The 288358-nt window shown below is 42.8% G+C and overlaps 1 protein-coding gene and 1 long non-coding RNA gene across 7 annotated transcripts; one reads left to right on the forward strand and one right to left on the reverse strand.

Annotated features, from left to right (window-relative positions):
- Positions 1-6369: 6369 nt before the first annotated feature.
- On the reverse strand, positions 6370-139332 carry UNC5D (unc-5 netrin receptor D). 5 transcript variants are annotated; one of them, XM_061472533.1, is made up of 17 exons: positions 139084-139332; positions 65149-65367; positions 58937-59080; positions 56001-56104; positions 35530-35710; positions 34626-34793; positions 33227-33391; positions 28619-28651; positions 24809-24994; positions 22655-23032; positions 21216-21300; positions 18666-18834; positions 16848-17075; positions 13832-13981; positions 10395-10559; positions 8826-9004; positions 6370-6856 (listed from the first exon to the last, which is right to left on the reverse strand). In XM_061472533.1, exons 1-17 carry the CDS (start codon positions 139154-139156, stop codon positions 6652-6654), a joined length of 2832 nt encoding a protein of 943 aa, XP_061328517.1. In that variant the 5' UTR covers positions 139157-139332; the 3' UTR covers positions 6370-6651. The 5 variants fall into 5 exon arrangements, with proteins under 5 accessions (XP_061328517.1, XP_061328519.1, XP_061328516.1 ...); XM_061472535.1 differs by lacking the exon at positions 139084-139332 and adding an exon at positions 124666-124879 and having other exon boundaries at positions 24890-24994; XM_061472532.1 differs by lacking the exon at positions 139084-139332 and adding an exon at positions 124666-124879.
- An 86932-nt stretch (positions 139333-226264) lies between these two features.
- On the forward strand, positions 226265-245077 carry LOC133279129 (uncharacterized). Of its 2 annotated transcripts, none has more exons than XR_009746783.1 (3): positions 226265-226390; positions 243961-244052; positions 244495-245077. It is a non-coding gene; the product is annotated as an uncharacterized LOC133279129 (long non-coding RNA). The 2 variants fall into 2 exon arrangements; XR_009746782.1 differs by lacking the exon at positions 226265-226390 and adding an exon at positions 233685-233790.
- The last annotated feature ends 43281 nt before the right edge of the window (positions 245078-288358 follow it).

Here is a 288358-nt window from a genome sequence, read left to right on the forward strand (position 1 = left end):
TAGTTGCTTAGGTTGAAGTTCCCCCTTCACCTAAAGGCTGGTCAGAAGTGTTGAAGGCTGCAGTAGCAATTTTGCAGTTAGTCAGCTCTAGTCATGCATATCACTGTTTGAAATCCCACCAACTGACCAGCATCACATCTTACTTCTTCCAAATCAACAAGAGGTGTACCCTTGATGTTCTTGGACCATGTATGAACTGAAATCAGTCATAGTGGGTATGAATGTAGTCAAGAGGAGGCAGCTACATCTCCCAAGTCACCATTCTATGATGTCAGTTGGCTGTTCCCAACCATCTACCAGAAGTATGTATATGCCACATCTCCAGTGAGGCATATATATCTCTGTGTGTGTGTGTGTGTGTTACTGATGGATTGGGGAACTCTGTGAGGTTCAGAAGTGGGATCTGGGGTTTAGACTGAAAGGGGAAAGAAAGAATGCAAAAGTCTACAGCTTCATGTAAAAATATTCCTCCATCCCCCTTCAACTTAACGTCAGTGCACAAATAGAGGGAAACTGAAGGAATTGCTTGGAAAGACATCATCACTGTAAGGTTCATATGCCAAATTTCAGGATGGGAAATACATCTTTTAAACTGCAAAACCAAAGCTTCAGTCAGTTCAAAGTGTGGATTTGTTAGGAAACGTTCCTGTTGCCTGTAGCAGACACTGCTGTTAGATCCATGTCTTCCCCCTCCTGCTGCGTCAGAAAAAACTTCTACCAGGCTTGGTGCAGAACGCCCTTTCACTTCATTTTGTGCTACACATTTCCTTTTGGGATTAGACAATAATATTTATATACAGAGACCAGATAACACAGGGGTTTGACATCATCTTAACTCTGCAGAAGTACATTCTCAACCAAGGTTATCACACCAGGGGCAGACAGACTAAGTAGCTGCTGACAAAACCACGGCTCTACAGTAGGTGAGTGTCTAATCTCATTAGATTACAGTACACTACAGCACAGATCAGGGACGGGTGCCTAATCACCACATCCCTTAGCTAAGTTTTCACAAGTGACTTCAGCTCTAGTTACCCTGTGACAGCAAGGCAAGGAGGCTATCCCCGAACCCCGGCTCGCCTGGATTCCCTCGGAAAGCACAAACCAGTTAGTCAATACAACTGAACAGCTTATTTAAAAGCAGCTTTTGCAATAGCTTGAAAATTACAATACACCCCTACCCCCCCCAAGCCCCAGACAAGAAACACTAGTAGAATCTGTACTATTCACCTCTAATACAAAAAGTATAGCGGCAAATTCCTACACATTTATGTTCTTTCTGGACAGAACAGTGAACATGGACGCTGACAGGTTTAACTTGCGGCAGTAGAACATCGGTTCTGTTTTCTGCATTGCAGACTCTGTCACTATCAAATGTTCCTTCAAGTGATTCTCTAATCTTAGAGTGGTTTATTTCTCTTTGTCCATGTTGGAATGGAGATTTTTGCTACTGTTTATGCTAGTATTGGTGAGGAGAGAAAAGAGCGAGACTGTGTGTTACTAGGAAATGATTCATAACCTTTTGCCAGCATATTGAGTTTTAGTTGTTGCTACAGGTACTGTGTGTTCTAGAGCTAGTACTTTGAGTTACTGTGTTTGCTCAGGCATCCTTTATGCTTTAAGAATTGTAACTAGACAATCATTAGCTATCCAAGGAAGGAGCCACATGCTGTTTCACACGCTGCCTCTTCTGAAGCAGGAATAGTGTCAAGGGAGTGCTTGTACCAGAACATATCCCACAGACCACAGAAAACGTTCTTCACCAGGTTCAACATGAGAGAGGTTCCCAGTGAAGAACATTAACCATGCCCACTGCTGTGGGGAAAGGGGGAGGACTTCCTAGGAATAATTCGGATTAGGAAAAGAAAGGCTGGAAAGAGAAATCATCAGATGATTCCCAGTTGTTAAGGACTTAGAAATAATGTCCTGGTTTCCACCCAGTTATTTACAACTCAAGGAAATAAAATGCAGCCCTTTGCCTTTGTCTGTGTTTTATAGGCAGAAACACATTGGGAGGGGTGCGATAAATTCCAATCACAAACAGAATTCTACAACAGTTCCTCACCTGTTTTAGCTGCACTAGATGCATAAACTGTATTTTTTGTAGTGGAAAATATTCCTTGGAATTGATCAGTTACTGAATGTTTTATTCTCACAAAGTGCTAGCTTTCAGGCGAAAACCACAAATGGACCTTTAGGATGATGTTAGTACCATGGAGTCATAGAATCACAGAAAGGTTTGAGTTGGAAAGGGCCTTAAGATCATCCAGTTCCAACCCCCTGCCATGGGCCAGGATGCCCCACACTAGGCCAAGACTAGTCCAAGACTCTGTCCAGTGACAAACATCCCTGTTGTAGTGATTTACATTGAGTAAGCTTTCCTCTTCGCCTGCTGAAGGCAAACCGTGCACAGGCCTCTGGAGGACGAGAGTAGCTCTTCACAGAGCTGATGATAATCACAAAGATGGGGCTCTATATTTTAAGAGAATTGGGTTGCTATCTGTTCATCTATCACAAGAAGCCCAGTAAAATTTTTGTGGGAGTCCATCTGGGTTTTATAGCTCTTACACTGGTAGATGAAGGTTGAATTTAACTCTGCAAAGCAGGGCTCCTTTCCTGGTGCCTTAAAAGGATCCTACTGTAAACCAGCAAGACTGTGCAAAAGCAATGCGGTGAGACTGTAAATGAGCTTTTAGGATGCTGCAGTCTGGCAGAGCTGTGAAATGCCCCATTTTGGTGACAAAACTGTTAAGTCAGTTTTAAAATGCAACTCTTAGGCTGAATCCCGAATGACTCACACAGGAGTATCTGGGAGAAGTGCTGAGGAAGATGAAACCAGGTTCTAGCTACAGCAGGTTCTTTGGTGATGTGAAATCACAATGGCCATTCCCCCCTATCGCACCCAGGGCAGCAGGATGGAATCTCACTGGGTAACATAACATCACATTTTCTTTATGAAGAGACCTTAAAAATACTTTTCCAGAAGTCACAATGTAGAAACTAGAGGATGGGAATACGTTTTTAGTTCCTGGCCTCTCGCCCTTTTTCAGATGCTCCTTTACTGCTGGGTTTTAGATCGTATCAACACATATATGGGTACAGATTTCCAAAAAACCTTTTTAATACAGATGTTAAAAATGTGCTGCTGGAATTTTGAGATTCCTAATAATTCCTTTATAGCACTGGAACTGAAAATCTGATTTATTCTGTGAAGCAGACTTAGAGCAAGCTTGTGAGGAGCTGGCAAAAGTCGGTCGCTTTCTAGTGTAACAAATGGGAAGCAAACATTTAACACCTTTTACTTGTTTAGCTCTTTGTTAATGGCAACAAAATCCATGTGGCAGCAGAAGCGTTTACCTAAAAAGCATTTTAATTTCTCCATCTCTAAAACTGTGCATAAAAAGAGAGGAGGATTGGCATAACCCTCTGGAAGTGGCGCTATCAGCATCTCCAGTACCATTCATGCCAACCAGCAGAAGGAGCACCTGGAAACAGGCAGGTCTGCCCAGATCCATCAGGTCATCAGCTGGTAACAGAACAGGAAAAACCTGGAGCCTACTTTTACACTCCCTGGTCTCCATTTCTTACTGTCCTACTATCTAGCAATGACAGCAAGGATGTCCAGAGAAGCAGAACAGACAAGTGTGAGTGGGAATGAGGTATGAGAGAAGCCTGTCCAAGGATGTGTGGTATGGACAAGGTGATTCAGCAGTGGTTTATTCAGTACCCTGTTTACGTAGGACAAGGAGAACCTAGTGCAATGGTCAGGCAGCATGTGGTCAGGAAAGGAAGGGTGTTTAAAGAGCACAAGAGAAGGTCGTGGCACTTGTTTCTCCTGGATAGTGCTCATGAAGGCCAAGTGTTTCAGTGGGATCTAAAGGGATCAGTCAGGTTTCTGAAGGACAGTATCAGTGGTTCTTAGACACAGTGGTTCAGATGCAACTCCCTGCTGAGGAATTCCCTTCGTACAGGGCCCATTACTTACACTGTTTCCTGGTTCCTCTTAAGGACACCACACAGGTCTACATGGATTTTCACCTGACAGTATGGCCGTTCTTGTAGGACTCCAGGTGTACAGCTGGATAAGCTCCTGGTAGTGTGGTTTGGTTACTGTTTCAAACCCCATTCCAGTGGGAGGAAGGTAACTCAGTAGTGTTGGCATTTCCAGCCCACTTAAACAGTACAAGAACACCAAAACAAAAACAGGTTAGAGAAAAAGCAAGAGTTCTTGATTCAGAGTCACAAAAATAGGCTCAGTAACACAGCTGCTGCTTTAGCAACAGTGAAAACAGGAATCAAAACCTAAAGGGACAGTAATACTCCACTGAGTGATGTAGAATTGTAATCTTACCTCAGGCCCCAGCCTGAAGGGTTTCTTTTCTGGCATTGTAAGCAACACTGACATCTATTCCTTTTCAGTAGGTTAATGCAGACACTCAACTTGATGGGGGTTTTGCACCTAACTGGGATTTGGTGTAGAACCCAGATCACTTCCATCTGAAGGCCTCTTTAGATGTACTCCGGAGGAGGTCAGCCCGGACAGCTGCTGGTTTCTCTCTCTCTGGGCTTTGCTGAGCATTCCAAACGCAGCCCTGGGTGTCTCTGTACATGGAGGTTTCTCAAAGCTGCCCAAGTCTGGGAAGTGAACACGCTGCATTTCCTGAGATAGAGCTTTTGGGTTGAAGCTCTGTGCTCAGCTCTTTCTGACTCCATGTCTTGTGTGTGGCTCACATTGGGAAAACGAGGGGCAACACGCAGCTCTATGGAATGACGTGGGTGCCTCAGCACCTGCAGGGTGGTGCTTTGCTCTTTGCTGCGGTAGGGAATAGAAGCTAGTCTGAAAATTAAACAGCATCTAAGGAGAAGCTGAGCACAAATTAACTGCCCGAGAGTGCAGTTAAACCTGGAGCTGGTTTCCCAGACAACCACAGCTCAGTAAAGCTCTGCCGCCTTGCTGTGGATGCCATTCCCTATTTTTACTTAATTCCTGACATTTTGTCCAATGAAGAACAGGTTTCTGAGGAGGAGGACTGGAAGTCACTAGAAATATAATTCAAACACAGATAGAACCATGTGCTGCTGAAAACAGTGACAGCTTGCAGCCAAAGAAGCAGGTATTTTTGTCTCTGTCGCAAATATGCTTACAGCCATTATGATTTCCCACTGCAAACAGGAACTCTCTCATGTCAGGCTGCATGAAATACGAAAGTGCAGAAAATGTTGGGGGAAATCTTAAGTATTCATAAGTCTAACACTATTGCAGCCTGCTGAGCAGGGCAAGCAATGAGATTTGCAGTTTTAGAGCAGCGAGAACAAGCCATGGTTTAAAGCAAGGGTGGTTCACCACTCCTTTCATGACTAGAACCTGGGTAAGGAAACAGGTTCGGATTATTACAGGTTGGCACACTACATACCTACTCTGTGGCCTGTCGTGCTGCTCTTGGCCAAACACGGGGAAGAACCCAGAGCGCTCGATTTCCATTTCTTGCACTTCCATAAAGCTCCTGCAATCCCAGTTTTGTTCCTGCTTTGTACTGATAGTGTCCCTCTCACCAAAGCTGACAGCCCACGGCCAGAGCTCCTTGGCTCATTTTAAAGAATACATAAGTAAGAATAAAGGTTAAATTTGGCTCAGCACCAGCTCCACTTGCTCACAGTGACAGCTCTTTTTGGTTCAGTTGAAGTAATAAGTTATTCTTGTATGTAATGGATAAAAACCGAGGAGAATTCTCTTAGCTTTCCATTCTGGGTAAATCTGGTGGTCAATGCCATGTTTGTAACTAAACCACATGGAACAGCACAGCCGAGCTTCACGTCCTGTGAGACTTGCAGGCTGTACAATGGAATGAAGCCCATTTTTGGCAGGAGCCTGTGGGGTTTATTGTTTCAGTCTGAAACGAAACCAAAATCAAGCTGTGCTGCCTGACTTCACTTTGACTTTTGAGTTTAGCCTCAGTACCTAAAGTAAGCACAAAATGTGTAAACTTGCTAAAACAGGGCTGGTGATTTCCCGTGTGATTTTTGGTTATTTAAATCCACCCCCAAAGAAACATTTTTGGACTAAATGAACATTTGCAGACCAAGAAGTTGAGAAAATCTCTCTCAGGCACACACTAATTCCACAGAGGAGGGGTTTGTTCTGTTCCTTTGTTAACAGGATAAGCTCTGCAGCAGCAGTACATTCATTAAGTGATTGAATGTTTAAAAGGAAGTGGTTGGAACACACACAATATCAATTAAAGAGTTACAAGATCCTCTAATTCCTCAAACATCTGAACAGGAGAAGATACAGGAGAAGATCTGTAGCAGATACAAAGGGACAACTGATGCTATTGAATGGCATCTTAAACCCACTCTAAGTGCGACAAAGGGGGCTCCAGGCCCCAAGAAGCCAAAGCTTTAAACCAGGTTTAACCTCTAATGGCTTCAAATATTCCATATCATATTCACTGATTTCCACTAGGCTTTATATCAGTATTACTGTTTTTAATAGGGCTGCTTCTGCTCCTCCAACTGAAAACTGCATTGTGGAACTGAGTGTCTGTCTCCATGCAGACCCTGATGTGCAGAAACCCATATTTCCTCCCTGCCAAAGAGAATCTCTAGTGTCATAGTCAAAGCTGGCCCTCAGTTCTTGAATGGAGAGAGTGACTAAAGTCCGTTTTGCCTGCTGTAGTTGAAGTCGGGCTCCTCAACCTCAGTTTCTGTTATGTCCGAGATTTTGGAGTGTGTCCTTCCTATTTCTTCCAGGGCACAGGCTAGGGAGTCAAGGTCACCATCGTGTTGATGTCGGGCTTCCCAGAGGTCCAGAATGACAGCAGATGGACTGCTTTGTGTAGCGAAATAGGAGAGATTCCTAATAGGAGGGGAGAAAAAGGTGAAACAGAGAGGATGAGGAGCAGTATAGACTGTAGGTACCATGAACGTAAAAGCGCTCTGGGGCCTAGCACTGTCAATGTGCTTAAAACCCAAAAACAGTGAGGGAGAGGAATTATGTCGCTTACTTAAATTGATGCTTGTGATTATGAAGACATGACATCTTTTAATTTGTGAATTTGTATTTGATTAATGTGTAGTTTTTAGGACTTTGCAGGGGTGATATTTGCAAAGAATTTGGTAAAACAAGTATCTTAAACACAGTACCTCCTAACTCCTTTTATTTATGGGCTTTGGACATGATGATCTGAATAAATACATTATCTATTCACAAGCATAAACGTTATTATGCATTTGTATTACATTAAGATACGGATCTATAAATATGGGAAGAAACAGATAAACCTATAGCACAGAAAAGGGAATTTGGACTTCAATGTCTGGCTTTTTAAGCCAGCTCCAAGATAATTAAATATTTATTACTGACTATTTCTGTACTGTTCTCATCAGTCAAAATCAGGCAGAAACCATTTTTTTCCTCGGGCTTCCCTAATTCCCTTCCCTCTGAACATTCATCCCTATTGGAGATTGAAAGGGAACATACAGGGAATAGTGTGTGTATGTGTAGTGCAATTCCAATGTTGAAGAAGTTCCTTATAGCCACGATAGGAATCGTTCCAGTGCATTGCCAGAACAGATTCCTGTCTACCCTGAGGAGCTGAAGCCAGGCTGTTGCTCTTGCCAAGTAACACCTTGACTTCAGCAGAACTACCGCTACAGCAGTGGCCTGTGTTGTGAAATAGATGGGGAAATATTATGGATTACGCTGTACAGCAGATCTGTGGGAATCGATGCGGTCAGGTGTTCATGCCCCACCATCTGGGTTGTTTCAGCTGCTCAACAACTTCCTTTTTCTACCTGTGAATTTGATTTTAGCAAGCTAGATACTGCAAAGACCCTACAGCAGGCGTCCCCACCGCAGAACCAACAGATAACAGGTTATCACCAGTCTGGTCTTACACAGTCACTGTAGCCTCCTCAGTAAGCGGTCTCTCAGCCTCCTGAGGAAGAGAAACCTCCTCCATGAGGAGTGGGAACAAGGGAGATGATAGTGCCTGGCAGTGGTAGTAAACACTGGTAAGTAAAGCAGAACTTTGTGATTCTCTCAGTGCTGCAAGACTACAAATCTCTGTTTTCTTTAGTTCAGATGTGGTTTATTGAGATTCCCAGGCAAAACAAGGCACCACTGAAAAGTTATTTTGCCTGACTGAAGTATTCCTCTGCCCTCTTGGGAACATATTTATGGTGGTTGTGACAGTCACAAAATATTTCTGTGAGTGAACTGCCTCCACCAATTTAATTCCGCTTGGCTAAGTAGTAAATTAGTTTTTACAGCATCCTTCAGTTTTAATAATCATAACATTATTATTCCCAACAGTAGAGCATGACTTTCTTTTTTAAATATGCCTTTTACTAAGGAAAAAAAACCACAACAAAACAAACCCTGAAACCTGCAAAATGAGTAATTCATTTTAGAATACAAAATAGATAGCTAGAAGCCAAGGCAACAGGACAGATGATTTTCCTCAGAGAACATGTACCCTCCTAAGTCCTTTAAAGCACTGCTTTACACAGCAGTGCCAAAGTCCTCTAGTTTGTGCTGTACCAAGACCCCATTCCTGTGGGTCAATGAAGAGGAGGTCTGGTCCACAACAAAGAACCTGACCTTGGAAGCAAACCTCGGGTAGCGTTCAGATAAAGCAGTTCCTGGTTTCAGCAGCTTGTCATATTTAAAAGACTGTATGAACTAGAGCTTATCCTTGAGCCTAAGGACCATAATCGCTGTGTTCACATCTTTAATACCAGCAAGCAAACAAAAAACCCAGAACAGCAGCAGATTATTCCCACTGCACATGTAAACGTTCATCTTCCAAAGTGTCTTTTGTTACCTGTTAATGCTGTTCTTTTGTGCTAACATCTGCCAGTCTTTGCCTTTGGCATTGGGTGTGTCAAACGTTGCACAGATCCGCTGCCTGATGGAGTAGGGGATTTTAAATGCTTTTGGGCCCATCTGTGCGGGAAAGTTGCTGTCATCATGTGCAAAGAAAGTGATGGTTTCTCTTTCATTCTGCGAGGAATACAACAGCAAAACAGTTAGTGAGGGCATCACCCTTCTGTCCACCTTGGTCTGTAGGCAGCTCTCAGGCAAACTACGAAGAGTAACACTAGGAGTTATACCAGAGACTCTTGCTTAGAAATGGGGAACTGAGACAGCCTAAAAGATGGACACAAATATCTCATTTGTGGTCTTTTTTTTTTTTTAAATACCTAAATTCTGTAAGTACCTGTTTTTCCCTATTAGAAATCTCCTGGGAAGCCAGGTCTGGCCCATCCTTCTCCTATGAAACGATAGTCTTGTTTAACGGAGGCACATTTCCATGCGTTACTCATTGCAGTGAAATGCAGCATAAATACTGAACAACAACGATGCTATAGTCTCTTCATACAACATTTATGACACCTCCCCAAAGCCATCCATGCAGAGTAATAGTGCTGTAGATCTATCCCATGGTCTGACTGGTTTAAATTAACTATGCAGAACAGTAGTAAATTTTCATACCCTGCACATATGAGATAAGCTACGGCTACCTGGTTAGTTCAGGGAATTGTAAAGCAAGGAGTAATTCAAGTATTCAGTTGTTATTTCTCTATTTATTCTACAGTCAAATTCTCCTCACTCCTCGAGCACTTTTTGAGATGGGCACGAGAAAGCCTCCATCCAGCAGATCTCTGTGAGAGCAGAGCTGTAGCTCCGGAGACTTAAGGACAGACAGGGAGGAAAAAGTAATGGCAACAGCAACATTGTACTACTGAGATAGCTATAGAATGATGGAAGTATTTTATGAAGTAACAGTAATGAACGTGGCTGTATTCTAAGGATGGTCTCATACAGAAAAAGGTGGTTGAGGGTTTCTTCCTTAGTTGCTGCATTCCCTGCATGGTGCATTTGGCAATGGGCATGCACCTTTAATCCAGAAGTTTTAGTTTGGATTAATCAACAAAAAGGCTCAATAATTTAAAAGAAGGAGCTAAAGTTTTCTTTGCTGTAGGCCACGTCCCCAGCTTGTTTGAGTCTGGTACCTTTCCCCTGTGAGCAAAGCTGCAGTCCAGACAGGCTGTACCCAGCACGCTGTAACAGGGGAACAGGAAGTGGCCAGACAGCACACAACCCATCATTGTCACCTCTGGGTGCTCTGCAAACTCTTCAAAACCTTTTGCAAGAAAACTGTTGTCGCCAATTTGAATATAAATTACTTTTAGAATTGTAGAATCTCCAGTGTAGAGTAGCAGTAGTAGAATTGCAGAATCTCTAGTGCTTTGATTTCTAATGGAAGAATCTGCATGGCTTTATATACATGGGAATAGTTTTGAACGGGAGATAAAGCACACAGGGATAGAAAGGACAAAATGGGGAGGGATGGGGTCTCGCAAGGCAAACAGGAGAGAGGATGCTTTACCTCTAGAATGGAGGTCTGGATCTGCAGGACCTGCTCGTGGCCCTTGACTTGCCGCACGCAGACCTTGCAGGCCAGCTGCGTGGTGGCGGGGCTGTAGCGCTCCAGGGAGAAGGCGCAGTGCAGAGGCTTGGGGCTGCTGCACCACACACGGGAGAACGGCACCTCCTGAGGGAGACGTATCCCATGGGAACGGGGGTGGGGAGAGAGAAGGGGAGACCATCACAACACAGGAACAAAACCCTTCTTTTCTGTGCAGTTGTGTGTTTACTGACACGCTGCAAGCTCAGAGCAGGACAAAGCTATCAAATGGTGATTCAGCTGATAAATACTGGGGGTTACATTTACTCAGAGCTGATATTCCGTTCAGTGACACAGATGATGAGACACTCTCATTTAAAGTGAAACTTAAGATGCACTTACTCCTGGGCAGGGATCAGAACTCTTTCTTACTCTGATTTGTGTCTCCTTGCTATCACCCTGTACTACAGAATCCAAATACAGTATGTTCCCATCAAGAACTGTACCTCCTCTGTAACTCATGCAGCACGGAGCAGGATAGGATGTCTTCTGTATTTATGTTCCATCTGTATTTAAACACACCCACTTGCCTGGGTAGCCACGTGCAGCCCAGTGCACACCAGTGCTCAGTCTGGTTTACTTCTTAGTATCATCCTGTTTTATTCTGTGACTACTTTCAGTGACTCCTCTACTTCAGCCAAGGACACTTTATGGGATGGATGCCCTCATCAAATGCTAGACAGAACTGCAGGAATTAATCATCAGAGATTTCTGGCATCTCTGGTTGCTTTGGGTTCCTAAAAATGTATGGAAATAGGAGAAGTACATAGGGGCAGCTAACTTCTAGGTTATGATCACTTTGTAAATACCAAAGTTCTCTTTCTGGTCTCCTCTCTTTATGCTTTCAAAACACTTAATTTCCAAACTAACACCAGCTATAAACCCACTTTGGTTTTCTACACGTAGTCATGAAGGCATGTAAGTAGCAAAAACAGTTAAATCAAACATCTCTATTAATTCCAAAATACTGAAAAATCCTGCAGAAGTGGCAACCTGGAGACTGATGGAAAAAGGGAGAAAAAGACCGCTACTAGTATTTCATTCTACTGTGTTTTAGCATTCATCCATATGATTACAGGACAGCATCAAACAGCTTCAGTGAGCAACAACTGTAACACGAGAAAGCTAGTTTAAAGAGTTTCACATTCCTTCAGTATTTAACATTGATAGTTACAACTGAGAGACCAACTAGTCACTTGTCACACTCAGCTGGTTAAATCGAGTAAACCATGCACGCAGTCCTTATGATCAGTTTCCATGTGGAAGCTCACCATCCTTGCTTTCCTATAAGCAGTTTTTTCTTGATTTAGGTTACAGTCTTTGTGTCCCTGAAGACATGAGCTGTGCACTGGTGATGTGGGGATAACACAGCTCCACAGACCAGCCTCACCCTCCGCTTCAGAGACAAGATTAAACAAGGGAGGATAGAGTTGTACTGGTAGCTGATCTGCAGTTTACTGCTTCTTCTGTGTGTCTCAGGCTATCTGTAATGACGTGCTAAGCGACAGTGATAAGCTCTGTGGTTAGATCCTGAGCTGGCAGCAGCAGCAAGATACCAACAGTGATAAAGAAAACATTAGCAAAATATTAGAAGTGGAGCAACTGTAATTAGATTTTTCCAGAGTAATCATCTCTGCTTTCATTCAGAGTGGAAGAGTCACTCAGCTGAGAACCACAGGAAATATAACACAGGGTGGGCAAAGCAGGGTGGGATGAGGAATGTTTCAGGTATTCCAGAAATGCTTTCAGTTTTAATCTCCCTTTACAATGATGTTCCTAGCAGAGAGAGGGCACGTAAATCATCTCATAGCTACAGAGAGATGCTGGATCCTCCAAGAGACACAAACCACCAGGAGGACAGCTGCTGCCAGCCCCCAAAGGTGCCCCTTTGGCTTCTTCACATGCTTATCACAGCCTCTTCCTGCTCTAACACTGAGCCAGGTTTTAAGGGTTTCCCCTAGTTAGTTGTGAGCAGGGTGGGAAGGGTGTCAGGCAGGATGCCAGGCACTTGGCATCTGCTCCAACAGGATGGCCAGGACAAACAAAGGCACTTAGTATAGGCTGGAGAAATCCTGACTCCCACCTGCCATTAACTGCTTTTACCAGTTTTATTCATCTGCTCAAGCCCTGCAGCAGGATCTTTACTTATCTGAGAAATCATTAACACACATCTTCCCTCATTGTACCATCTGATCATGGTTTCATTTGGGGGATCCAATAGACAGTTATGGAACAGGCTCTTTTCAGCTGTTCTTGACAACCAGAACAGCCAGCTCCTACATCAAGCTTTAAAAAGAAGTGTGGTATGTAGGAGAGAAAACAAGCATACACGGGAAGAAACTCCACATGGAGAAAAGAGATTCTTCTATATATCAAAAGGCTGGAACCAAATCAGAGCTGTCAAAAGAAATGGGCCACTGCACAGGGAGGGAAATACAAACCAGTGTAAGCAGTTCTGTAGTTTCTGTTAGAAACAACCGTTCTATTTCTCAGCTCTCCCCAGTCACCTGAACTCTACTCAGTTATCACATGTAAATACCTGGCTCCAGTATCAGCCCTGAGTCAGCCTGTGTGTGAGCAGAGGTTTTGCACATGCTGCTTTCAACCCTCAGTGGCTGCTGAGAGAACAGGCCCTGCACTGAGCACAGTCATCTGGGCATCCTCTGCCTGTCCTAGAGCCGTTCTGGAGAACATGGTAGTACATTTAAAACCACTTTTTTGCCAAGACAGTGGATGATATAGAGCTGTCTGTCTCTGTGCTGCTGGGAAAAGGGAGATGAGTCTAACGGAGTTCTGTATTTTAACAGACTAACCCACTTTATGTGCCAGCACATCACTTGTCATTTTCAGGAACCATCTACTTAGAAATTGTTATTTTGTTTTGATTTTTCGTTTCCTGTTTTCAACAGCCTCTTTCATTGATGTAGTACAGAAAAAATATGCTCTCAGTTTTAATTCTTAGCATACATGCGCCGCTCTTTGAACTCACGACATTTAACTGTTCAATTTGAATGTTCCTTTCAGCCATATATTCATAGTTATCTTGAAGTTAGACTGACAACGATATCAAAACCATCCTGAGTGATAAATTTAACAAGAACATAGGCCTTCCATCGGAGGTGATTGAAATGAGAGGAAGTACAAGCTTGCATGTTTGTGAAGTGAGAAACACTTAAAGCATTCTGTTGTACATGAAATCTGTGTTTGTCAAAATCCGAAGGCGATGCTTTCTTGTTGCACACTCAAGAGATTAAACCCACTCCTTGCAAAAGCGGAAGGGAACATCATCTTATTTGGGTCATGTCAAAATTCTGACTCCCTCTGAACTTCAAATGTGAGCAGAGAAAATGGACACGTACCTGACATGCAGTAAATGGTTTAATCCTCCAAAGGAACGGAGGGATATCGAGGACAGATATCTGCAGACTGAAGGTATTCCCTTTGAAATGCAAAAGTTTGGGTTCCTCCAGTAATTGTCCTCCTTGGAGTTTTTCATCTGAAACCACTTCCTGCAATGGCAGAGGAGGAAGGAATTTTTTTTCAGGATTAGGAACAAATACCAAATCTAATGAAAATTCATCTTTATGAAAGGGGCCTCATTCACCTACAGCCATAGGGGTACATGCGGGATTTTCTCTTGGGGCAGCTGATGGACACTGGCATTTCACCACTGGAGTCAGAAGGATGGTCAGCAGTGTCAGTTCTATGTCCCTGTGTGTAATGAAGCACCTGTGACACTGAACTGTCTTGTTGGCTGCCTCGGCATCACTACCCAAGAACGTCATGCTTGGAGAGCAGAACCTGAGAAGGAAACTCGGGTATTGCAGTGCATTGGTAGCTGTTGTCATGTTTAGGGGTTTCAGGCCAAAGTTAGCCAGTTTTTTTATTGAAAGTTACTCATGTTTGACTGTTATTATTTTATTGCATCCCGCAGGATCCCTACTACAAAGGAGAAGTTTGCCAGCAGTTTGTTACCGGAGAGCTCTCTAACATCAACGTGGAAGGGGAAACAAGACTACGACAGCCCATTTCCAGGTAAAGCTGTTTCCCTCCAAAGAGGAAAATGAAAACTGGTTAAACCGTGACAACGCTGTAATTAGTCCATTTTCTATTCTGTCCTTGGTGCTTTAATTAAGCTTTGGGATAAAAAACCCCCACGGGTTTTGTGTAGTGTTCCTTAAACCTGACATAAGAAGCTCAGTAAGGTATTTACTCAATGGGCTAAAAGGAAGCGTGAGAACCTCAGGCATGCCTGGTGAGTGGTCTACTCAGTTACAGATTAAATCAGCAGCAGCTTTGGTGGGACAGTGCTCTCAGGACTTTGGAGAGCACTGAAAGGCCTACAGCAAGTGTACATGAGAGACAAAATGTTCACGTTCGTTTCTCCTTGCTTGGACGTTTTCATAGTAACTGGACAAGACCCTGAGTGATGCTGCAAGGGCTGACTCTGAGCAGGGATTTGCGCTACAGCCCTCTAGAGGTCTGCTCCAACCTCAGCTTTTATAGACCTGTGAATTTAAAACCGAACAGTAAAAAGTCACCCCTGCCTGTACTTGCACCATGTTTATTCCTGTAGTGTTCAGCAAGGACACCAATGAGGGAGGGAAGCTTGCAGACATCTTTACAAATCAGCTAGTGAGCACTCTTCCAAAATGACCAAAATACGGTTTATGCACATAGAGTATACAAAATCTGGGTACATCCATGAGGTTTGGTGCTCCTCAGTAGCAAAGGGACTGTTAGAAGAGCTACTGGAATCACTGCGACCTTCTGAAAATATAATGACTGCTGGAGCTTTGTGAAACTGTAATAATGGATTTCCATTATAGCCCAATTTACAGGCATTCAGCGCGGTTTAACTCCTGGTGGCTGGGTTTATAGGAAGGAAGGAATAAGGAGACTTTAGGTTTTAATTTCCAGCTGCAAAGGGCGTTTATTATTTCATCACTGTTTCTCAGAATTCCCTGAATGTGTTGGAATTCTTTTTTTAATGTCCTGTAGTTCTATAAATACTGCTCCACCTTTACTAATGCATGTGGTCCTGAACTCCATGAGCATCGGCAACAGACAAAGGATTTGGTAAGCCAAGAGGTTACCAACACACTAGGAATTACATAAAGGACAAAGTTGTCTCTTGGAGAAGTGTTCACACAGGGACAAAGTGAAAAATCACCTGGTATTTTAGCCAGACCAAACGTGGTATTCCCAACTTGGATTTTTTAAGCCAAAAGAAATGGGTATTTTCCACATTCACCACTTCCTTCACATTTACACCAGACGAAGTGTTGCTTGTGTTTAAGGGAAGTATAATTTAATAAATACACACTTGTCTCATTATGTACAAACACCCTCTTCTGATTTCTGTGAATGTGGCAATCTGGTAATTATTCTTCTAACAATTTTCTACAGGCTCCTCCAGCAAAACACGAGTAGCCCACGAATTGTGTAAGTGTTACAAAGGGTATAATTACAAAGCTATTGTAAGGCTTTAACAATGCTTTCAGTGGCTTTGCTTTTATTAGAGGCACACAGACATTAGTGCTTGCTTCATTAAGATTCATGTTTCTATTCTGTATGATAGGAAGGGGAAGCAGAAATTCATCTGTCACAACTGTCTTCATTTCAGCTCCCAAAAGAAAACCATTTTGTTAAAGCTTCTGAGTTTCCTAAGGCTGCAAAAGCCAGTGAATGGCATTGTTTTATCCTGGAACACCATGCAGAAATATCTTGTTAGTTTTCATTGCCACTCGGGAATTGTTTTGTGGGGTTTTGTGTTGTGTTTTTGGGCTTTTTTTTAAAGGGGAAACATACAATTGTAATTGAATTTTTGTTTAAAGAGATGGGGGGGGGGAATCTCTTTCTTCTTGCTCAAATTTTAAACAGGAGAGGAAATCCTGTACTGACTAATGAGAGTGTAAAGGTGATAAATACTATACAGGATGTGGTAAAGACTTACAATGTCTTCGTGTAGTGCAGGAGCACTCAGCTTCAGATGCAAGTCAGGTCTGCCTGGGCCACGCAGAGCCAAGGCACTGAGCTCAACCTAACCCTCTGCTTATCAGCTGTAGCTTTGTGCTGTGTTACCCATGGCTACGTGGCTTCTGGTTACTGTGGAATGGGGACAAAGTGGAGTTCCCTCTACCTGCCCAACAACGAAAGGACAGTGTGGCTGTTCTGCAGCTCTTGCAGCATAAATCCACAAGTCAGACAACAGTGCAGAGAAATTAAGGGACTTACTCCAAATCATGCAGCAGTGGCATAAAAAAGTACAGTATTCCCATCCATTTGAGCCCAGGGATTGTCCCCAGGAATCAAGGAATGTTAATACTCTATGGAAGACAAATAAAAGCAAGTTAGTAAAGGGAAACCGTTTACCTGAAACGCACAAGGTGTGTTATCCATGCAATACACTCTCAGATTGTAATCCAGAGAATTGCAAGACAGGCAGCCAAAAACGGCGACTTTCAGCTGTCGAACGGCACAGTCAGAGATCGGTTCTCCAATAAGAGCATAAGTTCCAAAGCTGTTTAAGAGAATGTGACAGGCATAAGGATCCAACAGGCAGTAGCAAGAAGTAGTTTCCTCTTCCACAGACATCACTTCCTGCAAAATGAAATTCAGGTTTAAAAATAAAGTATAATAATAAAACCAATAGGCCTTGACAACAGGAGTCACAACATTATTTAGTTTCACTCAACTAGAACATAAAGCATTTCTGAGGGCCAGTCTGCAAACTCTCTACTCGTGTTAACCTCAGGGAAAGGGAGAAGGTGAGTAAATACTCCCAGCTCAGCCCTGAGTCAGCATGAGGATTTATGGCAACGCTCTGTGCAGAACTCAGTGTGTACAGCAGCTAATAATAATGATGATGTGTAAGCAATTTTAGCATCTTTTTTCAAGTGCTCTTGACTTGCTAGCTAATTTTTCCCCTAATGTCAATAAGCAAACCTTGAATTTGGTTTGCTTACTGGTATTTGGTATTTACTTGTTGGTATTTGACTTCCTTTCAGAGCATGCATTACAGTTATGTTATTTGTATCTAAAAACTACTCTTGATTCTGCATTACGACATCATTAGATGAGCTTTTGCGTGGTTTGCAGCCTGGTGTTCTGCTCCTTATTCATTCCAGGGTGTTTGTAACCAACACAATGGAGCTGACTAAGTACTGAATGCATTTAAAGTAGGAAACCTAAGCTGAACTTGCAGTGGTTTAAATGGGAGCAGCAAACATCATAGTGCTTTATCCTCTTCCTTCTCTGAAGTGAGTTATGGTACCTGGGACTGTGTTAACTACTGTTTTCCCCCTTACACTGCAAAGAACCAGGCAGGTCCATCAGCAGCAGTGCACTAAAATCTGATCAACTATGGATTTGTGTCTCATTACTGAGTTCTGGGGTTCCACTGTGTACAGTGAACACTTCATAGCTGGGAAATTCAGCACCTTTCTGTCCTGTGTGGATTTTTGTAATGGTGAACAACAGTCTGTTTCATGCTTTAGCTGTCCCTTCAGGAATATTATTAGTAGGCTGTCCTTGCAAATGATGCAGGAGGATGCAGCAGTGATGGAGACTGCTGCCCAGCACGCAGTTTCAAAGTATGCAGGTGGACAGACCCAAATGATCAGATGCCCATGTCACAAATGCCCAAAGCTTAATTTCCCAGTAAATCCGGACTAGAAAATACATGTTCAACTAAAAAAGCAAAATATTTCATTGCAAGTACACTAATCCTTCAGAGGTTGTGAGCACAGCGTGGCCACTGAATGCCCATTAAAATGACATGTAGAGAGACAAGATTTTTAACCTTCTAGGTTAAAAAGAAATGACATGTATACAAAGTGTGTATTTTTAACCAGTTCCATAACTTTATGTCATGATAAATTCCTGGATATAATGATCTGTTGTGTCATGAGGCTCTGTGGGAGCTGTGATCTATCAAAACAATAGACTGATTGACTGGCTCCACTGTTAAGTGATCTGAGAAACCAGACTGTCTCCTGTCATACGGGATAGCCCATTAAGTGTTCTGCACACCTGAGTGAAATGGCTGAAACCAGTTTAGCTGCTGCTTAACAATATGCAAAATCTCCCTCTTTTTCAAGTTGTCTGTTTCTGTCACATAATCTGTGCCTGTAGGAGCGACCCTGCGTCCACCATTAGCACCTTTTAAGAGTGAGGGAGGTCTGAACTTACCTCCCATTTTCCTTGCTGTGTGCGTTTCTTCAGGTGAATGTTCCAGTGCTCCGAATTGACCTGTGCGCAGTGCGGTATGGTCAGGGCAAAGGGGGTGCTCACAGCCACCTCTGAGGGCCCGCACGTGACTTCTGGCCCTAGAAGAACATCCGTGCCCTCTGGCTCTAGGCTTGGGGGGGAGAAGGACAATAACGTCTGTCAGGCAATTTTAATAAGGAGAAGTGAACTGAACTGCAAAGTTTAAAGGATTTTAGTTAAACCCCTAAGTCCCTCCCTCGTCTATTACATCTAAGGATAAGAATCCAATTACTGTGCTAATTCTCATGTAGAAGCAGTAGCTGGAGATGAAACAGAACCATTAGGCCACATCTAACTCAGATTGTTGGCTGGTCACTTTAGGATTCTGGTCTTTAAAAATCACATTTCAATTTGCTGAAACCAAATCCACCACTCAAATTGCTGTGTGCAAGTCAGCCCTGCTTTATGCACCAGCTGGTAGTATTACCATCTAATTCTGCCTTCAAAGCCTGTCATCAACAATATTTTCACAGTAGTGAAGATAAAACAAATTATGGTTTAAAAACACAGTCTGATGCATTCTCCCAGATTGAGCGTGATCTCCCTGCTTTGCAAACACATTCCTATCCTGCAGCAAGAACAAGCTCGGTGCAACCTACAGCAGCTGGGAGGGATGGGACTGCTCTGCTGAAACCTTGAGCTCTGGAAGTAGATTTGTGCACACGGGCTCCACCACAGCACATGGAGTGCCCATCACCACGATTAAGTCTGGGGATTCATCTCATCCAACTATAATCACCTGTGGTTGGTCACATTAACTGCTGGCTAAGTTAGAAAGATGAAGTACCCCACAAGAAGCATTTCTTTTCTTTCATTCCAATCTAAATTCAACCCCATCCCACATTAAATGTGTTTCTGTACCCCTTACACTAAATACCTGTGCAGAACCAGTGACAAACTGGGTGACGTGCACGCATTAAACCAAGCAACTGAAGCATCTCGCCCTGTTGGTTTTGGGTTAAAAACGAAGTAAATGGTGTTTCCAAGATAAAAATAAGGACAATAACCTCAACCAAGATATAAATAAGATACAATATTAAAATCAAGCTTGAAATAAGGGAAAAAACCCTCCCTAAAAATCAGGATATAATACCCCTGTCACATCTCAAGCTAACAACAACTTTACCCTTCAGAGCTTTACAATAGCAACAGAGCAACAGCCAAACCCCTCCCCTGCCTGAGCTCTCCGTGGCTATCACATTAAAACCCGGGTGACCCAAACCACCTTGGATAACAGCTCTAAGTGAATGTAGCTCTCATGTAGGCACACTTAGGTGTTGGCCTGCTCTTAAATCAATCAGATTCCAATCCTGCAAATTGACTTTGCACATCTCTCACCTCACCTTGGGATAGCATCCGCACTCTAACTGCAGTAGCAGGAGCTTAGAAGTGCACTTAAGCCCCACCACTCTTGCTGAAGACTTGAAAAGTTCTAACAATCTCAGTGTACTATAGACTACACGTGCAAGTATTTATGAGGTGAAGACTGGAGTGAGAACAAGAGCCACAACAGAGCATCTCGGCAGCAGCCCCACTGCCTTTACAGATGCCCAAGATCTGTTGACCTGATCCCTGAATGAGTACTCAGAGCGAAGAGTTGAAGCAGAATGCTACCTGCTTCTGTTTGTATCTAGGAATAACAAACAGTTTTTCACAACTCCTGCATTGCTAGGGAAACACAGAACCCCATCACTTAACCTCAACCACTGCTACCCTTTACAAATGGTATTTGATTGCCTTAAAATAAACCCCTACAGCAGTTACCCTAAATCACCTCCTTACAGCTTATTTAAGAACTCATCATTTCTTAAATATCAAATACAAAGACAAATGTCTCCAAATTAGAAACCCTCGAGCCAACTTTTATACATCTTTATTTTTCCCTAAGTTCGGGAAAGTGCCAGGGCCGCTCTGTCACCACTGACTCCACAGGCAGCATCAGCAGCAGGGTGTGTGAGTGACCGATGATGGGCCAGGCTGAAAGGAGCGATTTAATCCCTTTAAAGGATCCTTCCCCTTGTAGAACATATTGGACAAACATATGGGAGTTCTGGGAATTATTTAATGCCAAATGAACTGAAATTGGTTAATTAGATGAACTCTCACACTTGTTGCAAGTAGCAAGAGTCATCTCTGTGTAATAAGTGACATGGCATTAAGACTCTCATGCAGTTCTGAGCCATTTATTAGGCAAGGCAGGAAAAGAAAACATTACCAAATGCCAGCATTTAATATACCCAATTCCATGCTGGAATACTGTGAAGGTTAACTGGAGAAGTGAAGAGGAAACTATGACAAGTACCCTCCTTTCTTTTTCTCTGGATGCAGTGAATTTCAGGGAAGAATTTAGTATTTGCCTTTCAGTATTTACTCTCCCAATGGGAGAGTAATCATGAGCATCTGCACCAGAGACCTGATGGTGGAACAAGGGGGTGTGTGTGCATGTGTGTGATATTTTTATGTCCTTCTTACCTGGATTCCTTTTGAGTGATGGCAAGGTAGATTTCCCATGAACTCTCCTCGGGAATTGCTCCATGTGGTATCAGCAAACTGACTCCTACAAAAGAGCAAAGCCAGAGCTTACCTTTGGGAAAGGCTCTGGAGGTAAAGAGCAGTGCACAGCTGGCCTCTGATTTACAACACTTACAAAGGCCAACTGCGGGAGCAGAGGAATGCTCCTCTGAAATAGTGGTTCTGCTACAACATTGTATCAGATGAAAGGAACCACATAGTTATTAATTTAGTTATTAATTTAACTGTTTTAGAGCCTGGAATTATCTAGAATCATATAGACCCTCATGCCTAAAAACTTCTTGCTCCAACAGAGCTCTTAAACAGGTGAATTCCCTTTGTTCTGTGTCCCTGAGTGACACTGGATTCACACTGGATTCGCATTCCCTTTGTTCTGTGTCCCTGAGTGACACCGGCTGTGGCTGAAGGCTGCTCTGCATCCTCAGGTACAGGCAGACATCTTTGTCTACTTCACCACTTAGAAAGGGAATAATCTGTGGAAACAAAAGCTACCATCAGCTGTTTCCTTAAGGCTGAAACAGCTGATGCAAGAGTATCCAACATAAGGAATTTCATTCAGCATAATATGAACATGATGATGTAGTGCAACATACTGCAGGGCCAGGATTTTTAACATCCTTGATCTGATTCTAATTTGGTGCCGTATGTTTTCAGCTAATTTAACAACTTCTTCAGTCTGAAGTTCATCCCACGGAACTCTGAAGTCACAAAACAAACTCTCCTTCTTAATGCAAATTGAGCAGCTCCGCTGCGATGTGTCGGTGCACAGCCCAGTCCTGAACTGCAGCTGACTTCGAAGTGCCCCACCCTGGGAATCTGTCTTGCTCTTAGGCTAAAAGCAAGAGAAACCCAGAAAGCCAGGGGCAAATGCTAACGAAAGGCACGCTGGAGTCCTCTCGGAGAGAGGAAGCCGATCTCCAGGGATGGCTGTTTGTTATATGCTGCAGCCTTCAGTCACATAATGAAGTCTGACAATGTTAACACAGTCAGATGTTGATGCTGTAGGTTCTGCTTTGAATATGACCCCATTATATAAGATGCTGATCCAGTATCGATCTCCTTCCTGGGGAGCCCTTCTTTTGGATCAGGATCCAAGTAAGCAACAGCTTTGATTAATATGACTTTCATGCTGAAAACATCAAGAGAGGCAGTAATTTATAACAGTTCAAATAGGCATAATGCCTCTTTACTACTCATCACAAGCTTTCTTCTGATCAGTCATCTCCTGTGTGGGCAACATGCTCTACTTCCCAAAATTTGCATTAAGAGAGCCCCTTTTTCTTTCCTTTCTTTTATCTACTTATAGAACGCTCCATCAGGCAAAGTAAGTTTGATCTAAAATTATTCTATATGCTTTCAATGAGAAAGGATCTACCCACCTGTGTTTGGAACCACTAGACGGCCTCCCAGGTGTCCAAAAATGGCAGTTGTCTTCAGTTCACTTGTGGTTGAAATAGAAGACAGGTTCTGAATGTACGTAGCCTTGTTTCTAGCCTGTATTGTACCAAAAGCTCTGTTATTCCCATGAGGAAAAGTCCCAGAATGCGCCTTTCCATGGTACTCGGCTCTCTCTGTCACCCCTAAGGACACCATGAATGAACTCTGAACTTTGACTTTGATGTCTGACAGCGGGTTGAACAGTGAAGACTCTGTCATCAGCTCCTTGTCTATGGGGTCCTGCAGGCAGATGGGCCCGCTGTATGTTCTGCTCACCGTCAGGTCGGGCTGCATGGATGAGTTCAAAAGCAGGGAATTACCTGGGAGGAACCAGACCCAGAGTTAGTGTCAAGGTGGTAGAGAGAAATCTCAATCAAAGACTTGCTCTTCCTTCCTGATACCCTCAGAGCTCAAAAAATCACGTAAGCTGATGTTAAAGAACGGATAAAATGGTGCCACAGATCTAACAAGTCCTCTGACCACTGTGTCTGCTGCACTTGAGGCAGCTCCAGAGTGCAGGAATCCAAAAGGAATTCCCCCTTTGTTTGGGATTCAGGTTTGTGTGAATGCCTGTTTGCTCTCTGTCTACCTGCAGACCTTTACTGTGAATGCCAACTTCATGTGTGAGGGGAAGTGGGTTGACGAGGAAGTGGGACAAGAGTAATGTATGAAGAAAACACCAGAGTTACTCATTTAGAAGCACTTTAGCTCAGAAAATCCTCTGAAAAAAAGAGAAGGAAAGGATAGATTTGAGGTCTGAAGTTTTTGGCTGGTTTGGTCCTTTTTTGTTAAGGTTTTTTTGGTGGTTCTTTGGTTTTTAGTAAGGGGCTGCAGGTTGGGTTGCTAACATTAGAAATACATTTCTGCAGAGACTAGAATGTGGATCACACTGGTGTGTTGTCCATATGTCAGGAATGTGCTCCCTTTTCTCAGCAAATCCTGAGAACTGGCCTTTTTCCACCTGAACTGTTTAGTTCACAAATGCTCTTCTTTAAACCTCCCACCAAGACAGAGAGCCCAGAGTACCTGGCACTGAACTAATCACATCCTGGCATATGAGCAACTGCCGCAGTCAGGTATTTTAGAGCATCCAGAACGAATGTCTTTGAAGCATTAAGTCAAACAAACAATTCCCCAGACTCAAAACCAGGCTTTAAAAGGAAAAAGTCACTATTTGAGACAGTCGCTGGGAATTACATGACTAATTAAAGGCTTGAGGTTTTAAATTAGTGAGTAAACATCCTTCAAACATCCTTGTCTCCCTTTATCCAGTCTCTTGCAGTACGTGCCTGGTGGGGAACGTCTCCCAGAAAGTAAAGCAAGTGTAAAGACGACAGACCCCCCCCCAAACTGTGCAACATCTTCCCAAAGAGAGGAGAGACACGGGGATGTTTCACCCCCCAACTAGCATACCCACAGTAAGGCAGGTCTCTGTGATAGAATGTCAGCACAGAATTAAAGAAACACACTCTTTGGAAGTGATCACCACATGTATTCCTCCCCTTCCTTTCTGTCCAAAGGCAATAACATCCCAGAGAACACCTGAGAGCTGCTTTTAGTGAAAATAAGGATTTCTGCCACGTTGCGTTGTGTTGGTGGCTTTCCTGAGTTTGTTTTTCACATCAGTACGTGTTTATTCCCCCCAGAATGTGGACATCTGCATGTTAACAGCAGCTCATAAAATACTTGAAGTTGGGTTTCTTGAATGAACAGTAAAAACTTGTCACTTCTAATAGATTAAAGGAAATAGAAGGTCTGTAATAGAACGGCAAGGAACTGCAGACATGCTTCCTGGGGTTGTTTTGATTTGTTTGGGCTTTTCCTAAGTCACAAATGTCCTCGTAAAAGCTGGTGACAGTATTTCTAAAGCACTTAAGAGCCTGGTCAAGAAAGATTATGCACTTGTCCGTGTTACCATGACAGACAGCAGACAGTAAGAGACAGCTCTAAGCACCAGATCCCGTTCCTTGCACGGCAGCTTTCAGCGCAGCTGCTCAGCAATAAGCCGCCCTCCCACCACCACTCATTGAATATGAGCTTAGTAACTCTTTGCAGTAGGAGCTCTGGAGAGAAGAGAATGAAATCACACCACTAACCTTGTCTGACTGTTTTAAAATTAAATGTCTGGAAGCCTCCTGTCAGTGCAGATGAATCAATCACATCCACGCCGTACTCACTCTGACTCCGCCTGTACAGGGTGACGCCGACCACCAGCACGGCTACAGCGATGACTGCGGCTCCCAGGCCAGAGTACAGGGCGATGTCACTGGCAGTCTCAATGTCTGAAAGGAGAAAAGCAGGTGCCAAGTCAGCAACACACACACGAACGTTCCGCCTGGTGCTGGCTGGAGCGAGCAGAGGGGTGATCTGAGGCTGGGGAGTTGACGCTTGAGACATAGATGTGGAGATCACAGCCCTTAAAGGCCGAGTCTTTCTATCACCGAGTTTGCGTTCTGGAGCTAATCCAGGAGGTCATGAATCCCTTGATAAACCTTTGTGCAGCTTTCTCCTTCCCTCCCCTCTTCCTTTTCCATGTGAGCTTTAGTACAGGAAGGCACAGTCCATTTCTCACTGCTCAGAGGGGCTGAGGAGATCCCACTTAAAGACCTTCAGTCTTTAGAACCCAAACCGTGTCTGTGCTGGCACCCGTGCATTAAGCTCACAACCAAGTTTTCTAAGACTGGAAACTTACAGCAGAGAAAAAGAACTCATTGCTTTGAGTGAATCCAAATGAAACCTGCAATATTATGTAATTGAATTATCCAGTCCCACTATCCGAGATCTTCTGGGATTTGGGACCACGTACCATGAAATTAAATTAGTTGGCATTACTTGTCTTAGATAGTTCCCTTAATGCCAAACTCTGGTTTAGAGGAGGAGAGGAACCTGGATTAACCCTATACATCATCTCTTATCCTGTATGTGGTGCTTCTGCTGTCTAGTGTGAAGCACTTGGTACACAAAGTGCATTTATTAGTAACAGAAGCCAGAGACAAGAAATAACCAGGAAATCCAGACTCCTCAGTATCAGTAAATAAACCACAATGGACAGAAATAATAAATAGCCAACTACTGAACTCACATGGTATTTGGGGGAAGACTTCTGCCAGGTGTAACAGCTCTAACCCACTTAGAACATTACATTTGCCCCGAAGTAAAAGGTTGGAAAAAATCCCAGAGAGGTGGACATTGCAGAAAGGAAGCTGTTAGCTGGCAAGGCAATTGTATGGGACTAACAGTGGGAGATGCCCATATTCCCTTACACCAGACAGGAAAAGGAGATGCAGAAAGACAGGGTCCTAAGGGAGGGCTGGAAATCCCGCACATCAAACCAGGCCAACCTGAATCCCAGTCCAGTGCCAATCACATACTGGTTTACCTCTGGTTTATCCTCTACAATCAGGTGCAGAAAAAAAAGTACAGAAACTGACTGTGTTTCTATTTCTTCCAGTTTTCTATCCCCAAGCTATTTTGTTGTTGCAAACTCTATTGCTGGCTTCATTTTTGTGGGTATTTAGTACAATGAATAAGCCAAGAGAAGGGATGTGATGTGGTGGGAGAGTCTTCTTCCTACAGAACCACTGAGAGCTGGTGGTTATTTTACCGTAAAGCCTCTTTAAGCTCTTCATTTTGATCATTACTTTAAAACAGAAAAGTACTGAAAATTTGAATTGCCTTTTCTACCTTCGTGGGATACTAAATTATAAAGCCTGAAACATGCAGAAATAACCTATCAGTAAAAAATTACTGCCACCATAATGGCAACAGGTAGAAAATTGATCTCTTGCCATCAGAACCAGCATATAAAACACACCTCAAGTTCTCACCTGTGAGTAAGTGCAAGTTATTACTCTAAATCTACATAAATAGCTTGGCTGCTTCTGTTCAATTGATTCAGACGTCAGGCAATTTAAGTTTCATACTTTTATAACCGCACACAGGTTAAAGCTGAGAGCAAGAACAGAACTTTCAACATGAGAACAGTCTTGACTCAAAACCTTTCTGGAGAGAATCTTGCTTTTAGTGAACACTGTGAAGTATCCCTAAGCTTCAGTTCCATAATTTTCTATACAGGATGTTATTATAAAAAAATCTTACAATTATTCTGATTGAATTTTCTTATCTTTAATAAAATGGGCATTGTTCCGTTTCACAGAAGACTCGGAAGAGCTATTCCAAATCTCTTCAACCTTCCTCTCTTATCTAATGGCTAATGCCTTCTGCGGGAGAGCAGACATTAAAGACAAAAGCAAAGCATGGCAAACTGGGGAACGGGCTCATTTTCTGCTTTCATTTGTTCCCAGAAGGGACCAAAGTGAAAACCAAACAAACTAGAAAAGAAAACATTTCTAGTCATCCAATTACTGTGTAATGAAGCGCATCCTCCCGGCCAGCGGCGCAGGGACGCTGCTGGAGCACCGCGAGTTCAGCCACTCCAGTGCCACGATACATGTCGGTGGTAATTGTAGCCTATATTTCACTCCACCTCCTGACACTGTTACACAACATTTATTGAAAGCACATTTGATGGTAATGAAGTTTCTATTAACTATGATTAAGTTTCATAAAGCACCTGAAGATAATTTAAGATGTGCAGGAGCAGAAAATGAAACATTTGGTTTAGTACATTAGGAAACGTAATTGATTAAATTATCTCATTTACAATAAGTGCTTTCAGGAGCTATGCAGGGCATACATCCCCTGTTTGCCATTAGAGTTTGCTATAAGAACAGGAAGGGTTTTCCAGCTTCCCACCCTGCCCTGCTTCCCTGTCCCTCATTGTGGTTCCCGCTCCCTCACACAGTCAGTTCTTGAGAACAAGGAGCAAAAGCCAGAGAGCTGTGCAAGAGGCTACTTAGTAAAACAGTTTGTTTCTCAGTGATCCTCATAATTGACTTTGATTTTGCATCAGTTCATGCACTCTTAAACCAAGGTCCTGTTCTGCTGAACAGCAACAAGCTGTTCTATGGCTCTAACCCCACAGCTACAACCAAACCCGTTAATTCTCCTGGCTTCTTACATGAGAAAATCAATTCCACTGAAGTTACTTCTGTAATAAATCAGAAAATAAAGTGATTGGACTGATACTCTTTCAAGACTCTCTAATTAAATGGGAACTGTGCAGATAAAACCACAGCAATTCCTAAGCTCAGTTCAAACACCTCTTACGCTCCAGGAGCTGGACCCACCTCAGACAATGCAAACAACTGCATGTGTTACTTCTCAGTACAGGTGGATTGTCGATTTAAGACCTTGAAAGGAATGAGGCCAAGAATGTGTTGATAAATCCATTTGCCAGAATTCAGTGATGGTGTTTTTTTCTGGAAATTAAACAGTCAGAAATCCTGCAAACTTTGCCCAGGGTTTATGACAGGACAAAGCACTGTTCTGTGCACAGAGGCTGACTGTGGGTTGGATGAAATCGTATCCTTCAGTCAGTTCACTCCAAGTGTGCTGCTCTGAACTAGAATTCCACTGAAATCAGTCTAAGACTCAGAAACAAAAAGTGCAGGAGAGAAGCCCCAGCAGCATGTAAATGAGAACTGTCTATGGGGCAATGCAGATAAAGTCCCTTCACCAGCTGATAAACGCTGAAAGGGGCTGAACAAGTTCAGAGCCAGTGGTGGAACCAAGAAAGCACAAACCCCTGTATTAATTTCTCATTTTCTAATTACAGACCCGCAAGAGGCCAGCATCAAGCCATGCACAACGCAGAAAGAGCTCCCACTCAGACACAAATGACTATTTTCAGGCTAAAACTACCACCACAAAGTTGCTAAGAAGATGCTGTCAGTAGCTATGAAAGCCTTTCACACAACCTTCAGCTTTATTCAGCTCCTGAGCAAACAGGATGGCAGAGAAGATGAGAAAAATCGTATTTACAAGAGAAAAAAAAAATAACTTACTTTGGGATTTTATTTCATGAAGAGGTTTTTTATCTGAGAGAGAGAGAGAGAGAGAAAGTTGCACTTAATAAATTTACATGGAGCATATCTGTTTCCACTATCGCTTCTGTGTAGCTCTAGACATGAAACATCGTCTCCTTGTTTGCTCACAATGTGAATATTTTATGTTGTCCACAGCTTTCCCTTCATTTCCCACCCCCTTTCTTTTGTTTCTAAATCTCTTTCTTTCAGGCTGTTTCTTTGCAGTTGTTTCTCCCTTGGTTATTTCAACTCTTTGTTAGTTTTACTGGGTGCTTTGATTCGGAATATTATATAGCAGTAAGGAAATTCAATGCTTTGAAGCAGCTCATGTGGCAAAGAACGTTAAGAATTGATTATTTCTTTATGTGTTTGACAGATGGAAAGGTAATGGACAATTAAACAAGTAATTTATAAAATATAAACATGTACAATATATTCACATTTATGTATCTAAAGATGGCAGCTATAATTTAATATATAATAATGGCATCTATATGTGTATATAAAGAACACAGAGATGAATATGCTACCACGCATATGCAATTATATTTGAGTTGTAAGGAAATTCCCTTTGACTGAGTTGTTCCCCGGTTTCTCTTTTGATGGTTTTGGATGAAGGATCGGGGACTGGCTTCCTCAGGGGTGGGTTATCAGCACAACCACCGTTACTGCAATACTGTGCCTTAGTGGAAACCACGCCATGGTCCAGGATGCTCAGTTGAGTGTTTTGCTGGGTGATGATGTAGAATCATAGAGTCATAGAATAGTTAGGGTTGGCAAGGACCTTAAGATCATCCAGTTCCAACCCCCTGCCATGGACAGAGACACCTCACACTAAACCATCTCACCCAAATGTAAAGCAAATGGATTATGAGGCACCTTCTGTTATTTTTACTATCTCAAAACATGATCAGTTTAATAATACTTAACCCAAGAGATTCTTGGATTTGGCTTTGCCAAAGTTTGCTGGGAGGGGGTTTCCCTTCTTAAGGTTGTTTTAATCTTTGCTGGAAATGATGGACATAAACACCAACTGAATTGTGTCACACTGAGCTCTGCAATAGGAACAAACAGTTTGATGCTGCTGACATCACGCTCCCTACAGCAGAGACTGAAATGCATTTCCCAGAAAGCCTGGTGGGACTGCTGGGCCCAGAAGCCTCTTGGCAATACTCAGTATCATGGCTGACTGAGAAATGGAAAACAAAATTACTGGTGATTTATGATGCATTAGTAAAAAACCATGTTTGTACTTCATCTGCTGATGGCCTACTTGTTTGTTTCTTTTGGGGGCACTGGGAAAAGAAATCAATAGGTTTTGAAGTTATAAAACATAACATTAAAGCACACAGATAAAAGTAAATCAAAATGCTCTGTGAAACCCTCTCTTCTATTAAGCAAAGAAAAAGCTTTCACCTCTGCAAGACAGAGAGAAATCCACCATGGAAGAGTGTACTATGGAGAATACTGGTAGGAATCAACAACGAAAGAACAAATATGCAAGAAATGAGTCAGGTATCAGGAATCGTGTGAGTGAAGGGGATTTGGATTGGGTCAGCCTCCAGTTTCCCCCCAGCCCGGCAATCTTTCCTACCTATCAAATCCCCAGCTAATTCTACCTTTCTCCTGCATTTAAGTTTCTATCTATTCAATTGTTACAAGTCCCAGAAGAAATTCCCTGAAAGAAGAGCACTTTCAGCTGCTCCTCAGTTCCAGACTGGACTGCCTGGATTCATCCAGAAAATCAAATGCCAAAGCGAGGAACAGGATGTTCCTGAGGATGGAAGAGCATCACCTCCAGGCTCTGCCCAGCCTCTCCTGTCAGGGACCAAGTACCTGTGAGGAGACCCCAAAGTTATCTCCTCTTCACCAACTGACTCCAAACTTGGAAATCCATGCTAGGGATTAGTGGTTTTTCTGCCAGTTCAATCTGCCCTGTGCTTTCCTGGCATCTTACACTCTCGCCCTTACTTACACTGAAGTTCTTACTTGTTAACCAAAGAAATGTTTCATTTCTATTCTTGCCTCACAAAAGGAACAAAGTTAACAAGTTGTGCCTGATAAATAACCTCCAGGAGATTAGTTTTCTGTAGCGCAGCACTGCATTTCCTTCACAATTCCCCAGGGGATGGAAAGCAGAGCAGAAAAGGCACAGACTGGAAGATGAACAGGAGAAAAGGATTTTTAAAAAACAGGGTAATTGCATCAATTCCTGTTAGCTGAGAAAGCAATTACAGCCCTAAAAATACTCTGACACAAGTAGATACATACAGCTCGACCCATAAAGGAGGGAGAACAGCACAATGCAAGATGAAAGAAACGGGAGACTCTGAACACTTCCTGGTACCCCCACCCCAGCAGAGGAAAGGAGCTGGTGGAACACAGAGAACACACAGCCCCGAGCTGATGGCAGCTCCACTCATTACCCAACAGCAGCAGCTTTCATGTCACTGGGGCTTTAGCTTCCTCTTTCACTCCTCGGAGCTCACTCAGTTCCAGACAAGTGCTGTTACACAAAGGATAATCCTGACAACACGCTCAACTCCAAACTATACCAGAGCAGAAATCCACCCCCCCCCAATACCTGGAGATCAGTTTCTGATCCCACTATTAGGTGCAAAATTGCTGGTGTTTGCAGCAGAGACAGAATCTTGTTTTCTGTTTGTCTCTGAATTCATTGCAGAGTATTGTTGTTAGTTCGGTTTCCCCAAATCCCATCTCACCTTTGCAGGGAAAACTCAGCAGCAGCAGCAGATCCCCCCCACTGATACTCAGCATAAGCTGAGAATTTAGTTGTGTTAATTTTAAATAGCATTGCTTTGATGTCAATACATGCACCCCGAGTAGGCTTAGATTTTAAATGGCTTTCCATTTAAATCATAAAATGTGGGGTTTATTACTTATGCCACTTATCCTTTGTAAAATGATTCTGATAGTTCATTTCAACATCAAAGTTGCGTTTTACAAGCTTTGTGTGCCACAGTGACACAGGTTGATTCCATCTGTGCAAAATTTACTCCCATTTTCAAACAGGCTTTTTGTATCTTTTTACCCATAATGATCCATTTATTTAAAGGCAGCAAGTTCTTTACACACAGCATATTAAGAACATTTTAAGTCAATTAAGAGCACTTTAAGTCCCATTTGTAGAAAAGTGATTTGCAGCTGAAAGAGAAAGACTTTGCTATTCCAGACACTTCTTTTCAGACATGCACCACTGACTTCTGTTTGCACATGGGGGTGCAAACCAGTTACACGTTCTTAAAACTGCATCTATAAAGTGATTCTAAATGCCACAGCAAAGAAGAATTGGAATTCTTGTGCAGAGGCAGTGGTGAATCCTGGGCTGGCTCCATTGATTTCAGCTTGTTGGGGCATTTTTCTTTTTTACTGCAGTGCCATTAGTCAGGTTAGTGGTTCATTAACAATAATCTTTGCACCAGGGGCTGTACAAACATAAAGCAGAGGGACAGGCCCTGATGCAAAGAGCTTGACTTTATACAAAGCATTTGACACACAATGAAAATAGTAATTAATAATTCAGGTAATTATTAAAACTAAGTTAGTTGTCACGTTGTAACTATTCCAACGGACCACCTATCACACCACTTGGTGCCGTGGGCTTGTGTCTAGTGCTTGCTATTGGCGTCCTTAACAGGGAGCTGAAGCAAAGCAGGAGCTTGGAAGCTCTGCTTTGTTGTAATCTATTCAGTGGATAAACAGAGAACTATGTCTCTGGGGTTGTCAGTTTGCCCTCTTTCGTAGGCATCCAATTTAATAACAGCAAAAATAAATACTCCTGCACTATCTGTGCAATCACTGATGGGGCTGTCATGGGATGGATTTGATTTTTATCCTCTTTTCTAAACCCTGCTTTCTGAGGAGGAAGGTGAACTGGCAACTGCCTCCTTACGGCCTGAAGTAGTTCTGCTTTCAACCTCGATGTTCCTCTGCAGCACCTTTCAGAAGGCAGCCTGCTTCATGTCCCACAGCCAACATTACATTGGTATCTGCCAGAAAATGCCAGCCCCAGCCCTGTGTCATACCCCCCTGTGATGAATTGAACCGTTTGGACCAGCTGACATCCCCCTCTGTCTTCCTGCTGAGGAACCCACCTCTCGCTCAAGCTGCAGGCCATGCAGATGTAGATCCTGAACGCCTGAACTCCCCATGGAGGAGATTTGCTTTTATTTATCTTCTGGGTTAAAGGCAACAACTGGAATAAACTTTGACCTTAAACAGCTCTTGCACCAAGAGCATTCGTTGTGGGGCTTTGCTGGCTCACTTGCAAGACAAGGTAGGAGGCCGAGCAGGACACTGAAATGTGCTGCAGCGTGTGATTGTAATTACACATTGCACAAAGCCTTCATTTGGATTTTCAAACTCGTAACTTCAAGGTGAAGTGTGTGCTGTGTGGACGTCCACTTTCACACATGCAGCCCTCTGAAAACCATCTCTTTCACAGCCGGATTTGAGGCACGAGCGCTGCGCTGACACGGGTGTGTGGCACACGCTGCACTCCCTGGCTCACAGCACACATCTCAGGCCATACCTCCCAGTCCCAAGCCAGCACCGACCGTTCCTCACCTTGAATGCAGAGCCCTTCCGTGCAGTTCTCAGACTCCTGGCTCACGCCCTCGCAGTATTTGCCCCCGTTGCGGGGAGGCGGCGCGATGCATTCCCGAACCCGCAGGTGCTCGCACTCGGGGCTGCACACAGACCACTCGCTCCACACCTCCCAGCTTCCATCCACTGAATGGGGAGGAAGGAGAAACAAGTGTCATCACTGTGTTCGGAGCTGGTGTAGTCAAGGTCCTGCCAAGAATACCCGTTTCCTATCTCTCCTCAGGTCACAGCAAGTAAAGTTTCATTCCGAGGAGAAATAAATAGAGTTTGGTCAGATGTGATGTTAAAATCCAGCATTAGGATGCACCTCCCCAAGCGTGCAGCATGGGAGCTTTTAGAATAGCACCAGTGTGTAGCATTCTGCAAACAGAGTCAATTAAAACGGCAGGAGGAAGCATTTCCTCGGCTTCTAAAGTTTCAGCACAAATTCTACCTGAAGCCAGGCTGACGTCGAGGCTGTGCATTTTCCTACCAGAGCAGGGTTGGTGACATCTACAAAAAGACCAGAGCAGACCTGGCCCTGCAGACTTCTGGCTAATGCCCTGGGCAGGAGAGAGGATCAATCTGTTGCTCTGCTGACTGATTTATAGCTGTCTCTGACCCTGTCCGATAATGAGAAGGGTTTCCACAGTTCCCTTTCTCTCTCATGCACAAATCAAACCAAAGAACAGTCAGATGTACAGAGACATGTTTATATCATACGAAGTTTTTAAATCCCAGTTCAGCGCATGTTGTATTTAAAAACTCATAAAAGCCAGGAGAGATTTGTCAGAGTCCAGACAATTTATGATGTGACCACAGACTAACACAGTCTCTTACAACACACATGCACACAGTTCCACTGACTTTCTTTAGCTCTATGTGTGAAACACCAAACCCAGAATCTGACAAGGGAGGCTTCAGGTGAACAAATAAGGAAATGGAGTATCCAGGGGTCCATGCCCCATGTATGGCCCAAGCTCAGCTTCCAAAGGTTAATATATATGGAAAGCAAACTTCTGCCAGCTAAGTTCTCAGTTTAGGTTTCTCCATTTCCCTTTATCATTCCTAATGTCACCTCCCCTTCCCTGTACCACCCCCACTAACATGATTTTCCTACTGAACCAGCTGCTGTTGTTATTTAGTTATCTTCAGTGTAAGTTAAAGCACTGACAAACCTGGCACGTCAGGCCATAGCTGCTTGTGACCTGCTCACACCTACATCAGGCTCTGAGCTGCAGTCTAAACAAGGACGCAAGTGTTTCCCATTTCCTTTTTGACCTCGATGGGTTCGTCTAAGCACAACTGGCATTTGAGGCTGAAACAGCTCTCCCACGAATGTTACCCAGGGTCAGTCCTTAGCAGACTGTATGTATCTCACCAGGGCAGAGAGAAGTGCAGGTGATTTTCTGTACAGACATCCCTTCACAAAAGGCACCTCCATTGAGCGGAGCAGGGTTGGTGCAGGTCCGGGAACGCTTCTGCCAGCCCCGACCGCAGCGAGCGTTGCAGTTGGACCACTCGGTCCAGGATGACCAGCCTCCATTAACTGCAAAACACCAACATGCCGGAGGCTAAGAGCCATCAACCAACACATCTGATCAGATCATGTCATTCAAAGGCAGAAGTTTGTTTTTTTACTCTACAGGCAAATGCCAAGCTGCAGTAGGAACATCGCTGCACATCAGTACACAACCACATCAAGGCCATGGTGTCAGAGAACACAAGCATTTGTTCTGGAAGAGTACTATGCTGTAAGTGCAATGACTGACAGAGCCTGGGAGGCAGGCATTTCAATTCTCATAAAATAAGCTTTGCTCAAATCGTAAACAAGACTTCCTGACTTTAAAAAGGGTGATTCAGGAATGCTCTGCCTTCCTGAGAGAGGAAGGTAATAAAGCCCTGGTTCTGCTCTTCTATCCTTTGCTGAGTAATATCTAGATTCAGTAGATCCAATTAAGGCAGCCCTTTATGTACCTCCCCAGGCTTGTGCTCCAGGCTCTCCTGGTACAGGCGAGGCTTATCTCTGTGGTTTAGTTTATAATTGGATCTTCGTACTATCTGGAGCAAGAACTGCTATTATTGACATAAGTTCTGGGAATCCATCACAAACAAACCCCTCGTAATTCCAATCTCTCTAAGAGCAGGAGGCATCTCAGCCTTGAGCAACAGAACTGAAATTAGCCGTTTGATTCAGAACCAGCTGGATGCTAAAAATACAAAGTACTCCAGCACTAACAGCACACACATCTATGTTCCTCTGTAACGAGCACGTTCGCACTGACCGTACACCACGACCGTGGCAGACATGCTCCTTCTCTTGGCAACGATGTTGGCAGCCATGCAGGTGTAGTTCCCCGAGTCAGAGAGGCGTGCCTGTCGAATGATGAGGTTGTGATCTGCTCTGGTGTCAATGTTCTCATCCAGGTTGGAATCTATGGGCTCCTCGTTCTTCAGCCATTCCACCTGGAGCAGAGAAGAACAGGAAGTAGGAAACGAAAAGATGGAAGCAGGAAATCTGCTAAATTGTATTTCAGTGATTTCATTAGTAAATGTCATTGTGATCTTTATCATAACATTAAAAGTGAAGCTAGGATGGGATTCCCAAGCAGGCAGACATTCACAGACTCAGAAACTATTCCTCTGTTCCTGTCGTGAAGACCCTAGAGCTTATTAACAAAGCACATCAAATTAAATGCTGGGTCATAGCAAAGTAGCAAATAATGAAAGAACAGAAAATGGCAAAGAGCTTGTTCAGAGCTGTATGGGTGTGGATTGTAAGGGAACCGTTACTGTTCTACTGGGCAAAAAGGAAGGAAAGGAGAGGAAGAAGAAGGTAGGAAAAGAGGAGAGCAATTAATCACACTCTCCCTGGTGGGGTAGGTAACGGCCTCCTTCATGTTTAATCTGAGATGTGATGATAAAATTACTGATGTGATTCAATCACTGTCCTGCTTAGGGGATCCTTCTGGCTTCCCTAAGGAAAGGCAAAACAGGGAAATGTCTGGAAACCTGTAAAGCCAAACGCAGGCGCTTGATGCCTTGAGCCAACAACCTCATTGATCTGATTGGGAAGTATCTGCTTTGACTGCAGGAGCAGAGAACCCTGACCAATGCCCATGTGCAATCAGCCAACGACCGCACTGGGCTCCTATCCCGGCACCTCAGAGGAAGGTGCTGTGGGCTGGTAACTTAGAAAGTGACTGATTTTTAGTCAAAGAATATGGAAGAAAATGTCAGAGAAAAAATAAGAACTATTTACAACTACTGCTCTGGATATGCAGTGCTTCCCATGTCAAACAGTTGGACAGTGATCAGCGATCACCCAACCTTTGTAATAGGGTGGGTGACATGTAGTAAGTATTATTAATTCCACTTATTTTGAGCGAGAAACAGAAGGATGGAATCACACAGGGCTGAGTGGTCACAGATTCCCAATTTCCATAAACCCCAGAGAGCATTAGGATTTGTTGTGAAGGTACATAAATACCACGAACTGCTGTGCATAATGTATCTGAGGAGACCCAGGAATTATCTCCAAGGCATTTCTTGACTTGAAACATTACAAAGAAATAGTTAAGGCATGGTAAGCTACTGCTACAGAAGCGAAGCATTAAAAATAGAAACAGAATTAACACGTTCTGTTAAAAGACTAAATATGAGTTATTTTGATAGCTTTTCCAGACCTGAAGGAGGGGTGGCTGCGCCCTGGAGTCAAATCCCCTTCCCATCTCAGTTCAGACGAATAACCTCGTTAGGAACTTGCGGAAGGACCTGGAACTTTGTGGTAATGAGCTTATGGATTTCCTAGCTCCAGGCGTTCATTAGCGCTCTGCTCTGCGCAGATGGTCTGCGATTTGTACACTTCCCAGTTTACAAACAAATCTGCACAAGCTGACCAGCAAAGCCAATTACATTTCATGCCAGACAGCAGCTTCCCCTTCCAGTAGCATCCCTCACTCTGGGTGTGTGACTGACATGCCCCACAGCTTCCTATATCCCAGTCAGCTGAGAACTTACCCTGAAAGGAATCCAGATCTGTGGCACTGGTACCCTGCATGGCGACTATGGATTAAAGGAAGTCATTGGTTTACACATGTCACCAGAGGCATTTCCCGAGTGCGAAGTACATTACACACTGCATACAGAAAGCAGTTAAAAGGTTTTAGATCTGTATGCTCTTCCTTAAGCTGAAGTTAACCAAAAATGGTAACAGAGAGAGAATATCACCATCAAAGCTCACATCCGGCACTGGAGCCAGGCCTGGCTATTTCTGCATTCTTACAAAGCTCTGTCACCACGCTGCTTTGCTTCACTCCTCAAACCTGAACTTTACACCGGGATTACTTTTTTAACTGTCTCCTTCACAGAAGTTTCAAGAGTTTTGGGACCAGAGGCTTTGTGTGCCCCAGTGCACACCACAACAAACATTCCCATGCAGTTTCTAAGTGAGGAGCAGCACCTGACCCAGCCGCGCTTATGTGTGGGAGCCAGAGGAGACCTCCTTTGGCATTGTCAGGGCACGCAATCACCCTTTGGCATGAACCTCACACACACTCAGGTGTCCTCATTTCCACTGCTAGAAGCACTCCAGGCAATCTCCTGGCCAACATTCATCCCTACAACTGACACCTCACCTCTACTGACCACGGGTGGCCAGGCACAGCTCTGGAGCAGCCACCAGCCAGCCCTGCTAAACCCAGTAACACTCAGCTCTTCCCTGAAGAGTGTTTCTTTGAACGCATTACATTCCCCTTGGTCTGAGTGAGAGGAGGAACAATCAAGTAATCCATTCACTATTCAGCTTCCCTCTGCAGTGAACTGTACTACTCATTATCAGAGAGGGTTCCAGCAAAGAAACTAGGAATGCAATTTAAATTATGGAACAGCAGCACAAGCATAAATCAAGTGGCAGAAATTCAATGGTCGCAGTCAGAATTAAACTCACTTTATGTGCAGTGTAATGACAAACACAGTCGTGTCCAAAGAAATGACAAACATGTCTAGTACTACCAGAGCTACCATTGCACAAGGGCAGCTCTGGGGCAGCGGGCTCCGGGTACCCATGGCCGTGACTCTCGTGCTCCAGGGAGTTTTTCCTGTACACAGTTTTCCAGGAGGGAGCTCACACTGACCCCCTGTTTGCTGAGTCTGGGGCTGCCAGGCTTGGTGAATGAAAAACATTTACATTAAAGCAAAGCATTTCAAAGAATGATGATCACAGTGAAAGGAGAGCATTAAACAGATGGAACAGAAACATGAACACGTTGAGAGATGTGCGATCCAAAGAGGATTTGTAAGGGAGGGCAGCATTGCCTTTTGCTTTTTATCTGGAGGCTTGATGACACTGCAAATGCTCATCTCCTATTCCAACTTCCCCCTCCCTTGAAGAAAACTCAGATTTATTCAGACTCCTTCACTGCCATTGCCCCAGCAGTCAGAAATGGAGAACCAATGGATGGCTTTACAGGATAAACTGATAAAGGAGTCATGATGACAAAAGGTTGTGGTAACTTGCAGGGATGCAACCTTTGCAATAATTCAGCACACACACAAATACACAAACACAACCAAGCAAATGAAAGGCAAAGAAGCAGACCGTGTCTCCACACTGAAATGAGGCACGGTGTTCTGAGCTGCCACCCTGCAGGGCCTGAGGAGGAGACTCAAACCTCATCAGCATTTCACTCCTCCAGCTTTCTCATCAGCAGAGGTCACACAGTTACTTGTAACGCAATTAAATACATTTCTTTTAAAGAATTAGGCTGTCTGAAGATCTGAAATGTTTCCATCTTGAACCAGGCTTAGTTCAAAACCTGCTATAATATGCCACAAGTTTATATAAAGACATCTGATTTCCCCCCCCCCGAAATTAAATCTGCTCAGAATTAAAATACCCCCATCAATTTCTACCAAAGGCTAATCACATAATGATGTAGACAAGAAATGCAGGGGCAGGTATGGATTAACTCTGCTGCTACAGACTGGCTGGCAGTAGATGAATTAGCATAATCATAAATTTGTTCCTATTACAGAAAGCAATTATCAAAGCCCAGCATTATCAACGTGAAATCAGTTAAATACACCACAGCCCAGTCAGATTACAATGGGAGTTAGTGAACTCTGGTTTTGCTGTAAAAATAAAACTAATCCTAAATCATCCACATTTCTCTCTGCTGTATCCAATACTGAAAAGGCCCATCAGCTCCCCATGGCAGCAGCACAACTGCTGCTTGAGCTGCTGCAGGTGATGGAGTCTCGCTGTGTTTAGCATGTGTAAAATCAAGAACACACATATGTCAGTCCCTTTTGTGTGTGTGTCCACACAGACACTATAGACAGACACCCTCCATCACCATGCAGGGGATTCAAACACTCTGGGGACTTGTGGCTACCCATGAGAACATTGATGGAGGGAGGGCTGAGTTAGACTATAGGAAAGCTTGGGCAAAGGTTGCTGTGGTTCCCTTAAAGCTCTGCCCATTTTATAGCTTTTGTGGGAAGAGAATGTTAGGCCCCAAAACCTCAACTGCTTTTGAGCCCAGTCACTGAGATTTAACACCCAACAGGAACACCACAACACAGAGGTCTTGTTGGCACACATGATAAATTTGGTGGGTCAGAAGACAGAAGACGTTGGTACTCCTGCTTTTAGATTATACTATACTGCCCCTTAAATACAACATAGAATCATAGAATAGTTAGGGTTGGAAAGGACCCCAAGATCATCCAGTTCCAACCCCCCTGCCATGGGCAGGGACACCTCACACTAAACCATCTCACCCAAGGCCTCGTCCAGCCTGGTCTTGAACACTGCCAGGGATGGAGCATTCACAACCTCCCTGGGCAACCCATTCCAGTGCCTCACCACCCTAACAGGAAAGAATTTCCTCCTTATATCTAACCTCAGCTTCCCCTGTTTAAGTTTGAACCCATCAGCCCTTGTCCTATCACTACAGTCCCTAATGAAGAGTCCCTCCCCAGCATCCCTATAGGCCCCCTTTAGATACTGGAAGGCTGCTATGAGGTCTCCACGCAGCTTCTCTTCTCCAGGCTGAACAGCCCCAACTTTCTCAGCCTAAACATCTGGCTTTCTCATGTGGTCAATAAACAGAGTACATATACATCAAAGACAATAGAGTCAGAATGTCAGCTTCTCTTGAGGAGAGAATCAATTGCTCTCGCAATGCAAGATAAATGCTCCAGGATTTTGAGATGGGAAAGGTCAACACCTGACTTATGGCAGCACAAATGTTTCTATAGCACGGACAACGTACAGGTTTAAATATGCTCTCTTTCAGATGGAGAAAGCAGCAAACACATCCTCAACAATCCTCTGAGCCCACTCCACTGTTCATGATAGCCTCACACATCCCTCATCCTTTCTTTGTTCTCGTTTCCTTCTTCTCACACTTCCCCTCCTCCAGACACCTGCCTGCTGAAGGTGCCCACTGCCTTACAACGGCTACCATTAGCGAGGCTCAGAACCCTCCATCTCCTAATAAATACTATCAAAAAAACTATTTAGTGTGAAGCTGTTAAAAATACCTATATCTGTTTAAGACTGTACCTATATATGTTTAAGGTTGCTGATGTTGATTCCAATGCCATTTCTGTAGTTGCCCATGAAGGTACTAAATTTATTCAATGCAAATAATACAGAAGGCATCTCTACTTGAGCTCTTGGCTCCCAAAGAACAAAACTAACACTTCTATATTCAAAAGAACTGGGCAGTGCTGTATTTTCCCTGACTTTGCATTAAAAAAGGAGAGAACCAGCTGAGAACTTGTAAAACTCAGACATTTCTAGGTGAAAGCTTCCCTCTCCCCCACCCCAACCGGAGCAAGAAATCACGTCTGAAGCTGATTCCTTTCTACAGAGAGTTTCTTTCCATAGAAACTGTTTGCAATAGATTCTCCTCCACACCATGATTAGCAGCAGGTATGTCAGGCTGCTGACACGTTCTCCACTGCCTCTGGAGCAGGCTGAAGGAGGCTGGATCACGATGCTGACGTTTGTTTGTATGAATATTCTCCCCATACTCATCAGCTCAGGCCTCTGGCTAGAAACAGTTCTTTCTACATTGATTTAGGTCCCATATCCCACAGTCTTTAAGAGCCTTATGAAACATGGCTTTTAGTGGAGAAGAGCAAGACACATCCCTTTCAGTTCCTTTCAGATCTGGCAGGAGCCTCCTGTTTCTAAAACTTCAGGTGTGTCTGAGCTGGAGAAACTTTCTTCACTGCTGGAGTTTGGATGATTTGATTACAGCCATGCATTAAGATGGCAGCATGTCTTTGTTACACTTCTGTTTTGCTTTCTACCCTCAGACTCAAACAAAGAAGTAGGAGAAGCCTCCACCAGCATAAATCATTGCGGGAGATTAATAAAAACCAAAGGCCACTTTGCTGGATACAAACCATTCATATCTACCTTTATGATCCCACAGTTATTTTATCAACCCAATCAGAACTCATTAATCTTCCCTGCTCGGAGCCTATCGCTAGCAGCACACCAGAAGCAGGTCAGCTGTACCTGCTGCCTCTGTTTAAATTAATCCACTGAGGGAATACTGGTACCCGATCGTTTAATCACGGCGCTGTCACACCGTTCTGGTAAGCATATTTTTCCTTCATTAGATTGAAGGTATAATCTCATTACATAAATCTGACACACTGACTCACTCATCAGTCAGCCCAGGCTTTTGTTGGTTGTACTGTGGAAAACAGCACAGGAATCTTCCTTTGGAAGAGATGCGCTCAGTTGTTGGATCACCTGAGAGCCCAGGGCTGCTTGCTGCTTATGCTCAGTTTCTCTCCTATTGTTGCACTGTACGTGGTGTGCAGCCAGCGTATTTGCTCCATGAAGCTCCAACAGCAAGGGGAGGCAGGAGGGATGATTCGCACCCATGGCACTCCCTATACCACGGTTCATGCTCTGAGCTACATCCAGTTCAAAGCAAAGTGAATATTTTTGTGTGCTTTAAAAAACACAGCCAAAAATTCCTATTGCTGAAAAATCCAGAGGAGAATCAAGGCTGGCATGGGAGGGGGGGAGTCAAAATGCAATTCAAACATGCTTCTGAATAACTATAATGGGAAAGGTTACAGCCTGTATGTATATCTCAATTTGTAACACTAAAGGTGGGCAAGGACTTGACTCAGACATGCTATTTTAGAACACTGTTATAAAGACACACTGCTAAACGTGCCATTGCTAATGGTACATTGTCTGATTGTTGAAGGTATCATCAGATCCCCCCTGCTATTTCTGGAGGAGTAAGTATCTCACATTAATTGGAATGCTGGTTTTTACCCTGGTGCAAAGATTATGAATGAATCAGCATTAATAAACCCAAAGGTCATTACATGGCTTCCACAGTAGTTTTCCAGTGGGGGAGTGCACACAAAGGACTTCAACGACTGTAGAGTAAGCAGAAATCAATGATCGAGCAGAAACTCAGCTCCTAATCCCTTGACTATAAAGCTCAGCAGCACCAGTGAGCAGATGAGACTCATCCAGAGCTTTTCTTTTTCCCCAAGCAACTCAAATCTAAGTATATTTAGTAATGCACAGAACTTGTTTAAAAGTACGCGTGGCACAGTACATGTTCCTCATTATGGTGAATTAGGATGGTTAGAGAGACACAAACAGCTAAAGGCCCCAGGGATGGTGCTCATGGGGTGGTTGCATTTGTTTTGCAATGCACGGGTGTTTGGAAAGTAATTCTAATTGCCGTTGACACTGAAACCCAACAGTTTTAGATAAGATTATTGGGAATGTTTACAGTGCTTTGCTAACAGGGCTTCTGATAGGCGAGATCACGATTACCCCTAATTCTTAGAGATAAGAAACTCATCCCAGAAAGCTTATGGTAATTTAAAACTAAGAGTACAAATAACGAGCATGAGGAGAAGGTGAAACGTGCTGCAGATCCAGCCTTCAGGAATCAGCAACAGAAACACCAAGCCACAGTTAAGTGACCGCAGCAGTCGGAGCTGCTGCTGGCAGAACAAGAGGCCAGCACTGAGAAAGCCTCCAATTACCTGTTTGCTCTTACCAGCAAAGCTTCCAAATCCTTGTAGGACTCCTTCACGCAATTACTTTCAGTATTTATAATTATAAACATAATGATAAGGTTTTATAACTTCTCCTTTCATGTTCAAGCCTTCAACGGTAAGAACACTTCTGAAAATAGTACCAGAAAAATACATGCCACTGCAAAACTGTGCATCAAAAGAAGAAAAGCTCCAAAGCACGTCTTCATAAAAAGGAATTATCCATGCAGGAGAACTACAAAGTTACCTGTTTTGTTTCCCCTCCTTTTCAGCTGCCTGCATGAAACCCAGCACACACTCATCTGGAGACAACAGCCAAGGGGGTTTTCCAAATATAAGGTCTATGTGCAGGGACTAAGATGCTTCCAATAGCTGCAAAATGTACAAAATCAGCCAAAGAGGCACCTGGAGAGGCGCTGAGAGCTGACCCATGCCCCTGCTTCAAATAATTGGTACAGGTCTAAAAAGGATCAGGTCAAAAAATGAAGTGACGGATTTAACACATTCAGTCAGTGCAGTGGCAGAACAACAGAGAGATCTCACACTGCATGCCAGGAAGGCAAACACAGGGTCAGTGTGTCTCCTCTCTCCGGTGCTGGTCCAAATGGGAATGCAGAGGCTGTGGGGGCTTCTAGCTAAAGGAACAGCTCTCTGCTCGGCCTGGGAGAGTTCTGGGTATTCCTGGTGAAGTACCAGAGTTCAAACCATGCTACATACTTCTGAGCTTGATTTCCAAGAGAAATCATAAAACATGCTCACCTGGAAGTTAATTCTCTTCCCACTTCCCACTAAGTAATAAAGATGTATCAGAGCAGGGTTGGTACTGGTACACTGGGGATTTCTTCTGGCCAGCAGACATCCCAGTGAGGAACAACCACTCCAGTCAAACAGACTACAGCTTAGGCACGGGAGTGAACACTCAATCTAGGTGGCAGCTGTATTATAGAATGAGAACAACTCTTGATGTAACACACAGGGAGTCCAAATAAGTGGGGTTTGTGCAGATCTTACCTGATCTGTGACTCCCTGAGATTGCTCTCATATAATGAGATGCATTTTGTGGATGAGGCTGAGGAGACTGACAGATCTTCTCTGAGGAGCTTCAACAATGGGCAGCAACACTGAACAGTGGAAAATACTCGGGGCATCCCTACAAAAACCCTCTCAGAAACTCCTCTTGACTCAAGTACTCAGAAGGCATTGTTTTAAATGCCCACCTCACTTTGTGAGCACCACACTTTAGAACAATGAGACACTCAACATCTTTAAGCACCTTATGATGTGCAGAGGCTCAGTACCTCCTGCAGCACACCTGGCTGACCCCCTTTGCTCATTCAAGTGTCTTTTCAAAGGGGTGTTTGTTTGCTCCCTAGCTGTCTGTGGTGGAAACAAGGACAAACATTAGGAAAAAAAGAACTGCATTAACAACATGGGCTCTCCACAGCATTTCGGAGTTGCCAGTGACCAAAAAAGAACATCCAAAACACATCCAGCGCAGCGTTAGGCAGCTTAGCAACAGCATTAAAACCAAATGTGATTGTAATGAATAAACAGAAAAAACCCCAAAGCATTAACCTACCTTGTACAACCAGATACTCCAATTTCTGTAACGTGCTGCTCCCTGGAAATACATACAGCTAACCCAGTAAAACATCCATAATGTATTTAAAAGACTACCAGTTCTGTGCAGAGCAATGTCCTCTTTATTCCCCATTTACACAGAATAACTGTGAAATCTAAGCCTTTTTATTTCAGCATATTGAGCAATAGCATTAAAGTGGTTTTTACAAGCACTGATAATCACAAGCCTTTTCTGCCTTTGAAACCTGTCCTTTGTTTGAACCTCTACAGAGTATTACTGCAGGCTCTGTACTGTGTGTATCACAACTCCTGTTGTAATTCCTAATCCACGATCTAGGCTGAGTAAAAAAAATAACCAGAGCATTGAAGATGAAATACCGTAGGAGAAAAGACAGAAAGGTAACACTGAAGCAGAGGTTTCTCTCAAAGACAGTGATGAAGGGCAAGGAGTGAATACCAGATGTGAACAAAGACAAAACAGCATATAAAAGAAAATAAACTCAATCTTGATTCTGGATTTGTGCTGTCCAGGGAGCAGTCACGGGCTTAAACAAAAAGGCTTTAATTGAGCAGATGTTTTATATGTAAGCCCTACATATTATTAGACTATCATGGTCTTAATCTGATCAGTCCATACCAGCACACCCTGTGTTGCCCGCAATACCTGCCCATTTCTCCCTCTTTGCTAGACCTGGAAAAAGCAGTAATGATGTAGATAGCCACAAGAAACCCCTCTTTCCCCAGCTCAGTGAATAATTAGTTATCAGCCTGCAAGTGGTGCTGCAGTTACCAGAACCTTCACTCCCCAAGGACACACTTAGACAATTAAGTCTATGAAAAACCCCTGTTCAAGCACACAGCGCGGCTTGACTCTGGAAATGCTTCTTCCACTCATGTGTGCAGTGACGTCCAAAGCGATATCTGTACTTCATAACTCTTTACTGCCTTATGCCAAAACTGATCTTCTGCACAATTCAACACAGAGAACTCTCCTACGTTAGGTATTTGCGCAACTCTGAACATCCACATAACGTACGTATATATAAACTGTCATGAAAATGTTGCTTTTCTAGAATAAAGGACTCTTTTATACCCCTGAAATCTCAGTATTATAAAGGTCTAATTCAAAAAAAGCAATACTGCACACATACCAATTCAAACAGGACCTTACATCTGTCAGCTGGCTGCCACCTGAATGACCTGAAGGTTACATCTGCCCTGCTGTAAGACAGCAGTCTTCTGTAGTACCTCAGAAGACCTTATTAATCATTGTAATACCTTTATGTCTGATCTGGTAACCATCACAACACGGCCTGGGCTATGTCAAGGTGCCTGTTCGGAGGCATTAGCAGCTACCATAATACTTGGATTTGTAATATGACCAATAGGCTCATTGAGAGCATATTAATATATGTAATATGGCAATATGTAAGATATGGAATATGACAACAGTGCTCATTAAGAGTTTGGAGCAATGCTGCAGTAGCAAGCTGAAGATCTGAATGTTAGACAAGATTCCAGCCCACAGAGACCTCCAACCAACTATGGAGAAAGAGCGAGGGGTTCTGAAATGCCAAACCCTGCTTTTCATCACTAACAGTGAGAGTTAAGAATTGGCATAGTTCCTTCACAGAGCAAAAGGAACTGATTTCACTGTTCCAAATGGAACATCACCTAATTTTATCACGTCGAAGTTAACTGTCAGATTTCTTACAGCTTCCCATAACTTTATGATTTGAAATACGTGAATACTGGCTGCAGCAGTTCAAAGTAAAACCAGTTTATCGGAAGAGCTTCTGTGCAGATAAATAATAATTGAACAGATTGCGCATATCTGAGACCTCAATCTTGAAAGTGAGATGTCTTCAGTGAAAAATGGAACACATTTATTGTATTTGTAACTAACATACCCTAAAAGTAAAGCAAATATTGATATTCCAGGCACAAGACCCAAGATCTATAACTAACCGTATAAAATGCATGCTGTTTGCATTTAGCGATCATACTCTGTTTTCCGTAACTAGAAACAAGACTCATTGAAGTCTATAATTCACCAGCCTTTTTTGTCATAGTATTTTACTACAATACCATTATCCTGCCATATTACATTTACTGTATGTGTACAAGTCCCATAAATACACAAGCCTATGTAAAACAGGCAGCAATGACTCTCACTACTTTTGGAATCCTTGCAGCTTTTGAATTTTATGTGGGTTTCACATTTTGTTGATGTGTTTGCAATGGAATACGTACTGCCCAGAAGAGGAATGATTTTCCATTTCCAGTAAAAGCTATAGTGGTAAACAAACCATCAGAACTCACGCAGATATTCCCTGGAACATCCACAACAGTCCATTAAAATGCCAAAATCTGTGTTGAACATTTGGAAGAGTAGCGCTGGATACAGCGCATTTAGAACTTGACTATAGGCACGTATTAAATGATAAAGATATGTGAGAGTATTGCACAAACCTCTGTAGGGCACTCCACACGAGTTTACACTCGTCAGGAACAGTTTAGCACAACAGCTGCCCTGTTAGTACCAAACCAACCCACCCATAAACAAAAGCAGCAGGAGCAGTGGAAAGAGCTGCAGGTTGCTCCTGAGGCTCGACTATGAGTTAGTCTCATCTAGAGATTTAGTCTCAGAGAGTATTCAGAGATTTAGGATGAATTTTAAGGTCAAGTTCTGCTCGGATTTGCACCTCATGCATCACAACTGACTTCAACTCTGTTACTCATCAAGCGTTTCTGGTTGGGAATTGCTCCCCCTGAGCTAATCCATTCTACAGCATTATCACCCATCTTCAAAATTAAGCCATACTAAGTTCCCATTAAACACAGGTCTCCAGAGGATGATAGAAGCTCCTCCTGATGGTGAATTTCAGAACAGAATACAGAAGCTTACTGTCCAATTAAAGACGCATTTAAAACCTGATTATCAAGTCCACTAATTTAAACAGGGGCAACCTATGACAGCTTGAGACATTTAAAACCCTTTTGTCACTGATGGAGGAGTCAGGAGTAATATGCCTCCACTATACCACACCACCTGTCTAAAAGGATTACTAGGTACAAAAGCAAGCAATTTATTTGCTCCTGTACCAAAAACAATTAATATTTTACTGTCTGAGGCCCTAATAAGATAGAACATGCAGGACAGATTATCCTAAATTTAATTAAATGAATATTGACTGAGTATTTTCCAGGTTACAGTTCAAGACCTGTCTGACAACAGTCACAGAGCACAACACCACGACTACCCAGGACCAGACAGTAAGAAGGAATTACCATCAGTGAACTAGAAAGGATGCTCTAATTTATTCTGTTTGCTGAGCCTCTCACAAGCCACCCGGATCTATCAGTCGCATCGATTCCAAGTGCTTCCCCTAAGCTGGTACAGAGCTGCATGAAATGACAGAATCAAGTTGTCTGCATTCTTCACTGCTTCACTCCAAAAGTAAATGATTGTGTCACCGAGAGGCAGTGACTGCAGTGCTCAGTATGTTCTTGAGAAAGAAAAATACCCTTTGGCAAGAGTACAGGAAAACACTAAGGCATGATGAGGGTTACCAACCTGCCAGCGTTATGGATGCGAAATCTTACCAAAGTTGCTATATATAGTCAAGGTAATAGGTATGAACGGCACTCTATCATGTTAATGGCAGGGCTGTAATACATAGGAAATAGCAGTACAACATGTATTTCTCAAGGATGAGGGCTTAATACCCACTTAGAACTCGCAGCTTGCATCCCCACTGCTTTGCACTTTGTGTATCGATTTAAAGCTGAGATTTGTAAGAAGTGGCTGGTGACAGAGCCTGGCTGGTCTGGGGCCCCAGGTGTCTTTAGCTCCTTTAAACAGCTTTGTGAACCTACACGGAAAGGGTTACAGAGTCTTACATGATTCTGTAGCATCTAAAATGCCTGTAAGCAGACTCTGCATGGCGTCAAGAACAAAGCCAGGCAATCCGGACCATGCAAACACTGTTTCACACGCGCAGGAGCACCAGGAAAGCCAGCTTGATGCTGAACAGAAGAAGGACCTCAAAGACTATGTGCTTTAGAGAAGAATTACTGAAATGCTGAAGGATGCAGAAGAAAGTATTAAAACAGACTGGAGGGGAGCCTGAAAATGCTAACATTCAGCACACACACAAAGAGCAGCAAGCTTGTGAAAGTCAGCAAAAAGGAGGATCTGTTTCTTGTGTCCTCCACCATTACTCCCAAAAAAGAAGAGTTTCCATAAACCAGAGAACGCAGACTAAAGAGAAACTACTTGAAGACTAAAAGGACAGCTGAGAAGCAACGAAAGAACGTCAAGAAATTCACTTGAGATGACCAAGAGAAGAAACAAGAGGTCTTATAAATTGTACTGTAGAAAATGAAGCACCACCTCAAAACCATCGGAATTCCATGAACAGAAAGCAAAATCCATCTATAGCACTTATTGACTGAGCCACACACTGAAGCTCTGAGCTCAGCATATTACTACTGGTCCCAAGACAGACTGCTCAAATGCCTCTTGATAAACCTTTTTCCAGGATTGGGATGAATGAAGAGGAAATGCCAGGGAACTTGAGAGGCAGGGATGGGGAAGTGAACAGAGACTGCTGGACTCTGCTAGGCACTAGGCAGCACGTTCTGCTCTTTAAAATAGGCTAAGCTCTGCCTCACTTGCTCCAGCCAGTCTTCATGCTACATTTTCAAGGCTGAACTGTAGCCATTTATAAGCCAGACATAGAACTTAAGAGCCTGGCTGAATGCAGAGGATGTTTTATGCAAGGCTATAGGTTGAGGTTATGCTCTAAAAATCATCTAAAACCAGTGTAGCACTTGCTCGGTGCGAGATGAAGGAGCGCACCATGAAAACTTCTGTGTCTTCCTAGGAATAGCACAAAGTAATAAACTAAACTTACACACCACCAACAAAGCAGCACGAAACACACAGCACTGTGCACTGGGAAAACCTAATACACGCCAAGTATGAGAAGCATTCCGCCTCAGTAACAGGATGCACTTTGAATAGCAGCTGAGTCATGTGGGGTGGGCTGCTCACCAGGGCAGGAGTCTGCAGATGCATCTGATGTAGTTTTGGAGATGAGCTGATGGGCTACCTATGCTCAGGGAGCCTGGTGTGTAGCCATGCACTAGCCCAATATCCCACAATGGCTGAATGGGCATGTAGTACCTCAGCTGCTCTGTACCAGACCCTGAATTCACTAAAGCTGCAGTAAAGGTTTCCTTCTAGTAACAGATGTTTGCGTGTGAAGGAAGGCTACTGCTGCTCAGGCTGGCAGATCATGCAGCTTGACAAAACGCATCATGTATTATGTCACTGTCAAATACAATGCTTTAAAAATGTCTTTTTAATAGCCAGAAGCCATTCTTCCCTTCACAAATTTCTTCAAACTGTTCCCCAAACAACAGGCTGCACACAGTGAGCAAGGTAGTCTTGTGAAGAGATGCAGATGATCGACAGTAGCGAGGCTGAAGACGTTGCTCTGGCAAACCCGATACTCAACTATGCATTGTCTGAGAGGAGAACTCAGCCCTCCCTTTCCTCTCATTTTCACCATGCAGGAAAGAAGCAGGAATACTTCCTCTGATATCTGTCTCAGCAATACAAGCATCATGCCCGGAGATCCAAGCCCATGGTACCCACCTGGCAGCCTGACGACAACAACAACCAGCAGACGAGGATTGAGCAGAGCTTGGCTGACTCCTACACTACACCACAACTGCCTCCCTGCAAACACTCCAAGCTGAACGAGGCCTCTGTTAACACACAATTAATAAACTTATCTACGAGGAGAATCTGTTGTGGGACTGGAAGCCAGAACTGTCTCTTCCCTAGGCCAGCTCTGCACCAGAGAGAAAGAAATGGCTCCGGTCCCATCAAACCTGTGCCAGCAGAGACTCTGTTATATTTAAATCAGCATTTGCCACAGCAGGGGATTATCAGATGCTCTACTTAAATGCTGGATTTTCTTTTTTATTTTGATGTTTAACTCATAAAATCTGCATTTATTTGGGCTGGGTGCTGATGTCTGCAAGCACAGCTGCTCACCAGCTCTCTTTTGCTTGCCATGTGAATGCATGAGAAGAGGATTTAAAACCTCTTTCCAGTCTGTTTAGTGTCAGCATTTGGGTTTTCTTGCTCTCTTGCTGCTGTGGCAAATGCACCCTGAATGTCCCATACCCTCAGCAACCTCCCAAAGCAGAGATGTGTGGGATCTTCTCACGTTCCTTTCTTCACAGAGGGAAACTGGAGACACGAAACCTGCTAACAAAGGCTGCAGAAACTGAAACACAGGGTGTGCTATGGCGTGACTCAAGACAGCAGACCTGGACCTGCACATAACCTGAAAGGCAGCAGGTCCTGGGAGCTCAGGAGATGGTGTGCGTTATTACCACGTTCAGGGGTAGGTGCCTATCCTGCCCATACACAATTCAGAATGGTTTCATGACCTGCGAAGGCTGTCAGAACTATATGAAAGGGTAAACCAATGGGGTAAACCTCAGCCACTCAATTTTCTACTGCTGTTGCCACATAAGGTTTTATTATTGGTAAAATCAGGCACATTCAATAGTATTTCATGCACACAAAATGGACACTGGCGCCATAAAGAGTGTAATCAAATTCTCAGAAAGAGAATGCAGATTGAGAGAGATGCTCCTTTCTATGTCTTTTACTTAGGACCCAGCTGACACAAGCAACTGAAATTTGCTGCTAAATGAATCAAGACAGTACAGTGCATTTCAAAGCAGCATTAAAATCAGTGCTTGCCTCAGCAGGATTTGGTGCTCCTGAATCATGCTTGTATAACATTAAAGCTGAGTTAGAATATTGCTGTTCTTTATTTGTTATCCTCCCTGATCGTTTGCTTTCGCTAATGTGTTATTCAGTTTAAAGACTATTTACTAAAGCTGAACAATATAAGCACACAAAGCACTGACCATGTCACATGAGCTACCATTATCAGGAAATTAATTTATACAAGCCAAGCACTAAGCCATACACAGTTCAGATGCATTTAAACTACAGCTCCAAACCTTAAATCTATGTTCTCCTAACTTCTTTATATACATATTGTGTGCAGAAATTAACGGGTATATCAAACAATCTGGTGATGAGATACGGAAGCCTTACTCATCCTGGAACAGATGGTGGGAACAGAAATTGCTCCCAACAAAACTAAACTTGATCTAGAGGAATTCTCTTTAGAGAACCTCTCTGTGAGGTTTGCTCTTGGTTGCTGTATGAGCTGTGTCATCCCACCCCAAAAATGCATTGCAAAACCAAAGGACTGGTAACCCAGAGGCCAAAATGCTGACTGAGCACAGCTCAGGAGTTCCCACATGTGGACCCCTGATGCTGCTACTGGGTTAAACACTTTTCCTGCACAAAAGCACAGTAAGGGGTTGCCACTGATGGCACGTAACAGCATAAATATGCCTGGGAATTGATGATTTATTCAGCAACAAGCACCTCTCCCTACCAGGAACTGCCCAGATCCACTCACCCAGTTTTAAACCAGGAAACCAGCAGTGGCTGGAATCACCGAGGTGAAAACATGTGAGGAAAGACTGGAAGTGTGGAAAGGAATAATGGGAAAGACAATCTCTGCTGGTAATTCTGAGGAAACTATGGTATCAGCTCTCACTAACAAATATCCCTGCTTTTCACTTCTTCTAGGCCTAATGACAGGATTTTTCACATTAAACTATGGGGTAGATCAAGAGCATTTAATGCTTCTATCCTCAGATTTAAGAAATCTTCAGCACCTTTAAGCTGCAGAAAAACAATTCCAGAGATGAAGATTTATATTCTTGATAATGGGGCAGGCTCACATAAAGAACTGAGCTCAATTGAAGTTTCATTCCAGTTGTAAAGTGTCTGCCTCTTATTGAACTGCAACGGCAAGATTAGAGCTTTGACTGTATCAGTCATTCATGGCCTTTGTCAGAAATAAATCACTAGATTAACCCGTGGCTATGGGGAGCACAGGAAATGCCTTCCTGTTCCTGAACTTCTGCACTTGATGGAATGATCAGAATCCTCCCCTGGGATTCAGGCAGATATCAGCATGCTAACGTGAAAGGGGCTGGAGTCTCCTATCCATTTTGGTTTTCGTTTGCATTTCCAGGTCCACGCAGAGTACGGATTAAACAAACCAACCCCAACAATGCCACAATTAGCATCTATTTTGCATCTAATGAAACAGAACACAAGCTTCTTTGTCTGCAGTTATTTCCAGCTTTATGTTTTCATCTCGGGCTGCATCCAAACTCTAATGAAATAAATTCCTGGATCAGAACCACAGATCTGGTGCCAGCAATGGTTTTTGAAGCCTTCTACACATCTCAGTACCCACATAACAATTATTGAGCAAGACTTGCTGGCTAGCTCAGTTATTTCTCATCCACATTTAACACGGCAGGTTGACTTTACCTCAAAAACACTGCAAGTGTTTATAACCTCAAGCTTACTGCCGCAGAGCAGAGCTATTACTTAGTGAACCTGGTACCCAGTTTCGAAAGACACTGCATTATTTCCAGTAGACTGTTTACCTGAGCACAGAATCAGCCTTGATTCTGAGCCTTTATGTGAAATTTTATTGTCCAAAGCAGATATGACCTGTTAAGATTTAGAGGCTGTATTAGCAGCAATAACAATTTTACAATCAACATCAGTAAATCTGGGTTTATTGAGAACTCTACAGTCTTTGAGCTGTAGAAAGCAATTAAAATGTCTGTTTCTCACTAACTTTCATACAAGACACACAGCCTGTTTAATTGTTGAGTGTAAAGCAGCGTAGTTCAAATCATTCTAAAATTCTCAGTAAAATTCAAACTGTGATGACTGAGAATCACCATTTTTTTTCCTAAAGTGGCTGAATTCCAATAAAAATCACATTTTTGGCTATTAAACTGTACAGAAACTGGAAAACAGTCAAATGTGTGCTCTCCAGTTCAGCAAACCATATGTGTTGGGTAGAACTGTACCTCTCATCACTGGTTTCTTTTGATCTCCAAGAAAACACATTGATTCTCTATAGTTTTAAATTTGAAAACTCACCTTGAAGTGCTGTGGTTTTGGAATTAGTAACAACATCAAACTGACATACAGGCCTATGAGAGCAGTTAGGGCAGGAAAACGTCCTAACATCTCCTGACAGAGGTACTGGGATCCTCATCACTTTAAAGAACACCCCTTCCGTGAACAGAGCGTAATGAGAGACACAAGGAGTGCTTGAGCCTACAAGGTTTTGAGAGAGTGTGTTATTAGGCAACTGAAGAGAGAAGGAAGTGGTGGGTGAAAGAAGAAGGGAACTAAGGGGGAGACGACCAGGATTTGAAGGCGCTGGACAAGGCAGAATTCCTCAGGAAAACCAGGCTGACACACAGCACCAGGACCACAGGTCAGGTTATTTCCACAGCTAAGATTCTGCAGTCAAGTAGATGCTTCATTTCACTTTGTAACTGCTTGTTTTCAGCCTTTCTCCTACAACTCTGCACTTGATTTGGGGTATTTGATGAAGAAACAGTCACTAATTTTACTGTAGTTTTGTGGCAGGAGGGGAACCAGGGTTAAAGGAATAAGCAAAACGGAAATGTTTACCACAGAGAGAGCACATTTATGCGAGACAGGATGCGCTGGCGCTCTGGAGGGATGTGCACTCACAGAACCTGGGTTAATAGCTCACGTTGTCTGTGAGGAAGAGGTTGCTGAGGTTGCCCACTGGTGGCTTTGGGGGAATCTCTGCAGGCAGCGATTTCCATCCCTTCTGCAGAGCGTGGGCAATGAATCCCACACAGACAAAGGATGGTTTGGCAATTACACCTTTGGAAGTTTGCTTTGTCTATAGAATAGACGTGGTTACCACAATATATATTGGAATGATTTTGACAATTCTCTGCAATGCAGTATCCGTTTTTCTAACACCATTAACATGAGTAAAAGTAAGGCACGGCTGAGGAGAATGTGGCATCAGAAATTGGAATGATAGAGTAAAGCTCATTAGATGCCTGTATACAAATTCATCTATTCACCGTTCTTATTTCTAACCCATCTGTCTTTTGACCTTTGCCACTTCTACATGATTTTCAGTATCTTTTGCACATCAGTTTGCTGCATTTCTCCTCTCTTCTATTTTCATCCGATCAACATGTTTCTCCTTAACTAAAAGGATTCCTGTTCTTTGGAGTTTATTTTCCTTGCTTCTTTTGTTGCTTCAGTTGCAACACACCACAGCAACAGTGGAGATAAAGGGCAAAAATCCCTTCTGAGTGATACTATTTCTCACCCTCATCAAAAGAAGCCAGTGAGCATGCTGCAGCGTGTGATCAGCAGCACAGCACAGCGTTACTGGGGCTTCTCACGGCTCCGGCCCTGCGGCTGCAGCCTCAGCGTGCTCACCACAGCTCACCCAAGGACCCAAGAGATTTAAACACTGCCCTGGGTCCTGCCAGGGCAGCACTGGCTCAGGACTCCCACCACCAGTCAGCTCTTTGCCAGGTAAGAACAAGGAGATGCCGTGCTCACTTCAACCAGCACATCGTCTTTTTGCATGCCTCCCTAGCGGATTTTTAAGCCCAAGCCACTTAAAACATCTTCCTCCAAGAATAACTGGGCTATTATCATTTTAAGGCATCCCCATTACTTTCCTGCTAGGATGCAATTCTCTCAACAAAAAGCATGTTCAAAGCTCAGCATAAAAGAAAAAAAAAAAAAGCCCCAATTCTTATTTGTGGCAGATTTTCTGTCTCCAGCAACAATTTATCATAATATTTTTAGGGTGAATGAGGGTTTTTTATGTTTTATTTTTCAATAAAAAGAGGATTTTTTGATAAAATAAGTAACAATCTGTTTTCAGTCTGTAAGCCTCACACTTGAAAACTACCAAACCCAGGAGTTCTTTTTTTCCAGCAGCATGCCTGAATTCTGATTAAAAGCCATTCCTTTTTAAATCTTATATAATAAACCCCATTGCTATTTAAAGCAGTCTGTGAGAGAAGAACACAGTAACCAACAGCAGACCTTGAAAGCCATGAGGTTTTGCCTTCCTCCTCCCTTCTCCCTCTCCCCTTGCAGCGCTGCACCAAGGCTCACCTCAGCTGCAGGGACTCCCTCGGGTGGGCGGCAGTGGAGGACGATCATCCCTTCGATGGGAACCTCCTTCCCTTGGGGATCTTGCTCAAAGTTCTTCCGTAAATCTGCAGGGTTCAATGCAATGACTCATTACACAAAAGCCATTCCTCCCCACCCAACACCGCTTTGCCATGTGTGTCTGAAGCAATGGGCAACCGAGAGCTACTCATTCTTCCCTAGATGCAGAGGAAGGAAATCCCATCGGTTGTGTTTTCATTCCTCCACCTTTAAGAAACCACTTCTGTGTGACCGCAGAGACAATCTGGTTTCGAACCCACAAACTCCATGGTCCCACTTGGGCACTGTCTCCTGAGCCATTGCCTTTCCAAAACAGGGCACTGAAATGCAAGAACCACAACGTGCCATTGCTGGGGCACTGTTTAAATCAACCCAATGAATCCAAGACTGGGCAAATAATTTCCCCAGTGCACACTACTTGAGATGAGTGCCAGGGTATTTCATCAAATGTCCTAAGCCAGATGATTTGTTTAGCTCGCCTACATACTGCAAGCTGTGGGAAAGGAAGGGAAGGACTGAGAGCAATTCCACGTGTTCCAAACTGGCTGATTACAGGATTGCTTCATTTCAGACACCACGGCCCAGCCAGGAATTCAGCATAAGAAACAGAGTGTACTGTCTCAGAGTCACACTGATGTGGTCACAGCACTTCGAGGGCAAACCAGAACGAAGCAAACCTGCCCCCAGTGACACTGGCCTAACCCAGCCATGCCCATGAATACGTGGAGTTAAGCTACTGTGAGAGGAAAACAAAAAGAAAGGGATGTGACTTGGTACACGTGCTTTGAGAGTTAGGATGCTTCCATTAGACATACTCATTTTCTTCAAACAGTGTCTCAGATTCCACAAGGTGGATTTACGGATTTAATTTCCTCCATTGCTTACACTTCATGAAATACACCCCCTTAAATGCAGAGGCTCTGAGTCAGTTACACTTTAATATATATTCCAAAATACATTAAAACTTATTTTAGCAAGCCGGTCACTAGAGAAAGACGCACGCAGTGCATGTATAATCCTTTTTATGATTCTTTCTTAATGTTGATTTTCTTCCCCCACAGATAACCACTATCTCTTCCAGTACTCTTTAAAAAGTCATTCATTAACAGCTAGGATGCAGTTGAGCCTACAAATGCCTTTATTAGCATGAAAAATGGAGTAGGATCCATCTTCTCATTTTCTCTGCATTCCATGCTATCATAAAGAAATACTTACCTGTTTTTTCAGAGAAATATAAAGTGCTTTAATGCTTTGGTCTTGACTCACAATTCAGAATCTCTAGGCTTCAGTGATCAAAGAAGAAAGGGAAGAAAGAAGTTGACCCCACCACACTACACACCGCAATGACGTGTGCTGTCAATGCTATGGCTCTGTACACTACCACAACCTGCACCTACACATTCCTGTCTCTAGTCCTTTACAGGGTATTTCCCAAGGGAGAAACTTGTTCCCCAAATCAACAGCTGGGGTTGTTCACTGCAGACAGGATGACACAGGTCTGAGAAGGAGTGAGCCCTGGAATCTCATGGGGGTTGGTGACGGGTACCAGTTGGTAACTCTTCATATTCCCTGTCTGGAGTCCTAACAGGTCCCATCATCTCCGCACTCCAGAACTGCTGTTCTTGCCCTTGAAGTCTTGTTTTTGAAATGGAAAGTGGCACAAAAAAGGCCAGTGCAGGAGCACAGCTCTCAGACAAATGTACAGCCACGACCAGTGCAGCACCCTGGGGTGCCTGCCAAGGGTGATGCAGTACCTGCAGTTATGGGAGGCTGCTGGGGATGGGGATTTACACAAGACCTGGTGCCATGGTGATGGGTTTAAAAGTCCCAACACACAGCTCCACCCACTTCTGCCCGTTCTGATTTTCACTCATATTGCCATGTGATGGGTTTGGGAAATCACAGTGCAGAGAAAAGTCGATAAAAATTCAATTCAGATTAACAGTCCTCTGCAGCTTAGCAATACAGGGGAATTATTAGCTCGTTCAGGGTTATGACAGTTAATGCAGTAAAATAAAAACCCAAACGTACGCATATTTACACATTCAAACTAAAGCAGCCAACAAAAAGATCTGGGATCTATAAAATCAAGGAGTTGTTACATTGTCCTACTCCTTATCTCAAGGCTTATTTTAAGGTGTCCTGTTAAAAAGGCATCATTTTAGAAAGATTTATCAGGAATCTGATCAAGTTACCATCCAGTTTCTTGCTTGAACCTTCACATCCTGTTCCTCTGCGCCCTCATCTCCTTCCAAGCAGCATTTCTCCCAGCCTTTTGCAGGTTATTGCCATCACTGCCTGGGACTAGTTCTTTAAAGACCTGAACTGCTAATTTAAAGGACAAGAGTTCACAGCAGACCGGGGGAAAGTAAACTCCACAATTGTCTGCTTGCAGCACTGCTGTAGAAGGATGGTTTCAGGCTCTCACCTGCCAACCAATGATGTGCTTCAAAACTGAAACCCAGATACAAAATACAGAAGATTCTAATGTATTCTTGCCCCTTTTTGTTTTAAAGGAAGCGTAGGATACAGACACTGATGTGGTTTTTTCATGTTTCTTTGACCCCTGTGATCAACTTGGAGGAAAAGGGCACTTCCCAGGGGATCTTCTGTTGGCTTTAACCTTTTTTATTACACAGCACTGTTGTGACACTGTGACCAGAATCTCTGAAACAGATTTGCCGAGTGTAAATGCAGACTGATCAATCCACACTGAAATAAAAGAGAAAAGCCCCATCATGCTTTCTGTGCTAGTCCTACAGCATCTCACAAGGGAGGGCTGGCAAACCAGCAGCACTTATTTACACTGAACCCTACAAGAACAGCGTTGTTTCCATGCCTTACAAAACCTGGAATAGCAGAACGTTTCCTCTACTCACAAGCTATGCGGACAGATGCCTTCCTGCTCTTTGAGGTCCCTAGATGGCTCCATGCCACACACTGACACCAGTAATCCTCTGGGCCATGAAAATCTTCCACCTGCTGTCTCGTCACATTGATGAACACCTCCCGAACCTTCAATCCTAAAGGGAAAGATAGAGGAAATTAGTTAATGACAGCCTCTTGCTTGGGCATAAAGCTAAGGTTAGCCAAACCTTTCCTTTTAATTACACAATTCCATTTTTAATCAAGGCAAAGCTTTAATTCCTTTAACAATAACATATTGCCACTAATTAAATTCTAAAAGCTGAGCAGGTCATAATGCATTGAGTTACAAGAACTACCCACCCACTGTGGTCTTTGCAAGAATACAATGCCTCCCTCAGAAACCTTGGCTCTTGTGCTTTTTCACCCAGAATGTGTATCTGGACTTAGATACTATAATATAAAACTGAATTATCTTCCAAACTAACATCTACATGCCCTTAAAAACCTTTCTGAAGTACCCTGGCAGGCCCCCAGTTGAGTCAGACAGAACTATGCACGTATGACAGGAACTAATCTAATGTCCCATTGAATTCCAGCCTGTTCCAGCCAACACTGCCACAGCTCCATCCAGCAGCCACTTCCTCATGCAGGGGGGAAAAGCTGTGTCACTGCAGCACACAGAAAGGTAAGCTCAAGCCATTACACCCTGAAAGGAGGAGAAAATAAAGGGAAGTGAATGCACTTCACAGCTCACAAATGGAGACGTTCCTCCACTTGGGATGTTCGCCATAGCTGCGTATCTGCACAATAACCTTGGGGAGAGGAAATATAATCCAAACGTGGGTTGAAAGGCATTAGGAATCAGTTGAAAGTGCTGGTCAGGAAGATGTTAATTTGAAACTAGAAAGCATTCATGCCTTCTACTTTCTTCTTTCTCCTCCTGTGCTGTCCCCCAGGATACTTCTTTCCCCTTCACCGGAAGGGAATGAAAACTCAATGTTAAAATATTTCATGCCTGCGAAGTTTATAAAGCAGCAAGAAACTCCTAAACATGAATTCCATAAAAGTTGGCTTCTGCTTAATCTCAGGCACCATTACCAGCTGGGTGCTTCCCTCCTGGAAGGCACTGGGGAGTCACCGTGTTCCTTTGGTGCACAGGAGACTTGAGGCCACTGGGGATGCTCATGAAGAGGGGTGGGGAAGGTCAGACAGGCTTTAAATACTATAAAGCAACACAAAAGCTTTGCTGCTTTTCCAGCAATAGGCAAAGGGGGTTTTTCCTTCTTTCCATTTAGCTTGCCATTTCACCACGGTACTTAACGACACGTACAAACCTGCAGTAGAGTCCTGCCTTGTCTCAATAATCAGCTTAGTCACTCAAATATTTACTCGTGCTGTAATAAGCAAACAGAGGTTTCCAGGTTGCTTTTATTTGCATTGTGCTCTTTCAAACATGGTGATGCAGTTTCCAACAAAACTGTTTACAAAACGTCTCTTCGTTTCCTGACACGGTGAAAACAAGCCCTTCTGAAACACACACAGCCCGTGGAACTCGGCAGCTCTGCATCTAACTCCTCTCTCCCTGCTGACAGACTGCATGATGAAAATGCACCATCCCAATTTAGACATCCAAGCTGCTCTGCCCGTGAGGAATCCCTGGATTCTCAGCCATAAACCATTTGCAGAGTCATCTTTGTAGGTTAAAGATAAGAGCAGCTATGGTTAAGTTCCATTTGTGAGCATCTGAGTCCTGGTGACCTGACACAGCAGGTTTTGACAGCCTGAAGATTCAGCATCCCTCCATGCTGCATGACAGTCACACACTTTCCTGTTACTTACCCTTGGCAAATCAAGCTGTGCAGTCCCTGAATGATATCAATCAAAGCCACAAAGCATCAAAGCTCCAAAGTCTCCATGGCCAACAAGGTTGCCACCCATCTACTTAAAGCCTTCTTCAAGAAGGGTGTAAAATGATTAAGTCCTTGACAAAGAGTGACCTTTCTGAGTGGTCCTCAGTCAGGAATCACTCAGCACTCAATCAGCTGACACACACACGGTGCATCCTGCCTGTGCTGCCTGCAAACAGCACTGCTCTGCATGCAGCTGGGAAGGTACAACCCTTCCCTGCGCATTCTCAGCATCTCCAGCTCTCCTTCCATCCCATGATCAGCTCCTTCCTACTCTGACTGCTAAGGAGTATCTTCACAGGGAGAGAATCCTCCCCATCACCAGCCATTAGCTACAGCCTCGCAGGCAGCCATCAGTCACCCCCCTGGACCTGCCACGATGTGTTCTGAACTCTCACCATTTCTCAGCTACTCAGGAATTTCTGGAAGCAGCAAACAGAAGCAAAGGAAGGGGAGCTGCATATTGTACAGCTTACTGAGGCAGCCATGCTAACACCACCCACAGTCTGCACGGATACCAAACAAGAAGCCATTTCTGGGCTCATTGGTAGTGTAAAATTCCAAGCAGCTGTCAGTGAATAGAGGCATTTACAGCTTCGGATTTATTAAGGTAGAACATTCTCTGGCCCAGCTATTCCTTCCATTGATGCCTGATTTAATTAATCTATATATCAGCCTCTCTTTTCTGAAGCAACATTAAATGGGGTTTGAATGAGGCAAACGACCAGCACGTGAGATTGAGAAAGTGGTGGTTCAGCATTGTAACAACGGGCCAGGGAGGAATTGGGGTCCCTTTAAAGGTCTCCCAGTTTGCCAATAGACAAAATAAATGCAGCCAAAATGGCAGAATCACAGAACTGCTGAGGTTGGAACACCTTGTCTCTGGGGAAGTTAAGTTTTGTTTATGGGGAAAGGACCCCTATTTTCATTGCTTTAGAAACAAGCACACAAAGCAAACCTCTTGGGAAGAGCAGCACGTATTCTTCATTTACCATCACTGTATTTCACCAACAAATACCCTCAGCGACCCTCTGCAGCTCAAGAAATGCCAGAAAAATTGCTCCTAGGAAATGACACAGAACGAAAAACCCATGCAAAGAAAAGCAGGCACGTAATGAACACGAGCAACATTTTACCTGTGACTTGTGTAACTCTAATAAAGCACCGCAAGAGCAACCCTTTAAATTATTGTGCAAATTATAACCATCATCTTTTGTTACACAGCACAGCCTTACAGAATATAAAATTATAGTACTGATATGCTAATCAGCTTTCTGCACTGTTGGATGGTTTAGCTGCAGATAGACTAACACTGGCAGCAGATGAATAATTGCTCTCCATGTACTAAACATAACAGAGCTGCACAGAACTTCAGCATTTGTCAGCGTTATTTGTTTAAATGAGAACAACACTGACAGCAGTTATCGCTGCAATCCTTTTATTTATCAGGCAAGAAAACTCTAGTCACTCTTAGCTGGCCTGATCCTCTGGTGAAACCTGAAGTATTTATAAACTAATTCGGAGGTGCATGCTGCAACCTTCAGGCAAGGAAAATAAAGCAGAAGGCAGTTCATCAAATCGTAATGATTATGTTTTTATCACAGTAGCATCTACTAGCTCGGGCTCTTGCTTTATGGGGTAGAGGACACGAAGCAAAGCTCCGTTCATGGAACAAAGAGAAGAGGGAGGCTATGGATTTACTGCCTTTTCTGCAATTCGGGAAATAAGGCAGGGGAGGATGAAATAGCGGGGTCTCTAATGGAGCGACTGCGTGCGGCAGCGCAGTGATGGGAACCCGTACCCGCTGCAATGGCAGTGTGTGCCTGCACTAATTTGCTGCACAAACAGCAGCAGCTCCACAAGAGCAGAGACTTCAGTGCAAACTCCTCAAGCCAAGGCTTCCACGCTCAAGCAGCTAGTACATGTCACAGCCCATTGCTACAGCAGTTCCAAGGCGACAGAAATCCTTCCCCTCCTGCTGCTCCTCCTCTACAAACGAACAGGGACTCCTGCGGTACTCGAAGATTCTGTTTCTGTCCTATAAAGACAGGATCGTGTGAAATTGGATTCCATGTTCATCACAGCAACAAAATATGCCCATTGTCTACCAACAGCTGTCCCTCCTGTCCTTCTCCATGTTCACAATACAGCACTGTAGGTAAAATCCATCAGGACAGTGTGCCCGCAAGCGCCGCTGCCAACTTCGCCTTGCATATGCCTGGCTAAGAGCTTGCTGGCAGGAATTTATAGAGATGCTAAGACACAGTTCTTGCATTCTGCATTGAATTTCCTCTTGTTTGGGTTTCTTGTTGCTATTTTTCACCACTTTTCTATACATCATCTCAGAATTTTAATCACATAACAAAGAGTGGAAGGATGTAAAAGGACAGCCCCGCTTTCCTGTACTGTACCCTCTCTTAGCGAGCGCGCCAGAATCATCCCCTTTAACCACAGGCACCGTTCTTGGCACGGCTTCCAGTGCAGTCTTCCACAGATGGAGCTCTCACAGCACACAGAACACGGTGCACACTTGGTAACAGACATGTTTATGCCCCAGATTTGACTCCAGAAATGAGGGCGCTGCCAATACGCACATTCATTCTAAATAAAACCCAGTAGTCTGCTGTTTACTGGCAAAGGAAGAGTTCCAAAATACTTTCTGGATCATGGTGAGAGACTATCCATGCCTGTCCTTCAACTTCACACTGTAAACAGGCCTTTACTTCCATTTTTATGTCCTAAGGGCCATTATGGCACTTTGTGGAATGCTCAGCACTGCACTGTCTGCCCCACATTCGTGTTTAGAGAACAACGCTTTCAGGGTTAGCTCTGTTCCTGGGCAAAATTCAAACCTGCAACATTCATATGCCCCATCTCATCTGCACAGCCCATGCCTCCAGGTCTCAAACCTCACTGTTACTTAAAAATCCCACCTAATGCTACTTTATCTTTTTTGGTTATTAATCCAAGGCTCCCAAAACATAACTGCAGCATTCACAAGACAGACACAAGGTTTTCATTAACCATATGGAAGATCAACTTTTAGGGAGAACATTTCTTCCACACTGACTCAGCAATGCCTTTAGAAGTAAAGGTTGTGCCTATTAAGATAATTTCATAAAGGTAACTGTAAAAATTCAAACTCATCCAGATTAGCATTTACCAAAAGCCTTTAGTACTAAATTCCTTCAGAATGCATCACTTAAAAAGGACGCCAAACCGCGCTCTAGGAGATGTAACTTTTGTTTTAAATGGTATTTTTTTCCCCTAGAAAGGAATTGCTTGTGTTGATAGAGAGGATGTTATGCATACACTGCTATTTCCAAGGCATGGGAGTTGCTTAGCAATCTGGGAATTTAGAAAGAGGAGAAAAGCAGTAACAAAGCAGAATTGTGAAATGACTAGAGGGTGCAGCATTAAATTGGTTTGTAATACTTACCAAGGTGCTTCTAAATGAGAAAAGATATAGGGTGTGCTGGGAGCATAATAGAATCTGTTGATCATTTTCAACCTTCTCCCTTCTCTTTCAGATGCTCACAGTGGATTTTCTTACTTAGCTTTATTAGCTACCAAACACCCATCACTGCTTGGGCGTGAAGGCACATTTCAGCCACCACACTGGCAGTTTTTCAGGGCTCATCCTGACAGGAACTGCATAAAGGCATATGTGTCCCTGTTTCTTGTTTCCACTAGAAATTACACCACTGAAATACAGAGGACCGCTATTCCCTCCAGAACTGCTGGTTTCTTTCAGACAGCTCACTGACTATGGTTAGCGTATGACCAGATCTGGTGGTATGTGTCCAGTTTGTTACATCTCTGTGCAATGCCTCCCACATCTACAGTCATTTTAATTCCCTCTGTTTTCCCTATTCATGCTGTGCCTCTCCTGCCGGACCTGTATTCCCCTTCCCTGCCTGTCAGCCCTGTCCTTTTTATACCTTCTCCCATCCATTGGTTTCCCTTTTGTGTTTTGGGAAACTGCCTCTCCTGCTCCGCAGAGCTGTGTCTGCGTGGTCCACACACCAGCAAGCTAACCAAAAGCTGTTGCTGCAGCAGCCCAACACTAAGCTAATGCTGACAGACTGTGCCTTCCCATAGGGGCATCCTCCCTGTGCTCAGGGCAGCACAGCCTCAGCACGAGTCCTTTGAATTAGAGCTGGTTCCGCTCCCTTGAGCTCAGCACAAACCCACAGCTACCTGCTACAGCCCAGGACTCTATCTCTGGATGGGATCTCCCGTTCTCTGCTCTACTTTGCACACTGTGAATAGACCCTGCATCCAGATACGTCTCCCGAAGGACACACTGCCCTTACCTGTAGTCTCATCCATGCTTTCCTCAGACACGTGCTCATTTTGATGGACCCATTCACCATTGCACTTGAAGAAAATCTGCATAGCTGGCATAGCTTTACAGCGTAAGACAATAGGGTTGCTTTTTATAATGTAGGCATCATCTGGTTCTTCCATAAAATGAGGCAGTGTTCCAGGAGCAGATGGGATAGACTCTGGAAGGGCTTCACTGTTATCATTGCCTGAAAGGGAAGGAAAGGAAAATACACATTTTTATGTTGTTGCACCCTTTGTATCCTCTCATTTCATTCATTAAAAAACATTTTGGATTTGATTTAAAAACAAATTTTACTTGGAAAAACACCTGTAGAACTCAAGAGCTGTCAGAATCGTGCCTTGAAGCAATGACACACACACAAATATCAGATCATTTGAGTATAAGAACTGTCAAGAAAACTGACAGAAAAGCATCAGCAAACTGCATCATCACTATTGACAACTTTAGAGCTGGGGCACTGAGGCACAGAGAGCTTAAAGGAGTCACCTAATGTCATACAGAAAGTCTGTGGAAGAAGTAGAAACTAAACCTTATTCTCTTGATTGACAGCCCAGTGCCTTCACTACTGAATCTTCCTTTCTTTCCCCTGAAATTAATTTCCTTTAGACAGTTGCTGCAGATCTAACAGGGATCAGAGTGTTAACCACAGCGAAGTATATTGATATGAACAGCATTACTGTAGCACTCCAATACTGGAATAAGCAAACTGTGATTTCATACGCACTTAGAGGAAATTTTCCATATGCTTTTACACTGTTCCCATTTACTGCAGCCCCTTTAAGGCAACATAAAAGTGGAAAAGTGGCTTCTGTAGGGCCAGAAACTGCAAGACTGTGAGCTTTACAGCTCAGATCACAAACAGTGGGATCCAAGGGCATTTGCTCAGCAATGTATAAGCCTAAGGTGGCTTATTTTCTGAGTTCCTGTGCTCAGACATGAACACACAAGCACTGGAATATAGGCTGCTCCTTTACTACAGCTCTTCTAATTGAGTGAAAAACTAGCTGCTGCTGTCAAACCCAGGAAATTCCCATTGATTTTTAGCAACACTGGGATTTATTTTCAGTAGTTTTGTGAGAAAATCCAGAGAACAGCAACAAAACTAAGTCAGAAGGGATCAATTTATGGAAGCAGATTATAAAGTACTGAATACAGACAGTGTAGCCAAACGGTAACAGAGGAGGACACAGTCTACATGCAGATGATGGGAACACAGTACCTGAGAAAGAGGAATATCTGAGGGCAATAGAGATGTGATTTAACCCAAACCAATGAAATTAAGTTAGATGAAAGTTAAGTTATGGCCATATGAAGTATGTCTCAAATCCTTCTCAGGTCTAGCAGATGATGGAATAACGAGAACATACTTTAAAAATAGGTATCTCTCAGCACAGTGTATCTTGTGTGCAAAGATACACTGTGTATGTGCTGGGAAATCACTATGATTTTCCAATGACTTCAGTGGTTTAAACTACATTCACTGTGTGCTTTATAAAATATTATCCTAATTTTCAGCGTTTCGCTACTGAACATTTATGCCAATTTCCATCCTGTCAATCTTCAGTAATACCGTGTCCCTGTAGGCTTGATTAAATCCAGGCTTTGTAGGAAATAACAAAAACGTCATTAGAAGATTTTGGAGATGCTTGGAAATCCCATGCTCCCATCGGTGCTTTGAGGTAGCAACACACCTGTGTTGAGGAAGAAGAGCTGCAGAACTTAGAAAGCCCCATTGTTATCCCACTAAATTCACTACTTAGGGCGAGACACGAAGGATGAAATCCCAGCCCCACTGAAACTGAGGGCACAATTCTCCTCCCAGGTGGCATCTGGATTTAATGATACGGCTTTACATTCTGGTTAAGGGTTCCTGATGAGCACCTGAGAACACTGATCCTGCACCTCCTCAGGGATTGCTGTGCTTGTGTCCAACAGCCACGCTGAGGGAAACATGAGCTGTTTGATGCTGTCACAAGCAGGGTGGGTTGGTGATGGGGAAGTGCTCACTCCTAAAGAAAACATGTCATAAAAACATAAGCCAAGGGGCATCTTAATCCATCTTTCTTTCATCTATCATCTTTTTTGTACCCTTTGTAACTAAGTAATGCCAGCTGTCTTCCATGTGTACATCCATTTTTACAGGAAGGCCAGAACACATAACTTGCTTACACATGGAACTGTTTCCATAATGAAATTTGAGTCGTTTTTCAGTCAGAAAAGCAACTTAGTGAGATTTGGCTATGTTGTTTTAATCGCATGACCCTGTCCCACATGCAACAACGTGGGGTTTTTGGAAGTCACTCAGATATTGATGGAAATAAGAGATTTTGTTGCCCACACAAAATCCTTTAATGCCTTTGTTATTTCCTCTAGTACGCTCGGATTTACTAAAGCCTACAGGGACACAGTTTTCAGCAAAGATTGACAATACAGGGACAGTGAGAACGGTCAGTAATAGAACATGCATGCTGATGAGCTTCGCTGCATCATTTTCCTTTAAACTCTACACATTGAAGAGGAATAGAATTCCTTTTCAATCAGCACTCCAGAAAGGCACTGCTTTTGAACAAACAAATACCTTTGGAACTAGCAGACATCAAACTAAAGCGTATTTGGGCTGGTTTTCTCTGTGTATTCTACCTGCAGTTTTCAGGCTTGTGAAACACAACCTGAAAATCACAGAAACTCAAATCCAGAATCACCTTCCATGATCAACTTTGCTTTATTGGAAAAACCTGGCTAGCAGCAGAATGAAGATTCCAAGCTGATAAAACTCAGTATTATAGCTAAATTATTTCTACTCAATTTCCAGAACGGATTGAACCTTGTAGCAAAATTCATGGTTTAAGTGTTAAGCACCTAACTCTTGAGGAAAAATGCTCTTTCTGATGGTGTTTTTACACCCGGGAGCAAGGAAGACTACCAACCCCCAGTGCTCTGAATGGTGTCAGAGCATTCGGCAAAGCAGAGAGAAACGTCATGTCTTTGCAAGCCAATAGTTAGAGTGTGGGGGGTGGTTTTTACATTTTTACTGGACATTCACATCTACCTGGGATGGGCAGGAGCATTTCTCCTGCTTTTAAGTTACACAGCTGAGGTAGCTGCTGTTTCCTCCTGATAACTCTCTTAAACCCTGACACCTCACAGGATGGCATCTTATGGAGAAGCTGCAATAGAAGCTGCACTCAATGGACCCTTCTAACTCCTCTTGCTGTGCCGATGAGTTTGCTACACCGACAGGGTCCAGGACCTACCAGTACTGGAGAAACTCTGGAGAGGAAACCCAGTAACTAAGTCAGGCACTAACAGGAAAGCTGCTCCTCTGAAGAAAGGAAGCACTAGTGGGGAATGAAGAACTGCTCAAAACCCCACACTACAACCATGCTTATTTCTTTACTCTACACCCTGGGCTCTCCCAAGTTGTTCAGCACACACTGGAAGTCACAAGTGCTGAATATTCAGTTCAGCAAGCCAACTTTTGCTATCAGTGTATTAGTTTCATCAGACCCTCTTGCTTCCTATGGATATAAAGTATAAACTTCTCACAGCTGTACCATAATCCTTCTCATCAAATATTTGGGCGACAGGTGGAAAATTGTTCTGCCAGCTGAGGAAGACAAAATCCATTCCTCCTGGCAATTTTCTGCAATGAAAACTCCCCAAAATGAATGTGCAATAAGTTGGGGAAATAAATCTAAAATATTATCACACAAAAGCAATGTGCTCAGAATCTTTAGCTGCAAACTAACTCCGCTTATCTGAATTTTAAAGAATCTCATTTCTTCTTCTGTGTGTATAGGACTAGATATTAAGCTGGATGCTCCTACTTGAAACTATTAGCTATAGGCCTGCTTTTCCCCCTTTTTGCTTTGCAATGCACTGTGGTCTCTTTCATTCCTTTCTTTTTTGCACAACAGAACTGGGCAGCACCCATCACCAATTCCATTCGACAGGAGGGTAAGCAGTTGGGCTGAAAATGGACTTTGTGCATAACAGCAAGAAATGAAACAGGAGCCAAATGCCACAGAGCTGTGTCCAGGACTTAATAAACCCATGCTAAGCGGCACACACTATTCCTGTTACTTATAAGGCTTTGGATGACTTTGTCTGCAGCTTATTAGCAGGAAAGGAGAGTGAAAGTCAATATATAATCATGGGAATAAGTTGTCTTAATAGGATTAAAAATCAAGACAACTGTGAAGTATAATGTACTTCAAGTGCCTGTGCTTCTACTCACTGTGACAGTCCCTTCCTACATAACTTACTAATGAACTGTTACAGGTTAAAGGCTTTTTCCACCACAATAAAAGACATGTAAGAGAAAGACACAAGAGACCCCCCACAGCCTCACAAGTGGTGAGTGGGACTGTCTGGGGAATGACAGTGACCTGCCACAGCTGTAAGCAACTGAGTGAGCCTCCTGTAATAATTCACCATTCCTTGGCCAAGAAGCCACGATGCTCACCATGTGCACGCTTCTCCATTCAAACACAAGTCAATGTGCTAGTCAGAACCACCTGTGGTTCTCACTGCCAAGAAGCACACATGGGTCCCTTCAGTGTAACTGAGCAGGAAAGCTGTACATTGCAAAAACATGCCGAGCTCCGGTACTTTTATGAACAAGCCCTTCTTGCCCCCCACTTTCCACCAAACAGCAGCACCATTATTATATTATCCAATGCCTCTTCACACAGTTTCATTTGAGAGAGACCCTATTATGCCAACAAAATCTCACTGTGACAGCATTTTTTAAGACATATATATTAATATATACATGTATAAGCTCTTGTGGGACCTCACCTGGAGCATTGTGTGCAGTTCTGGCGCCCTCAACATAAAAAGGACATGGAACTGTTGGAACAAGTCCAGAGGAGGCCACGAGGATGATCAGGGGCTGGAGCACCTCCCGTATGGAGCCAGGCTGAGAAAGTTGGGGCTGTTCAGCCTGGAGAAGAGAAGCTGCGTGGAGACCTCAGAGCAGCTTCCAGCGTCTGAAGGGGGCCTATAGGGATGCTGGGGAGGGACTCTTCATTAGGGACTGTAGTGACAGGACAAGGGGTAACGGGTTCAAACTGAAACAGGGGAAGTTTAGATTGGATCTAAGGAGGAAATTCTTTCCTGTTAGGGTGGTGAGGCACTGGAATGGGTTGCCCAGGCAGGTTGTGAATGCTCCATCCCTGGTGGTGTTCAAGGCCAGGCTGGACACAGCCTTGGGTGCCATGGTTTAGTGTGAGGTGTCCCTGCCCATGGCAGGGGGGTTGGAACTGGATGATCTTAAGGTCCTTTCCAACCCGAACCATTCTATGATTCTATAAGTACAATTCTTTTAGTGAGCAGGACTTCTTCCATGGAAAGGATTTTTACGCTAATGAGTGAGGCCATTTTCTCAATCCTCATTTATTCATCTTCCTTCCCTTTTAATACCTTATGAGCTTTAGCAGAGGGCTATGTACTTTTCTTAAAGCTCACAGTCCTCATTTAATCTCTCTGCACGTGACAGAAAACACAATTTAATTCTATATATTTTTTAAACATAATAAAGTTTAAAAGCATCACAGCTTCAGCCACGAATTCCAGCCTTAGTTCTTCTATCAAACAACATAAATAAGCAGTACTCCTGCAGCTTTACACAGGGCTACGCTTTCAGATGTTGAAGTGACTAAGACAAAACTGATACAGGTTCTGATCACATCTCCTGCTCAGCACAAAAATGAAAGCTGTCACCTTCCACCAGCTCCACCTACTCTTGACACTGGCCACAAACTCTCAGGTCACTTTATCCTTCAGGTCCCAGCGGGATTATGGAGCAGAGCAACCAAGGCCAGCCCAGGATGTGAGCAGCTCCTGCTGGCACAGCTCCAGTGGGTTCTTGTAACAAGTCAAAAATGGGAAAGGAAAAAAGCCCTTTCCAGCAGCACCCCCTCTAGGATTTACCATTCAGTGACACTGCTGTGGCCTCTCTTCAGTCACTGCACGAGAAACTTGCACTTCAATGTAACTCATACAGTGACTTGCCACAACAGACGTAGTTAATGGCTTGCAGGAGGGTAGGGCATTTATTTTTACCACTGAGGATTAATATGTTCATAAAACATTAGTAGTCTTTTCTATGCCAACAGAGATGAATGTGTTATCCTATTGTAATCTCTTTTGTATTCTAAATCTATTTCTATCTAAGCTATACATATTTATAAAAATGATATATTGCATTTATTAAATATTAAGTGGGTTACAAACTTGAAGAATCTTTCATACATTTATTTAACATCTAGGGGGTTTTTCTTTAAGCAGTATGCAAGCACTATAAATCTTTAAAGGAAAAAAGATTCTCCAGCATTCTAAACAGATGAATCGGTAACAAAATCTTCCAGGATCCGATGTGCAAAGAGTATGAAACTAGGAGAAAAAAATACTTCAAAAATACTGAGAGAAAATACATGGTAAAGCCACACTTTTACACGGAAGAGAAGATGCTCTGCCTGGATTTTGAGTGTATCTCCCACGGATGTGTATTAGCTGTAAATGAAAAGCTTTACATGGAAAGCTATACACATAATTCTTTAGTAGACTGGTCTTTGGCACACAAAGGCAAATATGAACTGTCTTGCTGAACCGAAATTTAAGGTTTGGGGTTTTTAACCACATGACACTCTTAGAACTTTTAAATTCAACTTTTAGTTCACATATAAAAAAGTACCTTTGAACTTCGAGTGCCTGGGCCCCAGAAAGGAAAGGAAGCAGAACCCAACCCCAGCAAGGCTAAAATGCTCATTTTGATCCTCAACAATGAAGGAAAACCAGTGGATTTTTTTCCATCTGTGAGAAAATCAGGGGAAAAAAATAAAACCCTCAACAATTATTTCACTGATGATACTGAGAGTGCAGCAATACGGTATGGAACCGCTTGGATTCGTTTCAAGGACTACAAATAACACACCAACAGAAAGTGAACCATGTTGGGATAAAGTTATTAACATAAAAGTCAAGGGGAAATGATCATCATGTAAACCACTTGTTTTTAAATATCACCGACTCTTTTTCCTTAGGACCCAGCAATCTGCAGAACGTATTTGAGCCCAGATCTAACCAGCTATTCACTAACAGCTTGAATCTGCTGCCCTCCTTCCATATTTCCACCCCCCGAAGACTGAAATCAGCTTTGTAATCATGAGGATGGAATTCTTCAGCTGCTTGAAGGGTCCTCCACCTCGACTGCCAAGACTGATCATCATGTGGATCAGCCACACTCTGCTACACCAAAGAGAGGAACTTCCATGGGAAAAACTAACCTGAAAGTTGAATTTCTCCCAAATAACAAGTGCAAACCAGGATTTTTCCCAAGTTCAATTACTAACTTAATGGATCTACTTAACAAACCCCGGCCAAAACACGGTACCTGCTGATGCGAGTGCTTCCAGCTCAGCAGCAAAGTAATAATAAATATAATGAATTCATAGCAGTTCACAGTTGCACTGTGCCACGATGCTTATTCTTAGCTACAGCATCATTTTATTTACTGAAGGAGCCACAGAGCTCTTTCCTCCAACTTAATTCACAAATCAATTGTCATTATTAAGGCTTAAGGCTTTGATGTGCCCAACTCCTGATTCAGCTGCTGGAGGAGGTGCTTACTGCAGGACTATTCACAGCCTGCTTCAAACTGGACTGCAGACAAGCTTTTGGTTTGCTTGCAAGCGAGTAACAAGGCTGCTGTACAACTGCTGCTTATGGATTAAAAGAGAGGGGGCAAAAATAACCCACACACGCCAAAGCGCTCTCCCCTTGCAACTCCTGCAGCATCAAAGCTGTTCTGCAGGCAAATGTCAGTTTAATTGCTTTTGTAAATGCTGGAGGGACAAAACCCCCACCTTCCTCCACCACCAGATGCCAATGCATCCAACTCTTGACGCCAGACGTGGCATAACGAAGCACATCAATGTCTTCCTTCGCTGCCAGCGCAGGAAAGACAGGCAGTTGCTTACGATCACAGCCAAAACTCTTCCCAGCCTGTCCATTGCAACTCCTCACATCCCTGTGCCCCAATGCTTTCAAGCACTGAGGGCACAGGACTGCACTGGAGCCAAGCAAAGCGAGGAGCATATGCCACCTTTGACACCAAAAGCCACCAAAAACCAGGGATTTACTTGTCCACAGGCTGATGTTTCCATGGATAAAGTAGGGTTTGTCTTCAGCTATAAGATATATCAAGGCAGTTTCTAAACACGCAAATATTAACAGCAACTCTTATTATTTCTAAATTCATAAAACTAATGGTCTTTCACAAAAATGGACAGAGATCCTACTTAAGAATTAGATCCTACTCTAGAATTAGATGTTTTCATAATAGAAGTGTAATATACTGTAATTTAACTCCTATTCCTTTGAGAAAGAGCACAGAAACCTCAGGGTTTGTGCCAAATCAAAGCAAAAAAACCAATTTCTTCCTCTCTACTTAATATTTAGATGAAATGTGTACTAACACAATGAGAAAAGCCTTAAAAAAAGGTGACCTGATTCAATGTTGGTTGCTATGAAGCCAGCTCAGACCTCGTAAGTCAAAAGGCTCGTTCTAGTACTTGTCTGCCTTAAGATTACTTAAGCTGCACCACTGTGGAGGCAATGCCTGGTTTGGCACTCACCAAGACCTTGGTTTGATCCCAAGTAACACAAGGCAACCATCCAAACCCATATGGATTCTGATATACAGGAGTTGTGATAACAAGGGATAAGCCAACAAGGATCCCAACTGGAATGTAGGGCTGTAAGATCATCACCCTTGGGCTGCTCAGAACCAGCTCTTATGCCTCCATGCACTGCATCTGGTATCAGCTCACATGCTCTTCCCATTTGAAAAGTTGTCATTCTGAGGTTATTTTCTTGCATAGTCACCTTGCTGTGAGTCAAACTCAATCATCAGTCACTGTCACAGGGAAATCATAGCATGGAAAAAAGCAAGTACGGGGTTTAAATCTTTAATATTTGAATAGATAATAGCACAATTCCAGATACAAAAGGAACTTCCCCTCCCACCCATTCTCTATTTTAGCCATAGCCAGTTATCAAAGACATGAGTAATGTGGAACAAGCCATGAATCACGGGGCTTCTTTGGGTTTATTTAAAGGTATAGAGTAAATGAAACAGGACCTGACCTGACACAAAACAGATACAGTGACTCTTCTGCCAAGTGGAGTATGTAACAAGGAACAGAAATGAGAGGTCCTATTTCTTTCCCAGCGTGTATAAACAGCTCTCTCCAGCTCCTTCTGAGCTAACAGTCTCTTGCAGACCTCTGCGTCTGAAGTTATACTGATAATGATACTTAAGATGCAGTTACTCCATCTTTTGTTAACATTCTTGTGGTACTCACTCAACGAGCCAATCCGTTACCCTTAAGAACTCTTCCAAACAAAGTAAAAAAGCATTTCTCTTCAGAAGGCATTAAAAATTCCTTAAAACATATTAATAAGCAGAGTCTTCAGTGCACGAAGTGTTTACTAGCAACATTCACCCTTCATTTTCCTACTCATATTGCCATTAAGGAACAAGTATGGTCCTAGTACTGACAAACACAACTTCTAAAAGAACTGGATTAAAAAGAGGGTAAGAATTAACACTTCTGCTGCTAAAAATGTCATGTTCCCCTCATAAAGCGATGTTCACTCTTGCTAGGCTCAAAGAACACAGCAGTGAGAGAAGATCTGGGTTCAGTTCAGCTGAATCACTGGGACAATGATTATGGAAACACTATGAAAGAAACCTAAGCTAAGAGGTTTTTGTCTCCCAGCTGAAGTAAGCAAGCTCTGAACAGATCTGCCCTTTAATGCTTCTAAGAGCACTGCAGTAATGCCTCTATGAGAACACAGTTTAGGTACACCCAGTAGGCAGGAGTTAAGCCATCAGTGTAATTCTCATCAACTGAGTCTTAAATCCCTAATGATCCAATTAAAACTGGACTCAAAAATGCTGCAGTTATTTTTGCTTCTTCAGCTCATACTTCATAAGAAAACAGGCAACATTAAGTATTAATAGACATCATTTAACTATAATATACAGTGCCTGGCTTAGACATGAGTTTAATGAGAATATGCATACTTTACACAAATTAAACAGAGAGATGTATTAAATGTAAAGATGGATCTTGTTATGCTCAAATTCTATTTTATTGTGACTGAGGAAAACAACTTTATCTGCAGCTAAATAACACAGGTTTGGAGACAAAGTTTGTAATGCTTTTTCTTACAAACCCCCCTTGGTATTTCAAATACTCTCCAGCTCATGAAGTATCTCCCATAATGGGATAGATCCAATTAGTGGATGTTTTCTACATATGTAGAGAGATTTAAGCCATCAAGGGTGTTTGGATCTTTCTGTAATTCCACTCAAACCCACAAGTGGCATTTCATTTCCAAGTATTTTAACGTGTGTGTTTGCAGCAACTAAACACCATGTAACAAAGCAGGGGGGAAATCAGTGCCGTGGGCCCTACAGCAATCTTTGTGCTTCCACGTTGAAGGGTAAGTCTGTACTGGCTATTCATTTCCTATCTAGTTGCTTTTCAGGGTATCACTGCTTTATGAACTAAACACAGACCAGGAACAAACACACACTTGCATATTCCTGTGCTCCCTCTCCAACTCAAGGATTGAATTCCCCAAGTTAGCAAAACAGGGGAGGAAAGATCAGACAAGACAAGGTAAAAGAAACAACAGCAGAGCTGCTGGAAGGAACAGTGGACACAGTTATCATTAATGGTTCAAATTAGCACAAGTTATCTCCATCCCACTGGACTCATGCTGCAAGTGAAAAACCACACTACATTCTCAAGCCTAGATTGCCTTTGCCCTACCCACATCTGCTGAACTGCATTTCAACAGCATCTAGCAGTTTCTTCTTACTCACCAAAGGAAATGGAACCCAATTAACCTGTGGTCTTTGCTTTTGTTACTTCCTATTGACCATGCCAACTGAATCTGGAGCTGAGAGCCTGGATCCATTATACACCTTTCCTTGGCTCCTAAGGTTCATAGAACCTTTTCTCTCCAGCCTTCAGATTCACATGCTTCCTAACAAGCAGTAACCAGTTAATAGGTCAAACTGTGGAGGCATTAGATGCCAGGAATAGCTGTGTTTACTCACCTTAATATCCCTATTTTCACAGCATAAACTTAAATCAATCTGGGTTTTACTATTATTCTGCTGAAAAGATCCTGTAGCTTTATTAGTTGGGTTGATTAAGCCAATATATCCACAGTGTCATAGCCCAGAGTAAGCAGATGTGCTCTGCAGATTCATGATGCACTGCAAAGGGTATTTTCCACTTTAATACCTTAATGAATTTCAAAGTATGACTGTGGCAGTTTTCCTACCCAATACACCTTCAAATCTGCAATAGATACCAGTACAAGATCCAGCCTCCTTCCGTTGAACATGCACAATCTATAGACATATATAATTATATAAGGAAAAGCTTATGAAAAATCACATTCATGTAGGATTCCAGAATCTTCACTCTTATATATATATATATAAAAACAGTGGGTATTAAAAAAATCAAACACAAAACCAAACAACATAAAAGCCTCAACAATCTCCCTCCCCCCCCCCAAAAGACATCACAGACAGAATAGATGAGAATGATGCATTTATGAGAACACAGTGTTCGCATCGCCCCTCTTTGTAGAATGAGGTGCTATCCTAACCTCCACGCAGTTAAAATTCAAATAGTAAAACATTCCAGCAGGCTGGAACATTACACACACAGACCTGTGAGGCATTTCAATCTATCTGTACCTATAGTTCTCCTCAGCTGCTTCCTGCACTAGAACATGGCAAGATTTCTGTAGTGCCCTCCAGTTAATTGTTTGAACACAAATATTTTGCGGTTCTTCCATCCTTCTTACAATCAGCTTTTCCTGAAGCCTGGAAGAACGGAAGCAAAGATATTCTACCTGGAATGAGAGAGTAAAATCTGTTCACTTTTCCCAAGTGTGCAATCTTAACCCTTCCTTTAAACAGAAAACCCTAAGAAGTCACTCAACAGCCATCGACACCACGCAGCACAGGCTGGAAGCACCCAGCCCGATAAAGCCGAGTCACTGGAGGGCTGGTAACAGCCCCAGTGCAAACCCTCTCCCTCCTCAGCTCACACAGACCATGCCGCAGTGTGTGCGGGCACCCAGCTGACAAGTCTGAAAGGAGCTGATCCCGCTCCTCAACGGGACACACCGACAGCGAATGGTTCCTCCCGGGTGCCTGAACAGACCCTGGGGCCATCTCACCTTTGTGACTTTGACTAAAGCCAAACCAAAGCCTGAGCAGCTCTGGCAGACACTAAGCCATCCCAGCTCACCGCTCCGGCAGCCAGGTAGCTCAGCATCTCGTACCAATATCAAACTGCTGTCAGAACCTGGCACAGAATCATTTCTCATTCAGTTATTTACCAATTTCTGAAGTCATTCCCTCTCCCCTATATTTCTCTTTACAATGAACCCCAATCCAGGGGCAGTAACAACCCAGTGCGATCCTGAGGGAGCTATCGCTAACCTCACCTCGGTTACCTGTTAACTTCTGCTACCTGGCAGCCACTGTCCTAAGCATGGACTTAAACTGCCTGTTTATTCACCTGCCAGCGGGGGGAAGAAACAAAAGAACCCCCAAACAAAGCAAGACTGAAAACCAACAACAAAACTCCATTTGAAAATAGTCTCTCTGGAGAACCTCCTACACCAACCGCCTCTACAGCTGACAGCTCTGTGCAGCACAAAGATTAATAATTTCCAAAACCTGACATTTCCAATCTGAATTGCATGCTACTTGGTAAAAAAGCTTTCCTATATCCTGCCCCATGCTGCTTTGCCTAGAGAAGGGCATTTTAGCCTTTCACTGCTTTTGTCGTGTTAAAGACCTAAAAGGATTTACAGCTGTTGGCTCTGTGGCATGTTACTCATGCTGCAGAGATGCACTTTTGGGTGAGGCTGGGGTCTGATTTAAACAGATGATCCTGTTATGTGTAAAAGACTCCAGGGAAAGAAGCCCCAGAGCCATGACTTTCCTGCAGTCCTGCTCAGGACTCTGTTTCTTGCAGAGGACAATGCATTCCCATCAGATCCCAATTCACGGCTCAGTTGTTCTAAGCCATACTTCTTGTCCAACAAGGCAAGCCATGACATTCTTCTTCGTAACTTATCCTAAAATTGCCAGTAATTTTTATGTTGAAAAAGCCAGATGAGCAAATGAAGAAAGCCCCCATTGTACTGGGGTGGTCCTACCATTAAAAGCTGCTTCAGCTTTGAAGTGGAGGCTGCTTCATAGTTTCAGAGGTGGTGGTGCTACATGTAATGCAACATACAAACTGAAGTACTAGACTACATCCAAACCAGGTCACAAACACTGGCTCTAGTGCTGAATGCTGTGTATTTTTTTAACACCCATGACAGACATGTAAAACCCATAGCTGGAAAACACACCTCATAACCAACTTGGGTTTTCCTAACGGGAGGGGAAGAGGAGCCAATGGCCACCTTTGTGCACTCCCAACTCAAGAGCTGCCCTCAAAATAAGCAGCAGCAATAACAGTCCAGAACACTTCCTCCCCCCCAACCATATCAAATATTATGGAGCAGGACATTAAAATCCATCCCCTTCAACCTCCGCAAACATGATATTTAAGTTCAATTTCTCAATGTTAAGGGACATAGTGCTTTATTAGCTATAATAAATGTCAACTTCCAGTTGGCAATTTGATGGGTAAGATCCCCATTATGCTGACAGCCCTTCCCACTGAAGCCCAGTACAGCCAGGGCTCTGTCCTGCCTCATCTCTCACTGCACGTGAAGCACCATCCCGGTGAGGAACACAATGAAAACCAGCAGTTCGATTCAACAATATTCCCCTCATTCATTCACTTACTATTTAAAGCAGCAGCACATATTCATACCCTGCAAACACTGTCTGTATTTCTATTCATGCACCACTTATCTGATGGCCTCTAATTACCAGTTTGCCAAAGGAGAAAAGCTGCTCTGCTAGGAAATATCAGCACAACAGGCTTAAAGGGCGGCTGGGTTAGTTTCTTCATCACTATGAGAGCACCAAGTGTCTAGAACCTTCTTCTGATACTGTGTGAACAGCTAAAAATAAATTCCAACCCATGACAGTGAAACAGCATTAAGTTTCCAATTTAGCACAGAACAGCACTCATACTGCTTTTAAAAAGTCAATGAGATTTAAGCACATGCTTGATTTACAACTTGAGTTTAACTCATTTGCCAAGTCTGGTTAATGTGACTGATGCAGTGACCTCCCCACAGCTGTTATCACCTTATGACAGAATATTTAACTCTTCAATAGGATTTTATTTAGATGTATGAATGAGAGCTTGAGTCAACATCATCCCTCTCTATACCCTCTCCCCCTTCCCCTGCAACCTGTCCGTGCTTGATCCCGCTGAGCTATGGCATAGGAAACGAAGTGAAACTCAATGCAGTATGTATACAAACACAATACATAATACACAATACATTCCAAAGGACAAGTACCTATTACAAAAGCATGGCAAATCTATTCTGATGCTTAAAAACCTCAAAGTTTGTCATACACATAGAAGTAGCTCTGCTAAATCAACAAGTACTCACATATTTCATATTGGGAACCGAGAGCAGAGAGAAATTATGCTGATAACCATCTTTTTATCAGTAATGTACAAAGCCTTTCCTCAAACCTTTGTCAGAGACAAAGGCATTTTCAGTCTCTCTTTTAAAAAGCAGAACAAAGTGTAGAGATTTTTATCTTCCCTTCTAAATGCCAAGTGATATCAAAGTCCTGCAGACACTGCTGTTGCCTTCCCTTTAATAGGCAATGGCTGCTCAACAAGAACATATTGCCAAGATTCACTGAACCAAGTCATAAGTGATGGCACTGGTAACTGATCCCCTTCACACTGCTTACATCCACCCATTAATTTACAGTCTCCAGTAACATGGGACTGACCATCTTCCCAAGGAAGGGCTGCACTGAAATTCCCCTAAACCACTTTGTCAGCAGGAAGCAGGTCTCATTAGCAGTAGTACTATCATTAATAGTAATTTTTAAGAAAAGGAAGGCAAATAACCATAATACCCTCTACTCTAATGGCAAGATCTTCAAAAGATACTCATGCAACTACAGGAGAAAGGAATTAACTGAATGCTACGTAGGGGAAAAAACCCACGCAAACAAAAAGGAATAATCCCCGTAATCAGACTTTTTTTGTCCTTAATATCACACAAAGTTTCCCAAGACAGTGCTTCATGTACGAAGCAAAGAGATTAGATTTCAGCTTCCAGTGCTTGCCAAAGAGAAAATGAACATGGGTTTGAGCAAGTACCTTGTTTCTGATCTGGAAAATGACACTTCTCTTCCTTCATTCTCTGTGCTTTTATGTTGCAGTCGCTCCACAGTACAGCTCTCTTGTCAGTACAATGACTTGTACTGCTTAACCCAGCATACTGTAATGTGATTATGGTTGGGAACTACAGCACACCAAATACGAAAGCCATCATAGCAGTAAGGAAGGAAATGAGCACTACAGAGAGAACAAGTAAGAGGTAGCAGCATATACCTGGAAAAGAAGAATTTGCGTGGGGATTTTTAATGTGGTGTTTTAAGTTGGGAATCTGCAGCTTTCTAATCAATGCTTCCATTGGTGCTGCTTGGGAACTACGAGCGTAGATGGGATGGCTGGATCACACAGCTGCCAAAATGCTCAGACTATTTCCTCTAACAGCTTCTGCAAGTATCTAATACCCTCAGGAATAAAAAATGAGAATCCAGTCATAGAAGTATTTTGGGCCTCTTCCCCACACCACTAACAAAAGGAACTGCCATTTCAGTAGGACTTGTGAAACTAAAATTCATGCATACAATACAAGTCCAGAATAGGAGCTGTGAGAGTTCATGACACCATGAGCAATGCAACATCTGAGGCAGGCTGTCCCCCTTCTACAGCCCATGTGGGTCTGTGGTGGAGCAGATATCATCCACCTGCAGCCCATGTGGGTCTGAGGTGGAGCAGGTATCATCCACCTGCAGCCTATGGAGGTCTGTGGTGGAGCAGGTATCATCCACCTGCAGCCCATGTGGGTCTGAGGTGGAGCAGATATCATCCACCTGCAGCCTATGGAGGTCTGTGGTGGAGCAGGTATCATCCACCTGCAGCCCATGTGGGTCTGAGGTGGAGCAGATATCATCCACCTGCAGCCTATGGAGGTCTGTGGTGGAGCAGGTATCATCCACCTGCAGCCTATGGAGGTCTGTGGTGGAGCAGGTATCATCCACCTGCAGCCCATGTGGGTCTGTGGTGGAGCAGGTATCATCCACCTGCAGCCCATGTGGGTCTGAGGTGGAGCAGGTATCATCCACCTGCAGCCCAGGGAGGACCCCACACCAGAGCAGGGGGATGTCTGAAGGACTCTGGGACCCCGTGGGAAGCTCGCAGTGGAGCAGGCTCCTAGCAGGACCTGTGGTCATAGCAGGTTTGATCACAAAGGAGTTTTGCTCCAAGCTCTACCAGCTACTTTCTGTCAGTATCTCCTATGAAAAGCACCAAGAAGAATGTAGTAGCAGTATTCGAGAACTATGTTCAAATGCTCTACAAACAATATTCTTTTCATATCTGCAAGATGATAAAAATCACTTGTTACTTCACTGCTGTTTGAGTCATCCTCTCCCCAAGAAAAGCAGTATTATTAACCTAGTATGTTTATCACCAGCTCTGATTGAAAGCCCTTTTGTTCCAAGACTTGAAGATTTATTTGTCAAGTCTGACAGCTCTGATGTAGCCTTTCAGTGAACATCAGTGCCTGAAGTGTAATTTATAAAATCATGAGCTGTAGGAAATAGCCAAAAACCCTAGCAAAGCATGATATTTGAAACAAGGAGACCAACTAGGTATTTAGATAAAAATCTGCATTTCCATAAAGAAAGGCTCACTGAAAGGATATGAAAGGATTATGGAACACCGAAGTGCTAGTTCTCACATGTGTTCAACACATACTTTATAGATTTTATAGAAGATATACATATCTAAACTCCATCTAGACATCTTTCACGCTAGATCTTGGAAAATCAACATGTACAAATGAGACAGGCATTTCTGTGTAAAAGACTTAATCTCAGAAGATTAAGCTACAGGCTTTGCTCTGGCCCATGGAGTAAAATTAGTGGTGTTACCTTAGGCTGAATTTAAACACATCAGTTTGGAAAACAGGCCCTTGCTATGATTAACCTTCTCACGTTGTCACAGTGCAGTGTTATGACATAGGTTAAATGATTTTCTTCATCAGAAAACCCCATAGTGACTTGTGAGAAATCTGACCTATGGGCACAGCCACACTCAACCAGTCAACTAAGCCAGGATCTAATCAAAAGCAAGTAAAATGACTTCAGTAGATTCACAACAAACAGAAGTCAATGCCGACATCCAAAGAGGAGTGTTAGTTACATGCTGGGTACTCTTAACAGATAAGATTTAGGTAACATATGGTAACTCATTTGTGTACATAACTGTGTATCACATAACAGAGAAGCTATGGGCCAGGTCCCCCTCTGGTGCAACACTGCATAGATTCATTTAAGTCAGGAACTGAATACACAAATCTTTTTATTACCCACAGACTGGCTTATAGATTTATATACATCTATAATTGGCTTTAACACTGGACTTGACAATAAATCTGAAATCTGTCAGAATCTCCATTATGAGACATACACAAGCTTGAGCGTTAATACAGCAGAGAGAGAAGCTGCCAGGACTCTGCGTATCTAGCTGGACTTGGACCCCCTCCAACTACACCAAAAGCTGTTTTGTCAATGCAAGAAGAATAAATCAGAGAAGATGTATTTCACCTTTTCGAAAGCCAAGCAATCAGCTCATCCATCATCTTCCATCAGCGAGGACTTGAGGAAACAGGAGCAGAATAGGAGTCGATAAAATATGCTTAAATACCACCCAGGCCTCTACTCACTGGGCTTTTAATTTGGCAAATCGTTGCCTTCCGCTGGGCACACACCCCAGAGCCTGTGCCCTGACGCAGATTAAGTGCTCTGTTAGCACTGCATTCCCAAATGGATCTCAGAGGTATAGCTAACTATAATGGCCTCGAAACACACGGCCTAAATCTCCCTGCTGCTTCATTCCAAGCATTAAAAGGTGCATGTGGGGGTAAGAAAACTCTGGAGTTAAAAATACAACCTTTCTTAGGGTTTTATTTAATCTGTTAACTACACAAACAAGAAATGTGTGTCTTACAGGCAAGAAGCAAAAGTGCAATAATATCCAAGGAGCTGGTAGAATATATTGTTAATTAAATTGAGTTGAGCCCCAAAAGGCACATTCTGCCTCTTTTTTGAGGCTTAATTAAGAACAATATCAAGGGGAAAAGAATCACCATGAAATCACCATGTATGAATTAAGCAGCACAGGCAAGAAAAGGGGCTTTTCTGCTGCAAGAATTCTTACAGGACTGTGAAGCTATTTCATTCTTGTCGTCTGTTGAACTGAGCTGGTTTTAAATTAAGGCATACTAGCTGGTGAGTATTTCATAAGGTTTTCTTATATTGATACATAATCTAGTACTCTGTCCCTAAACAAAGTCAAGGAGGAAAAAACGATGCACAACGCCTTGATTTTCCAAAGCTCTCAGCATCTCTGCTCATCACTTCATTACAGAAGGACCCCAATAAACAAAGATCCTTTATGCCATTAGCCATGCCATTTCTTCAAGACGGGGCATAAGAGTAGATTAAGCCCCTACTTTCTCCTGGTATTAAACGACACAACTACAACCTACCCCTAGGGTAGAAACAGTTTTACTTGCAAAACTGCATTCTAATTGTCAGAGGGCAGAGGTGGTGATCCATGTGGAGTTTAGCCAATAGGGCTATATATCCATGAGCATTTATAAAGGGCATTTAGCACAGCACACGACAGAATGCCAAAGAAATAGACCAGAGGAGGAAACATCGAGATAGGGATTCATTTAAGGGATCCCTACAGTTGATGAGCATCACCCACCACAATCTGTGCTCTTCCCAGCCTCCTTCCTATCCCACTGCAGCTGCTTCTGGCCCTGCCAAGCAATGAGATGAAAGATTTCTTATTGCTGGCAGATTTGATACATAAATTAGCTGATGTTATGGATGCTTTAAGAGTAACTTCTTTTTATTCCCCACATGCTTTCCTATTATGCTTAGTAATGCACTACACAAAACACATGCATTGTCAAACACCATAGGGAAAAATAATAAAAGTATCAGTAGGGAAGTAGGGAAATGAGAAAAAGCCCTGTTCAGCAATCTCTAATGAGGTCCTTCTGGTCTCCAGCCAAAGCTTCTAAGAGCTAGGCAGGGAAATTTCACAGAATTAGAAGAAAGTATTAAAAATACCCAGCTATAAACTTGTTCCAACCTCAGGGTTTGAAGGTAACAACGCACTGTTTCTTTTGGAAGCAATTCTTATGTCAATGAGTGAGGCAAGTAGGAGACAAACTCACACTGCAAGTTCTTCACACTGCAAGACAGTATCTCACCCCCTGAACTTCTTGCTATGCTGCAGTCGCTGTGGGGCCTTCTGTGCTGCTGCTCTGTAACACATCTCTGAGGGAGCCCTCTGGATGCTGCTGTGAATCCGTGGAAGGCCAGGCAGCTCAGGCCAAACAAAACGGAGCAGATACAGCTATCCAGCATTCCTTGCATTTAAAACAGGATTCCTTGCTTCCTATTACACATAGCCCTTGCACAGCACACAGACTTGACTCAGCAATACAAGCTCAGCATCTGCACATGCAGTTGGATGACAGATTTTCTCCCCATACACACTCCAAGTTCTTTCCCTCCCTCAAAACCTCCTCTCCTGATGCTCCTTTGAGCCATCCCTCCCTGCCTGTTGTTGCATAGAGCCTTCCTCTTTGTTCTTCCATCACCTAAACTGTTGTTATTCTCCCTCTTCCTCATCACACTCCCAGTACTTTTAATCTCTTTTTAAAAGCAACGTAAGCTTTTATCTCTTCCTCTGTAGTGATATAAACAGGAACAGCTAAACATGGATGCTCTTAGAATTCAGATGGCCCGGCCAGTCTGTTTCCCCAGAAGTCACATTTCATGGGAACTATATTATCACTGTGAAATGTAAGCTCCTGGTGGTGGCACAGCAGGTAATAAACCTCCACCTATTGCAGGGATCGAGTTGGGAGCTATTAAGGAACAGGGGAGATAGAAAGGATGGAAGTGCAAGAGAGAAAAAGCATGCAAGAATTTCTGCCTTTTGATATTCATTGGTACAAAATTGGAGGCACGTAAAGGCATTTTTCAGACTTCATAAATACTTCTGAAAACCTATGATCCATCCAGAATTAAATAATGCACAGCACTGTGAACTGCTGCCACAGTAACAGGTACGTCTGTGATGGCACACAAGGGACAGGAGAGCAGAGCAGGGCAGTGCCACACCAAAACCTGAGACTGCTTTTGAATTGACTGATAGAGCCACAGGTTTGATAGCTGCTGCTCGAGGGTCATGAGAATTTCTCACCATTTTAGAGTGGTCTCCTCTCCAGGACAGGAATAGTTACTTGCCTGCAGCACTCAAGAATTTGTCCTAACTGGTTTCCCCATCTTTTTTCCTTATTATATTCCTTTTCTAAATAGCAACGTTGTCAATATTTTCCTACACCTTTTACTAACTCTTTGATTTCATGGGCCAGTTCACATCCCTGACACCTGGTGCAGAAGGAAAGTCCTCCCATATACGCGCAAGGACTCATTCATGAAGAAACCACTTTCCTAGATGTGGAATGGCACCTCCTGTCAGCAGGGACAGAGAGGAGGAACTGGGACCTGACCCTTCTGCTATACTCAATCATCATGGCCCTGCTGAAGTCTCTGGCACACTTTCTCTTCTGCTGATACCACTGTGGGGTGGTAACGTTGAACAGAAGCACAGAGCAGACAGTTTAAGTCTTCCAGAAGGACTTCATCTGTCACGGTTCTGCTGGCAACTGCAAAACATGCACTGCCTGGGAATTGTGGTCTATTTAGCTCAAGCATGTTACCAGCTATATCAGACTACAGATTTATTTTTATCTCAGCATGCTTTTTCTTATTTTGTGTTGCCCTATCACTTGTGACTGGGTAAAAATGTCTTGATTTTTAAGACATCACAATATTAAATGGGGAAGAACCAAGGTCACGAGCTAAGCTCAAGAATCACACCACCAAGTTCCATTCTTGAAGGCTGTCCCTCAGCCACAAGCACCAACCACCTTTTGTTAGCACCAGCTTCATGCTGACCTTGTATCTTACCACCACTGAAAGCTAACAAACCACCTCTATGTATTATCAGTAACACTCCCTAATGCATTACAGTCATTGGGAATTTATTTAAATTGCACTTTTTTTATAGCTGAAGAAAATTAGCATTTTCCTCTGTTTAAAAGAGCCCTGTTCTTTGTACCTTGAAGTCTCGATCACTCAGTATTCTATCCAGCCCCCAAAATCACCACAGTCTTTGCAGTTTCTTAGAACTGGAAAGCATTGATCTTGTTCTATTAAATGTTTATTCAGGCAAAAAATTTGCTCATTTCCCTGCCTTTATCATCAGCCTGGTATTCACGGGAATGAAGTATCTGCAGACAGCAAATTCTGGGGTACTGCATGTTTCACAAGTGTGAATAACAGTCTTCTGCACAGAATATACTCTGCACGCTTCAAGATTTCATTTACTTTTCCTCATCCAGGCCACAGCAATCAATTATATCATTTATTCCACAATTAAGTACAACGCCCCCCCCCCCCCCATTTGTGCTGTGAAAATGGGATCTAAGAATTGTGAAGAGTACAGAAGGACTGAAAATTAGCTCCTAATCCCTCCCATATTTGAAAGCTTGGAAAACAGTGAGTTAAGAGTTGTTGTACGTGTGTGTCCCACTTTGGATTCTCAATTCCTACCAGAGAAAACAAGCAGTAAAGCTTAGCCTAGCAGTGCAACTTGCTAAAATGATAATTAGATGAAACAAAAATCTTACTTGCTCTCAAAGGAACATATGATTCAGCCACATTTACTTGCACTGGGAAATGCACTGAATGGTGCTTTTTCTATTTCCACAACATCCTTGTATCAGGTATCGCACCTTAAGCAGCTCCCAGTTGCTCCAGCTCAGCCTGTGGAGATTCCATGCAGGAGCAGGCTGTGATGAGAGCCCTTCCTCAACCCCCTGAACTACCCAGGGGGATGATGCCTCCAGAGCCAGCAGTGCTCACGTGTATATGCTGTAAGAGGTCATGACTGTGATGGTCCCAGATCTATAAATGCTGCCGAATAACCATCAACAGGATGATAACTGTGTGTTACCAGTTTACAACACCACAAAAAATAGCCATCTTTTGCGAAAGCCAAATGACTCCCTGAATGATTTTGACTAATGGCACTCTAATTCACGGCAACCTCCAAGTTTACCATTTTATTCCAGTCATGTGTTCCCAAATTACACCAGAATTGTGTTGTTTGCACTTCTAATCTTGTAAAAACTCTCTGGCAGCCATAGCCATTCCATGGGGGAGGATTCCTAATTTATGTAAAGCATTACAGAAAATGATCTATACGACAGTTCGGTATAAAATGCTAAATGCAAGTCATTACTCACTGAAGATAATTTGAGAGTATTGTGTCAGGGGAGACATTAGATTACAGAGGATAAAAAGTAGGAATAGGTATTCACATATTTATTCATCTTTGCATAATCAGCTGAAGGAGATAGTGGATGTTCTCTTGGGCCTAACTAGCACACAATGAACTCAACCCCAGTTTGGAAACTGTTATTTTTCACACTATCAATACAATACCTTTTTGATGTTTCTGGAGGTCTTGCAAAGAGAGATGCAGTTCTTATCTCAGAAATAAGTGCACTCCTAGATTCTGCTGTTGCTTGCAACTAGCAAAAGAGATGGTATAAGCTGACTGCTGACGAAGGAGAAGTATGTAGTTCCAGGTCATTTTGGTAGCCTGCACAGCTAAACAGTTTGCTTCTTTACTGCTTCATTCTGAGATTGCAGGATTTACCTCTTATTCTGTCATGGGGAAAGGGCATCCCACATCTCCCTCTTTTCAAGCAATGGAAGTAGAAGAGATGGAAATACAATAAAACCAAATGATACTTATTCCTACATGCCTATCCACGACATTCATGCCTGCTTCTGTACTATGCCACACAACAGGGACTAAAGTGGTTAGTGAACATATCTGAATAGTACGCCTTCACCAGCTGGAAACCTCATTGTCCTCCTCTTCAAGTAGCAGCTATTTGGTTTCCACTTCAGCATGTGATACAGTCATCCCACTGGAAATGACTCCTTCCCCCCCTCCTAGACTGACACCAGCCCAAATGCATTACAAACCAATTATATCCACCAGCTGCATGCCTCGACTTCCACTACTGAACACCAGCGTTTAACCTAGATAGCAGTTAATGAGATATGTGGAAATGGCATCCACACATCAGCAGCTCTGAAGCAATTTCTCCAGAATTAATGGCCTGTCAGAACTTCGGGAACACACAGAAAGCCAATCTCTCCAGTTCTGTTTACCAGCCAAAGAGACCTACATGGCTCCCTGTCCCTCCACTCATTCCTAATGCTAATTATGCTTATTTCAGCTTCCATAGCCTAAAGGTTTTCTCTTCCTGGGAAGTTTGTGTGCTCAGAACTCCTTTGTTTTAATGGCTCTGTCTCCTGTTGTGCCCTCTATTGCAGCATACTGTTTATACAACTCTTTCAAATGTCTTCTAGAAAAGGAGGGCTGCTGGTAGAGCTGATGGCGTTTTATCTTTCTTGGTTCCTCCTGTTTCTGATTATCCCAGCTACACACCAACACCACCTTAGACAGATGAACAGCTCTGTAGTTGCACTGCTCTAATGAGCAGGTTCAGTTGAAGCTGAAATGCTCTCACTGTGGCTCATTGCTGTTCCCTGCATCTCCATTTTCTCCCTAAATTTAGGACTATATTGCTCAAGACATAATTGGGGTAGGGAGGGGTCCAAGGGAGTTGTGTACATCCCTTTGTATTTGTGACAGCAGGATCCCTCTGCAATGCATTAAGAAAGATTTAGAAGGGAGCACTAAATCCTCTGTGCTATTGTAATCGCACTTCACGGCGTACAGGATCACGGAATTGCTTGGGTTGGAAAGGACCTTGAGGTCATCCAGTTCCAACCACCCTGCCATGAGCAGGGACACCTCACACTAGTCCATCTCAACAATCCTACCTCAGACACTTACTTCTTACTGTTTGATAGGACACTCTGTCTGGCACAAAAGGAGCCTGTTCCACTCACACGCTTCTTCCTGGGCAAATACATGATTAAATAATCCAGTGAACTCTGCCATCATAATGCCAGTTGTGGATTTCATAAAAAGTCATGCAGGTCATTTTGTGGATCTAATGGACAGACTGCAACTGCAGAAAAGGAACTGACCTCCTAAGGGGGAAAAATACAGCTCTATTACCCTCCCATGGCTATTTGAATATGGGATTCTAAGTCCGCTTTAAATCCATTTAAGAGGAAATAAGCCTTCCATTTGTAATGTGTAAACTGCTACTCCAACATGAAACGCTCAGGCAAGGATGTCATCGATTTTCCAGAGAAAGAGGATTTTGTTGGGGGAAAAAAAAAAAGCCAAAACCAAAACCCCTATCCACTACTAAAACGTTTCAGAGGAACACCACCAATTGCAGGTTCCTATTCCAAATGTGGTTGGTTCCATGTAACACATCAAGACAAAGTTTAGGGGCAGCTTTTCACTCTAAGGTGCAATTGAATCACTTTTCCACTTCATTTCTAACATAGAATAAATCCTTTTGGTCCAGCTGTTGCTAAGAAATTCATGAGGCAGTTGTACCCCCCAACTGCACGGGTGTCTTACACAACTTAAACACGAACTTTCTTTGCCAAAACCACCTCTCAATATTTTTAGTTGTAATTTAAACAAAACACACCACAGCCAAATACACTCTGATGTGTCAGGCTGGCAAAGTGTGTGTGTGTGTGTATATGCAGACTATTGGCAGCGTGGATCTCACATGTATTTTTAAGTTGCACACCACATGTACAATCTGACCAACATCTTTGTTTCAGCACTTGTCACGCACATGCCAGTCTACAGAGTCACCAGACAGACTTACAAGCTTGTGTTGATGCAGCCTTTGATAATCCAAGTCTGAAGCCTCATGACAGCATTTGCATGTAAAAAGATTCCCTTCTGTAGAACACAGGGCTCTGCTTTCCCCACAACAAACCTCTCTTGTTCGCTCTCAGTCACATAGGAAGTGCTGTAGCTACACTTGCCATCTCTTACTAGTACGCACACCTTTAAGCATCAAACACTATCCCTTATAATAAATGTCATTTGCAGCACTGAATTCATTATGATTTTTAGGATCCCTGTTTCTGGAGGCTGATGTACTGACAGTGTTTGTGTGTTTTATAGTTAGGTCTCACATTTCACACCGGCAAACTTTGGGCCAGGTTATGACCCAGCCTTTGGCCTCGTGAACTGCTGCAATGAGCCTTTCACTTCTTAAAATGAGGAAGTTGCAGAGGGTTCAAAGACAGAAAGTCTTCAGCATCTAAAAAGCCTACAAACACGCAGGTTACCAATGTTTCCTGGGTAGGTGGTTGAGCAGAGTGAGGAAACACAGATGATGTCTAGTGAATAGCGCAAATTCAGATACCGGCGAGCCGAAACAGACACAACCTGAATTACATTTATGGTTTCACTGATCCCATCGAGCTTTTTTGTCTATGAAAAACACTGGGACAGAAATTCTTCAGGTTGTGCTGAGTACCAGGAGTGGCCAGTGAGGGTATCCTGACTCACTGACAGAGAACTAAGAGCTACACAGAAACATTCATGAACTACCAGTCTTCTGCTACATGAAGCCAGTGTTCCAGTGATACAGTTTTAGGTGGCTAATTGGTTAATTCATTTCATTAATGCTACTTACGTTTCAACTTATGCCTTCACGACATCATTTTAATGTAACATCTAATTGTGATTACTCATTTGTAGCTACATACCTTGATCCTTTTAAATGCCTTGTAAAACACCTTCAAAACCAACACGTAACACGGGACTGAAGAGCTACTGCTCAGAGCTTTCTGGAGTTGCACTGTCTGAGATGGCCTAATCTTTCTTGAAGGTGCCATGTCCTTCTCCTGTTTACCTCCATGAATCACTTCACATATTGCCTTACAACAAACAACGAATTCCAGGACAGAGATCCTGGGTTCCACTCAGAAACAGCCATTTGCTTTTGCACTTCGTTAATGGGCATGTAATTATCTGTGTAACTGTTAGATAATGTCTGTACAATTGTTAGATAAGAAGTAAAAAGTGCTTGCTCTGAGCCAGTTGCTGAAATTAGTGATATATATAAACCCTTCACATGCAAAGACATAAAGCAGAGCTTTACCTACAAATAATCGCAGCATTACTCTGAGACATCACAAACATTCTATAAATCGAATTTACATCAGTTTAGACTTATTTTGACCTTCTATGAATTTATAGAAGTATTCAACTGATTCATGGCAGAGCAAAGCAGCACTGTGAGTCTGAGGGCCTCATAGAATCTGCCTTTAGCTTCCCACTCTGAGACCTGTTTACTAACTCCTCCATTATTGTCACCGCATATAAGTGGGAAAAGAGTACGGGAGAGCCATCAAACACTATTTTCCCCAACATATCACAATTACAGCAAACACCTGTGCTGAAGAATAGCAACCAGCAGCAGGCCACTAATACACACACAGAATGCGTTACTACTACAAGTTTAACGCGTCAACATCTCTTGAGCATGGGAGGCAACACACGGAGAGGAACAATCATCAGCACAATGAGAGACTACTTGAAAAGAATTCTTGAATGAATGGCACTTGCTTAAAAAAGGAAAAAAGAAACCAACAAACTAATCCCAGCACAGGATGCCCGCAGGGCATCCACCTTCCTATTGGGAGCTACCACACTTGGCGTGAATCACTCGCACACTGGTAATAACTGATAGGAACAGAAGTTATTTTCAGATGCCTTTCATCTACATGCTTCTCTGTCAATCTCGCCTTGCCCTTTGCCAAACACTGCTTTTTCCACCCCTTACCAGTCTTTTCTATTAAAAAAAGAAAAAGAAGTGCTGCTTGGAATATTTAGGACAAGAGGTAATGGTCATAGGACAAGAGGAAACGGCCTCAAGCTGCACCAGGGGAAGTTTAAGACTGGAGCTGAGGAACAACCGCTTCCCCAGAGGGTGCTCAGGCATTGGAACAGGCTGCCCAGGGCAGGGCTGGAGTCACATCCCTGCAAGTGCTCACACGCCATGGAGTGGAGGTCCTCAGTGCCATGGGTTAGTGGTAGCCTTGGCAGTGCTGGGGAACGTTGGAATTGATGACCGTAAAGCTCTTTTCCAACCTGGTTGATTCTATGATTCTGTATCATAGAGCTTCTTAGCACTCTGCTGATGTGAGCGTTCCTGCCATGCTTGAGAGAATTAGACTTAAGTGCTTCTCTTTCGTTTCCCTTGGAACAGCCACTGGCTGCACACCAGAAGGGCTGCAGACAACCTCAGCAGGGATGACGCTCAGAGCTCCCAAGTCCAGCCACCAGATGGGAGATTAAAGTAATTGCTCAAATCCAGTTTTGTGTCTGGCTTTGGGATACGGCATCAGCTACTTAAGATTTTGGGATTTGACTGAAGAAATCTGCACATCAAACAGTTAAAGAAAAAGCAAGAGCTCTAGTATATTGTTAGTAAAAAACACAGGCAGATCTTGAACAACATCAGTACTGGAGGAGCATTGATTCGTAGGAGTACTTCAGGATAGTTTCTGCCCTTCTACTCTCATGTCTGTTACCTTACATGCGCTGGTGCTGTTGCTGGCTTTGCTTTGGGTTTTTCACATGGGCTGTAGCCATTTGCCTGTTATTTACTGCCAGCCCAATAAAAAGATTATAGAAATGTTTTGGTTTTTTCTTTATACACAACACACTGAACAGCAGCAAATACACATTAAAATTGCAGTGAGATTACTTTCCTTCCTATTCTAACAACTAACATGAACCAGTCAGTATTCAAAGGCAATTTCTAGACAACGTTACTGAGAAGGCATCACATCCTTTAAAGGAACACAAGAGTTAGTTAAATGTTGAATGAAAGATTCATTGTAAATTAAAAATTAAAAAGTATTCAACAGCTCCAGAAAGAGCTGAAACCCATCTGTTACTATAAATTACCTTTTCTTTATCTTAATGTAACCATATGCCAGGGGATAGTAACTGCCAGTTAAGCATTCTCTTCAAACCTCTGTTTAGGACTGGAGCAGACATAGTGATCACTGAGCGTTTTACGTAATAAACACACAGTTTGCATTAACAGGTCTGCGACAGAGGCCTCAGGATGATTTGGTGACAAGAATATAGCTCAGGAAGAGTTCAGCACCTCTGCACAGAGGACACATGGAGTGAGAAACTCAACCTTCAACCCCCCAGCAGCTTACAGCTTTGTATTGCAGGGAAGGAACACCAGGCACCAGAACAACTCTTCCAACCTTCCATAGCTCCAAAGGTTAAACCTTTAAAGACACCTCTGAAACACAACTTCATAAAACCCACATCTTAAGGTCCTTTCCAACCCTAACTATTCTGTGATTCTATGATACTCGGAGCAAAGGGAATCGCAGTCAAAACAGTAATAGAAAAACTCTCATGAACTACCTGCTCTCAGAAAGACACTTCTCCAGCCAAGAGCTTTCCTACAGAAAGATTTTCCGAGTGTGCTCAATCTGTTTCATGTAGTACCATAGAAAAACTATTGCCAAAGCTTGCGTTAAACTACAAAGAAAAAGAAGAGGCAAACTATGCTTAGCCTTGAGCTATCAGACAAAACCCCAAGGTTTTCAGAACAGCTTCCCTCCTCCAATGGTTTAGATTTCTGACATGATTTAAGATCAAAGAAGTCCATTGTGCCACATGACTATGACACTTTGCACTGTTTCAGAAATGACAACAGACAAATAAAACCCACTGTCTTATTTCACAGGAACTCAGATTCTTTGACTGTTTCATTACAATGGAAGTAAAGGCACTGTCACTGCAGCGCTGAGCAGACAACCTTAATGTCTTACATTAGTTTCATATAGTTATCCTCCTTGGTATGTGATAAGGAAAGAATGTATGACTGCTGATGTTCACTGTTATGACATGAGCTGAGAACATAATTTCCATTAATCTGAAATGACTAAAGTTCATTCTGCATCTGTCTGCTGCACACCACAAAGGAACATATAATGTGCCTGATGTTTCTATAACATCCTTTAATAAACCTGCACTCGGCTCATTTTGTTTTACTGGTGCTATAAAAATTCACATGTAGCCACACAATGTTTTCCCAAGTAATGGACATTTAATAGATAAGAATCCCCTTTGGATGAACGTGGGATACAGGCTGCTGCTGTTACAGATGCTGATACACACACAGGACAACCTTCTTGCCTACCGATGACCACAGACAAACAGACACTGTACTAAGCAAGACACATTGTAGACTATGGAAACAGTCAGCATTCCAAAAGCGTGCGAGCAGCAACACCTCCACCGAGGCAGCAATTCCTGCCAAGTACAAAACCAAATACCAGGTCTTCCACCATTTTTCTACTTTAGAATGTATTTGAACCCTAGTAGTGTTACAGCGTGACAACAAAGGATTGATAAGGACAGAAGGGAACATCTTCCTTTATCCAAAACTCCAAACCAATGCTCCTTCCAGCTCACCAAACCCCATGACCCACTGACCCAAACAAACCCTTCCAAAAACCCCCTTTCTTTCTCATCATTCAGCTTGGCAATACCTGGTAACATTTACATTTTAAGCTGACATGCAACTGATAAAGCTGAACAGCCTATATTCTACTTAAGTATGGATGAAAACCAACAAAAGTCATCTCCAAAGAAGTCCCCATCCATTCTTGTTAGCTTAAACAACAGCAACTCTACACCTGCATACTCATGACTTCTTACTTAAAATACTAAATTGAGACTGAATAGTTCTTGCCTGTGAAGATGCATATATGGGACTACAGTGAAAACAGACATGGTGCTGCCTCCTCTGCAAGGCCAGGTCAGATGGAAAAACACCTCTTGCAGGGAAGCGACTTCTACAGCAAGGCCTTTACTGTCCTTCAAAGGCAAGGAGGAGGATTATCTGGAGGCATACGTTTCCATGTTTGTGTACTAATCCATGTTAAGGGTGGTATTAAACACACGGCCTTCAGTGAGCTTCTGTTTACGCTCATCAGAAGTCTTCACAAATACTAAACATACACTTTAAAAATAACCTGCCAGCAATGGGAAGGAAGCAAGCAGACGGGGGAAAGATGACTGGAAGACCTAAATCTTCACGTTGAAGTGTTAATGCAACACATGTATCAGACGCTTACATGCAGCTTGTCTTAGATAAATATGAGGCAGCTTTTACATTACCCAAGCTTTCATGTTTCTACTCACAAGAACGTTGAAATAAGACTTCACAGGGCAGAGCCGACAGCGAGATGTCCAAACAAGGTTTGAAATGGATTCACTGTACTCTTCACACCAACGGAGCAGGCAACTCAAGGTACGAGCAAACAACGCTGTCTCTTTCCAATGGAAAGCAGCAAGTTTTCTTAAAAAGGAAGATTTCAGTTGAATACGAGGAAACAAGTTTCTCGACAGGGAGATCCGAGAACATGGAAGTTTCTCAAGGGAAAAGTGGTGGGAAGATCCCAGAGACATTTGTAACTAGGCTAGATACCTCAGAAAGCATTCTGCAGGGAACAATTCTGCACTGATAGCATGAATTAAGGTAACTTTACAAGTGGGGCCTAAAACTACTACTTTCCTGCTAAAAATGACATGCATGCACACACAATTGCATGTCTTCAGGAAGGATGACCTAAGGCAGACAGGAAATGATGCAGCTTCACAAAATTCATGTCATTCACATTCATTCATTAATAAGAATGACCAATACTGAACCTACTATCCAAAACCATCCAGGTAGGAAAGGCCAGCAATGGAAGTGAATATGCCAGTGCAACTGTGACATTGTTCCTACATTAAGAACACAGTCACAACAGTAAAAGTTGTGTCCACTCTCACATCTGTGTCACTTCCTAGTTCAAAAAAGATCAGTACTGTTAATTTTCTAAAGCTTCTACTATTGAAGTCTAAAATACATTCAAAGCATCAAATGACACCTCCACAAAATATGCTTCTGCAGCCCCAACACAGTTTAAAAATAAACCCTGCATCTGTTAGCATTCTATTTCTGCTTAAAAGAGAGCAGAAAAAAACCCTCAGAATTTTAAAGAAAAAATATTCAATTGAAGATATTGCTATTGTATCCGTGTTAGATAACTATTTACAGAAGCTAAAGATCCAGTGTTGTAAACCCCTTTATGAGACTTTAGTACATCGAAATGAAATCGTAAATGGGGAAGTGCAGATTGCTTTGATTTAGAAAATTGTTGCCATTAAACAGTTCACAAAGAGCCTGGTGTTTCAGCATCATTATCCCCAATGTGTCAAAGTAAGCGGTTTCACAATATTTAAAGCACTCCCAACTTCCTCATAAATATCATTTATATTCCGAAGCTGCTATTCAGTGTATCAAAAAATATCATTTACATTCCTCTGTAGTTACATAGCATGATTACCTGAACAGATATACCTTTACCTGACATAAGTAATGAGAAAACAGAAGGCCGAGGCTGTTTAAAAGGTTTAGTAAGTGAGACAGTATTGCGTGTTGTACTGAAGCTTGCTTATGTTTTGTAAGCACAGAACATCTCAATGTACATGAACTGAAGAACTGTTCAAGTCCTTTCCTTGCTGTGTTTACAACTACCATCTAGTTGCGTGCATATGGGCGTTGCAGACACCTCAAGGGATGGTCACTACCATGTGCTGAATGTTTTCAGCTATGATCTGCTGCATAAGATCTGACACTTCCTTTACTTAATCCTATTATAGCCGAGTGCCATTTGCTACCCTACCTAACATCGAAAGATGCTTTTGGTTTCTGTGCACTAAACCACTGCAACTTCATTTGCCTGGATATGGAGCTTTAGAAAGAGATTTGGATTTATCCGGATTTATCCTTCAAACTTCCCATCCTCCATTTTCCAGTTGTGTATTTTACTCTCTGGACAGCTGCCATTCAGATGGCTGTTGGGTAATCAATAGGCACAGTGACAGATCATCGCAACAGCAGGCTGAAGCACAAGATACACAGCAAATACAAGGTTAAACTCCTGAGAAGGAGAAAGGGACAAGGGCACCATGTCCACAACTATCCCACTGACAAGCAGGAAGCTGAAATCCCTGTTCCAAGACATCAGTGTCTGTAGTAGAAAACATCACTATGCACCGGTGACCCGATGATCCAGGAGAGAGGGAGGGAGACAGACTTCAGTTATATTCCAACGACAGAATGAAGCTGTCTTTAGAGCACACAGGTTACTAGACACTTAAGTCAATGAACCAGACTTCACAAATCCTTTTGTGCAGAGAGCTACCCATTTTGATTTGTTCTCTGCCTCTAGCCTGGACAATTGGCATTGAAGCAAAGGCAGGAGCAGACACAGACAGAAGAGGACTATGCTGGCCATAAATCGAGAGGCACCTTCAAGTAGATGCTCATCTTAATATAAGCAAATGAATACAAGAAGAAAACCAGATGGTTTAAGTGAACTGTTATTGCTAAGGAAGTGGCTGCTTGCTGAGAAAACCTTGACACAGGTGAGACGAATTCCTCCAGAACATATTAGGGAATCTAAATGCATCAAAGGATAGATGATCTGCTATGCAGGTTGTTTTACAGGCCATTTCTCATGAGCTACCTGAATGCTGACCTGGTAATTCACTTTCAAATGGTGACAAAGGGAAAGGAAAAGCACCCTTGCAGACAGCACAGAACAGGAAAGAGAAGGTTGAAAAGCAAAAGTATTAGGGAATGCAGAGAGGCATAATGATAAAAATACAAAGGTAGGAGATGTTTTCCAGAAAACTTCCAGAAAAACAACTAGGGGAGATTGCTGCCTTGAGAAAGCACAAAACTGGCCGCTTCCTTACTAATGATGAAGCTAATGATGTGACATTAACAGAACTCATAGCTCAGGTTGCTGCACTGAGGTGGTTCCCCAAGACAAAGCAACCACAAGGCTTTGGTATCACAAGACGAGACAAAATTTGCCATTGCTCATTAAATCTCTTCATCGTGCTTGTGCTCCTGTGACTGAGAAGCCTCACTCAGCTGTAGCTGATGTGTACGAAGCTCTGTTGTGTGGCTGTACTGTTCAGATTTCTCCTGATTCTAGCAAGTAACATCACAAATGCACTCAAACACAACCAGAAGCACTTCTATCAATAGTCCACTCCCTCAATTATATGTACAATAGCAGACTGCACAGCATCAAACCCATCGAAATCTAAAGCAACACCTACGTCGTAAATACCCAAACGCTGTGTGTGCACAGATGTGGAAGAAAACAGGGTAGAAAGAGACAAACTGCTTTGTTTTTCAGCACTCATTAATTCTTTCCCACACTCTCCTGAGATGAATAATGGCATGGCTCACCCTGGCAGTGTCCAGACTCCTTTTCCTTTCTATTTCTTTGCTACTAATCTGCTTGATTTTGCCAGGAGCAAAACCAACCTGGTGAGAAGCAAGAGAAAACAAAGATATTTATCCCCTTTTATTTCTCTGCAAGACATCCAGAAGAAATCCAGCAAGTTGGTATGTTTGAGGGGAGAAACCCATCCTTCTGCACAGATGTGCACCTTTTGTCATTTGGCAGAGCTGCGGCAATTCAAGTCCTATGATTCTGCAGAGAATCTCAATTGCTGTGACATCCCAAGGCAGTTTCAATTTACAATTAAATTGTGACAATAACAGAGGTTTGTTTCATTGCAGCACTGATGCAAATTGCTGCGCGCTGCTTAGTTGGGGGGGGGGGGGGGGGGTGTTAGCTTTCTACACAATTCTTCCTGTTCTTGCCCATCTGCTGAGCCTGTTTTTCCACCTTATCACACCTGGCACTCTCAGCCCCAAGGGGCTTACACAGGAATTCTTCTCCTATTTCTCTGTATGGCAACAGCTTAGGAAGAGCTTGGTTTGGACCAAGTGCTGTAAGGGAAAAAACTGCATGGCACCTTTATGAAATCAACTGAGATCCTTAAATTCATCCATTAACAGCACAGCAGCCCTAACCTCTGCACAACAGCAGAGCACAGTGTTTTACTTTTACGCATCCCCAGAACACCACATCTTTCTAGCCTCTTCATGTTTACTTGTACAACGGTAACATGGGCTACTGGATCGATACAGGGGGCTTGAATGCCAGAGAACTGACTATGGTCCCACAATGGTACTGGTTTATTTTGTGGTCTTCAACAAATTATGCCCTTTCACTGTGCTTCAGTTTCCCCATTTTAAAGGGGGTCTCGTATTGGCCAATGGGCCATCCATTGGAGTGGTATAAGACCACATAATTTCATCAGTATTAGTAAACCACTGAGGCCTTACAGACGCTGAGAATCTAATTCAGTGATTATTTGATCTTGCACACCCTATTGAAGGTCATGGTCCAACAAGCAGACAAACAGGGAGCTGTCATTCACCAGATGGTAAATACGCAAACCCCAGAAAAGCACATCTGAAAGAACAGAGCATAATGATTGCCTAAATTTACAATAAGAAGTACCCTTTAAGCAACTCTCTTCTTTTACAGTAGACCATATTGCAAAGACAGTATTTCTATCAAAAAATAACATTAGAATCATCCCATTATGTTTTCTTTGATTCCCTATTTATTCACCCTACCTACGCCTCATCTTCAGAGCTCACACTGTGGCTGTGGAATACACAAAGAGGATGATGCTTCATCTAAACCCACGCTGGATTAGAAATGCACACCATCAATGAGTTACATTTTTATCAGCAAATTATGCCACACACTCTGCATTTTTTTTTTTGCTATTTGATCTTTTAATATTAAAAGATGCTTTGTGCTTCAAAGATGTTAAGTCAAGGACTTTGTTTCTCGGCTTCTAACAAACCTTTACTGCCAGAGTGCTGTATCACAGTGCATTTCATACCCGAATGAAATCTCAGTGCTTCAAGAGGGATGTTCTTTTTTTTATGCCACCATCAGTTAATAAAGCTCTAAAATCCAAACTTGTATTAACACTGATTGACTTTTGAGATGTTGTTGATAAAACAACTGGTTCGTGCAACTTATTCTTACAAACACTGTTTCAATTACGAGCTTTTAATGGTAATTTAAATGTTATAAATCAGTAAGAAAAAGAGGTCAATGAGTATTCCAACTGGTTTTAATTTGTGCATACCAAGTATCTTCTCGGAATGACGAGGAAAAAAACAGCGACAGGTACAGAGGTACATTTTCAAGACTAGATGTTAGCAGGTCAAGTTTTCACTGTTCGGATACTGTCCAGATTCAATTTCATCATTTCATCTTGAATTGAGTCATTGGTTCATAAGACAGATGAAACAAAAGGCACATAAAGCACTCCACTTCTAAATGCTCAGTCCCCTTTTCAGTCTTCTGCAAGGAAACCCATTATTTTTTATATTCAGTGCTGTGCTTACCCCTCTCTCTCCACCTCACAGTAAAACACTGTTTTGAACAGGAAGACAGAAACAGCAAAAAACTGACTTCAAGGAAGCAGCAGCTGCAGAAAAGGGGCACTTTGAAGGGCTGGAACAACAAACACCAAGCTACATTCTGCTCCCCCCAGGGTAAATGCTTTTACTGCATGACAGCGTGCTGCATTTATACAATAATTTTTAAACACACTTATCACTGCATCCCCATTTTGTATAACACCATGACAAAAAACCTAGAAAGCTCAAGCATCAGCACATTAAACAGGCCTGTCATGGTTCATATCAAGTTCAATTTCATAGCCTTTCTATTCGAGCCCCCAGCACTATCGCTGTACAGTAATCAGAAAGCTAAACCAATCCTCTCTTCTGTGTACAGTTCCAATCTTCAAAGCCCAGCTTAGAAATCTAGATATATAATTTATTTGTGCCCTTCTCTACACAACATGAGAGCTTGAAAACCATTTCAGATTAGATCTTAATGGAATTATATCACTTTAGTTACTGCTGAAGCCATAAATGCATAATCCTGGGCAGCATCCCTTCACCCACTAGGTGATGTGCAAGTGACCATTTGCATACAGCCTGCTTTAAAAGCCCCAAGGCTCCTTCTGAACAGTTTATGGAGAGCTCTTGAAGGTCTGTGCTACATTTAGATGCTTTCAAGTGCTGTGGATCCACCGCTGGTTGCCATTGTGCTTTCTCTTCTCCTCCTAACTCCTAAATCAGTGACAATGTAATGTATTCTCTTACTGTGGCTGAGGATCAGCTTTTGGTCTGAGGGGTTTTTACCTGAGCTAACATTCATCGCACCTCTACTTAAAAGCAGCTCTGGAGCTCTAATGCTCTTTCTCAGGAAAGAACAGCAGTTCTTGGAACAGGATTCATGACAGCCATTTGTGTAAGTGTGGCCTGGAAACAGAATTTAAATGCCTTTCTAAAGAGAATAGATAATACAACAGTATAGGATAGGTAAGGAAAGAGTTTATTTCCTGGTCATAAATAACTGCTAACACAGAAGCTTTAACCTGCACATCACCATTGGACAGGGACAGTCCTATTTAGGGAGGTTTTATGCATACAATAGTGCTATCAATAATGGAAGATTTTACAGCACAGTTGTCCATAAATCAAGATTCTGGCACAGATCCTATTTTAGCTCTCAAAAACACCTGCCCTTATACAAAATATCCTAAGAAATAAGATTGCCATAAATTGCCAAATCTCCAGCTTTCTGAACATTTTGCTGCCAGAGCTCTCCTGAGAAGCCGACTGCAGAGATTCTTCAGGACAGCTTCCACGAGTTTAACTTAAGCTAAAGAGTAAAAACCAGTGTTACAGGCATTTGCAAGAGCCTGCAAAAAATGCAATGATCACCCTTATCACCCGTAAAACATTTTAACTGAACACTAACTTAAACAAAACCTTTGGCAACAAGCAGCTTTACACCTAACTCGGAGAAACAGTGCTTTTTAAGCCATATTTGTCACTGGGCTGAGTAATGCCAGGACGATTTACCTAGTTCAGGTTAATCAAATCACAGAACTGGAAAGCTTCTTGCCTGAGGTCATTGCTAAAATCTGTAAAAGCAAATCCCATGCTTTAACCAAACAACAATTGTTCCTTCCACATCTATAAGGCAAAACCTACACCTGAAAGTAGCCTTTTTTGCAAAGGTTATTTCTAAGGATTATCTGAATGTGCCACCTGCCATTAAAAATGGGACAAAAAAAAGTTAAAAAGAAAAAAAAAATCTAGCTCTTTTGAGCACAGTGGAAAATGAAGCATTTCTATGGATGTGGCCATGTTTGTGTCCCAAAGCACTTTAAAGCAGCAGTGTTTCACTATCACTGATAAGCCCAGATACACACATCAGTTAAAATAGCAGAGAATCACCATCTACACAAAGCTGCCTGGCAGCTCTTAGCAGCTTCCCCTCAAAGATCATGAACTGTAAAGAACATTTCCTTCACTTTAACGCGCTGCCTTCCACCCAACACCTCTCTTCTATGAACACTAAACCCCGCTTCAGTCACGCTACCAACTCCACACCCTTCCTCTTCAAGGCAGCACTGGTAAGGTAGCAAGAGCAGCACTCTGGACACCACTCTCATTAGGCTGTCTATCAAGAGGGTCGTGTCCACACACTCAGTGGGTGCAAAGGTGTGGAGCTCCTGGAAGTGCTCTATAATGTCAATTCACACCAGCTCAGCAGCTGTATTTCACTTTGAAACACTCCTCCTTAATGCAGGTATTAAGGGAGCAGTCAGGAACAATGAAAAGCACTATTTTAACTAGATACAAATACCAAAGCAATGAGAACCTATTAGAAAGGGGAAACTTTCTGCATTAGCTAGAAGAAGCATTTCAGCTTAACTCTAGGAAGAAAGGCGAAAAAAAGAGAGAAAGAAGGAAGAAAAAAGACACAAAGTCAAGAAACCTCCCTTGTGCTTGTAAGTTTAGCTGCTCCTGCTCATTTGACTAGATTATGGACGAAAGAGTGTCAAAGCCCAGGCAGGGACTTGGGCATTTCTTAACCTGCCGTTTAGAACTCTTTATCTCACAGCAGCATTCCTGCTTTCAAAGACAGCAATCCTCAGAAAACGGAGTTTTGAGAAACAGCACTGGATGGCACAGCTGTCAACGGAGCTCTGCTCTCACACTGTGGCACAGACTTCCACAGCATCCCAGCCAGAGCTATACCTGGGGATGCTGGGAGGTTTGGAAGGGCAATTCCAAAAGACAAAGTGTAGGCATGGGACTGCCTGAGGTGAAAGGGACTGCCTTCCTCTGGATTTACTGCTGCACATACTTGGAGTTTTCTCCCTGTTTGCTTCAGGGCGCACTCTTAGCAGGAGGAATGAAACAGCCAGACTTCGACAGCCCCAAAGGAAGGACCAGGAAGACAGCACAGGAGTTGTGCCATTTTCTTCTGCGGACTTCCCTGAAGGGGTGTAAGCTGGAAGGGCACGTTCATCAAAGCTAAAAAGCGAAGACAACACTTAAAAAACCAAGTGAAAGGAAAACTTTTAGGACAAGGAAACAAGGAAGGAAACACTTCCTGAGTTAGAGACACGGGTAGGTAGAGGGCAGCAGAGGGACAGCAATCCTGAGCTCTGGCTACTCGCCAAAGTATAAACCTTTGGAAAGTCTCCTCATCATTAGCCTATATATAGATTTACCACTACATTCAAAATACCATAGTTGCCATGAAACACTGAAAACTTCAAGCAGATGGACTCTTAGAAGTGAAGCTGTCAAGCAAAGAAGTAGCCAAGTACCAAGCTTAATGCAATCAACTCAGAAAAAAAGAGGGAAAAAAAGTAATAAAAAGGGGAAAAGATAATTATTCCAGGTAGGTTTCCTCTCCTCTGAATTACACCAGCTCTTCCAACCATTCAAAGTGTGGCTCAACACCTGCACGTACCTTCCTGCTCTAGAACCCAGTAACAGAATTTGGCTGTGGAGGTTTGAGTTAGCTGGCAATAAATGGGACACGTTTAGGACATTCTGACTGTTTCATTTCGTCTCTAAGAACTGACAATGTGTTAGCAGCGCACGTTTCCAGTCTGTAAGGGTAAAATCCGCTCCCAAAGACGATTCTGACAGGTCCTTTTTTAACAACAGTGACAGACTTGACCCCAGTAAACAATCTGCTCCTCCAGAACCGACACTGGCAGTTCACGACACACCATTAGGCACACCCATGGAGCAAAATGGAGCAGGGCTGTCGCTTTGTCTGCTGTTAACATGCCATCAGGATTCATATGGATATTGAGAAGCTGGGCAATCACTGCCAACTTCAGAGCATTGAGCAGATTTTTGTTTCTAAGTGCATATTATGACAGGTCCTACCCTGAATTCTTTCAAAAGGATTTTAAAGCCAATTCCACCCATTGATTCAGAGCTCTGTACCTTACTCAGAGGTTTTCTAGATGCTTTCTCAATTCCATAATGATCCCTAATCATCAGAACGCAGGTACTAATACACAAGGCACTGAATTCTTTTCGTTAGGCAAAAAATATACTATGAAGACATAATTAAATGACTGCATAGCCTATAGTAGCAGTTTCTGACATTTCCAAGTGACAGCAAGTGCTACAGGCAGTCAGAGCAGAATTACATATTTGACAATTATGAGCCCATGGTTAAGCAGCTTGGATGTTTTCGCAAGCCTTTGAGAGGAGGTTGCAGAGCAGAGGTCATAGTTTACGGAATTCATCGACAGTAGTAATCCATCTAAAAAACCTTAATTCACATGCAATTAAATCATTCTTTAAATGGGAAAAAGCAAAGCAGAACAATGCTCTTTTGGCAAATGCTTCTGTAATTCACCACTGAGGCCAAGCACACTCATTTTTCCACTTTGCCTGGTCTACAGATGACCTGTAACCATTCTCCCATGGCAGAATCCCAGTTCTGTACCTCAAAGGTCCTTTGCTGAACCTTTCCACTTGCCAATGAGGAGGCGGCTGTCACACTGACTGGACACAGCAGTGATGAGCAGCACCACTAAGATTCTCTTACTTCAAGTCCTGTTTATAGCAGTAAGGGCTGCTTCCATGAATTCAGAGCTTTAAGACAAGAAATAACGATGCCAGAATCTTTGCTCTGCCGTACAAAGCCCACGCCTAACCCCAGTGAGCTAGATGTTACAAACAAAAAACCCCAAACCCTCAAAAGCCAACCAACCAGACCAAAAACCAAAGGCAGTATCAAAGGAAGAACACCCAGTTGCTGCAAGTGACTGTTTCCCTACACAGACATTCCCCAAGCAAGGCAGGGATTTTATTTAATACGTACACTCTATCCTTGACTCACTGTTTTCTGTGCCACTTTCAGACTGTAATTTGTAACCTATGCACGAGTCATCTTAACCTCCATTCAGCCACGCTCACCAGTGCCTGGCCCGGGCAGGCACTGGTTGCGCTGGGTGTGATGGGCCATTGCTTTTGATGAGTCCTTTCCCTCCCAGGGCTCCTGGTGGTCCTGCCTCGCTCAGCCTGACACAGCCAATTTACCAGTGTTAAGGCTTTTCCGCTCCCCAATCCCATGAGGAGGACCTAAAGGCCACGGCTTTGCATTTCTGGAGATGGAGGAAGAAATACAGCAGTGGAGCTTCTCACAAGGTGCCTCCACTGAACCAAATGTATTTCTACAGCTTCCAGAGCAGCCTTCTGCAAATTATTCCAATAAGGTTCTTTTGTTCATGACTGAGCACATCCCATCAGCAGGCTTCGAGGCCCAGCGCTGCAAGACTAATTGCTTTTCACCATGTAGATAATAGGAAAGCTGCTAATATTCTCAGTCATAACTTTAGCAGGATTAAAAAAAAGGAAGTAAATAGGCCTGAGAAGTCACATGCTGCAGATGTAATTTGGGAGAGGCTATTTTTATACTTTAATTTTAATGTAATTTAACATATTAAACTAAAAGTGGTTCCTTTGAGATGCACTGCAACGCTCCAACTTGAACAGCTTCTCGAGTCTGAATGATAACGCATCGAAGCTTAGCTGCGTGCCAATATTTTATTATTTAAAAAGTCATTCTCATTTCGGTTTTGATCCATTTTATGTTCCTTGACACAGATTAAGTTATTACAAAATTAATGAAAATTGTCTGCATGACAGCAGATTTCTTTTTTGGGCCTGCAAATACAATTATCCACCCACAGAAGAGACTGAGAAATGAAGTGAGGGTCTCTATTACTGACAGATACTGCCCTACATTTTTAACACAGGGAAAAGAACTTGCTGTCAAACATGCAAATCATTTCCAAGTAAGCACCTTCCCAAGGGACCATGTTTACAACAGATAAAGTAGTAATTGGGAATGCAGCAACTTTTGTTTTTATATTAGCAGGAAACAAGGCAGCATCAAAGCAAATCTCTGGTGAGGCTACAGCAGGCAAAGTCAAGTCTGGGGCAATTTTCCCTGCCAATCAAAAGGATTTCCTCTGGATTTCACAAGCTTTGTGAGCCAGACCTCCTCATGAGCAGATCAGTGCTCCTCCCTTGAGAAAGGCAAACTAATATCCTCCGGCTTTAGTGTGAGAAGACAAAGAGAACTATGACAAGGACGGACATCGCACGCCATTAATAAAGTACGAGTAGCGTTTATTACAAAAAGAAGAAAAGTCACTTAGCTGACCAGTGACTTTCTGTTGTATTTTAACTGGAAACAGCCAGCTTTACCTCTCAGAAAATGGGATCAACAGTGGCAACTAAGCAGGCACTCAAAAGACATGACTTTGGATCCTGTTAAAGCATACAATCCACGTAAAACCTCACTACGCTGCACTTGACTGGTATCAGTTCACAATCCTTGGTAACAGCCAGAAGCATTTAACAGACGCATTCACTCAGGTATCTCCACCTCATAGACAAAAAAACAAAAACCATAGCCTCAGTCTTGTGTGTTTGGGTATTTAAGGAAAACTGTGACATCCTACAGGACCTGTTTTGGCTTTTAGCAAGTGATATCCACTTACAGGTGCAGAACTGTTTGGTGGTTCAAGGCTGCAAAATCAAACTTTGCCTAAAACTGTTAACAAAAATAAGTGATTTGGACAGCTAATAAACAGCCTGAAACTTTACACATATCATCCTTTCTGGAACACGGCAGACCTAAAGCTTGTTCAGTCATCTGAAAATGGAACTAGTCCACAGAAACACCTACAGAACAAATCAATCACTGCCCGTCATGGCACTGGAAAGCAAACGGACACCTGCTCCCTGCTAGCACCCTCTAATCATATCCATATTCCTCAAGTCCCCATGGCAGCCAACTGATCATCACATGTTTTATTCACAACCTACTCCAAGGCGTATCTAAAGCCACTGTCCAAGAGATGGAATGGTGCCAGGAACAACATTTCAGTGAGTTATATGCTTGCTTTTGTTCCCATCTCACAAACACTGAAAACCTTCCCAAAAGCTTAAGCTGAAAAACAAAGAGCTTGAAACAAGGACACCAGAGGCTCGCTGTGCACAGCTGCAGGAATTACACCCATCAGAAACACACTGATTAGGAATTGAACCCATGCCTCTGGGTTGTACGTTAATGCCTTAACCATAGCCACAACTTGCAGTCTTTAGGACCATTTTCTTTCCATCCAACTCTCCCATTTACTACACTGGATACATCACAGCCCACAGCAGAGAAGATGAGTTTAGCCTTTAATCTAGCTACTTCCAGGCAGAATGCCTACGTGAACACCAATGCCATTTAAAATACCTCAGATGTCTCCAACGTTGGTGAAGTCCATTTGTGATGCTAATACCATTAAACAGTTGTCAAGACAGATTTGAGAGAAGACAGCACTTCCAGGTTCCAGAAAGTGGTTTTCAGCCTTTTGTGAAGAGCTAGGAATCCATAAGACAAAGATATTCTTTTGATGTTTCTTTTCAAAATGCAGACATTGAGACATGACATTCCTATTGCTGATAAGCAATAATTTATTAGTTTGCAGCAGGATTAAGAATTCTCAAACTTTGCCAAAGCCAGCACTGTTCTGTGTTTTTTTATCTCTCATAGCCAGAACGACACAAAGAACTGCCTGCTAGCAATATTCATAGGTGAAAGGCATCTATTTAGGTCATGTATTCTGCTTGCCTTCAAGTGCAAAATCATTTCTGGTAAAATATTATTTATATTAGAGTCCCTGGGGCTAAGATAAGGCAGAAGAGGACAAAAGACATATCGGATATGTTTACCTTGACACTTAGCAACTGTAAGGCGTCTCTCTGGACCAGACACACAAAGTGCTCAGGGACCCTGCAGCGTGGCTCAAGTGGCTCTGGAACTGAAGAACACCTCTTCAGACTCAGAGAATTCCCCCAGTGCTCTCTGAAGGGGAGTGAGCTTCCAGAGAGGATCACAAAGGCTATCCAACAAAAGACACCATGTAGCTGGGAAGCAGGAAGGCCGGAGCAGCCTCCTTCACAGTGAACACATCTTCCTGCACACGGCAGGTGGCTGGGAGTTTCAGCAATTGCTAAGGTTTTGTAAACCTTTTTATACAGGGCAGTTCTAAGGAATAGGTTTTTTGGAAGCTAAAAGTAGTAACTGGGTAGGTATTTATAGATGATGCCTTTCAGAACAGCATAAAATATAAATTATTCTCACCTGCCTACTCAGCACCAGCCTGAATTCCATCTAGAACAGTACCCAGGAAACAACAGGCCCAACAAGCAGCAAACTACACATTCACAACACAAACCAGATGAGGGGACTTGTATTTATGTCTTCTGCATGGTTTATAAATGACCACACACACACACATATACTGCTTTATCACAAATATTTAGGAAGACTCCTCCACAGGGCTGCAGCAGGAAAAAAAAAGTCTTAGCAAGATGTCGATATTGCATCAAAGGAGTAAGAAACTGCCATGCAGCATCCTTAGGAGAGCTCTGGAAGTTATTCTCTGCAAAGCTGTCTGATAAAGGTGAAAACTAGAACAGTTTCTGGAAGAAACACCCTACATAACCACCCAAATTAATGGTAATCATAACAGGCGTTTGGAATTAGCACAAGATTTAGGAAATGCAGCAAAAGCAACCCCATGCTACAAACCTAGAGAAAAGGAAGTAAAAATGCATATGCAAAAAGGCAAAATGAGGTGCAGTAAATCAAAGAAAATATTCTATCTGCATTAGCCTTTCTGGGTTAATGATGGAAAGCAGAGGATGTGAATCTCCCCCCATAGCAACATAGTAAAACAGGGGAATTGCATTCAGAGCTTTCCTTCCCTGCTCCAAAAGTGAAACCAGTACAAAGCATTTGAATAACAAGTGACTAATCGAATTTTGTAATCATTACAGGGCAGCTGATAAGCATTTTGGCATATACAGAAATAAGTTTGCCAAAAATCTAACAGAAAGAGGCTCTCTGAAATTCGGTGACAATGCTGAGGCAGCTCTGTCATCTTGTTTCAGTGGGGTTTTTTTCTAGAGAAACCAGTAGTAAATCTGATCAAAGACCTTGAGGTTTGAATCCCTATTAATAAAGACAAGAAACGCAACTTACCCAACATCATTTACAAACGCTGGGACATTTGAACAGCAGGAAACCTTGCTTTTTTAATAGTCTAGTTATGTAAATACCCCCTGAAATACTAATTCACAGGGCAACTCAACCCCAAAATTTAACGTTAGGAAAAAAACATTATTAACAAGCAGTTATTATGTAGCTGTACATAACAGAAGAGGTATTTGCAAAAAATCATGCCTCAAGGAATCTCAGAGTAATGATGATGAGAAAACCTGCAGATGAAACGTGTTGTAACAGAGGTTGTGCAGCACTCAGGAAATCTCACTGACAGCATAACCCAAGACCTTTGGTAGGGCAGAGCAACTCTGAACTTCATGGAGTAGAGGACAGAGAGGGTATTCTATGATATCAGGCAAGATTATAATCCAGGTCACATGTAAAACCATAAAGAGCCCCCTCTGTCTACAGAATATATTTAAAACCATTGTTGCAGACCTTGCTGATGCACGTTATGAGGTGCTTTATGTCTTGATGACATGCAGCTGAGTATATGAATTTCATCTTTTATTTCCCTGTCAGCTGGATTCCTTCTGCAGCTAATTGGAAGCCTGTGTACAAGCCGGCAGCTCCTGCAGCCTGCCTTCTCTAGAGTTTGTCTGCTGGAAATTTAACAAGGTCATTTTGAAAAGATGCAGATAAATGGAAAGGGAAAAGAAGAGGTGAGACCAGCAAGCAATGAGACAGTCCAGGTTATTAACGAGCAGAAGATGAGAGACAGGAGGTGGTACTCTTCACAGTCCACACCTTTGCTCATTAGTCACTGCTGTGACACACGACTTGAAACAGAATACTGTCAACTGTTTGTTAGTTGGCAAAGTGTGATTCAGGCGATGAACAATTTACAGACGGTAAGAAATTGATGCTTTTTTAATTCTCTTGTGTAGCACAAGTACAGGTCTACAAGAACACAGTGCTGGTTTTCCCCCGTTTCCTGCTTTCAGAATAGATGAGCAATGCGCAGCGTTTTCTTCCACTATAAATAAGTGGCTATTGCTTTGAGACTTGCTTTCCTTTTCCCCTTCAACGTCTAAGGCAAGAACTGACTCCTGAGCCTCCCCTCTGAATGCCATGTGGCCCACACTGCCACAAATGTTTCATAAGGCTCCTTCCAGAAAATAAATGGACATCAAAAACCCGAGAATACAAATGAATACTTGTTGAAATACTGCCCTGCCTTTCAAAGATGTTTCAAACATGTGGTTTGATGATTTCTATAGACACTACACAGAATGATGAAATAATACAGCACAGTGGTGATTTCTGCTGTACCCCAGCTTTTCAAACATGTATGTATTACCCTGCTGAATTGTGCTTAGCGGCACAAGTGTTATACTCCACTGCCTGGAACACAATACTGGAGGTCCTCTCTGTATCAGTGCCTGTGTTCACCCCATGATGAAATGAAAACTTGGTAAAGCCTGAATTTACCCAAGAGGTACTGACCCCGTTTAAGTAATGAAGTTTTCGTATGCATCCACCAAGAAGCTTGTCTATCATTTGAAAACAAACAAGCATGAAGATAAAGAAGACTGCAAGAAACCATACAGTAAATGAAATTACTTTCGGTCTTACTTGCCCCAAATGTCACTGATGAAATCCAAACCATTTTGGAATGATTTTAAAAGTCACACACAGCAAACGAAGAACTGCTGAAATATCCACATCTCCTCCTCTGAGTGCTAAACTGAAGGCAGGAAACATGTAGGCAACTCACACAGCTACCTAACTGCATCACTTTGTGACTGTGAACCTGGTAGGTCTCTAATGTTCTAAGCAGTCTCACAAAACCCATGCACAAACGTGCAAGGATGTGTGTCTGCAGGACCACTAACAACAGGGCTACCTTTCTGAATTAAAGTCTTAAAAGATCCTCGAGATGATAAAAAGACACTTTCAATTGTCACCTTGTCTCCTCTTTATTAAAATAACTCGCCTTGTGTTGTTACTGAGAAATCTGTGGTGCCAAAGCAGTGGAATAGCTTACTACAACAGTAACAGCCACAAGAGATTTGCTGATCTCCAGCAGAAATAGTTTAATGACAACCTAGAGGTCAAAATCTGTTTTCATAAATACAGGACATCAGCTCAGTACTCCCTATAGGAGTCTCTCCATGGAACAGTCTAAATCTTTATTAACGCTTGCAAGCGACAAATCTGTTTTACTGAAAAGCCACCCAAGAGCCAATATAATACTTCCACCAAAATAAAATAAGGCTACAATCCTTTGATCAACCCGTCTGCTTTGCGGTTTTGAGCAAGTTCTTCTAGAGAATGCACAAAGCAAACCAAACAGCCTTGTTTTCAAATGTATCAAACACCACCAGGACGCATCATCTGCGGGCGGCTACATAACCATAAATATTACAAAGTAATCTACACAAAAAGGGTTGCAAAGGTGACTGCTTGTAATCTGCTTAACAAAGTCATAGTGCTGCTCTAATTTCTGAGCCAGAAATCACAGAGATTAGAAAGGGCAGCATCAGAATGCCCAACTGCCCTGATCAAAACCCTACCTGCTCACTAGCATCTTGTGCTTCCTTCACAAACCAGCACAACTATTCTGTACCAAATAGGTATAGCTGGCCAGCTGGGGAACGGCTCAAATACTGCATATAAATTACCCATTGTTTTCTGAATTAAATGAGACAGAATAGGGACAAGGAATTGCAAGAGAACCTTCTTCACTAACATACAAGACAGTACGCTGTACTGCCTCTTTTGAGGCACACATCACTATCAAAAGTAGAAACAACAGCTTTTATTGCTACTATACGTGTGGTATCAAACACTTGATTGAGCAGAATTTCACCACTGTTCTTATTAAACCACTGAGCATTTTAAATAGCTGTGAAGAGGGTTTCTCCTCCTGCTGCCCACAATGCAGGTTTAGAAGTGCAAGAACAACAGCCTGGCCTTAACACAGTTTCTTTGCCTAGGAAGAGAGGTTATTTTATTTCAATAGATCTGATTTCCTCATCCTCATTCCCTATCTAACTGCTGCCTCTCTTCAAACTCAGATTCAACTTAATCCCACAGACGCAAGGGAAAAGAAAAACCTTCAGCCTGAACTGAGAGAAAATCACTAGAAGACCAACAGAAAAGCAGCTAACAAATCATGAAACAACGTTTCCACCTGGAGGTTTCTAGATGTCAACTACATTTTGTTGAAAACACTGGAAATATGAAAGGAAGAGATGCTACCAGGAATGCCGTGAGGTGCATGAACACAACACATGCTGCAACAGCTCATATCTCACAAAGCCTGGATAACTAAGAAACACTCGGCAATCCATGTTGCGGCGTTGTGAACGACAGCAGAACATTGCAATTCATTCATAGCAAAACCACAGCACACTCACTAGCCCAAGCTGGACTTTTTGTCAAGGCTGCCCTTTAGCATTGCTAAGCTAACCGAATGGAAGCACACTGCCCTCTCAGCTGTGACAGACCTCACTGTAACAAACTACTGTTGAAGTTCGTTATTCCACATGCACTGGGACTGCCCCTTATTAAGTGATCCCTTTTTCTTCCAGCATCTTATTAGAACTTCCCATTTTAAGAGAGAAGAGGTTGGTCAGATGTACCAACATGCCAGAACAGTAACCTGCTTGTGTGGCAAAGGGCTTTTTTCTCTCCTCTTTCCCCCTCCAACATAACTGCACAAAAGAATAATCTACTGTGGAAAGACCTGAGCAGTTCAATGGGCATAAAAGAGGCACTGGCAATAAATTAGGATATTGCAGCCTTCTTTATGGGTTTCAGACATTGCTTCTCAGCTGATACCATGCATGAATGTTAAGCAGCCTGCTGGGTCAGGCTCGCTCTTGACTACCAGCCATTACCCTGCAGCAGCAGCAGCCGCCAGGTCTCGGTAGTGAGCATCCCCACAAAGAAATACAGCTTGCTTACAGGAGGCCAAATCACAAGTACCACTCAGTTACTCTAGCAACAGTGGGGCTTTTTGCTCTCCCAAATTTTCAGATGTCTTTTGAGATAGAATGCTTCTTACACAAGTACCTAACCAAAGATTAGCACCCTCTGAAGCCATGAGAAGCCACTCACTGCACAGGATCCCCATAGTTTTAATCAAAGCTTCTTTCTTCATGTTTCATTTGGGGCTGAGTCAAAAGTCATTGCTTCCCTTCCCGTTTTTCTCCTGCGTGACATGGCAGGAAGGCCCCCAGGGCAGAAGGCTGTAGTCCTACGTGTACAAGCCAATGTTCTGGCTGGACAGGACATGTCCTTCTGTGACAGGCCAGCTTAAAAAAAAGCCATCCGCCACCACAACAGCAAGTTGCACCCAGCTGTTTATTTCCAGCTGCACTGTGCCCTGAACAAATGAAGCCATCACTTCCCCACCTCCATAGCAACTACTGGCTTTATGAAGTTCCTCCCTGTCTACCCAGTATGAAAAATAACTTGATCCCCATAAAACATGTTACAGCTTTAATAAGGTATTTTAAATACAGACCTTCTAGTAGGTTTAAGAAACAAGCCAAACCAACTCCTCTGGCTGAGCTGTTAGATTCTGTGGATTTTTGTTGTGTACACTTGCAAAGAAAGCATGGGTTAAAACCAGGAACCAAACCCAGACAAAGTCCTATTCCCCAGTAGCAGCTTTTTCTGCTTGCTCATGTAGAGCTGCTCTAGAGGTTAAGTGTGACAGGCTGGGATGAGGGAATATTTCAAGCTGTGTGACAGTGCAGCGAGCTCAGTATAGCCAAATAGAAGGGACCACAGAGCGGCTGTTATTTGTTTCCACTGTGACAGGTGTATCTTTTGTCCCTACAGGACTGATGTGACTATAACTACAAATGACACTCCAAAAGCACAAAATCTCCCCAGACAGCTCTGCCAGGTTCTTAGTGGCTGTGGTTTCATTCATGGGGGCTGCAGCTGGGCTGTCCATCACCACTGCAGGCAGCAGCAGCGGGACGCTGAATCAGCTCTAGAACATTTAGTCGTGGTTTACCTTTTACATAAGGTAAATCTCTAAGAGAAATAGAAAATAGTCTGCGCAATGCATTTTCAGACAAGTAATAACAACATTTGGTCAGCAGAAAGAAGGTCCTTCACCTTTCGCCTCTGCTACCCCTTCATTCAACCAAAAGATGCTGGAGAACATTTATAGAGAGTATTTCAGTAACAGCACTTTCAAAAACTATAGAGGTAGAGCGTTTTCTGTCCCCCTCCTCCCTTTCACTAACATTGCTCTTGCCCTTTGAAATAATATGAAATCTCTGGAGTGCTTTCATATCTTCGAGGGATGAAAGTGCTAAAGAGCATGGCTGTATTTCAAACACAAACGTACAAATCAGCTCCTGACTGCTGAAGCTGTTTCATGGGAAATGGTACAACCAGCTAGAAACGTCACTTAGCTACAGACACAACTTCCATCAAAGCAACAGGCAATGGGAGCTAAGAATACTGTGGTCACCACTTACGATGCTTTACTCGTCTCTTCCCCTCCCACAGCGGTATGCCATGGCTCGTGGACTTGTGAAGGGGTCTAGGTCTTGCACTCGCCACCTATTCTGCATTTAATGTATTCATCAAAAAAAACCCTGGTGATTAGAAACAGCAAACTAGAGAAAAGCACTAAATAATACTGGAAACTGTAAGTCCTTAAATTATTCACAGAATTCAAACAGTTTTTGAAGCACACCGTGGCATTTCGATAGCCATGTAATTCAGTCTGACATCATGAGCTACAGCACTGCAATGCTAATTTGGGAGATGATTACAGCTGGAAGAGGTTGATGCAGTCTTCATTTGCATGTTTCTTTGGTCCGTCTTCTGAAAGGACTAAGGATGTGCTAAATTCTAAATATAATGGGAGCATCAGTCCACCTGGATGTGGCCAAGTTAGTTTCACTAACCAAACAAGAACAGTGCCTCACTACGACTCACTGGTGGTGAGAATCACTACCACTGTCTTCATTTTCACATACAACTTACTGAAACACCACGTATGCTGCAAAAATCTTCTGGTAGCCTTTTGGTGAAAAGTTCTGCATGGGAATTTAACTGCTGGGACTTGTCTCTCCTTTTACTATAGTACTTTTAATGGCTAAACCTCAAGACCCTTGTGAGGGCACTATTACATTTAGTTAAGTCAAGAGCTATAGCCCAGGCTCAGTCTAAAATTGGGAAGTTTCTCCACCTACTGTGTGCTGTTCTCCCTCCTCCACAGAGTTTGTCTGGGGAGGTGGAATGAAGACACAAGTGTTGCTGCTCTATCTCTTTAAGGCATCAAATGAAGTTATGGATGTCTATCTCAAAAGAGCCACATCACTGTCCACTCCGAAACCTGAGATATGACACAGACGTGACAGCTCAGAGGGTAAGAATTCCAGCTCTCAGGGCCTTTTCCTTATACTAAGCTACATTAAGAGAAGTTCTGCTACTCGTTTTACAGAGGAGGAGGATACCCATCACAGGGGTATTCCCGAGTTTTATTCTGGCTATTCCAACCTCTTACTAATTCCTCAAAAAGGAGGAATGTCATTTGTTAAATTACAGCTCTCAAGCTTGAACTTGAAGTCATGTTTAGTACAACTCAACACACTAAGCAATCTTTGTGAAGAATTAAAGATGCAAGAGTGAGAGCTTGTATTCAAGTGATTGAAGCAAAGTTATCAAGCTTAGCATAAGCCAGGTACCACATTACTAACTCTGTACATTACTAACTCCCAGATTCCATCAAAATAGAGCAGGAACATTTAAATTGTAGTCTAAATTAGATCTGTTACAATCTTCATAGAAATAGGCAAGTCAAGTAGCAAAGTTATCTTTGGAAAAAATCTATTAGCCGTAATGGAATGATAATCCTCTTAGATTCATTGATGCTGACAGATTAAATACTTTAAATTCATCTTTTATTTTGTTAGCTCATTTGACACAAAATAAGTCCTACATTTTTAATATTATAGTGGGAGTAAAAGGAGTTTTGCTGTTACTGTGGCAAATTCGGTATTAATGGAATGCCTCTGGGTATTCAGAAGAGCTATAAACTATGCTACCAGCTGACAACTGCAAAGGCCTAACTTGTTTCCGTTTTTAACATACTACTACTATTTATTAGAAATGAAATTAATTTTACTGAACTTGCTTTCTATTTAGAAAAAGCCTAAAAAGCTGGACTAATAAAAAGAACGTATGTATAAACATGCTTCCCTATAATAAAGTATTTAATATAGGGTTACATATACGTACGCCAACCCTTTGGTCCTAAGAGTCAGGATGCTGGCACATCTCCAGCAACAGAGCAGCCTGAAAGCTCCAAGCAATTCCTCCTCCCTTCTCCTTCCAGGAACCACTGTGCTTCAGCAACAGCAAAACACTTCCCAGCGATGTTTCTCAGGCGCTGATGCAACTGCCAGACAGACTCGAACTTCCTCACAGACCCCTTGTGCTGTGTGGAAGTCCTAACTCTGAGGTTACTGACTTTCCTGATGTTCTATTTACAGAACCTTTCAAAAGGCTACAGTCGTACTTCTGCTGATCAGAATTAGATGGTTACACCTGGAAGCTGTTCATTATACACCATTACTTACTGCACACCCCTTTGCAACGCTGAGATGCTTGCATTTGCTCAGAAATAAATAAATTCTATCTACCAGGCCTAATACCATACATCATTTGTAGGCTTTTATGTTGCCCCCAAAACCCCAACCGAAATCAGCACAGACACAGCAAGCAGAAAAATAGGACAAATCTCCCGCATCTCGCTTCATGTTAACTCCATCTTAGCTTAAGACACACCAAATTGCTCCATTTTGGATGTACAGATTTGACCCACTCATTCTATCAGGGTTCTATTGTTAATAAAGGTAAAGGAGAGGTTTTTGCACTGCTGCATTTAACACTGGAATATTTGTCAGCTATTTTCACTCTTTCATAACAAGGAAATTACGACCATTTGCCTATGAACCACCTAAGGAAGCTCAGTTTCATAAGAATGCAGAGTTATCCAGGAGAGCAAAAAAGTAAAATTCCAGAATTATAAAGCTATTTTAACAAGTCCATGTTTTTTTTTCAGAATTACTCCAAGAATGACATGAGTAACAACATTCAGAACTTTACTTAGAGGGCTTCACTTAGGACACAGTGCTAAAGAGGGTCTCTCAGTGCCCCCACTGCATTCATTACTGGTCTGCATGCACAGCTTTGACAAGCAAAGGGTTGGTAACTGCGACCCAGTATCACTTTTTCATTCAAAAAAGCCCATGCTCTTTACAGTCAAGTTAAAAGATTCAAAACAAAGCTCCAACTGAAAACTAGCATTAAATGCATCAGCAGCAGCACCTCACAATGCGTCATCACCAGCAAATACGTCCTGAATTGGAAGCTGAAATTAATATTTCAAAGGGTAATGGCTTACCACAGGTCTTCAGTGGTTTTCAATGTGGCCTCGACACAGCTAACCTGAAGCATCTGTCACCATAAAAGTCACAAATACCTCTGCTGAACTGCAAATCAGATATGGTTTTATATGAAAGGCTGAATTCGATTAATAGAGCAAATTTGGTCTTCTGTAATGCAATTTATTATTAGGAACGCTGGAAATATAGAAGCAATTTTGTGCTTAACTTCTCAAGTTGTAAGAAATCTCCATGTTTGCTCTTTTTACGTTCACTGTCTGCCAGGATTCACCCAATTCAGTTTCACACACGGAAATGCTCACAAGAAAGGCTTAGTTTCACAGAAGCACTTTCTACTGAAAACAAAACCCAAGCCTATCCAGCCAGAAGGCGAGTAACGTAACGCTTCTTTTAACCACTTCCAGGTGGGATTTCAGCTGCCTGCGCAGTGAGTCAAAGAGCACTAAACAACGCACGCACCCCAGAATCCAAACTGGTTTGTATTATCCGTCCACAGATAAAAGCCTCATCACCAGGAGCAGGTTTTCTTCAAAAAGCTTTTGGACAGTCAACACAAGTTAGATACCAAAGCATGTGAAATGCGACTTCAATTCAACATGCAGCACAAAGGCAAAAAGCAGCTCTCCTGGAAAAGTCAGAGGCAATTTTTAACAAGTTCTCCTACTGTTGTTCCTGTTCCTCATTTAAAACAGGCACGGATACAAAGAACCAAAAGAGCTCTTTACGTTGCTTCCATTCATTTTCATTATACTTTTTATGTTTAGACACATTTAATAAGCTTTATCTGCAGATTAATTACACTCTTTTATTACAGTGTTTCAAGTGCTGAAGCATCCATTGGAGACTCAAAGCAGAGAAGCCGTTTACAGTTACACCCACACCCTTATAGTAGAGGTACTGTAAAGAGGGCAAAAAAAGTCAAGAGTCCCTTTCTGCACGGTTACAGATCAGGTCCAGAGCGGGGATTAAACTGCAGGTACATCCAAGCCCCAGTCAAGCCTGCAACCCCTAAACTCCCTAGTCATAATGATTACAGAACCAGGAATGGAATGGAATTTCACAGCCCATACAGAACAGGAATACTGGCCTGTAGCATTCACAGATAACACTACAGCTTCGTATCATCTTTGCCTTGCAAAGGCTGTTACAGAGCACATATTTGGCAACTAAACTGAGCCACCTCCCAGGCCAGCTCCCCCCCAGATGGCAGCCTAGTGAGAGCAGCTCCAGCTGGATGCAGAGCAGGGAACAAACATGAGGATTTTGAATTGCTTTTCCAGCCCAGGGCTGCTGCTCCTCTCAGATGCCTGCAATGGGTTTGTGGCTTCTAGAAACTCTTCAGAGCATTGTCATAGAATCAGATTCATGAAATAGTTAGGAATTAAGGTCATCGGCTACTTCCATCTTTCTCGTTCCATGACACATCAAGCAGGAGTTTCCAATGAGATGCTCACAGTAGGAATTTCAAACATGAATGTTAACACCTTATTATTTTTTTTAGTACAGAAAGACTAGGATAGATGTATGCTGATATTATGTTTATGTGCACACACGTGATCTCGCATACATACTCTTGCCTGAGAAGCCGCATTAATTTCTCACTGTTCTACCTCAATACACAGTATGGCACAACCCCCCCCATATATGCAAATTAATTAGACACTGCCTATTCATCCTCTTCAATAACCCAAAAGCAACGTAATTACCAAAAATACTTTTAACCTCACTGGAACTAAATGAACGCCGCGCATCAGGGCTTCACTGAGGTCTGCAGCTTCTGAAAATTCCAACAGGAAAGGGGCAAAACCAGACAAGAACACCTACAGCAGCAGTCGGTAGAATATTCATTAGCGAACCTGATGTTTAAGTGTTATTGCCCTCCAACAGCCCCTATACAGACGTTCCTGTAAAGCATTCGGCATTAAACAGTATCGGGCAGGTAACTGGACTCCACCGCCCAGGAGCCTGCAGTAACAACATTTCTGAATGGCATTATGAAAGGCCACAAAAGGGTGGGTGGGGAAGGGAAGGAAGATGGATGAAAACCACAATGAGCACAATTATACAGGTAAATTACAAGGCTCAGATTACTTAAGTTTGCACGCAGAGTTAGCATACTGCGATACCCAACTTGAGAGATGCTCTCAAATGAGGTTTATTGATCTCTAATGAGATCTGATGGAGCATAAAAAATGTTACACTCACAGATACTCATGCTCTAAGGCCACATGATACAACACGACTATTAAAGTTCTTTAAAAGTATACACAGAAAATTAAACATTTCTCTGTTTTACACAAATGAACCTGACCATCTGCTTCACTGCAACAGCAGCAGCGTCTAGAAACAACTGAAACAGCAGCCTCTGGTGTTAAAATTCTGCTCTTTTTCTCAGGCTCCACCTTTCAACAGAAAGCAGGACTAAAAATACAGAAAAGATACATCAAGTGGCCCTGAGGAATCCTTTGCACCAGAAGTAATTTTCCATCTTAGCATATATCATACTATTTGTGTTTGGCTACTGTAATTCACTGTGAAATACCATCAGATTAGCTTCTATTCTGCTCCGGTGAAAATTCATCTTAATACAAAGTCCTCTTACTGGATGAAGATGGAAAATGTTTTTCATAGCGTGGAAAGCTCATTTCACCCATGTACAGCTCAAGCTTTATGCTCTACATCTGAAGAGACAAATTCCACATCTCTCGAGCACGTAGATGAGCAAGCCAAGGAAAACCACTCCCGCAATATACTACCTGAAAGGACAGAATTCTCTTGTCTTTCCAAAAAGGAAAGGTTTTCACAGAGATGCATGCATTAGAAAGCAAGCACACGACAGAGGCTGAGCACACCTCGCTTCCAGGAGAGGATCACATCCAGAGTTCTTCAGGTTTTTGAGCAACACAAGGAAAACTTACTGCCATTCCCATCTGCAGAATCACAGAAATTCCTAGTATGCTCTCTGTGCAACACAGTAAGGTACCTCAGCATCATCAGAGTGCAAATTAAACAACCCTCATAAGGATGAGCGCTCTATATCAGACAAAACTGGAGCATATCCATGTCCAAAGTCAGTCTTATACTCAGAAGACATGCTCAGACTTTCTTAGTCTTTGTCAGAGTTATTTCACAAACTGCAAATGCAGAATAAATGAAGCCACAACTTTGGCATCCTCCACCCAGTTTCAAAACGCTGCTCTTCACAGCCCCCATCTTTCCTGCAGCTTTAGAGAAATGACTGGTTTGAAACTGTAGCTTCTCCACCTATGTAAACACCAGCAATGCTGTAGCACCTGCACACAGGGCCTGTACCACTGTGAAGATGAGGAAAAAGGTGATAAGCTGCTCACTAAACAAACCTACAGGAACAGGACGTTTATTTTCTGAGCAGTTATGAAGTTAATAATATAACCATTGACAGAGAAACTCATATAAAGACATTCCATGCTACATGGGAGTGGAAGGAGGGTTCAAAGCAGAGCACCTGGGTTGTTACTGTAATGAATGCTTTGTCCTAACAGAAGTCAAACCAGAGCATCCTCTCAATGGAGTGATTTGAGCGAAGTCACGCAGAGATTCCCGGAGCAGCCATGTCTTTCCTTAATTTTGGTTTACTCTGTATCACTCGCTAAGAATATTTCAAAGTCTACACCTAGCTGAGATATTAATAACATGCAGGCTTCAAGATCAAATAAATCAATATGCTGACATGGTACGTATTCAGTTGGGGCTGGCACGTCAGAAACATTTCAAACAGTAAACTGCTGAATGTACTTACGAATAATCAAACAGCTTTACTCTCAGCAGGGTATCAGGAACACAGAAAGAGAACTTGAGACAGTCTAATAAAGCCACAGTAACAATATGCTTCCTTTTGGATGTAGAAACCAGGACACGTAAAAAACCTCCTGACTCTGCTAACGCAGTGTAAACTCTGAAGCAGAGCAGCAAATCAACACCATTCCTCACATCAAGCATCAGTGACAGCTCTTACACAGCTCTGCTGCTGACAGTGAAGTACTTTGCAAACACGGCCAGAATTCTCAGACACACGAATGAAATTCCAGCCCACTTAGAACGAAATAAATGGAGGCTCATCTAATTTGCACAAGGCCATTAATAAATGCAAGACAAAAGGTACAAGGAGGACACAAATCACTCGCGATATCAGTCCTGTCTTCACCACGACATTTTTCAGTAGCAATGGAGAAGTAAAAATAGCAAATTCTAAGACAAGCATTATTTCTCCAATAGCTCTGCTGTCCGGAGGCTTGCTTGCCATCTTGGGTCCTAGATGAAGAGTAATACTTTAAATATGCAGCTCTCTGAATTGAACGTTAGCAGTGCTTTTTATGTTGCTAAAAGAAATTAAATACATATATACAAATCTCAAACTCTTCAGACTAAAAGGAGATATTTTCTTCAACAGCTTAGTGTCCACAGCCCCACCTGTATTCCATTAGGTGGTCTACTGGAGCATTTTGTCATCAGAAAACCAGTAGCCATACGCAGTGGCTACCAAGCTCTACAGCAAGTGCCATGCTACTGGAAAAGGAAAACCCTTGAACAATGCTTATTTAGACCAAAATGTACTCAGATCTATAAACACCACCTAACACACAGATTTAGGCTTTAATATCACACAGAGGAATACTAATGCTCATGTTTTATAGACACCTTTATTCAAATACATGCAACCCAAAATTAGTTTCAATGCATCAATGAGATAAATAAATATTACAGACTCCTCTCATTTTCAAATTACCAATGTGCCTATGCATTTTACCCTGTAAAATAAGGGCCCAAAGCTATATATGCATATTCATTTCAACAGATTTAAAGAGCTGTGCGAAGGGTATCTACAGCAATTTGAGTTTTCTTTAACCCCCATTCAGAACAGAATCCTGAACACAATTTGTTTCAGAAACAGCTTTTAAACAACTTCATAAACTAAAACCTTATAGCTCAAGGGGTTATTAACTGAGGTTAACTGCTTATGCCAAAGCTCCAAGTAAACACTATGCAATGTACAACTGACAGACCACAGACACCGAACTGATGAAAACCCACGCTGCTCCTCCTCAGAATCCTGATCAAAACCAAGCCTGCTCCAGCCTGGAAATGTCCAGCGTGGCAGACTTTAACTGAGCAGTTGAAATTAATTCCTTAACAGCAACACAAGAGCTGTGCTGAACTGCAGTGGGGAATATTAGGGGCTTACAGGGCGCGATCCCAACTGCACTTTGCACAGTGCAAGACCTGCCACGGATGTGTGAAACAAAAGGCAATAAGCACCTCACACCACTAACGGAGCCATGCATTCCTCTGCCATCACAGATGGTTCTTGATGAAAGCGTTAAAAACTAACTCAGAAATATCAGCCTTCATTCTACTCTCATCATCTTTCCCTTTTCTATGAACTGGGGTTTAAGAACCAGCTAAAGGCTGTATTCTGTCCCTTATGCAAGAACTCTCCCATTTCCCCTCTGCTGGATCGGTCACCGGGAGCACAGCAGCCGGGATCCCAGGAACGGTGGGACGATGGGATAACCCGCTGGCTACCTGCAGACGAGCTCCTCTATGGACACCAAACCAGTAACGCATCTCTACAAGAAAATGGAAGCACAGGCACAACACGCACGCAAAGAGAGTCAGCCCTCCACAGCGGGGCTAGCGCAGACACAGCGAGAGGAATCTTTCCCTATCTACAAAGCCCCATTACTCCGCGCTGTACAAACAAGCTGTTTGTAATGAACGCACCATTACCGACTCTCGATACGGAATCGGCGTCTTATTGACGGTGCCTTCCAGAAAGGATCACATAACCCCGGGTTCCCCACGTACACAAGCGCTTCCCAAGCCCTCCAAGCACTTTGATAAGTCCAGACAGACCAGCCAAGGCGTCGGATGCCAGACGATGAGGCGCTGCTGGCATCCTCTGGCTATCTGCCTTAAAGACACCGTGCCACTCAAGTGATCCACCAGGTGAAAGTTAAATAACGGGCACCCCGAGCCCCCCAGACATCCACCTTTCACGGACAACGAACAGCAGACAGCCGCGTGTAGCACATCCAACCCCCGCTCCTCGCTCTGCTCCACAGGTACCCCGCTCCTCGCTGCCAGAAGAGGTCACCGCGGATCCCGCACCCACGGCCGCGGGACAGCCGGACTCCCTTCACCCTAACCCCGCAGCCCTGAACCGCGGCTCCCTCCGCTCCCCGCTGCCACGAGCAACCGGTGGGACCCCCCCATCCCCTTCCCTCGGGGTGCGGGCAGGGTAACGGCGCGTCCCGCTCACCTCGCAGCGCCGCCGTCCATCCGCAGAGCCCCAGCAGCAGCAGCAGCAGCCACCGCTCCAGGCGCGGGGGGCAGCGGCTCCTCGCAGCCCCTCGGCCCATGCTGGACCCCGCAACTCCTGCGCCTCTCCCCTGCGGCCGGTGCGGGGAAAAGGAGGGACGCGAAGCTCCCCTCGGTCCCTCCGGGGTCGAGCTCAAGCCAGCGAATTCGCCCCTCTTTTTGGTGTTTTGGGGTGCGTTTACCCCTTCTCCCCCCCCCCCCCTTCTCCTCTCTCTGTCTCCAGGTGTGGAACGGGGCGAGCCCGGGGGGCAGCGGCTCCGCTCCGCTCCTCTCCGCGCTCCGGCCACCTCCGACTACCGAGGCGCGGCGCGCGCCCGCATCCCTAATGAGCCGCCCCTCCCCCGCAGCCACTTCGGCGCGCGCTGGGCGGGATCTGCGGACGGGGGGGGGGATGGGGGGGGGGTGCGGACATCTCCCCCCCCCCTCCCCCCCCAAACATCCCCCGCCCCTCACCCCCAGGGCGCGGGGCTCCCCCCAACTTTGCTGCGTAAAACGCGCGTGAGCCAAGCGCGGCTTTACGCGGGGTGCGCAACTCCCCCCCACCCCGTGTTAAATCCACACCTTCGGGCGCAGCAAGGACTGCTCGTAGCGAGAGGGAAACGCGACAGCGGCCACCCCCCACCCAAAGCAAGCCCGGTTTGCGCGTCTTCATCGAACACCGCATGGTTCGGGGAGCAAAAATGCTTTCTCTTACCAGCGGTGTCACTGTTTCGCTCTCCCTTTCCCCCGCTGCTAATCGCGTGTAAGCTTTATTACACACCTGAGGAGGATGCACGGCTCACCCAAACAAATAAGGCCAAAAAAGGACCAGTTTGGTGCTGTTCTACGATGCACAGATTCAATCAATCAGCACTTGGAAAACACAGGTACCTCTCCAAGAGCAGGTAAATTGCTACAGGAGCAACTTTCAGTCAGGAACACCAGTTCTTCCCCAAGCTATCCTCACACGCATCACCAACACTGCTCTGATTCCTGAAATCGTGTTTCTTTACCACAGGGATCAAGGGTGAGAGGAAAGGAAAAACACCAGAGGGAGATGTGGTGTGTCAGTGGGATAAGAACACTGCAGGAAGGAGCCAGGAAAAGATGCAAAATGAGATTTGAGACCATTGAAGTATCTCACCATGAGATTCCTGGCACACCACAAGGAGAACTGGATCACATTTGGTATCAAGCTGCTCTAAGGTCTGCCCTTAAGGAGCCTTCTCTTCTCCAGGCTGAACCAGCCCAGCTCTCTCAGCCTGGCTCCAGGGCAGAGCTGCTCCAGCCCCCACTGGCCTCCTCTGGGCTCACTTAAGAAAACACCCCTGAAACACTGTATTTGTTCTCCATTTCCCTTGGCAATAAGCTTCATTTTCATCAGGTGCCAAGACCTAGAGTCACCTCATTAGAGTCAGAACACGGGGTTTAGTCCTGTCCACACCTTGTGCAGTTGCACCAAGTTCACTCTACCCCAGCTTCACACACACCTCAAGTTTGAGGGGACTCGGTTACCACTTGCAAAGTGTTTCTAAAACATGCAGCTGGATTGGCTGCATACACTTAAGAGAAAGGCTTATCCATTGGTGCTCCTATAGCCAGCTTTGTGCTGTGTCCAGAAGGAAACAAGGAATTAAAGGAAAAGGAATTTGTAAACTGAGTTTAAAGAGAGAAAAAAAAATCAATATCCAAGACCATCACATCAGAAGCTCTCTTATTCCCCTTCTATCATGCACTTGCCAGACTTCAGCTCACAAAGAAGAGCACGGCTGCAAAGGCAAAGAGCAAATATACAAAGAAATACATTTTCTTCAACAGCCTTTTAAGTCATTCTCCATGTTCAGTGGGTTCCAATAGGAAAAGAAAACCAAACCAAACCAACAAGGACAAGAACTAGGAAGCTACACAGGCAAGTTTTCACATGGCAGAGCACTGAGCATCCTTCCTTTAAAGCCTGACCATGCCAGCCCTGGTTTCTAGCACATATATGCAGCCACTTCTGCTTCAAGCCCAAATGATTATCTATTTTTGCCTACGCCACCGAGTCCATGTTTGGTGCTTCAGCTAAAAATATCAAGTTCTCTGTTTATAACGCAAATATGACAGGGAAGAAGAGAGCAAAAGTAGGAAAAAAGGGCAACAGCTGGTAACTTCAATCAGTGCACTTGAAACACAAATAAGCCAATACGCCACAAAGACAAACTCTCAGGGTGGGGAAGGATGCAGCAGTTTCTGAGCTGGTGGAATGCAGCTAAAGGTGAAGTTCCACCTTCTCTAAGCACTGATGCACACTGATAACGTACAGCACCAAAGCTCTGGACATGCAGTCCAATGTGCTGCTGTATTTGTGGGACTGGAGGCTACTTACAGTGTTTTACCAAGAGGAAAGTCAGGGGGAAAGCAAGAATCTACCTTTGGTAACAGGCTGGAAAAGGATCCAAAGGAGGGTCCAAAGACGATTAATGGAGGAAAATGAATGGAGAAGCTGAAAATGCTGCAAGGGAGATATTTGCTCATCCCTAGCGCTTCAAGGGTTAAATAATTTTTAAATAATATTTCTTTTTCTGACAAAGTCCATATTCCGCATGAGGGAGTCTTCCGCATGAGTATTTCCTAGAATCCAACACCCTGAAGTTTGATACAGCTGCTGAAAAAAGGATGTGGAGCAGAAATCAAATGGGAGAAACAAACAAAACCAAAGCAACTTTCTTGAGCACCTTGATCACAGCAACCACATGCCCAGAGAGCAGGAAAGTGCTTACAGGAGGAACAGAACCTGTAGCCAAAAGCCTCGGCTCTGGCCTTCAGCTCTGCCATCACCTCATCAACAGATGCTTCTAAGAACAGGTTTTTTCTCCATCTCAGGTTCCATCTCATACTGTGTCGCTGAGCTGGTTGCTAAAGAGATTCCTACACTTTTCAACCACATTAACTCATTAAACACACAGCACTTTACAACTCTGAAGGAAATTTTTCTAGCTAGAATACATCAATACCCTAATAATTTTAAATAAGCCATACAGCTACAGCCTGAAGGGTGTGAAGAATAAGAAATAAATCACCTCCTCCACCCTGGAAGCTCAGCAGAATGTTCCAGCTGAGTTTGCAAAGGTGCTTTCAGTCTCCATCTCCAGTGCTACATAAAGATTTGCAGGCAGGTGATTACATTTTGTTTCTTCTTTGATGTATGACCTTGGAGTAACCCACCTGTGATGTGCAATAAATCAGAATGCACATCACCTGAACATGATAACAGGCTGGGGGAGGTCATTGCTTTCAGAAGCAGATGAAGCTGCTTTACTTGCTAGCTTTTGCAAGTAAAAACATACCTGTAATGGCACAGGCATCCAATGGAACATACCATTGCTATGCATAATGAATATAATGATAAAAGGAGAATAAATGCATCTAAACCATTTATGTATATCACAGAGAACACTGGACACACATCAGTTGGCTTTAATGCAAGTATCACGTCTGTACATTAGCTAAGTAATACAGGAACAATCAAGAACACCCAACTGTAACAGCACATAAGTAGACAAATCACGTGAAGCACTTTGAATGGGCTCAGTAGCAGTGACAGAAGCCAATAATAAATGGAAATCCTACTTGCTTTTAACATATTTCCAACATTTATCCTTCCCCTTCTCTCTCCTTCCCTCACAAGAGCACCCTAAACAAAATGGGATCTGAAAAATGATCCAATCTACCTGGAGGAGTTGTGATTGTGAGGATGCTGTGATACCCGTGAGCCCACAATCTGCTCACACACAGAAATAATGCAGGGACAAGCCTTTGACCTCAAAGCACATACCATTCAATTTGGCCTTTTACTTCATAGCATCCAACTAAAGAAGTGGACCCTGTCTGTCATAAGGAAAGAAGAAGGGAAAGTCTGGGCTCAAATAAGTAATCATAACTCCACGGAGCAAAGGTAGAAGTGGATTAAATTCCTCCTGTGGTAGTTTCCAACACCCCCGTGCACTGAGACAGCATTTGTTGGGTCTGAAGACCCGGGTGTGCCTGTGTCAGGAGAAAGAAAAACATCTCGTTTCTCTCTTTACTGCATACACCTAACACAGGACACAAGCAATGTGCTCCTTCTGTCTAAATCTAATCTAAATTAATTGCTGAAGCACCTGAAGGACAGGATTGCTGCTGTAATACACGCTCCCAGCCCAAGGCTGTGCAGGAAGCATGAGATGGTATTACTGTGTTTAAGGATGATACTACTTGCTCGCAGCAGTTACGGCTTCATATTGAGTTTTCAACGTATTTTAACAATGGGGCCTGTATTTGGGTTGCCCAAATGTAAAAGGAGTGCTTGCTGTACCATGCAGATGTGCTCTGTGTCAGTCAGATGAAGACAAAATCCAGCCTGATGTATTTTTAGTTGTGGAGATCTTTATCACAGTCCTGTACATGCATATTTTATGAAGCAATCCCAGAGGGCACGAGAGCAGGGCTCAAAAGGAATTAGCCAACTTCACAGGCAATAAGCACATCAGTGAATATTAAACCTAATATAATGTATAAGCAACCTTCAGAAGAGCCCATTCACCACTGGCTGAAAGAGGAGAGCATGAGAAGAACGCTACACTTGGTTTACCTGAGCATCTAGTGCTCCATTCAGTCTGACCAGCAAAGCCAATCTTACGCACCAAACATACAGAGATAAAGGATGAGTGTTGCATCCACATCGTGAATATGCAGAAACACAGCTGAAATTCAGCCTGTTCTTTTTCCTGTGCCCTCAAGTTTATGATAGTCTATAGCTGCCTCTCTGCCATCCTGAAGAGCTCTGTCCAAACAGAACAGAGAGCTGGATGTGTCAGTGAGAGCTTTGGATCGCCTGACACTTGAAGAACACAGTCCCATATCCCTTTCCCTTTAAAGATGCACTCTGACAGACCCACAATGCAATACAATGCCCAGATATTAGTTATGTCCAATCATTTCTCCATCTCTGCAACAAGGTCTGCCCCAGAAGCCCTTCCAAGGCATGGAATGCCTGTTTGCAACCTGTTTTCACCGTGCACATCATGCAGGCAGCTCTGAGCACTGACACCCTGGGTCTGGATCTATACCTGACTTTGTAAAATCCTGCAAAGCAGTATGACCAACTACCCCAAGTACAACAGAAACCTTCAGCAGCAAGATACAATAGTGGAACCAGCCACATGGTACATAGAAACCACCCCTAACAGACTGAGTCGCCATAGCATCTGCTACACCAGTATCATAACCTACATGTATGATGGCAATTAATAAGCCAGACACAGCCTGCACATAAGCCTTCCACAAACAGTCTCATTCCCAGTTGTTTCACAGCCTCTTCAGCCTCAATTCTTCCAGGAATTGAGAGTACACAGGCTAAAAAGTGCAGAGTCCCAGCTCTGTACTTCCTGTGCACCGCTGCTCACGCTGGCTTTACAGCTCGGCGTTAGGACATCTAGTGGCTGAATAACCGACTGTGTATATACACGCACCTGAATACATTACCTAGATTTCCTGTCAGGAAGCTCATATCTACTTTCCTAAAGCTTAGCAAGACTTATTTGAGAGCATCTCAGGATTCCTGCATCATTCTGCTCTGCAATGCAACCCCAGCTCAGTGCTGACAGAGCCTGGAATGCAGCAAGCACAAGGACAGTCACAGCTACATATGCCGATTTCTGCTTTACCTTTTCTTGGGCTATCACAGCAGCACATTTACCTCTGATCCATAGTGTACTGTTATTCTTTGCAACGTACATAACTCTCCTCAGCTTTAGTTTGCAAAGGTTTTTCCTTATTCTACATTTTAGTAACTTGAAATGAGTGTGGCTCTGAAGTTTTGTGTTACTTTATTTCCGTATGACTAAAACCCCCTTTCATTCCAAAGGATGAACTTCAGCCTCCTCAGAGATGGGGCAAAAATACACCTTCAAGAAGTCTGTGAAGGTTCTTTAAACAACCCCATTCCACTTGCTTTGAAGTCACCATTTCAGCTGTCAGAAGCCATCATTTCCGATGAGTTAAAATCGGTATTATTTGCCAATTGATTAAAGTAAGATGAAATACAATACAACTATTTGCATTCTCCTGTGTTTGTTTACTCATTCCAAAAATCGACAGACACCACAGAGCAAAGTTAATCTGATAAAAAGGGAAGCGCTGAAGTGGCTGGCTGTGCATCCAAATAGGAAATGCGCATTAACATGCCAAGGGGGTGATGAGCATCTGAACTTCACTAATCGATCTGAAGAATCCTAAGACCCAGGCATTTAGAAAATGTCATAATCTTAAAAGCCAATTCAGTGCTTGATTTGTAATTTGGAGAAATCAGCTGCACTTAATTCTACCTGCAGCATTTCCTACAATTGGGCAAAGAATTCCTACTTCAGCATTAATTATTATTTTATTTCCACACCCTTTTAGATTTCTCCACATAAATTAAAACTCTGATCCCACCTACCCTTGTCACACATCCAGGCACTCCTGTTGTGGCAGCAGCTGGGTTACAAAGGGCAGCTGCTCAGTGGGCTCTATCCTCTGCATAAGAGCTCAGCCTGCAAACAGAAAACACATCACTGGTACTCCCCATCCTTTAAAGTCACTCCCTAAGCATCCATTTCAGATTTAGCATCCTGGCTCAGATCTTCCTGGCTGAATTTTCCCTTGGAATGGGAGGTGCACAACAAGAAACAGATGATGCAAGGGCGAGAAATGTGTGTGGATGAGGAAGCGTGCCTTGAGAGCAAAGAAAATCCAAAGCAGCAGGACATTAGACAAGCAGTTCCGTAGCTTAGTTATTTGTAATTTGGGGTTAAAAGGAAAAGGTTACACATTCCAGCAGTAAGAGACTATCTGAGAGATTCTTCAAAACAGCGCAGGCATTGCAGTACAGTTCAGAGCTGGCAGGGATGCTACTGCCTGCGAGCAAGAGTAGAGTTAGAGGGCAAGGGACAAGAAACACTGGGCAAGCCTGTTTCTGTTCTGCCAGCACAGAAAAAAAAGTGAGTGACGTGCCTGGCTATTTCAGTCTCAGCCAGAGGTAGTGTTGCTCTCAAAAGGCTATTACTGAGCAAGTTCAGAACCTTCTCATCAAGCAGGAAGTTATTGCCACGTTTTTTTTCATCCAAACTTACACAGCACAGGAGAGCACAACTCGCTCAGACCTTCCTCTGGCAACTAACCAGCGAGGGCTGAGAGATCCTCAGTGACTGTGCATTATTACAGACCAGGCGTGACATGCGGAGGGACAGAAACACAGGTCCTGAGACAACAGAAACACATAAAGGAACTTTATAATTGGAGAGCAGCCCCCCCCCTTAACTCCTCCCAAAGGAAAAACAATCAACCACCAAAAGCCAAACCCAGCCTGAAAAACTCAGAGAATCCTTGTATGGAACCTGGCAAAGAGAAATCACCAGCTAGCGAGCAAGGGAAGAGGTTAATGCTCCAGACGAGGGTTAATGAGACAAGAGGAGTTTTAGGCTGGATGCTTCCTGTGAAGCCTGGGGTGCTTCAGGAAAGATGCTGAAGGAGGCACCAGTCATCTAAATTGCAAACATGTCTGGCTTGATTAGGGACACTTCACCTCCATTTGATTTGCTAATGCACAGGACTGATCACACACAGCTCCCGTCTCCCCTTTTTGCAAGCCAGCGCACTGAAGCCTCACAGCGAGCCATGAGAAAGGGAGATGATTTTTATCCTAATTAAGAACAATCTTGCCAGGACCGGGAATATGCAGGTGTCGTATCATTAAGTTACCTAATTGTGCCTCTGAAATGACCACATAATGATGAATCCTCAGTAGCAAGAGGAAAAGGGGGAAGTGAACTCTTTGCTTTATTATTTTCATTTTCATCTCCAGTGCAAACACAGAGGGCATCCACCTCGTAACCACAGCTCTGAATTATTCATCGTTAGTCACACATCACGAAATGCAACTGCTTGATGATCTCAGGTGGGAAAGACAACACGTAGTTGAGCAGTTCCTTAACTACTGAAGCATTATTTCAGGGAAACAAGAGTAGCCCACTTCAGTGCAAGCGATAGCATTTCCTGACTAGTGTCAGTTAGTGTGCATCAATCAAGCACCAGCCAGACAAGCTGCTCTCCCCATTTAATGTGATGAGAAGGCAAAGAACCCAGTTACTGACAGCTCCCACCATTCTCATGGAATGTGCTGCTGACCTCCTGCCACTCCCAGAATCCCGTTCTGTCAGACTTGCCTCTGCTGCTAAACTCATGTCCCTTAGGCCCTGCTTCCCAGGCCATGGAAGGGCAGGCGAGCCAGCCCATGGAAAGCTCTGGGACATCAGCAGGAATGTACAAGCCTGGTAAGTCATTCTTTGATGGAGATCACTGCAGGGCCAAATGATCACCCTGCAGCATGTCCAGCCATGGAGGGATCTAGTACAATACGCAGGACTCTTACCAGGATGATTTTGCCCTCTTCCCACTCAACAGTCACATACACAGAGGTGGAGAAGCAAGTTGTGTGAGCTTAGCACGTTACACATCTAGAAAGGTGGCAGATCCCCCGGCCATCCACTCACTTCTGCAATTGTTGAGGTTTTTGAAGGAGAACCAAGTTATCTCTCAGGCAAGTACAATTTAAAAGAGCACATCAAAGGATCTCTGTAACTCCACTGTGAGATGAACAAGCGTTGTGTGGCAGGGATGACAACACTGACAAGAGACTTTACAGAACTTACTACAGCTGAGCAGGTGATGCAGTTGTGCAGAGAGGTGGCAGCTATACAGCCACTGCAACCAGCTCCTGAATTAAGAGGAAATGCCTGTGAGAAAAGCTGTTCAGATATTAGCTATTCCATTTTGCAAGTTGCATTAATGTCCTGATGCAGTTCGCCACATCACACAAGTGCCAGGAGTGGCACAAGGGTGGGAATGACAAGTCTGGGCCAAAAAATCCTGTTTAATTACTGACTAGCAGCAGCTCAGCCTGTGAATGGGCAAAGGTGGTCCTTCAGTACTGCACTTACAAGCTATTCCTAGTTCAGAAGCATGGCACACGATGGTGTCACTGAAAAGTCCTCCAACAAAACAGATTTTGTGACATAAGCTCTCATTTGAAAGCTGTAATTCAGCTTCCTCTGATAAAAGTTCCCACAGAATATAAATAAGAGCTCACAGGTGGATAGTGCCAAACCTTCTGATGGTTTCAGATAGTTTTATAACCACACGATTTCCTGTATTTTGTTAAACTTGTAAGTTTTCCAGCATAATTCCCAACACGACAGATTCAGATAGCCCCACAGGTTTTTAATCCTATTATGTTTTACAGGGTTTTATTCCTATTACTAGTATCAAATAATAAGAGCACACTGCCCTGGTAGTCACATAACATCCACGCACTAGTAGCAGACACAGTAAATTCTGCAGCAAGTGGAAAAAATACATGGTTAATATTGTTCACGTAATGGGATGATGCCCTCTGCCTCAAACCCCACCACATTTATGATATCACTCTTAAGCTAGCCATAACCATGTTTTTCTCCCCACCCTGCAACAGCCTTAGCACCCCATTTGATCTCAGAAGTCAGTTCATTAATGATACTGCTTTATACCTGTGATGGATAACAACTAGCACCATGTTTAGCATGCTTTGCAGCGTCAGAAAACCAACCTCCCGGTAGGGGTGGAGAGAAGAGCCTGTTTGTTCAGCATTTCAACGAGCCCTTTGCCATCAGCCAAAACACTGCTGCTTTTTCAGATGAATTAACCTGTTCCACCTGTCAAGAACTGGCTGTACAAATGCTTCTCTGAGGTTTGAAAGACACGATACAGTGGGAATTGATAAAAGGAGTTGGCAGCATAGAGTTTAGTAGACCTTTCTGCAAGTGGTTTGCAATTAGAGACTGGGCTACATCAGAATGCTGTCAACAAGCACGCTGAGGGACGTGAACCACTGCATCAGCCGAGTCAGACCCTCGGCTGGAGCAACCAGTGTCCGCAGGATCTTTCCTGGCAACTTCCCAGTGGCAGTGGAATCAAAAGGCAACAAAGCACTTTAAGAGACAGCCATGAGAGTTTCACCAGCTTGGACTGAACTGCATCACTGCACTCCACAGGTACACCCTCAAAGCCGTGCCTGTGATCTCCCCTTGACCAGCGGCGCCTCTGCAAGAGACGATTCCTGGACGACAGGCAAGCAGTTCTAGCTCTATGCAGCAGAGGGAAGCAGTAAGCACTGTAACATTGACTAGCCACCCGACTGTCATGCACTAAAGGCTTAATTATGTTCTCAAACAAAATACAATGAACTCTGTCATAAGTAATCACACAAGAGACTGTGAAGTCAGTAGCTCAGTGGAAGTGGCCTCTGTGAAAGATGAAGCACAATTTTCTCTGGCTTTAGGGAAAACTTGCTGAGCCCTGGAAAGAAAGAACTGGAATACAGGCACTTTTTGCTTTACTTATCAAGACCCGACTTCATGTGGTGGTGTTTTACCAGGAAAACTTACTAAAAATAGAGAAATTCCTTCTAATCTGGAAGGTGTCTTAAGGATTTACAAGTACATCTGCTTTAGTGAGTGAAAGTACATCCCCATATCCAGGTGTTGGCAGATAAAGGAGGAAATATTTTACTTACAATATACCTGTAGTATTCAAAGCGTGCCCATTTTATGTTTTACTTGGGTGCAGTTTCCCCTTCCACAGGAACTAATCATCACTGCATAAAACTCACCTTTGATGTGGATCCTTTTCTCCCATAGTTGAGGCATTTGTCATTGCAAAAGACATTTGCAGAATTGAATGCATTTCATCACACACAATGCTTTCACTTTCATAGCAGGCAACAGAGCCTACAGAACTATTTCTTTACAAGTGATTACAACTCCCAAACAGGTAACAAAGACAATTATGACACTGAAAATTGCACTGCTATTGTGGACGAAAGAAAATGTAAGCTCTGCTGCTGAATGCTTCAAGGTCAAACACTCCCTCAGAATTCATATCTAAGTTATCCAAGGTCATCACTGGTGTATGTTTTGTACTCCTTGGTATAACACATTAAAGGGAGAAGGAGCACTAGGACAGTAGTTCAGGCTGCAGGAAACCACTAACCTGGACGAAGCCTTCAGGGCAAGTCAATTCCCTCCTCCTGGTTACATCTCCCCTCTCATTTTTGAGGCTCTGTTACATATTCTTCACTTCTCTCCTATCAAACAAGGCTCTAACTTTTGCTTGGAGAATCTGACTGGGACTACTGTAAGTCCAGAGAATGGGATCATTAGATCATACCAATTCACATGATTTTTTTACTGCAAAAGACCTAAGACACCAAAGCCCAGCACATAAGGAAGCACATCACTTTTAGAACTACAGTGCTTAACAGCCTCCAGCCACACTTCATGCTCCGAGTCTTCTTTATGCCTCCATGCACAAGCAGCTGAAGTAGACAATTCCTTGCTCATTCTATAAAGAAGATTTGTGAGGAAGGGAGGCAGAAGACAGGCCAGGTAACAATAATTATTAAGTTATTAGAAGCACACCTCATATGATAAAAACTTCAAAGTAAATTGCTTTGAAATACAGATTTTTAACATTCCCCAATGCTTAAGATGAAATAATATTAAATAACTGCTGCCTGAAGTTAGAACTAGAGGTTAAAGGAGAGTAATTACTGATTATTTAAAGGGTAGTTGTAATGAACTAAGATAAAAAGAGATGTCACATTTCCAAGCCAGATCCTGTATTTTAAGCTGGGAATGTGACTCTAGCCAAGTACTACCAGGAGAATGCACTTCCATAGAAGAAAGCTGTGACTTGCAATAAAGTTCCTACAGTAACAGAAAGTCTCCAGTGGTTCAGGTCATAGCACTATTTCTGCTCTCTGGATCAGAACACAGATGGGCTTTAACAGGAAGTTTGTGTTTCACATGCAGTTCAACACACACACGTGTATTTTAATTCATCCAGGAGTTTTGCAGACTAAGACATAAACCCAATTGTTCCAGTGCTGTGTAATGAAACCTGCACTACAAGTGACATGACCTTGATATGAAGAAAAATTAAACCCTATCAAATTACTGTGTATTACATTCTCTCACCAAGGCAGAACATCACATCAAGCTTTTAGAACATGATATTCAGCAGGGAAATAAACCTAATAAATTCAGGAAAAGAACTACATTGAGTGATTTTCTTTCTTTAACCTTTGATTTCAAAGCCAATAATCACAGGATATAAAGCACTTTCATTTAGCTTTTAACAGCTACAAAATACATACACAGGAGTAAAACAAAGCACAAAAAAGCACAGGTTAAGAAGAAAAAAATCCTTCTTTTCACTCCATTCTATGTTTCTATGAGGCAATTCATGATTCAAAAATATTAACTTCAGCCTTGCTGATTCAAAGTAACTGTTTTCCCTTAAGTCAGCTGATTTATGGTGCCTTTTCATGCATCATCATCTCTCCTTATTTAGGACATCTCATGAGCAGCCTTGACTGCATTCGGGTGGTAAGAGAATGAAATGCCAATTTAGAAGATGCTTAGTACTTGAAAACCTTCAGGGTGCCAACCTGCGTAGAGGTAGATGCCCGCTTTGATGTGTTGCTGTGTCACAGTTGCACCTTCAAGGACTGAAAACTTCCAGAAGTAGGAGATGAGGGCACCTAGTTAGCAGCTTGTCAAATTAGGTTTAACATCCCAGTCCTGCTCAAGCACACTGACTCTCCCCTTGCTCATCAGAATGATGGGGTTACAATGAATCTGTAATCCAATGATTATGGGGAGAATTGAGGAGAATTTTCCTCTTTCATCAGCCACCAACATAATCGCTATCTCAGTAAGTTCTGTAACCACCAGACCAGTACAACACGGTCTCCTGTTTGATCTCTGATGGAGAGGATGAGACTGCTGTCAATATGACACTGAACTGGAGAGCAGGAACAAGGACTGCAGAGTTCCTGAGACAGCTGATGGTTAGAGGTGAGGCTCTTCATGCGTCAAACGCTTTGATAGCCAGCCTTTTGCTGCAGATAAGGCAGGACTCACTATCCCCTGCCCGATGCCTCTAGAAGCAAGGATTAACTAGCACAAAGATAAGGAGCCTTTGCCTGGCTGGGGGTTACTATTGATTTGTGAATTCTGAGATGTGAACTTTAAACAACTTGGAGCTTTGACTCCACATGGGGCGTACAAGAGTGCCTTCAGAGCTGTCAAAAGCTTCTCATCTACCTAAGCACTCAATATCAGCGCACATCTGATGGAAGGCACTGAAGAACTAGTCAAGTTACACATTTCCTTGTGCAGCATGTGCTGGATAACACACAGGATGTGCCTGTCTCCCCGTTTGCTTTTTCAGAGCCAGGCAAAGTTAGTCCTTGTTAATTTCTGAATTCCCAGGTTGATGAACTGTGAGTAGAAGATATTGCCTGTGTTTTCCAAACCAGCCCACTACCTTAGAAATGCTGCTTACAACGCTCATTCCTTTAGTGATGTCATGCCCAGCCTCCAATCAAATCGCCTATTATGCAGGCCAAACGGAAGATATTGTACCCCCACTAAGAAACAGCCATAGTCTTGCAGGAACTCCAACAATCTTGTATTCCACACCAAAAGACCCGAGGTTCCATCACTAATGACTGAAAAGAAAGGTGTAAACCCTTCTATCTCAGTTTTAGCCCATTTAGACATCCATCAGCAGAGTCTATAGTTACCATATGCCTCCACAGACAGCTTACCTTAGGACTTTCAAGAGCAGCAACTCCAGGCAACAGATGATTAATATGTCAGCAAAATAGTTCTCTACCTTCTCTCTCATAGGAGATGAAAGACATTTATTACCCTGTCCCTTTCCAGTCTGATGTTACAGAGATGCCAGACTGGAGAATCTAACCTCAGCTGTCCCATATTGTCATTTTAATTAAAGCCATATCCTGTAAAACACTATATGCTCCTGAAGCCCTGATAAGATCCCATTATCAGAAAGGAGCAAATTTGTGATGCTATCTGGGCCAGCCCATGATTATCTGCCAGAACAAAAGGAATGTTATTAAACAAACCCGGTTAGATCACTGTCAGTGAATAGAATGAAAACCACGCTCCGGTGAAACCCCTTCTCTCTCTGGGGTCACACCTGCAGCACGTAGTCACTGCTCTGTGCTGAAAGCTAAAGCTGAGAAAGAGAAGAATTGCTGGTTTCTGTTTCACTGTGGAAAGTTTTGTTCCTTTCCTGCAATTCGTTAGAAGGAGCAACACCAACTTTAATAACAATTAACTCCTGGGAGATGACAGGTCCTTAAGTACATTTTCAAAAGCCTCATTAAAACCCCAAAGTGACTGTATTTGTTATTCTAAATACAGCCATTACTTTATAGGACACAAGGAAGAAAGGGTTACAACGTCTCTCTTACCTTTCAGCTTTAATGATCTCCTGTGGAACAAAAGCAGTGGGAGGGAATTAACCACACTGCCTTTCTGTACCATTCTTTCACTTCTCTGACTCAGGCAAATAACGTGTCAGCCTCTTGGGGAGGATCCTGGTCTTTGTGCAGCCAGAGCAAACACTCAGCAGCTCCAGGGGAGGCAGAGAGCTGTCACAGCCCTGCATTCCCTCCGGTTTCTTGATGCTACAGACACCAAAACCAACCTCCTGTTTTCCAGTCCACACATGCACAAGGCCATATTTCTGTTCTTCCAAGCAAGCACACAGCTAATGCCGGTGCGTGTGTCCCATTCCAAAAAGCCTCATTTAGCTCCTCTGATTTCACAGCTACTAATAGGCAGGTTCTGAATCAGAAAAACCCCAAAGTACAGCCTGTCTTTCCTTCTGATTTTCAATCCCTCTGCTTGTTATTACATGAGTAGCAAGAACAGCTCCACCACACTATGCAGCTAATAAACCATCCTCCCCAGCCGAGGAACCTAAACAAAGAGCCTAAACTACTTTGGGAATGATGTTATCTGGGGTCTGCACAGATGATCACAAGCAGCTGAAGCTTCATTAGTTACCATTCATCATCTGAGCTGTATTAACTCCGCGCTCTCCCCCCACCAGGATGCAGCATTCCAACCCCATCAGGTGGCTCAATGCACGCAGCTGCCTCCTCTTCACTAGTGCAGAGGGTGCAAGAGCACTTGTGGACCCTTCACACAGCTCAGCTGGAGACCAGCAGCTCCCTGTGTTGTGGGATGACAGCGTCTCCTGCCTCTGCTATCCCAAGATAAACACCACCCTCTTCGGGGAATGCAGCCCTTCCTAACCCACATAAGGAACTATAGGACTAGCAACAGCAGTTCAATGAGTAATAAAAGGCTGCTAAGAGGAATGACTTCAGGCCCCAAATAAGTTTCAAACCGAAGTTGTAAGACGGAATACACTGTCCTGGTCAAACAGCAGATTCACGCATTTAGCTTCTCTAAAATGTATTGTTTTATCTCAAAATAAATCATGAAAGAAAAGTCAGTAAAGGCAGCTGGCTGCTGATAAAAATGATATTTGCAATGAACTAAAGGACACGAGCTGGTGTATTATATAAATTCATGACCAGTTAATAAACTGGTCTTTAAAAAGAGAGTTTTATCTTCCTCATCCATATGTATTTCGATAGGATAACAAATACAGATACAATTTTAAAGGGTTGCTATTTCTATTTGAAGTGTTTTCATATCTCATTCTAATTGCAGCAAAAGCCTTTAGTCGAGCAGGGTCTTCCATGACTGACTTCCCACTGATTTGTACTGCAGCAGCTCCACTTATTGAGGGACAGGAAGGAGATTTACAAAGATGCCTTCAGCGCCAGGACCAAGGTCTTGAGTGTCTCAGAACTGAGGTCCTAGGGGTTTCTTTCTAGAATAGGTACTGTTAGAAAGGACCTTAAGATCATCTCCTTCCAACCCCATAGAGCCTGGCTTTGACATCACCTGCACATGAGTGAAAAGGGGAATCCTCACTTCTGTGCCTTCTGGATCAGTGCTGGATCTCCTGCTCAGCCCATGATGTTTTCCTGATGCTTTTTGAAGCTTGTGGAAATAGGAAACAGCTTCAAACTAACAAACCCTGAAAACTGCTGCTGTCTTGCAGTCAACCTTGCCAATCCCCATGGCTGGGACAGCAGGAGGTCCCTTCTGAACCCACAGAGTTTGGATTGTGGGACGTATTCCAAAGAAGTTTTCTTGAGTGCCTGATAGAAGAACATTAGCATTTGCCTCCTGGAGGTTCCATGATGAATGGGAAAGGCTGCTTTTGAATTTAATCCAGGAATATTTGTACACAGTAGTTGTTGGTAGCATTTGTTCTCTAGACCGTATCTAGGAAGCAAAGATCTATTACAATGGCCCAATTCTGGCTGCAGAGATGTGGTCATTACTAAAATAAGCTTGCAAGGTGCTGTAGAAGCCTTCCAGTTCTATTTTACTTAAATTGTTTGCCATTCTTCTTGAAATTGATTTTGATCTAAATAGATATTTTGTTCAGAGAGTCTTGGCTCTGGTATCTTTTCATTCACTGAAATACGATGTTATTTGACCAATTTAACGTTTACTTCTACGGGATCTAAACAGCACATGCTTTCCAGTACCTGTCTTCCAGCCATAAACATTATCCTTCCATTTGTGTATTTTCCCTACAACGTTTGACTTCAAGTCCTATATGCACACTTCCAGTTCGTTTAGCATCCTAGTTCCTATCACTAGTACATCACATTTTGTGCTTAGTGATCAGGTAGGGAAAAGTAGGGGGAAAAAAAGAAGATGGAAACAAAAATATCTTAAGATTAGCTTGCAATGCTTGTATTTTGCAGACACTCTTAGTTTCCAAATCGTCACAAAGTATGTGTAACGCAATTTGCAAGCCAGGGCACCTGAGTTCACAGCCAGCCAGAAGCTGCATACATGCCTGGAAAGAACCTCCTTGATAGCACTGGTTGACTGCAGCCACTATGAGCTGCAGCAGCGAAAAGGGTGAATGGTCCAGGTTCCATTCCAACTTTATGTGTGAATTGTTGGCTCCAGTGGTTTCTTACATTAATGCTTTATTTCTTTTGCCCTTGCTCCTAGGTTTGTACTGTAGAGAAAACTTAAACAAGCCAAAGAAAGTGTATTTTGTTATTTCCTCAGAGGCTGCCCCTAAATAATAATCCATTTTATTGAACACAAATATTGAAATGGAATTTCCAATAGAGAAACACTTCTAGATTTCAACCAGCTTTAACCACATGCTCTTTGTCAAAATCTTCAACAAATGCTTGATATCTACCCAAGCATCAAGCATTTCTGCATATTAAACTTCAACTGCTAGGGAAAGGTGGGAATTCTGCTTGTGTACGGCTCTGAAGACACAAGTCACCTTGGATCTAGACGTTTATACAAAATACACAGCTTCCTCAAGCAAAGGAAAAGGGAAACACAGCTAAAATTCACCCCACACAGGACCATCAACCAGGATATTCAGAATAATATCTCCTCTCCCAAACAGTACCAGGGGACCTCAGCAACCTGCACCATCTGCTTTTGCAGTTGCAGTTGGCATGTGTGCACCTGGCTCCGAAAGCCAAGACAGACAAGGATTTACATGTATATCAGTAACACCACCTGCAGAGAATTGTAGAAGATGGAAATAAAGAGTTAACAGAGAGAAAAACCAGCATGGTGCTTCCTTCCTCTACCTCTTCAACTGACTGCCTCCAGGAGAGATTTGTGTGCAGGCAGTTACTTGCTCCAGGCAGGATCTCATCCTGTTGCAAGAACTGATGCTCTCATTGGATGGCTCATCCATGAAGCTGACATTTCCGAACCGTGGAACATTGTGTCACTAGCACAAGGCAGCAGTAAAATAAGCAGCTCAGCAACAACAACAATCTGCCAGCTCTGCCTGCTCTCAAAAGATCAAGGCTCTATCCCTTCCTCCTCTGTTGAAGCTGGCAAAGCCTCTCTCGGCTCCTAGCACGGGTTTCCCCAGTGAGATGCAGCTGGATGGAGCACATGGGAGGTACCAGCAGCACGCGAGGGCCAGCAGCAGTGCAGATAACTCAAACCCACTTAGCAATTCCACTATCAAAAATAAATAAATAAAGCATAAGCTCCTCCAATTCATTACTGTTTATTCATCCTCTGAGTGCACTACACACAGCTGGTAAATGGCCAATAAATCCTGCCCACCGCAGCGAGCAGGGCTCACTCGGCAGGACTGCCTTGGCAACTTTTTTGGCAACACCTCACGTCAAGCTGGTTTTGCACAGAGGAACAGAGGAGCCGCTGCTCTGGGCTGAGCTCGTGACACAATTGTTCACGATACAATTCATGCCATTTCCTTGTTGCAGGAAAGGTGTGTACCAGATGTTTTACAGCATCCTGGGGAGCTGCTATGGAGGAACTCGGAAAGAAGGGCAACTTCTTGTTGCCTTGATAGTTGTTTATGCCGAGAAATGTGAAGGCCCATAGGCCTTTTAGTATGGTTTTATGTGATTTAAGTGCTCTAGTTTAAATATAATGCCTTCAATATTAAGTATCAGGATCATTTTAATGAGCATATCCGACATGTTCAGTGTGAGACTGGTTATTGACACAAAGCATTATCTGAATGCTATTTTAAGGATGTATTTTGGCACTTGAAGTCCAGCTGTCATCCAGCTGCATGCTTCAGAAAAGTCACGGAGGATGCCAAGCTGAAGAGCCAATGTCCATATGTGAAGTCAGCCAACCCCAATATGGGATGAAGAAAGGATCAAATCAAATTCCAGCATTACTTGTCTTCTACTTATCCACCACCAGGCAACATTAGGTGTCAACTTAAACACTGCAGAATGAGGGTGAAATTTTCCTATTATTTCTCATAAAGCTCAGATGCAATTTAGTGTCAAAAAAATACCCTTTTAAATGTAGCTTCTGAATTCTTTTAAATATAAAACTCCTCAAACTATCTCTGAGAAGGCTTTCAGGAAGATAAGAACTTGATGTGAGGCAAAGCACATCAAGTGCTCAAGTCATGATTAAAAGACAACTATGGAGTAGAAATAGATGGCACGGAGTAGAAATAAGAGGTCAATTTTCATCATGACCAAGTATTAGAAGTTAGACACCATGCCTGGAGAAGAGAAAGCTGAGTGGTGACCTCATGGCAGCCTTCCAACATCTGAAGTGGGCTGGATGAGGATGCTGCAGAGGGGCTCTTCATCAGGGACTGGAGTGACAGGACAAGGGGTGATGGGTTCAGACTGAAACAGGAAAAGTTTGGGTTAGATATAAAGAAGAAGCTCTACCCTGTGAGGGTGCTGAGGCGCTGGCACAGGATGCCCGGAGAAGTGGTAAATGCTCCATCCCTGGCAGTGCTCAAGGCCAGGCTAGACAGAACCTTGGGTGACATGGTCTAGCATAAGGCATCTCTGCCCATGGTAGGGGGTTTGAACTAGATGATCTTAAGGCCCTTTCCAACCCAAACCATTCAATCATTCTATGATTCTGTAAGTGCACATTTTGCTTAATGCATTTATAAATGAATGTTTTGGCACTTACTCAGAAGAGATGCTGCACATCAGTCATTGGAGGCTTCTAATCCAGTTCTTCCCATGCTTTTTGTTTACTTAGCCATAGACATGGGCTGGTTTTTAATTGCCTTTGGTCTGTCAAGATTTAATGAACTTTAGAAGCTCACCACAGCACCAAGCCTGGAGCTTACCAGAACAACTGACACAGCTGCTTACAAAAGAGCTGCATAAACAAAGTCTAATTATGTCTAAAAAAGCCAAGTCCATAATATGGAGAAGAAGAGCAGAGAGACCGATTAACAATGCAAAACAGTATCAATAGCCAAGATTCAGAAAAGAGGGGTGAGAGAAACCTGGATGCTTGCACTTGGTACTATTACCTCTGTGATGGAGAGTCGAGAAGCAGGAACAGATGTTCTGAAAAAGTATCAATTTTATCCACTAATTTAAATGAAACCCTCTCTGGAGAGAAATTCACCAAGTCACTCGGGCTCCCGGCACCAGTTGGCTATTTAGTGAAGGAGATGACATCCAATTTTCATGAAATCCATCTTGTAACTGCTTAATAGGAGCAGATGAAAAGGGTGTGACAGTTTTAAAGCTGAAACAGAGACCCTTATCCTCAGCAATACAATAAATAATGCAAAACCCCTGGACTCCTTTCTGTCAGGGATCGCATTAATTCTTGCTGTTACCTCATCCCAAAATAGCCCAGCATTCTGGCACTCTCACAACACAGGAGATAAAGCATGCCCTGCTCATTCACACTCCCAGCAAGTGCCATGTGTTTCATTTAAAACTCTTAAATGAAACAGTAAAAGCCCATCACTAAACGTAGTTATTCTGGTAAGTTAAGAGAGCACAGATACTAAGCAGGGTTAAACAGAGCCATGTGGTGAGCACAGTACCGGCGTCAGTAAGAATCAGAGGAGGCTCCACTGATTTCTATGGAACTAAAGTCTCATTTCTTATCTCAGTGCAAAACTAACAAACCAAAATATCAACAAATTCAGGCAATGGGAAAACGTCATCAAAGTTCAGTTAATACAAGGCAGGAGTAACTGCTGTGATCCTCATCAATTCAGCTTTCCAAAACATTACATTTCAGGTAGCATTAGTAGCAATTTTCTTTCCAGCTGACTCACAGATGCAAGGAACCGGGTGATGTTATGTCAGTATAAAAGTTGAGATTAAGTCAGATCACATCTTGAGTTCATTACAGCTCATGTTCTTCCAGGATAAATATTGCTGCATTTGCTGTTAGAACCAATGCAGACAGTTTATCTTTTTAGGCACAAATGCAAACACCTAAACCCCAGTGATCATTCCAGCATAAGTAGTACAAGCCACCTGCCACTGTGTCTGTTACTAGTGCATGGAAGACACATGAATTATTGTTTTACTGGTCTCTTAAGCCACACATTTCTACTGCCTCTCAAAGGAAAAGAAGTAGCAGTTAGCCACTTCTAAGTCAAGACAGAACCCTGAGATCACCCTGTAAGTAGTCCGTAACAGTGAGCGGGCTGCTCTTTGATTGCTCAGCATCTCATGTTAATAAAGCGCAATCACAAGATTATAATCATGAGTGAGAATGGATGCTAATTCTTCACCTACCATCAAACTACTTTTCTTCTATGAGAAAGAGATGAATTGCAAAAAGCCAAGTGTTTCCAGGGTTTGAAAACCACAATTCCCTGAGAAAATCAAACTTCAGAATAAGAATCCATTTAGCTAGAGTTGAAGGGTAAGACAAAGTGAAACAGTTGAACGACATGAAGGAGAGGGACAGGATCTTACCAGCCAGGAGGTCTAGCCAGCCAGAATTCCAGCTTTTAGGATCTGCATATACATTAAATGTATAATGTAACATGTATAGAGCAAAATCTTTAATCTTGATGTATCAGCACTCAGTGTTTGCTCATCTGGTACTGCCTTTTGCACCGGAGCATTTTGTGCAAGTTTCATCTTCCGTTGAATGCAGGTGTGATGCTATATGAAGTGATAATGAAAAGAGAGGCATAAAACCACAGGAGCAAGACCTGTTCACTCTGTACATGACCTTATACCCACCCTTTAATCCTCTTTCTCCCCAAAAGATTTGATTTCTACCTGTTCCATTCCACTGCAATGAAAACAAAAGAATTAAAACTAACCCTATGCACTGGCACATCACCTTGTAGAAATAATCCCATTAAACTTTGATGAGAACAGCTTGTTGACAGCCACTTGGAGCATCAAGGCTATGCTTTGGAGTGAAGATGGGCATTTGGGGTCATTCTTGCACTGTTTTTTCCCTGTTCCACATGAATGCATATAACCCTTTCGGGAATGTCAAACCCTGTCAAAACAAAGGCATGTAGATTTTGGAGAAAAGTTATGTGAGCAAGTAGGACAAAACTGCTAAAGAGTAAGGATAAGAAAAGGAAATTCAGTTTGTGTTATAAAATGGAGTCGGAAAGAAGACATGGATTTTGTAAGGTGTATTTATACATACACATGCATAGTCACTCGTTTCCTATTCATGGTAACTTATGTCTGGGTGCACTCCCAGGAACTGAAGTCATAATTCTCACTATGATTACTGTAATGCTGTTGCAAAAAAGCCAGCAGCAGAAGATAATTCTTCCTACACCATCCAAATTCCTGGGGCCCAGATCTCCTTAGAAGCTGGATCACACCACAGTCATACATCCATTTTTCCTTCCTCTTACTGCTTTACCTGTTTCCTTTGGCCTCTTTCCACCTCTTTCATTTGTGTTTATAAGGAGTGAGCAAGCTTGTTGAGGCTTTCCAAAGTTGGGCTTCATGCTTTCTAAAGCATTTGTGTTCTGTGCCTCTGATCAAAACTCATTTTTAAAGGGCCAGTCCAGCTCAGCAATATGCAATACTGACTTTGTAGGTGTGTACCTAAATCACCCTGAACTAGGGAAACAAAGCTGGGCACCAAGAAACTTCTATTAATACCCTAGTGCTATGGCTCAGGCAGCAGACTCAGCATCCTGCCTAGGGCCCAATTTTACTCTTGAATGCATAGACAGCAAAAGGGAGCTGCAAGCTGAGAAGTTTGGGGTTGGGAAGAAAGAAGAAACATGAAGGTCTTTCTACTCTTTCCCTTGCCTCGCTCTATTCTTCCTGCCCACTTCTTTTGCAGCATGGATATGACACAATAGATTTATCCAGCCTGCCCCCCACTCAGTGTATTTTAACCCTTCCATGGTGCTACATTAGAATAACCCAGTGTGTTGCTCGGGTCCCCTGGAAAGAATTGCTCCAGTGCAGGATGGATGCTGCAGACATGGGAAAAAGTCTACAAACAGCATCATAAATCCAAGTCTGGAGGCCAAGGTTGATAGCTGGGGAGCTCCAAATGGAATCCTTCAGGGTTTATTCACCTCTAGACTTGGAGAGTAGTCATGAAATCAGAATTTCACTTTGGAAATCAGCTACATAATTTTCCCAAGTCTAATGTTAGAATCATAGAATAGTTAGGGTTGCAAAGGACCTTAAGATCATCCAGTTCCAACCCCCCTGCCATGGGCAGGGACACCTCACACTAAACCATATCACCAAAGGCCTCGTCCAACCTGGTCTTAAAAAGTTAGGTTCCTGAATTCTTAGTTACACAGGAATGAATCCTATAGCCAGCACACTGATAATTACTAAAGGTAGTATCAACCAGGAACGTTACTGAGAAAGGGTTTTTTTCCCTAACTGCTCTCCTCAAAGGAATAAATCACTTTCCCATTCCATTCATCTGACCAAAAGAAACCCTTAACCCTAGTAAAATCTCCCCTGCTCAAACTTGAGATATGGTGGCATGGTTAATGAGGATTTTTGGGTAGAAAGGGAAAACGGGATTTGGAGTACTGCTACTTGCTCTGGGTCCACAGCAGAGGGAAAAACACAGCCTATGCTTTTTAGAGCTGCCTATTTGGCATCATTAACTACGCCTGACTTCCTGCAGACGCTCTCACCAAAACTGACTGAGATGATACATATTTCCCTATCATGAAAGTGTCAATATAGTAAAGTTCCATGAGGCAGCTTTTGATAGCAGACAAGCTGATTCATAAATTTTGCAGTAGCTATCATGACAATTAAAACCAGTGTGGAATAATTCAAAGGCATGAGAACTTGGGACTTTGTTCCTGGATAGTATAAAGAAAAGTGCCCCAGGAGATGCTTCTGACACCAGCAGGTGCTTTCACTGCCATGAGCATCTGTGGCATATTAAACATATTCTATGAGGATGCTAATGCTTAACAGCCCGCAAAAGACATTTTTTTCCAGGGTTTTATAAGTCTGGATTGTAAATTAAAACCATCATAGGAGGTAACATGCAGTAAACCCATGAACACCTCTATATATCAGATGGAGTCAATGATGGGCTATGGTCTTGTTTCTCATATATCATGAACAGTTACATCTATCAAAAGGCAAATTCTTCACAGAAAGTAGAAAAATTGTGTCTTGTTGGGACATTCCAAATGTTTCAACTTGCCACCTTTGCTCTGTCAAATTAATCATGTAGGGGCAAACAGACACTGTGATGGGAAATGGTCAGAGGATGCTCCAAGAATCACTTCCTATTGAAACAAGGTGCAGAGGTGGATTGGTCCATATCTAGGCTCCAGCTGGGCAGGAGTCAGGCCAGCATATGGAGCAGCACTCCTGGGTCACACAATCTACCCACAGAACATGGTCAGAGAGCAAGAAGCAGCTACTGAAAGAGTTGACAGTGAACAACAAAGCAACGGGTCCTGGATAAAAGCGATCAAGGCCTCATCACCTTCCCGGCTTCTTTCTGATGGGAGCACCTCAGAACAAACTCTGAAGAGCAGCAGCATCATATCATTGATTTAGAAATCTCTGCCTGATTTTAACCTAACAGGACAAAAAGGCTTGAAATTTCATAGTGAAAAACACTTGAAAAGATCAAGTGCTGAAAACCCTTTATCAAACACAACCATTTCCTAAGGAAAACCCCCAAATATTCAGGAGAATCTTCGCCAGGTTGGACATTCTACCTATTACAGACCAAAGGAATCTTTCAGTTCTTACATTCCCTTCAGCTTGTACAGCTTTGCCTCTATAACTTTTAAACCCCTGAAAGAACATAAAGTTAAAATTTTCATGGCATTTCAGCAGAATCTCTTTGAATTTTGCAGTAGATCTCAATTTAGCCTCCAGTAAAGCCTTTAAAAAAAAGTCTGATGCTTAAAAATGCAATAATCATACAGGAACCTTCTAAACCCAGCATCAAATAGAATAAAATATATTTTATTAATGATACAATCCACAAAATTACTAGTCCTGCCACTCTCTGCCACAAGAGAGGCTTCCTCTGCTGTATTGTATTGCATACACATTAGCTGCTGGTGTTTATTCTGTGTGATTTAACCTCCTGATTGCTTTGAACGCTTAATGAACGAGGGTGCTTTCACTAATGATTAAGGAGATATTGGTCATAATAAAGACGTTCTAGTAAGGAGCCTGGTCAGGAGTCTGCACTGTAGAGTCAGTAAGAGATTGCTCTTCATGAGGACAGCTTTAGTCTAGACTAATGTAGTTCAGACTAATGTAGCTGCAAGGGCTAAACCAGATAGAGCACTGGCAAGAAGAACCTGTTGAGCTGCTGTTTGGGGCCAGGCTGATAAGCTTTTTAATGAAACCATTTTCCAAAGGCCAACTGACTGATGCATGGAGTGGGGTTTTAATGGTTTAGGGATGTGCAAAGGAAGAAATAACTACATTAGAATACTTCTTCACTAAACAACATACTCTTTTAGCATGGATTTTTGCAAGCAGCAACAATAAGGAAGAGCTCTGTAAGAACAACTCACAGTGCTGATGAAATATTAAGCCCTTTTATAAAGATGTTTCATAGAAAATGGCATATTGCAGAAGATGGCTGATAACTCTCTACTTGCCAAAGAGTGCTCAGGTTACTAAGCACTGATGTCTGCTTACTGTCTGGCCTCTGACAGGAGAACACAGCCATCCCAAGCTGGATTGTATTCCCAGTTAAATGTATCTTGGGTCCTACTCCACTTCAGCAGAACTCTTTACTCTATATTGGATGCTGTCCATGCCAAGATTTATCATTTAATTATAACTAGGAACACTGAGTAAATCCCAGTTGCTTGGGGAAATTACTCAACAGAATTGCAGGATTCTCAATAAAACATTGGGAACTTGCTGCTTAGACATCACCTCAAGGGCTCCCCCTCCTTCCTTAGCTTTCAGTTTTCCCAGCAGAAGACAGGCAACTAATTATGAGGAGCATAATAGAAATGTGCTAGGAACACACACAGGGCAAAGGCATTAGAAAGCTTTCTGACACCTTCAGGTTATCGGAAAGGGAGATTATTTGCTATGGTTTGCCAGCTATTCGTTCTTTACCTATATCCCCTATGGCTGGTGTAATTTGGTTTGAGCATAGCTAAGCAGGCCTCTGCCACACCAGACCACTTGTAACAGCAGCCTGAAATATTCAGGACAGATTTACCATTCTTCATGTCTTCTGTATCACTGAAAAATAATTGTGTCACTGTCCCGTAGAGTGACAGACCTTGTATAACATAGTCAGTGTTGAAGGGGAGGCACAGAATGTCTGTCACAACATCACATGTAAACCACCTCAGATACACTCCACTTGCTTTCAGGCATTCTCTCTTTTGCCTGTGGGAAAGGACTGAGAACCTCAGTGATTACTGTTTCTATCCTGAAAACCCCAGTATCAAAGGAAGAGAATTATGGCTTCTTCAGTTAGAACTCTTGCCAGATTATGGACAGGAACAACAAACAACACCATGTTCCTCAGAGTTTGTGAGAGCAGAATAGAGCCACAGGCAACTTCTATGATGTTCTGAAGAACAAGCAGTTGCAAAAACAAAGACTGAGTTCTATAAAGCAGGAAAGCCATCAACTGCCCAATAGGATGAAGTATCTTAAGTCTTCCCAAGCTTCCCCACAAGCCGCAAGACACAGTGTCATCATGGGAGAGACCCTGAGCAGTTTCTGGCTGTTGCATACCCTGCTTATCATATACTCAACAGCCTGCAAATGTTCTCAGTGCATCATTAGGGCAAACAAACCAACCAACCAAAACTAGAGAAGAAAAAGATTTACAAACATTGACACACTGAATGTCACATCTGAAAAAATAAGGAAGCCTTTTCTTTTCCCCATGAATACTTACAAAGCAGCAATTACATGCAATTGCAGTTTATAGTAAGTCTTCCATTGTCTATTTTTTCAGGCATCACTTTCTATGGGTTGGCAAACAGTTGCTACACAAAAAAAAATAAGGAGCTATAAAGTATGAGAATAATTTATCACAGAAATGATGCCAAACCCACAATGAACAGGATTCATTGTTAATTTAAAGCATGACTGCAACCAGGTCAATACAAGAGACTGCAGTTACCGGTTTGTCCCTAGTTTCCACACATCTCACAGCGCAGAGTCAAAGGGCCTGCTACAGTTTTTAAAAGCATCATTTAAAAGACCAGGATTGCAGACTCTTCCAATAATTTACTTAGGAAGGACCTCTGAAGGTCACCCTGTCCAATCCGCTGCTCAAAGCAGGACCAAAACATGAAGCTTACAGGCCTAAGTGGTGATCACATGAAAATTAGGCTGATTGCGTGGTTTGACCTCAAGATACAATAGTCTGAAGGAGATTTATGTCTCATAGCTTCCATTATCAAAGAAGACATCAGAGTTCATTGTTCAGAAGTTTCAATGACTCTTCTGGGAACTGCAGTCACTGAATGTACATAAGAAACAGAGAAAATTCTCCATTTCTCTCTTCAGCAAATGGAAGAGAATATGGAGTAAAGAAAAGGAACAGAAGATGGGGACAGAGGGGAGACGAAAATGATTTCAAATACTCCAAAGTAAGCTAGTGCTTCATGCTGCCAGAGCACAGAGGCATCAAGACACAGGAAAGTCAGCGTCAAACTGGAAAGCCCAAGCAGACTCGATGCATTCATATTCCACATGTGCTCTCTGCATGCTTCTCACTTCATCAGCAATGCTTCTGTGAAAGGCAAGGCTACACGCTGGGAAGTCTGAGAGTATCTTCTGTTCGTTAGGGCTGCAGGAACACTTGGAAGCTACTGGGGTGCTTGATGACTAAGGAGGTTTGGCTGAAGAAATCATGTTCCTTTTTAACTTTATTGTGATAACGTAATTTAGCTCCAGAAAGATCTCTGTTGAAAGCTTTAGAGTAAATAGGAGGCAGTTCACAAATACAATTCATTTACCATTGAACACATGCCTCAGTGGGCAATGTTCCTGCTTGCTTGGAGTCCAGCTTGTTGGGAGTACTCTACTGTGCAGCAATACCTTTACTTGCTTTGCTAAGCCTTGTATAATGCATTTATTCTGTTGGAAAAGAGATAAAAATCAGTGGGTTGAATAACCAGTCCAGTCTAACAGCCAGGGATTTACCTTCCTGCTTTAGATGACCAAGAAGTGACTTTGAGACAAGACCATGCATGGAGCAGCTGAACCTGGCATTCCACCCCTTGTTTTGCCTTCGTGCAAAAGAAATCACAAATTCAAGTCATACTCAGGAAAAACTTCATTGACTCCAATTACAAATCTGCAATGTTAAACCCTGTTTTCACAAGCTGTCTTGCATGTGGCAGACCCTAATCCTTCATGCAGAGAAGCTCTGCAAGGTCGAAGGCTGAGATGAGATTACAAGGTCAGGACTCCTGGCGAGCTCAGTCTGAAAGACAGACAATTTGAAGCAGATGGTTCTGTGTAAAGACCAACTGAGATAAAGGGCACTATTGGAATATAAATGCTTATTACTATTCAAGTAAACAGATGGGTAGGTCTTTGCCAGATCAGGGCCACTTGTAAAACATTTTGGAACTTTATAGTTGTAAAGCCTGAATTTTGCATGATAGAATGAAACACTAAATACCTTTTAGAGTAATAGAGCTAAAAGGAAATGTTCTTCTTTACACAGGTTATTAAATAACAAAGATGGTAGCAATTAAGATAAAAATAATAGTGACTGCTGGAAGGAAGAGTGCTTTGAGAAAATTACAAGTTCATTTCTGCTTTGATCTTTACATTTGATGGCTTGTGCAGTGTCCCATCCACTACCACTTCCACGTGCAAACTGCCACGATCCTCATCCGGACACTGGTCAGAAATGAGTGTAACAGGTTCCTTTTCTCTCCAGAATGCTATTCTGATTCTCACACTTAATTCATTGCTCACTATGCCTACTAGAGAAGATTTAACACACACAAGTGTCAAATTGTGCTGCTATTTAAATAGAAAGAAGAAACCCAAGTGTGGCATGTAAAGCATTGAGTATTTATTAGCTGACATAATCCACTATTAATACAATGTCACTTTAATTGAGCTATTTTTTTCTCTTTCTTTAAAGGAGGGGAAAAGTGATCCAGATTTGGATGAATTGAAGCAATTCCATTCTGTGAGAATAGCTCCACTCGAGTGTAAGTGCAGTTGTGGAATTTTAAGTGGGAAATAAAGAGATCTCTCATCAATTTCCCTCAATACAGTCAGAGCCCATCTTGGACAATTGAGACACGGGCCTTATTATTTTCTTTTAAAAGACACAGAAGGCATGTTACACATTTTAGCTGTAAGTTTAAGGCTCAACATAGTGTTAAAATGCTTCAGACTGACAGATCCTAGAGGTTGGCTCACATATTCTGAGCCCCCTTTTTGACGATACCATACAGTCTAAAAGCTGGTAAATTCAACTGCTTGTAGCTGACCTGGAGACTCTTGCACTTATCAAGCAGCTGCCCATCACATATTGATTATTAAACAATATGATGTATTATAGCTTAACGTAAGCTAAATCATAAATCCCACCCATTGATCCTCTTTAATAACCAAACCACTCGCACGTGTACCTACAGGCCTAGAGCAAACATGGTGCAAAACTACAAAGGCACTTAATGAGGCAAGACTGTGCCTGCGGCTCAGTAAAACACACAAGCAAGGAGCAGGTACAGAACACGCAAGCAAGGGGCAGATATCAGTATGGGTTTTTCTCTTCACAATATCCTTCATGTAAAAAATACTGGTAACCAAGGTCCTGTGTGGGCTCATTAGAGTAAGTGGTGAAGTAACAACTTCCATTTATTGAGAGGCCTCTTGTACGTGATTAGAGGGAACTGCGTTCTTCCCACTGACATTCATATGGGTGGGCAGTTAGCACTCCGAATCTCAAAGGACAATCTAAGAGATGGGGTACAAAAGGACTGACAGAATGAACGACTGACTTGTGTTTACTGACATAACTATGCTCCACTCTTCTCTATTTTTAATCTGTAAAAGTTTTGACCTGTTTTGTGAGTGATTCGCTTTCTATTCAAAAGAAGTGGCAGTATCACCCCAACTCCTCACCCAGAGACTGAATGATTTCTTTCAGATAAAGGAGGGACACTACAGCACAGCAGGATGCTGAAACCACATGGTCATGGTGCCAGGTTCCGGTCCCTTTGTGGGGCTGGAAAGGAGAAGTGAAGGGGGAAGAGGTCAAGCAAAGCTACACTGAAGTGCTGTCAGTGTGTCCAGCAACACTTGACATTGGTGGTAAAGCTGGAAAAGAAAAAGACTTCAATTATTTCCCTTTGCTTGCTGCCTACAGCCGCTGGGCTGCACTGCCTCACATACAGTGTGATATAATCCCATGAGCAAACACCACAGCTGCAACCTGTTCATCAGCTGTTTCATGCCATCTTCAGAGAGCAAATGGTGAGGGGAGAACATTTTCTCCTGCTCAGTATAGTTAAAGATTTTCCATCTTCCATTTGAGAGTGTTTGCTGCTAGAGAGAATGTAAGCTGAACCTAAGATAAACTGCTGGATTTATACAGCCCCTTTAACATTCAAGGTACTCTTATCCATTTTATATTAAAGGATTTGGTGTCATCAGCATGAGAAAATTAAAAGCTGGTTTCATGTCCTGAATCCATTCCCCGTCCAGGAGCTTCCTATTTAATTTCAGAATCCTTTCTCTCTAGGACTCTCGAAAACAGTTAACCAGTTGCATTTTTAGAGCATCAACCAGTTTTCCTCTTATCTCAGGTCTGGATCCAACTGTTGTCAGCTGGCTTACACCTACTGTAAACACTTTTGAGATTAAACCCACGTTTTGGCTCTGAGTTTGCAGTCAGTTTGCGGAGTAAAGAAACTCTTAGGCAGGATCACAAATTATAACACCACCACTAAGATCTGAGGAGCATTTGAAGACCATGAATGTTGGCTCCAGACCTGCGCTAAAGTAATTCATTATTAACAATATACAGTGGCACGGCTTGGTACAACAAATACTTGTAGTTAGCTGTTCCTCTGCATTCCCTTTTCTTCCCCACCTTGGGAACCACTGCCCTAGCATCAAGTCAGAGGAGCAATGGAAATGTGATGCAGCCTTGCTGATAAGTAGGGGTAAACCTGAGTATAACATCAACCCCTCTGCCTACACCCATGTTTTCAATAAAGGCCAAAGCTTTTTACCCATTATTTTCATTTCTGAGATACAAAATGAAGTCTCTTTTGCTGCTCAGCTAATCCTTACACTGTCTTGGTGAAGAGATATGTTTTTGTCACTTCCTTGTGCTGATAAGACTTCTATCAAAGTTGTGGGGGAATGAATTGCAATTTTTCAATTTAAGAGACTGCTCATATCAGCCAGAGCCTTAGTTAAACAAATCCCTTGTGAAACCAGAGATAAGGTACAGCATATTTGTGTATTAAACAGAAGATGTTTCCTCTAGTATATGCAGCAAATATACTATTTTTTTTTCAGTGTTCATTGATAACTTACTAAAACTGCAATTAATGTGTTATCCAGCCGACTGAGCTGAAACAACCATTTGCTTTGGTCTGCAATGTTGGTAAGTTGACAAAGATGTCTCAAGCACTATCTCTAGAGCATTTACTTGATCACCACACTGTAATACTTTGCTGCCAGTATCTGTCAGGTTTGAGTCCTGCCTACATTAATAGAGATACACAGAATCACCATATAGTGTAGTAGTCATAATATCCACACAGTTTTAGGATGGAATTCACACTGCTATACATTTACTGGATTATACTCAACTGAAACCTATTTTTACACCAGTGGATTGTATCTTTGTAGGAGTTTGTCTAGTCTGTTGCAAATCAGCTTAAAAGAGAAATCACTTTTGAATATAACTGAAGAATGTGGTGTTGCTGTTTGCCAGGAAGATTCAGATAGAAGCTGTTCTCTCTCACCCAGGTAAACAAGGTGTTTACCCTGCTATTGAGAACAGGATTCCAGGGTTCTGTTCCCAGATCCATGTATTTCATGGATTACAGTGGAACCATTTTAACTGTATTTTTTTTTAAAGAAAATTTAAATTGCATTAGAATTAAAGGGAGTAACGTTTAGAAAGCACAGGGTTAACAGCCAGTTCTGTGTCACTACCACGTGCTCCTAGAATACTCCTGTTTCTTCACTAGCAGTCAACTGTATGGTATGACGCCAAGTGGCTTACCTGCATGCTTTGTGTTGGCTGGGGACAAGGCAATTACTACAGCTTCTTTGTGAAGCACCCAGCATTGTTTGTTGTCAGAGATCAGGCACAGGGACAAACAATTTATTGTGCCGTTTCATCTTCTTTCCCCTTTAGAGCACTTGGTTTCTCAGTAATAGCGTGGCTCTTCCGAGTCTAAAATGAGAGCCTTCAAAGCACTCAGGTATGTCAGGAAATTGTCAATGGGGATGGACAGAGACAGTGTAGGTGCCTTTCAAAGGTACAGCCAGGGCAAGAAGATGTGCACATTCAGACTTCATTCTTTTCAAATGCTATATGGACAACTGTATTTTAATCCATTGATGAAAGGGTCCATGCACTGTTAGTGGTCAGAGGTTTACGTGACCTGGAAGAGAGCAAAAGATTAGAGCAGTGCAATGGCCACGTGGTGAATGAAAATCCATAAGATGGGCCTCTGGTCTCTGCCTACATCAATAATCAAAGCCAGCTATTGATGGCTTTGGACCACCAAGTTACAGGATAGGTGGCTATTGCCAGGATTTACCTCCTAAGAATGTAGTGGTTTAAGAAAAGGGAAGGGTTAAGAGCAAAAGAAGAGGCCAGCTTTGTTCTCTGTCATGTAACACCCTCCCTGGGTGACACAGGTTAACACAGCGATAATTTTTTAGACTATCAGCAGTTTTCATTACTCAGGAATTCTGAATCCTCTCAGTCAGCTGGAGTTGTGACATTGCAGCCCCTATCTCTCTCTAGTTATAGCCTGGCTGGTCCCCAGCTCAGACGTTTGTCACATAACCTTGTGCACTCATCTGGATAAAAGGACTTTGATCCTTTCGGAGCAGAACTCACAGGCATTCAATTTCATACCTGTGATAAAAGCACAGGAGAGCAGCAACAGCCATGACAATAACAGCATCTTGTGAAATGCAACAGTGGAAGTTCCATACTCTGCTTTTTTTCTGTTGTTCAGAAAGTGAAGCTGCATTTTTAAGTGTGGGAGCAATTGAACAAGGCACAAACCCACTAATTATACAATCATAGAACAGTTACAGCTGGAAAGGACCTTAAGATCATAACGGGAGGGATCTGCTTCCCAGAGTTCATCCTGCCGCTGGGAGCTGAAGGAGGAAACTGGAGGGTTGATTCTCTAAACATGATTCTGGCACTCATTAGGGAAAGGTGAGGAGTGGAGGGAAGTAAGAAAAGAGACGTATCAGAGGCAGTTTTTTCATTATCTTGTTGGCTTCCAAATACAGGGGTTTCAGCAGCTACAGCCTCACTTTCTAGTGAAATGGAACTGCTTTATCCATATTATCTTATTGCATCAAGTCTCCTGCAGATATCCATAGTGACCTTTAACAGTCTGATAATCCATGCAAGTGACTGACACATCATCCATCAGTTTCCTGGCAAATGCTGATCTAGCAAATGGCAACAGGCAGACGCTGCCTCTGGCATGAACCCTTTTTCTTCACAAAAAGGAAAAAAGTTAAAGAAGAAACCCCACAGCAACACCCAGGAACACTGGGGAGATGGCTTAAAACAGGCAGGGAAACATTACTGGCATCAAGTTGTCCCCCACTGCTCCAATGTTGGTGGCAGGGACAAGGAATTCAGAGTAAACGAATGTGGTCCCAAATTGATGTGAATATCAAGAAGCGTTCTGGGCCTGGGCCTGGAAGGATGCTCAAACCTTGCTGCAGGTAATGCCACCTGCATAGGAGACCTTGTGTGAGCCTTTTCCACCCTTCAGTCCCACAGTGTACTGACCATGTTTTAGCAAGTTCTAGTATCTAAAAGGGTCACTTCCAGCTTTTCTCTCTTCACATTCAGAGGCACATTCACTTTCTAAGTACAAATCTGACCATGTGCATTCTTATTAATACCTAACCTGTAATTTACTCCCTTGTTACTCATGAAGTTCAGTGGCAATCTTTCTGTTGTGAATGTTTTTTAGCTGCAGCCCCAAGCTGTTCACAACTGACTGTAGCACTTCACAAACACAGTGACTCCTGTACTAGAAGGGCCTCATTATTCCTTTAAGTTATTTTGCTGTGGCTACATTTACTTCTTTAGAATGGCTTTTGTATTCTTGAAGGGCTGGATGATCTGGGGCTGGAGACTTCCACTTTATGTTCTTTACAGATTAAATCTTTCACTATTACCACAGTGTTATATTTATTTACTTACATTTTCCTCTCTTTTCCTGGCTATTTAGAATGAACTGCTTTCCCCAATCCCTGGAGACGATCCTTCAAAGCTAATGACCTTGTTAAAGGTTCACTCATCACAGTAAAATGTCAAGCAAGGTATTTTAAGATAGTAGAACTGGATGGCAAATGTGTCCTTACATTATTATGTAGAAAAACTATCCAACAAACCCACACCCAGAGGTAGTTCTGTCGATTCTATGCATTTAAATGTCATTCTTGTCCATTTCGTGGCATTTTATGTCAGGTTGAATATAACAGGGAGTCTACCAACATAAGTTAACGGAGCTGCTTCTGGAACTAAATATTGTCCTTCCCTGGAATAATGTGCGAATGCAGACATTTTTCCTGAAAAAAAAACCCAGGACTGAGGTTTTATATTATTTTTATACCCACTCAAGTCTCAGGGGACACATCTCAGCTCACTACTGTAATTGTTAGCTGCCCCATCTAATGACCCAATGAGAACTAGGCTACAAACATCTATTCCTACACCCACAGCCACTTGCCAAGGACTTTCTGGTGTGTAAGCACTCACCCGCGTCTGTCTCCAGGCCTGTACTCACGCAGTCTTTAAAACAGGGTTAAAAACAAAAGTCTTTATGGATGTCTATGGATTTTATGGAATTCTTTGTAAGAGCTGAATTTTAATCCTAAGAAGATGGTAAATACGTATCTCTTTAGATTTAAGTATAATGTGGAACGCCCAAGAAAGAGTTTCGAGGACACATAAGGGACAGAAACTTGAGGGAACCTCTGCTTGGAGGAGACAGGCAAAAGCTCACTCTTTATTCGGCCTGGCAAAATGGGTTCAAACTTAAACAGGGTAAGTTCAGGTCAGATGTAAGGAAGAAGTTCTTCACTGTGAGGATGCTGAGGCGCTGGCACAGGATGCCCAGAGAAGTGGTGAGTGCTCCATCCCTGGTAGTGTTCAAAGCCAGGCTGGACAGAGCCTTGGGTGACATGGTTTAGTGAGAGGTGTCCATGGAAGGGGGTTGGAAGTGGACGAGCTGTAAGGTCCTTTCCAACCCAAACCACTCTATGATTCTATGAAGAGTACAAAATCTGTTGTCACCATGATACCATAAATGTCTTTCTATGGTGATGACACTCAAATCATAGAATCATAGAATGGTTTGGGTTGGAAAGGACCTTAAGATCATCCAGTTCCAACCTCCCCTGCCATGGGAGTAACCATCTTACCCAAGGCTCTGTCCAACCTGGCCTTCAACACTGACAGGGATGGAGCCTTCACAACCTCCCTGGTGCCTCACCACCCTTACAGTAAAGGACTCCTTCTTTATATCCAATCCAAACTTCCCCTGTTTAAGTTTGAACCCGCTACCCCTTGTCCTGTCACTACAGTCCCTAGTGATTTAGATGTTGTAAATTCTACACCAATTTTCAGGCTGATTCATGACCACCTGAATCTTACACACAACTTACATCCTACCTTTCAGCCTACACCCACTCCAGAGCTCTGCTCTTGTACAACTTCAGCTGAGAAGCAACTATGGATCCAAACACCTTACACGTCACAGATCTTCATAGTCAGAACTTGGTTACTTGAACCATCTTCAGAGCTGAGTGTAATTGAAGTTAGGTAGTAATTAAATTCCTCAGCATTGCATGCAAGTGTAATGTGTTAATAAAAAAGTAATTGCACCTTCATTGTTTCAGCAGGTTTGGCTTAATTACATGGCAGTTCTTTTTCTCTCTACTTATTCACTCTCAGCAAGGGCTCTCCTTACCATCTGCTGATACTTAATTAATATATGCTAAATGTCCTACTATATTATTAAATCTCATTTAGAAGCATCCTTAGTATCTTAGTATAGGACTGCCTATATTGCAGGAGAATGAGCAAGGACCTTGCCTTGTATTTAAATAATTTAGCTAAGGGAAGGCTCATTAATGAAAGAGAGGTGTTATCTTTCTCTCTAGAAATGAGCAAAAGGGGAGTACAATTATTACAGAAATTCAATGAAAACCTGGAGATTTCCCAGAGGTAAAATGTATTTAAAAATCCTTATACCCCACCAGATCTGCCAGTCCTGGCTGATGCAAGGCAACCCCATTAACTGCAATATTTGTGTTGCTCTGCATCACAACAGATTCTATTTTGGATTTAGGAATAAAATAGAGATAAGTCTTCTTGCTCCCAAGTAACAGAAGATTTGCACTGGGACATAACAGGAAGTCAGCCGGGATAAAGCTTGTATTTCTGAAGATCACTTCCCTGACAGCTTTATTTTTATCCCTTTGCAAACTATCACCAAGGAGATTTTACATACATTATTGCATAACTCAGCGTGTCAGTTGAGATACCACTCCATGTGAAAAATGGATAAAAACCAGAGAGGTATAAACATGCCAGAATCAGGGTAAAATCTTGTGCCTCAGAAATAGACACAATGGCCAAGATTCTCAGTTATCCATGGGTGAGAGGAAGAAAAGGAACTGAGCAGCTCATCAGATCTGAAGAGAAATGGGAATCTGCAGTCAATTAATTTCACTGCTTTCACTGTTTCTTCACAACCTCAGATGCTTCCGAGGCAGAGTTCCAGCTGTCTCCGGCAGAACCAGGATTTCACATATCAAAAACCTCTGCAATAATGTCTCCGGGTTTTATCATCCAAGCAAGTAGGTTAATGATTTGTCATTACCAGCTAAGTCATGACACAGTTCCATCGTACAGTGTTCCTCTGCCTGACAACCCGGCTAAGCAGAACAGTGGTGGAAGGAAAATGAATGGAGACATGGGGACCAGACAATCATTTAAAACTCCTTGGAAAATAGTAAGAAAGAACTTTTGCAAAACCAGAACTGCAATCAGAAACAGTTTTGAAGTCAAAAGCAACTCCAATAACCTGCCTATTTCACGGTTTCCCTTTGGGAAAGCATTTAACAAAAGAGTTATGGATGTAAATATGGAAGAGTTATGAATGCAAATACAGTAACTTACAGTATTACCTCTATTCTCAAATCTTTTCCCACCTTTAAAAATACTGATTCTAGCCTTTTTTAATAACTGCAGGTTTGTCTCCTATTATTTTGCTGAAGCTGCTATGTAGCATATTTCATGCTGAATAGAAAAGAAGGCAAGAACTCCTAACCACTAAATATCTATTGACTTGTACATGAAAACAGTTAAGAGGGTTTGAAGTTGCCTCTACTTGTATCATACAGGTCTGAAGCAAAAGTCATTTTGATGCATGGAAAAATTTCTCCTGACTTGAGAAGGCTTTAGTTCTCTGTACAAATAAATATAATTCCCAATGCTTCACTTCCCCTTGAATGATCACACTTTTACTAAGTCATGCATTTAAAAAAGAAGGACACCGAATTTTAATAAGGCACTTTTCTCAATGCACCTTATGAAGAAGGTAATTAGATAAACCTATTAAAAGCCAAACTACAAAGCAGTCACAATCTAAACGTCCATTCAGACCACAGCAGTTGCCTACGTACAAACTATACAAAATCAGTGGTCTTCAAATGATCACGACAGAAGCGAATTCCATTTTGCCTGCATTTTAGCCAAGCAGCAGTGGCTCTACCAGCTCAACCATGCTAATGCTGCTTAACCTTACATGGATATTTATAGTCTTACCTCCGCAGAATTCTCTCTAAACAGGTTTTGAAGCAGCTTCCATACTCCTGAGGCAAATTACGAATGAAATCCATGAAGAACTGGCAAGCAGCTTCCTACAACTCTGACCAACTAATTATCTTATGATACCTTTCAGATGGCTTACACAGAGTAATTTCTCTGATATTCAAGGGGTTGAGGCTCGGTAGAATTTCTCTGATGAGCTTCACTTGATATGCTTTGGGAGTCCCCTACATTGCACATTAATGCTGGAAACAGTTGTTGGGTTTTGTCCTGCTTAATTCATTACTTTGGTTTACTTATGCGCCTCCTCAAGTAGTACAGAAATGTTTCATTTACAGACTTAAACCCTGGATATTGGTGGCTGCTGAAGTCAGGAAGTGGGCATTAATGCTGGCGGGAGAGTGGCTTGGTGTACAGAAATACTGACATATTTAATTAAAACTTAACTCCTGCTGGCATCACAAAGCTCTCTTAAGAAGCAGTATACAAATAATTGAGAAATAGTAGTATTCATTGCATGTAAATCACTGAAGAGGGATCGAGACTTTGATTCTAGTCTGGGTGTTGCTACAGAGTAGTAGTAGTTTCATCCTAAAGGATTTTGCATAGTGTGCTAGAAATGCAGGTGGCTTATTCCTAATAACTAAGTCTCTCTAATCCTTCTTATTTCCTTATAGAATATTTGTTTTATGCAGCTCCTGCACAGGGGAAAAGTTTAGTTTTAATCTGTCACCTACACCACCAGCCTCGCTGCGTAAAATGCCAGTTCAAATCCATCCTCTTCTAGCATGCCCAACCAAAGCCCTAAAGAGCTGGTAATGGTCCCTCGAGCAATGGGACCATGCGATGTGAATGTAATGCAGAGAGTCAGACAATCAGCCACTCTGCCACTCCCAAACAGTTTAGCTGTGAGTGATGCTCCTGAACAGCAATAATTTAATTGCATGCTGAAATCCATGCTCCCAATGTTCCCGTCCTGATGTGAACTTCTATGAAGCAGGGCTGCAGCCAACGTGAGAACCCCGCTTGGGGGTCTTTGGCTGGCTGAATGTCAGAATAACTCAGAGTAAAAAAGATGCTGCAGGCGGGGCTCAGGGCAGCAATTTAGTCCTGCAGCCCCTGCAGTAAGTGGTCAATCTAAGGTAGGGTTCTTTTGGCAGTGTTTCCTTCACATTCAGCATCAGAACTGACCAAAGCAACCCCCACACATTCCGCAATAGTGGCATCCTAACTTCTTTTTCCCAAAAAATGAGCCTTTCTGGTTGAGCAAAGCAAGGCTTTCTGAACCACCTCACCTTAAGCTTGGGTACTGCAAAAAGCTCTAAGGTTGGTTTTGTTCAAAGCCATCACACAGGATGGTTTTGTCTCCTTTTTAAAACAAAAAGTAACTTTCAAAGAAATTTCAGGATGGAATTATCAGCAAAAAAAGAACATTTTGCCTCTGTTGGGTGCTTGGAAATTATTGCAGTATCTAAGAAGCAGTACCTAAACTCCATTTCAAATTATTGTAGCTCTAGAAGACAAATTCTGAAGCCAAGAGAACTACAGCGTGGTCCCATATTTCAGAGCTGCCCCAGTACTTCAGGAAGAAAAAGAGCTTCTCAACAGGAATGTTCAGTGTTTGCAGCTAAAGAATTATTTCTAATGGAGCCACAGAAGCTTTTGGGCAGATTATTAAATCACAGCTCAAACAACAGTATTGCCCCGATAGGTGTACAAAGTGCAAGCACAGAACATCTTAAGCCCCAAACTGGAAGGTGACAAGCAATTAAAAAAGTACAGAATTGGCCACCACCTCCTCTGCTTTCAAAAGCAGTAAATAAATTGCTTATCTTGTCAAAACCTGACAGGATAAAAACAATGACATCAAGATACATCACTAACTCTGGTTCTACAAGGATGCATACGGCAAGCAAGACACTGGGAAAGGATCTACATACTTATGGCAGGAATGCAGTCACAAAGAAATATAAAGTGTTTTAATAAACAGACTTAAGCTTCAGCAGAAGGGTGGGAGTTGAGATTAGTTTGCACTGATGGTTACAGTCACAGTAATGCAAAAGAGATTGACTAATCTGCATAAGACGGATTTAATTCTGCTCACCGGCTCCTTGTTTGAGAAAAGATCTACTAGACAGGCAGCCAGAGCAGATCTTCTCTTTCAGCAAGTGTTTTTCCCCACCCATCACCATGGAGAGACAGACTGTTCAGATAACCCTTTCACTGAACACTGTCTTCACCTGCCTTTTATCATACCTGCCTGTCCACGTGAAGGGGCTGCGTAGATGGAATTCCTAAGTCTGGTCTGGAGATGGCAAATGCCCTTATTTGAAGCCTACTGATCCCAGCTGAACCACTTCCCAGCCTGCATATCTCCAGCCTGATTTTATTTTAATGCCATTTGGAGAATGCTTTTAACATTAAACTTATTGAACTGAACATCTCCAGTCAATTGCATTAGAAGTCAGGGGTGTACTCATCTGTGCAGAATCCCAGGATCAAGGCCCCAGTTTATATGATACCTCTAGCCCTTGCTGCCCATGTAGAACCAGCAGCATTGAAAAAGCTGGCATGGCACTTATCCTTTTTTATGTTGCAAATTAAATAGACATGCTTCACTGCTGTAGCTCAGCGACTGCAGTGAAAATTCACCCTTCAATGTACAAATCAATTTTGGTTTATATTTTGCTCCTGGATGCTGGGCTATGACACCGACAAACACAGTATTGCCTGACAAGTATCTTTTAGAAAAGGGGAAGGATAAAATATGGTGAAGGGGAGAGGCAATTCCTCTGTGCTTTCATTTACAAGCTGTTTACTAAAACATCTAACATCTCCAGCATGCTCTGGTGATTGGCACTATCTGCAATATGTGCACAGCAGCTGGGCAGAGATGGCGCCTTCCCTTTACCCCCTCCTCATCTCTATTTTCTTGTAGATGGCAAGCAAATGTCTTCCCTTTCAGAGCATTAAGAATCAGTAATGTAAGGGAGCAGAAAGACTAGCAGGCTGGCCATTCACTCCCTATGAATCATCCTGCAATTTCTGAGTTTGACAATTGTGCCTCATATATTTTAATATGGGTTTTGAAAGAAGAAAGCAAGTCAATTCATTCCTTAACAGCTCCCGGTAATTTCAGCTCCCTCTTTACTTATGTATGAAACAGACTTGGGTGGAAAAGGTTAGAGGCAGATGAATTTCAAGTTTCAGAGCTCAGGAAAGGACAATAAAACGTGCAACAATCTTAATATTTGTGTTTCACTGAGCAGCAAACATCTTTGATATTAACTGATAAAACACCACTAATGTTACAACAGATGCTTGGAGTTTTAAAGAGATTTCCTGCACTTCTTGGCACACGTGGTGTTACCCAGTGTGCTTTTCTTTTGGCAAGTGGGTGGCAATCTGAACTCCTCAGGTTATCACGTCCTTTATTCTTACAGCATGCAAAATATTCCATTGACATTCAACATTGTTTTTCTACTTGTATAAAACCACTACATTCTGTCTGCTGAAAGACATGTTTTGAGTCACAAAGAAAGTGTAAGAAGGCAGGAATATGCTGGAAGTTCCTTGAGCTAAATCCCTCTATTTGAATTTTCCTAATGCTTGCAGGTAATCAAATAAAGGGATTTTCAATGTTACACCTGAGGCTTTAAAAGCAACACTGTTAAAGAAATAAAACCTTTACAAAGCCAGCAGGTCAGGCATCCAGGCAATCTCCATCCCCAGTCTAAGCTACAAAACCTTCAATAAGCTCTTGGAAAGTACCAGCACTGGAAGGTGCAGCTGCAGAAGCTCTGCCTGTCAAGCACAGGACACCTCTTGGTCCTGCAGCCACATGAGAACAAATGAATGAGAAATGGTAACAAGTGTGAAAATGTTTCTGCAGGTATTGTTTCACGCCACTTCCTGACCATTCCATTCTGCTTCTTATGAAGTGGCTCTTTTCTTCTTCCAGGAAACAAGAAGATTTGATTAGACCAGAGAATAAAGAGTGGCTTGGCTGTACTGGGTGTGCTGGCATCTTCCAGTGAGCACTCAAATGCACACCTCCACCGAAAAGCCCAGGGTGAAACTCCGAACACATCTAACACCCTGTCACATAACAGTGAGCTCAGGACAAAGTACAGCCACAGATGCTGTTAAAGACTGAGGATGAATGACTTTGAGGTTTTTCCAGGAGATACTGGATACGTGTTTTGGACCAGCTGCTATAAATCAGCATAACTCAGTTACACTCAATACAATTCCAGTTTACTTGGAGAATTCCTGAGCCTCTCTCACAGGCAGAACAATGTTTGCATTTGCCCAGTTAATGGCGCAGCTCCTCCCGATTATCATTTGTGAAATTTATTTAAGGCATCATGAATCTGGCACAAGATTTTGTTATTTTTCTCTCCTAAAGTTCAAACAAAAGCTCTCAGCTTCTGTGTGGCTGCGCATAAAACCGATGCAAGGAATAAGGAAGGGGCTTTTGCTGATTTCAGTGCTCTCTGAAGCAGACTAATGTCATTTGGATTAAATGATCCAGAAGCTTTGCTCCTCCTACTTGCCTGCACTTAATGCCACCATCCTGTGTTTCTCATGTTCCTGCACCACTCTGAGTACCCCAATCCCAAGGTACCAGCAGAAGTTGTATTTTTCATCTGCCCGGTCATTCCATGGCTTGATATTTTATGCAACTGCACAGATAAAAGTATCTGGTACAGGGTGAAGATGTACCCCTGCTTCCCTCTCCTTCCTACCCATCACCTCCCACAGTTCCTTTGCATGCTGCATTCAGCTGCAGTGGGTCTGAAGAACAGCAGTGCCAATCCCAGCACCATGAGGCTTTTCAACGGATCATAAAGAATGCTATAATAACAAGAAAAACAGCTTCCAGGAATGGAGAGGGAGAGTTATGGAGATGGTGGAGATACAAAGATCCTCTCTCCTGCAAACGCCAGCCACATTGCCCTGCCCATAAAGTAGAACATAACAAGAATATCAAACATACCTGAAAAGATGGACAGTCTTTTTTGATTCCCTACTTATACAATCAATTTAGAGATCAGAAACCAGATACGAGTTGTTTTTCACACTGCAAGGATTTCTCCAAACAGATCAGGAGAGGAAAATTAGCAATATTAAATGCTACCTCTTCAGCAGGCTGAGCTCATTCACTGCCAAGCTACAGGCAATTCAACTCAATGCCTGCGAGAGAGCTATCAATCACAAAAACACTTGCTTTTGTATCTGTGCTAAAATCCATAGACTTCCACTCTGTTTTCTGTTTTATTATATTTGAAGCCATCGTTCCATAGATCATCTGGATGTCTTTAGTGCAGCCATCATCATTTCATGAGATGAAATTACATACATAAAATCTCTACTCAGACTGCACGTCTACTGTGCTTATCTTACACACAGATTTACCTGGCAGGACAAAACTGAGGACTCCCACAGGCTGAAACCCTCCCCGTTCTCTCTCCTCTTTTTGTCCCCACTAGCACCAGCTGGAACGACATGGCTGTGCCTCACATCATGCATCCAACAGCGGGAGCACACATCACATTGTTCCTTCCCCTTTACACCAGAAATGCAGATGTTTGTGAGGAACGTATTCCTAATCCTTGTGACTTCACAGAAGTATTTGCAAACGCTGGCTGAGCACAACCAGTCTGCAATTTGGAAATGCAGTTTATAACTTACGACTTTAAAATATCAGAGCTTGGTTAATACTCAGCCCTCACTAATTCAAATTAAGGGCTATTACTCAAATGCGATTTAGTGCAGACCAGCTAATTTAATAAATAACAACTGTCACAATCACTCCATCTCTGGTGTCTTTCAAGCTGAATTTGCATTGGAAAGTTCATATCACAGGTTTTTTTTACTCTATCTGAGGCATACTCATGAGGGGGAAGGAGCCCAGAAGGATTATGTGGTGTCTGAAGAGATTGCTAATGCCTGTGTTTTAGGAAACTGGAACCTTCGAACAATACATCAACTTGAAACTGTTCACAGAGAGCCACAACTCTCATTCATCATTCACTTTCTCAGGAAGAAAGAGTTTTCAAGAAAGACAATTATGGATGAGCACAAGTGGTTGGTAATTGGGGTTAAAGATTGTGCAGGTAATTTGTTACCTCCACGTCTCTCTCCAGAGCTGATTGTAATTGGAGGTATGTGAAATATTCTTGTCTCCTGAATTTATTGGATCTTTATTTTGGATTCAGAGGAGAAAGTTTAATCTAGGATGCACACACAAGACATGAAAGTGTAGCTGGACGCTAGCTGAAACAACTGTGCATATTAAGCACTGCACCACGTCAAACTAAGGTGCACAACAAACCACAGAAAACAACTATTCTGAAACCACCTCAGAGTAAGTTTGCACCCCTCCTATATAACAGCCACAAAACCCAGCAGCATTCCAGTAACCCCAATCTTCCTGGTTACTGAGCAGTGAAAAGGTCACAGTAATTATGCCCATTTATGAGGAAAGCAAGCTGGCATGGAGATTCTACCTGAGAAACAGAACTTGTCACTCTTGGTGTGGGAATTCCAGCAACAAAACACAGTGCCCCTCAACCCTGATCTGTTGAGCAAGGCTACACTGACTTCTCCCTTTAATTTTATAATCCTTCTTGTGCTACATTTCGTATGGAAATGCATTTTATGGATTTAATGCATTTTGGCAGAGCTCGTTTCTCACAGTGATGACAACACTGAGCATCAGCAATGAGCACCTCTAACAAAACACTCTTTCTGCCCGAGCATATTGTTGGGATGCTGCATCTGGCCTGTGTGAATGGCATTCATTATAGCTGGTGCACCAAGATAATGATATGCTGCAGCCAATTATGGCATTCACTTCCTTTCCTGCCAGTCAGCTCTGCCTCCTGTCTGCTGCTTCCAGTGCTGCCAAGACTGAGAAAAGAAACATTCCATAGTCTTTGAGAATATGCATAATGCAGTTTTAGTTTCCAGCCACCTTCAGGAATCTCAGACGGTCATGATCAACAAGCCCAAACTTCTTCGGAAAGCACCAGCTGATGAGCATTTTAGTGAAAGAAAGTTGGTGCTTTTCAAAAGAATCCAGTGCTATATTACAAAGCTGAAGATTCTCATTTACATAGCGACTCCTTTACTTTCCCATGGCTAGATTCTAAAATGGATATATTATTTCTTTTGCAGTCAAAGCATGGTCTAGGTATATTAGCAACAACAAATCCTTGGTACTATGATCATTTTAGCTCCTCTGAAGGCAGCTGCCAGCCAACCTCTGTCCCAGTATTGCTGAAACCATCTGTAGTGTAAAGAGAAAGTCAGAAAATCACACATATCTACAACTGTACCACCACAGGGACACACAACATACATGTCTTCCACAATAAACTGACAATGAGTTTGGAGATACATCATCCAACCACTAGGCAGCAACAAGTATCTCATTACACAACTCCACCATCTAAGATCATACATACACTTGTACACACAGATGTACATCTGTGAAAGAAATAAAGAAGAGCAACAGATACAATCAGCGTACACCATAACTTAATGACCATTAACTGCTTTTATAGCTGTGCAAGATAAATTACTACCACAGGCAGGAACAACTAGATGTCAAGCTTTGCAAGTAAATGACCAGCTGTGGGTGTTGACAGGGAATCTCACTCAGTACTCCCCCAGTTACAACAGCACACAACTTGTATGTGTGTGTGGAAATGGATTCTGTGGCTATGGCTTTACATGGAAGTTACATATACGTTCAATATTAAGCAAGCACATTATGTTTCTTCCTCTCCTCTTGGTTCTCTCCTCTTCCTCTAACTCCTCTCTCACCTCCCACTAGAGAATTCATTGCTCTTGCAAACTCTTCAGCATGAGAACTTCTGAATATATACTTGAACTTATGAAAAGAATGGAGCTGTAAGGCTCTCAGGGATACAAAAAACAGAACTATGGTATTAAGAAGTAGAGACTTCTTGGTTTGATCAGATAAATCATGACCATTCAGATATTCCTCTTATGACAGCAAAAACCTGGGTGAAGGCATACTCTAAAGGCTTAGCAGTGGTCAAATAATAATTTCCAGCTCAATAAACCTAATGCAATATTTATGCAGGCTCTATAATTATGCCAAGATTGTAAATTTCATTTAGTATTAATCCTGCTGCAGGTGTTCAGAGGTGGGCAGCTAAAGAAGAATGAGTGTCCCTTTCAAGCAGGGTGTGTAGAAACAGGACTCCATTTACTGCTGCACAGCACAGTGACTGGGCCATAAAGGAGTCTGACTTAAGACTATTCTAAAGGCTCAGTACCATTTCAGAAGAGTGGCTGGGAATATCTACATTTCAGTAGCATCTTTCCAAATCTAACTTTGTAATACAACTGTTTTTTTTTCTTTTTCATTTTCTTCCTGCAGAAAACATTATGGCTGCATGAGCTTGCCTTTATTTTTCCCTGCATCACAGAAGTCTCTCACAGATGGACTGAAAGCCTTCTACTCGATTTAACCTTAGTCTGACACAGCAGGGAAGAGTATGAGGGACGGGTTATACGAGAGACCATGTTCTTTGTGATCATTTGTGGATTGGGGGGACAGAGACAGAAGTGCTGTCAATGGAGGGATGTGAACAGGCCTCACGGACAGAGAAAGAGACAACATGGACAGATTGAAAACCAAACCCAATGTGCGTGAAAAACAGAAATGACACTATGCAAAATTCCAGATCAGTCCTTCACATCCTTAACCTCAGCATGTCTGTGCATGTATTTACTGAACTCCCATTGTCATCAAAAGCCTTTGTCCCCAGCAGCAACCCCCAGTTAGGCATCTCTTCACACAACTGTCTCATCTGCTACAGTACAAAAGTGCAGCAACAATGAACACACAGGGAAAAAAGAGAGCAGAGCAATTGTGGTGGATGGAAAATTAAACACAGATTAGCAAGATCTCAGCAAGAACAATCACTTCTGTCACCAACTGAGAGAATTTTTTCAGGCAAAAGGATAACAGGAGTTCCTAGCTCTGTCGCTGCTTTCTTCAGCAGGATACCTTTACCTGTCTTAAGGCACCAAAAGAGTGCACCAGCATTTGAAAGTTACGTGCAATACATCTTTTTTAGCTCATCAAAACTTCCCCGCTCTCCCAACATGTTAAAGCATTTAAAGTCTGCCCAGAGTCAATAGTAATTACAGAAATTTATCATGGTTGCCAATCATGCAGTTCCAACCCAGGGTGCTTGTTATTGCTAAACTACAGTTTGTCAGCCTTGATTTATTTCTATAGGACACCAGCCCCTTGACAGCTGGAAGTGGGACTGCTTACAAGACTGGGCAATTGGCATTCCCTGTGCTAGGAAATGGTTCAGTCAGGTGGCCTGGTTTGGCTTTTTAAGCACGCACTGGGACCATTTTCAGATGCAGATATTCTGCTACACATGGGAGGATGCTAACAGGTCCTCTTAAGCAAACACAGTGCACAGAATAACCTTCACTGCATCTTCGCTACACAGCAGATGTTAAATGAATGCCTCAGGTTACAGGAGTTTCATTAAACGTGAGAATCGCACCTCTCTCTCATCAATATGAGCTCTGCCAATAAAAAGACAAGTTTTCCTAGAGGAAAATTCAGCCCCGGCTTGGCCAGGACTTTATTCTTCTCTTTACTCTCCCCTCAAGCCTTCAGACAGCAAGAATGATACAAATAAAGCGAAACAAATATCTGAGCATCCATAAGGAAGGAAGGACGGAAATGAGGGATGAGTGCAAAGGCACTTAAAACAAATTAGAGCATTGCCCTAGAATATTTTCTTTCCTATTTCACAAGGCAATGCCCCTGAGCTTAGCTTTCTGTAGCACCTTCATTTTCACCCAGGGTTCAGTAACCTTATCTACTCATTTACAAAACACACCCCTGATTCCCACCCTGTGCCAGCCTCATGCTTCTGCATTGTGCCATGTGGTGTGCATGTCCCATGCTCAGCACTGACAGAAAAAACACAGGGTCACAAGTACTGAAAGGCCAGAACAAAGGGAGCTGAAGGACACTGGATGCTCTGAAACCCTGGCTAATATGGAAGTGAAAAACGCCCAGGCAATTGAAAAGGACCAACTGCTTCTTTCAACTTCCATATCAGTAGTTAGAAAGCAAGACAAATGCTTCAGAACTGATGGAATATACAAATATTTCCACTGAAATAAACATAAAAACACTTTCATGATGTTAAGATTCATGGGTTCTTAAGCTCTAAATTTGAAAGGCAGCAGCATAATCATATGGACAGATGTGTGGAATAACAAAGTTCGTAAAAGCTTCCTTCATTAACTGTTGTTACCAGCTCAGAACTGCAGCATAAGCTAAGCTTTTTCTTAGAAAGATACTAAGTCCTCATTTAAAACCTAAAAATTATGGATAATTGACCTTGGCACATATAAAACTTTACCTCTGGGCATTGAACTGCCATTTGTATTCCTTTTTCTTTTAATACATTTAAAGTATATTCTAAGTAATTGCTGATCATTTACGCTCCTTTGTACTAGATGCAATAAGGCATTACCCTCTTTTGGAGCAAGATGTAATGATGGTTTGTGTGACAGTGCAACCTTCTTCTCAAGTTCTTCCTGACTATTCCAGCTAAGGACTTTCCAAGATCCTGCTGCAGTCCGCTGTACATGGTGGTGAATGAGACACACCACGGAACACTGGTTACTACAAAGGTATTAACAACTACCCTTCCAAAGCTCAGAAAATACTCAGCAACTCCATCTTGCTCCAGGTCTCTTAATTCTAAGCATGCACCTGTGTGTGCACATCCACGTACAGAAGCAGAAATGTGGTGGAAGAGAAGTAAGCTAAAAGCATGTATTTAACAAATTACACTACTGCTTCTGCCCAGACTCCAAAATGTGTTTGAGCAGAGTGTGATGTTAGGTGTAGATTCCCATGGACGTTTTCAATCTCACAGTTTGCTGCATCCTATGTGTGTTTGGCAGTTAATGCAGGTAAAGCATTACCATGAGGCACTTCCACACTTTAGGGCACTCTCTTCAGTATGTAGCAGCGATTTTACACCTGAGAAGAGTGGTCAATTCCTACAAAATGTGTACAGAGTCATACAAGTGGCAGTAATCCTACTTCTTATACAAGAACCAGAACACCAGGAAAAAAAGCTCATCTAGTCTTATCTTGTGTTGCCTTATTCTGGCCTAATTTCTGTGGCACCTGCACATTTTTCATGTGTTCAGAAGATGCATTAATGAGGTAGCACCACTATTAGAAACTATCATGGAAGGGTCAGTCTTTGCTTCATTCTTTGTTATGTCTTAGGAAGAGCACCAGTATGAAAGAAGATGAAAGGACTAAGTCTTTTCTTAGGACTGCATCCTAAGACGCAGGACGTAGGCTGTAGGTGCTGCACAAAGCCTTGCTGAAATAGAGGTGGCAATTTGAGAGTGTGATACCTACTATATCAAAGTTTACAAGCTTATTGTATATGATTTTTTTAAATCAATATACGATAGAGATTAAATAGGAGACAGATTTTTATGTAACTGTGAAAATTGTTGCATGAATTCAGGATACTGATACAGTCCAAAGTTCTTTCCTGAGTGAAATCCCTCCTCAGAGGCATTTCTTCTCTCCTTGTTTGGTTGCTACTTCCTCTATAGAACAGACTGGCATGATTAATCCAAACAAGAGGGATTAATTGGACAACCTTCTGTCCTGCAAGCAGCTCAGGGAATTGGCAAACTATTATCTGCTCAGATCCTCTCTTTCATCACATAAATCACCCTGCCTCGAGCATCACTCTATATAAAGCAGAAATGGAGAGGCTGCAAAGTGTCTCTCCTTTTTATTTATTGTGAGCACTTCTCAAAATATGTATCCACTTTATTATTTTTCCCCCTTCCAGTCCAATTAGTTCAGGTTCTCACAGCTGATATTTCTTTGTAAATCACTTATTTTTAATTGGTGTGGAGTTCTGCACTGGTTTTGCAGAAATGAAATATCTGAAGAGCAGTTGAACTGTGTCTCTTTACACCTCTCTGATTTCTGTCACTTCAGCAGAAAATAATAGTGCTTACTGCCACGCAGCAGTGGATGGAGAATGTCTTCAAGTTGCTGGGACAAACCCAAACGCCTTTTCTTACCAATGCACTTAAGCCAAGGGGTTAAATTTCAATTCAGTTTATCTAAATCTGGGAAAATGCCAGTTCCAACATTCTGACTGTAAAGTCACCCTGTTGGGGGGGGGGGGGGGGGGGACACATAATTGTGTCCAGTCACAGAAGGACCACAGCTTTATAATACCAATGCCATTTCATTTCTTTGTTTGTTGTTTATGAGGCCTTGGTATGGATTCTGTTGTCATACTCTATTCACAACTGCTGCTAGAAAGACCTTGTATAGTATTTTCAGCTTTTTACTCTGATATAACCAATATGTGCAGTTTACCTCTTTCATCCCTTCAGTTCTGCTGGTATGAAAATTTACTGAGTTTTTCAGATCTATTCCAAAAAGGCTTGCTGTAACGTCCAACGGAATTAGCTGGAACTATTCGGCTTACTTTAGCAAGCATTACATAAGGCAGTTAATCACATTCCTCGCAGACCCCAGGAATCCCATTCACCCAGAATCCAGAAGGATTCCTTTTCCTCACTAGGTGAAGTGACAGTCAATAGCATTATCTGCAAAGTGCATATTGTGTACATTAATCCAACTGCCAATGTTGCAAAAGGGTCAACTGCTTCAGAGAGAGCAAAGAATATAGTAGTACACCATGGGCACAGTTCTTTGGATTGCCAGCTCTATGCAATAGATCACAGGGGATTTTCTGTAACTAGCTTGAAAAAGGTACTGAACGGGAGGCAGAGTCCATTACTGACAGAAGAAAAGCCCTGTCAGAAAACCCCATGCAGCAAGGATGTAGCTAAGATCAGTACAAGAGCAAGTTTCTGCAATCCATCATGAGAACTGCGTGCAGGTGACCCAGGAATCACCTCACACCATTGTGCTCTGCAGCAGGCAGTCCTTGTTGGAATTGCCCCTCTGGGCGATGAAAGCAGTCGATGTGACACCTGCGAATTTGCCCTTTATGCTGCAAACCCAAGCTGTTAAATACCATGCTCTTTTGGCTGTGATTTACTCTATTTATGGCCCTCCTTCCTACCCAACCTTTCCTTATCACAAGGGATCAATTCTGGACATACAACAAAAGGCAACAATGGTTTTAATAAAAAACAGAAGGACAGGGAAGATTGATTTTGCCAATGAAGACAGGCTGCAGCAATGGAGAAAAAGAAAGCAGGCAAACAAGAAAGAATAACATCAATAAAATAGCACATTGGTGGCTATACCAACCCACAGGCACATTTATAGCAGATGAAACCAACTGTGTTTTCTTAATACCCCTTGTTTCTTCTATATTCAACAACTCTTCTAATCTAAAAGTGGGTACCTAAAAATGTACCTGAGGTTCTTCCACTTGACAAGAAATGACTTCAAGGAAGAAGTATAGTCCTGTCAGACCTATAAGCCTTGACGCAGGAAAGCTAATTTGCCTTGTGACCTTGTGGAAGTCTTACTATAAAACTTCAGTTATTCTGCTCCAGATAAAATTCCAGACTTGGCAAAGTGCTACCAGAATAAGGTCCACTCAGAGCCCTGATTTTTTTAATACTTTTTTTAGACCACACATTAGCAGAAAGCTTTCAAGTACAGCAAGTAAGCAGTACTTCTGCATCAGAATTCATAGGATATTAAGATATCTGATACTTCTCTTTGCCTTTTCATACACAGTGTCAATTTTCTTGCAAACAGAAATATGTTTAAGAATTTCAAGTATTTAATGTCTTGACAAAATGTAAGCAGAAAAGGGATTCAGTTCTGATGGAAATATTCTCCATAAAACAGTTTGCAACACTGGTGAATGAGATGTATTATGTGTAATGAGAAGTGCTAAATATGGAAGAGAGCTGTTTATAACATGACTCTCAGGCAATCAGACAAACTTCATGTTGACTTTCATTTCAGAAAGTGGGAACATCACAAGTCTTGAGTTACCATAAATAAACTGATAAGAATTACCTGTGAAATGCAGTCTTATTTCAGCTGCTAGCTGCTCAGAAGGCCCACAACAGCATGCGAGTGGAAACGAAGGTTGGTTTTATTTTGTCACGTCTATCAGGTAGCTCATCAGGATCACACCGTACTGAGCCTCCTTGCCATTTCTAATCACCTGCAACACCAAACCATGTTCTCAAGCCAAATAAATCTTTTATAGCTGGAGTCAGAGATGTCGTCTTATTGTGCACGTAACTAGGTTTGGCTCTCAGAAACCAGCGCTAGAAAACTGGAGAGAAGGGGATAAGTCAGACTTGGAACTTGCCACCCTTTGTGTGAAACAAATGCGTTGCTCTGCAACAGCCCATGGCAAAATTGTCAAGAAAAATTAAACCAACTACCACACAAAGCTGCCTCTGGCAGGAGGCTTTTTGAAAGAGTGTTATAGTCCATGGAAGAGAAAGATGTAATACCTGCCAAAAGAAAGTATCCTTGTTCCTTCCTCACAAATTCCATGCATAAGCAGAAATTCATCAAAGGATGCATCTTAATAACATAATTTCATCGGCTCAGACGAGGCTGCGTTTGAATAAATAAAAATAGGTTTATTTGAATTTTCTTTGCACAAAAGCAGAAGGGTTTCAGCAAGAAAACTTGTGATACTTTTTATGCTCAGTATATGTTTGAATTTCTTCTGGAAAAGGGGGGAGTGCTGCTTTGTCAGGCAGTAGAGGTGACACTCATTTTTGTTGCAGAGAGGAAGTAGTATTATAACCCTCAAAATAGTACATAAAAATGGTGTTTGCTCTCTTCAATGAAGATAGATTTAATCCAATTGGAGTGCAGGTTCTTTAGAGCAAGAATATTGGATTTATATTTGTGCATAAAGCACCAATATTGCCAATTTCAAGGTCCTGTAAAAACATTCATTAGCATCATTTAAAGGGCAAATATAACCCTGGCATAAATTGGAAAGGAAAAATTGCAGAGGAGCTGCACTGACTTACACCAAGATTTGGCTCCTGTTTTTCTATACAAAGCCAAGAGTTTATCCTGAATGAAATGCCAACTTGGAAAATAAGGCATTTTTTTTCAGTTTCATGACAAAATTGGAAGCTTTCGATCAGGTTTTGACAGGCAACTTCTATATAGGAATGAGCCTAATGCAAGGCACAATGGGTTATTTACTTGAGTGGAATCTAGTATTGCAGACAGTGACACACTATTTTTCCTGCTCGTCTTTACAGTGAGGGTCAGGTCTTCCTCTTATTTGTAGTGCTAAAAGCTACATTAGTTCCAGTGGTTTTCAACAGACTCTTCCAGATTCATATCACTGAGTTTAAAAGGGAGTGTGGCCTCTTCTCACTTGAGTATGCATCAGTCTGATTTGGAAATTAATTTTCTATGAAATATCAGAGGTTGTAACGTCACATGTAGTACTGTAAAGAGCACCGGGATGGGGAAGCAGTTTTAACAAGTGAGATTTAGAATTAATGTTGTAATTGGGGCATAGAAATGAAGCGTGATTCAGTCACTAGGGAATCATTATTTTGCTAGATACTGGATGACCATCTACATCTTTCTATTACCCTGTTACAAAGTACAAACTGAAGGACTCCAAGCCTTTTCAGAAAACCAATTTGTGTAAAGCAAGGTAGAAAAGCTTAAAACCCCCCTTTGCTATTCAAAGCATGAATGCCCCCTCAACCCAGTATTTCTATTGGATTTATAGACTGTTCTCATGAATCCATGTCGGTCACTCTGGCACGCCGCTGGGTTAAGGGTTCTCCCTTCTATTGATCTCAGCACAATAAGGAGTAATCAGAGCCACTGAAATTTGATTTTTATGTGATGGGAATGTGCTGAATCATGGCTTATTGTTACACCAGTGTTTCAGAAACACTTCTAAAACAGAAGGGGGGGCAGGGCTAAATCAAATCACATTCAGTGCATGTAGGATAAATGTCTTTAGGAGACATGGAAGGGTCATCAAAAAAAAAAAGCCCTTTATGGAGAAAGAAGCCCTAAAATAAAATTAAGAACCAGTGGGAGTAGCGGGAAGACAGACAAAGCCATGGAAATGAACGTCTAATTTTTAATTAAATTTTCCAAGACCACTCATGGAGTTATAAATGTATATGCAAATGATACTATCTCAAGAAGACGTAATTACCTGGTTTAAAGCTGCAGTTATTTACAGTGATGAATTTGGTTTATTTTAAGTCCCATTCTAGAAAGGGATTGTGAGCTCAGCTCTCACTGCTGCAAAAATGAGCTGAAGGTGTTTGGCAATTTGCAGATTCAGGCCAAAGAGAGAGTAATTGATGGAAATGATTGATACAAAGGACTTACTAGTGCAAGATTGGGAGAGGAGCTTATGGAATGAACGCCACTGCGTAACAAGGAAGACAAATTTCAATGCAAATGAGCACAATGAAGCTATTAAACCATTTCGTATCTGTTCCTACCACGATAAATGCTACAGATATGCCAGTAAATCATGCACACACTTAAGATTACACACAATTCAAACAACAGAGAGCTTTCATTGATGGTGGGACTAGGTAAAATCTACCCAAAGCCATCTGCACACGGGTTTTAGAAGATGAATAAATGTCACTGAAACGGCAGAGGATGTGTGATATCACCACAGAGACAAGGTGATGAATTTATAAGGCACACTCTATATTCCATGACACAGAAATTAGGAAGTGGCTAACCAGCTGTGCATACGAGGTGTGCTTACGAATACAGAGACATTTACACATATCATATAGAAGATATGCACCTATATAGGAGAGGGGTGGTTTGTCTATGTCTATAGAGCATAAATCAAATATAACTCACTTCAACAAAACCAGATCACAGTGAAAAAAAAGAGTTAAGAAATGCAGAATCCTTCCAACATGGAATGAGTCTTGGTTTTAGGTGACAGCTGAGTTTTTAAGAACTTAAAAAATTCAATTTTTAAACACAAGTTCTCTGTTTTTAAAATGTAAAAGCACAAATAGTTTCCGATTCTTCATTAAGTACTTATTGCTGCTGCTTCTGTCTCTGCTAGGCTGTATAAATACTTCATGGGAACCTTATTTATATAGTCTCAAACAAAGTGAAGCTTCAAACCCAGAAATATTAACTCTGGGACCTTCTGGTAGAATAATTGTTTGCCTGCAAGTGTAAGAGTTAGTTGAAAAGTATATAAATACATCAAAAAATACAATTACAAATAAAAAATTAGGATTTTAAATACTAAAAAAAGGACCAAGTTCAGTCATGTCTAAGAGCAACAAAAATTACGTTGGCTTTCCTTTGTGCCAGGAAGACTGACAAATGTGATCAGCCATAGCAGGATGTGAAAAGCACTCTGGGTGATGGAGATTACTACTGTTGTTATTGTTGTTGTTGTGATTATGTATTAGTGGAGGTATCACAATGACACTGTGTAAATTAAGTTCTATTAATTAGCTGCTATATTTCACCCTTGAGATTGCATCATTTCAGCAATTGCTAACAAGGAAACTAATTAATGTCAGCTTAGCTCAGATGATAATGTCTGGGGTCTGGATAGTTCCCCAGTGGGGGCCAGAGGATCAGAGGAGCCTCCAAGTCCTTTTACGAAGGTCACAGATTTGCTTAGATCTTCACATTCAAGTGGCAAAGACAAAGGCATCACAGCCAGGTTATCACGCAGATCTCCACCACTGCTACTTACCTTGGCCTCAAACCCAGCCTGGAACCTCCAGCACAATTAAACGCGCTGTGCATTGTGCACTCTGAAGAGGTCTACTGTTTGTCAGCCTCCTCCTTGGATCAAGGGAAGTGTGAAGGTGCATCAGGACAGCCACCAACACCAGGGGGTTGGCTGAAACACTGCGGAGAGACAGGAAAGAAACTCAGAGGATTGCCTTTTGGCCAGGAACACCGAGCCACCAGCAGCCCCTTTTAATCTGGATGATTAGCATAATAACTCCTTTCTCCAAGTCCATTATTAACGCCGAGGAAGACAAACAAAACATGCTACCAGCACACTGCTTTGACTTTGGCTGCATTTTGAGGGAGGAATCAACACCACAGCAGGCCAGGTCATCCTGACAGACCCCCTGAGCTCAGCAGCAGGAATTCCACCTCGTCCTGGCAGCATCCCCAATCTCCTGTATCCCTAATCCAAACCACATGCCAGGCAGGTCAGCGAGGCCGGTTCCTACTGAAAGGAGCAGCCAAAGCTTGTGAGCTGGACCATGTCCTTTCATTAACACTGGGTACCTCTTCTATAGCAGAGTACCCCTTACTATTTCTTAAGAGTATTTCCTATACATTTTGTGAATTTACAGCCCCAACACATAAACCTCAGTCTATTTCATTTCTGACAGTGAAATAATGAACACAGCTCTATTTAGCTGTGAAAGAAACTAGCTTAAAATCAGAAGAACGTGTTGGCATTTTCATCTCTTACAAAATGAATATGGAATGGAACCTTTCATAGAGTAGTTAGGGTTGGAAAGGACCTTAAGATCATCCAGTTCCAACTCCCCTGCCATGGGCAGGGACACCCCACACTAAACCATCCCACCAGGCTTCGTCCAACCTGGTCTTGAACACTGCTAAGGATGGAGCATTCACAACCTCCGTGGGCAACCCATTCCAGTGCCTCACGACCCTAACAGTGAAGAACTTCCTTAGATCCAATCTAAACTTCCTCTGTTTAAGTTTTAACCCGTTACCCCTTGTCCTATCACTATAGTCCCTAATGAAGAGTCCCTCCCCAGCATCCCTATAGCCCCCTTCAGATACTGGAAGGCTTGATACTGGGAAATAAAGGGTTAACATTGCGCCTGCTAGTTTAAGCAGTAACTGTGCTTGGTGAAATAGAACCGTAGGAGTCAAAGTTGCTAGAATGATGAAGCAGAATTGTAGGAGTTACAGCTGTGAGGCAGAATTGTAGTAGATAAGATTCACAACTTAACATTTAAGACATTCTTGTTCAAATAGTATCTTTAGAACGAAAAGGAGCAAAAGATAGCCAGAGTAACAAAATTTACAAACTTGACAAGTTTCTACTTTAAAATACATAAAACCGGCTTGTACCGAACCTGAGGTTTGGACAGGAGCTGAAACCCCATTGAGTCTGTGTGAAAGCAAGAGGTTACTTGTGGTGATGAAGAGGAACTACAGGCCTTCATCCTCACGACCCCCTAACGACCATCACCAGGAGGCACTGCGCAGGCGCACCAATGGGACGAATGCCAGAAAACTAATTATAATACCAGATGGGAATAGGTTTTGCATATGTATTAGGTGTGAAGCAATCTCATGTTTAGATAATCATTATATGTAATATAAATGAACTGAGTGGCAAAGGGGGGGCATGCATCTTTTGGAGGAGAAACCCCCACGCGCCTCAGTGCTGAATAAAGCATACCTACTTTACAACTCTAACGAATTGTGGAGTCAATCCCCATATCACTACGAGGTCTCCACACAGCCTTCTCTTCTCCAGGCTTTCATTTGATAACACACAGACAATACCCTGAAACATGAATTTGACTTGGAGTAAAGGCAGACGATGGATTTTAGCATGAAACTACCACGTTACACTGACTGGAGTGCTGTGGAGATCAGCCCTCTCCTGTTCACCGCAGGAAGAATCCATGCAACAGTGCACAGGATAAATGCAGCCTGGAGACCCACTTCAGAGCCAGCCTTAAACTTACTATGTTGTTAGCAAGAATGATGTGAGCTCAGAATAAATCACTGCATTCCTTCCTCTTTATCTCCTCCGAACACAAACCCATTGCCACATGGCTGCTGTCTGATGGACACCTCTCCCAGGCAGCGGAGCACACGTGCCACTGGGGCACCCCACTAACTCTGAGGGTGAAAACAGCAGGAAAGAGGGATTTCTGTCCTAGGGAGCTCCCTGGGGACTGCCCTCACCTGGGGGAAGTGGACCCAGCTCAGCAGGAACAGGGCGTAGCTTACAGAGGTACCGTGGTAGAAGCTTCTAGAATGAAGACAGACCCACGTGAATCCAGCCCTGCCTGCTCTGAACGAGAGAAGGGCTCTGTCACCATTGGCTCAGGCAATGCAGGGCTGAGCCCCATTGGCTGGAGCAGCGTAGGGAGGCGGACTCAAGCTTTCCTTCATCCCCATCATCGCTGGGGGGCTCAGGGTAGTTTGTCACCTGCGTTCTCGGCTTTCCAGCTGTGACTTCATGTGCGATGTGTGATGTGTGATGTGTGATGTGCGATGTGCGATGTGCGATGCCGTCTGTGGAGCCGTCCCCATGTTTAACGCAGAGCTCCCTTTCAAAGCCCACTGTTAGCTGCCAAAGCAGGGGGATGGTTTCCCAAGGACCATACTGTATAAGCAGCTGTACCTCATGTGAGACGTTCACATGCTGCCCAGCACCAGGGCTGGCACCACACAGGGCGCTCACTGCAGTGCTGTTGTTTCCATGGGATTAGATAATTGATTGTGCTCTTCCCAGGAGCGAGTCGGAGCCCATCAAGACAATTGCTCAAGCTTCAAAAGGCTTTGTAGAGAGAAATCCCAGGTATTGATTTGTTCAGCAAAGCAGGGCTTTCAGCACGGAGAGCTGCAGATTGTCTGAGCAAAGGGACAAGAGAACAACTTTGAAGGTGTTTGTGGGAAGGCTGCTGCTGCTCCAGCACTGCCTTTAGAGCTTATTCCTTTGAAGAAGCACCCCTCTCCTTTTGGAAGCAGCAATCATGAAGTAGTTTATCGACATACTAATAAAGGAATAATGCAAGTGAAAACATCGAATGTGTGTGGGTTTGTTGCTAGAAAACAAAAGCAGAAAAAAAAATCACTTGCCTGCTTATCTTAATGTAGGACCAGACTAATAAATACATCAGCATTTACCTCAGCCTTAGCTTTGGCAGGGTTATCTCTTCATGCAGCTGTAAAAAGCAGCAGAGGTTTCTCAATGAGACGCAAGTGTGAAGGGAAGTGTGTTAGGTACCTGCTCCAGTGGGGGCAACAAAGGGTAAATAGAGCGAGAGCAGAAATAATTACTGATTTGATAAGAAGCGTCTTTGAGTGAGGAGATGAGATTTGATTCTTGCTTTGCGAAGAAAAGGGAGATGTGGGGAGGGAAAACTGACGGCTCTCTCATGCAGTTTTGATCACAAGTCAGAAACCGTGTTTGGCTGTCAAAGGTACTGTTAGGGAAGGTTACCACAAAGGAATGAGAGGAGGGAAGAAGAAAAGACTCTCCCTTGCTCGGGAGTGTTTGTACATTTTAAATGGCAGTTTGAAATGTTATGCGGAAGATGTTTGAATTTTGCATTTAGTTATTTTTGCTTCGGTTCTAACACAGAAGTGCTGGTGAGGAGAATGTCCTTATGATCCTGTCATTGGAGGCACTGGATCACAAACTTCAAGACCTGTTATTCTGATAAAGAGCAGCTAGAGAGAGGGTAATAAATGTGTAACACTCGGTTGTGCTCTTTAAAGCACTTATATGTATTTTTCATGTAGATTTTGTTTAATCCCAAATTGGGAGGAAGGTTTATGCACCATTAAACAAGCAGATCCTGACAATTCTTTTAAGTGGGTAGATTGGAGCACAATTCCCAGTTCCAGTAACTGAACTGACTGAAGCAGACACTTAATTGTGGATCCATGTTAATATAATATAACTAAATATAACTAAATAATAACTAAAGTTTCAAATGGAAAGGAAACTTTTTTTCCTCCCTTTCTTTACTGTAGTGACAGATCTCACCAGGCCTTGTTATATCACACAGCACCTCACTAAGCACAATGAGGCAGTGTTAATGTGTAGTATTATGGGCTTTTTCTAGGCGTGTGACAGCAGCACAAGGAGATGATTTGCTATAAATCCTCCATGTTATTGTTCTACAAATCAATGCTGTAATAATCCCAAGGGATTTCTTTACAAAAGGATCATGTACATTACAGTAGGACTTCCAAAATGATCTTTAAAGTCCCTTCCAACCCAAACTATTCTATGATCTGATCCTATGAAAAACCCCTTGGTTAGTTTGATTAGGAATGTCAGGATTTTAGCCAGGTACACAGCACTGAACCCTTCAACATGCTGCTGATATGGGACTTCTTGCAGGAAGGGAACTTCCCTTGGTGTGAGCTTTATCACCCACAGCACACTGTGTACTCTGCTCTTGATTTTGTTGGTTTTGTTCCCCCTTCACAGGTATTGAATGCCCCTGGGTTTCAGCTTGGCATTTTAGTTTGGATAAGGAATGTGTTTCTGAAGTAAATTGCCTGATCATCTCTATTTCCTGTGCTTTGCTTGACATGTGGAGTGGTCTCAGAGTGTCTGTCTGAGGTCGGGTACTAAAGCCTTCCTCTTGCATCTGGGAAGACTGAAGATAAGATGCAGTTGATAGATGTAGAAAGGCAGGACTAGCTCAAACAGCCTGACTTCTGTAATACGGGCCAGTGAATGTCATGAGATGGTTTCCCTGTAAACCACATAAGTTTTTTATGAGCTTCCTCTGTGGGACATCTCTTTTCTATTTAAAGAATGCAGGTACCAATTAACCACCCTGACTCCACATGAATTATGCAAGTCATTCATTACCCTCACTGTTTAAAGAAGAAAAAGACCATTGATCTCACAGGTTATTTCTGCAGGACTGGAAATAAGGGCAGTTCCACCATCCCTGTACCGTATAGGCAAAGTTTGGTGTTCCAGCTGGTGCATCCAGTCTGGTCGCACGGATGTCCTTCATTTACTCTCTGTGTAACACAGCAAACTACAGCCCCAAACCTGATTTTTCCAGCACCACTGTGGTTCTTCCCTCTCCAGGCAGTTTCTCAGTGTGCATTTACTAAATAGAGTATTTTACAAGTAGCAGTTGTCCCATGACATATGCAGAAAAGACAGAGAACAGGTGGAAATCTCTGGTTCCATCTCCATCAATACTTCTGTCCCTGTCTGTCTCTTTAATTGCTATTGACTGCAGAAGGTATTTTTTCATTGAGGCATGAGGTAAAGTGATATTGATTACAGTAAATGAACTTTTCTGTAGTCTGAGTCAATTGGGAAGGTGCAGAGAGGAAACAGCAGGAATGTTTACCTTGCACAGGAGTGAAATTCCTCTTTGGAAACTCTCTGCTTGACTAAGGGACTGGGTGATGTAAACCCACATTTCGAATGTTTAATGCAGAAAGTCGAGCTTTGGGTAGAATGAAAATCTGCTTCATTTGCTTGATGTATTGAAACAGAAGAGAAGAAAATTACAACAAAACCAGATTTAACTTTTAATCCCTCATGTAAGGAGCTTTTGCCATGTAATTTTTTATCACAACTGCATGTTTCATTCTGGGGAAATAATGGTATGAAAACAAAGAAATCCCTATCAGCAACATACTTGATTTTATACATCTGCTGGGACCCGGTGCCACACTCAACTTGGTTTGTGATGGAAGAAGTGCACGGAGGCAGGCACCTGCCACAATTCATCCATGGATGCAGAGAATGTTGTTCCCCATCTCAACGCACTTAAGATGTACAGCCACATCCCTCCCCTCACAGCTGCACACAAACCTTATTAATTTAAGCTTTTTGTAAACTAAAAAAATGGCACTTCTTGGATCAAAAGTTAACTTGAAATAGTAATTTATTTAACACTACCGTCTAAACACCCGAGCTGAGAGCTTTATTCTGCTGTGTACTATAGAAACGCTTCATAAAAGCTTGCAGCCAAACAGCAGAAATGAAAACATCTTCTCCCTTTATCATATTAAATAGGAAAACTGACATAATTCAGCATGCATGAAATGGTGTACTTTGTCCTCAATATGCTTCTGTTTATGTAAGTGGAAGTCTTCAAACCTCTGAACTGCTCATTTCCTCAAATTTGGGGGGAGCAAAACCAGGGAGAAGTGAGGGGCAAATCTCCCTTACTTTACAAGAATCAGCCTCGTGAGCTTCACACCTGAATTGCTTCCTTTCCCTAGTAGATTCCAGTCCACCTTTAGCAGGCTCCTGTATTTACATTCAATAACATCTTCTCCTTCCAAAGCCTCTGTGGAGACTTCCCTCTTTTTTTTTTATGGAAACGCCAATAGTTCTCACCTCTCTCCGGACTCATTTAGTCTGTTTACAAAACACCATCAAATGTCGGGGTCTCATCTGTGATTCACATCCTGACATTTAATTATTGCTCCCTAAATCACTTACCCGAAGAAAAGGAAAAGTCTAATGAGATTTTTTTAAGGTATTGGTGACATTTATAATTCTTTTCCACTTAATATTATGAAATTATTTGGTGCTGTTAAAACCTGAACAGAGAACACTAGCAATATGTCTCTTAAATGTCTGCTGCAGGAATGGAGGATTTATAAGGAGGCTTAGGAGTGTATTTATATGGCCTGTACTAATCATATGATCATATTTTAGGGTGTCTTTCATCCAGGTGGATCTCATTGCACTGTGAAGATGATGCTTGGAATTCACCGGTCCCTTTGCTCCTTATGTACTCCCTACATTCTGCAGAATGAATAATAGCATGTGAGTGACAAATAAGACACTTTCAGATAAATATAGGTCCCTCAAAAAGTGGCAAAGCCTGTTTATTTTATTGCTTTCCTAAACTGGAAAATGCAGAAGTCTGTTTTGGTCTCCACTGTGTGCTTATTTTGCATGGGGAAGATAGAGTGAATCATCAGTTTGGGCATACAGAATGGACTTGCAATTCCTAGCTATAATACAGGTGGAAAGCGCTTCACCTTCCTTGCTGCTCCTGATACAAAATTATTCTGGAGGAAGATAAGAGAATGACATCCTGATTTGGAAATAGAGGAAGTTAAAGGATCTCAGACAAGTAGCAACTGATAACTGTGGTACCATTAACTCATGTGAAATCCGTGACGGAATTTTCAATGAGGGGAAAATAAGTTAGTTTGAGCAAAACTCATTTTTTCATAAAGGCTCAGAAATCCACACTGGGCATAAATAATAATGGAACTTAATATTTGGCACTTGCAGACTCATTTAAAATCCCATTGTTATTTTTCTCTGTTTTCTATAATCACATCCAAGTGCTTCTGGTTTCCTTGTAAACACATAGATTAGGGAAATTATGCAAGGAGGAAAGTGTCATGTTGATTCAGCAGGAATTCTGTTTGTGCCTGAGAAGCTGGGTAATATGGAGGGATAAGGAAGCCACTGCCCCATTTTTAATCTTGATAGGCTAGAGGTCTTTGAGAGGTGGACGCTTTACCTGCCTCTGTGTCACCTCACTGCCAAACAGAAGAACCATCAGGGATTCTTCATCAGGGATTGTAGTGATAGGACAAGGGGTGATGGGTTCAAACTGGAACAGGGGAAGTTCAAATTGAAGATAAGGCAGAAGCTCTTCCCTGTTAGGGTGCTGAGGTGCTGGCACAGGGTGCCCAAAGTTGTGAATGCTCCATCCCTGGCAATGTTCAAGTCCAGGTTGGACAGAGCCTTGCGTGACATGGTTTAGTGTGAGGTGTCCCTGCCCATGGCAGGGGGTTGGAAGTAGATGATCTTAAGGTCCTTTCCAACCCAAATCATTCTATGATTCTATGATAAGATTCCACATGTGCGTTGTCTTTCTGGAAATCAAAGTCCAGGATAAAGCATTGGACATTTTCTTCCCTTCTGTCCTTTCTGCATTCATCAAGGGCTGCAGACTGAGTATAAAGAATCAGCCTTAGGGCATAATTATACAAGGAAAATCAAACATTAGGAAAAGCAGTTTGTGGCAGTTTTTTTTATATTTGCCTATCATTAAGTGAAGTGAGGGTGAAAGATGTAAAAAACCTGACTAATTCATAATCACTATGAAAATTCAGTGCTGGAAGGAAAATTCCTGAGAGTGTCTTTCAGGATGGTGACAAATCATGTTTTGAGTCCAATATTGGGGTTTTCAACTATTCCTAGAAGGGCTGGTAAACATGCAGACCTCCCCATCACATCAATATAACCATGAACATCACCAGGGATTAAGCCTGTCCTCACCTAGCATAAGCTGAATACACCAGCTACTTGCATACTTCAATCACACCTCCAGGTTTTTCCTTCAAAATACTTCCCTTATGATGGTATTTGCTCTTCTGTGGGATCTTTCATCTAAGACCTTAAAAAATGCTTTGCAGGCATTAATTAATTAAGCCCCAAACTGCACCTGGGAATCTGGAAAGCCTTTGCCATAATTTTGTGGAGCAGTTAAATAGTTTCCAACCACATTCCAACCACAGCTCCGTGGTCATTAACAAGGAATATCTGCTCTGTCAGGTGAATGCAGTGGTAGTATTTTTACTTGGATCGGTTGTGACTGATCTTCAAAACACCCGAGTACATAATGCAGTGTTTATGCCAGCTATAGACTTTTTAGGACAGCTTTATGCCATTTGCAAGATGACTGACTGTACTTGATCCAGCATAAAGTATTTTGGGAACACAGGGAAGGGCCTTCCCCCATGTAGCAGAAGGTTTATAACCAACCTACACTGCAAATAGTGAGTCTCGTTTCATTTTCCTCCGTGAGCTTTGCAAAAGCCAGGAGTAAGAACAGCGATGACTGGGCTGCATCCACCGCCCCTGAAATCCATGGAAACATTGATTTTAAAGGATACAGTGAATAGAAATGCCAGATGTGCATACAGGTCTTGTTATAAGAAAAGATGACTAGAGTTACATCCCTATTCTTTTATCATACATGGGTTACATGGAGGAAAAGTACAAAGCAGAGCTGTGCATTTTGCTTCAGATTTTAAACGTGAAACTGGTTTTATTTTTCAGGTCTTGTATGTTATTTCTAGAAGAGCATAACTTGAAAACAGGAGGGACAGTCTCATTCCAGCATTCTATAAATGTAAAGCAAATCATTTGGCTTCAGCCCTTTCACAAGCCAGAGCTGCACAAAGGTGCCTAAGTGGGCATAACCCAGCGAGAGCCCTCAGACTGCCAGTGACAATCCAAACTGTGCTCATTCAAATTACCAAGCCTGGCTCAGGATAGGTGTTCGGTATTTGAGTGAAGCCAGGTTGGATTGGTTACCAAAAATACCTTCAATCTCTATAGAAACCTCTCCCTCCTCCTTCCCTAGGTTTTCTATGGGCATCGCTGTTAATGTGAGTACCGGCCTTTGCTCTAAACCTGACCTGTAATAAGGCATACAAGCAAATTAAGCTAGAACATAAGTTTAGCAAGCTCAGACTTCCAGATTTCCAATACCTGTGCACTGATCAGCTTTTTCTGCTGCAATTCCTGAGCCTTTTGTCCCAGACTTTGCAATGTGACTCCAAATACACTAACAATTTCCAAGTGATCTGCTGGAATTAGTGCAACATGTTGTACATGCAAATCTGCCTTTCAAAGGTTTTCTTCTCGCTTTAATCATCAGCATTAAAAGGACCCAGTGTTTCCCTTTCATCTGGCAGCAAATTAATTATAAAAGCTGTATGGTAATATTAATATTGTCTTACTGTAGATCAATGGTTTTACTACCTTTGATTCTAATATCATGCACTTGATGACAAAACATATATATATTTTTCAGGGTGGCAAATTCAGGTAAAGATTTAAATAGAAATGTTTCATCTTTTAATCTGTTGACTCAGTTTAAAGTTCCACAATGTAACTGACCTTGGTTCACTGTCAGGAAAATGATTTCAAGGAATCTGAAATACAGATTTGTGGGTTTTCCATTGCTATTAGTGGCAAGGGAGGGTAAAATCTTCTGTGGTCTGGATATGGGGGTGATCTTCCCTCTAGTCTATCCCAAGTGATGGCTTATCATAAGGGGGAGTAATGCGGCCGTTCTAGTATGTGTGTACACACGCATACATACACACACCTAGTGTAAAGTCTGCTGTTTCACACCTTGACTTTAATTCCGCTGTATCCTGCTGCTCACACATTATCACTGAATACACACTCATTTCAAAGAGCATCTGTTGTTCTTTGAGCTTCTTTCCTTCTGGGATGGCGGGAAAGGTGACGGGAGGCTGGGATCAGACTAGAAGAGGAAGGATGAAATCTTTTATTGTTACCTTCCTGTAATGCAACTTTAATGAGGTTTTTTTGCTCTACGGTGTAATAACAAAGCCAGGCTGTGGACTGAGCAGCTCCTGATCTCACTGTGGGAGCTTCTTCCTTTGATGTGACTGTTAGAAACACCTTGAGTTGGTAGTGACAGTTTGAATGTGGAAGCTCTGTACTGCTCTGTTCATACACGTCTGATGAAAGTTAGTCATTTTGCAGCAAAACCACTCTTATTTAGTGCATTCCTCCATATGCCAGATACGGTCTTGTAAACTAAGCGCCCCTCTCCTTCTTCTTTTTGTTATTATTTTGTCCTTAACAAGAGAGAGATTCAATTGAATGCTGCAGATCAAGGCAGAGAAAATGACTAGTTTAATGTACCCTGAGCCGTGGCTTTAGTAAAACCTGACTTTTTTTCTGCTGCACTGAGGGAAATCAACTGAGGAGTAAATTGCTTCTCTTTGCTTATGGATGCACGTGTCCATTTCATGGCCTTTGGATCACTTTCCTAATCATCACTTCCTAAATAACAAACAGGATGATGCTAAGAATTGCCTGCTCTCCTTTCACATTGGTTATGCTCTCCACTCCTCAGTCTCTCCCGGGTGAACTCAGATTTCCATACTCTGCTGCCACCTTTTCACTCCATGCAGATTTTCACCCAAGAGCCATGGCCTCATGTGAATGCTGTGTCAGGCACTGCATAAACACGAGGTGAAAAATCAGCCTTGAGCGGATGTGCTGGCAGACTACACATAGCTTGGCAAACCCCAGCTGGGTGCAGCACATAATTGAGGGTAACAAAAGAGCAGGATGAGAACTGTGTTTATAAGCAATAGTCTTAGCATACAGGTAATCCAAATTGCAAAGAAACTATTTTGAAGGTATTACAAGAGAGGGAATTTTTATGTGGTTTGTGAAGGTGAGAATGTGAACTGAAAGTAGATTGGCTTTGCAGACTTCCACAGAGAGCTCTCTTCATACAGTGGTGTTATGGGAGGAAAGAAAAAGTATTCCTAAGGAAGTGTGGCCATATTATAACCTGAATTTCATAGAATGGTATGGTTTGGGTTGGGACCTTAAAGCTCACCCAGTTCCAACCCCCTGCCACGAGCAGGGACACCTTCCACTAGAGCAGCTTGCTCCAAGCCCTGTCAAAGGTTAATAATAATTTGCTGATGGCCCAACAAATCACACACATTGATTTGGTCCCAATCCTATTGCTAGATTTCACTCATAAGAATCACACTGCAGATCGTGCTTTGCCAGCTCTTCCCATATCCTCTTTTTCTTTGCTCTTCACTAGCAAAAATCTTTTGTTCCCTTTGATTTTCTCTCTCAATGGATTTGCAGTATCTAAGATTTCTAGGTTAATAAGTGATCACTCATAATCCATCTAGTCCACGCATGACTGCACTGGGTTTACTCCCCCAGCAGCATCCTGGCACAAAGCTCTTCCTCAAAGCTAATCAAGAACTCGGAGTAGGAGACCGTGGGTCTTGAAATCTCTACATGGCCTCCCACTTCCCTCCCTTCACTCCTGACTTGGATCAGTTCAAGGTAAATACAACTGTTTCAGTTACTAAAGGAGGATTATTTACTGCGTATACATCATTAAAGTGTGCCTGCACACCATGGTGATGAATATAATAGAAACAAGAAAATGCTGTTCTTATTCTATTCCCTTAGCTATTAATCATGCTGTTCTTCTTCAACATCTGCATCCCAGAATAAACAAAGTTTGGGATATCATAAGTATTGTTTGTTTTTGCTGTTACACACAGTGTAAGTCTTGACAATCTGCTTTCTGGAGCATAATTTTACCATGCATTTAAAACTTCAGAGCTACCAGAAGTGCTTTAGAAATCAACTCAAAAGAATTCTTGAGAGCTTGGATTATGTATACGTGACATGTGTCTGTGTGGACTAACATTTGCCAGAAAATAGAAGGTACGGATGAGCTGAGAGGCTTTCTTTTTCAGAACCCAACCTGAATAGAGAGCTTTCTTCTTTTGCAAGGGATGCGTGAACTGAACAAAGGCAGGAAGACTTGCCTTCAACTTTGGTATAGATGAAAGTGGACTCACCAGCTGTTGTTGGAGAACTGTAAATCACCCCTGGACTCAGCTACTCTACTTCAAAGGATCAGATCATTTACTTCAATAATTATCTTCCCTGGGACAAGTGAGTTCAGATTTTGTTATAAGCAGTGTTTTAATGTGCTTTGTAATGCACTGATCCTAATAGTCTACCCTGTGAATCTTTGGTTTATAAGCCAGATAGGCTGAGAGCTGGGCTGGTTCAGCCTGGAGAAGAGAAGGCTCCAGGGAGACCATAGAGCAGCTCCAGTGCCTAAAGAGGCTGCAGGAAACCTGGAGAGGGACTTTGGACAAGGGCCTGTAGGCACAGGCCAAGGGGAATGGCTTTAACCTGCCAGAGGGCAGACTGAGATGAGCTCTTAGGCAGAAGCTCTTCCCTGTGAGGGTGCTGAGGCGCTGGCACAGGGTGCCCAGAGAAGCTGTGGCTGCCCCATCCCTGGCAGTGCTCAAGGCCAGGTTGGATACAGGGGCTTGGAGCAAGCTGCTCCAGTGGAAGGGGTCCCTGCCTGTGGCAGGGGTTGGAGCTGGAGAAGCTTTAAGCTTCCTTCATCCCAAACCAGTCTGGGATTCTGTGCTACACAACATGGATGTTTTTGTGGCTAAAGAGCCACCACTGTTACACTCCCCTCTTTAAAGGTAGACACTTTATAAGTGACTACTCAAAATGTGTCTGTGTCCAAGCCTTTTGGGCCATGTAGCAAAAATTAATTGTAAGATTTCTTCCCCTATGGGTATTAGGAAATGCCTGTGATCTTTTGGCAAAGTTCCTTAGCATTCAAAGAGACAGATATCAGCAATACATCAAAAGTATACAATATGGCATGTCAGGGTTGTTTAAACGCTGTGTGAGTTATAATCTCTGCCATATGAGGAGAGGCTCATGCTCTTCACTAAGTAGGTTTCCATCTCAGACCCTTTGAAAATGTTTGCTCAGTCTAACCAGAGGCCCAGCGTAGGATTTGGTCTCCACTGACACCTTCAGAACAGAGAGGCTTATTGGATGCAATGTCTGTTTGCTGCCTTTCTGGGCTTCAGGACTGAAACCAGCCAATGTGTGAATGTACTGAAGCTGGAGAATCTCACCAAGCTCTATCCCAGCTGCTCCTTCCAGACTGAACATAGAATATGAGCAAGATGTTGTTACCAGGTGAGATGTCCTCTGCCTGGCTGGAGAAGGGTGTGTTGGGTTTTGGTACTTAAGCCCATTGGTTGGAGTTATTCCTGTGGAACCTGCATGTTGCTGTATTAATCCTAACAAAAGTATTCATAGGAAATCCCCTCTGCCTTTCTCTTCTGGGAGACACTGGGTTTGTTTCCCTGTCCCTTTGTGCCTGTGTGTACTTAAGGCATGAGCGAGACACAACAAATACCCTGCTTGACAATATTCGTCCAACCACGCTGTGCCAGTTGCAAATCAAACACCCTTCAGCTGAAGCAAGGCACACCAAATCCTGCAGCTTGCTCTTTCATTCTAATCAGATTCTTTGCTCCTCATGCTGGAGATCTCACTGACTTACCAATGGTGTCTTGCACATCCTTCACACACAGGCAGGGAAGTCTGAAAGAGCAGAGCTGAGGAGGAACCGGCACTACCTGAATTCCCCCTTTGACTAGAGGATTTCTGTGTAAGCCCACAGAAGGATTTGCTGCAACATACTTTATGTCTTGACAAGATCATTTAGATAGAAAAATATTCTGAAGGATGCAGTAAGCAGCTCAGGATGGGCAAGGCTTGGATAACCTGAGCAATACCTGTGCAGCTGCTAAGCCAGAGGAAATCAAATGAGATCAAGGGCACACAGAGACAAGCTAAGAACTATGCTGCTAGGAAAGAAATCACAATTAGAGGCAATCCACTTTAACTGGTAAATGTGGAGAACTTTTTCACTCTCTCAGCTTCCTGTTTCTTTCATTTCCCAAGGTTAACTTGAACCTGGCGTGTTCTGTGGATGATGGATAAAATTAAATACCCACACAACGCAGAAACCTAAAATCCCCAGGAGACACAGAGAGTCAGCCCCTGCTGTCACCTCAACTATGCTGTTATACCCCGAACAGAAACTGATGTAACTGGCTCCATTCTTTCTTTATTTCCTTATTTCAGCTTGTAGATAGCTTTAATAGTTTCTTTCCATCAGCTTGAAGTGAAGTTTTAATGGCTGAAGCACTATTTTGTATTCTAACCTCAGGCTTTTCCTACTTCTGTCAATGATTTCCATTAATAGCCTTCTAAGTGAGTGTTGCTGCCATCCCAGCCCACTGCTGTTGTATTGAGAATTACGCGTTTTGACTTTTCAGACATGCTGTAATTTTGCTTTTTTAAACAAAAAAAATGATTCACGTTATTCTAATCATCTTTATGAAATGGCACATTTCATCTTCAGAATGACATTCACTGGCTCTTGTGCTGAAAGGACCTGGGTCCCCTATACTGTGATGGGCACCAGGCAATGCGATATTAAGATAGGCACCCACTGCACATATGTGCGCAGGTAAAATCAGCACAAACCAACAGAAAAATCTCAACCCAGGCACCTAAAAGGCTCCTCCATAGCCCGAGGCACAGCGAAGCTGCATTCTCCTCTCAGTCCTCTGAAGGTGAATGTGCCTGAATGAGCACAGGGCACAGAATACTGAGTTGCCACAGCCAGCTGCAAAGTCTTGGGTTTGTTTCTCAGGGAAGCAAGGGGAAAGTATTCAGAGCAGTGACCTCGACTGGAACTGTACCCCAACCTGAGACTGCCAGTCCTAGGGATTGTACCTTGAATGTCCTGCAAAGGACATGTTGTTGCTGTTCATTAAAGTTTATTCCTGTTACTGTGAAATGGCCGATTTTCATTCTCATTCTGACAGAAAAAGAGCATCTCATGTCCCTGCAGGGGAAAAGATCCCGAAAACCTGGCTCCAGTATAACACTCCAAGCTCTGGGAAGACTACATAAAACAAAAGGTGGTTGTGATATTCCCATTTTTTGAGACCTGACTCAGGATTTCTGGTTGGTTGTGGTTAGCAAACCACAATGAGTCCTGAATGCTACAGCATTCAAAGGAAATGAGAGTATCTTTCATTCAAACCCTTCCTGGCCACATCTACTAAAAACCCCGAATCGACCAACCTAAAGCTACCGGGTTTTCCAGTATTCCCTCTTGCAGACACAGGGCAATGAAACCACCTCAAGATGAGAGAGGGAATGTTATTTTTTTGATTTCTTGGGGGTTTTTAATAGGCTTCTCAATGGGTTCCTCGTCATGTTTTCTTTCTGTATTCTGCTGCCCTGAAAACCTCAATGATAAGCAATATACTGTTGCTGAACTCTCTCCAGGAGAGAGAGGGATACAATTTTCTTTCCTTCTTTTCTCGTTATGTTGTACTGAAGGAACAATAATATGCATTCCTTTGTAGCATAATTAAAATAAACTGCTCTGCTGCGGCACTTAGTCAATAGGAGCAGTTCTTTATTGCCTCATATGCAACAAATCCTCAGAGATTACAACTTAAAGCACATATGAATGTTCCTTCGCAGACTCTTACACAGAAGAAAAACACAAAGGTGCAGCAATAACTGATCCATAACCCACCAGACTCACGCAGATAAATTACATCCACTGGACATGCATTACAAATGCCAGTTTCTGTGCAATGAAAGGAGTAACCTAATTAATTCGGTGTAGTTACACATGGTTAAAATTCATAGAAAGAATGATAGTGATTTGATGTTAAAGGACCTGGGCAAATCAAATTTGCTGCTAATATGTGCTTTCAATGGGCTGAACTTGGGGGTGCAGCTTTTCATTTGCACAACAGCAGCAGAACTGCTTCCAGCAAGGACTGAGTATGACAGAGGGGAGTGAGGAAAACCCAAACCATACCCAACATTCCTCCTGTTAATAGATATATCACAAAGCACTTGGACTTTACATGGGATACGCTGATGCTAACAGTAGGGTAATGAGGCCTTCCTTGGGAATAAGCAACAGATTTAGGTTCTAACTCTGGCTTTAACATCAACCTCTCACCTAGGCATGGGTCACAATCTAAAACTGGTTTGTGCTTAAAAACACTGCTTGAGATCTTGTGGGTTTGTTCAGAGTTACCTGAGAGGTTTGGGTCTGCTTTACTGTGATGAGTTTGAGAAATCCATGGAGCACATAAAGCATATTTGAAGATTTAACCTCCTTTATAAGGAGGATTGCCATACAGGCTGAAAAGAAGCCCAATTCCTTACCTTGGCCCTGTAAGGGTTTTGTGAGAGCCATCATCATTACACAAGAACTGCTCCAATCCCACAGACATGGATGTGCCATTAGTACTGAATGGAGTCCAAACATCAAATAGCTATCAGAGGATGAAATACATAGATGATGACTCAGAACAAAGTACAACATTATATTACCTGATTGAAATGCAAAGTACAAGTAACTGTGTGCTATGAAGTAGATCAGGTGTAGAGAGTTTGTGAGCCAGTGCAGGAGAACCCACCTGAGTACAAAACACAGTCGAGCATTTAAAGTCCACCCTGGTTTCTGTGAGGCTACAGGACCATGAGCCAAGGTGAATTCAGTAAAGGCACCTTTTCCCTTATGAGATGCCACTGTCCCTTTACTGTACAGTAACCACAGGGTTTACAGCAGTTCTCTCTTGACAGAACCCAAGACACTCCTGCACGTAGGCTATGAAAAACTGGTCACTGTCCAAGGAAAAGCAACATAAAAAGGACAATAAATTTATAGTGTAATTTTGCCCTAGTTACAACAGTGTACAACTAGGACAAGCAAGGCTGCTTTCCACAAACAAATTTATCACCACTGTTTGCTCCTCTATTGCTTTCAATAAGAAATGCCAAAATAAGTATGATTTAACAAGGCTATCAGCTGGCTGGAATACTCATTGGGTTTGGTGCAATACAATAAAATTGGTTGCTAAGTGTTGTGTTAAAAATAAATAAATAAAGAAGGAATGAATATGGACCTAAATCTGCCACTTAATGCACCACAGCTATGCCTCAATATTTACTGTAAACCAGGAGAAGATTGTCTTTGGATCCCAACTTGCATATTCATAAGGTTGTCATACAGCTTGAAAGTGGGTTTTTTCTGTTTTGTTATAGCACTTTAGATATTAGGGGTGTTTTAGCACACAGTTTATGTAAATCCTGCTCTGAGCAATCTGGATTTCACTGATGCTGAGTTTAGAATTCTGTTGAGTTAGGGGAAGATGGAGACTTGAGGAAAAGCACTCTGTTGGAAAATTCAACAGCGAGTACAGAGATGGAGCTGTACAAGGAAGGTGTGACAAGGCAGGAGTGATGGAAGAACCAGGTCCATGCAGAAGTTCCAGACTCCCTGACCCAGGACCTGTTTTCTAAAGTAACCTCAATTTGCTGATGTTTCTTTGAGCCTTCTCCACCCCATCCACAGTTTGTGGTATTAGTCCCTTGCATGATTATGATGGAAGAACCTCAAACTGTGAACTAGATAATACTTCTTGGAGGAAGAGCAAAGTTAAGTGGGGTAGGTGAGCACAGGTTAATTGAGTAACAGCGTACTTTGGGATCCTTGTACAGAGGAATGTCAAGCAGAGATAACAACTGTATTCTATTACCAGTGACACCAGTTCCATCAGAGCATCCTTACATGTGCTGCACTCAGCCTTGGTTTTATGTCTGGGAAGGTCTGAGTTATTAATGGAGATGTGACACTGTGAAGCTGAATGCCTCTGGGGATCAGGATTGTGAAACAACAAACCTTCATTCACCGACACGCCAGGTGACTTGAAGCATTCCATTCTGCACGGAATGCCGCTGTTCCTCATCCCTGCCACTGCTGTTTACCTGAAGGGAAAGCTCTGCGGAGCACATGCTGGGCTTTGCCATTTGCGTGTACAGTGCATAGTATAATCCCAGTAATTCATCATATCAAAAGCAATGATTTCGTCTTACTAAAAGGATAACCTGAGTTCTTGAAGAATGTGACAGCTGGAGAGCAGAGGGGAGCCGAAGGGAATGCAGCAATCCCTGCCAGGACTGCTTGCAGGATTTGATTTGGGATGTTCAGGACTAATGTCATGGGCTCCCACGTCCCGAGTTATGCCATGCTGCAGCAGCAAATCCTTATTCTACTCATCTCATGACTTAACACATCCATGGTTACTGTAACATATCAGTGTTACACCTTCATTAATCCCTTTTTTCCATACAAACCCTGTATACAGTAGTGAAGTATTGCACACAGTTCACTAAAAAGAAATTCATGTCGGTCCCTGCTTCCTAACTAGCAGTGTCCTTGTACCAGAAAGGGGAGACAGGACATGAGTGAGGAAAAGAGTGGCAGAGACCCCATACATACCCCATCTTTTCTAGAAACAGGACAGAAGACAGCTCTGAGACCAGTGCTGCAATCCAGCTGCCTCTGCTTCCTTCTCTGTGGGAACAGAGAGATAACCAGACATCTGGATCATACACACATCACATCTCCATTTTCCAGATCATATTCAAGAGCACACAACAGACACTTGCTTTCCTCCAGTGGAATGAGAAACCAGATGGCTTCAAAAGATCCACTTTGCCTCCAAGGCGGCATATGGAATATCAATCAATAATAGATTAATAGACCTTTCCCCACTTAAAAATTGAAGCTGTTTGTTAGCTGAGCTGTTTTTGCCAGGGAAGTGCTACAGAACAATGGCTGCATTCAAAGAGCCATGTCATCTCTTTGGAGATGTCCTTTGCAGGCCCTTGAGGAAATCACTTCAGAAGGAGCTTGAGACAGAAGAATCCTCACAAAAGCTGGTTTTAGTTCTAAAAAGCAGCGGCCATTTGGAGCCTTCAGAGAAAAGGGATGGGTATTACAAAGCAGGAAAAGCTGTTCATCTTCAACTTAACAGCAAGCAACCAAATACAACAAGGAAAATAATTTGTCTGAGGAGCACAGTCATGGCAGGCCCATAGGAATAATGGCTTAAGGTGTTCCTGCCCTCACCTGAGCAATCCAGAGAGAGCAGTCACTAACAAAGCCAGGACCAGAGCCAAGAGCAGAGCAAGTCTCAGGGCTCCGAGTTCTTGCACTGAAACTCTGGATACTGAGGGACAGCAAATGCAGTTGATTAATTTGAACAGGGTTTTTCAAGTCTTATTAAATGGTATTTTTAACTCTGCTGGGAATCCTAATCCTCTGGTTTTGGCAATTGATGCACTGTTGGGTGTGCATTTCCCTCACCGTCTTCCTCTCCCCTGGGATCTCACCTCCTTATTATGAACCTGGATAAGCAGCTTTAATTCAGAGTCAGTCTCATCTCCTGAATTAAACTGGGCCCAGAAAAATCCTATTACTGTTGTGAGGGAAGGTGAATAAATGTGTATCTTGGCTGATCATGTATTAATCCTGGTATCCACTTAGGGTCTGAAAGGAAATGTCTGTTCAGTTGCCTAGCAATATAATTGAATGTAAGTCTTAGCATTCTGAAAAAGGGTCAATTGCTAAATAAGCCCCAGAACCTCATTTTCATGCTTTTTTTCCTCAAGCTTTATATTTTCTAAATGCAAACCCAATAACTACCAGATACAAGAATATGAAATAAGACAATGGCGAAAGCTCATATTTTACATGCTGAGTGTCTCACTCATCAGGTGCAGAGCTCACACCAACTGAGACAGATTTCACATAGAAGAAAAACGAGGAAAGAACGAGGAAAGGTTGCCAGGGTGTAGCAGGAATAGCACATTATTTCATGCAATGTCAGGTGCTGGTGTTCACTGGGTCACATCCATTTCCTATCGCAGACCTGTGCCTGTCTGCAACCAGCTGGGGAGCTGGCCCAGGTAATCTGAACACCAAATTCCTGGCTTTTTTTCTTAAATGAGCATGGATTCTCCTTCCTGAAAAAATGCAAGTACAGTGAGAACCATTGGGGGGGGGGGGGGGGGGAATGTTAATATCTATTTACAGTGATCTAAAACTGTTTGTTCAGAGAACTTCCCCCAGGAGAGGATTTGCCTTTGGCCTGGAGAGTACATCCGGGAAGAGAGCCCTCAGTGAAAGGTGCCTTGTGAGCAGTCACTAGGAAGAAGCAGTAATTCCATTTGCTGTGGAGAACTGAGTGTGTGCTGCTAAATGTCAAGTGTTTCTGTGAACAGCTGGAGAGATGAAGCCACAAAACTCCTGTTTATAACCCTGCAGCCTCTTATCCTGTATTGGGATGCAATTTGGTTCAGCCATGTGGCTTAGCATATTAATCACATTGGTTTAGGCCATTTTATATTACCCTTTTTGTGTGGCAAATATGGGAGACAAAAGTCTTGAGATCAACTGTTTTAAGGCTTTTCCACTTGATACGTGTTATTCTTCCCTGAGAACTTCTAAGGAATTCACCCAAACATGATAAATATCAAAATCTATATGGAAGACAGTCAGTCTCCTCACCCCATTGCTTTTGGAAAAACAAACAGCACTCTAAGCAGAGATTCCTCCAGCAAGAAATGCCATAAAATCCTTCAGGATACAGGCTATTACCAACCTAATGGCTATCAAACGTATTCATAGAATCATAGAATAGTTAGGGTTGGAAAGGACCTTAAGATCATCCAGTTCCAACCCCCTGCCATGGGCAGGGACACCTCACACGAAACCATCTCACCCAAGGCTTCGTCCAACCTGACCTTGAACACTGCCAGGGATGGAGCCTTCACAACTTCCCTGGGCAACCCATTCCAGTGCCTCATCACCCTCACAGGAAAGAATTTCCTCCTTAGATCCAATCTAAACTTCTCCTGTTTCAGTTTTAACCCGTTACCCCTTGTCCTGTCACTAAAGTCCCTAATGAAGAGTCCCTCCCCTTTTTTGATAATGGGTTGCAGTAGCAAAAGGACTGATAGGCTGATGTGCAGTATCTTTCAGATACTGTCTCTTTCACGTCACAACCATTTTTTCCCTTCATTAGTACCTGGATATAGTCTGAAAGAATCTGAGAGAGAAATTAAAGTGAATGAGAAGATGTTAGCGGATGCTGCATGCCTGTACCTGCTTTTGGGCTTAGGCTTCTAGCTCATTAGAGACTCATTGGGTCTTTAGGATGATGAGATGTGCTCCATTTGGATCTCCCTGTCACTGGAGAATATTTCCTTCTTTCTGATTGCCACCTTGCTCAGTGTGTGCCATCAGTCCCCCTCTGACTCCATTTCCAGAGCATTCCTTATCCAGCTAGCAGAGTCTGCTCTCTTCTGGGTCAAATGCTTATCAAACTTTGGAAAATCTGGTGTCCACAAGTGTGAAGAACTGCCAAAATTTCCAATGCATGGAATGAGGAAAACTGCAAAGAGCCTTAATACCATCTGGAAACACCTTTAAATGTGGAAACCCATAGAACCATAGAACAGTTTGGGTTGGAAGGGACCTTAAAGCTCATCCAGTTCCATGGGCAGGGACACCTTGCACTAGAGCAGGTTGCTCCAAGCCCCATCCAACCTGGCCTTGAACACTGCCAGGGATGGGGAATTTCTTTTCCTTTCTAAAGATAAATACTTGTAGAGTTTTTGAGTCATGGGGTAGGATACATGTGGAATAATACCAGGGAGCCTCTTCTCTCTCAAAGGCACACCTTGGCTCATACAGCTGAAAAGAATTCAAATAGGTGCCACTTCTTTAACTGTAAGGGCAACTTAATACTGAGAGATTCGGTGCATAGATCTCACAATTGAGATGAGACACCTTCATAAGCCCAGAAATAAGTAGGTGAAATTCTCTACGTGCTATTATATATAACAGTTAATAACACGTTCAGAACAAGCCATGGTAAACCCCATCAATTCCAAAGTACACCTTCAGAATCTAGGGATGCTTTCAGTCTCTCCTGGATCCATGCTGCATTTCCCTGTCTGTTTGTATCAGAGTTCCAAGAAAAAAAACCTCAGCAACCACTTATTCCCATAAGATTTCAGATTAGTCAAAGGAATGCTATGGATATTGATAAAGGTCTTCCAGTTTTACAGAAGCAAATACCTTACCAGCACTGCCAATATTTCTGACAGTTAAAGTAATTGCAATACTTTGTGGATCTTGATTTCTAATCTGCTTTTTATTGCAGTAAAAATCACGTCTGATTATGTCTTTCTATGGGTTACATGCTGGTGTTTTAAACACATTTTTCTTCATAACTGACATTTTTCTAAATAACTATTGAATTTGAGTTATATCTTACCCAAAATGGAGCCCTGTATTATGCTGGGTGCTGCTCCTGTGCCTAATACGAGACAACCTCCTCCTCAAAGAGTTTACAGCCGAAAGAAAGAAAGGAGATTCATTGTTATGGAATAAATAAGGATGTATGCACATTGACACCAGGAAATACACAAACTGGGAGCTGCAGGGACTTGGGGAACCTGGAAACTGAAACCCTAGGCTTTAAGCACAAATCCAGCCCCTTTGTTTTAGTGTATTTTTCATGAAATACTATAAATCTCCAATTTCTCTAAATAGATCTCTGGGCACCTCTGATACAGTGAGAACTATGGGGAAAGCACAGTCCTAATTCTAACTGTACCCACATTTTATCAAGTATTAGTGATTCCAGGTTGCTCAGAACAAGACTGCTGTGTCCTGTATTTTAGTATGAATAAATGCTTCATGTTTGCTTTTCATTTTGCATATAGATGCACAAAAAAGCATTTTACCACCAGGCGTTTAAGAATGGATTGCACACAGATCCTGGAACCTGGCCAACACATTGCTCATTGATCTGTGCTGGAAATGCTTTGTTACATAAATCAAAATGAGGAACAAAACGTTAAATCCTGACACTTAGATTATTTTCCCCTTTTTTTTCGTGCCCCGAGACAATCAGGCAAGAGGCCTGCCTGCAGGGAAGGGACAGGGGGGAAATCGAGCTTTATTTCATCGGAGACTTTAATCACTGACATCTTTCTTTTTCCTCTTTATTTTTTCCATCATCAGATATTCATGGGAATGAAACAATGACCAAGGTTTCTACAGTGCTGTACAGAGTGGAAGCGTTGTGCAATCCCTCAGCTCTACAGCGCACTGAGTAAACAGCCCTTCATCTCAGTGCCAGTTCAGTAATGTTCTCATGCCCTCTTTTGGGGGGAGGCAGTTATTCTCCATATAGCCTTCAAACAGCAAGTGACACATCTCAGTGTTGAAATAATGCAATTTGCTAACGTGAACTCTCATTGGTGAAGATGAGCTAAGCCTCAATTTTTCCTCCACCCCCACTTTCTTCCCCTTAGATACACTCAGTGTGCAATTTCCAAGTGATTGTAGTGAAAGACTGTCATCTTTATTCCCAGCAGAGGAATGTCTGCTTACAGTCATTAGTGAGCATCGCTTGCATTGCAATGATACTAAAGAGAAATGTAAGGTAGGCAGCATCACGTGTGTTACACCAGCATGTATGAACTTTGACTGAGCAAATACTCCAGGCTTGAAAGAGCACTGACAGTAGTGCTGTGGGCATCTGTAATTCAGCAAAAACAGCTTTACAAAACAAACAGCAGGAGAAAGAAGTATTATTATCTCTGCTTTATAGATGGGGAATTGATGCACATAACTCATCCCTTTTGCAGCCCCACAGAGCTCATGTAATTGTTCCCTGCAGCTACATTTCTCCAGTGGCTTAGTACACGTAAGAGTAAAATCCATCCATGATCATACTGCTTTCTTAAAGCATTGCAGTCCCGAGATGGGAGTGATGTAAAGCAGCAGTAACCTGGCTGGCTGCACAGGGGGAAGATTCACCTCCAAAGGACATACTCCCCAGATACAGACCCAACAGATCTGTGGGTGGAATTTTGTGAATGGCTTCCACGGCACTCACAGTGTTGGCAGTGCTTCCAACATTGAAATAAGAAGATATACTCAGTTCTCCAGCTCTTGCAAATACAGCTGATGTCTGTGGTGCATCAAGAACGTCTCACTAATGCCTTATGATTTCCCTAAATACATTACGAAAGGTGCATCTGTAGGGAGAATTCACAGCGCAACCTGCATCCATTAAACCATATTAGCAGAGTTTTGCGAAGAAAAGTTTCAGTCACCCAAATGCAACTCTCCTTTTTAATTAAAGTGACTAATAACTTTGGACAGAAGACTGGAACCCTGTTTCATTGCAACCCTGCAAGCAGTTCCCTTAAGGGCTGTAGCTTAACCACCAGGTACCTGGATTCTAGTGACAGGAGGCCCCTTGGGTGAGGGATAAAAGGCATCTGAAGGGGGCTACCAGGATGCTGGAGAGGGACTCTTTGTCAGGGACCGTAGTGATAGAACAAGGGGTGAGGGGTTCAAACTGAAACAGGGGAAGTTCAGGTTGGAGATGAGGCAGAAGTTCTTTACTGTGAGTGTGCTGAGGTGCTGGCACAGGGTGCCCAGAGCAGTGGTAATTGCTCCATCCCTGGGGAGGGCTCAAGGAGAGGTTGGACAGAGCCATTGGTCTAGTGTGAGGTGCCCCTGCCCATGGCAGGGGTTGGAATTGGATGAGTTTAAGGTGCTTTCCAACCCAAGCCATCCTATGATTCTTTAGCCCAAGGCAGAGCAGAGAGGTGGCAGAGAGTGGAGAGGGTTAGAGCTTGTATTAACGCATGCACACATATGTGCATCTCCAGGTATCCAGAGGGGAAAAGAGGGATGATTGCCTTTATACTGAAGGAAAAGAGACAAACTGAATCCCAAATCTCCTGAACATATATCTCTGCTTGGGTGAAGAACCACTGGATTCAATGCACATGCCACAGATTGTAGGACTGCCAATAGTTTTCCTCTTTCAGCGTCTTGATCACCTAACTAAATAAGGAGGATAACAGCATTGACCTACTGTCCATCTTAACTGCAGTAAACTCTGTGGAGAGGCCCCACAACCTTCAATAAGCATTTCATTAATGCCACACTCTGCAAATCACATTTGTTCACACCCTAGAGAAGGGCTTTGAGATCCTCATGTTGCTAAAGGGCGGATGTCCTGTGCACATGTACTCCAGGTCTTCTTCACCCCGCCTCACTTCCTGCTCCCCATAGATACCCATAGATCTACATTCAGATTTAATTGAATAGGTCCAGAAGAAAAAAGTACCAGTTAAGGTTGTTCTATCAGCTAAAAATAAAAGCTCAACTGCTTGAAGCTGTGCGGGCAATGGCCCTCCTACCAGTGCTGTAATCAACCTGCAGCATCAGTAGGATTTTACACCATCTTTTCCCTTCCAATATGTGATTGTACAAACCTTAGAGAAAAAATAAATCCTGCAATATAATGAGGGATTTAGGGTTTTTTTTTCCTCTCCTTTGATTGCTATTGCTTGGTGTTACCTGGGCAGGAAACATCTGCTTCTTTCCCCATTAAAGAGCAAAGATTACCAGTTTTTAGTTAAACCTGGCATTCTACAGTTATTTACTGGGACTTGAGGAGGGAAAAAAAGAGAAGAAGAAGTTGGAACCTAATTACACAGCAGATGCTGAGAGTGGTATTTATTCACCAAAACCACACAGGTCATTCATTAAAATCTCAGTTTTAATTAGCAAACACCTGTTTTGTGTTTGATTTTACACTGATACGTCCTGTCTGCAATTTGCTTTCTTCAGTACAAGCAATTAGATAGCCCTGACAGTTACAGTTAATCTAATTACAACAGGGGTGCCTTGGGAGCCCAGCCTGGACTTTCAGAAATGACACACATAGGATGACAGCTCCATCCCACCCGGGCTGTGGTAGTTGCTGGGATGGAGGGATGGTCTTTTTCCACCTTTCTGAATGACAAAAAGATATCGCAAAGTTCCAGCCTTTTCTCTTTTAAAGAAAAATTCCTTTGTAGGAAATAATCTGAGCTCCAGAAGGACACGTGATGCTATTGCTGCTTCCAGACATGACCTCTAGTCTCAAATTCACATTTAGAGTGATATATTGCAACAGGCTCATTGAATACAGCCCATTCACTCTCCTCTTGTTGCCCTGAATTATTCTTCACTGGTTTCCCACAACCCTTTCAAGTCCTTAAAGGAGAATTGAAAAGCAGCTCTTCTCTCCTCTCTTTTCTCTATGGTCCCCACTAGCTGAGAGGGAAGTCTGAAAGGTTGGAAGGAATCACTTCGAAAGGTCTCCTCTGCACAAGAGTGAAAAGCACCTGCTACCCCCTCGTGCTGCCTCCTGTGGAGTGATCCCAGATGAGCCTTAGGTCAGAAATCAGATACTTCCAATCAACATTCACCCTGGAATTACTCTATTTTCTGTTTACTGACAAATAAAACCATAAAAGAATTGGAAGTCGCAGTTATTTGAGACAGTTCTATCCTCTGGCTGATGTATTTCATTTTATGCCATGGGAGTTTCCAGGAATCCAAAGTTTTTCACTTTAGCTTACCTGCAGCCTAGTAGTCATAAAGGAGATACCAAGATACAGACCAGGCCATGTTTTAATACAAGGGAAGAACACGGGATACCTGAGGGAACCCACCCAACATCTTGTTTTTAGGCTTTACAAAACCAAGTGCTTGAAAACTGTACTTAACAAAACACTGAGCAATGAAAATGCATTTTGATTACAATGCTGAGATGAACTGTATTATTGTGGATGTAAATGAGACATTATCATGAATTCTGGTTTGAAATACATCTATTTGAAGCTTGTGTTCTACATCACAATCACATGTTGCACATTTTCCACAAAGAATTTTGGCACCCAGAGTCACTGTGCTACTCTCTTTTCAAATCTCCTTTGTCAAAGCTCGCCTCATCCTTTAAACAAGGCTGAAGTAATTCTCTAATTCAAAGACTAATGTAGCAATAAGCAAACTACAGTAATGTGAGTGTTGTTGTAATAAATTGTTGCATCAAAAGGAGTGTGAGCAGCAGGTCGAAGGAGGTGATCCTACCCCTCTGCTCTCATGAGACCCCACTCGCAGCACTGTGTGTACCCAGCATAAGGACATGGAGCTGTTGGAGCAAGTCCAGAGGAGACCATGAGAATGCTCAGGGGCTGGAGCAGTTCCTGAATGGAGTCAGGCTGAGAACACTGGGGCTGGAGAAGCTGCATGGAGACCTCAGAGCCGCTTCCAGTGTCTGAAGGGGGCTACAAGGATGCTGGGGAGGGACTCTTCATCAGGGACTGTAGGGATAGGACAAGGGGTGATGGGTTCAGACTGAAACAGGGGAGGTTCAGGTTGGAGACAAAGAAGTTCTTTACTGTGAGGGTGCTGAGGCGCTGGCACAGGATGCCCAGAGAAGCTGTGGCTGCCCCATCCCTGGCAGTGTTCAAGGCCAGGTTGGACAGAGCCTTGGGTGACATGGTTTAGTGTGAGGTGCCCCTGCCCATGGCAGGAGTTGGAATTAGATGAGCTTAAGGTCCTTTCCAAGCCAAACTATTCTATGATTCTATGACTAACAAGGTGGCTTTTGCTGAGTGTTACCCCAATGTCTGAATGTCCCACCACCCATTGCTCTCAGTGTAGTATTTAGCAGTCCATTAAAATAGGAAGTGATACAAGTGATACCTGTGATTATAAAATTATCATCATTTAGGACAGATCTTCTTCTGAAAACATTCCATGCCTCGCATTTATGCCACGGCTTTCTTTTTATTTGTCTAGTAAGCTGGCCTCCTCCCCATCTATCATAGAAATCCACTGTAAAAGGAAAGAAAATCACCTTGGGGTAGGTGAAGAGATTTTGAAATAAGGGAATAAAGTATTTAAATTTAACTGTGTCATCCTGGATAGGCTCCATACTAGAACTGATTAATCCAGCCCTCTGCTTGTCCTGGAGGGGAATGGTGCTCCTAAATGCACAGGGTGAAAGCTGTGGAAGGAGATATGGGGCAGATTCATTCCTCCCTGATGAAGGGAGATGTGAGGCTCCCAGCAGGAGAGTGTGCAGTAATGGAGCACTCATTACTAGCTGAAAGCAAGCTGGGAGAGTTCAGGGGTGTTGGGATGTGCCACAATAATGCAGATATGTCAGTGGAGAGAGGACAACTTGTGAGTTTGGCAAGTGTATTTCTGCACTGAGTGAGAGCACAAACCTGGGAGATAATGAGCAAGTTGCATTCCGGAGCAATTTCCTGCTTCACCCCAGTCAGGCATATCTGGCCTATTAAATAGTTGTAAAGTTACATCATGGACAATGGCACATAAGCTGATGATGGATGTGCTGTGTAAATCATGGCACTGGGAAAAAAAAATGCTTAAAGGGGCTTGTGTGGATTTCTTCCTGCCTAATTTTTAATACCACTGTGACAGAGCCAGCCTTTCCTTTGGCACACTGGTTCCATTCTGTGACCCAGACAAAGCTCAGGATAACATTCCACATTTGGGCTTTGATACTAAGAACATAATTTACACCACGCCTGAAGCTACTCTGCTATTATACCAGCATCTCCCCATTAACCCTCAGCCTCAGGAAATAATGCTGCACCAGGGGGCTTTAAAGCCAGCTTGCCCGATTCCTTTAGCCTGTAACCAGCACAGCTGGGAGCCCAGGCCAAGGACCTTATTTTCAACTCTGGATTCTACTAAGGCAGTGCTGCTTTCCCTCCACTCATCAGATTTATCCCTGCCTGCTTCTGGATTATCATTAAAATGCCTATGAAACCAAAACGAGGTGATAGTGATGACACAAAGTGCCTGTGCTTGTCCCACAGTCCTTCTGCTTGTGGAGAGCTGCAACTTGCTCCTAGCATGGCTAAAGCATATTGATACCTCATCTCTCGTCTCTGGGGTGAGTGGGAATCTCCTCTGAGGAGATGTGTCCATACCAGCCGGGAGATGTCCAGCTGAGTGCTGTCACACAACATGAAGCATCCTGAGGCAATGGGACCTCGCATCAGGGATGCTCATCCCCATTTGGAATGGGTGCCTGGGGGTATTTTGAATGGGAAGCCAGGTTTTAAGACTCTATTCACAATAAGGTACTTGGCTTCTAGAACCAGCCCTTTAGTTTTAATTTGATGTCTAACTTGCCATATCAATATGAACAAGCTTTGGAATTGTGACTTACTGTTCTGGCTGATTTTAGATTCAATTCCTGTTCTTATATAAATCTTACATTGTGATAACACACCCTGGAGTAACATCAAACTGTGCATGCCCCGGCACCCTCAGAGAAATGATGGCATAAACCTACAGAAGCCAATGTTGATACAGTGCTTTAAACTAGTCAAGGAGCTGGTATTTTAGGTGCAAATGAGAGGATGAGAAATGAAGTTCATACAAATTTAAGGACCAGCCTTCCAGTTGCAGCAAAGCCAGCCTTGGGTCTTAAAAACTTTTGCATTAGTCCAGCTACTAATGAACGGGGACAGGATCACAATGTGGCTTACCGCAAGATACTACATGGATACACACCATCCTGGACTGCAAAGTTTCACTACTCAAAGGATTCACTTTTTGGTCAGAAAGAAGAAATAGCTCCAGGTTACACAGAGTAATTGGAACAGAACAACACAAAATCATCTCTCTGGAGAGTCACAAAAGACTTGGGCTTCTTTCAGCAAATCCTTTCCAGAGCTAGTTCAGATACTTCGAGATAGCCAAAACAAGTACACGAACAGAATACAGACCTCTTTCTAGCTTTATATCCTGACATCCTCTTACCCCTTCCAAGCTAGATGACATAAAATATAGAACTTCACAAAGAGAACCTTCCCAGGTAAGTATTATTTAAGCGATATTCTCCTTTAGGTCACTACTCAATAGTCCTGTCAGTTCAAAGCATGCTTTGGGTCACAGCAATTCCTCCCCCCAAGAATAGAAGAAAGTCTTAAGAAGATATGGACTACTGGAAGACGGGTCTTCTTTTAATCAGATTTAATATCAGAGTGGCAGCAGCAACCTCTATGCTTAGGCCACAAAGGTTTTATTATCCTTTCTTTTGAAACTGATAAATTGGTGCAGACTTCGGGATGGCTTTTTAACAGCCACCAGAAAAAAAAAAAGAGAAAAGGAAGAGAATGAAAAGGGAAGGAAGAAAGGATGTGGCTATCTTGTGAGATACTTAGAGCTCTCTGGAAAATTCAGATGGACAGACCTGTCATGCTGCTGTCATCCTGCCTCTTCTCTTCTGAAGAGTTTATAGCTGTCCATTGCAGCACTCCGGTCGTGCCAGTCATCCCACCGTGTTTTGTGATGGCAACTGTGTCATTGTTTTCTTGATGCATGATGGCTTTCAGCTCCTCCTGTTTGTTGCCTGTTGCTGCAGGCACTGATATAGATGCACCAGTGGATCCCATCACCTTCTGGGAGGAAGAAGCCGTAATTCCTACATGACCATTCTCAGGTGCTTCTGTGATGTCTAACGCATCATAGAATCATAGAATGGTTTGGGTTAGAAAGGGCCTTAAGATCATTCAGTTCCAACCCTCCTGTCATGGCCAGGGACACCTTACCCTAGACCACATCACCCAAGGCTCTGTCCACCCTGGCTTTGAACACTGCCAGTGTTGGAGCATTTACCACTTTATTGGGCACCCTGTGCCAGTGCCTCACCACCCTCACAGTGAAGAACTTTTCCCTTATACCTAACCTGAAAACAACATCAATAACTCTCAAGTCCTTGCTGCCACATGGATCTTCACCCCTGAACTCCACTGAGACAGCAGACCAAAGGACCTCGCTATCACACTGTCCCTCCAACACTGCTGTGCAGCCCCCAGGCTTATCTCCAGCAGCCTGGGTCGATCCCTGTCCCCCTTCAAATCTAGTTTAAAGCTCTTTCAACAACCCTGCTACCTCCTGCTCCTAACTGAGGTCTGCCAGGCTAACAGCAGCTCCAGGTCATGGCTGCTGTGAGCCCAAGAAGCAATGGTGCTTGCAGACAGTAAATTAAAAGGGCTGGTGGTGAAAAGATATTTAGAAGTAGTGACAAACAGTGTTCCTGAATTAACTTTAAGCCTCACATTAGTCCCACTAAAGACAGCAGGATTATTCAAATGCCGATTTTCTCAGCTGATGAACTGTTTAATTGGACTGAAACCCACTGAATAAACATCTACATGGACGTCGCTGAGAAAACACAAAGGGAAACAGATTAGGAGTGGAAGCAGTTTCTTTTCAGCAGGCTTCACTGTGGATGTTTATGAATTATCCCTCCTTTTGCATAAAGGATGGGGGAACATGGTTAACCAAAGCAATAACAATAACTTGGCACTTCTACCGTGTCCTGGAGGAAAGTTTATTGCACACTGTGTGTGCTTGTAGTGAGCAGTGTGCCATTCTGAGAGCTTCCTTAGGAGCCCATCGTGGTCCATTTTCAAATGAAGGGACAGAATTCTTGCAGTGATAGTGAAGCTGAGTGGCAGGAACCTGCATTTATGTAGATAACACAAACGCATTGCTTTTTCTCCTGAAGTAATCTCAACCTTATGATACTGATTTGAAGGGGTAACTGCCCATGTGATAAAACCCAGTGGAGGGGAAGACTGAAGAGGAGGAAGCAACATCTTCTGACAGAGAATAAATATTTGCCTCATGGGGCACTATAATCATCTGGTCATCTATAATATCACGAATGAGAAATCAAAACCTCCAGCACTGTTTAATCAACATGTTTGAGCACAGGCAGGGCACATTTCTACACAAACCTGGTAAAACCAAATGAAGTTTATGGACATAAACCTAATTAATTTAGTGTATTTGGATTCCCGTCCTTTGGTCCCTGTTGTGTAAACTGCAGCAGCTGCAGCTGTATTGCAATGAGGATCAAGTTGTGCCAAACACGATGTGAGTTTCAGTTTGCAAATATTTGAGGCTTCAGCGTGGGAAGGTTGACACAGCATCGCAATCAATTCAACAAACAAGCTACAAGGGTACTATTGACAGGGAGCACAACGCTCCAGCAAATCTGCCCATTGAAGGCAGTGTGTACCCAAATATGAATTCTGATTTTCGTAATCCTTTTGCCATCAAGGAATCCATCCTCCCGTGCCACTTCAGCATAGCAAAATCTAAGGTCTTGATTTATTCATGGCAAAAGCCAACCAGCATAGCAAATGGTAAAGAAATTAAAGGACATGCTGATTTAGAAATTACTCAAACAGCTCTGGGAGGTGGTGGGGCCAGCTGGAGATAAGCTGTGGTAGGGACATGCCAAATCCTCCTCGTGTTCCAGAACCAATATCCATAGGACTAAATGCCAAATATTTTCACTCAAAATATCTGCATAGCTTTCAGGTCGAGCTGGGCCTTATGTATTGGACTGAATTTCATCTCTGGCATTAATGAAGAGACAGGGACTGCCAGTTAGTTTTTCATGCAGTGTACTATTAGCACAAGCTGCTCACAGAGCACCCAAAGCACCCTGCCATGGCTGTGAATGATTTTGCATCTAAGATACACATGCATTTATCCACTGGAATTCCCAGGGGGTTTATAAAGACCTCCCAAATGGCACCCAAACAATGAATGAGGGAGAGACTTGCATCAAAACCACAGTGGTTTGCTCTTCAACAGGACTAGATGGAGGAGTAAGGACAGTGCTGTGAGTACTGTGAGTCAGAAGGAGACCTCAGGGCTGAATTTCAAGTGTGGTTTCAGTTTAAATCAGAATTGCTGGCCAAGACCTCTGTTTGCTCCCAGAACCCACTGGCAGCGGCTGAAGGGAAGCCAGCCTCACCAGACCCTGCCCTTCTCTTGACATGCCATTCCTGGTTTAGACCTCTGTCAGACTGTGGTAGGAGTCTCATGACGTTGACAACTCCTTGCTAGAAGGAGCAGTAGAGTCCCTTGATGTGTATTTAACATAGAGCAGATCAACATTCTTTTTCCCCCTCCTCTTGCTGGCCCTGTCACAGGCAGGATGCATGAGGGCAGGCTCCAGACTGAGCTGTCACTGCTCCACTGTCCATTCACATTAAGCTCTGGACGCTGAGAAGAGAAGCTGCTGTTACAACTCATATTCCTCAGCTGCCTGGCACAGCTGATGCATGGGCACCTTGGTGGAAAACAGGAGCATGCTTCATTGCTTTGCTTGTGGGTTGGCAGCCAGGCAAAGGCCCACGATACATGTTAAGTCCTGTAAACACTCTGCTGACACCTGAATATGCTGCTTGCTCTGAACACTTGCAGGGACAGTTCCCAGCTCCTTTGGGAGCTCTCTGCAGTAGGAGAGAGGCAGGGAGGAAAGAAACCGACAGCAGCACTCCAGAACGTGCTGGTGAAACTCTGCTGCAGGAGCTGCTGCAGCGTGTTTGGGTTCTGTGGCATCTCCCCACAGTGGTTGCATTTGCTGTCTCTTCCCCAGCTCAAACCATGGGATTCTTCCACACTCACTGGGCTATTCCTTTGAAACCAGATCAATAACTTGCTCAGCCCATCTGTTCATAGGTATAGGTATAGATCACAGCTGACACACTGTGGCCTTGGTGCCACTTGTACAAAATTAATAACACTGATAATTCCAGTGGCTCCTAATGAACACAAAAAAATATCAAATCCAATTACAGGAAATAGTGGTTTAGAACAAGGACTTTGAGCCTCATTACCCACACAGTCTAGTTCTTGTTTTAACCTGGGCTTGCTTTGTTCTTGAGGTTTGGAACATCCCTTTCAGCTAACACAAGTGAAACCAGAGGGCAACATAAAACACTTAAGGACCACTTTCTGATAAGCGGACACATCATCATTAGCAAAATGCTTTTATCATCTGTGATTTCTCGGATAATTCAAAAGGTTTTCTTTAACCATTCTTTTAAAGGGATTTTATCAAGTCTTATCATATTAAACATCTATATCTGGGTGACATAGAATTTTATGGAGTGACATTCAGTCCCATGTATCCCAAGATACATGGATTGAAACCAAAGATTCATTTCAAACCACCCAAACCATCAGTGTCAGTGCCAGCTACCTGAGCAAACCCTGCCTGAGGCAGAGCAGGACAGTGAGATGCTGTGTCCTCATCCAGACCTGCTCTAGGCAGAGCCCTCCACATGGATTTTCCTGCACCTGGTTTTGAAAAGTTCCAACCCAGGGATGAAACTTGCCAGTCTGATTGCATGAAACTCGGTCTTCACAGCAGATTCTAGCACCTACCTGGAAAAGAGGCTGTTTTATATGGTTCAGAATCCCACTGAAGATAACAAGACTTCTGGGCATTTAAAAACTGCTTTTACAGTTGATTGTTCACAGAAACTTGAAAAACTTCAGTGAGGTTCAAAGCTTTTGCTCATCATCATGGTGAAGCAAGTACAATTCCTGATGCTGCCTACACTGCAGCAGCAGCCAAGCAAAGGTACAAAATATTCATCACTTTGCATCTCCTTTTGTCATTCCTTTTTGTTCTGTGTATCTGCATTTGTGAATTGTGCAGCAAAATACGTCTGTATTTGTATTTACATGAATCTGACTAGAGAAATACCTGCGGCTTTGACACTGCATTTACCACAGCAGCAATCTCAGACATCCTTATTCAGACTCTTATTTTCATCCTAGCTGAGGATGTGTCCTAATTCTGTGTTCAGAAGATGAGATATTTGCATTATGCATTCTAAATATAGTTTTTTCTTATTTATAAAATCAGGTTGAATGGTCATCAACAGAAATGTATCTGAGTTAGTTTCCTGCCCCATGGGAGTTGCGCTTCAAGGATTTGATATGAGGGTGGGACTAAAACTTGATGCAGCTTCAGTGTAGAATGATGATTTACTGTATGTTTAATTTTATAGCTGAAGGGTGAAGCTAAAATACATGTTCCCTGTGAGGGTGCTGAGGCACTGGCCCAGGGTGCCCAGAGAAGCTGTGGCTGCCCCATCCCTGGCAGTGTTCAAGGCCAGGTTGGACACAGGGGCTTGGAGCAAGCTGCTCTAGTGGAAGGTGTCCCCGCCTGTGGCAGGGTCTTGGAACTGGGTGAGCTTTAAGGTCCTTTCAACCCAAACCAGTCTGGTACTGTACGCTAAAAAACATTGATATTTTGGCTCTCATGCCATGTTAGGAACAGAAACTGTGTACCTTACCCTAAAGTTCTGTGACTAACAGCTGAAGGGAATTAAATAATCATGTAATGGAAAATTCCTGTTGGGTTTAAGAAGCCTGACTCCTTTTTATTCAAACGCTTTGCTTTTGTGGTTGTTTCTGTTTAAAATTCTACAGCCAAATTTATCTGTAGTATAACACCATTGATTTCAATGGACTTACAGCAGGGATAAAGATGTTAACACTCACTTATCATATCCCCCCTGTAATTTTTCCTCCATCAGGTAAAGCTCTGCTTAGCAGACAGGATATAGGGGATTGTTGCAGCCGCTGTCCTTGTGACATTTCATTAAGCTGGTCTTCTAAAGCTTATCATTAGAGGTACTGAAGTCTTGTTGGGAGAACTTAATTGCATCCCATTTTCCCTGACCAAAGATGCATTTGAAAAGTCAGCTTGCATTTTGATTTTTCTTTACTTTTTCAAGGTCTTTGTGCTGCCCAGAATTTTAAATCCCTCCATCTGCTTCAATCCCTCTTCACCTGCAGTTTGCACAACTCCTGCTACTCCTAACTTAATGTTCCTGTTCCTTCCCAGTCTCCCAGTCAGACTCCAGAACATAGACTACTACCACTGGAAAAGACTTATGTTTAGGCTTCTGCACGGGTGGGAAAATAATGAAAAGGCCATGAAAGTATAGAGAGCAGAGGACATTTCTCTTTGCTGCAAGCAAAAACTATTGTCCCTTCCTGTAAAATACCCCAAGCAAGAGAGGAAACTCCAAAGTTCTTTCCATCTTATGCCCTGCTCCTTCCTTCTGATTTCAAACAGTAAGTTACACATATTTCTAGCCTCACAAAGCTGTGTACACACAGCTAACAGGAGGTCTGTGAATATTCCTCCATCTGGAGGCTCAATTTTTAATGTTATAAAGCAAGTTTTGTTTACAGCTTTGCCACTCCAGGGTATTGAAGGTGAAGTGACAGAAAATACTCACCTAATAGAAGGGGTTTTGTTGTGGCCTTTCAGGTTTCTGTTCAAAGAATTTAATAATTATCTGTTAATTGTTTAAATAATAACCTGTTCATTTCAGGTACCTAAATCTGCCTTTCTTTGGGACAAACGATCCTGAGAGCTTCTTCTGAGGGGCAGCTCTGCTGAAGCTGATAGAGTTTCAATCAGGAGCGTGTTAAGAGGAGAATCAGGCCCCTTGTTTGTTTTTTATAACCTCTGCTCTCCAGAATCCAATTCCCTCTCCCTGTCTGTGCACAATAAAAGTGTTATTTAAGGCCAGTCCTCCTTGCCGAGTTCTGCACTTTGACACAAACAATGACTATTTATTCGCAGACATATTAATATATTGTAGCTGCAGAGAGACATTCGTTAGCACATGCAATAGGAAGTGCCTGTGCAATCCATGCTGTAATGGCTGAGTCAATTATCACCACATAAATCTTTACTTTCAAGCATATTATGGGTTTTTCCTGCAGCAAGTAACACTGTCTCTCAGTTGCAGTCAGGAATGATCATTAGTACACTGCTGGTTTTGAAGGGGATGGTTCTTAGTGACAAGTCATGGAAAAGAGGAGTGGGTTTGGGGTTTGTTTTGTTTTTGTGGTTTAAAGGTATTTAGATGGAGTGTGTGCAATAGGCAGCTCTGCTGGCTTGATTTGACCAGCCTCATCTTCCTGTTCAGCGATGTACACAGTGCCAGCCTTAAGGAGATAAGTCTTTCAATTACCCTTCAGCAGTCCCTGCTTTTCCATCCCTGAGCCCCTCAGGGCTCTGACAATATAATGAAATTCAGGCTCTGTAGCCTGAGAAACAGCCTAGCTCTGCCAACACACCTCAGCCACACACAGAGCCCACGGCTGCACTGCAGGTAGCAGCAGAACTGCCTCATATGAACCACATTCAAATAAGCCATTAACTAACTGCTTTGTCTACCAAAAGCAAGGAATGCATTTTGACTTGGACCACTGCAAATCCTACAGGTCTCCACAGAATCCTTAACATCCGTTCAGCAAATCTCTATTACCCACAGTGTCCAAGGCAGATAAAAGAAGCCAGCTTGGATCCTATGGTATAAAAAGGCCCTAATCCCTCGTGGCAAGCCAGGAGGTGTATCTGTCTGACCACGCAGCACAGGTACCCATGCAACTTTGCCAAAATAGCCGTGTCCTGCCCTGGAGGAGCCCCTGCATCACTTACTTTGCCTTTCATTGTGCTGTAATTTGAAAATCTATCTATGTTTCTATAGACTTCGAAAGGTTTCTGTAAGCTATTCTTCCAGAAGGTGAACTGGTGCCAGAGGCTATTTTGGAATTAGAAAAGCAAAGGGCAAACCTAGTTATTTTGTGCAGAAAAGCTGCTAGCACTCGCACACAGTACACTGAGGAAGAGAACAACCCATCAGGATTATAAATCCTGGATTCTGATGGCTGGGTTCTGCTTCTAGCACAAAATGTGCAGGCCTAGACAAATCTGACGGAGGTCATTTCATTTGCACGTGGCGAGGACAGCATCAGAATCAGCCCCTTGCTCATCAGGGGCTTTTTGTCTGTATTAATGGTCCACAATTAGCTCTACTTTGTGCATATTGAAAGAACAGATTGCACTACAGCAGGCTCAGATGAAACTTTAGCTTGTCCAGCTATGAAATTACAGAAATAAACCCTGAATATTAAAAGCCCAAGGGGTCTAAAAAATCTAGTGTTGTATTCTATTTGATAAAGATTCTGCACAGAGCAAAAGGAAATGACCAGACCTGCAGAAACACAGTTCACATGTAGTGGGCTTGCTTTGTGTAGGTATCGGAGCAGAATCAAGTTTGATTGAATGGCTCACAGCCACTAATAATAGGTGTAATTATTGCACCCCACTTACATCCAGCCTGCGTATGGTCATAAAGCATTCCAGCTATTCCAGAGAGACACTAATGCAAGCCATCAAATAGATTCCTTTAAGTAAGGATTGAAGTGTTGCCACAAGAGAGATTTAGTGGAGATGAAACTGGGGAGAGGGAAGGGGTATGAACGTTGATCTAAGGTGAGACACACAAGTCCAATGACTCAGATGATCTCAGCTCTGTTTCTAATGCCTGGGAGTAACAGGGTTTGGAAGCATGTTGCAGCTTTCTCTTCCATGCATCTGCAATAAATCTAATTATTCCCACAATATAAAGGCCTGCCACATCACCCCTTCCACTCCAATATCCAATTTAGACCACCAATGACATTTAAAAGGCACCTTTGTGTTCAAGCACTCAAGCTGCAAGACAAGCTCTACGTGTAGGTGTGTAGAAGGGAAAAGATTCATTCTAAAAGCTGGCAAAATGAGCCAGGATAATAGAAAAGCAGACATTACTTTAAGAGGGAGTGTATGTGTGCTCATGTGCCTGTGGTCTTTTCGCCAGCCTGAAAGAGTGTGCAGCTTTGCTGAGTCAATTCTGAGCCTGTTCAAAAATAACAGAAACAAAATGTTCTTATGCTTTAGTTCTCCTTGTTTGTATATTCAATTCCAAGTGCAGAATGAAGATTCTCCCTGCCCAAGCCGCAGAAAATAACACTCAAAGTGCATCTCAATGCAATTCCATGCAGCTTGATGTTTACCTTGGGCACACTTTCAGCTTTACACAATGTTAATTAATCCTTTATGATCTGCATTGAGAAATAAGCCAAAGAGTAGAGTTCCTGCTGTCTTGTTCCCAGCCGTAACTGCGCGCAGAGAACAGGACAAAAGGGGTTGTGTTCACTTTAACCTTACCCTATGCAGCTGATGCTGTGCAGCAGTATGAGCCTGGCACCTTCTGAAAAGGAAGCTGCTGATCCTTTGGTTCGTGTGTTGTGTGCAGTGTGTCCCAGATTCCTTGTTTTGTGGGCATCCCAAGTAAGCTGAGACTGTAACTTCCTAAAGGAATGCTTCTCCTGGAGACTGGCCTCAGCTGCCAGCTCAGAGGCACCCTACACAGTTCAATTGTCCTGTATAAGTAAATCTTAGCTTAAGCAGACCTTGATCTTGACCTTTCTAAGAGGTGAAATCCAACTGCAAGATGGATCTATGAAAATTGTACTTATAACCTCAAAGGTTTCTATGAGAACCTCAACCTCTGGTATTTTCCTCTCCACTAGAGAAGGAAGGTATCAGTGGTTAAGGCTCTCCAGAGATGTTTTGGCTTTAGGCTGTAGAAAAAGCATCGGTGAGAGCCTGTAGTAAGGTTACTACTAACACAGCAATAAATAAAAATACTTATTGGAAAGCAAAGAGCAACCTGAGGGAAATCTCAGTGTGTAAGACCGATAAGCAGGCACAGGCTGTTCCGAAGAATTACTTGTGCAATCTCACTTGAGTAGCTTTCTAAGGCAAATTAAAAGAGAAAAACTGTAAGTGTATTGAGAGGAGACAGAATACAAAATGAGGTTTGTGCTTCTATTTTTCTTCCTCCCCGTGACTTGAAGTACAACCTTGAGGGGACTGTTACTCTGAGATTCACTGCCTCTGTTCATGAAATGAACGCGGCAAAATTATCATAATGTAACTTATTTAGCTCATTTTGTTACCAGGAAATTCAAACAAAGAACTTGCCAAGACTCAGTCTGGAGTTTCAGAAAGCAGGCTCCCTTTCCTGCAACACTGGGGATGGCTCCATCTTACGTGTGTGCCTGATGGTTTCGTTATGAGTGGTTTATTAGGATAAAACATACATGTGCATTGCTTTTCCAAGAAATGATGGGCACATTCAGAATGTTCTCAGAACTCATTATTATATGTAAATGTTTGAGATGCATGTGCACACAGTCCCTGAGGTTGTCGTAGGGGTCCTCTGGTGATCTTCAATAGCCTTCCTCACTGTGTCTGCCGGATGAACTCCGTCCTTGCACATGCCCTGTTGTTCTCTGGCTGTTATCCATTCCCATGTTTCTCAAAACTTGCTGATTCCAACATTTTGATCTGCTTATGTCACTGTTTCAAGGACAGAGTGTCCCATGATTACCTCTTCTCTGGTCCAGACACAATAATTTACTTGTTCTTCATCAGGGTGATAAGACTTCTCCAAGGCTGGAGTCAGCTCCTTCATTCATTTGTGCAAAGGACTTGGAAATGCTCAGATGAAACCTTTTTGATGACAATTATTATTTGTAGAAATGTCACAAACCAGGAGTGGAGCTACCTACTAGGACCTTCATAGAATCATAGAATTGTTAAGGTTGGAGAGGACCTTAAGATCATCCAGTTCCAACCCCCAGCCATGGGCAGGGACACCTAAACCTAGACCATGTCCCCCAAGGCTCTGTCCAACCTGGCCTTGAGCACCGCCAGGGATGGGGCAGCCAAAGCTTCTCTGAACAACAGTTCACAGGCAGAACGATAAAGAGGACTAATAGAGGAAAAATATAACAGCATTCACTGTTTTATAAAGGTCAAGGGAAAATACAAATTGCATTTACCTGGGAAGAGGGATAAGCACTTTGAAATAAAAAGGCAAATCTGTATAATGCAGAACAAAGGCAGTTTAAGCAAAGCTCATTTTTATAATAATGCCAGGTTCCCAGTTGTGTCAGATTATTATGGTCAAATTGTAAATTAACTCCAGATATCCCATGTTAAATGAAGCTGGGTCAAGCATTAGTTCCTGTTCTTTGACTCCACTTGCATACTAAAAACCTATTGTGTTAGTACCATCAGCTGGATTTTACTGGACAGCTTGTCACAAACATGGTATTTCTCACCGAAGCTGGATTTGATGAGGCCCATGTATTTCATTTCCACTTCCCCAGGAGAACAGTGCATTATCACAAGTGTACGCAAAAAACAACCCAGTAGGTGTTTTACATCAAAATTGGCTGAAAATAAATCTAAGAGATTGATCAGACATTACTCTTTGCTTCAAGATAAACACATACTTGCCTCAAGTCTTGATTCTTGTTTGTTTTCTGAGCTATTCTGGATTTGATATTTCCACATTTCCTTCATCCAGACCATAGGTTAGCTATTTCCAGGAGCTGCAGCACCACAGAAAGGAAGCCAGCTCCAAGATTTACAGATGTTATAGAGCACTTGCTTTTTTCTAAGCTAGGTATCTACAGTAGCTCCTCGTGAAACCTTTGTTATTGGATTAATTCATTCATTGGTGTTCTAATTGGGAAAAACTACCTACTTACAATAATGAACTTGAGACACCCACCTTCCCCATACTAACACACTCTCATTTTCAGGCTGATCTTAATTTTCTGTGGATAAAGTCAGACTGAAAGGAAACCTGTCAGTATTTGCCACTGGAAATCACCCATTCATTTCACTGGAAGTGATCCCAACACTGAGACAATTTCTGACTGCATTGTGCTCATCTTTTTCTGTTTGTGTGGAACACAAAGAATCAGATGTTTTTTTCCCTCACTTTGCTTTGCAAAAATTCCCATTAGGTAACTGGGAGTCAAGCACAAAGTGAGTAGGATGGCTGCTGATGGTATAGATTTCCTCGGCGTGGGAAGCCTGCGGTGAAGTTTGCCACACTGAATCAGATGACTGATCCATCAGGTTCTCTAGCTGGCCTCTGGCAGTGGTCCATACCTGCTGGCCACCTTCCAACCCAAATCATTTCACTCTTACAGTTAAGGTATCTCTTCCCTTATGGTCTTAACCAGATGATTATTCTCTCATTGTTCATTTCTTGGCCCAGACTGCTGAGTATAGTTTGTGTTTCTAGAAGAAAATCACAGACAGGACAGAAATAGGCTGCTTCTGAGGCTTGGTGATGCTTTAACATTCAGGTAAGATAAGCAACATTTTTCAAGTGCTGCATTTTGTTTTCTTCTAATCCCAGTGTGTTATCTTTGGCTTTTCAACCATTCTAATGTGTGGCAATTATTTTTGAATAAATCAGTGTATGATTTCAAAATTAAATAAATACCCTCTGCAAACCATGAGCAGATGCTACAGCTGATGCTACAGAGGAAACAGAAGGAAATTCCTGATTAATTACATATGGAGCTGCTTTGGTCAGCTACAAATACCCAGTGTACAATCACGGGCTGTTTAAATAACCCTCAGTAGGTCTTTCAGACTGCTGGGGCTGCAGGTTCTTCTGTGAATGTTCTGACACTGTATCCACCTCAGCTAAGAGGTGGCTATGGTGACACTATAGATCTATTGACAGCCACATAAAGCTCAGACCAGACCACCTGAGAGGGTCTGTAGGAAGAGGGATGCTGCTTAAACCTTCTGTGACATTTAACAGTGAGAGATCAATGAGCACTTCAGAGCATCTGCTCCTTTTACTGCTGGCTCACAAGAGAGAAGCAAGGCTTCATGCAGACCCCTGACTTTAAGAGCCATAGCAGATGGATGAGACAATGGCCCTGAGCTTCCCCCACTGCACCCAGGCCAGGCACCGTGAAGATCTCAGCAGTGTGAGCAGAGAAAGTGGGGAGGAAAAGAAACACCAGGCAAACCCTGCAGTTGCAGGGAGCTCCGAAACTGCCTTTCAATCCACTGCTCTGCTTCAGCATCCCCTCCTTTAAAAACACAAACACACCAGAAAGGGGAATAGGTGGTTTTGAGAAGCCATAGCGCAGCAGCAGCAGCCTGACACCCTGCTGACAATAACAAAGACTGTGCTGCCGACCTCTAAAACGTGTGACAAAGATGCTGGGATGAAGATGCTGGGATGGGGGGGGGGGTGGGGTGGTGAGAAGGGAGAAGCATTATTTGTAATTCCTCGTGTGGGTTATTTTTCCTCTGCAGTTTATAAAACAGCCCTTTGGAAGCTGGGAAATGAAATCTGTTTCTTTTCTCAGGGCATGGCTGCATGCTGGTAAAGCTAGCTGAAGTTTTGCCACTGCCTTCAATGGGAGGACAATCAGTTCCTTTGCTGGTCTCCACAGCTTTGAATTCTCTGGTTGCTTCACCACTAGGGGTGGATGCCACGCTGCATGCTTTGGAAAGAGTGGCATTAAAGCTTTTGTACCAAGGAGAGTAGAAACAGCAAAGGTTGGAATTCAGTGCTGCTTTTCTGAATCACTGAGTGAAAGTGGAGATGGGATTACAGAGGAATCAGATCTATGAATTCCACTTTATTTTCATGTTCAAAGCTTTCCTATCAGCATTGTTTAGATTCTTTTCATGTACTCATAATTTTCACGATCCCCACTGCACAAACTCCATCAAAGAGAAAAGCCCAGGTCTGTTCAGTTCCTTTCTCAGCACAAAGAACAACTGAGTTCCCCTCTACTCTGACATTGCACAGGCCAACAGAGAACCAAGGGGCGCACACTTTCCTTTCAGTTCCACCAGAGAACATCCCCTCTTGATGTGCAAGCCAGGAGTCAGGCATCAACAAGAGCAGCCTCTTCCTACATGCACACAGCAGCAGCAATGATGCTCACCCTGAAAAGAATCACAGCTTATCACTGTTATTTCCTCCCTTGAAAAGGAATACAAAAATCATGCTGCTTATCCCAGCTCTGTTTGCTGACCTGATAACTTATTCTACACCTGGTAAGATTTGAAGCACCTTTCCTGCAAAACCAGCCTCCAGCTCACATGAAGCAAATCTCTGGACAGAAAAAGCTCAGGTTCCATGAGGAATTATGAGGGAGACAGAAAGGGACTGGATTGTACGCTGGAGCCTGGGGCATGTGCTGAGATACTTAATGAAATGACAGCCCTTGTTTTGTAAAGGAGCTAATGGCTTTGACAAGAATCATAGTTTCTATTCAAGAGGCTCTTGCAGCCCAAGTAACGAGTCTGTAATTCACTCGCCAGGACTGTCATATTCACAAAATGCATTTGTTAGAAGCTGCATCAGGCCGAATGCTTAATAAATTCAATAATCTCCCCACTAAATGCATTAGTGCTGCCCCAGCTATGAGCTTGATAGATCGTGGTAGTTGCCCTTAAGCAATTAGTATTGGGACAATCGCTCCGATTCAGTTGAAACAAAGCACTGGCACTTGGAAATTAGTTTACTCTAATGAGAGAAAGAATTTCTGAAGAGGGTGTAGGCAACAAAAACTGAAAAATACGATGGTGCAGGGACAAAAATGAGCAAGAATGACTTTACAAAATCGCACACAAGGTCAGTTCCCAGGTACTCTGGGACAAAGACCACATGTAGGTGATGTGCCATGAGCATAAGCTGCATCCAGTACTGTTAAGAACAGGGTTATTCTCCTGCCTTTCTATGAATGGTAACTGAAACAAGTCCTTCCCAACCTTTTTAGCTTCATTAAATAATAAGTCACGAGAAAGATGGTCGTCTGAGAGCAAACTGAGTTCTGTGGCTAAAGAACTGTCAGGCTAATATGAGATGCCATGAACAAGTGGCAGTTGTGCAATAACTTACCCAGCAAATACACTGTGTCTGTGTTCCCTGAAACAACCCTGAGCTGGATGCTTGCTGTCCCTTCAAGAAGTCAAAGGACACTGCAGCAAAAAGAAGGTTATTCCTATGTGCACAAGTGCCCACTTTTGCTCTGCACAAATAATTGAATTATACATCTGATTAAATCAGAAAATAGGAAGATCTTTGGCTGTGCAACACTCCACGCTCAGTACCTGAACTCAAGTTCCGCACTCACCTCTCTGCCAGTTATAATATAGCAATTAGTTCCAGCAGAACTGTATTTGCTTATAGAACTAATTAGAGATCAAGAAAGTGGCTCACTTTTGATAATTACATGGTTGTGTCCCATCTATCAGCCAGTGTTAAATTGTTGTTATATTAATGTAAAGCTTATAATCATGGCTGTTGTAAATTGAATAAATGTTCTTGCCAATTCTCCAATGCAATTAATTTACATAAAAGCCTCTGGAACTAAAATTAAAATGATATACATCTTTCCAAGGGTTTCATTTAAAACAAAGCTAAATAATAGAGAAATTATATATCTTTTTTCTTTTCACATTCTTCTGTTTACTGAAGTTAATGGCCAAATAATCATTGAAATGTGCCTAACCCAGTTATTCAGAATTGTTATACCAATAGCTCATTTACATGTACAGTGATGCATTATTCAAGACATTAATATTTTAAAAAGCCTGTCCTAAACCAAGGGAGATTCCAGATGATGGTGCAGGAGATCAGAGGGAATTCTATTCCCTCACAGTCATCTGCACGTAAATCATGCTCATCTCTTTTATTTAGGCATCTGCATTTTTGTATAGAGCATGGATGCTGCTGATACAGACAAATCTGACCAAGCCTTCCCTGCTGAAGAAAGAAAATCTACATTCTAGTCATCTATAAACCTGTCACAGCCCAAATTTAAACAAGCTGCACCATGCTTTTTCAAACAAGTAATATTGTGAATCACAGAAGCTAGGGTCAGAAACGGTGTGTAAAAATACGTATGCCTCCAAAATCATGAGGGTTGGTAAAGGGGAACTCGTTTAAAGCTGTGACAACTTTGCTTACCATGCAAACACTGAGTGTTACAGTGCTATTTCTTCCACCTCCTCTCAGACTGTTTTGCCTGCCTGTTAAGAAGCAGATGCAGACTAAGTATAGATAGACAGTTAACTGTGGCTCTGAGCCTGAGCTCAAGACCAGGTGTGCTTCTCATTCCTGCTTCAAATCATTAGATCTCTACCCAGTCAACACATCTTTCTGGATGGGAAGACATCAAGTTTACATCGTGCCTGACCATAAGTTCACATTCTTGTACACAGAGCCTGGCTTGGGAAAACTGGAGCAGATCCATGTGTGTAGAAGGTCCATGCCAATGATCATCCTGAGCCTGGTCTTGCCCAGAGCCTGCATGGCTGCTTCATATCCCAACAAAGGATGGCTACAGTCAACGTAGCTAGAAAGGGTGAGACCTCCTTCACTGATGTTTACACGTGGTTTACAGGAGGGCATTCTAAAAATCAGTTTTAATGCTTTAGGACTCCTCAATGCCTCCACAGAACTAAATGTTAAGAAAAGGGTTAAAATGTGGTGTGTGTCCCAGTAAAAGAATTAGTCAGAACACCACTGGTAGGTAATTACTGGCCTGGTCCTCTCTCCTGCTGCAGCCTGCTTAATACACTGCCCATTTTACTCTACAGTTCATTTTTTTCTACTCTGATATTTCTGACATTATCTTATTCTAGCTGAGCTTAAATACTCACTAGAGTGGAAGTTGTTTTCCCTTGATTGTCTTGGAGCAAATCTCCTCACTGCACCCACCCTATTACAGGGAACCAAGCATGTTAGGGGAGGAAGCCAGTGACATTAGATAATGATTCAGAGGACCTCCTAAAGCTCACTCATTTCCTTCCACTGTCTCTAAATTATTATTCCCAGCAACTTTTGGAATTTCTACTCTTTTTCCTGTAATAGCCTTATCCAAGGAGACAGTGGCTGTGAGCATGCAGAGCACAGGGGTGGCAGTTCAGTAACTCAGATCAGCTTGCATTATGCTTCAATCCATGTTAGCTCCATACAGTCACAAAACCCACACAACTCACACGATTGCCCTTCCTTAAGTGTTCGCTCCTGACAGTTTGGGTTTCTGCCATGGATGGGCATTTCGTAAAAACTCCTGGAAAAGAAACTCATGGATGTGTGGAAGTATTTCTGCAGTCGTTATGCATGCTTCTACATTAAGCACTTACATGCCACATTAGAATTACAGCCAGTCACTCAAACAAATCACTTTCTTCTGGGAAGAACATCTCTGGACAAGTGGCACTTCTATTATGCTGGCCATTGTTATGGAGTGAAGCAGCAGACAGAAGTGAGACTGTCAGGGACAGGAGACAATCTAAAACACACAGAAAGTTCCATTGTAAGATTTAAGACATCTTTCCAGAGCCAAGAAACATCCCATAAAACCTGGCACGCACACAGATGTTGAGTAGGACACTCACAGCTGCAGTTTAGAGCTCTGGTGTCACCAGGGTCAGACCCATACAGCATAACATACATTAAGAAATGAAAACCAACTTGTTGCATTACAGGCTTCCGGGAAGTATTTCTCTGCTTTAAGAAACCGCATGACAAAGTTCTACATAAGGAACCCAGTGTTAGCAAACACAGAGCTTCCTCTGTGCTGCAGAGAGGAGACTGCTTCCATGAACAGTCTGTCATTTGGATAAATGGTGGGACTCTAATGTGGGGACTCCGCAGCACACAGGAGCAATGGGATCTTTGTGCAGGCAGGAGTATTTGCTATTCATTATTTGCTGTTTGTAACCTGTTTATCATTACAGTTTCAGCCAGCCAAGCACACTGTGGAGGTGCAAATGTTTGTAACCTAAGTGAGCTCCAAGCAGCCTGAGTAAACAGCTCATAAAAACTGCACAGACTAAAAGTTCTCAGCACAAACTCTTCTGCAAAGGTATGAGAACTGGGTGCTATGTGCATATTCCAGGGTCACCAGCAGGAACGTAACTGCAGCATGTATCACTTCTTTTGTAACTTGAATTCCTGCAGGCTGCCTACTCAGACCCTTGGGAGCATCACCAGAGCTCAAATACTTAAAAGACAAACCAAGAAACACAGTTCCAGAGCCCCATAACAGTAAGGCCCTGGGAGTTAACCAGGAGCATTTATCCTACAACTGGCCTGAGATCTGATTTAACAAGTGGCCATGTTGAATTCAATGTCTGTCAAGCTTTAGGAGTTGTAAAAGGATTTATTACTTCCTTTACTGAATTAATTAATCACTGTTATTAGGGTAATTTTAGATTGTTCAAGAACATTTCCTTCACCTTTCTCATTCTTCTGTGTCCTCCAACCTCCTTCATGCCCAGATACCACCCCACAATGTATGAAAAGGTAATACATTAATGCTATTGTGAAGATATAAACTCACAGAGAATATATTGTACTACTGAATATATTGTAGCACAATTCTTCCACCTACACTACTTATACTTTCATTTTTGAATGGGAGATAGATCCCACTGTCTACCATTCCCTTTAAAGCTATTTAAAATCATTAATCATTTCTGTTATTAAATGATCCAGAGGAGAAGAAGGCATTGTAGGGAATAGATATCAAGTCCAGTTGCTGAGGATCAGGAGCAATCTATGGAATTCTGCTGGTATAAGACTGGCCTAGAATGAATCCAAGCATTTTTATTTCAATGGCTCCTCCTCCATTCCTCCCCTCACTGTCTTGTACCATACTTTTGTGTCCTGCTTCTTAACAGCTCTGATTTGCTCTGCACCAAGGAGACATTAGAGAGCTTGGGGGTGGTCAGGGCTGTTGCAGGATGGGTTAGTCATGTACAGTTGGATTTTGCATATTCATGTAATGAAGAAAACAAATCCGTTGGTGTAATTCCTGACCTCCAGCTCTTCACAGACACACAGGCACTAATTTATCTTAATACCAGTGTATATGACAGGAAGTGTACTGAATTGATGACTGTGACCCTCACTCACAAACAGGGAGAAAATGCATTCCACGAGACCATGCATTGTGTTCACAGCCAATACTAATCCCATCAGAGCAACTCTTTGTTCCCCAGCCATAACACACTACAAGAAGAACACGACCAGTAGTAACTGAGCATCCATTATTTCCTATACATTCATCCCACAGGGCAGTGCTGGACAATACATACACCAGATACCATGCAAGGTCTTTGATTATTGCAGGGAACTGATTGAATTTAACTTGATACACTCTCTTCCCACTTTTTTTTTTTTTCTGCCTGGATTTATAGGGTGTTTTTGTCTTGCTGTTTCATTGTTTTCAATGGTGAGAACTTTGCCAAGCCTGCACTGCCAGCAACTTCCTTCCTGGTGAGAGGATGGGAATAAACCTCTTCAGATAGCAGCAAGAGTGGTTTCAGTCTGCAGAGGAACCTAACAAAATGTCAGTGCCAAACCTCACTATCTTCCCCAAGATGGTGCTTCCATGTAACACCCTCCTACCACTGCAGCTACACAAGTGTTCCCTTCTGAGCTACATCACCAACTACTAACAGGTACTAACGTGCTGGGGGACATTTATGTTTCATTTTCCATGGTCTAGCACAGTTGTTCAAGGAGAGAAGTTGACTCAAGAGACAGAGGGCAAATAGACCTGAGTTTAACTTCTTTGAATTTCCTTGTATTTATTGCCTTGCCATTCAACATGGCAACGGGCAGCAGATAATTTATGGTATCGTGCTCATAGAAACAAGTTTGTATTAATGCAATAAAAAGCTCAGAGCACCAGCAGTTCTAATAAAATGAGAATTATCAATAGAGCAGAAGAAGGAGGGGTGGGAGAAGAAGAGATGGTCATTAAATCACTAACACCAAGGTCTGGCTGAGATATGCTCAAGTCAATAATACCATAAAGTTTTATACTGGGTGTACTGTGGGAAAATGTTATCATCTCATGCACATGAAGACAGAACCATTTAGATGTAATATATTCACTTCCAATAATAGGAGAAGGATCACATGTGCTGTGGTCTAGAACTCCGAGGGGGAGAGGTGTTGGGGTGGGAGTTAGAAGGTAGAAGAGCACCACATGCAAACATTGCTCCAGCAGGGCCAGCCTGTGGGAAAGCAGACCAAAAGCTCCATCTCTGTAACTGTTTCAAAGGGATCCTCTCCCTGTGTAAGGAGAAATATAGTAGAGACATGGTTTAAATGCACTTGTGATGTCTTGGCTTTCCCCAGTGTCTCTCACAGGGACGGGAAAGAACTGGAAGTGGGAGGAATGGGAAAAGAAATAACTGTAATGTGTTTACACCAGAGAGCAGAAACTGTAACAACTCTCACGTCAGTTACAGAAGTGTGATGTATAGTGAAGAAGATTAATTCAAGAAGTAGAACATTAAGCCTTCTTTTACATATGCTCAGAGAGGGAACAGCTGCATCTGAGCCATAAAAAGGGAAATACCAACAACGCCAAAAAAAATCTTAAGAAAATGAAACCCCAATTAATCAAAAGGAGGAAAATCCCCTGAAGTCACTGCACGTAACCAGATCTGTTACCGCTTCCAAGGATTTGTGCCAGTGCACTTGCTGCCCCTGCCCATCCAGCCACAGCAAGGGCACAGACTTCTTTGCTCAGTAAGACTCAGGGCTGAAGGATGCAAAAGGTTCTTTCACTTCCACTTTGTTTCAAACAAGGGTGGCCTTGACTAAATACAAACTGTTTCCTAATGCTTCTGTATTGGACAGACAGAGGCTGACTCATCTCAGCATCCTGCTGGGCTGAAGAGATGCAGGAGAGAAGGAGCTGAAGGGCAGAGTTTAGAGTGATGGATCTGTGGCTCTCAGGACTCACCCCATTGCCAGCCCACACCAGAAACTCCAGATGGAGGAATGGTTGTTACAGCCCTGGCTTCTCTGTGAGACAAAGCTCATGTGTGCAGCAGAGAGAGCTTCCTCCGAGGTCTGCAGCCTGCAGGACTGGCAAGTAATCAGCTAAAAACAATATCAAGAGTGGTCCACAGTAGAAGATAAAGAGTTAGAATGAAGAGGCAAGGTTTGCACATACAAAACTGAAGTACAGGCAAAGGTCTCGCCCATATATGCCAGCAGGTTTTTCCTTGAGAGTAATTAGCTTTAGCTTATGCCATCAATCCTATTAATTCCACTCCACCCAAAGTTCAGAGTGCAATCCCCAGGTGTCTGAATGACTGAAAAGAACACATGAGCCCACGGGTCTCTGGGCATTTAAGACTACAAACTTTCTGTGGGTTTAAGAGTAGCAAATACACAAGATTGATAAGAACTTTTCTCTTTTTTTCTTTGGCAAGTATGAAAGAGCCACATTATCTAGGAGGAGGGCACGGCAAAGCAGAGAGATCTTGACAGAGGACTAGAAACAGGTATAATTTACATGGTTTGATATTAGTCTACCTGGACATTCCCAGGGATGTGGAAGATGTGAAAAAGCAGATATTAAACAATTACAAGAAGAAAGCAACATTTTTTTAGGACACATTTTACCATTCTGCACTTCAAAGAAGGGGAAAATGATCACAATAGGAAAGGTGCACTGAATCCCACTGACACGGGAAACGATAGAAAGACAGAAGAATACAGAAAAGAACCAAACTATGGAGCAACAGTGAGATTCTGAGGTACAATCCACTGCCAGATGTCTGCAGCACGCACAGTCCCTGGAGCAGGGCTGGCAGCACAGACCCAAGCCCTCACCTCCTCCTATGCACAGAACCTTACCTCCCAACAGGTGAAGGGGAGTTGTGTCCCGGAGCTCCTGCATGCATAGAAGCAGTTCTGCCTTTAACAGATGCAGATTAATTGGTGCTTTTTCATCAGAGCTTTCCATCTGGAGCATTGCAAAAGCCTTGCCAGAAAACCTGGGAGATCTTTCAACCTTCTGCTGGAGTTGGGGGCACCGGCAGTTGCTGGGCTCTGTCTTGGCATGCAGAGGTGTGAGCAGGAGCTCTGCTGCTGAACTCCATTGCGTGTGAGACCAGCCTCAAGAATCCTGACTCTTAAAGAGGGGCTCAGCAGACTCCTGGGCTCCCCTGTGGTAACGTTTCAATATAACCACCTTGACTTAAATCCTTCCACTGATTTTATGTCCTCGCTATTTAAATGAAAACTTGCTTTTGTGCTTCTGGCTGACTGAAGCACAGTGATTTTATGGTAGATTTCACATTGCAATTAACTTGCTCCCCCTGCTTTACCCTCCTCCCCTCCCTTGGCTAGAGGAGCCCTGGGACTGCATCTTGGGAAACCTAAAGCCTAAAAACCAATGCCAGCATGTTGTTTGGGTGCAAAACTTGCCAAGTAAAAAGGGACGCTCACAACTTCTACCGCAGTCACTGAGGATAAGTGTCACAAGTTATGTAGTTCTGTACTAAATACAGTAAATACATGTACAATGTGGGATAGGATTGCAGATTCCTGCCCCACCTGTTCTGGCAAATCAGCATGCAGCCCTTTCCTCCCAGCCCTGCAGTGTTCCCTGGGTTGGCAGTTCCTTGGATTATGGAGTATTATGATTTAGGATAGCAGCGTTTCACCTGTACTGCAGTGACTCTCAGAATCACCGACAGCAGCTTATCCATTGATGAACTGAATGACTCCTGAAGAAACAAATCAAATGTATTCTCACATCCCTTCCTCTGGGCTTCCTATTCTTTCTATTTGTTGTATAATTTATAATTTATATAACTTGTGAGAGCTCAAAGACTGTTTAGTTTAATTGTAGAGCAGAGAGAACTCTCTGCAGTTACAAGTGAATCTCCTGCCTCCCAGCTGCACATTCCCATGTGTCCAAACAAATCCAGTGAGAAACCTTCTCCAAACAAGCTCGGAGTAACTTAAAGCTACTTGAACTTCAGTGTCTGCATTTCAGAATTTGGTCTTAAAGCACTGATTAAAATTTAAGCCCTTAAATCTCATGGCTTTTTCCATACCTCTGCAGCTGATATAACTGAAGTGCTTTAGTTTGACTTGGTAGCACGAGCCAAAACAGCACTGTGTATATAACAAAACCAGTTACTGGATTATTCCAGTCTTGGCAAGAATGTCCAGCATTTCTAGAACTAATGTTGATAGTAACAGTTATCCCATCGCTAAGTATATACCTGTAAGTAAAAGGGTTCTGCATTTCAATGCCATTTCAGCCATTGAGATATTAAAAGTAAACCTGGTAATATCCCACTGTTATTGCTATTGTTTTCCTGCAAACAGCACACAGAGGAAAACATGGAAGGAGAAAAGGAGCCTTCCCTGGTTTATTTTTGTATACCCCAGAAAATTATAGCACAGCTAATAAAATGAGGGTGTCCTACACAAGCTCCAATATTGTATAAATCATGAATAATACATCAGGCAAAAATGAGGAACTGCAATAGAATCAAACCTATATGGAAATAAATAAAACATAACAGAAGCACTGCAATCATGTTAGCTCTGTTGATAAAAGTGTGTTTGTGTTTGCAAGAGGAGAAGGGAGGAAACTTCTCTAGTAAATGATTGTAAAAGCATTAGTAATAATAAGAACTACATGGCAAGCTAAGAGAACTGGTAATTAACAAATAAGTGTCCAGACACATGAAGCCGTTTGGTGGAGAAGGTAAAAAGATGGGAAACCAAATGTAACAGTACCTTTAATAAGGTGTCATGGATGAACCTTGAGGGTGGATGGGAGCACACATCCTGCCTTGCAGAGCAAATCGAATTTCATAATGGTATCTTGCAGCGTGTATCTCTAATTCTGCATGTGAAAAACTTCTGCCTGAGGAAACCAGAGGGGACTCAGGAATTGGAGGAAATCACCTCAGTGCTTCACCTTGGGTAAGTGTGGGATTAAATGCCAGCTTTACATTCCCCACAGATTCTTTCAGGTGTGTAGCCAGGAAAGAATGTGCCAGTTCAGGGCACAAACACTTCCCTTGCAGGAAGAAGAGAAATTAAGAAGGAAGAAGGTGATTCCATGTTTATGACACTCCCCTGGAATCCGCTGCAGATGCTGCAGATCCTGGTGAGATCTCCTTGTTCTTCTATGTACTTCTCCACACCTCCTCCTATCCAAACTTTATTCCCCCCACTACCTAATGGAATAGAGTTCCACCCAAAAAGGCAGCTTTGGTAGGTTCTGAGCTCAGCACAACTAAGCTGTGAAGGTATCATCGTGCATGTTTAATGGAAGTCTAAAGAAAACGTTCAAGGACAAAGAATCCACTTCCACAGTTCCCTGTAATGATCCCCATGCTTCAAAGTAAATCTCTTACCCCTAAGATTACTATTAACATTTTATGCAAATGGGATGCATCTCTCTATTTTTTTTAAGATTCAGAATAATCTATGCATATCTTTATATTACTGCTCAGAGCCATTAGCCAAGATGAGTTCATGTTTTTATTCCCTTTGAATGCTGGATGTATTTTATTTCTTTGGGTGGCAGCTTTTATTATTAAAGTCAGCAAAACTTGATGAATCCTATTACCTGCCCTTCTCCTTTCCAACCAGACATGATTTATGAGCCAAAACCCGAGTCTGGATTGCTAATAGCCTGCTTTTCTCTGATCTTCTTTGCATTTGCTTCTGAATGGGAACAAAATTGAAAGTAATAGCTCAAAATAACTCTGATTATTAAACAACAATAAGTAGCTTGGAGAACCTATTTACTAAAGTATTCTTAGAGCATCATACACATTCATGGACAGTGTCGGATGGGGTTTGTCCAAAGCTATAAGCCAGTTGCATGCTGTGCTTGTTGACCTTCTTGGAGAAGGAAGGCGTTTCCTTCTTCTATTTCCCAGTCTTTTAATGACTGGGATGCTCCCTCCAAGTGCCCACGCTCCCCACTGCTGGAGATCTGGTGACATTTGTCATGTGCAGGCCCCACTGTGATGGAAATAACCCCAGTAACAATGACTACAAAGCATGGATAGGGTTTGTACGCTTTTGTACCAGTGGAGTACGCTTTTTGTACTGCAATGGTCAGTAAAAAAGAAGTAAAAGCTGATTTTTCACTTCACTCATTTACAAAGAGCTGCAGCCTTCACTGGACAAGTACTGAAAGCCAAATAACTTTAATCAAGCTTTAACAAAGAGCCAGCAAGGTGTGACTGGAAGGTCGGCACCGCAGCTCTCTCAGCTGCATGCCAGCACTCAGATGCATTTAATGCTGTGGCTGCCCTTCAGTGAAGGCCTCTGGAAGTCTTACAGCACCATCTATAAATATTCAGGAGTTGTTGAATGCAGCAGCAGGAAGAGCCTTTAATTTAATTTTGAAGGCTGCAACAGACTGAGCTTTCCAAACCTGATGGAGGGGAAAGGCTCTCCTGCCAAAGCACGGCACTGCTTCTGGCTTTCAAACCCCAGCATTAAGGCCACAGTTTAGGGAGCATCATCTAAGTTGAATCCTCTCTCAAAGAGCAGGAAGAGAAGAGCACAGGCCTTACACTTTCCCACTGCTGCCCCCACCAATCTCATTCAAGCTAATGGGTACTCAAAAGGTTTGGCACCTTGAGATTTAAGTGGTTGTTGTTGATATTCTGGCAGCTCAAGGGAGCCTGATTTCCTGCGGTTTTTATCCTGGGTTAGAGCTGCATGAATAGGTAACTAAGAGTTTATCCCTACCTCAAAAGCTGCAAATGCAAATAGATGATGGATTAAAGGCAAAACCAAAAGCACAGAGGAGTGAGGTCCTCTGCCTGTGGCCAAAAGTAGATCTGGGGGCATTCAGAGGAAGCCACTGCCTCCCCAACTGCTGCCAGTGCACAACTGCTCCATAGAGTGGTTCATTCTGCTGATGATACTGCTGTGAGGCTCTGTTCTGTGAGAAACTCTATGTGAAATGCAGAGACAGGAACAAAACCACACCAGCAACAATTAAAAAGGGGAGTTGTTAATCTGAGTTAAAATGAAAAGACCAACTACCCCACAAGCAAAATTCAAGGCATTTAAGGCTGAGGATCTGAAGATCTGTTAAAGTAATAAACCCCGGGACACTTCTTTGTCTTCTTGACTTTCTTCTATACAAGGGAGATCAACCCTCCAGCTATCCAGAATTGACTATCCAGGGCAGAACTGGAGGGAAAATAGATGAACTGCTGATAGCAGCACTCTTTATAAGAAACATGGAATGCACTGGGATAAGATAGGGTAAGATCAGGAAGCAACCTATGCCCAGCCCTATCCAGAAGAAGATGCTTGGAAAAGAGGCCATGAAATAAAACTATCACAGAACAAAGAGGATCAGGGCAGAGAAAAAGCTTTTGCTGCCTAAGGACATTGAACCTTGGCAATGCCTAGTAGACCTTCAGCTCGTATTCATGGGCTATCACTCACAATGGGGACACCCGTGGCACAGCAGGGACTCGCAATGCTGAGCAGGAGTCTTGGGACATCGTATACATAAAACTGAAGTGCCAGTTAAGATCATAGAATCACGGGATGATTTAGGTTGGAAAGGACCTTAAGATGGTCCAGTTCCAACTCCCTGCCATGGACATTTACCACATCTTTGGGCAACCTGTGCCAGGGCCTCACCAACATGGTGGTTACACAGAAACCCACAGGCTGTAAAAAAGATCCAAAATACAAGCTGGTGGGTTGTTTGTGAGGAAAGGATTGTGCTCTCCAAATACAAGTTACCTACAGAATGAGTTATTCTAACAAAGGCTACACCAGTGGAAACCATAAGCTCAGAGTGCTCATGAAGATGCTTTGGCTTCTGCTTTTTCCAGCATGTTAGCCAAAGTCAGGCAGATGTTTACCCATGTTCCTGCAAGTTCAGGGTGTTACCTTGAAACCTGCACACCCAATTCTGAGGAACACATGCTGAGAGCAAAGAAGAGGTTAAAAACAAAGGAGAAGCACATCTTCATGTGGTGCAATTTCTTACATTCTCTACTTAATGATTCAGATGCTGTGGTGTGATTTACTATGAGTTGTGACTTCTCACATTTAATGAAGTGAAACCTTCTTGGCCCACTGTGAGATGTATGCAGGGATGAGAACCCAGTAATTTACAGCATTTGTGACCTTATTACAACGTACTTTTTGCTTGACTGCTCTTCAGACCTAACAGGATCTGTTATCAAGGGCTCCATGGAATATTCGTTATTATTTATAATTGGATGTAAAAGAGATTTACCTGTAAAAAAATGTAGCTTAAAAATGTAATTTTCAATAATTTTATGCTAACTTAAAAACAAGATACTCTTTAAGGTTAATATTCATTTCAATGACGCTGATGAATGCTGCTCTTTGCAGTGAGAGACAAGTAGTACAAGGTTTGGTAGACTGCCTGCTAAAGGGTAACTAACTGTTGAGCAAGCAGAAGCAATAGATACCCTCCAGGGGACTGCTGACTTGCTCCTCACTTGAAATCTGCAACCTGAAATGCTGCTTCCAAGTTACTACTGTGGCAATCCATACCTTGGTGCCAAGCAGGTGGATGGATACCGCAGTAATTACAACCTCCTAAACCCTCATTAGGAAATATGTACATTCTGCCAATTCATTTATGGTCTAATGGAGACATTATCAGGTATCATGATTACTACCTGCGTTTGCTGTTCCCCTACTTCAGGCAGTTTACCCCTCTGACGCGGACTCTCCACCAGTTGTATGGACAGATTCTGACACCAGGGGGCAATAAACTCAACACTTAGGGGAGCCCCAAAGCTTCTGGAAGCCTGATGCACTTGCGATGACATAGAACTTCATGAATTTCTAAATCCAGAGATGGGATTTATTTGGGATTGAACTAGAAACCTAACACTACTAAACAATGATAGACAGATATAATTGAGGAGTCCTAAAGAAATCCAGCATCCATCCTAACTAACTTGCTTACAATGGTACAGTGTGTCAGATGGTGCCCGTGTAGCCCAAGATACATCTTTTCCTTCCAAATTCCTATTACTTGGAGCTCAGCCTTGCAGTTATGGTGAAAAAAAAAAATCACATCCATTCAACTTAAACCAGTTTAAGTAAACTCAGAGTGTAGTTCCTCCTAAAGGAAAATTTATCTCAGTAATAAATCAGACAATACAGTAAAAGATCTGCACTAAGCTTTATAATGCTTACACAGATCCAGTTTAGGGCACTCCTTAACTGGGTTCATCATCCTTGTGCATTGAAGCTAGAAATAAGTGCAGAAGTCATGCAAGAATAATGACGAGGATCACTATGAAATACACTGTAAATCCTGATCAGCAGCGAGAACTGACCAAGGTTTTACCTGATTCTTTCCCATTTTATCATGTAGCTTCACAAGCAAGAGATGCCAACAGCTGCCCTTGCTCTTAACAAGTGAAAAAGATGCTATCAGTCAGTTTTGAGATCTTTGTCTGAGCTTCCCCGTCATCCCTACACAGATAATGTTTCTCCTACACTGTAAAATGCTATAAAAGTTTCACAGCAGCGTTTGAAATATTGGTACATGTTGTATTATTTGCTCAGAATAGACTGCAGTGAAGCAGCAAAAGGCTTTTTTAACAAGTGCTGTTTATTCCTATTTAGTCCCGGATTCCACCATCTGCAACACAAAGGGTCTGCATCTGCTGTTTCGTTTTACATTTGGTGGCTTATCGTGACAGAACAACAAAAAGATTGCAATTTGAAAAACTTCTTCTTTCAACTTTTCTAATCTTTGCAGCAACAATTTAACAAACATTTTCATGTTTGCATCTATTGGGGTGTTTTTATATCAGGTCATTCAGAGCTTTCATTTGATTGCTTGAGGAAACCAAACTGTTGCTGCTCAATCTCTTTGCAATGTTCCCTATAGTGCAGCTTCTCAGAGAGCTATCAAAGCACCAGTGGAGGGCTGATAAAATCAATCTGTTAAAATCACCTATACAATTTATTCTTCCTCCTTTCCCCGCCCCCTCTGCCTTTTAAATAAGGATGCCTGGTTATTATCCAGCCACCTAAACAACAAAAGAATTTTCTCCTGTACTGTGTTGCCACTTTGATAATGCCATATTGCTATAGAGAATGTTTACTTCTAAAGACTGGAGATTTGTTTGTAATGCTGGAGGTGTTCAAGCTGTGGAGGATATTGCAGAGGTAGCTCCCAAAGAGCTGCAACTTCTATTTTAATGTTGCCCCTGCTTCTCAGCTAAGTTTTCTCAGAGTGAGACTACTCGGGGATCATGAAGTCCAGATCCCAGTTATGGCAACAGACTGGAACAGAAGAAAACAGGGGGATATGAAATAGAAATAAAGGTCTTCTAGTAACACAGTAGCCAACGCTGCTTTAAATATCCCACCACCATCCTCTAGGAAGATCTAAGCCCTTCCCTCCATACTCTGTAGCTCCCTGACCAGAGTTTAGCAAAACACACATGCTCCATAGCCCCTGCTCCAGACTCTCATCTGCATGGCTCCAAGCACCTGCTGGTCAATAGACAGAATTAGCTTCCCATTACTCACCCTGTTCTACAGGCAGTTCCACTCTAGCTGTTCAGCTCCCTATGGCAATATTGGAGGAAAATATCCCTTGTGTAAAGTCAGCATTGTGCTTTCATGGAACTAGAGTTGCTTCCAGCAGCCCTGGATACAAAAGCTCTGAAGACTGAAGTTGCCTGCACGAATCCAGCACTATCACAAAACTCCATACCGAAATGCCAGTTCATGAGTAATCTTTTTTACCCCTAATAGTCAGGCTTAAATTGACTTAATTGTATGAGATATAGCCTTAGCAATTTCCTTTTGTGATTTATAGGATTAAAACCTGTTTTCCTGCTGGCAGGCAGTGCTGTTCACCAGCCTCCCATCTCCTGTTCCCATTTCATTTAGGCAGAGTGATCTGGCATTATTAAAATTGGATTGTTTCCTTATCCCCATTAAATAAAAGGTGGTTTGACACCAAGTGTTAATATATTATTGCTTTATGTTCCTCCCTGTCCATCAAACCTCCAGCCTGCACTCTGGGGCACAGCAGGAGCTAATCATACATTAAGAATCAGTGGTAGTGTAAGCAAGACACATCCAGCCTTGCACTGGTTTGTCTTTAAAGATTAAGATTTTCCTTTCTAGTCTTTTCTGATGCTCTTTCTTAACAATACAGGACAGCAGAGAGGTAACTGAGTGTCCTGTCCCAAGACTCCTACTCGCCAGGCAAGTGTGACAACTGAAAAAGTGCCCTTCCTGCGTATCACACAAGGTATAGGTCAGCAGCTGGGACATGACAGAGCCTTGTTTGTGTGATATTAGAAGGAGCTAAGTCATAATCAAAAGATCCACATGCGAGGCATGGTGAGACATGAGGAAGAGATCTCTGCTACAGCCTTGCAGCCAGCACAGAGGGAAGGGGCATGGCAGTCCAGGAGGAAAGGAAAATCAATCTTCTGGTGTGACATGATATTCCTTTGATCAAACTAATCTTTTCGTATTTCTCTTCCCTTTTGTTGTTGCTGTGAACATCTTTTGCCTCGGGGGGAAAAAGTGAAGAGACACAAATAGATAATATACTGGCATTTGAAATCAACCAACAGGGCACGAACTTGCTTGGGTGGAAATAGAAATAACCAAGTCTGATTGTATTGATTTACTACTCAGTTGTGAATCCTGCCCTTCTGGAGCCACCGGAAGAAAAATAGAAGCCTATTTTAGGAGGGAGGGAGGAAGCATGCACATAGACTCTGTGCATTCTCATTTCTTTCCTTTCACCATGTGAATCATTCCCAATGAGGCCAGTTCAGAGTCCGAGTCTGCTGCTGAACACTGACTATTGCTTCATTTTTTTTCAGAGAGATCCATAGGTCAGATTTAGGTGAAGCAAAATACATTTCTAAGTTCCTGAAATGATACGTTAACATGCTTGCCCTTTTGAGGAACTGTCACTGGATTTAGCAGAGATTTCTAGAAGATGAGTTCATTAAGTTCATGGAATACTCTCCCATGGGAAGTTGCTGAGGTTCTTTCACCAGATGTACTCGAGAGAAAATTCAATTTAACTGTGAACTGCAAAGGTTTGCTGAAAGTTAAGAACTCACAAGATCCCAGGAAGGGAAACAGACCACAGTTGCCCTTTAAATCTGACACTAGGGCTGGGGTTTACTGTCTGTAAACTGAGAGCTATCCATGTAAGGGTCTGAAGAATAGAGTCCAATTCTGTTGTTTCCACCACTGACATGACATTGGACATTAACATGAGAGATCATACCAGCTTTTAGCCTCTTGGAAGACTCCAGACCCCACAAAGAACATGTTAAGGATGAGTTTACCATTACTCACCTTGACCTGTTTAGGCTAAACCACGGCACACAACAGTACAGGTGCTATTTGAATACTTCAGGTGTCTCACACTGCACGAGCTCTAGCAGGGGAGACAGAGCCCCACTGACCTTTTCAGTATTCTGTATTGTGACTTGCTGGAGTCTTTTGACTCATTTCACTGTTTTACAGCTCCAGTGAGAGACACAGCGGGGTGGAATGGTCATCCCAATCAACATAGGAAATGATGAAAGGTCAGCATAGTAAAATACCCAAGGATGTTTCAGGGAATACATATGGGCATTAAAATTTAGCTGCAGTCTCTGTGCCAAAGCCTGTACTGAGAGAAGAAAATGGCAGCCTATGGATTCATCTCCTGTATGAGCCAGGAATTACTTTTCATGCAGACAGAGGTGCACATATTTCTAAAGCAAATGCAGAGACAGGACACAAACTTGAATACACGCCTGCAAAACACCATGCAAATATTTCTAGCCATGCAAATTACAGAGCAGTTTATGAAGTAAACCACAAGTGAACGGGATAGGTGGGTTGGGGCTTCTCTTTTTCCCCCCTCTTTTTAGTTTCATGTTCTACCCGCTGCAATGGAAACAACAGTCCTTGTCCCCCTGCTGGTCGCTATCAGCATGATCAGCCCCAATTCAGTGGACGTACACTGATCTGTACTGCTTGAAGCTTTGGCTCCCAGTAATCACACACGTTTACTTCAGCCCTTTTTGACATCAGCTTCCAAGTTGTCCTACACCCTTGAGATGGCTGCAGAGCTCTTTGGCTCACCACAGCAGTGTTATTCAGGGAGAGCTGCACATCACCTCTGTGCACGGTGCCGTGGCTCCAGTGCGACTCCCAGGTACTGCTGGGGTGCAAATTAATAACAGCAGAACTGATATTTATTTACCAGCAGTGTTCTTCCATAACTTAAGCTAATGCCAGAGCCCAAGATGAGCTTGTGAACTGATGCATAAAAAAGAATTTAATCTTGGCAAATTAGATACTAAAGAGCAGTATTAACTATGGTTTAGATACCCTGTTTGATAATCTGCATTCAGAACAACTTTTTCAACCTGATACGTCTGCAGCAAATTCTCCTTCGCACAAATTTCTCTGTTGAAACAATCACGAGTCAGAGTAAATAAATAGCAAGGTAGCTCTGATAAGAATTTTACTGATTTACTTTTCACTCCTCTGAAGCTGGCCTTGATTCAAGTATTTTTATGTAAGGTTCGTTTTTGAAGCCTTTTTGGCAGCAGTTTCAAGTTTCTTCTAATTCCTGCAAATTTCAAGTCAGATTTGGGGCTGTTGTTGATACCAGAATATCTTATTAGCAATAAAAGTATATTACCTATAATTGAATAGCTTCTCAATTAACAAGTTGGAGAGCCAGCAAAAACAGGCAATTCCCTCTGCTGCATCCACAGCAGGAGGCATCTGAATTACCAGAGAGTCGATTAGTGCACTTCCACCCAGATGATAAATAAGTACATAAAATGCACAAGATGGAAATAGGCAAATATCAGCTTTATGTAAAATGAATGCGGGAGAGGTTTAACAGTATGGAGAAAAGTACTGTTCAATGTGTAATTTCTATTTGAAATACAGCCAAAGAAGACTGTAGATGCAAATGGAGAAAGCACAGGAGTAATTCCGTAATACCTCCAAGACCACACAAAGGATGCAGTGTGCAGCAGTGACAAAGAGGAACTGATCTTCCTTCACTCAATCCCAGCTCAGCAGCAAAGAATCTGACCTCCTCAATCCTCCTGAACTTAGCCAACCTTGTCTTTATTTTTCAACAAACAGAACCCTGCCCTAGGGAATTCTCACTGAAATTAATAACATTATAGAGTTGTTTAAGCACAGGGAGAAAGAACTAATCCTGAGACACTTGTATTTTGTTTGTACAAGCTCCTTTCATGATATTAACTCCCAAGTGTTTATTATTTGCAGAAATACATCGCTGGCATTTAAAAAGTCAGCTTTCATGTGTTGGAGCTAAATATGCATGATGTTTCCATGAGCGGTGTGTAATTGGGTAATTCTAATTGCAAAGAAGAATCTTTTCCTTCTTGGAAAACAGGTTGAAGTTTGTATAAGGTAATGAAGCAGGGGTCTGAAGTTCACTCATGGAACAAATTGCATTAAGTGAAATCAGGCAGTTGTCTGTTCTGATTTTCTTCCCCTGTAAAAGCTTGATGTCACCCAGTCCCCACTGCTGATGGACTGTTATTATCGAGCTTATTCTATGAAGAGACAAAAATTAAGTGATTAAGGAAAAATATTACAATCAACTCCCATTCATTCATCTCTCCAAACACCATGGTACTTCAGCCCAGTTTTTAAGTCACTTTCAATAAATAAGATGGGGACAAAAATGGGAAGGTTGTTGCTATGTAACTTACAGCATTGAAATGGATGAGGCACTGTGACCTTTGCCTCCGGAGATGATGTGCAAACTATTTATATGCACAGCTGTACAAATTACCAGAGTTTAATGTTAAATTCCATGGAAAATCATCTTTGCTGTTCTGCTTTTGAGGAAAGAACAGGGTTTAAATATTTAATAGGCTTTCTTACTGGGCACGAATATTTAATATTATGTAAGCGAGCCGCACGGAGATCTCATTCAAGGCTCTGGCTTCAAGCATTTGGCAAGCTCTTCTATAATGAGAGTGAAAATGATAGGTTCATCAAATCACAAGCAGCAAAAGGTACCAAATAACATTTTGGAGGTTCAGCAAAATCCCTTTTATCATGTGCTTTCTGCAGCACAACTTTCAGCAGTGTGTTCTCCCTCCTGCTGCCTGCTCCAAGCGGCTGTGAATCCCCAATGGAGTTCACCTTCCCCCTCGAACACGCAGGTAAGTGATAATTAGATTTCAAGTTTACAGAAAAGCCTTCAGAACTTCCATGTAATGTTCCTAATATGCTGATAAGCTGGAAAACAATTCTCACTGTAGTTTGACAAGCATTGGTGCAGGCCTGCTCAGTGCTGGAGAGTGCAAACACAACTAATCCAGTGCTCACCAGCACCAGCTGAAAATGACAGGAGATTCTGGCTTTGTGCCGAGATTGAGAGTTAAAACCCTTCCAAACAAGGGGGGCAGCAGAAATGAAATAAGAATTCACAGTTCTGTAGAGCTCAAGGTGTTTCACAGCTTTTAAAGCACCTATTTTAAAGACAAGAGCAGAGGCATGGAGAGGCAGAACAAGCTGCATAACAGACCAGCAGCAAAGTCTGGACTTAGACCCAGAATGTCCAAGGTTTTATTTCATGACATTCCCATTGCAAACCTCTCCTAGGAAGAAGAACACAGAGGCAGGATCAAACAACAAAGTCTTTACTCTCAGCAAAGCCACCCTGACTGAAAACCATGACCAAAGATGTCCAAGAATATTCTCTCTGGCCCAGTCCTATGTGTTCCAACAAGATCAAACACCCTGACACTGAGTGTTCTCAACTCTGCAGAAGCCACATCAACAACTATTAAAGGTCTATTCAGAGCCTATAAACATTTTATGCAGCAAGTATATCAAGTTATGTGTAAATACTCACATATTTGATACGTTTCCTTTGGGGCCTTTTGATGTGTATCCCAAATATTACTCTGCTGAATGTACCACTTCATTATTGTCCACAAAGTCAAGAGAACACATTATCAGTAAACAGATAATGGCTTTTACTTGAGACTTAAGATGATGAAGACACTAAGCAGTGCATGTGGGTAGTAACAGAACCTGGTAGATGGGTGATAAGATCCTGTCTTCCTTTTGTTGTTCTGTCTTCATCTGAGACAACATTGGGGAGGTTGGAAGATGTGAAAATTGCCTGTGGATTGCGTGTGGCGACATGCATTGCACCAGAGTCCTGAGTTAAGTAATAAAGTTGGGGAAAGAGTGGGGGTTATTTTGGGTTGTGGGTTTGTTTGGGGTTTAAATTAAGAAGATTTTTGGCTTTCTAGGAATTAAACAAGTGAAACTTTCAATCTGATTTTAAAATGTTACCAGGTTTTATGGATGGGGAATTCTATTCCCCTTGGTTTCAGGATGAAGAAATAGTGTATTGCAATACAGCATGTAAGCAGGGGTCAGGCTGAATTACTGGGATTTGGTTACTGAGTCAGAGGCACCAGGAGCACTGACAGAGGCTGACAGGCTTCCAGGGGCAGTAAATCCTGTGTGGTACCTTCTGGACTGGAGACAAAAAAACACCATTTGCCTTTTTTTTTTTGCCCTCACATCTTGCAGTCCAAGAGAAATTGTATTAGATCAGCACCGCTCCCAAGAAAGCCTGAGGCTGTAGGAAGCAGTACGAGTGAACCTGTCTGTGGCAATCCTACCTTTGAGTCAGCACTGGATCAATTGCCAAGCATGATTTTATGGTTTGATGGACCATAAAGCTTCAGGCAACAAATGTGGGGTATGATCTTGATCATGTGAGGTCATTAAAGATCCCATAGCACTACTTGTTTGCATCAGGTTATTCATCTGGTTGTCCTGGATCAATTTTAGTTCATCTCTTTCAAGAGAAAATCCCCATATGCAATTTCTGACTTATTCTTCACCTCCAGGATTCAGCTGCTGTGTGGGAGCATCACTGTTTCAAACACTGCAATGTCACCCCAAAGGCAGCCAAGTATTTTCCATTGGCTTGCAAAATACTGGGAAAGCCATATTTAATCTCCACAATAAAGGGTTATTTAACACAGAAAACGGGTTATTGGGGTTTATTGTGCAACATAGACATGAACATGAATGGTTAATTTTTAAAAGACAGTTTCCTGCCTGAGTTTCCATGCAAATGGAAAAGCCACTTCCTGCTGGCAGAGCTTGGAATCAAAATTGCAGGCAGCTAGATTTAAATATACAAAGCCCTCCACATATTACAGTTCTTTATGTGCTATTGGAGCCTTCCATAAGGTTTTAAAAGAGGCCATAAGTTATACATAATTCTTTGTGTGCGTCCTTGGAATTGGACGTTGATTTATACCAGCTGAAAGTTTGACCTCAGACAGTATTCTTGAAACACAGGGAGAGATTCAGTGCTTGAACTGACAAGGATACTACAAAAACTACAATACTTGACTGTTGTAAGGCTGGTCTAAATGAAAGACAACCAAGCACACCAGAAAGAGGGAAAGAAAACACTTATACTTGGGTTTAATCTGCATATGCTGAGATACTCCATATAGGAGACAAATAATTCAAGGCTACAGGCACCAAGGACTTCATAGAAAAAGGAGGATATTTATTACCAGTGAAGGATATAAAGTTATTTGAAAGGTAGAGACTTCATTCTTTTCTTTCAGGAAGTTAGGATTTATATTGCCTTTATAGTCTCTTGCTCTGGACAGATGAATCATTCTTGGGAAAAATACTTACCTGATTCAGCATTACTGGTTCTAGTGTGAAAGGGAGTTGGGGGATTTCACCCAACACTGTTAGAAACATACAGGAATATGAAGAGTAGCAAAGCACTGCAGATTTTTTTTGTACTCACACACATTTGGTGCCCATTAGACCTCAGGATTGAATAAGCAATAGCTTTTTTGGATGCAGTGATTGTATTAGGATCAATAGGTCAATTCCAAAGGCTGAGAGGCATGCAAATCTCCAACTTGCTGACTTTTAGCAGGGTTTAGCATCACATTCCAAAAGCACTTGTGAAATTCCCATTAACAGGATCTTCAGGAGGTTTTAGTACATGGATTTGTCTTGAATCAATGACTGTAGCATGTAACATGTACTACATAGTGTGACCCACACGTGTGTGATGCGTGCCACGTGTACCATGTCATGAAGGCACTGTAGGTGCCCACATGGGTTTTTGTAGTAAAAGAGATTTTTCATCTTACCCGTGGGTACTTCCAATACAAGCACCCACCTTTGCTTCTGCATCTCCAGAGAGCAAGTCCTTCACCTTCAGAAGACTGCCCAAGTCCAGCACTTGCCCTGCGCACTTTACTGCTGCTACCCGTTGAGGGATTGGAGTGGGAAACAGATTTACTAGTAAAGAGTTCATTGTTGTTACTTTACTTCTCAATATTGCTTTCAATTTAGCAAGAACCCTAATTTTGTTATCAGCGATGGTGCTTTAAGCACATTGAATTAGGCTCCTCGTTTATACCTGCCATAAATCAGTTTAAGATTAAACAGCTCAAGAAAAATGCTAAAATGATTCCCAAAAGCCAACAGGAAGTGGGAAACAATGTGAAAATATGAGCTGGAGAGATGGAAGCTAATAACAAGGAACAATAAGAGCAAGACCCAGGAAATTTGTGATTTCCACTCACTTACTAATCACACTGCACATGTATCTGTGCACCCTGCTGCTTTGTTTAGAATGTCAGTGTAAACCAAATTCCTTCAAACTTCACAAAACAAAGGAAAATAAAGGAAACCCCACTTAGCTCCAGCCAGGAAACACTCAGTGGCTGCAGGAATACAGGTTCTGTGCATCTCAAACCCACTTTGAAACACATTAGGTCAAAACACGATTTACCTTGGCAGAGTTTCAGCTTTCATATACATTTCACCCTATAGAAAATAAATGTTTCATCAAAATTGATTCCCTTTTCTGGGGCAAAAAAGACACAATTCCAACTGACTCCACTTAGAGCCACTCATCTCTTCTCCCACAGATAGTTCCATTTATTTCAATGGAACCACTCTGTGGAGAAGTGCTGCTGATTCTGAGTGCAGGTACCACAGTGCTATCATCCATCACCCTCACATCACTGAGATCCCTCACACAGCAAAGCAGCACAGCAGGATCTGGCTGGTGGAACACGTCCTGCTCAAACACTTGACAAGGAGTTGAGTGATTCGCTATCAGAGACGCACATCAACCGAGACACCCACAATCAGCATTCCTGATCATATGGGTTTTCAGGACCATTACACCTCATCTGATCAAGGACTGATGATTTCATCACTCCATTGTTATCATGCTGGATCTGATGGTTGATACTAGAACTACACCCTGTGCTATAAATAAAAGGAGAAAAGCTTATTTAACTGCAGGGTAGCCACCTCCAGTGACATGACATCTGCAGTGGTTTTCCAAAGCCGTATCTCAGTTTGATGCTTTGTGCATCTGTCAGCTTGTAAAAATAGACAAAAGTTTAGCCCAATAATTGCCATTATGTTTTATATAAAACATTTGGTCCCAGGTGGAGGGATCCATGGCCTTCAGTGAGATGAATCAAGAGGTCGTGATATGGGGAAGTGAAAGTAGCACTGAATTAATACAACAAATTGTCCATTATGGATCCACTTTTGTCCTAGATATTCCAAACCAAATGAAGTTTCTAGTGTGGAGAATTTGATTCTGAGCTCTGCACCATTTAATCACATTTCTTTTCACTACCCACTCACAGCAACTCACCTTGTATCAAACATAAATTAATACTATTATATTCTGAGGACCAAGTGCAGCTGAAACACTAACTTCATTAGTTCTGCAACACTACTTGTCAGGTAGACTGGCTGCAGTCCAATGGAAGGTGGCCATGTGTGAAGAAACAAGGTTAAAACCAAACCACAGCATGGAGAGAAGATGCAGAAGACATAAGCAATTCTATATGTATAAGATAAAAGCAGGAATTAGTAATCTGTGTGTGTCAGGTTTTATACAAGCTTTTCCACTCCAAACAAGTATAAAACCATCAGAAGATTATACTCCTTGGGAGTGCTGGATGGAAACTGCATTCCCAGCACAACAGCAAGAGCAGAAGGGAGCAGACCTTCCTGACCCCCACAGCAAAGCTCCAGAGCTAATAACATTCTTGCAGGACTTTGACAAGTTGATCAGAAATGTTGTGTTTGTGAAAAGGTTATAAAGAGGCTTGCTGGACCCAGAGCAAGCACACAATGCCAGGGTCTAAACGGATTAATCTTCTCACTGTAAAGCATCAACCTTGTGGGTCTGATTCTTCTCATCTCTGTTTTGCACTGATGTCTCTCAGTACAGATATTCCTGGTTTTATGGAACTGTAAAATCAAATACGACCTGTTCAAAGAACTTGGTCCAGATGAAACCTCTTCCTAGGTGCTGGATCTTCCCCTGATCACATTCAAATTGTGTATCCTGAAGAACTGGTTTTGTGAAAGTTGAGAGCTGAACAGGCTTGAGACTGCAAAGTGCTTCTGTCCAAACTATTGATGACATTGCCCAGATGCTGCCTCTGCAAGTCATAAGGAAGTTCTTATTTCTCCTTGCACAATTTCAAGAGCAGTCGTGGTTGGAGGGCTAAATCAAAGCAGTACATCTTCTGAGGAAGCGCTGTAGCTAATAAAATCTAACCGTAGAAAAAGGAATTAAATGGAAATAGTCTGATAATCAGTTAAGCAGATACATGGTTTTGTTGGAGTATTTTCAGAACAAAATGTTTTTCACCATTCTGTAGTAATTTGAAGAACTAAAGAGCATCATTGCTTAGAAAAAGTCAGATAACAGCTACCAGCAGACTTGCCCACTTCATACCAAGGTGTTCCATTTTCAATCCCTCTCCCTTTTTCTTCCCATTAGTCACTAGTCCGTAGTCCACATTGAATATTACTAACCTTACCGACAAAAAAAAGCAAAGATTCTAATTCTAGAATCAATTTATGGTCATATTTTCTCTCTGCAACATTCCTGGAACATAACCACCCCATCTGTGAAAAACAGAGGCAGTACAAATAAACACAAGCTGTGATCCCACAGCTCTTGGGGTCATGTCTCTACAAAGCTATTGCAGCAGAGGGAAAGAGATCCACAAGCAATCTGTATATGCAAATGGGAGTTTAAAAATTGACATCAAGCCTCTAGTTCAGAAAAAGTCCCTTAGTCAAGGAAGTACATGAGTTATTTAAATAGTGTATATATTATAGCAGCAAAGCACCAGATTACAGTCTTGCTTTAAAGACAGCATCTTTAGTGGTTTGTTTTCCTTTCTACCTTCCATGTATTGGGCAACATCAGCTTCATTATACAAATACACTCTTATTTTCTTCTATCAGAACTCCTCGTTTGATCCTTTCTGGCTCCTATTCAGCAAACATGCCAGATGTTGTAATTTGCACCTGCTTGGTTAGGATTTGAAAAGCCTCATTATTTTTAGGTTAGCAGAAGGAAAAGTGTCTTTGGAGCCTTTGATGAATTCCATGAACTTTTCCCACCTATTAACTCGTACAGCTGGTTGTTACCAAGAGGCAGAAATCCATCAATGACTTGGAGCAGGTCAAAGCTGAAGCAGTAAATGGTGTAGCAGAATGGTGTCTAGCCAGTTTATATCAGGTATTTGGTACAGTCTGAATTCACCATGTTGATGTTCACAGCATACTTACATATGGTGTCACTTCACAGACCAGGACTAGAAAGTAGAAAGTGACACTTGGCCTTTATTAAGCGTTCTCACTTGCTCTCTCTATGCACAAATGAAGTCCTTTCCTCAAGCAATAGCCACAGGTGAGAAATTAGGTCTTTTGACTACAGCAGCAGAGAGGCTAAAATAATCTGTTTCCTGAGGGAGGAGCTCTGTGCAATTGCTTCACTGTATTAGAAAGTGGAGCGGTACAGATGAACTTGTACAATTACTCCCCTTCCTCAAAGCAGAGAAGATGCTTTGAGCAGGTGCTTTACAAGATTTATCACACCTCTGCCCAGGTTAGCAGCTCACAATGTAACCTCCTTTGTTCTGTTGCTTCGCTGAGCTAATGGAAACAAAAATCCCTCCTTTGAGATATTGCTTAAAGTCACAAAGCAGAAGCAGAAGACATACGTAAGGAGCTGGATTATTAATGGAAACAAACAGCTAAATGACCTTGGGCTGGAATCCTCAGAGGCACAACAGCCCATGGCATTACTGTGTTCCACCCTGGGGATTTAAACCCAGTCACACACCTGCATCTATTTCAAGGTGTCTTCTATTCTTTCCATGCCAGCCAGAGCAAACTGGAACAAGTTATTGCACAGCTATGGTGAAATCAATCCAATGTTAACAAGTGTCATTATATTAAACAGAATGCAGAAACTATCACAAGGAGGAAGCAAAGTATAAGGCTATCTTTGGCTCATCAACAAAGCCTTTTCTTCACATCTGCCTGGTTTTCTAATGACCTTTCATGCTGATTCACCCCACAGGGCTCACATTCCTATCTGGCTGGCTTCATGCAGTTGGATGTTCTCAGGGATGTGACCTTGCCCTTTCTGGGATTCAGCCCTGGGCTGGGGTTTTTATCATGTGTAGAGATGGTGACTTGTTAGGAAGCAGGAGTGTTGCTCCTGTGGCATTTACCCAGACTGTAAAGAAATTAACAGCAGAGAGAGAAAATGAACCTGCTGCTGGGCTCCGAATAGGAAATTATCTCTGAGTAACTGGAGCAAGGTGGGATGCAGTAAATAGGCCATTAACATTCCTTTTGGCAAATCTGCACCTGTCAGAGCTAAAATGCTCAAGAAGGGAAACAAAGGGGAAACATCTCTTAAATGAGGTCAGAGACAAAGAGGACTCTTTGGATGCTCCTGTTACTGACTTCAGCAGCCTTCTGGCTGCGTGTCAGCAGCAAGAGTTATTGCTTAGGGAACAAATGTACCTGTTATGCAAAATCAGTGCAAGATATTAAAATAGAAAACAAACCTGGTGTCTGTATACTGCATCTGAATTTAGCACTGGTGAGTCTTCCCTAAGATCACATCTGTGACACCCAACCAAACTCCAAAACTGCTTTTAGTGAGGTGTTTCAAGGGCTGACACAGCATCTGAACTGCTGTATATTCTGCTGACCTCTCTCACAGTACAGATGAACGTGAAAGCTTTCCTCACAGCCTGCACACATTAGAGATGCAAACCCTCGTGATGAGTGGAAGACTGCTGCCAGCAGTTCCTATGCACTATGCATCAGGTCTGCAACTGTAAACAAGGAAAACATTAACATAAGCGCCTGGTAGGGTGAGCTACTCTCAAACAGGAATTCTCCAAGCTCTTCAGCAGCAGAAGAGCATTATTTTCCTGGTTTCCCCAAAATACATCTCAAATGAAAGCCAGGGAGGAGGGTTGAGCGCAGAACTGTGGCCATTTCAGTTAATTTTCAAGGTTTCCCTTCCACATGCCAAAAGACTTTAAAAGAGAAGCTCCTGTATTTCCAGTGCTCAGATTCACATAATGACGGTGCAAGTTCAATAACAGACAAAGTCTGGATGAATAGGGCTTTTACCTTTCTTCTGCAGAATTTGAGCAGAAGGGGAAAACACAGTCATATGAAGTGCATGGCTTCTTGGATCCAAACAAGGGAATTAGTTTGATCTTATCATAGAATGGTTTAGAATGGACCTTAAGATCATCCAGTTCCAAACCCCTGCCATGGGCAGGAATGCCTCACACTAGACCATGTCACACAAGGCTCTGTCCAGCCTTGCCTTGAGCACTGCCAGGTCATTTACCACTTCTTTGGGCAACCTGTGCCAGCGTCTCACCACCCTCACAGTAAAGAACTTCTTGTCTCTGTATAGCAAAAGAATTATAAGTTAGGAAGGAAAATGGATTTGTCTTGAAATTTCTGCAAAATTATATATTTATTTGGTTGCTGGTTTTGGCCTCATCGTTTTGAAGCACAGAACTGCCACTATAGGATGAGGATATAATCAGAGCCTTAATCACTTACAAGTCCATTCATTACTGGACCAGGGTTAGAGAAGCTGAGCAATGAGAAACTTAAGTGGCAACGAAACAAGCAGAGCAGGAAAGTGCAAAGGTGTTTAGTGGGACAGAGAGAGCAAACCACAGGAATGCCGGGATCATGACCTGGTTTCATACAGTGTTTTCCAATTAGTGATTTTTCTTCAAAGAAAACCTTCTCCGGGGAACACATCCGTTTCTTATGAGCATTCCATGCGGAAAATGGAAAACCTATATGGTAAAATTTGACTTCATGGTTAAAATTACAACCCATTTTTCCCCCGCAAAACCAACAAAATGGTCACTCACTGGTTTTCAAACAAATTCTCCTCTCACTTTTACTGAATAGCAAAGTTTCCATGATGTGAGATGTGGGCTTCCCCTCAAAAAAAGATTTCTACTTAACCTTGACCAGCTCCTCTCTGGATGATCATAGGATTTCTCAGTGGCGAGAATGGAATTCTTGTCAGATGCAATGGATGAACTCCATGTTTCCTAAAAGCTCATTTAGAACAAAATCCTACTTTAAGACCACACTCCACACACTCCACATGGGTTCCCCTGCAGGAAGGTAGATTTCTGTCCTCATCACATATCTACCCAGTCTCATGATCATCCGTTTCACAGGCACAAAAAAAAAAACTAGTTAAAGCAGACAGAAAACAGGTGCATTTACAAGACCTGTCCTGCCTTTTCACATCCAGTTCTTTCCTCCTCCCCTCTGCTTGGGCATTAGGTTTGGTTATAGTGAAAGAACATTTTTCCTTGAATTAGTGTGAAACACTCTGTCAGAGGATAGACTAACTACCAGTAATTTTCAGATCCATTTACATGACATTCCACTTATTTTATGCAGTGCCATGTTGCTGTTCCACTTCACTGCATTCATTACATATGTCCTTAAAATGGAAAGTTCTCATCTCTGTGAAGATCACATTTCCTGTGGTTATGTATTGCAGTATCTCCTTCTCATCAGCTGCTTTAACTGTTCATTTGCATCAGATCTTAGCTAGCACAAAGACTTTTTCAGAAGCAAAGATGTGATGATGGATCCTGAAAGCCAGCCTCCTTTGGCAGGAGTAGCTATAGATGTCATTCCAGGTGTTTTGGTACATTTAAAGCTGTAACATCTGTGTATATCCTAGTCACAAGTGTCATGATTACAGCCACACAGAAAATACAGAAACTAGAAACATTCAATCCAGGTTTCTTCCATTCTGACCCATTTTCTTAGCCAGGAGTCCAGCTTTCCCATCCCCTCCACTGCACCATCCTCCCAGGCCCTGCAGATGAATTAATGTTTCCAAGGCTACAGAGCAAATCAAAGCCTGAAATGGAATTAGAGCCTGCAATTACTACTTTGTACTTGAAAGTCTTAGTTTCTAGACCATGCAAATGGCTTCCAAATGGAAGCTTGATTAATACCATGTAGAAACTTAATTAACTGACAGGATCCATCTATTGGTCAGGCAGCCAAGTGGCAGCATTTCTGCTGCTCAGTCACTGGAGGTGTAAAACTCAAGCTGGTAAAGTTTAAAAGGAGAGTAAAGCTGCAAAAAAGCCTTTGCCATCAAGTTCCTCAACTTACATTTCACTGCCTGAATTCAGGGACGTGTCAATGCAGTCTGTTTACATGCTCCAATAGCCTTTTCACTACAGAATCCAAGAACTTCCTATTCAGCCAATACAGAGGTTCCAGCAAGCAGAACTGCTTTGGGAACTCCAGTTCAGCACAACAGTGTCTTGCTTCTTTTCCCAACCTGTTTTTAGCACTGACACATGCTGCTTAACAACTACATTATTCTTTCCTAAACACAGTTGCACTTCAAAGGTGCAAAGTTGAATACTACACAGTTTACCTGTATACTACCTGTTTACCTGTAACTCATTAGTATTAAACAGAAACTAGCAGGAAAAGCTCTTTCCAGGCTCACGTCTGAGGTTCACTCTTGCATTCTAAGTTGAAAATGGAACCAGAGTAGCTGCCAGCTGGTGTGTGCCCAGTGAAGGGGAAGTACACTTGCTTGAAACCTCTTGGAATTTGGAATGACATTTCATTCTGTTAGGACACAGGAAGGCTCAGAGCAGGGCTGTGGAGCAGCTAGTCCATAACCAGTGTGATAGAAGTGATTTGAGCAGCAGCCTCAAGAGGAAGCATTTAGCTGCTCAGCCAGCAATTGGGGTGAGCATAAACCTCCATTCTCCTACAAGGAAAGAGCGCAGATGTACATACGCAACAGGCCATGTTATCTCAAGCCAACTGGATTATGTGAGCTTTTATCTATTTGGAATGCATTTCTGCATTTCTACAGACCCCTACAGCCAGAATACACTTTTTAATCTCCTAACTCTAGCAAAAGCCCAAGTAAATGTACTCACAACTACACACTTATTATAATGAGATTTTAATCTAGCTTTCATAGATTGAGTTTCATAGGAGGATAAGGGGCAGGTCGGCATTATAATTCGGATACAGAAATCAAGAAGGTAATGGACTTGTTTGCATTTACAAACTCACAGAGAGTATCAACAGCAACTCTGAGAACATAGAATCATAGAATAGTGAGGGTTGGAAAGGGTCCAACCCTCACTGTTCTATGATTCTATGATTCTATGGAAAGGACCTTAAGATCATCTAGTTCCAACCCCCCTGCCATGGGCAGGGACACCTCCCACTAAACCATGTCATCCAAGGCTCTGTCCAACCTGGCCTTGAACACCACCAGGGATGGAGCATTCACAGCTTCCTTGGGCAACCCATTCCAGGTTGACATTAAGTCAAACACAAGCTATTGGGACTTCATAGAAGCACCACGTATGGGAAAAATACTATGTTATACTACAGAACACAGATGATAGATGCAAAAATCTCTACGCCTTGAGATCCATGAAGGGATAAAATCATGACACTGACCTCAAGAACAATGACTTTATACACGCTCTTCCCACAGTGATAAGGAACAGAAGGAAGAGATTTTCCCCATTGTTTCCAAGGGAGTTTTTCATCCAGAAAAGCAAAATGCATCCTGCCAAATCTGAGTGCTTTTCCTGGTAGAAAGCACCACGCACAACAGTTACCCAGCATCACACACTCCTGGCTGCAGACAGCGGATGAGACACACGAAGGATGTCAAGAAGAGAGAACAAATTTAGCACACAGGAAAAACAAACAGGAATTACTCATGATGAATTGTTAATAGCCTGTTTACTGCTGAACCTATCATGGAAAACAGGAGGGTGTCTAAGCCCATCATTTAGTTCAGGCCAGAGAATTCAAAGGGTAGTTAAACGATAATGGGAAACTGAAAATATGGTTGAGTTTGTGATGCTAGTAGCAGTTTATACGGGGGGGGGGGGGGGTGGGGGGGGTGGTTGTGCAACAAAGAACAACGAAAAACATCCTACACAAGCCCAGAATAGCAATAGGCAAACACTGAGGGCAAACTGGCCTTTAATAAAGAGAGGAGAGAACTCCAAGTAAGCCAAATGTGATGCCAAAAAAGGCCTGGCTAGAGCTATGCCACTGAATCAATTCAAACAAATCATCTTTCAAGCATCACTCAGGCGTCAGACTTCATAACTCAGTTTATTTTTAGTAACTTATTTGCCAAGGTACAAATAAACCCCTGGTGTTTGGATAGTTGAACAGGGAATTTATCTTACAAAAGACAGACAGAGTCTTTGCCTCTACCTGGACTTGGAGAGCAAATATTTACTTGGAAGCAATCAGCTTCAGGAAAGACAGGAGTTGCTTTCTGTCACCAGATTCTGAAGGAGGAAGGTTTAGGGACGTGTGTTTGCACAAAGCCAGTGAAGGAAGGGTTAGGGACATGTGTTTGCAGAAAGCCAGCTAAAGCAAGCAGCAGGAGAAAGGGGCCTGTGAAGAGCTGAAGGAGTCTGAAGGCTCCAATGTCTCAAACCTGTTTTTCCTATAATTGGCTCCCTAACTGTCAAACTTAAACTTTATATTGACATTAGTAAGCATGAAATATGCACCTGTGGTTCATTCTCCATATGGAGCCTGAACCATCTGCAGCTTCTGCATCTGAATGTTCAGCAAGGGCAGGACTATGTTCTCCCCAGGGAGTCAGTTCTCAGCTGGACCTCATGGCTGGTCAGCACAGTGCCACAGACAAAGTGACAATTCCCCCTTCTGAAGGCACACCTCAGCAGCATGAGTGGTTTGAGCTTGGATCCTGGATGGAAAACTCACCCCACATCACCCCTTCAGCACACACTGCAAGTGACATTAGAAAATAGTTATTGCATGGACTTACATTGAAGTTGCTTTAGTGACATCAAACACAAAGCCACAAATCAAGCAAAGGGGGATTTAGGCACAGCCTTTTTTTAACCTTTACAGTTCTTAAACATTGCAAGAGTGGGTATTCATGCAAAACCGTCAGTACATCCCTCTATCTTCACTTGACTCCTGCATGCCTCTCTAAGGTATTTTGAGCTATCTGTGTGTAGAAAGTGTGCATGTTACAGACCTGATCTCCAGATTAACCTGTGCATGTACTTAGTGCATGGCTTTTCTGTTGCAGTTACACATTTCTCTTTTACACGAAGCTTTCAGTGAATTGCAACATGTGGCATTCTCAACTTGTGCAATATTACGAGTGTCAGAGCTGTCAGGATGATTAACAATAGGTATTTGAAAAGAAAACAGTAGGTAGTTAAGACCTGCTCTTGGAATATGATTTATGGAGCGTTTTTATGACAGAATCATGACTCTGAGACAAGAACAGCATGCATTCAGCAACCTGAAGCAAGCGGATGTTTGCCCAAGCAGATTAATGTTTACTACAGGATTCATGTTCCTTTTATTTTGCAAAGTTAGTTAAAGTCAATAAGGAACAATAAGGAATACTGTCCTCAAACAGATGGAACATTATGGGATACCCCATCCCACGGGTATTACACACATCCCACCGGTTTTGTCACAGAAGCGGCAAGCAGATCAGATCAGTCACTCTAAAGCCAAACTCAAAAATAGGCACAAGAAGTGTCTTTGCAGGACATTTCTACAGAACATGGAAATAGGCAGTAATTCCTTAGATGCAATGGAATGTCAGGGCCCACAAGATCCCTGGGAATGCCAAGGTTACACCAGTGTTGCTGGAAGCTGCACAAACATAGCAAGCAAGTACCAGGGATGGAAAAGTGAATTCAGACCTGTGGTACCCTCCAGTGCTAGGGGTTTTTTGGCTATTGAGCTGCTGTACATCTAAAAGGAAATGAAGATACTTTACTTTGGGCATTGCTCAAACTGTTTCAAACTTCCCTGTCATCTCTTGTTTTTCACACACAAACAGAACAACAATATAGAAAACTAGGGCTTTTATGTGGACTCAAAGGATAACCAAGAGATCAGCAACTCAGTGACTTGCCAAAGTTCTGTAACAAATATATAGCCCAGGTAAGATCCATACCTATGGGAATAACTTCCTTCTCAATTACTCAGCTGCAAACAAGTTGGTTTTTTCCCCCCAAGTCCCCAAAATCGATAAATCTGTTTAGCTGTAAAAGTGAAATTAGTGAGACCCGAATCAGCTCCCAACATGGTTCTATTGATCCAAACCATGAACATTTCCTTCCCTGCATGAGCATAACCATGTCTTTACTGGTTAGAGACATCACTCCAGGTCACAGCCAAACTGAGTGTTCTACTTCACCTGTGTTCACCCAGGTAACATCTGAAACCAAAGAGAGTTCTGTGATACCACAGAGATTGCAGCAAAGCCGGGTCCAGCTCCATCACTAAAGCTAAATGATTCCAGACTCCCACACATCTGTGCACAACCTTCCTGGCCATAACTCCTTACCTGCAGGAACACCATTGCACAAAAAGTGATTGACAAGGACTTTGTTTTCTTCGTGCAACATGCAGAAACTCCAGCAGAACTGGCCACTGGACCTGCCTCAGTCCTAAGGTGTAATTTCTATTGATGGCAAAAGGATGGCTAAGAGCATCCCATTGAACAAATAAACCCTGCAAGATGTATCTGGACCTAGTTTTAATTCCTAACCATTATCTCCTTTATTATGCACTTTGCCTCTTCTTCTACTTGCCAAAGCACCAGGATATCTGGAATGTCATTTACAGCCTAATGTGAGGTGCAAAGAAAGCAAAGCAATAATGAGGATTGTGCTGCTTGCAAATGCTGTTCCCCAACTGAGACATAACCACTCCCTGGCAGTCAAAAGGCCACATATGTTGAACAGAGTAGTTGTTTGGGAGATTTTCCTAGGTTTTATTTTGTTAAACATTAGAAATGAATGAATGAAAGGAAGAAACCTCTGTGCTTAAAACCCCAGGGGATGCAAGGAAATGGGCTGCTGCAATTGTCTAAAGCAGCTGTGAAAACATTTACCCTTATTCACATTTGTGTTCTCTTATTCCTTGTTCTTTGGAGCTTTTGTCCCAAAGCATTATTTTGCAGGAGTTTGGGGTTATTTGCGTTGTAGTAAGGGAACCCAATGTACTAATGTTAAACTGCTCTTAAATGCAAGATTTGAGAGCAGGTTTCTAAGCATCTATTCATTCTGAAAGAGAAATCAGTGACATTTGGTAAGTAAATATTATCCCTACAGACCAACACATGGCAAATTACCACATCTGGGGAAGAAGCAACTTACTCAGGTCACAAAGACGCTGGAGGGGAAACAGCAACAGCCATTGCTATTGTGCAGCATTAGCATGGTGGCGACTAGTTAAGAAACCAAGCCAAAAACTCTTGGTGCACCTACATTGGGTAAATTAAGGCAGATGGAAATCATGCCAACAAGCAGCATTGTGGAGACACCAACATGGTGCTGTGCCTAATCTGACTGCTCCTGTCACAGCATCCTCCCACCATCTCTGTAAAACACCCTCACTGAGGGTAGAGCTCAACCAGCACATCTGGTTGAGTTATACAGATGTTACTACAGCCTCATTGCAAAGATGTTTAGTTTCCCAAAGATGTTTGATTTTGCTGACAGGGACCAAAGCACATCACGTTCCAGTGATTTCCCTCAGTCCACACAGGGAGTCACTCAAGCCTCCATTTTCATGGCATTCTCCTCCATCCTTCTGTTTTCCACTCTCCTGCTCCCTCCCTGCACCCTTCTCTTCCTGAACCTGTCATGTCTGCATCAGGAGTGCAATTGGAAAGGGAATCTCAGAGGAGCTACCTGTCAGATATGTCTACTTGGAGATCAGCTCTGCTGCTTAAATGTGGAAAGGAATGGTTCCTGGGAGGAAATATTGCTGTATTGCTGTTAAGAATAGGAACTTTATCCAGCTGGTGAATATGACAGAGATCTATCAAAATAAATAAAAAATAAATATTAAGTAAGTCATCAAGCCTTACTAGACCACTTGGGTAGCAAGGGAGAATAAGGCTCAGAAGATAAAGAAGATTTATTTTTTAACAGATGGAGACCATCTATGTGCAAAAAAAAAGAAAGCTCAGAGAAATTTTCACAGATTGTTCCTGAAATACCAAGATGTTCTTAAGGCACTTTCAGGTGAAAGACATGTAGAAATTAGTAAGCATTTTAACTACAAATATAATTACAGGTTTAGGTCATTAAGTGATAGAGATGGGTCTCACACTATTACACCCAGAAAAGTCATCTGCACGTGCTGTCGTTTAAATATAGGATCTGGATGACTGACACTTTGCTGCCTGGTTTAGATCTGGCAGCCCAGTCAGGTCTCTGCAATCCCTGCATGGTTTAACTCCTATTAGAGAAATCAGCTTTCCTGTGGGCTCACTTTATTTTATACTCTTTGGACAAATACCTACTGGTAGCTCCATAGAATCAGAACATTCACTAGCGCAGCATTTTACAAGGGAAACTTAGAGGTGAACTTACAAGGCTACAGGAGCAATTTTTCAATACACTTTCCTATTGCATAGTACAATTCAAGCAGTAATTGCTGGTATCTTGGTTTTCCTTCTGTAGCACAAAGCATATCCTAGTCCACATGCCCTGTCTTTTGGAGCTATCTGTCAGATCTCCAGAGAGGCAGAGAGATGCTGTGGGTGTTCACCTGCAGCGTATGTGACTTTAAAAGTTGGCCAACCAGCCAGATGCCCATAAAAGCAAGACGAAGAAACAAGTGTTTGATCCTTCCAGTTGATAAAGTGTCACTTCCCACACCAGAAACGTAAGAGGAAAAGCAGCAATCCATAAAACAAAAACCCCCTTTCTTTGGTCAGTAAACAAACCTAGAGAATAGGCTTTCAGTGTGTTGACAATGTTCTGGCAGTTCATTAATCCCAGCAAAATCTCTCCAAAGTTACTGATGCATGGATTCCATTTTCAAATTTCTCATTAGTTCCTCTTTATGGATTAAATGCTGATGTTCACGACTGAATGCACACAGCTTCAGCTGATGGATGTAATTGGGTTGTAATGGATTTTAGCTGCTGTTCCTTCTGATCTAGCCAATTTGAAATGCAGTATCAATGTATTCTCCCCATCTCTCTGTAGGGAATGAGAAATTGAAACCTACAACATGAAATTTATCAACTCCCATAAAGTTCACTCCAACCACATAAAACTGTTAAACTTCTCATTATCATTCAACTACAGTTATTTCCCAAACTCTGGTCAGGCAGTCAAAATATTAAAGTGCATTTAGAAAAGTAGAATTGAGCCTTCAACATTCTGTATGTCCCCAACATTGATTTAGGGGCTGTAAATATTACCAACATTACCAACCCAGGATGACATTAACATAGCAAAGCCTTAACATCAAGTGATGTTGCAGGTTGCAGAACCTCCTTCCAGTTTTTAATAGATCTCTATCTCGATAGATAGATGATTTGCTACCACTCTGGGGCCAGTGTGCAAAAACAGCTTTACACTTCTTCCCCTCTCCATAAACAGCATCTGCCTTGCTCTCAGCTTTCGCTGATTTAATCCAGCCTTAGCTAACCAGAGGAGTATGAAATGGTAAGAGTATGTGTGTATTTCATTAGGGAAGGCAGAACAGCAAAGGCATAGAAAGGTTGACAGAAGACCCCTGTGGAAATGCAAGGATTTTTACCAAACCAGGGAGACGGACACCATAAGGTGCGGGGAAAAACTGGCTGTAGTTTGGGGTTTTTTAGACTTAATCTAAAACCTAGGTACAGTGATGCTTTGAGAGATCTCAGTGCAACTGGAATGGATAAAATGCAAATCTAGAGTCAGATTCCTATAGTCATGGAGTATCTATAGACCAGAGAACTGGCAACAGACTTAATTCCTGGCTTCAGAAAGTTAGAAACTGGGATGTCAATCCTCATTAGTGCAACAAATTATATAGCGAGATTTATAAGTTCGTAATTATGTGTTTGGAGGAAGGAAACAAGCAGAAAGAAGGACTCAAGTTGGTGCAGCTCTGGTCAATGTAAACCAGTGTCAGTCATCTGACTCGAATCTTTTTGATATCTCAGTTCTCAAAGTGTTTTTACTTATTTATTTTCTTGCATCTTCATCTACCCAGAGAGACACATCTTGAACAGTGTCAGCCACTGTCTTCTACTCTCCCTACCCAGTGATAGCCAACAGTGAGGAAGCCCAAAGCCAAGGCCAAAGCTGGTAAAAGGATTTAGGCAAATTGCCCTGCTCACAGTTTCTTCAATGAGCCCCACACATGAAACGAAGAATCTCTCATTGGAATATTAATGCCTCTAAAAGCTGAAGGTGCTGAGAGTTTACCATTTAGCTTCCAGAAACCAGACAGCCAGGCATCCAGTTTTGAAAACACCACTTTTTTTGCCCATAGAACTATCTAGTTCCACTCCATATGGGAGCACTTTGCAGAACAGCTTCAGAATGGTCCTCCCAAGTTGGCCAGCAGCATGATCTGAGCTGCCTGAAAAATCTCAGCACTGTACAAAGTCCTAAGCCTCTGCAAATGCAGCCGGCTCCACCCAACGTTCCCATACTCTTTAAATCTGACATGAGTAACAAAACCTGTGAGCAAGATCAAGCATGACAACAGGCCCCCAATTCAAAGCAGTTTCATTTTGATGTGATTGACTTCAATTGCCTTTACATTAGGCCCTATCAAATGAACCCATTTGCAGCTTTCCAACTTGCCAACTACCTTCCCTATCAGCTGCTGCTAGGACTGAATCCATCCCATCTGCATCACTCGTTTTCCGTTTCAGATTCTAGGCCAAATTCAATAATAGTTGTAAGTGAAAACTTCATTATTGACTTCAGTGGAGTTGCTCATGCTTAAAGGAGGGATGAATGTGACCTATTCTGCCTATTGTTGGCTACAGAATCCCAACCTCATTATAAAAACCCAGTAAGACAGATTTTAAATTTCTTAGTTTTATTACTATTACTATTGAAGTATTCATTTCCATTCTACAAGGTATTTAAAGACTGGCATCTCAAATAAATTATACATTTAGGGCATGTTAGAATAAACACTGCTTACTCTGCCAGCTCATACTCATCTGTCACTTCCTTGCATAGAAGCAGTGTGCTGCTTGCTGTGCTTAGTTAAAACAAGCTTCCTAACTTGAGTATACTTGTAATCAGTATTGCTTTATTTTAACATCTAGAACTTAAATTTATAACCTATCCGCCACAATGCTGAATATAATCTTTAAATGCTATGACAATGAACTGTAAAAGCAGTATTTCCTCCATCCTCAGAGAAAAGCAGAGAGGCAACAGAACTTGTGCATTTGAGAAACCTGAAATACATGTCTTTGTTTTCTCCATTTCTCTTTCTAGAGTTCCTCTAGAACTCTAGAGTTTTTGCAGCTCTAACTGGGCACATGTGAACATCAACTTGACACAGACTTTATGTGTTTTCTGGCTCCAGTTCTCTCTGAAGTGGGGATGTTCCCATCAGATGCTTTAAACTGTGTGTCACCCTGTCTCCTCCATAACATCAGAGCAGCTCCATCCATGCTACCTCTTCAGTTGAGTGGAGTGTCAAAGCAAGCCAGGGAGGGGAAAGGAAAGATCTACCTAAGATTAGTAGTAAAATCTCTAAACTGTAGACACTCAGGAAGTAAGGATTGCTCAAGTGGCTGTAGCCAGTGCTGATGGCACGAGCAGCACTCACACTGAAGCTGTGTATGAAACCATGCACTTTCTTGAGTGTTATTTGAATACAAAAGCCTTCTCATTTGTTATCACTAATGCTTGTTCTCTTCCAAACCTGATATACTCTTAATTAAATGATTGCAGTCCTTTTGTAGATTATGCATAAATCTTCATTTGTTTTCTTTAGTAGCACTGGATCTGGTTTCGTTAATTGCGTAAATGCTCCCCTCAGGCAGAAAAGCAATAGAGCTCAAATATAGAAGGGGTTTTGCTTAAGGAGACTCAATTTGATTTAACATCACTGTCAATATGATGAATGACGATTCTCTCAAATGAGTCATCTAATACCTTGAATTCAGCACTGGAATATTCATGTCATTAGGACACAAATGATAAATTCAATTTGGAATCATATTGGCCTGCCCAGAATTTCCCTTCATTTGGGGAAATAGAGATCTCAACCTTTTTACTTCCCTGATATGCAAGTCAAAGTCGCTATCTCAGATTTGCCTAAATACTTCGCCTCAGTTTCCATCACATTGCTGTCATGACTCTTAAGAGAGCTCAGATCCCTGGATCTTAAGGCTTCTTTGATGGTGGTCCTGCTCAGTTCAGGAGCATACACCTGCATTATGAGTAGGAACAAAACAATTACTAGTATTTTCCTTCCACATGAAGCATATTCCAAATGAGGTCTTGAGGCACTTTGACAACCAAGTATCGAAAAGGAGGTAGAATGATAGGTCAAGTTTAGAACAGAATGTGGCTCCCAGAAGCTTTAGGCATTCATTAAAGTGTTCAACTATTGCCCCTTTGAAAGAGCAAAGAAGAAGCCTGAGAAGAGCAAGGTGTGTGGTGAAAGGTGGAGGTTCTTGCACTCTCCCAGAATAATGCTGCATTACTTTCAAGGAGACAATGCGTACAATTAGCAACCAAGTAGACATCATTTTCTTCTTGTTTTGTCTTTTTAATTAAATCATCTCCTGGTCTCAGTGATAGTGCCATCATTTTACACACCATGCGTTCGTTAGAAATGCATTTACACGTATCATAACTTGATCTATCATCTCTTCCCCTCATTTATGTACTGTAGATTAATACACCTTGTGGTACAGCACATTGGCCGTGTTCAGAATAGCCTGAAAAAGACAACATTAATAACCCCATATGGAATCTATCAAAGAGTATATGTGTCCATGTGTGTAATACATATTTCTCTACAGATACGCAGCAAAGCAAGACAAGAACCATGCCTTTCCTAATCAATATCAAATCTACAGAGCCAGAGGCCTAATTCTTCTTCCATACAAGCCCCACACTCCCCCCGTTACTAATGTTGCCCTCTGGAATTCTTATACCAGCTTCACACTTAGAGAGCTCAGCTACTTCTGGAAACCAGTGACCAGCTAGAAAACTGTGCCAGATACATGACATTAGAAGAAATATCATTACATTTAAGCCTTAGAGTTTGCAGCCCAACAGAATCAAACTGGTGCCTTTTGTCTGTATTCAACCCTTTGCTGGCTTTGTCTAGGAGTTACCATGCACTTTCTAGTGCAGGGATACAAAACCAGTTAATCAGGTATTTGTATTTTGTCATCGCCCAATGTTCTGAGATTAACACATGATGTTTTTCTGAGGAAACACTGAAGTGAGGTACCAGACAATGCAACCCACAAGTTGCAGTTGACAAGAGTGACGTTTCACATCTTTCAGGTATCTGAGGTCTATACAGCTTTTCCTATAGAGTAATTTAATTCTGTAATTTAATAGTTGTTTGGCTACTTCTACTAAGCTGCAGCCTGACATCAGTACAGACACAACCGAAGAACTAATAGAACTCTTCAGTGGGAAACAAAAGTTCCTTTAGAACTCCCTTCAGGTCACTGACATGAGAGGAATGTAGAGAAATAGAATGTAGAGAAATAAGAACTTTTAACTCCAGACCAAAGAGGCTCCTATAGCAAAACAGAAGGTTTTACTGCCCCAATTCCATGCAAATTTAAAGTTCAGAAGTAGAATTTTATTCGAGTAGGGTGGGATAGAATTTTCCCTTTCACAGGATAATCTGCAAGACATTCTTCCATTCTAAGGTGAAACACATCTGAGATAATAAAACCATAAGAGAACATTTGAACACCACAAGGATGTCCAGCCCTCCAAAGGAAGATTCAGACAATCCAAAGTCCCACCCCACTTTCGGAGAGGTTTAATGTCTATCTAAAGCTCTTTTGGGCTGTTAGTTTGGTTTTGCTGAGGGAGAATGACTGCTGAACCTGATGCATGGCTCTGCAGCAGAAATCTCACCCTGCACGAAGGTGTTTGTATGGAAGGTGCTTGGCAGGTATAGCTTCACATAGGCTTTACTCTCCAAACACAGTAAGGTTCCAGTAGAGAATGGACAAGGGACTCTAATGGCCTTTTAGCCTGCCCAAGAGATGAACTGTAAGAAATTAATACAAGGCAGAAGAGTGGGGATGGTGATGAACATGTGGTTTGGAAATGAGTGTGATGTAGAACTGCCAGGATCTCAGCAAAACCTCATCACAGGCAGGCTCCCTGCACCTTGCACTGTGCAGTCTGACAAGGGTGTGCAGCCTTGAAATCAATTGACGGCACAGGAAAGAACATTATTAGGCATCTGCAACCTCCAGACACTCTGCAGCGACAGGATTTGTTGGAGGGCAGAAATGACAGCTATGTAACAACAGTATCTTATTGATATGGGCTTCCTGAGCAGTGATGGAAGAAAGGGTGAATGCTTCTGACAGCAAGTGACTGCGGGATATGTTAGAGGCTTGATGGAGCAAGCAAGGCTACAAATGAAGTGGTGCAGGAAGAGACATGGACATGGCACATGACAGATAAAGATGTAAGTAGGCCAAACATTACTATCTCAGGGTGGTAGCGACATTTTGGCCTATACAAAGCAAGAGTCATTTGTTATTATTGTGTTGAAGCCCATTAAGCACACTGGCTGCCTCCTAGTAAAGCCGTTTGTATTAAAATCATACTGATGATTCCACTGCTGAGAGCTGCATTTGCTCTACAAGGTTATTAATTATGCACCAAACTGACAAAGACAATGGCACATACCTGCCTGTAAGGGAATTAGAAGACTGGAGTTACTAAGTCACAGCTGCTTGTGTTAGAAAGATCATACACTGGGGCTGTTTGTTTGAAATAGAAGGACAAGCAACAGATAAAAACATAGACAATAGCGAATAGCACTGGAAAAGGTAGTGCATGTCTAGGTGCTTTTCTGCAAAATCCAGCAGAGAACGTTAAGAAGCAAATGAAGAAATGCAATTAGCATGCAAAATCATTGTGGCAGCCTGTTAAAATACAGACAGTAAGTGAAAACTTGCAGCAGTGATTACAACACAGTAGATAAGCGCAGAATGTTTAACAGCACTTTTCAAAGACATCTACCCACCCAACAAGCTCAGTTCAGGTTTTCAATGTTTGCAGGGGTTCAGAACATTAGTGATGAGTAAAAAAACCCGTCTCATTGCAGTCGCTGATAAAGGATGCCTGAGTATATTTAAAGAAACTATTAGCAAACATGGATTATGAGTGAAAGGCATCTTGAACCCTTTTAAGACTACAGATATTTCACTTATTTAGAGAGACACATGAGTATGACAGAATGGACAAAATCCTGCTTCCTTTTAAGCAAGGCCCAGTATTTCAATGCTTGCATTGCTATTAGCATCACTAAAGCTATTGATAAACCAAGCAGAATTCAAAATACATGGCCAAATGTTATTATTTCATTGATTCAAGACAAGAGCCTTCTTCTTAGAGGTGCTTAATTCATTTGGAGTCCAAAGTTTGTACAACTTGAGATATTGATTTGATTCTAAAGAGACGTAACACCTTCCTAGGCAGTAATGCAAAGATGAGGAGGATAAATCAATTGAACATATTTTTCTGCATGTCATTAAACAGTTTTGCATTCCACAGTCCTAGGGCTCTTTTGTCCAAATGGATTCTCCTTTCATTAGTCTTCCATCAAAGCCAGACAAACCGGCTTGTTTTTCCCAAGGAAAATGCTTAAAGAACTTGGATTAAGGAAGGATTAAGCAGTTTCCTTCTCAATGAGCTAAATACAGTACTTAGGAACTTGTGAACTTACCTTTTCTAGTTGTCTTCTGCTGTCTTCTGTCCCAGCACTGCCCTTTCCATAGACACATGCAAGTTGCTGCTTTCCATCTGCAGGCTTATTGAGCAAAAGCCATTTACTTTTTCCTGTAGTTCTTTGAAACCATCTGCTGCTGATGGAGATTTGCAATGAAAAAGCAAGACACTGAATTCCCAGAGTGACATCAGGGCGTTCACCTTGGGCGTTATGTTGAGTGCTTTGGAATAGCCAGTGAAATGCAGACTGCTGACCAAAGGCTGCTTGGACAGTACAGAGAATGCACATCTCATATTTGTTTAAAATGTTGTATCCAGAAAGTAATAGCCACATGGATGGTTTTTTGATACATTTACTTTTTCTACTAACATCGGAATAGAGATTTTTAGCAACTCCCTTGTAACTGAGTCAAGTTTGACCACAGGGCTAGATCCTCAGCTGCTCCAATCTGCAAGTTTCCATGAAATTGGTGAAGCTTTGCTTACTTACATCAGTATTGCCTTGGGTTTCTTCTCAATGATATATATATATGTATACATCATTGCAAGTCATTTGTAGGCTCCATATGAGAAGTACCACAACGAGTCAGAGCGCATTAATAGAAGAACCCAAGAGCTTGGAAGATGAGGTGGAGCTTTGCTCTTTATCAGGGTTATTTTGCCATTACCACATTCAAGTTCCACCTGGTGCTGGAAAGGACCATTGACTTATTGATGGCATCTGCACTGTCAAGAAGTCCTATTTGCAAGTCATACACCTCCTCCGTCCTTTATTACTTCCTCAGGGCCATGGAGCTGGAAAACCAGAGCAGTATTTAATCCAACCATTACGATTTAAACCATACCCATTTAATCAACAGGTATTTTCAGAACAGTATGCTGTTCTATAAGGAATACATAGGCACAACTAAGCCCCCTCCCTATCAAGGCCACTATTTTGGAAATGAAATGTCTATAAAGTCTCTCCCTCCACAGGATTCCCTTTCCCTCTGCCCAATGTCCATAATAAATAGGTGGTTCTTTTGTTAACAGGAGTAACTGTTGAAGGGAACTGGCACCATGACAATAAAGCTTTTATCAGCACAAGTTTTAATAGTGAATGAAATAATTCCAGAAGCAGATTGCTCAGTATTTAAAGGACATGGGCAATGTTTGTCCATAAAGAACACAGGCCCTGTTATCAGTAAGTAGCAATAACCATGTGTACAAGAAGAAATAATGTCAGGAAAGGGACATCCTGCTGCTATTATCTGAAGGTGTCATTACAACCACTACACAGTGCAGTAACGCTTTACTTTTCTATTAGAAACTTAGAATCATAGAATCAACCACGTTGGAAAAGACCTTTAAGATCATCGAGTCCATCCCTTACTCCAGGACTGCCAAGCCCACCACTAAGGGCAGACTGATTTCCCCTCAAGATCACCCCTTATGGCTGCCCCTCAGGATCTCCACTCGCAGCCACCCTTCATCTGCCCCACATAGTGGCCCACACTGTATAGCTGCTGCCCCTACCCCTCACGATCTCCCCTCATGGCCGCCCCTTCTTCCCCTCACAATCTCCCCCCATGGCTGCCCCTTCTTACCCCTCACGATCTCCCCTCATGGCCGCCCCCTCTTTCCCCTCACAACCTACCTTCATGGCCAGACCTCCCCTCCCCTCACAATCTCCCCTCATGGCTGCCCCTTCTTACCCCCACAATCTCCCCTCATGTCTGACCCTTCTTTCTCCTCATGGCCACCCCTTCTTACCCCTCATGATCTCCCCTCATGGCTGCCCCTTCTTTCCCCTCACAACTTACCTTCATGGCCAGACCTCCCCTCCCCTCACAATCTCCCCTCATGGCCGCCCCTTCTTACCCCTCACAACTTACCTTCATGGCCAGACCTCCCCTCCCTTCACAATCTCCCCTCATGACCGCCCCTTCTTACCCCTCACGATCTCCCCTCATGGCTGCCCCTTCTTTCCCCTCACAATCTCCCCTCATGGTCACCCCTTCTTTACCCCTCACGATCTCCCCTAATGGCTGCCACTCCTCTCTCCTCACGTTCTCCCCTCATGGCCGCCCCTCCCCTCCCCACACGATCTCCCCTCATGGCCGCCCCTTCTTTCCCCTCACGATCTCCCCTCATGGCCGCCCCTTCTCACCCCTCATGATCTCCCCTCATGGCCGCCCCTTCTTACCCCTCACAACTTACCTTCATGGCCAGACCTCCCCTCCCTTCACAATATCCCCTCATGTCTGCCCCTTCTTTCTCCTCATGGCTTCCCCTTCTTTCCCCTCATGATCTCCCCTCATGGCTGCCCCTTCTTACCCCTCACAACTTACCTTCATGGCCAGACCTCCCCTCCCTTCACAATCTCCCCTCATGACCGCCCCTTCTTACCCCTCACAATCTCCCCTCATGTCTGCCCCTTCTTTCTCCTCATGGCTTCCCCTTCTTTCCCCTCATGATCTCCCCTCATGGCCACCCCTTCTTACCCCTCACGATCTCCCCTCATGGCCGCCCCTTCTTTCCCCTCACGATCTCCCCTCATGGCCGCCCCTTCTTTCCCCTCACGATCTCCCCTCATGGCCGCCCCTTCTTCCCCCACAATCTCCCCTCATGTCTGCCCCTTCTTTCTCCTCATGGCCGCCCCTTCTTTCCCCTCACGATCTCCCCTCATGGCCGCCCCTTCTTACCCCTCACGATCTCCCCTCATGACCGCCCCTTCTTTCCCCTCACGATCTCCCCTCATGGCCGCCCCTTCTTCCCCCACAATCTCCCCTCATGTCTGCCCCTTCTTTCTCCTCATGGCCGCCCCTTCTTACCCCTCACGATCTCCCCTCATGGCCGCCCCTTCTTTCCCCTCACAACTTACCCTCATGGCCGCCCCTCCCCTCCCTTCACGATCTCCCGCCCTTTCAGCAGCTACAAAAGGTGCTGGAGGGCCCTGGAGAACAGTCCTGTAACGCCAGACCCAGGTAGGAAACAGAACAGAGAAAAGCCTTTTTTGACTGGCATTCAGACCCTAAAACCAGTGTCACTTCGGTCTGAGCACGGAAGTGGCTCTGGCAGAGCCTGTAAAGTTCCACCATTGCCAGAGGATATCAAAGTTTAACGTTTAAACCAGCAATCCTAATGTTCCACTTCAGAGAAGCATTAGTACCTTTGATACGGCTTGAAACCCAGGTGGCTGACACTGTGCTGCTCTGTCACTGTAGGCAGTGCAAGCCAAGGCTCCGTGATGTTAGATACTGAGATTGGGAAAGCCATAATGGCTTAGAGCAAAAGAAGGGAAGAGTTAAATGGATGTGTGAGATCGAAAACACCTTTGATGCATTTCCTCTCTTTTACACTGTGTTTCATTTAAATCTGCAGGATTCATGCACGCTGTCTTCGTCTTGCTGCAATTCAACTTGGTTTCGTCCACCCTGAGATTTGTTTTCCTCAGGATCTGTGGTTCCTTACTAATGGCCAAATTGGGCAAAGTTTGGTTCAGTTTTGATACGCTTTAATATAAAGTGTGCTAAAACACCAGAGGCTGAAGAGTGTTCAGGAACTTGTGGGTTTCAGTTCACAAAGAGCTATTCTCTATCTTTAAACAGCCATCAGTTGGAAGCAGTCCTATTTGAAAGCTGATTATCCAACTGAAGCTGATTCCAGAGTGACCTCCATCGTAGCCTGCAAAGATTTATAGTGGGGCTGTGCACAATCACTTGGGTATTGATGACTTCATACAACTGCAGACATCAATTTTCCTATGCTCAAAGGACACCTCCAAAATCCCTCTGCTCCTTCTGAATGAGGACCCCAATCCTTAAAAGAACCATGCACAATTGCTGTAGATACCAGCAAAACATTACCATGGGATCCTATTGCTTCTGGAGAAAGGAAAAAAAGGATGAATAAATGGGTTTGCCACAAGGTAAGTGAAAGCAAGATCTGGCTGCATGACATTCCATCAACATTTGTTTCCTAGCATGACAGAGACAGATGGGCTTTTTTTGAGAAGGATTTTTAGAGAAAGAAGAGAAAAATACATGTGACCCAAGTTTGACAACAAAATGTCAAGCAAAGATGGGAGAAAGGAAAGACAAACACATATAAAAAGGAATCATCCCTTAGCCTACACCACTTGTCAGAGTAAGAGCTTCAACTCATGGATCCCAATAATTACTGAAAGTCCACACTCAGCAATTGGAAGTGTTCAGGGGGAGATGTCTGTGCTCTGGCTACAAGTTCTACTCATTGTTTATGCCTGAAGATGTTTCCTGTCTAAAGACAGGGTGCTCCCCACATCTGTTACTTGACAAAGATACAGCTTATCTGCAGCAGGATTGCTGTTCAGCTCTGGAGCTAAACCAAAGCCTTCCCCACCGTAAAGACCCAGTAGGGTGTCACTGCAGAGCACTGCTTGGGCACTGACCATGAGGCTAGGATGTGCTGGCTCTGTGCTGTTCAGCCTGTGTGGTAATCCTTCATCCCTGTCAAATCTGCCTCTCAAGACCCCTCAGGAACATCAATATGATCATTACCAATTATGTAATGACAAAGAAAGAGAGATTAGTAATTCAGACTTAAGATAGCATCACCTTGTATGTGTTGTCTCCAGACAGCACTGCAAAGATGCCACTGGGAAACACCAAGGGGTGAAAACTAGGGCTTTGGTCTGATTACAACACAGTTATTCGTTAGCAACAAGTGAAAATAACTTATGCTTGGGAATGTATCTGGGTGTTCATCTGTCAGTAACACTGCAGCCTCTGAATGCACAGAAATGAGGCATTTATTAAACTACTTCTTGGGCCCTTAGAAGCTGCTTGCTGACCCCAGGAGGACTAAAACTACCATATACCTGCAACAGCATTCCCAAGGAAGAGCTCTCCTGCAGCCCAGAGAAATTAGAGGGTCTCCAACGTTGGAGGTATTTAAGACTTGACTGAACGTAGCCCAGCACAAGCTGCTCTAAGGGGTTTTGTTTTGGCAAAGGGGCAGACTAGACCTTCAGAGGTCCCTTCAAATTCACCTCCTCTGGGTTGTGAGTTGTGATGGATAGGAGTTCTCTGACCAAGGATACCCCTGTCCTGTCTGTGGAGGGAGGAAGACACCTTAGTAATGCCATTCAGATACAGTAAAAAATTAAACCAGTTTCACCTTGAGTGTATTTGTGTCCATGAGAGCTCTCTTTAAACATACTAACTTTACCGTTTCACTACTGCTTTCAAATGTTAGGATATGAATCTTGAGGAACTCTGTAGCTTCTCAGTGATCTGACTTCTTGGGAACATAAATCAATCCAAAACAACATCCAAGGGATGAATTCATTTGATAATGACTTTCTTTTAAGCCTAGTTAAAGGCTGGATGAATTACTGCAGGATGAGTTCATGTCAAGGGTAGCGCTGGTTGAATACTTCATTAATCTTACCTAGAGTGAGTGTGGATCATAATAAAAAACCAGATTGCTTCAGAAATCATTCTTTTTATCTGCAGAAAACAACTTTCCGCCCTTTCTTCCCATTTGTGGCACTAACATGTTAAGAATCAAACTGCAGAGAGAATTCCTGTGACCATTTGAAGGTCGTTGCAGCTCACTGCCACACCAGGGTCCACTCAATAGCATTGTGCTGCTGGAGCACTTAACACATGTCCCTTCTTTAGACTCCCACAGTGTCACTAAATGGAAGGGCCAGATCCTGGCTTAGACCAAATCAATGCACCCATCCTGATTTATGCTATGTAAAGATGTGGATTTCATGCACTGCAAAACTTGTGTGCAAATCAAGCATTTGGAAGGCAGGTTTAGCTCTGAGGTGTAGTGCAGCCTTGTCAATAAGTGTCACTGTTTTCACTAAGGATTTTCTTCTTTTCCATGTAAATGAAGCAGAAAGGTTAACAAGAAGCCCTGATCTCTTTATACACTATGATCTTTGACTGCTCTGGCCTTCCTCCTAGCAGTTTCAACAGAGCAGCATCCTGAATGTATGAAAACTGCTCTATTTCCAGCAATTAGAGAAACTAATGAATCCAAACACCACACAAAGCCCAGATTTATCAGTCTGCCTGCTCCCAATTTGTACTACACACTGTGCTCTCAGAGACACTAAACTGCATAATTCAGAGGAGGTTAGAGTTTGCTGCAACAGGTTTCTAAAAGCAATGACTGCCATCTGACAGTGCACTCCCCCTCTCTTGTCACCTTGTTTTTCCAGCTTGACACAGAGCATTTTAGTCAGGAGGCCATGACTCACCATCTCGTTGCTGCAGCTCCTCTTTGTCCATCCGTGCTCCCTGCTTCAGGTTACTGAAATGGAACAGGAAAGGCTTCAAGGAGCAGCCATCCCCTCCTTCGCTACTACAGCTGGGAGCCCAGAGTATTCATGTGAAACACCTCTGACCGAGGTTAACACCAGTATACCAAGCTGTAATCTGCATAAGAATCATGCTGCTATGAGATACCTCATCTTAGAAGGGACCTTGGAAGCCCTCCAAGTCTGCATCTTGCATGAATCATACATCCCCTCTTCACCTAGCACATACCAGTACTTCTACCACATAACTCTATGAAATAGATGATGGATAAAGAGCGTATTTAGTGACTGAATTCATAATGGAGCAGCCTAAGATGTCGACACCAGTTCAAGCCTCAACATGGATTGAGTTCCACAAGATGGGGAGCTTTTGAGCCCTTTTAAAGGAAAGCACTTAGGAACATGCTGTGAGGTTTAATGGACTGAAAGTTAAGCCTGGGGTTCAACACATGGCTGAGTAAGTGCAAGCACTGTATTGGGAGGGCACTCACTATGAAATAAATGGGGTATAAGTGACAAACATCTCCTAATACACCTTCCCTGCTCCCAGTAGCAAGAAGGTTTGACAGTCACTCTGGTAAACACCTTTAAATAACTTCTCAGAGTCTTTTCTACAAGTGCATCAAGCTCAGTTGTTACAAAGCCATCCAGCAACAAGGAAGCTGCTGAGGCAATATTTTAGGTGCAAGAGAAACTTCCCCCCCCTCCCCCCCCCCCAATTTGGAAGCCCCATGTTAGAAAGGGAAAAGGCTTGTCTTGGTGCCAGAGGAATGGAACTAACATCTAATTTCTCCAGTATTTTATGTCAAAAGGGATGTTTAATTTACCATTTGGTTTAATTAATCATTGCATCTAATACACTTAACATTTCAATAATTAAATCGTGTTTACCCCTGTTGCTGTAGAAGTTCTTTGTTCAGCTCCATCTTTAGCTCTTTCATCAGCCCTACTGTTCTCTGCTTGTGGCACCATTGCAGAGCTCATCATGTGCAGAAGAGGCCCAGCAGCAGCTTCCTGTCCTGGCCCTTCGGCTTTGGGAGCAGGGACAGGACACTCGTGCTCTGTGCGCCGTGATGTGAGACGGTCGGGAGCCATCTCTTGGCGTGGATAAAATCACTGAGACAGTTGCAGGAGCAAATGCTTCCTTTGGAGTGTGCGGAGGCCTGAGAGGAAGCACTGCTGGTGGGGCAGAGTGAAGGGCATTTTCCTCATTACAGTTTTGCCTGTTTTCCAAAGAAGCTACAAGTCTGATTTTCAGAATCAGAGCTTGGAGCACCTCCTGTACAAAGACAGGCTGAGAACATTGGGGCTGTTCAGCCTGGAGAAGAGAAGCTGCATGGAGACCTCAGAGCAGCTCCAGTGTCTGAAGAAGGCTACAAGGATGCTGGGGAGGGACTCTTCATCAGGGACTGTAGGGAAAGGACAAGGGGTGATGGGTTCAAACTGAAACGGGAAGATCAGGTTAGATATAAGGAAGAAGCTCTTCCCTGTGATGGTGGCAAGGTGCTGGCACAGGTTGCCCAGAGATGTGGTGAATACTCCACCTCTGGCAGTGTTCAAGGCCAGGTTGGACAGAGCCTTGGGTGACATGGTCTAGTGAGGCATCCCTGCCCATGGCAGGGGGTTGGAACTGGATGATCTTCAGGTTCTTTCCAACCCAAACCATCCTATGATTCCATGATTTTCTAGAGCCAAAGTCCATGTTTTATATAAATAAGCTGAAGAGTTCTGTTCATTTAGGTTTTTATGAAAGACACGGCTGTGCTGAGTCTGAGCCCATCCGAATTCATGTGGATGTGACACTTGTGGATGTGACAGCTCATTTGCAGCAACTGAACTTTGCTATCTGCTCACTACATGGCAAGTCATCACCCTCTCCCTACGCATCCCACTGGCATAGTATACATGGCAGTAAGTAGAATAGTTGCATGTTATTAAAATCCTATATTGGGGAAATAATCTATTCATAGCTCATTCCTCCCCTCCTCCCTTACCATTCCCTTAGAAACAGCTCTTCTCCACAGTAAATAAAGTCAGAAAGCCTTATCATTAATTCTATTTAGGCCTAATATGTCATAAAGCAGGCAAAGCAGGCCATTTTCCTCTCTGCTGGGGCACAAAACATGTATTAACTATTCCAACCAGAGCTGTGAATGATTTATTAATTCAATTTTGGAGAGTGTGACTGTCAGATCATATAAGTTTGTTATAAAGAGTCTCTCTGAGGACTCTTTCACTCTTTTTAAACCAACTGACTGACATTTCACATGCTTCACAACTGCAGCCTTCTATCTCTTCACTGCTTGCTCTCAGTGGCACACAGAGGTTACGTGGTTTGTCCTGCCCACAGTAAGGTGTTCATAGCCGATGAGGGAGAGAACCAGTACCTGGTGATATGTGGCAGTAATTCCAACCCATATGCCCACTATCAGGCTTCAACCTAAGGCCTATCCAGTGCTCTGTAGGGAACTGGATCATCAACTCTGCTTGTTCACAGTCAGAGCGGTTGGGGTTGTCCCGGAGGTCACTTTGTCCAACCCCCAGCACAAGCAGGTCCATCTAGAGCCAGTTGTCCAAGGCAATGCCCAGGGTTTTGGTTTGGTTTTAAATAGGTCCAAAAATTGGGAGACTCCACAACCTGTTTCCAGAAGGAATTCATTCTCTGCTGCTCTCCTTTGCCATGTCTTGTTTCAGAACCACTAGGCTGGTTCAGGAGCTCCCAAATGGGGGGCATTGGACAAATATACACACCCCTGGAAAGGTTCCCTGTGCCAACTGCTAAAATCCCTCCCAAAGGATGAAAACTGCTTCTGTTGCATCTGGCCTAACATTGATACTGGTTCTGCCTTCATCTCTGTTAACTTCATCAGAAACAGACTGGAGAAACGCTTCCTGAGAACGGAGAGGAGCTGCTACCAGGGACACTGCTACTCTACAGTGTAATTCCTCTTCTGCGTGAGCAAACCAAGTCTAGCACCCTTGCTCTAGCTGATAGTTCCCACTAAGAGTGATGATGAGCTCCAACACCTCTTTCACTTCCTCCTGTCTATAAAAAACAATCTTGTTCCCTTGAATGTGAAAAAATAAGCCATGCGTGTAACCAGCATCTCTCCTGGGTACCAACAAGTCCAAGATTTAATGTAGATCTTTTTCTTGTTTGCTTCAACGTTTCATTTGTTCATGTAAAAGCTATTGGGGTATTTTGTTAAATGAGTATCAGTGAAATGCGAAACAATTCACAAGTATATTAATTGCTGAGGACTGACAACTTGTCATCAGAAAACCAAGACAAGGCATCCTCAGAGACTGCAATACCAGGGAGAAACACTAGCAATCCAGTTTTGTCTCTCACAGTGAACACAGACCATTAATTTTAGTCATTTACTTCTGAAACAAGCCCACTTTTGACTAAAACATGCTTCCAAAAGGACACCTACCTCAGTTTGAAGACATCACTTCCCCAGTAGCTTGTGCCACTGGCCACCAACCACACAGCTATACTTGATTTGTATCTATCTCACTTTAGCTTACTTTGCTAATTCTTGCTCTACCTTTCTTTACTAGATTAAAGAACCCTTTTGTACCCACTGTGAAGTAAGAACAGGAGACCAGTCCCTCCTGACACCATATGCTGTTTCATTTTTAGATCTAAAGGATTCAGTCTCATTTCCAAAGACAAATAAATAAAAACCATTCAAAAGGCTAGAAACATGAATAGTAAAGTAAATTCTCTCATTTGCAGTAATAGCTGTGAAATGCTACTTGGGGACTGGAAAGTATCTCGATCCTGTAATTACACGTTCATCATCCCTGGTCCATTTCCAGTCCCTCAGGCAGTATTTCACAGCTACAGCCCTCCAAGGCAGCCATACTTTTTGGTAATCGGTCATATATTTTCCATGCAGACGACAGGGTCAGTTCTTTTATAGGGCTCTGGCTCCAGCCAGCCTGACACTTCACTGGATTGCAGTTGTATAAAGGTCCAGGAAGAAAAGCATTGAGGATATGAATCACTTCAACTCATTTGTACAGGCTAAAGTAGAAAGGAGGCTCTGCAAGGTGTCTGTGGCACTGATTTACCATCCAGAACCTCTTGGGCAACTGAAAAATGAGGTCTGGAGGCCACAGGGGCAATGGGGAAGGATAATTCTATAATCTTCCCTAGGCTTTTAGGAGATTGAAAGCCACCTCCTCCTCTTCAGACATCAGTGGCTGCTGGGTTTGTGGGGTTAGGAATAGAGGCCTCATGGGATATCAAATTACCTTGTAGGAGTTCTTTATGGTGTGGCTCTTCGGCTCCAGGCAAAAAGGAGATAGTGGAAAGAACTGCAGTGTAAGCCACAGAAATAAAGATTAGCTTTTCCTACACCAGTACTTTATGTAACACTACTCTGCAATAGCAGGTTCCCTGCTGCAAACTCCACCACAACCAAAAGTGGGAGGAAGAGGGATGCCGAGGGGCAATGGCTTAACTCCTGCAACAACCTTTGCCAGAGCAATTTTGTCAAAGCATTTATTCTGCCGCAAAAGAGACATCTTGACACACTTGGTTCTTTGCTTTATAATTTCCTATCATTCAGAGTGGACATACTCCCCTCCATCCAACAGAGGAGAGCTACGTTATTAAATGGATATTTCCAATACCATGCTCTATTTATACTACTTGTATATGGTGAATTAATGCCCTATCTCCACAGATTCCCCCCTGAACAAAGAAATTGATTTATATCTGTTTTTATTGTACATGGATCTAAGTTCCAGTGTTGAGCTCTCAATTATACAGTAGGAATGGAAGGCTCCAGAGCTTCAACAAGAAAATAATCAGAATTGTGGCAGTGTATTCCCACTTTGCAAACGCATCAATGAATGCAGAAGGTTTTTAAAACAGAGCTGGCAGGGTAAAGGGACCTTAAAAAAAAGGGTGAGCAAACAGTTGTCATATTGCAAGAACATAACAGTGATTTAACAGTGATAAAAACAGCCTTAGCTCTGACTACGCAATACACTCACCACCAGCTGAGCTATTCTCACAGCCTCCGGTCACTGCTGGTCCACAGCAGACACAGGGGCTGCAGCTCAGCTGAACACTGTCTTGGGGAATTAGCATCTTACATCTGTCACAGGCTAAAAGCAGACACCATTATTGCAGGACAACTGGTGTGCACGTCTAACACCCACGTATCTTCTTGTGTCATTGCAACTGGCTCATATGTCTGAGCTTTAAAGGTCTTACAAGTGTAGAAAAGTGCTGTCCCCTCCTTTCATGCTGTGTAATCCTTCAAGCATTTCAAACTACAGCTTCAAGTCTGGGTAAGGAGAGGGAATGGTATCTGCAGTAGAATTGTATTTTGAGTTCCTGTCTGCCACCAAGTCCTTAAGGGCTCTTGAGCACTAAGGAAGGCCTCTCCTCCACCTCATCTATATAGAGACCTGGACCTGCAGAGAGCAGCTCTGAGTGCCTCAAGATAAGCAGGGTTGAAACGTTCTGTGCAGGTAGGGATAGGGCCACTCAAGACGGTGGAAAACCAGGGACTGTCTTTTAAACTGCTTTCCCCTGGCACTGGCAGGGCTTTATAGCAGCACTGCAGGCAGTCCTGCTTTACACATCAGGAAAGAGGATTCTGCCTTTGGTTCAGAGCTCCTTTTCATTTCCAGATTTCAGCATAGCATCATTATTTCAAATGCTATTTCCCTCTGCAAAATCACAACTGTGTAATTAGTCTAATTAGCTCCCTACACAGGCACTAAATAAAAAAGCAGCTAAGCAGGTACAGTGCATGTCTTCCCATTGCCCCCACAAGGATGAAGAGTCCCTCTCTAGCATACCTGTAGGCCAGCTTCAGATACTGGAACCTGCTCTGATGTCTCCACACAGCTTCTCTTCTCATTCAGTTTTAAAGCACAACTGAATCATGTTTTTAGGTTTTTCCCCACAAGCAAGTCAGGTTGCTAAAAATAAGGTCAAGGCAGGAAGAACATAAGTCCAAGTTCTCATGTTCAGACTGAGAACCCCCGCTGCTTTAGCAAACCCCCATATCCTGTGCATTGCTCCACAAGGCTCAGAGCAGGTTGTCTGCAGACAGAAATTTACCTTACAAAACACTAGCCGTGAGAAACTGGAGCTTTAGTGAAACAAGCTCCTTGCCCAGAAGTTTCCAACGGTGTCAGCTATGAAAGTCTCAATATGAATTCTAAAAGTTGCTCCAAAATTCCCAACCACTCCTCTGTTCTGCTTTTTAATTTGGCAGGGTTGATCCCAAAAGGCAAATCTCCAGCCTCAAGCTTTCCTTTGCTAGAAAGCACTTTGGGGATGTGCACCCCAGAGACTTCCTTCTCTGCTTTAGAATGAGCACACTGACAGAGCCTCCACCTCCCATCCTGTTTCCACCAGTTTAAGGATTCAGCTCATGAAGAGTTTCCACTGGCTTGTAGTGCTGCAGGTAAGAACGTTACAGACCCTGCTCCCTTATGCCTCAAGTTCTGTAGTGCTGCTGATGGCAAGAGCTGAAGTATTTCACCCCAGGAAAGAGGCAGACTCCTCACATCCTTTAGATCAGCATGTACACAAACCAAACAGAACAGCCCATTTATACTAACTTGGTTTCTGCTTTGGAGTAGTAAACAGCCAGGCAACAAACTGGCACGAAACCACCAGATCCTCACATTTCTCACATTACTTGAGGGGAAGGGTCAAACCCAATATTTTGGAGTTATGTGGAAGGTCACTTTAAGGGAAAAAGATAGGAATATGTTCCCAAATGCTTGGCCTTAGTGATTAATGAGTGTGCTGAAGACAAACCCACACACATTTCAGGAACAGATGGGCTTGTTTTGGCTTAGTTGTCACCAAAAAGCTCTTTTCTTATTTTTAAACCCCAAACATTAGTTATTTCTCCCAAGTACCTAATTCTTAACATGAAAAGAAAGGGAAAGTGTAGGAGCAGAGGACGACACCTCCTGATTCTAGCAAGTGAGACAGCCATGGAAGAGGAAGAACTGATGGAGGCAGGTTGCCCATGAGCAGAGAATTCCTCCATTCATAGAGAAATGGCATCCTTAATGCTGCAGAGAAACCTCAGAAGCATTTGCAAAGGTGCTGCAGCCCACCTGTGCTGCCGGGGAACTTCTAACCCACAGGGTGCCATCAGCTCCGGGAGCACAAACCACTGCAGCAGCACTGAGTACATTGAGGCTGCTTTGGGCATGGGTCAGATACGGGCTTACCTCAGTTTACTTTCCTGTGCTCAACTCACCCATGGTAATAATGAGGTTTCTCAGTGTGACTGAATCTGAGTATTGAATCAGTACCCAGCTCAGTAGTGGAAAGAATTAAGAAGTTCTCCTTCCTCTATTGTTACCTCAGTTATTAGCTTCCCTCTTCAGCTCTCAGAATAGCAGATGCACTGAGGAGCAGCAGCAAATGAATTCCCCTCCTTAGTAATTTAACCATTACACAAACCCCAGCTGCCTATGTCAAGAGAAGCTTCTTCTCCTGCTTTTAAGAAGGCAGAAAGTATACACTGTGCTGCCAAGATGCCCAATAACTGCCACAGCTCAAGATTAGATTAGGTTTGCTCTCTGCTCCTCAACCTGTGCCACAAACACTCATGTCATCAGCTCATTCTCAGGGCATCTATTGAAATCCAAAGGGTGGCTTTGAATTCCAAAGGGAATTTCTTTTAGTCCCTGGCTGCCTGCAGCTTGTCACCTCCCCATATCCCCCCTGACAAGCACAGTACAACCCTGACAGTAGTGCAGTACATGTAACCACAAGCTGAGAAGCCCCCTTCCTCTCTCCCCTTTCTTAATCGTTGAACCTCAGGCTTTTAAAACCTTATTTAAGATGCCAGAAATTCATGTTTAGCTGCCATTCCTGAAGATGGAATACAGCAATAGGAGACACCCAACCCATTAGACAACGTGGTGCTTAGCTCCCTGAAGACAGGGCTCAAAAAAACCCAAAGTATAGACTTTTAAGGCTAATTGCTTCCAAAATATAGTCCCCATTCTCTGTCATTAGAACCCCTCTAGGGATAAAGTCAGTAAAATAACTAGGGATATTTAGGTAGCTTACATTTAGCAGACTGTGCAGTGAGAATGGGGAAAAGAGTCCCTAGGCATTTGTGTCACCCAGCTGCTGATAGAATGTTTAAGCTCCTTAAAAATGCACCTCTCTGGCAGCATCTCAGTCAGTCTTTGTCCTCTCCAGCTTCAGAATGATGTATTTCTAGTCCTGTATTCATTTACCTCCACGACAGGGAGATCTCTTCCAAGCCATTTCCTCTAAGGTTTGTTCATCTACGAGATGACACATTCAGGAATCCACATCTTGGCATTTTCTGAACTCCAGTTCAAGGATTCCCATTCCACTGCACACGCTCCAGCTCCATAACTGATGCAGAATTGAAAAATAAATCCTACTTTGGGAGAAAATATCTTTGCTAAATAAGCAGGGAATTTTAAACCAAAGCTGAGAGTCTAAGCTGGAGAGACAGAATTTACCCCATCAGCAGCAATAAGCAGCGCTGCCCTGGAAAGCAGTTCCTAATATAGTACTGTCAAATCTTCAGGCTTTGGAGGATCTATGATCATTAAAGTCCTACTTACAGCCCAAACTCAGAGCTTGTGGCAGAATACATTCATGAAACCTGGGTCTTTCAGTTAAAAACCAGCTAAAACAAAACTCCAGGTTTCCTGATTGTGGGAAACAGCTTGAAACTATACATGGAAGAAGCAAGTTTCCCAGTCCCTCACCATTTATTTACTAAGATCTGTATTTCTTCCAGTATTATCATGGCTGGTTTTGGATGGTGGATTTTGGAATCTCTGATCAGGCAGGATGCTTGCTGTACCACTGCTGATAATTCAAGAGCACTGCTTGCCTTGTCTGAAAAGATGTGTCTGACCACTCTTCCTTTTGCTCCTTTTAGCCTGTTCATCACCTGGCTACTCAGATCAGTCCTATTCTGGCTGTGTGTTTTACTACAGCAGAGAGGGAGGGGGAGAGGGGCATTTTAAGTAGAGACATGGTATTTTAAGACTTCTGTTTGCACACATTAATTGGGATTAGCCTAACATTTATTCTACTTATGGTTCAGAGCCTATTGTTGAGGAATACATGTCAAGTTCTTCTGGAAAAACAGCTAGGCTGGGAACTGAACTGCTTGCACTTATTGCCTGAAAAAGCTTATATTTGGAAACCACCCCCCTCATGTCATCTACTTGATGACATGTATTGTCCTAGAAGAAAATAGCACCAGAAAGTTTACTATGGGGAGCAGACTTTGTAAAAGGGCAGACTGATCAAGGGACAATGTGCTGTTGTAACAGGGACAGTGGAAAGAAGCAAGGAGAGGTCTGAGTAGTCCCTTAAAGCAACAGCAGTAGGGTGTAGCCCATCAGTCCATGTTTAAGTCAACTCAAGGGCAGATATTCTTCCGATTCAGTGAGGAATATTCTGGTGATGCTTGGAAATGCTTCAAGTAAAACACTGTCAAGGCTCTACTGGGCTTTGCACACTGTGTGTACACTCCATGTCTGCCTGGAAGTACAGTCCATGGCACTGCACCACCCAATTCCTTCCTGTTTTGTTCCATTCCTAGTAAGGCACCTGACATGAAGTGCTTTGCTTTCCAGAGGAGACAGCTCTCAGCTCTCTAATGAGCTATACCGTATCTATTAGCCTGGAAACCACCTCACTTAACATCTTCAGTGCCACTAATTTGGCTTTAAGCACTGATTTCCCAGCTTTGATACCTGGGACTGGGCTAATGACTGCTCTCACTGTTTGGCACAGGTCAGACGGAGCCGACAGCACTCGATCTCAGAATAAAGAGAAATGCCACAGCTCCAGAGAAGTCAACCTAAACAGGAAAATGGGAAGGAAATAACTTGTGAGGGTAAGTACACTTGTGTGCCCTAATAGAGCTTTGGGGCCCTTACACAAGGAACCTAATGAGACCTATTATCTACCAGAAATCTCACCCTCCATTTCTTGGCTGTCATGTTTAAAGCATGAAAGGATGCTGAGGAGATCTGAGCAATGCAGTTTTCCACAAGGGCATGTGCTGGCCTAAGGCTGTTCCTGTTACAACAGACACTGGAGCCTCCAAGGCTGGAGCCTGGGAAAACACTGGAGTTAAGAGGAATAGGAGTGTCTGGGAATGTGAGAGAACACATGCCTACCCTTGCCACTTCAACACACCACTTCAAGAGAAGATGAAGGCAGACACAGAGACACTGATCCAAAGCCCAGCCCCAAGTTTTCAAACACCATGAAGAAATGCTGCTGTAATTAAAGTGTTAAATTGGATTTTGAAAATCCCCTTCATTGTGAGCCTGCAAGGTGAGCTTAAAAATTAGCCGCTGCTTTTTAACACGTTAGTGGTCAGGTTTGGTTTTCCTTATTTGATTTTAGCCACTCTGCAGGCATTAGGGTCCCCCCACAACCTTGGAGCCAGAGCACTGACTGACAGCATTGCTAGGCCAGGGGTTTAAGGGATAACCAAAGGAGAGCTTGCTCTTTGCTCCTCTACACAACCCTGTGTCTACACAACTCTGTGGCAATCTAAGGCTCAGAAAGTGGTTCTAGTTTTCCCAACTCCTCCTATTGACCGTTCTGCACAGTATATCCCTAAGGATGGCAAACCCCAGCAGTAACAAGCCTTTTGCAATCCCCTCTGTTTAAACTGCACTGAAAGTGCCATTTGCATCTATAATGAATCATAGATTCACAGAATCAACTGCGTTGGAAAAGTCTTTTAAAATCAAGTCCAACCATTTCCAGCACTGCCAAGGCCACCACTAACCCATGGCACTGAGGCCTCGTCTCCACGTTGTGTGAACACTTGCAGGGACCTTGACTCCAGCCCTGCCCTGGGCAGCCTGTTCCAATGCCTGAGCACCCTCTGGGGAAGGAATTGTTCCTCAGCTCCATCTAAACCTGCCCTGGGGCAGCTTGAGGCCGTTTCCTCTTGTCCCATCCCTTGTTCCTTGGGAGCAGAGCCCAGCCCCTCCTGGCTCCATCCTCCTGTCAGGCAGTTGTAGGGAGCGATCAGGTCCCCCCTGAGCCTTCTCTTCTCCAGATTGAACCCCCCCAGGTCCCTCAACTGTTCCTCATAAGACATATTCTCCAGGTCCTTCCCGATGACAGATCATGAAGACCCAGTCTAGGTACTGCCTAACTCATATTGCACACAATATCTCTCCAGTGCTGACCTACCTGGTGTAGACTGAGGATGCTGTCCCTGACAACTGGGTCTTGCCATTTCACAGTGTAATCAATGATGACATTATCAGAAGCATGAAGCCTCAGTGTCATCAATTGTTAATGAGGGGAAGCTCAGCTCTCAGGTGTTATAGCTAGCAAGTAAAAATGTCTTTGAGCAGCTACTTGCTGTCTGTGGCAAATTCTTTGTTATTGGAAAAAGCACCACCAAGACTTTGAGGCCCCCAAAGCATGTCCTGGTTTACTTCTTTTAACTAGTAAAAGGGAAAAAAACACCTCTAGCTTTTGAAAAGCAGTGGAAGAATAGACTATTGGAGAACAGTAAAGGCTAAGCTCGGGGTAGCCTGAAAACCCTGCAAGAGCAGCTCTGCACTCCCCCAGCTGGCTGACTTGAAGCACAGAGCCAGCAAACACCAGGCAGGGTCTTAGATGTCCTAGATGTTTAAACTCTTCACTGAGGCTGAATGCAGCACAGCTCAGCTGCTGATTCCCTTCAGACATCCCCTTCTTCTTCACACCACCCTCATTTTGAAAAGGCAGTAATATCTACTGGTAATATCAACACTAGTGCATCAGTATGGAAAGCACTGGGGAGAGACTGACCCTTCCCCAAGCAACTTACACTTCAGGTAAGCAAACAATATTTGAACTCAAAGCCAAGCCAGAAAGTCCACGCATAGACTGCTTGCAGCAAAACGAAACCAGGCAGTTCAGCTAGAGCCTCCAGGAAGTGCCTAAATAAGAAAGCTTCATTTCTAATGCCCAAAATGGAAGATGGCATCACAGCAGCATCACATTATAGAGTGGTTCAGGTTGGAAAGGACCTTAGGATCATCCAGTTCCAACCCCCTGCCATGGGCAGGGACACAAACCTTAGAAGGGATATTTTTGTCTCTGCTCTTTGGAGTTTGTGTCCAAGACACAGCAAGCAGAGACTGGGCTGGGTGACCAAAGCCAGAGCTGCTGCTCTTCCCTTCAGGGGTTTCCAGACCCAATAATGTTCACTTAGTGTTCAAACCCTCCCTGGGGGTTGCTGGAGATTAACAGGAGAAACAGCAACTATTTTCATTAAGTCCTCCTGTGAGGCTCGATATGAGCAATGCAGTTTGATACCACCGTGATAATACACTCACCTTTCTGCCTGATACACTGCTGTATGCACAAGGGCCTCCCAGGAGGACAGGCTGTGTTCTCACCCCTTGTCTCAACCAGCTATAGCAACATTTTGGTTATATATTGGTGTCAACCAGCACTGTGACATTCTTGCTTCCCAGCTTTGTGAGGAAATAAACCCATGTTCCCTCGTCTGCTGTTTATCATGGGGAATAAACCACATGAAGGACCAAAGAACAGAACCAGCCTGCCGAAGATGACACCAGCACAAATGTTGTGTAAGAGAAAGGCAAGTATCTCCAGTGTCCAAATTCTATCTAAATATGCAGCATGGGGGGACACTCCTAGTGGGGTTACATGGCTCTACAGCAGTTTGATGCTTTGACATGGCCCATTTAAGCCAGCAAAGAGACATTTCATGTCTTCAGCCTTAGAAATCTCCACCAGGTTTTTATTCTCCAGGCTCCAGCCTGACTCCTCAGACAACTCCTGTCAGGAAAGAGCCACGTTTCTGATTTTGTTTGTTTCAAAGCAGCAGATGATTGTGAATCACAGTCCCATTTTGCAAAGCTAATGAGTGTAACTGATACATGTCCTCTTTCAGATGGCAGGCATTGGGGGAGGAGAAAGAGCATTCAGTACGAGGTACAAAGCGAGTTGGCATGCCAGCTGAATGCAGACAGGCTGAATGCAGGAGGACTGAAATAACCTGCATGTATGTCAGATGCTTGTGTTCATCTGGTTAACACTTTGGAGCACGCCTGTTATTTTTAAAGCACAAAGACATCATGTGTGACATGTACCACGTCTGCCACTTAGTCTCAGTTATGAGCTAACACCAGTTTGAGCTCATTTAACCCAGAGGGTGAAAGAAAACTGCATAGGAAAGGGATAATTCCTCTCTACCAGGTGAGTTTTACTGAACTAGCCATTATATGCCTGTGAACATGGATCATACAGCATTCTCTCAAGCTGTCCCTTAGAACATGGGAGACCAGTAGTGTACCTGAACTGAGAACTTGGATTTCACCAGGTTATTTGATTCCACCATTCCTGTAGCTCCCTCCTCATGTGTCTCCCTGTACTGAAAGAAATCTCTTCCAAATTCCCACACGCCAAGTTGGCTTCTTTGCCTGTAGAGCTTTGAAATGCCTTTTCTGCTTGGGTCATGAGAAGGACAGACATCTCCACAGATGGTTTTCTACTGTCTGTCCTCCACCAAGAGGATGCAACATCTTTTCTGCTTGGATCTCAATGTTCTCACATCAAGTGGCCAAATCTGAGCTCCAAACTTATGTCTACAGTGTGTTTGTGTCACACTTGAGCATTATACCAGGTTGCCATCCTAAGGCTCTGTGCCATAATCCTTATTATTTACTTTCTGGTTTCCTGCTCAAATCCAGACTTTATTTTCCCCTTCAAAGTTCCTTGTTTTCAATTTTCAATTCATTCTCAACAGCTGCAGAAGATTGCCCTGAATATAAAGTAACTGACTCTAAAATTATCCACAAATCCATAAACATCTGAGCTAGGATGCAGATAAGTCAGGCTTCCTAGCTGCATCTTTAGAGAGAAATGTCAGGTCGAGGTTGCAATCATTCTTCCTCTAACAACAGGAAGAAGTGTGTGTTTGTGTGTGTCAGGGCAGGGTAAGGACCACACAGGACAAAACACAGC

Source organism: Pezoporus flaviventris, unplaced genomic scaffold (genome assembly GCF_033815535.1).
Source record: "Pezoporus flaviventris isolate CSIRO_AGI_PZ_B2104156 unplaced genomic scaffold, CSIRO_AGI_Pfla_v1 ptg000071l, whole genome shotgun sequence".
Lineage (NCBI taxonomy): Eukaryota > Metazoa > Chordata > Aves > Psittaciformes > Psittacidae > Pezoporus > Pezoporus flaviventris.

What these genes read in the sequence shown, in the direction of transcription:
- UNC5D (XM_061472532.1), bottom strand. Translation starts at nt 124,765, where the DNA reads ATGGGCCGAGGGGCTGCGAGGAGCCGCTGCCCCCCGCGCCTGGAGCGG. An exon ending in AAGCATGGATGAGACTACAG is followed by an intron (nt 59,081 to 65,148) that starts GTAAGGGCAGTG and finishes CTTTCCCTTTAG; the next exon opens with GATTGAAGGTTCGGGAGGTG. An exon ending in GGCATCTGTCCGCATAGCTT is followed by an intron (nt 56,105 to 58,936) that starts GTGAGTAGAGGA and finishes TGAACCCTGCAG; the next exon opens with ATTTACGGAAGAACTTTGAG.